The following is a 257980-nucleotide window of genomic DNA, read 5'->3' as shown; positions in this document are numbered from 1 at the left end:
ACACCAGTCACATTGGATTAAGGGCCCACCCTACTTCATGGTGATCCCATCTTAACTAATTCCATCTCTCCAAATAAGAACACATTCCTACATCATGGGAGAGGAATTAAAAGGGGCTATGAATTCAACATACCCGTGTTTCCCCGAAAATAAAACATCCTCTGAAAATAAGACCTACTTGCAGGTTTCCTTCTGAGTGAAATATAAGGCATCCCCTGAAAATAAGGCACCCAGGCTCTGTCTCAGAATGAAAATTAATTTACTGTAAACTGGTCGCTAGGGCCGCCCCGACTGGCGTCTAGCAACCAGTGATGTTACGCAGAGTCCTGACGTCACTGCTGTGTGGAGGCAGAGCGGAGGTTGGAGTGAGCGGTGAGCGCGGGGCGGGAGAGAGGAGGAGACTTTCGCAGATGCGTGTAGAAGAACAGGAGGATTAGGGTGAACGTGACGCGGCGAAGGTGGTGAGTGCTGGTCTGTCTCTGGTGACACTACCTGATGCTCGCGGCCACCTTCATGATAACTGAAGGTTCTCAGTCAGTGGCAGATCCTGCTCCAGCCCAGATCCAGGCCCCAGCAAGCCCAGTGACAGTCCCCAGGCAGGCCCCAGGGGGTAAATGTCTGATAAAGGGGTAGGGAAGATGTCTGGTGAAGGTGTTCAGTGGCACAGGGGTGGGGGGAGGGGGATCACTTAAAATGACACAGGAGGATCAGAGGGGACAATCAAAACGACACAGGAGGATCAGAGGGGACAATCAAAATGACACAGGAGGATCAAAAGGGGTTACTAAAATAGTAATCCCCCCTCTGATTCTCCTGTGCCATTTTGATTCCCCCCTCTGATCCCCCCTGTGTCATTTTGAGTGATCCCCCTCCCCCCACCTTGATACCCCAATTCCTTTTTTTTTACCCCTAGAAATGAGCCCAAAAAGAAAAAGCTACTCCGTGGAGTACAAGAAAGGAATCGTGGAAGACTCTTGGGGCCAAAATCTTACTGCTTTCTGCAAAGAGAAGATGTTGAGTATCCGATTGGTCCGAAAATGGCGAGCAGAGTATGGTAACCTCATTGAACAAGTGGACAAGGGAAATGCTAAAAAGCGCAAGTGTGGATCAGGTCGGCAACCATTATTTTCCAAGCTGGAAGACCTGACCTGTGAATGGGTTGTTGACAGGAGAGCAAAGGCTTTGGTTGTGAATAGGGCTCAGATTCAAGAATTTGCCCTTGCAATGGCACCACAGTTTGACATAGCCCCCGAAGACTTCAAAGCATCACAACACTGGCTAGATAATTTCCTTCAGTGAAGTGAACTGTCTTTAAGAAGATCTACAAGATTGTTTAGGTTGGAAGATACTCAAGTTATTAAGCGAGCACTTGCATTCAAGTCCTTTATTGATGATGCTGACTTCTCTAAATACAATCTTTCCAACATGATTGCTATGGATGAAACTGCAGTGTTTATGGGCCAATCATCTCAAACAACAATTGAACAGCGGGGTGCCTCCTTGGCATACATTCCCTCCACTGCTTACGAAAGTGCACGTGTTTCTTGTATTTTGGCAATTCGTCTGGATGGCACTAAAATCCCACCTTTAATCATTTCTAAGGGCAAGAAGGAAAAGACTGAATGTGTTTTGGGCGTTTTTATTCTTGAAACTGAAAAAGCCTGGGCCACACAAGCAGTTATAAGGAAGTGGGTCGATTTAATGCTGCCCCTTGTTATGCGAGGGAGCCAAAGAGGTCTGCTAGTCTGGGATGCAGCCAGCACTCACCGCGCTAAAGACATGAAGACATTTCTTCACAAAAGAAAAATAGATCAGATAATGATTCCCGCAGGAATGACGGCCTATCTCCAGACTCTTGATATTGCAATAAACAAGCCATTCAAAGACAATTTGCGCATGGAAATTAATGACTACATTGAAAATAGAATGGAGAGAAATCAGCGTGGAAACTTTGTGAAACCTAAACTGCAAGAAGTTGTGACTTGGGTGAAGAATTCATGGGAGAAAATCACTGACAGTTGCATTGCAAATGCACTGCGAGCAGGCTACCTTGACAAGAAGTACTCATTTAAAGACAGTGCTATTGCTAAACATGAGAGATTTGGTCCACTGATTCTGAAAGAAATGGAGTCACAAGAAATTCACCAGGAAATTCAGGAATTGGATTGTTATGATGATCTTCCAGAAGATAATGACATGATTGTCATTGAATAAATGAGTAAATTCTTGATACTGTAGGATTCACAGTTTGTCTGGTTTGTGTTGACAACTACTGTACTACCGTACTGTATACAGGTAATAAATTTCCTTTATTTTCATTTAACAATAAATGTGTACCGTATTCTTCTTCATGGAAAAATAAGACATCCCCGAAAATAAGACCTAGCGCATCTTTGGGAGCGAAAATTAATATAAGACACTGTCTTATTTTCGGGGAACCAGGGTATCTTTTGGTGGCACAAAATTCAACCCACAACAGCCAGACATTAGAAGTAAAAGGATAGAAAGGGAAGACTATCATAGAGGAAGTTTCTGTAAGAGCAGCTACCACTCCAGGGCCGGGAGAAATAGAAGAGGACACACTTGTTAAGTCTTACAAGCTTGGGGAGTATCTCTGGGATCAGGGACTCAGATCTCTAAGGTGATGCTGCTGTCCCTGAAGAGTCATGACGAAGCTGGGCCTGTGAGCACCACACTGCATGTGGCAATCACTGTTGCTACTGGATGGACAGTGGCTGCAGGTGACACTGACAGGAACCCAAAGTAGGAACCCAAAGCAAGTGCTTCTTCCTGCTCCAGCCTTCCATCTCGTTTTGCAGCTCTACTGGCAGGACCAGCCAGGAAGCCACCTGGAGAAGGAGAGCCTGGTTTACAGAGGCTCCAACCCAGCATCACAGAGCAGAGCACAGAAAGGTGGACTTGGAGCCTAGAGACTGTCATTTGTTCATCTCCCCCAGCAGTTAAAGGGTTGACTGTATGGAGATTCAGACATGGGGAGGGGTCAGCATTGTGCAGAGAGCTCTGATCTGTAGCCAGTCAAGTGTGTTCTCTCTTTGAAGTGCTCCATGCTTGGTCAGGCCATGAGGCATTTTGAGTCTGTTTTCAGATGCTCAGCATAAAAACTACTATATAGACATGAGTATGGATCTTTCCAGCTGTCAGGGAGTGCTCCCCAGATTACTGCCCTCCTCTGGGGACTGAAGGTGGAGAGGTTGTGGAGCTGTGGGAGGAGGGAACCTGTTGCTTCTTCTAATGTGGGGAGGTGAGTTAGCATAAAGCAGGTCTGGCAACTCAGCCAAGCTATGTGGAAGGAGTATCTGGGACAGAAGCTCTGGGTGTGGTCACACAGGGAAAGGGTGTTTATTGGGCCTCACTGGTATGGTGGGGGGTATAGCTCAGCGGTAGGGCATTTGACTGCAGATCAAGAGGTCCCCAGTTCAAATCTGGGTGCCCCCTAGCATTTTAGTCTCAGTGGTCATAAAGGAGTTTCAGTTTCCTCTTCTCTTTCTGAATCTGATCTCTAGTCTTCCTGCAAAGGGTGAAGAAACTGAGGAGGCCCTTCCTGCCCAGAGCAGAGCAACTCTGCTCAGATGATATGTTTATCCCACTGCTCTGATCTTCCCACTCTCCCCACACCTGGTCCCCTTGATCTCCTGGCTGAGGTTGAGGACTCTGACCTTTGCAAGTAGCCAGAGAGAAACCTGAGATCACTTACAAAAGAACAATAGTTGGACTCCTGGTCGACTTCTCAATAGTTACAAAGAAAGCCAAAAGATAGTGCAATGGCATATTCCATATGTTGAGAGAAACAACAGTTAACTCTGAATTCTATTCCCAGTTAAACGGCTCTACATTCGAAGATCAGAGAGTTTACACCAAGAGACCCTCACTAAAGAAAAAATGAAATATATACTTTGGAGAAAAGAAAAATGATCCCAGATGGGAGGTCTGAGTTACAAGAAGGAAAGCTGAATTAGGAAATTGTAAGTTATGTAAATAAATCTAAAAATCATTGACCATATAACAATATTAATGTCTAATTTGCAAAGTTTTTTTTAACTTAAAACTAAAATACTGGTTAACAATTATTATATCAGGAATGGGATGATAAGAGTGAAAATATTTATGTAATTTGGGAGGAGGGTAAAAATATTTATTAATTTAGACTTTCAAAATTTGCACACAAATTTCTAGGGTATCATTTATTTATTTATTTTTATCTTTTATTTATTTTATTTTATTTTTTTAAATTTAATAAATCTTTATTGTTCAGATTATTACAATTGTTTCTCCTTTTTTACCCCCATAGCTCCCCTCCACCTGGTTCCCACCCCACCCTCTGCCCTTACCTCCCTCCCACTGTCCTCATTCATAGGTGTACGATTTTTGTCTAGTCTCTTCCCATACCCCCCACACCCCTTTCCCCCTGAGAATTATCAATCCACTCCCATTCTATGCCCCTGATTCTATTATATTCACCAGTTTATTCTGTTCCTCAGATTTTTAATTCACTTGATTTTTAGATTCACTTGTTGATAGATATGTATTTGTTGTTCATAATTTTTATCTTTACTTTTTTCTTCTTCTTCCTCTTCTTAAAGAATACCTTACAACATTTCATATAATACTGGTTTGGTGGTGATGAACTCCTTTAGCTTTTTCTTGTCAGTGAAGCTCTTTATCTGACCTTCAATTCTGAATGATAGCTTTGCTGGGTAGAGTAATGTTGGTTGTAGGTTCTTGCTATTCATCACTTTGAATATTTCTTGCCACTCCCATCTGGCCTGCATAGTTTCTGTTGAGAAATCAGCTGGCAATCGTATGGGTGCTCCCTTGTAGGTAATTAACTGTTTTTCTCTTGCTGCTTTCAAGATTCTCTCTTTGTCTTTGCTCTTGGCATTTTAATTATGATGTGTCTTGGTGTGGTCCTCTTTGGATTCCTTTTGTTTGGGGTTCTGTGCACTTCTTGGAGTTGTAAGTCTATTTCTTTCACCAGCTGGGGGAAGTTTTCGGTCATTATTTCTTCAAATAGGTTTTCAGTATCTTGCTCTCTCTCTTCTTCTGGCACCCCCATAATTCTGATGTTGGTACACTTGAAGTTGTCCCAGAGGCTTCTTACACTATCTTCAAATTTTTGGATTCTTTTTTTTCTTTTTGCTTTCCTGGTTGAGTGTTTTTGCTTCTTTGTATTTCAAATCTTTGACTTGATTCTTGTGTTCCTCTAGTGTGCTGTTGGGTCTCTGTATAATATTTTTTATTTCAGTCAGTGTATGTTTAATTTCTAGTTGGTCTTTTTTTCATATCCTCGAGGGTCTTGTTGAATTTATCAGCCTTTTCTAGAAAATTCTTGAAAAACCTTATAACCGTGGTTTTCAACTCTATATCCAGTTGTTTGTTTTCCTCCATTTCTTTCGTTTGTGATCTGTTTCTTTGTCTCCACATTTTCACTGCTTCCCTGAGTTGGTATGGTGGCTTTGTGTGCTAGGTGTCCTATATGGGCCAGCGGGTCGGCCTCCCAGTTACCTGAGGTGGACACTCTTGGTGCACCTCTTTGTGGACTGTGTGTACAGCCTTGTTGTAGTTAAGTCTTTTTTTTTTTAATATATTTTATTGATTTTTTACAGAGATGAAAGGGAGAGGATAGATAGCTAGAAACATCGATGAGAGAGAAACACCGACCAGCTGCCTCCTGCACACCTCCCACTGGGGATGTGCCCGCAACCCAGGTACATGCCCTTGACCGGAATCGAACCCGGGACCCCTCAGTCCGCAGGCCGACGCTCTATCCACTGAGCCAAACCGGTCAGGGCTGTAGTTAAGTCTTGATTGTTGTTGGTGTCACTGGGAGGAATTGACCTCCTGGCCAATTGGCTGTGAGGACCCACTGTGTCTATAATGGAAGAACTGCTGCGCTGGAGACTTGCGTAGGGGGCAGGACTTGCTTCAGTGGGGCTTTGGTGCTCACTGAGTCTGCCTCTTGAATGTGTCACTTATGGATGTGAGTAGTTGAAATCTGGTGTCGTCTCACACTGACCACTAGATACACTAGCTTCTGGATCTCCAATGGGGTGCTGGTCAGCTACTGTCTGAGGCCACCCAGCAGGAGGTACAGCAAGAACTACAGTTTTCTCCTCTTTGCTTGGGGTTTGGAGGTTTTGGAGCTGTCTGACCAGAGCTGCAGTTTGTTAGGTTAAACTGCGATCTGGCAGCTGCTGGTGGAGCTTGGGTGGGTTTGTAGATTGTGCAGGGCGGGGTCTCAGGGAGTCACTAGGCTAGGGCATGGCAAACAGCGATGGCTGCCAGTCAGCCTTCTTTGTGTTTCCAAGTCCCAGTGTCTCACGCCCCAGCACAGTAAACAATGATTGCTGCGCGCACCTCTGCAAGAAAGTCACACTCACTTTCCGACCCAATGGTAGACAGTCCAGCTTCTCCCCGTAGGAGTTTGGGTCCCCAGCATCTCCCCAGAAACTGGAGTTCGAGTAATAGGGAGCTTGTCTCCCTTCAGGTTGAAAAAAGCAGCGCAGCCAGACACCCGCTACCAGCCAGATTCACGCGCTTCCGTACCTAAGCTTTTCAGCGCTTGTGCACGTCTCAATGCTCTTTTCTCTTTCCTTCTAGTTGTAGAACTTCCACTCAGCCAGCTTTCCCGTGGTTCTGGGTGATAGACGTTTTGTCTTTTAGTTGTAGTTTTGAAATTGTTGTGTGAGGCAGCAGTTTAGGTGTTTACCTATGCCGCCATCTTCGTTTCTCTAAGGTATCATTTTAAAGGTCGTTGTTTTGCCAAGCTAAAGGTGGTAAGGGAATGTATAGGCTTATGGTAGTAGCCTTGCTAAAACACTCATTAATTCTAATAATTTATTTGTTGATTCTTTTAGATTTCATATGTATGCAATCATACCATCTAAAATTTTAAACATTTTATTTCATTTATCCAATTCTTATGTATTTTATTTCCTTTTCTTACCTTATTATACTTATTAGGACCTCCAGTATAATGTTGAATAAAGGTGTTAATAGTAGGTATTGCCTCCTTTTGATTTCACATGAAAAGTTTTCAATATTTCACCATTAAATCCATACTGTAGACTGAATTTCTTGTAAATGGTCTTTACCAAATTAAGGAATTTTCCTTTAGTTTGCAAAAATAAAATTATCATAGCCCTAGCCAGTTTGGCTCAGTGGATAGAGTATCAGCCTGCGGACTGAACGGTCCCGGGTCCAATTCTAGTCAAGGTCACATGCCTGAGTTGTGGGCTCAATGTCCAGTCAGGGACGTGCAGGAGGCAGCTGATAAATGACTCTCTCATCATTGATGTTTCTATCGCTCTCTCCATCTCCCTTCCCCTCTAAAATCAATATATTTAATATTTAAAAAATAAAAATAAAGCCCTAACCGGTTTGGCTCAGTGGGTAGAGCGTTGGCCTGTGGACTGAAGGGTCCCAGGTTCGATTCTGGTCAAGGGCATGTACCTTGGTTGTGGGCACATACCCAGTAGGGAGTGTACAGGAGGTAGCTGATCAATATTTCTCTCTCATCGATGTTTCTATTTCTCTATCCCTCTCCCTTACTCTCTGTAGAAAATCAATAACAAATATAATAAATAAATAAATAAATAAATAAATAAATAAATAAAAAGAGCAAGCAGTTATTGTTGCTAAGTAATAAGGGGAGGGGGGTTGTTGAAGTTGAACAGATTGGTGGGTCGGATATCTTGAAGAGTTACAGTTTGTTTGCTTTCCAGGCGACAGTCAGACAGATGTCCTAAGGAGGTGTCTTAGTATTTTTGCCAAGCCCGTAAAACATACTTAAAAGAAAAAGTTACAAAGAGGCTTGTCTGAAGGGGAGAGGGAAGGGAACTTTCTACTAATTAGAGATTCCTTGGTGCAAATTATCCCTCAGTTGTTAAAACAACAGGGAGAGGAGAATGCAAGAATGCAACCTTGAAAGTATAGTCTTATCTCATCCTGCTGTTTAAATAGAGGAGCCAGCAATCTCCAAGTTTAATTACCAGGTGCTTCTCATAAATTGTGGAAGGCCACAGCAAAGAAAAGGAGAGGCCTTTTTCTGTCCTTACAAAATGTATTTTAATAAACAATGCCTTTATAATTATGTGTGTATACATTTATTGGGACACTCTCTATATATTTTTTCCCAATTACAATTTGCACTCAATATTATTCTATATTAGTTTCAGTTGTGTAGTATACTAATAGTGGTTAGAAAACCATGTGCTTTACAGAGTGGTTCCCTCAATGTTTCAAGCATCCCCCTGGCCCCATACATTGTTATTATAATATTACTAGTGACCCGGTGCATGAAATTCATGCACATTAAAAGGGAATTAATTAGAGAAAATATTTTAATATTGCTATTTGCACTTTCTCAATAATAGAAGTGTCAGAGATGAAAGAAAATTAGTAGAATGTATATGAAATTTTCCTCCCATCAGAGTCTGGGGCACACCAGGGGAACCAGAGTCAAGTCCCCACCCACAAGCACGTGCACCTCGAAATCATGCGAGACCCAGGCCCAGCCGGCCCTACCCGCATTGGTCTAGAGATCCAGACCTGGCCGGCCCCAACCCCATCAAGCCCCGCCGGGTGCGGAGCAGAGTCTCAGGTCCCCCGGCCCGGTGCAGGGGTTGGGGAGTGCGGCCTCAGGTCCCCTAGACCGGCACTGGGGCGGGGGGCATGGCCTGAGGTCCCACATCAAGCCCCGCTGGGTGGTGGGGTGTGCCCTTAGGTCCCCCATCAAGCTCTGTCGGGCAGGGGGTGTGGCCTGAGGTCCCCTGTCAAGCTCCACCAGGCGGGGGGCACAGCCTGGCGCCGGGGTGGGGGGCATGGCCTAAAGTCCTCTGTCAAGCCCCACCAGGGGGGGGCGCAGCCTCAAGTCTCCTAGCCCAGCCCAGCACCACGCAGCCTCAGGTCCCTGCTGATTGCTCATTAAGGCTCATTACAGAAACTCAGCGTCCACTGTGGGCGCAGCCATATTGTGTTACACGATCCCCGCCTCTGCTGTGGGCACAGCCATCTTGTTACAGTGTGACGGTCAATTTGCATGTTCCCTCTTTATTAGATAGGATGACTCTATTCCCTATGCTGTACTTTATATCCCTGTGACTATTTTGTAGGTACCAATTTGTACTTCTTAATCCCTTCACCTTTTCACCCATCCCCCCAACCCTTCTCTCCTTTCAAATGGCAGTCTGTTCTCTGTATCTGTAAATCTGTTTCAATTTTATTTATTTATTTATTTATTTATTTATTTATTTATTTATTTATTTTGTTCTTTAGATTTGTCTTTCTCTAGTTACATTCATGCTTTTGTAAAAGGTAAGATTTCTTTTCTTTTTTTTTATGGTCAAGTAGTATTCCATTGCATAAATAAATGTACCACAGCTTTTTTATCCACTCATCTACTGATGAAATTTGGGTTGCTTCCATATATTGGCTATTGTAAATAGCAATGATCATAGATGTGCATATGTGTGCATATATATATTCTTTAGAATTAGTGTTTCAGGTTTCTTTGAATATATTCCCAGAAGTGGAATCGCTGGGGGTGGGGGTGGGGCGGTTCTTGAGTGGTTACAGTTTCCAGCCCAATTAAGTTTCTGGGTTTATAACTCCTTTTACTGGACACTCACATGATATTCCCAAGGGAGCAGAAAGGCGAGCACCTGAAGGACCCCACCACGTGTTACATCTTGGTATGTAAATGACAGCCCAGTCTCTGGATGTGTCTCCCGTGTTTCAGAAGAGAAGAAATCATGAGTTGGGACAGATGCAGCTATTTTTATAAGATTCTGCTTACCTCCCTAAACTGTCCACACTAGGTTAGCCCCTCTGTTTTCCATGGGTAAGGAAGGTATTTCCCTATGTGCCCACACAAGAATCTTGCCCCAAACTTTAGGTCATCCTGAACCAACTTACAGCATCTCCAATATCCCCAGAGTTCTTTCTGGCTGATTTCAGGAAGTCCTAACCCACAAGGAAGTTAGCTACAGTGGAAAGACCCTCAGTTTTACAGTGAGAAAGACGTGGGTTTGTATATTGTCTCTAACATCTGCCACTTTTGTGAAACCAGGCAAGTCATTTGGACCCTTGGAACCTTAGTGTTCATATCTAAAACATTGGTGTGTCAAAGAATTGCTGTACAGAGTTGTATAAAACCATGTGCATTGTACTTTAGGAGCAAGTTAAGGGATGTACAAGGTCATTTTGATTCTATATGATTTTTGCCTAATACGCTTATTTTATGCTGAATCGCTAGAGTTTACAGGGAAGTAACGCAGGACCAAGATCAGGCCAAGAGAGTAAATCAGACTTGAGAGAAGAGAGCAAAGGAGACTCCCAGGTAGGGAGAAAGAGGTGCGTCAGCACAGTGGAAAATCTGAGGCCAGGGGACATGGGAAGCAAAGCAGAGAAAAAGAATAATACATGTGAATGGAGAAAGACAAAAAGAAAAAGTAAATGTGTCTGTCTCAGAGTTTTGGTGGCCTTTGGTAGTAAAAATACTAAAATAATGTCAACCTGTTTACATCACATAAATATAAAAATATTTTAAATGTTTAAAAATAACATCCATGATTTTAGCCTAGGTGGATAATAATCACATGAGAAACTTCACCTACAATCACAGTAATGTGATCACTGCACAGCTGACAGGTTATCAGGTGTGCCTAGATTAGAACTGCATGTACATGTATTGGGGGTGCAGTGACCTTTGGCTTTGGGTTTGGTGTTTGGACAAATTTTTCTGTTCATCTGTGACTTCAGTCTTGGCCTTTGCAAAGTGGAAAAGGTGAATGCTCACTCAGTGTCATTCTGGCATCTTAGACCTGAGCATGAGTAATGACTGTGCAATTGGGAAGAGTTCCATCATATCCCATCAGTGCATCAATCTTCAGTAACAGAAATATGGCATGCCTTTCACAGATATTGTTAATCTTTGAATATCTACTTTCAAGTACAGGTGTTCTAAATTCTAGAGGTAACCCTGAAGGGTCTTGATTGAACCCAAAACCCTTCAGTGTGCAGGCTGACGTTCTAACCTCTAAGCGACACCAGCCAGGGATTTTATTGTATTTTTAACATTACAAAAGTGAAGTGCTACAGTAATTATTGGAGATTATGAAAGGTGTTGATTCTATGGAATAAATGAGAAGTTTTAAATAGTTAAATAACTATATTAACAATTAATGTGAATATTGGAAGAATGTTATCCAGATAACTTTAGAAAGGACATTATATCTTTTTTTAGCTTATAGATGTTCAAAAAAATATTAACATTACCACAGGGTAAAATAATAAAGATTAGATCATATCATAATTCTAATTACTGTAGAATTATTTTGGTACAATTGCATTCATAACACTAAGTAAAATAGTCTTTAGAAACTAATGTTTAATTATTTATTTGCATTTAATCTGTGAATCTTAAAAAAGAAAAGCCCTACTTGGTGATTTTTTTTTTTTTACATATTAGGAGGATAAATTAAAAATAGAATATCAGAATGGCTACCTCAAAATTTCACAAGGAAAAAAATACTCATGTATAACACGTGTATGATAAATCATTTTTTATTGAAACATGATTAAAATAGAGAGAGCATTAAAAAAGTTGAAAATATAGATAAAATGAGACACCCCAAATACATTTGTTCTCTCTAAACAACACACTTTATAAGAATGCTTTTAATAAGTCAATGCCTCATCGTTTGGGATCTGTGAAGGCTAATATTTTTTTAAGCTTGTAGAAATAATTGCTATAGACTGATAACCATTTTCAGCAGTTGAAGGATTTTTGAGATTTACCCTAGCTATGAATTCTAAATACTTATTTTTTTTAGAAAAATTCCTAAAAATTTTTTTCTGAATAATATTTCATGTGTACCAAAAAGGTGAATGAAATTATTAAATATGCTGCCACAGTGTATGGTATATGTGACTTTTAGATGAAGAATCAACCTTAGTTTTTTAGGTTCAAAAGGATAATGATTAATTCAACCATGTTTCCGCTTTCCTTACCTGGTGAAAGATTCCTGGGTCCCACCTACATAGTAAAGCTGACTTCAAGTGGTATTTATGGAATGTAAAATCAGTGAAGAGAAATGCATGAAATTAACATTGGTGGTAGAACAAGTAGGGTGCAGACTATGAGCAGAAGCATACTATAATTTGTTTATATATTTTAGTTTATAAACAGAAATGGTTATAGCTTTAAAAGATGTAATAGAAAATGACTAGCTGCAGGCAGAAAGATTGTCAACCACTTCTGCCAATAACAAATTATATGACACACAACAGATTTTGAAATTGTCTTGTCATGTACATATACAAAATATTTAAACAAGATGGAATAGCAGCTGTTAGGTCCTTCAAAGGCTTATAGAACAAAGAAGACCTTAATTTTGCATTTCCCCAAGTAAGACTTACTAATAACCAATAGTTGCTTGCATAGAGAGCAGTTTGTAGGAACTTGCTGAATAAATTGATGTGCTTGCATGATTCCTGCTGAAAAGATTTCCCTTTGATTCTACTTTAGGGAAGATTCTACAGTTGGTATGCCTACAAGGAAAGTTAGATACAGATGGAAACTGAAATTATTTTCTTAACTTGAAAACCAATTAAATTGTTCCATTGTCACATTTCTTTAAAAAAAATATTTTTATTGCTTCCAGAGAGGAAGGGAGAGGGAGAAAGGGATAGAAACATCAATGATGAGAGTGAATCCTTGATTGGCTGCCTCCTACACGTCCCTACTGGGGATGGAGCCTGAAACCTTGACGGGAATCAAACCCTGCAGGCTGACACTCTATCCATTGAGCCAAACCGGCTTGGCTAGGGCATAGGTCCAAACTTTAGGACAAATTTTTCTCTAGTGATTGTGTGTAGCAGCAGGAACAAACAAACAAAAAAATATTAGAAGTTAGAGATAAAAATATGAGTACAACCATTTTTAAAAATATATATATTTTATTGATTTTTTACAGAGAGGAAAGGAGAGAGAAAGAGAGTTAGAAACATTAATGAGAGAGAAACATCAATCAGCTGCCTCCTGCACACCTCCTACTGGGGATGTGCTTGCAACCAAGGTACATGCCCTTGACCAGAATCGAGCCTGGGACCCTTGAGTCTGCAGGCCGAAGCTCTATCCACTGAGCCAAACCGGCTAGGGCAGTGGTCGGCAAACTCATTAGTCAACAGAGTCAAATATCAAAGGTTCAACGATTGAAATTTCTTTTGAGAGCCAATTTTTTAAAACTTAAACTTCTTCTAACACCACTTCTTCAAAATAGACTCGCCCAGGCCGTAGTATTTTGTGGAAGAGCCACACTCAAGGGGCCAAAGAGCCGCATGTGGCTCGCGAGCCGCGGTTTGCCGACCACTGGGCTAGGGCATGAGTACACCAATCTTAAATCTACTTCTGGAAACATGTATGTTCTTGAAACTGCACAAAACTTGTCTGTGAAATTGCTTCAATGAAATGCCATCACCATCCAAAAAAATTTCAAGAGTAAGAATTAAAAAGGAGTTAAGTCTTTTTACCCTAATAAGTTCCTATTAGAGGAAGGTCCATTTAATAAACTGATATCAAAGTTACCATATTATACTGGCAGAACTACACTTGCTGGCTAAAGGAGCTCAGTTGAAAATACCTTTTTTATTAATGTCCCTGTTTAATGGTCATGGAAGTATCCAGCAGTTGACAGGGCTGTGAAATTACTGTTCTTGCGTGAAGGTCAACTTTAAAATTTTTAAATCATTTTTAATAGTAAAGTTATAAAAATTAAATTTCCTTCCCAAGAAAATTCAGCGTTTTTTCCCTTTTTTTCTAGAAGTTCATTCTGTCGTGGTGATAGTTTGATTCATAGAATTGCAATTTTTAATTGCCAAACATTCCATTTGACCAAAATGTATATTCAGGTATATTCGACTTACGTGCTACTGGTGTAGCTATTGTCTAAAAATAGCTTAGTATACAGGTGCCCCAACAGGATGGTTCTCATACTTTAGTGATTTATGCACTTTGTTATGGACATTGACTTGATTCGGTTGTTGAAATACAGGTTTGGGTGGCCTCTGATTCGTGTTCACCCTGTGTGAAATGAGGGCTATACTGGAAACTCCTGGTCACGTGGCTGCCAACCGGAAACACACAACCTCCATAGAGAACACGTGCTTCCTTCCAGTCGGTTAACACGGACCTAGCAAACCATAACCTCAATGATCCGGATGTAAGGACACTTGTGCACTAGCTTTTGGTCCTAACACGGGCCACGAGGGATGTGAACCGCTTCATCTTGGCTGCCACATTTGCAATTTATGCAATTTATGAACGTCCTCTTCCTCACAGCCATGTGCCCCTGTGCCACTCATTCCAGCCAGCAGCCTCACTGGCACCCGGCTCCCGCACTGCACCCTTTTCCACCTTTCGGAATTGGTCTGCCTCCCTTCAGGCGGTGCCTGTTTATTGGACCTCCAGGAAGAAAACACCTCCTTGACGAGAACTGGTTTGCGGCTGGGCCCTACACTGCAACCTGTTGAGACTCTCGAGTATGAGAAAACGCCACACTTGGTTCCTAGAGCAACCACCGCGCACGAGCAGAGACGACCTAGCCGCGGAGCGAGAGTGCCCGCCGGGCCGGCAGGGGGCGCGCTACGCGGCGAGTGGGAAGGCGGGCGGCGCGTCTAGGCCGCAGCCGTGCCCGGCGTGCGCTCGGTGCCCACAAAGCGCCAGCTGAGGGGCCGCTGGGGGCCGAGCGCAGCTGAGCTTCCCCGTCACCCGAGCTCCTCAGGCCGACCGGCCCTGCCCCTGCCGCGTCCCCGCGCCCCCGCGCCCCGAGCAGCCGGGCCCGACGGCCGCGCGAGCCTGGGCGCGGAAGGCAGGTCGAGCGGTTGCCGTCTGTGTGGGTCCGTGCGGCGGCGACAGCAACGACTGCGGCCCGGACCGGACAGCGCAGAGCCATGGCCGAGGCGGCCCCAGCTCCGGTAAGGGCGGCCCGCGCACGGAGTGCTGCACGCCCGGCATGGTCTGGGCGCCTCGGGCTCTGGTGCCGGCCCCGCGGGAATGGAGGAGGGCGGGAACCTGGGCCTGTCAGGGACGCAGCCCGAGCGGCGAAGCCTGGGTGTCGTCTCCTCCGGCATCCTGAGGCCGCCCTCGGTGTGAGGCCCGGGGCTCCCCAGCCCAGCGGAGGTTTCCTGAGAGCGCAGCGTGTCAGCCCCGGCAGCCGGCCGGACGCAGGGCGGTGGGCTTGGTGTGGCGTTGCTATGGGCCATTCAACAGCTCTGGGCGCATCCTCACAAAATCACCCTCGATGCAGCCCACCTGAGCCTCGCACAGCCACAGATGCGGGGAGATGGTGACACAGGCGTGTCGAAGGACTGCGGGGGGACAGGGAGACCCCGGGCCCAGCACGCGACAGTGCACCTCTCCGTCAGTGCCCACGGTGGGCTTACCTTACGTGTTTATTCTAGGGATGTTGACAGCGGGCCTGGGGCGCCAAGCTCTCCGCCTGCTCCTAGGGCTGCAGGTGACCAACTCACACAACACCCAGGTAGAATGAGCAAGGACTAGACAACTTACTTGGGGACGAAAAATATGCCTGGGATTTGCGAACTAAGGTTTTGGTCCCCCCGAGGAGAGCAGTCTCAGTGGGTCAGGAGCCAGACTGGGCTATTGAGGAGTGACTGGAAAATGAGAAAAGCAGAGGAAAAAGAGGGAGCAGTAACATTGGGGTGGGGAATAGAGCACGGGGGAATGCCATCTCTGCTTTTGGATCTTCTTTTCCTTTTCCAATCGTTTAAAAACATGTGGTAGAGGTGAGCACGTGTGTGCCAGCCCTGGCCAATAGAAATACAACGGAAGCCACATGTATCACTTGATATTTTCTAGTAGTCACATTTACAAAGTAAAGACAAATAGGTGAAGTTAATCTTAATGATCTATTTTATTTAACCCAGTGCATACAAAATGTTTCAAAGTGTGGTCAAAAGTAAGGAATTGATCGAGTTTTGCACCCCCCCCCCATACTAAGTCTTTAAAATCTGGTGTGTATTTTATACTCACAGCACATAATAATCAAAATAAGCACATTTCAAGTGCCCAGTAGCCACAGGTCTATCTTATGGAGAAGAAATGTTGACCATAAAAAAAAAAAAAAAAAAAAAAAAAAAAAAAAAAAAAAAGAACGTACCCAAAAAAGTGGAAGGAGTTGGCATTCGGAGCATGAAGTGGAGAGATTAGTTTTAAATATGATGAACCTTTTTCCTGTGGGAAGGAAAAAAGAAAGCATGGGTTAAGTTATTAATGAGTCTGAGGTGGGAAGGGGTGTGAAGAAAAAGAAAAACGTTCAGAGAGTTTTTATCTAATTTTTTTCCATGTCATCTGAGCGTGAGGGGCTGGCCCTGCTGCAGCAGCAGTACCTGGGAGCTTGTTAAAATGCAGAATCTCAAACTTCCTCCCAGACCTACTAAATCAAAGTCTGCATTTCAATGAAATCTCCAGATGATTCTTATGCACATTAGTTTGAGGAGCGCTGTAGTAAAAAGTGTAAGAGGGCATGGGGTTTGTAGTGGCCACACATGGAATGGGAAAAGCAGTATGGGGGTTGCCACACAGGGTTGAGTCCGTGCTGAGCTTAGGGACCGTTGATGTGTGGTGACACCAGTTTACCTGGTTCTGTGACTTACCAGCATGCTTGCAGAAACAGAGAATGAGAAGTATCAGGACTGATTCCAGCCTGGAGGTTAGCCCAGCAGGTGAGGCAGAAAGACAGGGTTGAAAGTGGCTGAAGTGACAGCTGAGGAGGAAAGCAAAGCTTGGAGCAGTCTGATAAACCAGCAGTAAATGGAATGGTCAAGGGTTTAGTGGGAATGCAGGTGAAATGAAAATAAGGTAGGGGATGAGCTGAAGAAGTGGGAGGTTGTGGCCATAGAGCCGGTTACCATAGCATCAGAAGTCTTTGTAGAGGTCATGCTCATCCAACCTCCTGTTGTAGGAATTTCTTTTTTTTTTTAAATATACTGTTTCAATGTACATTCAGTGATGGGATAACCTGTTACTTGCTTAGAAGATCTAGTTCAAAAGTTACTTATATAGACCAAAGTTTGCCTGGCTAAAAATTCCATGTTCTAGTTCTGCCTTGTGGAGTAATACAGTATTAACATTAAACAATTATATTCTGTTTTATAACTCTCCAGACTCAACTTTCAAAGCTTGTTCAGCTATTACTGAATAGTATAGTTGTGTTTTTTTTGTGTGTTTTTTTAAAAACTATGTTTTTATTAATTTCAGATAGAAAGGGAGAGAGAGACAGAAACATCAATGATGAGAGGGAACCACGGATCAACGCCTCCCGCACCCCCACCCCACCCCACCCTCCCCCGCACTGGGGATCCAGCCCAAAACCCAGGCATGTGCCCTGACCAGAATCGAACCGCAACCTCCTGGTTCAATCACTGAGCCACACCTGCCAGACATATGGTTGTGGTTTGTAAGAAGGGTGATCTACAGGGCCAGAGCCCAAGTCAGTAAGCACACTGAACTGGGTGAAACCTGGAAAGTTCCCGGGGCATGTAGGACTTTCCATGTAGGCCTTTCTCACTAACAATGCAGCAGCAATCTTGAGCCTGTAAACAATTGGCTAAAGTTCTTGCATCTAGGGAATATGCCAGGCTGGTTCTTGATCTAGTTTCACTCACTGTCTTGACCTAATCCATCCCTGACCCATCAAAGCAGTTCTCTTGACTTTTGATGCTGATGAGCTCCATGAAGATGAGGCGTATGCAGGCGGTACTCAAACTATATTTAGATGACTCTCAGATAGCCAGTTAAGCAGTTCTTACCTCGTTTAAGTTTGGATTAGGGCTTCTTCTAACACTCAGTGCCTTGTCTCATCTCTCCACTGCACACAGACTTCTGAATGGGATTCCGAATGCCTTACGTCCCTACAGCCCCTTCCCCTCCCCACACCCCCAGGAGCAAACGAGGCACACCTACAGACTGCAGCCATCTCCCTGTGGACAGTGGTGGCAGCTGTGCAGGCTATAGAGAGAAAGGTGGAGGTGCACAGCCGGCGGCTCCTGCATCTAGAAGGACGGACAGGGACAACAGAGAAGAAGCTGGCCAGCTGTGAAAAAACAGTGGCTGATGTCGGGAACCAGCTGGATGGCAAGTGGGCCGTGCTGGGGACTCTGCTGCAGGAGTACGGGCTGCTGCAGAGGCGGCTGGAGAACTTGGAGAACCTGCTGAGAAACAGGAACTTCTGGATCCTGCGGCTGCCTCCGGGTATTAAAGGAGATATCCCAAAGGTAGTGCTTCACTTCTAGATGGAAAGTGATACCATTAGTCCTGAGTAAGGGATAGTCTTGGGAACCTTGACCTTGTTTTATGTTTATCTATTTGGGAAGCATTTCATGCTCAATTTAGCAGATCATTTGAAGTGTCAAACTTCAGATTGGAAAACTTTCCAATACAAAAGTGGCGATCTGACAGGTAAACTTTTTCCCTCTTTTGCTTTCTCTTATTCATTACACCCAAGTCACTTTTTTCTTTGTTAATCTGTCTGCCACAACCTTGGTGTGGAAACTAAATTAAATATCATTAAGTCAGTCCATTTTAATTTATTGGCAATTCTGGTGAAAAAGTTAGAGGGAGGACAAGGGAAGGGATGTAGAGTAAATGGTTAATGTAAGGGTTTTGGGTGATTTGTAGGTCTAGGGTTGATGTAGACTCTGTCCTTCAGCTCCTTTACAGAAGTGTTCTGCAATGCTGGAGCCCAGCCTTTCCAAATGGAATAGCCTTTAAAACAAAAGGAAATAAACATTATTTTTAAGCTATGGAAGACAGCCTTGAGGCAGCTTCTTCCCAACCATGCCTGTTTATTTATTCATTCATTCAACAAATATTTCCTGAACACTTACTCTTTTGCTTGATATCTGCTCCCTGAAGCCATAGCAATGAACAATTCCTGTAAACTCCTCTGGAGTTTAAATTTTAGTAGAGAAAGAAAGATAATATAAACAAACAAGGAAATGATTATATTTAAGTGCTTTGACAAAAATGAAGGTGCTATTCGGTGATTTATTTTAGATTGGCTGTCAGAGACAGTCTCATAAAGGAGCTAATATTTAGGCTGAGACTGTTTAACAGGAAGGACCCAACTGTGAGAAGTTCTGAAGAAGAGCTTTCTGGCAAAAAGAATACCTAGTGCAAAGTCCCTAGGGGAAGTAAGAAGGCCAGTTAGCAGGTATGCAGTGAGTAATCGGAAGCGTGACTAGAAGAGCGAGTAGGGCAGTGTTTTTCAACATAGGCATCACTTATATGGTTTTAAATTTTAGATGGACATCTCACCTTGAGATTCTGTTTTAATAGGTCCAGATGGGACCTAAGCATGAATAATTCTTAGAGCTCCATCACTGATTCTCATATGTATTAGATTTGTGAACCACGGGTGTAGGGCATTAGAGACCAAGGTAAGGAATTTGGATTTTACCTTAATACTCTAGGGAATAAATTGGAGAGTTTTAAACAGAGGAGAACATCTGGTATATATTTTGAAAGAATCACTTTGGCTGCTATGTGGAGAATGGATCATGGCAGTAAGAACAGAAATGGAGAAAAAAGGCAGCTGTAATATTTGGGGGGATGAGAGTAGCTTGGATGAGGATAGCAATAATGGAGCTGGAGACAAGTGGACAGATTGAAGATGTTTTGATGGTAGAATTGATGATAGGACTTAATGGTGGGAATTAGAGAATGAGGAGTTAAGAATAATAATTTACTGTTCTAAGTGTTTTCATCATTTTCATAAGAACCCTAACTTGTCCAAGATCATGTCATTACTAGGTATAAATAATGGAGTTGTATTTAGCCCAGAGCATATGCTCATAGAGACCTTAGGTTCACTGACACTTAGGCTTGAAGAACTGGATGGATGCTGTTGACATTTCCTGAGATGGGACTATCTTGGGGGTAGGAAGGAGTTAGGAGTTTTCCTTTGGCAGGTTTGGGATGCCTGTGACACATTCAGGAGAGGTGTTAAGTGGTCTCTGAAGCTCAAAGGTAAGAAATATTTGGGAATTGTTGATGTACAGATTGCAGTATAAATCACGAGCCTGGAGTAGTTACTGCAGGAGAGAAAGTGGAGAAGCAAGAGAAGGAGTCCAAGGACAAAACTCCAGGAGTGGGAGGAGTGGCCATGAGGTAGGAAAAGAAACAAAACGCAAGTATGTGGAGTCCCAGGGACGAGGAGAAAAAGTGTTTCAAGGAGAGAATTGCCATTTGAGTTGAGTATGTTACTGAGAGGTCTAGAAAGATGAGGATATGATTTGGCAACATCGGCTGGTGACCTTGGTAAGAGTTGTTTCAGTGCAGTGGTGGAGATAGAAGACTGAATGGAGCAGGTTGAAGAGTGAACGGCAAAGGGGAAAATGAAGAAAATGACGTTAACTGACTCTTTCAAAGAAGAGGTACCTGGGAGGATCTCAGAGTCAGTGTCTGATGGAGAACCTTCCCCACAGTGTGTTTTATTTTTTTTGTGTTTGTTTGTTGTTGTTGTTTTGTTTGTTTTTTGGTTAATCCTCATCCAAGGATATTTTTCCATTGATTTTTAGCAAGAGTGGAAAAGAGAGGGAAAGTCAGAGAGAAATATCAATGAGAGAGAAACACACCCATCGGTTGCCTCCTGCACAAGCCCTGACCAGGGCCTGGGCCAGGGAGGAGCCTGCAACCAAAGTAGGTGCCCCTGACTGGAATCGAACCCAGGACCCTTTGGTCCACAGGCCGATGCTCTATCACTGAGCCAAACCGGCTAGGGCCCCACAATGTGTTTTATTTTTGTTCTGAGCTCCTCCAAAAGTTCTTTTGGATAGTTTAAACTTAGCATTTGCCATAAGAATAGCAGAAAGGGTAAGTTAAAGTTACTTATTGTCTTCCCTGGGTAAATGGGTAACATTTAAACTGTCCATCTTAAATTCTAAATTTTATAATAATAAAAGGGTAATATGCTAATTAGACCAGATGTCATTTCAGAAATCCTTCCTGACAGAGCCGGGGCCAGAGAGAAGCCAGCCAGGGTCCCTGGTGCCTGTGGGCGGCCTGAGGGAAGCAGCCCGGCTCCTGGTGCTGGAGGGAAGCCAGTGCCAGAGGGAAACTGGTGCCAGCAGCCGGGGGAAGGAAGCCCTACTTTTGCACGAATTTTCGTGCATCGGCCTCCAGTCATATATTAAATAATGTTATTTCTATTAAAGATTTCTTAATGAAATTACATATATTGAAGATTTGCTAGATTGGTATATGGGAAGTAAACTTTTATGTCCTTGCTTTGTTGAAAATGTTCTTATTCTGCCCTTTTGAATTCCAAGTTCAAAATAATTTTCCCTTGGAAAACTTTTTATTTTAATTTTTAAAATTGTGGTTAACCATATATAAAAGTTACCATTTTAACCATGTTTAAGTGTACAGTTCAGTGGCATTAAGTACATTTACATTGTTGCGCAACCATCACCACCATTCATCTCCAGAACTTCCCAAACTAAAAAAAAACTCTATTCCCATTAAACACTATCTCCCCTTATCCCCATTCCCTGCCCCTGGCACCCACCATTCTACTTTATTTCTCTGTGAATTTAATGACTCTCATACAAGTGAATCATACAATATTTGTCCTTTTGTGACTGGTTTATTTCACTAACATAATATCTCCTGGTTCATCCATGTTATAGCATATCAGAATTTCCTTCTTAAGGCTGAATAATACTCAGTTTTTCTCAGAATTTTAAAGGCATTGGTCCTTTGTCTCACAACATCAAATGCAGTTGATGAAAAGTTTACTACCCAGTTAATTCTCATTTGTTTGTAAGAAATCTGTGTGTGTGTGTGTTTTTTTTTCTCTCCAGAAGCTTTTATCTTCTATTCATACTGGTATTTCTAAAATTTATTGAGGATGTGCCTGCATGTAGGTTTTGTTAAATTTGTATTGGGCAGTTGTCATGATCTTTCAATCAGAAGTCTGGGAAATTTTCTTCTATGAATCTATATTTATAATATTTCATCCCCTCCCCAATTGTTTTCTATTTTCATCGTGGAACTAATTTGACAGGTGATGGATTATTGTATTTGTATTTTAACTTTTCCTTCATGTTTTTCTTTTTAAACATTTTTATTGATTTTTAGAGAAAGGGGAAGGTTGTTTTTTTTTTCTTCTCTGTTTTTTTTTTTGTTTTATATATATACTAGAGGCCCAATGCATGAAATTCATGCAAGAGTAGGCCTTGCTTCCCCCGGCTGCCGGCACCAGCTTCCCTTGAAGCCCTGGCTTCATCCGGAAGGACATCAGGTCTAATTAGCACATTACACTTTTATTATTATAGATATATATATTTTTTCTTCCTTCATGCTTTTCACTTTTTTTAGAGTTCTGTGACCTTCCCTTCTAGCCTTTCTAATTTTTATTTGAACAATTATATATTTATTTTTCAAGAATATTTATTTTCTGGTCCTTTTTAAAAAACAGCCTGAATTTTTTAAATGGATGCAATATGTGTTTGAATTTCTCTGGGACTGTGTGTTAGAGGTTTGTTTGATTTTCAGTTTATTGTTTTTTTTTTCCCTCTAGGATCGTTTGTAGTATTTATTCATCTTGGTGCTATTAGTTTTTATATTGCATAATCCTCGATTACATATTCATATTTATAAGTAGAGGATTCCATTCATTAATAGTTTAATTATAGGAAGCTGGCATGTCTTCTCAGCCACTGCATAAGTCTGTTTAACCAAAGGATCTTCCCTTTGTAGGACAGGGTTAGGTCTGTAGGTGCTTCATACAGATGGGCTTCACTTTAAGGTTCTGTGGCAAGGAGTAAATAGGCAGTGCAGGGACCACCCAGAGGTCAGGCGGAAGATGGTACCCAGTTGTCAGCCCATAGGAATCCCATGCTGTCTCCAGGCAGGTGAGAAAATGTCTTTACAGGTGAGGTTTGTGGTTTCAGTTTTGTGGTAAGGGCTGCTGCTACCCTACTCTGCCAGGGCTGATGAGGGGCCCACTATTCTAAAGATAGACCTTCAAACTGCAGTTTATAATCACTGGGATTCCTACTCAATGCCAGCTTTCAGCTTGGAATTCTCTGGGTTCCTCATCTGCAGTCCTTTCCCATGTGCAGGGAGGTGCCGCTTCCTCATGCATCTTAGACCCCAGCAGGAGCCCATCCTCCAGGTCTCAGTAAGAAACTCATCAAGAATTCTGATCTATAATGGGGGAATAAGGATACCTGTAATACCTTAATTAATAAAGAAATTAAAAAAATAAAAAAGAATTCTGATCTAGTGATGGCCTTTCCTTCTCATTCTTGATGCTGTTGTAGATACAGTCCCTCTCGATCTTACATACTGTCATTTCAGTGGAACTCTGAGAAGGAAGGGAAGTACATATGTGCTTAGTTCAAAACCTTGAACCAGAAGCCCATCCTGATCCTTTATTTTTGTCATTATTTTATCATCATATTTTTGTTATAAGCTATTACAAATCTTTTGTGTAGTGAGGTTAGATTAAAATAAACTATTGAGTATCTACATTTGCCCTAAGACCAATTTTAGGTGCTGAGCAAGATGTAAATATGAGCCCGGCCAGGGTGGCTCAGTGGTTGAGCATCAACCTATGAACCAGGGAGGTAGCGGTTCGATTCCTGGTCAGGGCACATGGGTTGTGGGCTTGATCCCCGTTGTGGGGCATGTAGCAGGCATCTGATCAATGATACTTTCTTCTCATTGATGTTTCTCTCCCTCTCCCTTCCCCTCTGAAATCAATAAAAAATATATTTGTAAAATAATGTAAAAATGAGCAATTTGTGGCTCTAGCCTGTTTATAATCTACCTGTTCTTTAAGACTAGCTAGAGTCCTATCTCTTTTAGACTCACCACAGCCCCAGTATAGTTATTTCCAAAATTTCTTGTTCATGTCATTAATTTGAATACAGCTAAGCGCTCCTTTTGAGCAGAAAGCTTATTTTTATAATCCTGGTGCTTTGGATAGGCTTAGTACTTAGTGAGTATTCAGAATATGTTATGTTGTGTGAATTAAATACTGTTTCTCATTTGTACCTATCTCTGAGTGACTATAGCCCTGAAGCTTATCACCTTTCTCCTTGAAAACATTGTAAACTCTTAGAGGTTGGATCTGTGTCTTAATTTTTTTTCCTGTAACCTTTCAGCAGCTCACATAGTTTTTTATAACTAGAAGGCTCTTAGTATAGGTTTATTGAATGATTGAATTGCAGTGGGAGGGACTAACCCCAGTGTCATTGTAATTTCAGGTGCCTGTGACATTTGATGATATTTCCATCTACTTTTCCACTCCAGAGTGGGAAAAGTTAGAAGAATGGCAAAAGGAACTTTACAAGAATATCATGAAGGGCAACTACGAGTCTCTCATATCTATGGGTGAGGCTGAGTTGGCACCTTGTGAGTAGGTGATAGCAGCCCCAGGAGGGCTCAGAACAGTCTCTTTCCTCCAGTGGTCCTCATTTTCATGCTGTCCTTACACACTTCAGATTCTGCTTCCAAGCCACAGATATCTAGTTCACCCTTGCTAACTAGGAAATATAATTTCTCCTTGTGCCAAACATAGGACAGTGAATGAAGTTCAGAGCTATGCAGTGGTTTCCATGGGTAGCCTTCACTTTGGGAGGGCCTTGATTCCTCCCCTTGAGACACACTGTCACTCTTACTCAATGAAAATAGCAGGTAGGCTGTGCCAAAATAGCCTGTGTGCTTTTCCCACACGTTACCTCTCCTCTTACCTATTTTCCTAATGGATGTAGTTGGAGGTGAATGGATGGGGAGAAGTGATCTATAATTTAAAAGAAATCCGCTTGGACTGTGGACCCCAAAGCCTTCCAGCTCTCCCTGGCCAGTTGCTCAATGGTTAGCACGAGTTCGATCCCCGGCTCTGGTCTGGGAGGCAACCAATTGATGTGTCTCTCTCACATCAATGTTTCTCGCCGCCCCCCCCCCAAACTCCCCCTTCTTTCCACTCTCTCTAAAAAAAAAAAAAAAAAAAAATCAATGGAAAAAATAATCTTTAATCTGGGGTAAAGATTAAAAGAAAAAAAACCTTCAGTTCAACCTTGATGGCAATTAGTTGTCATTCTGACTTATCTCTTTGTTATACCCCTTTCCCTTCTTACTCCTAGATTATGCCATGAATCAGCCTGATGTCTTATCTCAGATTCAGCCAGAAGGAGAACATAATACGGAGGATCATGCGGGGCCAGAGGAAAGTGAGATTCCCACCGACCCCAGTGAAGGTAAGTGAGAGGAAAGATTCTCCACTCCGTGTCTCCCTGTATACCTGTCACCTAGAATTTACTTGGTCAGAGATGATGGCTCAGGACTTGAGAGACCACCTTGTCCCATGTTTTCACCCATCAGTACCACACATCCGAGGACTGCTAATTGCATCCCATGACAAAGGTTGTGAACCCTAGTTATGTCCTTAGATGGCAGAGCAAGCAGTGGTGCTCATTTGGAAGGAAAGTGGCTTCCTGGGAATGTACACCTGGTCATTGAGAAGTGCTGGAGGGGCTGGGATCTTCAGGGTCCCTCAGAGAGATGCACTAAACCAAATGTTGCCCAGTGTGGGAACCAGCTATCATTGAGTAACCATCCCTAATACATTTTTTGTTAAGCTGCTTGATTTTGTGTGGGAAAGACTGCTAGCCATTGTCCACCTCTGCTAGCAGAAAAATCTCATGCCATTTTTGTTCTTTGCTGGATAGAAAGCTCACAGAAACTTCATCCTCCAGATGTCTCTACTAAGATGAATGTCTCTTACAACTCCACCCCTGTCTCATATACTGTTATTTTATTCTAATATTTTATTACAAAAAATTTCAAGCAATTAGAAAAGTAAAAATAATTTTACATTGAACCCCTAGATACCTGTCACCTAGATTTTACCTAGTGGTAAAAAAAGCCCCTCAAGTCTGTCTATACATTTTATAGTTTATCATGTATATACCATCTCTACACCCCTCTATCCATCATCAATTCATCAATTCTATTTTCATTATATTTCAAAATCAGTAGAGACATTAACACATGTCTCTATAGTTTAGCATGAATATCATTAATCTAGAGTTCAGTTTTGTTTTTTCTTTTGAGTAAATTTTACATATAATGAAATGCTCAAATCTTAAGTGAACGTTCTTTCTGTGGTAAGGATATATCTGCCACACATTATTTTATTTTTAAGAATGTGTGAGTGATAGTATTTAGGCAATATAATAGGTTGAATTTGATTAATATCTATGTCATGAATAGATGTAATGAGTCTTATCACAAATAGAGATGAGTGACTTGATCAGAAAGATGCGTTATTCTTATTCTACTTTATTAGTTACCTGACATAGCCCTCAGCAAGTATAAAATCGGTGTGTCATTTTATTTTGGGGGATGAATGGAAAAGATGTAAGTAATTTGGTTTTGTAATGATGTTTGAAAGTTTTATTTAGCTGCCATCTTGTCAACTTGTGGATAGTCAATCTATATATGTTAATACATTTTTACTTAAATAGTGTAAGCTTTGAATTTACTTAATACTGTGGTTTGATTCTTTACAGTTTAGTTTTCATTGGTGATTAACAACCTAGACATTTATCAGAACTTGAAGATAGGAGTCATAGACTTGGACCAATCAATATATAGCACTGAAAAGCCCCTCAAGTCTGTCTATCTATAGAACTGTTTATATTTCCCCCCTTTTATGTTTAACTATATATTCAAGAGTTTTTATTAAGTCAATTATTTTCTTTGTGCTGTTCAAACTGTCAACTTGGCTAGTGAGAGAATGTTACATTGTCTCCTATGTCCTTCCAGTACTGCCTCAGTACTTGTTTTCTTCAAACATGATTTTTTTCTTATGGAAATTTAAGGAATAAGTTAATACTTTTATTTTATTTTTTAAATTAATTTGTTTGTTTGTTTATTGTTTTTTGGTTAATCCTCACCTGAGGATATTTTTCCCATTGATTTTTTTGAGAGAACTGAAATGAGGGGGAGAGACAGAGAGAGAGAAAAATTGATGTGAGAGAAACACATTGATTAGTTGCCTCCTGCATGAGCCCCAACCAGGGCCAGGAATCAAGTCTGAAACCGAGGTATGTGCCCTTGACCGGAATCGAACCTGAGACCCTTCAGTCAGTGGGCTGACTCTCTAACCACTGAGCTAAACCAGTCAAGACAGTGTTTGTTTGTTTGTTTGTTTGTTTTAAAAAATTCTGGCCAGCATGGCTCAGTGGTTGAGCATTGATCTATGAACCAGGAGGTCACAGTTCGATTCCCATTCGGGGCACATGCCTGGGTTACGGGCTTGATCCCCAGTGTGGGGTGTGCAGGAGGCAGCCTATCAGTGATTCTCTCTCATCATTGATGTTACTATTTCTCTCTCTTCCTCTCTGAAATCAATCAATCTATATAATAGAGGAATATGCAAATTAGCTGGGATGCCATAACATCATGACTGAACAGCAGGGACCTGAGGCTGCATGGTGCCTGGTCAGGGCCAAGGACCTCAGGCTGCACCCCCTGCCCCGCGGGGCTTGATGGGACCTCAGGCTGCGCCCCTCGCCTGGCGGGGCTTGATGGGGAACCTCAGGCCGTGCCCCTCGCCCAGCGGGGATTGACAGGGGACCTGAGACTGCGCCCCCCCACCTGGTGCCGGGCCAGGGGACCTGAGGCTGCACCCCCCGCAGGGCTTGACAGTGATCTCAGGCTGCGCCCTTCGGCCGGGTCTGGGTCTCCTGCATTTTCGAAGCGTGGGTGGGGACTTTGCTCTAAGTCCCGTGGTGCACCCCAGACTCTGACAGGAGGGAGATTGTCATATACATTTTACTAATTTTCTTTCATCTCTGATACTTCTATTATAGAGAAAGGGCAAATAGCAATATTAAAATATTTCCTCTAATTAATTCCCTTTTAATGTGCACAAATTTCGTTCACTGGGCCACTAGTAAATATATATATATATATATATATATATATATATATATATATATATATATTTTTTTTTTTTTTTTTTTTTTTTTTTAAAGTTCCAGGCTGTGTTTGGGGTCCCAAGACCACCTTCAGGTTTGGTAACTCACTAGGAGGACACACAGGACTCAGCATATAGTCATGCTCAGGGCTAAGATTTATTGCAGCAAAAGGGCACAAAGTAAAGCAGCAAAGATAAAAGGCACAAGGCAAAGTCTGGAGGAAACTGGAGCTTCCAGGGGCCTCTGCTCTGTAGAGGACTCACTTAATTTCTCCAGCATGGGGTTGTGACACTTGCAGAGTCTTGTCTCCCAGAGAAACCGATTAAAAACTCAGCACCCAATGTTGAGCTAGGCATGTAGGCACCCTCTGCGAAACACATACCAAAATTCCAGACTTCCGGAAGGAAAGCAGGTGTTCAGCATAAACCACACTATACATTGTAGGGCCCCTGAGGCACTCTTAACATTTAGGGAAAGTGTTACGTCAGCACAGGCAACTGTTTGCCAGCAGGGGCCAAACTTGCAAGCAGGCCGTTCTAACAGAGGCCTATGTAGATTTCTGCTCTCCTTACACATTAAAAACACCCTGGTTCCTTTCAGTGGAGAATAGAATTAAACTGTCTGGTCCTTAAGGTGCATAACCGATCATTTCACATGAATATTATGTGGAGGATACTAATTCTAGGCCACTTCAGTGACAGAACTAGTAAAATATCTTTTTGATAGATTATTCTCCACTTAACTTTACTTAAATCATTTTTCATCTTGTTCTACACCTGATCTTAGCCAAAAGGCCAAGAAGCAATCATCTTGTTCCCATAATTCTTGTAAAATAAAACTCATAATTTATTATTGTATTCTTATTTTAGAGCTTTCAGAAGTACATTGTAATTAAATAAAAATATAGATGTAGAATCGAATTAATTTTATACTCTCCATCACCACTGTCTAAATCTGAGGAGGGAAAGATAAATTATTATATCCTTATATGGAATAGTCATTGATACCTAGTATCCTATATAATAAAAGGCTAATATGCAAATCCACCAAACTGCAGAATGACCAGTAGCTATGATACACACTGACCATCAGGGGACAGACGCTCAATGCAGGAGCTGTCCCCTGGTGGTCAGTACGCTCCCTCAGGGAGAGCACTGCTCAGCCAGAAGCCGGGCTCACAACTGGTGAGTGCATTGGCATTGGTGGGAGCCTCTCCCTGCTCTATGGCAGTCAGACATCCCCTGAAGGCTCCCGGACTGCGAGAGGGTGCAGGCTGGGCTGAGAACCCCCCTGCTCCCCTGGCGAGTGCACGGGCCTCTAGTCTTAGATAAAATTGCATGCAATTAGAGAATGGGAGAATACAAAAAAATAAAAACTTGAAATTTTCTGAAATTCTTCTTTAATTCTATTACTAGGACTAAACTGCAGACCAGCTGTGTGTATGTGGCCATTATTTGGTCACTGGTAGGTTTTGTTTTGTTTTAATCCTCACCTGAACATATGTACTTTTTACTTATTTTTTTAAAGATAGAAACATTGATGTGAGAGAGAAACATTGATCATGTTGCCTCCTGTACATGCCCCGACTAGGGATCAAACCCACAATCTAGGTATGTGCCCCAACTGGGAATTGAACCTGCAACCTTTTGGTGCATGCTCTAATCAATAGCCATTCAGCCAGGATGGTTACTAATAGTTTTTTGTTTTTTTTTGTTTTTTTTTGTTTTGTTTTTTGTTTTGTTTTTTAAATATATTTTATTGATTTTTTTACAGAGAGGAAGGAAGAGTGATAGATAGTCAGAAACATCGATGAGAGAGAAACATCAACCAGCTGCCTCCTGCACACCTCCCACTGGGGACGTGCCCGCAACCAAGTTACATGCCCTTGACCGGAATCGAACCTGGGACCCTTCAGTCCGCAGGCTGACGCTCTATCCACTGAGCCAAACCGGTTTTGGCTGGTTACTAATAGTTTTAAAACTGAACTTCAGGTTTTTAAAATTCTCTGGAGAAAAACAAGAGGGTCAGATGGAATAATTACTAAAAGTCATTATCCAACCAGAAATGACCCAAAAGTAAAATAAATTTATTTCTAAATCTTGTGGTCCTGAGGAGACTTCTTTTTTCTTTTTCTTTTTTTAAAGAAATGTCCCGTTTTGGGTGTTTTTTTTACTTGAAATTATTTTTATTTTTCAATTACAGTTGACATACAATATTATTAGTTTCAGGTGTACAAGCCAGTAATTAGACATTATATAACTTATTAAGTGATCACCCTGATAAATCTAGTAAGCATCTGATACTATACATAATTATTACAGTACTAGAGGCCCGATGCGCAAAATTCGTGCAAGAGTAGGCCTTCCTTCCCCTGGCTGCCGGCACCGGCTTCCCTCTGGCACCTGGGACCCAAGCTTGCTTCCCTCGGTTGTTGGCAGGCACCTGGGACCCGGGCTGGCTTCCCTCTGGCTGCCTGCAGGCACCCGGGACCTGGGCTTCCCTCCAGCCTCGGCTTCCTCCAGAAGGATGTCTGGTCTAATTAGCATATTACCCTTTTATTATTATAGATTATTGACTATATACCTTGTGTTGTACTGTACATCCCTGTAACTATTCTGTAACTACCAATTCTACTTCTTAATCCCTTCACTTTTTCCACCCATCCCTCCAACCCCCCCTCCCATCTGGCAACCATCAAAATGTTCTCTATCTATGGGTCTGTTTCTGTTCTGCTTGTTTATTTTGTTCTTTATGTTCCACATATAAGGGAAGTCATCTGGCATTTGTCTTCCTCTGTGTGACTCATTTCACTCAGCATAATACCCTCTAGGTTCATCCAGGTTGTTGTAGGTGGCAACATTTCATTCTTTTTTATGGCTGGGTAGAATTCCATTGTATATATGCACCACTTCTTCTTTTTTTTTTTTTTTTTAATATATTTTATTGATATTTCACAGAAAGGAAGGGAGAGGGATAGAAAGCTAGAAACATCGATGAGAGAGAAACATCGATCAGCTGCCTCCTGCACACCTCCCACTGGGGATGTGCCCGCAACCAAGGTACATGCCCTTGACCGGAATCGAACCTGGGACCTTTCAGTCCGCAGGCCGACGCTCTATCCACTGAGCCAAACCGGTTTCGGCTATGCACCACTTCTTTATCCATTCATCTGTCAATGGACACTTAGGTTGCTTCCATATCTTGCCTATTGTAAATAATATGTGTTTTGATTTAGTGTTTTGGGTTTCTTTGGATAAATACCCCGAAATGGAATTGCTGGATTCTTCTTTATCTCTTGTTATATAGCCTTTGTTTTAAAGTCTATTTTATCTGTTGTAAGTATTGCTACCTCAGCTTTTTTTGTGTATCCATTTTCATGAAATATCTTTTTCTATCCCTTTACTTTCAGTTTGTATGTGTCTTTCTATCTGATGTGAGCTAGGGAGACTGATCATTTTTGTTTTAGGTGTATCACCTTTATCCCATGTTTATCCCTCTTCACTCTGGTCCAGCAAGAGCATCTTTTCATAAACAAAATCAGTGTTTAAGGCACATCCCAATATAATGCTTTTATTTTAGTTTATCCTATTTGAGAACAAGAAGCATCCTGGAAATGATAAAACTTAGAGGTTTTGAATTATTACACAAATACTTAACACATTCACCTATTACAGCCCCACACCTGTTTCACAGAAAGTTTCAAAATATTAGTTTTTATATTTTTATCCATGGTATTTGCATGTATCAAATATTTTTTGTCTGCTTAAGCCTTAAGCCTTAAGGAGTCAGATCTCAGTACCCGTTTTAACTCAGTTTATACCTTTGTATACATCTCAGTACCTCAAGGTTCCAGCTCCTTTCAGACAGCATGGCCCTTATCTGTTTAAAACATACACACAACACAAAATCAGATTTCCTCATAGTTAAAGTAATAGTCAACCAGTGTAGACATTACCGTCTTATATTTTCTTGTGATCAGACTTTCTATTATTGACTACCTCTCAAACCTTAAAAACTCAGCATTTATCACCTTCCTCTTACCTGATCAGTATTCAATTTTTCTGGATTCTCTTGCTTTCTCCAGAGCCTGTTGTTGGCATAAACTAATGATTTCACGTTCATTTTGTGTGTCTTTAAGTGTCCACTGTGAGGATTCCTGAGGCCTGTGAGGAATGTGCTTTGAGTGCCACTGTGGTGACCTGGCCAGCAATTGCCATACTGTCACCACATAGGTATCTGTATCCGGCCTGTATCTTAGTATCCAAGTTCTCCTGATCTTTTATTTATAAAAGGTCCTCAGGTTATATACTCCCACCACACTATAGTTGATATAACCGTAATCTATGCACTGTAGGGTTAAGACCTAATTATTTAATCCAGTAAATATTAACTTACTTATACTGATCTAAGTTAAGTGACCAGAGAAACTTTTAGCATCATTATTCAAAAAGAATGGTTAGCTTTTGGGATTTCCCAAGTTCAATGAAGAAATACGTAGCCAATGAGCTGTACTAACAACTTACACTTTTAGAGAACTGGCGTAGTTTTTTTTCAGTCCTGCATAGCTTTTATGGTCGGCCGCTGACTAATATTGTACCCAGAGGTTGGAGAGAATCCAAATGCCCATCAATAGGAAATTCTTGAATAAACGGTGGTACAGCTGCACAGAACAGCTATGAGAAGGAATGAGAAAGATCTCTGGTAAGCTGCTGTGGACATGTCTAGAATATACTGTCAAGTAAAAGAAATCAAGGTACAGCACAATTTGTCTAGTATGCCACACAAAGGGGGGAAATATCAAGATATATACATACTTGCTTATATTTTCACAAAGAAACAATGGAAGATGAGAATAAAAACCAGTCAGAACAGCTATCTATTCAGGGAGAGAGAGAGAGACTAGAAGTGGAAACTAGACCTCTCTGAATGTACTGTTTTATAGGGTTTTGTTGTTGTTTTTAATCCTCACTCAAGGATATGTTTTATTGATTTGAGAGAGAGAAAGAAACATCAATGTGAGAGAGAAACATCAATCGGTTGCCTCCCATACGCACCCCGACCAGGGACTGAACCTGCAAGCTAGGTATATGCCCTGACTGGGAATCGAACCCATAACCTTTTTGGTGTACAAAACAATGCTCCGACCAACTGAGCCACCTGGCCAGGGCTATAGTTTTGATTTTGTAAATATTTTACTTAAATTTTTTAAGATCATGTTAATGTCATTAGGAACCAAAATTTTCAGGGTGAGAGAGAAAAGATATGAGTATTAAATTAAAGGATTTAATTTAATTCTTATAATCTTAAATATGAATATAAACTCATGACACTTTCCTTTTTCTAAAAGGTATGTCTTTTATAGCTCCATCCATTGAAAAGACCTAGAAGCAGTGACAACCTATTAGCAGTTAGCATCCTTATCATCCAGACTGTGGTCTCTAAATTCCATTGATTGTGTGCTTGGAATGTCCAAGGTGAACCTGGGATAGTTTGTCTTATCAGAATGGAAAAAAACTCACAGATGTTTGTTGAGGTGAAATGACAGAGAACAGATTTGAGGGGCTCCTGCTGGCCAAAGGAGGGACCATTTGAGCATTAAAAAGAATAATGACTGCCGAAACCGGTTTGGCTCAGTGGCTAGAGCGTCAGCCTGCGGACTGAAAGGTCCCAGGTTCGATTCCGGTCAAGGGCATGTACCTTGGTTGCGGGCACAACCCCAGTGGGAGGTGTGCAGGAGGCAGCTGATCGATGTTTCTCTCTCATCGATGTTTCTAACTCTCTATCCCTCTCCCTTCCTCTCTGTAAAAAATTAATAAAATATATTAAAGAAAAAAAAGAATAATGACTTCAGTGGATCAGAGCTCATCAAGTATATAACATTCTATGAGTTTGTAATGATAAAAACAAATGTCAAAGCCACTTGATTCACTTTGAGGTTTCTAGAGCACTAACTTGTTACTCAAAATTGATGCAGAGAAGCAATTAAGCAATTTTTTAAAGGCTTTTTATTGATTTTTCGAGAGAGAGAGAAACATCGCTCTGAGAGCAAAACATCAATATTGATTGGCTGTCTCCTGTACACTCCCTACCAGGGATTGAGCCCACAACTCAGGCATGTGCCCTGACTGAGAATCAAATTGGCAACCTTTTGGTGCACGGGAGGACACCCAACCAACTGAGCCACACTGGTCAGGGCAGCAATTAAACATTCTAAAAGTCTCATATCATTGATGAATAGAAAGTTCATCCTATGGATGTCTGTTAAAAGATCCTTTTCCTTATATGTAGCCTTTCCCCTCCTGCTTCTTTCTTTATATGTGTGTATATAAAACCTGAAAGAAAAAGAAAAGTTAAGGTCAGAGCATGTTTAATACATTTCAATCTTGTAGCTCAAAGTGGGATGTTGGAAAGGCAAACTGCCACATATGCTAAAACCTGTGTCCAGTCTCTCTGTAACCTGTCTTTGGGGCCTTAGTCTTGTTCAAGCTCTTATTTCTGCTTGGGGTATACCTTAGATTTCAGTGGTCTCTGACTCAAAGGCATTGGGAAAACCAGTGAGTCCTCAATTTCTAAGGATAAAGCCATAACCTGCCTATAAGGCTTTTCTGAGAAATAATATAGAGAGCATGAATTACTCTCTGGACCTTGTCAGCTTGCCAGCTTGTTCTTTTAGGCCAAGAAAGGTTAGATAGGCCTCGGCTGGAATAGCCAGCATAGCTGTTTCTTGCTCACCAGATGAGGCATGTTATAAGCTTCTGGAGGCTGTTGTGTTTTCTTTCTGAAAGAACCTCCAAGGTCTGAGGGACTTATAAACACTATTTTCCCTCACCCCAGCATTCAGGAAACAAAGACCTGTGTAATTTAATAGGCAAAGGTAATACAATGTCTTAGAGAGAGCCTAGAATTGGGAACCTGAAAAATATGTTTCTGAGGAGTCAAGTCTGTATTTAAACTTACCTAACTTTGTAATTCTGGAAATATATTTGTTTTTTAATTAACATTTAAGAAAAAAAATGTTGGTCAACCTTGTTTCTTGGCTTTTTTTTCTGCTGTATTTTAAAATAAATCATTGAACATATGGTACTTACCATAAATACTTATTATCTACTAGTGGCCCGGTGCACGAAATTTGTGCGCGGGGCGGGGCGGGGGGGGGCTTCCCTCAGCGTGGCCTGCTCCCTCTCCAATCTGGGATCCCTCTCACAATCCAGAATCACTGGCTCCTAAGCATTCACCTGCCTGCCTGGTGCCCCTAACTGCTCCCCTGCCGGCCTGGTGGCCCTAACTGCTCTCCCCTCCTGACCTGATCCCCCTAACTGCCTATCTGCTCTCCCCTACTGGCCTGATTCCCCTAACTGCCTATCTGCTCTCCCCTCCTGGCCTAAACCCCCTAACTGCCTATGTGCTCTCTCTTCCTCTCCACGCCTTTAGACCCCGTCGCAGGAGTGCTGAGAGCTCTCCACTGAGGCCCTGCCCCCATCCTGATGCCCTGCTCTGGGCCTGCGGGGCGGCCCCCCCCCCCCCCCCCCCCCCCCCCCCCCCGCACAGCAGCCTCTTGTCCTGGTGGCGCAAGTCCCCACCCCTGTCCCCGCCCACCAGCTCCTGTGCGCACACAGCCTGGTCGTGACTGTGACACCCTTAGGACCAATTAGCATATTACTTCTTTATTATATAGATTTAACTTCAGTGGGCCCTCTCTACTTAAATGGAAAGAATATTCCTTATTTCATAAAAAAGCTATGAAACAAAAAATAGAAATATTTTTAAAGTAATTGTGCTAATGAAATGGAAGGTACTATTGATTTTAGATTCTTTTTTGGAAAATATATTTTTATTGATTTCAGAGAGGAAGGGAGAGAGAGAGGGAAACATCAGTGATAAGAGAGAATCATTGATTGGCTGCCTCCTGCATGCCCCCTATTGGAGATTAAGCCCACAACCCAGGCATATGCTCTTGACCGAAATCAAACCCTTCAGTCTGCAGGCCGGTGCTCTATCCACTGTGCGATACTGGCTTGGGTGATTTTAGATTATTTATGGGTGTCATCTCCAAAATAAAAATTTGCTTGTTTTGAAATGGGCTCACTGGAAATAGTGAATCAAGCTGAGTACATCATGTAAAAATAAATAAATTTGGTTCTCTAGGTGTTGTAAGCATTTTTAAAAGACTGATTCCAGCCCTGACCGGTTTGGCTCAGTGGATAGAGCGTCGGCCTGCGGACTGAAGGGTCCCAGGTTCGATTCCGGTCGAGGGCATGTACCTTGGTTGCGGGCACATCCCCAGTAGGGGGTGTGCAAGAGGCAGCTGATCGATGTTTCTCTCTCATCGATGTTTCTAACTCTCTATCCCTCTCCCTTCCTCTCTGTAAAAAATCAATAAAATATATTTAAAAAAAAAAAAAAGACTGATTCCATATTGTTGTTATAGTTAAATTTGGGCACAATGTGTAGTATTCAACAAACCAACATGATTATTTTCACTTTCTGATTCAAGTCCCTGAAGGCCATTCTCTTTTCCCCCTAAAAATAGAGCCTGTCATTTCAACATCAGATATTCTGTCTTGGATTAAACAAGAGGAAGAGCCCCAGGTTGGGCCCCCACAGGAGTCCAAGCAGAGTGACATATACAAGGGTACCTATGCTGGTGAGTAATGAATCGAAGAGACCTTCATGTCCAAGTCCAACTATGCCAGGACTGACTGAAGACATGGCATTGAAATGGGTTGTGGAGGCAAGGAAGTGAGAGAAGAATGGGAAAAGGGGAAAAATGACATACTCAAGTAAGTTAGAAATGAAACAAATCAAATTAAGATACATTTAAAGTGAGAAAACACTTTTTAAAAAAAAAAAATTGATTTCAGAGAGGAAAGGAGAGGTAGAGAGTGATAGAAACATCAGTGATAAGAGAGAATCATTGATTGGCTGCCTTCTGCACACCCTACACAGAGGATCAAGCCCACTTCTCCAGGCCCCGACCAGGAATCAAACTGTGGTCTCCTGTTTCATAGGTCCACGCTCAACCACTAAGCCACGCTGGCCGGGCAAGAAAACACACTCTTAAGTGTAAAGACAAATAGAATTTGTCAGAGGAAGGAAAATAAGTGCATACAGATAGACCGAAAATATGAGGATGGGAAAGACAGAAGAACATTTAAAGATCATGGAGAAAGGATAGAACAAAAAGGGGGAAGGGGAGCAGGACAAGTAGTGGAGACAAAAATGTCATTGGGGAAGCACAAATGGGACTATCGATAAAGAGCTGGACCTCAGGAGAAATGATGAAGGGAAACAAAACAAATTATCTTCCTTCTAAGGTAGGTAGCACCATCTTTTTTTTGCTATCTGAATTATAGAAGAGAATCTCAAGATCAGATGGTACCTGATTGTTTACATAACTTAATGCAACCTGATTTTTAATAGCCTCTATGCCCTATGTTCTTTTAGAATCTAGGAAATAAGACAGTTTCTGTTCTTCAAGATATTTATATTGGGGACACACATCAATACTAGGCCTGCCTGTTGTTAAGTGTCAGGGGTGAGTGGGATGGGTGACTTATATTCAAGAAATGAGAAGTTGGGAGAATATGCATCGGTTTTGGTTTACATTTTTAGATAAGGCCTAAAGAAGGATGTGAAGCCAGAACTGGGCCTTGGATGATTGGTGTGAAGTGCTGGGTATAATTTGGAAGAGGGTGGATGCATTCTACAAAAGGAAGGACAGAGTAAGCGGAGATGTGAAGCAGAAATGTGTACTTCATTTTCATGGTCAGTAAAGAGAGAGCTAGCAACTATGAAGGATTTATCTGGCAGAATACAGAGGAATGGGAGTAGATTAATACATGACTTTAGGCCTGTCACAATAGGCAACAGAGACTCAAAGTTTGTGAGCAGAGGAGGAACATAATGAAAGTAATGCTGGGAAGATTGATGTCAAGGTTCCTTTCCAAACAGGGAGCATTGAAGATGTTCAGTAGTAAATTCTCTGATGATTTGCCACAGGGACCATGGATGCTTGATGATTATCTCAGCCCTACACTGAGCTTCTTATCGGAGCCAACTGAGAGCTCAGAGCAGTCTGTGAGAGCTGGGGAGGAATGCTCAGTTGCTGTGAGAATTTGATGGGTATGACTCTGAGTCCTTTCTTTCAGATGAACAGCTTGTCATCAAAGCCGAAGGCCTTGCCAGAGCCTCCTTGTGCCCCGAGGTTCCTGTCACCTTCTCTTCTCCACCAGCAGCAGCAGCAAAGGATACTTTTTCAGATGTGGCTTTCAAAGGCCAGCAACCTGCATCCATGACACCTTTTGTACATCCAGCCACTGACCTGGCAGAAGCCTCTGAGGGACAAGTGACGTTCACTCAGTTGGGTAGCTACCCCCTGCCGCCCCCTGCTGGAGAGCAGATGTTCTCATGCCACCACTGTGGCAAGAGCCTCAGCCAAGACATGTTGCTGACCCACCAGTGTAGCCACACTGGTGAGCACCCCTTATCCTGTGCCCAATGTCCCAAGCACTTTTCTCAGCAAGCCGAGCTCGGCAGCAACCCCCAGGCCCATGCCAGTGAGACGCCCCCCACCTGCCCGCACTGCGCCAGGACTTTTACTCACCCGTCAAGACTCACCTACCACCTCCGGGTCCATAGCAGCACTGAGCGCCCTTTCCCCTGTCCTGATTGCCCCAAGCGCTTTGCAGACCAGGCCCGCCTCACCAACCACCGGCGAGCTCACGCCAGTGAGAGGCCCTTCCGCTGCACACAGTGTGGCCGGAGCTTCAGCCTGAAAATCAGCCTCCTGCTCCACCAGCGCGGGCATGCGCAGGAGCGGCCTTTCTCCTGCCCCCAGTGTGGCATTGACTTCAATGGCCACTCAGCCCTGATCCGACACCAGATGATCCATACAGGCGAGCGTCCTTACCCGTGCACAGACTGCAGTAAGAGCTTTATGCGCAAGGAGCACCTGCTGAACCACCGGCGGCTGCACACTGGAGAGCGGCCCTTCAGCTGCACGCAATGCGGCAAGAGCTTCATCCGCAAGCACCACCTCATGAAGCACCAGCGCATCCATACGGGCGAGCGGCCCTACCCCTGTGCCTACTGTGGCAGGAGCTTCCGCTACAAACAGACGCTTAAGGACCACTTACGTTCAGGCCACAATGGAGGCTGTGGGGGTGAGAGTGACCCATCTGGACAGCCGCCTGACCCCCCAGGTCCTCTCCTAACGGGGCTCGGAACCTCTGGCCTAGGCATTAACACTGAAGGTCTAGAGGCCAATCAGTGGTATGGGGAAGGTAGTGGAGGGGGAGTTTTATGAACCTCCCTCCCGGTTATCCATGCTCACCGAGGACAAGAGAAAGGGACATGAGCTCCTCCTCTCCGGAAGTAATCACTATTGATTGACACATTGATGCATTTGGGGTCCTGTACACTTGACTAGAGACATGCTTGAGTTTGGGAACTTTACAGCATTACAAGTATACCACTTTTTTTTAACATATATTTTTTTATTTCAGAGAGGAAGGAAGAGAGAGAGAACTTCAATGATGAGAGAGAAACATTGATTGGCTGCCTCTTGCATGCCTCTCACTGGGGATGGAGCCCACAACCCAGGCATGTGCCCTGACCAGGAATTGAACCATGAGCTCCTGGTTCATAGGTCAGTACTCAACCACTGAGCCACCCTGGCCAGGCCAAGAATAGCACATTTTGAAACAGAAAGAGCCCAGCATCCCCATCTTTTCAAAAAATGAGACCTAAGCAGAAGTTGCAGAGAGATAGAAAAACATGATTTGGCCTTTGGTAATTCATCACAAGGTAATAGATTGAGAATGATTGCAGCTCTGGGTAGAGACAGGTACATGGGAAGAACCTCCAAAGCTTGAAGCCCATCTGAGGCAGAGCGTTAGTCCCCTGATGATAAGACAGTTGTTAGAAGAAAGTGCTCAAGCCTCAGTCCATATTCCTGCTCCTTCCAATACTAGCTAAAGTCCACTCATGTGCTAATGGACTGCCTCTTCCCAAATGATAGCTCAATATGGCCTTCCTAGACTAATTCTTTTAAAATACATTTTGTTAAATATTGGGTGAGCAAGAAATCTGACTTTAAAAGCTTCTTAAGGAGAACAGTGCTTAACTTTCACCAGCTTGATTTGCAGCATTAAGCCTCTCACTGGCATTTAAACTGCTAGAAACCTCTGCCCAAGTCCTGGTTTAAAATGTTTGGAACAGTGTTCTCAGCCCCAGCTATAAAAGCTAGAAATCGCAGAGAAATGACAGAACAGCCTAACATTTATGCCTGAACAACGTTTTTTTAGAGATACTTCCAGTCTTGTTATTTATAAGCCAATAAGATGGCTTTTCCATTTCTAGTGTCTGATATTCTTGACAGTCCTCAGCAGAAAAAAATCACTTTCCAGAAGCATTAGGAGTTTCAGAAAAGCTGGGTGCACTGGCACACCCAGCTTCCGTCTCCTCAGTAGTGAGGTGCTGGTGTGATAATGCAACTTCCTTGAGCCATTAGAAAATATTCACCAATCTGGCCATTCCCGAGTTGGCAATGGACGGATTGAGGGACTTTATAGATCACTGAGAGCTAAGCACCAGATGCAGACAGGGATAGCCTCTTCCTGCTGGTTTTGCTTTCAGGGACCTTGGCTACCATGTGTCCTTTTGTCGGGGTCATTCATTCCCCTGGGAGTCTCTGAGCCTTGTGCTGCTCCTAAGGGGCTTTGCAATTGGGTGTAAGTCCCTTTCTTTTCCTTTACAGATCTCATATTTTCATCTACGAAGTGAGGCTGGTGAAAGAGAAAAAGCTTCTAAGAAAAAAAAAAATTATATCTTGTGATACATTGCTTCTTTTGCCAAAATCCTATCTCTGTCTCTGGCTTCTATCCAGGCAAAGCCAAATAAGAAGCCAAATCAAAGCAGAGACATTCCTGCTGAAACTTGATTGAAATCAGTTTGATTTGTTACGTTACTCCTGCTTGGAGCCTGAGGTGGAAGGCAGAGAATACAGAAACCCTAAGTCTTAGGCAGAAAAGCTGATTATATCCACACTCCTTTGTTTCCCCTGATCTTCCTGAGATGCCTGGAAACAAGGTCTATGAGTAATTAGGACACTTTGTTGATGAAGTAGTAAGGGAAGGACCCATTTTTTCCTTATCACCTAGCACCGCCTTTACCCTGCCTGGTTGTGCATAACCACACCAGGAAAAAGCGTCATTACCCCAGCCAGCTTTGCCTCTGGGAAGGCTCTGTCTGAACATGCTGCTCTTCAGGATAATCACAGTGATAGCATCTACTCTGTGATAGTCACAGTACCAGGAATTGTGGGAGACCTCTAAGAAATGTTTGTGAGACCATAAGAGTGTGAAGGTGATGAAGAAACCCAGGGGTATAGAACAAACCAAGACAGATGAGGAACAGAATGCTGGCATATTGGGAGCTTTCTAACTAGGATCTAGAGACTCATACTATGAGAAAATTGGGTTCTGGGAATTCTAGTTTCACAGGTGACCCACCAGGAACTTGAGTGTGAGATCCACCTCTGGTTTTTACCCTGATCTTAAAGAAAAGGGAGAAGAATTAAAAGTACTACCTTTAGGTGGTACGTTCCCTTTTCTGAACAGATTTAAGCATTTAACCACAGTATGGTGGAGAAGGAATTCTAGGTATGATGTTGGACTAGGTAATATGGAAAATTCTTTTTACTCAGTGATTTACTGTGGACATGGAGCTTACTAACAAAAAGACCTGTGGGTTAAAATGCCACAGATAGGTCACACAGTCCCTTCTTCAAGGAACTGTAGTCAGCAGGGTCCCAGTCTATGGGAAGAAATAAACACAGTTCAGATACCAATGAAGTGGAGTGAAAGGGTTGGACAGGACCATGCCAGAAAGATGGAGGTAGGGGTTTTCCTAATCTTTGGCCCTGGTACACACTAGATGTTCAACTATGGTGCCTTCTGGTCTCCTCTCCCTCCACCAGGTAGAACTCCAGGCCATCTCCAAATTGGAGAGTTTGTTTGCTTAAAATCCAAGAATGGGTAAGTAAAATGGATCAGTGGGAAAGATTTCAGTGTATGGAGAAGCTTGGTCCAGCCAGGGCTCCTGAGCGAAACCAGGCATTTAACTCCGCAGTTAAAGAAGTACCTTCGGATTGGGTGTCATGAGCAGATTTGATAGCAAAGAGGAAAAGCCAGAAACATGCTCATTAGGCTGCCCTCTGGACTAAGAAATCTGTATTATCACATAAATGGGCACCATCTCGCCGGAGTGGATCCAGTGTTGACTAACCAGATTCACTCTGCTTACTACGTTTTTCATTGTCACCATAAGGTGAACCTATGGTTCAGCCACAGATGTGAAAATAAATGGAAGTTTATCTAGAAAGTGAAAGCTGATGACTGTTCTTTCTAATGGATATTTGATGTTGGCAACACCATAGCTGGGCTCTAGCTAGAGCAGTGCTTTTATATAACTTCCCTCATCAGGAACAGTCCGCATAGTTCCCTCTGAAGGGCTGATGGGCTGCTCTTTGGAGCATTTTTGAGAGATTGAGTCTCCCTGCCTATCTCAACCAGGACCAGACTCTATGCCAGCCTTGGGCAAACTACGGCCCGCGGGCCAGATCCGGCTGTTCTCCCCTCTGCTCCTTTACTTTGAATTTATATTAGTCCACACAAACACTCCATCCATGCTTTTGTTCCGGCCCTCCAGTCCATTTTAAGAACCCATTGTGGCCCTCGAGTCAAAAAGTTTGCCCACCCGTGCTCTATGCCCTACTGGGGAATAACAGATGCTCACTGTCTCGTCAGAGGCCTTGTTGGTATAAAGGACCCATGTTCCTTTATCTGTTCATTCTAAACGGTATGGAGAATCCAAATTTCTTTTTTTCTCTAATGGTGCCCCTGACCAGAATTGAAACATCAACCTTTCAGTTCACAGGCCAAAATTCTAACCATGAGAAAACTGGCTAAGGCAGAACCCAAGTTTCTGCTCGGATTTCTCTTGAGGAAGGGCAGGAAAGCACCCCATCCCTTCCTCCATGTTGTAGCTTCCCTCAACAGCTAGCGCCCAAGGGCTGCTCAGTAGCAATGAATAAAAGAGTCTTCCCACAAGGCTCTCATAGACCAGGGGCTCTGTTATCTTCAAATACATGTTTGGTCTGTGTGCTTGGTGGATATCTTTGATCCTGTTCCCTTCACTCTACGAAGCAAACAGCATTGTACACAGGAGGACGTTCTTTTGACTAGGGAAGTGTCAAGCTCTTAAAAGCAAAAGGTAGTCAAGTTAGGTCGGGGATGGGAGGGAATGGGAGCAGGCAGTGTGCAAGGCCTTAATTTGAGGCCACATTACGTGGGTTAGTACAGCTTCATGGTTTAGAGCAGTGGTTCTCAACCTTTCTAATGCCGTGACCCTTTAATACAGTTCCTCATGTTGTGGTGACCCCCAACCATAAAATTACTTTCGTTGCTACTTCATAACTGTAATTTTGCTACTGTTATGAATTGTAATGTAAATACCTGTGTTTTCCGTTGGTCTTAGGCGACCCTGTTAGCGGTTCTCAACCTGTGGGTCATGAACCGCTGCTGTAGAGCCTAAGACCATCGGAAAACACAGATATTTACATTACGATTCATAACAGTAGCAAAATTACAGTTATGAAGTAGCAACGAAAATAATTTTATGGTTGGGGGTCACCACAACATGAGGAACTGTATTAAAGGGTCGCGGCATTAGAAAGGTTGAGAACCACTGCTTTAGAGCACGGACTCAGACCTAGATTCAAGTCCTGGTATCAGCAAAAGTAACATACTGTACATGCATTATTTAACCATCATAGGCCTAGTTTCCTTATCTGTAAAATAGGGAGAATGATACCTCTGTTTCTGAGGTGTTAGGTTAGGGGATACCTGTGAAAGTGCTGAGCACGGAGCCGGACACGGAGAAGGTGTCAGAATGGCAGCCATCAAGAGGTGTGCAGGACCAACCCAAGAGGGCCATAAAGCCAGCTGAGCCTGAAGCAGTGTCAAGAACCGAGGCTGCTCTACGGAATCATGGGATTTTGTTTTTTTAAGTACATGATTCTTTTTTTTTTAATTTAATAAATCTTTATTGTTCAGATTATTACAATTGTTCCTCTTTTTCCCCCCATAGCTCCCCTCCACCCGGTTCCCACCCCACCCTCTGCCCTTACCTTCCCTCCACTGTCCTCATCCATAGGTGTACGCTTTTTGTCTAGTCTCTTCCCGCACCTCCCACACCCCTTTCCCCCCGAGAATTTTCAGTCCACTCCCTTTCTATGCCCCTGATTCTATTATATTCACCAGTTTATTCTGTTTATCAGATTTTTTTATTCACTTGATTTTTAGATTCACTTGTTGATAGACATGTATTTGTTGTTCATAATTTTTATCTTTACCTTTTTCTTCTTCCTCTTCTTAAAGAATACCTTTCAGCATTTCATATAATACTGGTTTGGTGTTGATGAACTTCTTTAGCTTTTTCTTTTCTGTGAAGCTCTTTATCTGACATTCAATTCTGAATGATAGCCTTGCTGGGTAGGATAATACTGGTTGTAGGTTCTTGCTATTCATCACTTTGAATATTTCTTGCCACTCCCGTCTGGCATGCATAGTTTCTGTTGAGAAATCAGCTGACAATCATATGGGTGCTCCCTTGTAGGTAATTAACTGTTTTTCTCTTGCTGCTTTTAATATTCTCTCTTTGTCTTTTGCCCTTGGCATTTTAATTATGATGTGTCTTGCTATGGTCCTCTTTGGATTCCTTTTCTTTGGAGTTCTCTGCACTTCCTGGACTTGTACGTCTATTTCTTTCACCAGGTAGGGGAAGTTTTCTATCATTTCTTCAAATAGGTTTTCAGTATCTTGCTCTCTCTCTTCTTCTGGCACCCCCATAATTCTGATGTTGGTACGCTTGAGGTTGTCCCAGAGGCTCCTTACACTATCTTCAAATTTTTGGATTCTTTTTTCTTTTTGTTTTTCCGGCTGAGTGTTTTTTGCTTCTTTGTATTTCAATTCTTTGACTTGATTCTTGTGGTCCTCTAGTCTGCTGTTAGCTCTCTGTATAATATTTTTTATTTCAGTCAGTGTATGTTTAATTTCTAGTTGGTCCTTTTTCATATCCTCGAGAGTCTCGCTAAATTTATCGGCCTTTTCTAGGAAATTCTTGAAAAATCTTATAACCGTAGTTTTGAACTCTATATCCAGTTGTTTGCTTTCCTCCATTTCTTTCATTTGTGATCTGTTTCTTTGTCTCCACATTTTCACTGCTTCCCTGAGTTGGTAGAGTAGCTTGGTGTGGGTAGGTGTCTTCTAGGGCCCAGTAGCTCAGCCTCCCCAGTTACCTGATGTGGACACTCTTGGTGTACCCTTTTGTGGACTGTGTGCTCAGCCTTGTTTTAGTTAAGTCCTGATTGTTGTTGATATCACTGGGAGGAATTGACCTCCAGGCCAATTGGCTGTGAGGATCAGCTGTGTCTACACTGGGAGAACTTCTGTGCTGGAGACACTCTTATGAGACAAGACTTGCAAAATTGCAAAAGCCTCTGTGCTCAGCTTGGATGGGGTAGAGTTTCAGGGCGGAGCAGACAGCCTTGGTTTCCCGTCAGCCCTGCCCTATGAGGCCCCTGCGTCTCAGTGTCCCTTGGTAATCGCCACAAGCACCTCTGAGAGAAAGCTGCCCTTGAGTTTCGCCCGCTGCCATACAGTCCAGTTTCTCCCCGAATGAGTCTGGTTTCCCAGCGTCTCGCCCAGGACTGGAGTTCAGTGCAGTCGGGAGCTTCCATCTCCCTCCCGCTTTAGAAGGCCAGCTGCGCACTCAGCCGCCTGTGCACTCAGCAGTCAGTCCTCTCTGCGCGCGTGCGCCTCTAGTCCTCTGCCCTACGCAGCTCCCGAGTCTCAGTGTGCTTTCTCTTTTCCTGACAGTCCGGACTCCCCCCGAATGAGTCTGGTTTCCCAGCGTCTCGCCCAGGACTGGAGTTCAGTGCAGTTGGGAGCTTCCGTCTCCCTCCCGCTTTAGAAAGCCAGCTGCGCACTCAGCCGCCCGTGCACACAGCCGCCCATCCTCTCCGCATGCGAGTCTCCATACCTCAGCCTTTTGCAGCTCCTCTGAGTCTCAATGTGCTTTCCTCTTTTCTTCTAGTTGTAGAATTTCCACTCAGCCAGCTTTCCTGTGGTTCTGGATGGTGTCCATTTTGTCTTTTAGTTGTAGTTTTGATATTGTTGTGTGAGGCAGCAGTTTAGGTGTTCACCTATGCCGCCATCTTGGTTTCTCCCAGTACATGATTCTTAATGTCTCAGCTTTTTGCTTCCATGCAGCCTGTTCTGTTACTCCATCTTTTCTGTACTTCTGGTTCCCACAAGTTCCTGTGTTCCATAATACCGTGTGGCTCTGGTTCTCTTGGTTTTTCTTAGTTCAGATTCTAAGGTGTGGGGTCTGGCCCTGTCCTTTCTATATCAGGCCACAGAAGTTTACAGCCAACCCTTGGATTGGCTGCCTGTCGGTTACGTGCTCATCTTGGTTCAGTCAGCTGTAGTCAGGAGGGATGGTCTTGTGGTCCCTGCACCAGGATCTGTGACTTGGGAATGGGCAAACAGTGGCACATTATGGCATTTCCAGTACTACCAGGAGAGGAGAGCATCTGCTTCACCTGCATCAGGGTCCTTGAAAAGACTTCTACTTCATGAGCACTATTAGAGACTAGAGCTTCTTATTGTCTCTCATAAAGGACCTGAGAGATGCTGTTTAAATAACTTGCAAAAGGAGTAATTTGTCACTTTGTAGGGTTCTATTCCTCCCTTTCTGGTCCTGCTCCAATTTTTTTTAAGTGTGTGTAACTCTGAACAACAATGGTTGTTCTAGGTGTGTGTAAACACACACACACATACAATGACTTTTTTTTAAATATATTTTATTGATTTTTTACAGAGAGGAAGGAAGAGGGATAGAGAGTTAGAAACATCGATGAGAGAGAAACATCGATCAGCTGCCTCCTGCACACCTCCTACTGGGGATGTGCCCGCAACCAAGGTACATGCCCTTGACCGGAATCGAACCTGGGACCTTTCAGTCCGCAGGCTGACGCTCTATCCACTGAGCCAAACCGGTTTTGGCCACATACAATGACTTTTGTCAACTTGGCCAAATTGCCTCTTCAAAACAAATTATTTCAGTCCTAAGACCATCCACTAAATGCAGAAAGATACAGTCTAGTCAAGGAAGCCGAAAAGCAGTGTGCTGCAATGCTCTGAAAATTGCCAGGTTACATTTTAAATAAAAGAGTTGATAAAACCTCGGTGGGCAACATGGCTTTGTTTCTGTTTATTAGCAAAACCAGTATTTGCTGTGAAATCTTGAAACCGGTCGAAAAATTCAGTTAACCAAGAATGGAGGCCACATGCTGTTAGGGATGCGGCTACTCTAGGAATAATTGTATAGTGGGAAGACCACCTGAGCAGGGGTTAGAAACGGGATTCTGGTCTTAGCTTAAGATTCTCTACCTTCCTGATATGGAGCAAGCCACTTAATTTGTGGAGATCTCATTTTCTTAATTCTAATGTGCACATTGAACAAGATAGTAATGTAAGGTCACGTCCACCTCTAAAATCATAGACTTCAAGATTTCACTTCCTGGTCCTTTCCTTGTCTGGTTTCTCTCCAGCTTCTGCCCTACTAAGTGATTGCTTCCACCCAATAGAATAAGCACCTTGACGAGTTAAGCATCATTACTGAATAGCCTCATTCTACTAGTATCCATATTATAATTACTCCAAAGCCACACAAACTGACAAAATGTTAGCAAAACTATAAACTTTTGTTTTAAATACACGGTATGCAGTTGATTGCATTTTTTAAGGATAGGAAAACACACCAAATTAACAATGATTTTTCTAGAGTGCTGGGGTTATTCAGTGGTTATTTTCCCCTGTAAATCCTATGTAATGTAAAATATCTTGTGTATAGCATTCAGAGAGGAAGGAAGAGGGAGAGTCAGAAATATCAATGATGAGAGAGAATCATTGATTGGCTGCCTCCTGCACACTCCCTACTGGGGATTGAGCCCACAACCAGGACATGTGCCCTTGACTGAATCGAACCCGGGACCCTTCAGTCCGCAGGCTGATGCTCTACCCACTGAGCCAAACCAGCTAGGGAGTGTATAACATTCTTAATGCTTTTATAAGAACATGGATTATTTTAATGAGAATGGTCCTGGAAATGAAGTCAGGAGGCCAGAGTTTTAATCTTGCTTTGATTTGTCATGTGTAGTGTGAAAGTAGTTCACACTTTACTAACTTTACATTGGTGTTGTGAGGCTCAAATGAGGGATGGTCTTAAAAAATGCTTTAAAACATATTAAAGGCCTGAGAAGAAAGTGTTGCTATAGTAGGTATGGAAGAATTACTTGCTGACCAGGTAAACAGTCTCTGGGATGCTGGTGCTCCTCATTCAGGATTGGACAGTGGTTGCTTCACTTCCAATTTGCTTGCCTGCGCTGGCTGGTGGGGAGAAGCTGCCTGAGATTGCCATTTGGGAAGCAGTGGGGAAAGGGAAGTACATGTGGGCAGAGATTGAAAACAGTGGGATGCAGAAAATACCAGGTAGATCTAAATACTGTAATGTGTTGACTTTTACCAGCAACTTATGCAAGATCACCAGTTTCATGCATATGAGGAATTATAACAAATCAGGAAGGCAGAGATTGGGTTAAACAAGCAGAATTCAAAATCAGGGATGTACCCAAAGCTATGCACATCAAGCCAGTTCTTGGCTTTGAATTTATAGTTATTAAAAATTATACAGGAAAAACAGTATCTACAAGCTAACCTCATGAGTAAGCAGGATAAAAACAATGCACAAGAATAATGAAATCATATTTTATTTTTAACCAGTAAGTGATCATTTAGAATGACCCTCAGGGGTGATCTTGTGGGGCTGAGTCAAGGAACTGAGGAATAGCAGGAAAACTGTTAATGCTGGTTCTTGGCTGAACATTATAATAACCTGGGGAGCTTAAAAAACTATGTGTGCCAAGGCCCACCCAGGCATGATTTCATTTGTCTGAGATGAGGCCTGGATGTTTCTTTTTTTTTTAAGTTCCCCCAAGTAACTCTAATGTGCCTGTGAGATTAGAAGATCGTGGAAATAGAAAGTGAATTCTTGGACTGGAAATTATCAGTTAGCCTGCTTTACTTGAGCAGGAGCCATGCACTGGAGATTAATAAAGGGTCCTTGGATCCACAGTGGGGAAGTCATAATTTGATTCGAGAGGCAGGGCTCAGAAGGAAATAAGGCAATGGGAATGGTTGTTGAGAAAGTTCTGGCAGATCTCAGTAGTTAGGTCAGAAGCTCTAGAGGCTGTGGGAGAAGCAGCATTCACTAGGGGTGTGCCCACTGCAGGCACTGTGTCCAGAGAGTGGGTACATCGAACACTGGCAGTATACCGGGTGAGCACAGGTGGTCCCCGGCTTGCACCTTTCTAACCTCTGTGGTGGTGAGGCCAGCACCTCCTTGCCAGAGCAGTTTGCTAAAGAACAAACTTGGTGACATCATTACCAGCTTGGTGACATCATTACCAGCTTGGATTTAACAATAATACATGATTTTAATACCTTATTTGTTGCTTTTAGAAAAAACAACAACAGTATTCTTCATGAACACTAGGTTTTATTTGGAAATGTTTTTGACCATTTTTAGAAAGCATATCCACACTTAAAAATTGAAGGGTTGCCTGAGAAGATTCAAGAGAACATACTGCAGTTATTTCGAACATAAACCATGTCTTCTGCATAAAGGGTTTTTAGCTGTAGGTACTGGTTGCATTAGAACTGTTGAGTAGGGAACTCAGTTACCCAAGTGATTAGAAAAGTACCATAGAGCTATTAAGAACTGAGGAGAAGTCAATGAACTTCACTGTCTACTGTGCCAAGACTTGTAAGGAAGATGATGAAATGCCTCTTCGAAGTAGGATGAGAATAAACTGAAGCAGGGAAAGGTCACATTTTCTTTGAACTTTACATAGGTATAAAGCAGAAATGTTCAGAAGTTAGAAAAAGAGAGAGTGAAAATGTTTGTGTATGTGTGTGTATTTGGCACTTAAGTTTGAATTAAATGGTGGCAAAAGGTGGATCTAAAAAAGGCAAAGATATTGAAAACTCATTAGCAAGAACAATTGATCTTAAAACAGTATGATACAAAATATTTGACCGTGATCCCCACATTAACACTTGGTGTCTCTTCTAAGTCTTGGAGCTTTACCGCCTGGCCCCCAGTGCCCCTCCCCTCCACAAAGCCCTACCTCTGATTTGTAGTCACACTTAGGATGTCAGTGACTTTGAAAACTAAGGAGTTACCCTTCCTTGGAGGTTGGCATAAGGGACAGTATCCTAGAGTGAAGACAGGTGTTGTAATCATGGACATGCCAATGGGCCAAGGAAGATTGAAGACTCCCAGCTGCCATCTTCTTTTCTCTGCCTTATTGATTACATTGTAGTCCTTAAGCCAACTTGTGAAATTAGGCATGGGAGACACCAAGATAGAAGTGCAAATCTGTCACCCTCTTCACTCAGCTAAGGGTAAATCTAGAGGTTTTCTTCAAATAAAGCTTGTAGTTGTTGAAAGGACTTGAAGTGCACGGGGAGCATCAGGGAATGGTAGAGTTCTCCAGAGAAACAGAACCAAAAGGCTATAAAGACATTTATTATAGGAACTAGAGGCCCGGTGCATGAAAATTCATGCACTGGAGGGGGGTCTTCAGGGGCAGGAGGCGACCCAGCGATCAGGGGAAGGCAATGCCCCCATCACACCTCTGCTGCTGCCACTGCCAGCAGTGCAAGCCTCAGCTGACCCTGATTACCTGAACCTCGGGTGGCCCTGGGTGGCTGGGCAGTTGCCATCTGAGGCTTGCCTGCACCTCAGGCATCGGCTGGGCTGCTGCCATTCGAGGCTTGCCTGCGCCTTGGGCATTGGCTGGGCAGCCACCATCCAAGGCTTGCCTGCACCTCGGGCTGGCCCTGGGTGGCTGGGGGGCTGAGGGGACTGGGCACCGCCATCTTGTGGCTGTGGGTGCTGCCATCTTTGAGGGCGTGGCAGTCAATTAGAATATTCCCTCCTTATTGGCTGTGGACACTGCTTTGTAAGGGTGTGATGGTCAATTAGCATATTCCCTATTTATTAGATAGGATTAGTTCCTGCAGTTATGGAGGCCAAGAATTCCCTCGACTGGCCATCTGCAAGCTGGAGACCCAGGAGAGCCAGTGGGATAATTTATTCTGAGTCCAAAGGTTCAAGGACCAGGAGCACTGCTGTCCAAGGGCAGGAAGGATCCATGTTCCAGCTCAAGAAAAGTGGGTTAGCCTTCCTCTGCCTTTTTGTTCTATCCAGGCCCTCAGTGGATGGACAATGCCCATCCACATTGGTGAGGGTGATTTTTGCTCAGACTACTGATTTAAATGCAATGTTTTCTGGAAACACTCTCACAGACACACCCAGAAATGTTTTATCTGCTATCTTGGCATCCCTTGGCCCACTCAAATTGATGTGTAAAATGAACCCTCATGACACATACATGTTCTGGTATTTATGAATTCCCTCTCCTTTGGCTTCCCCCACATCCTGTAGCTCAGCATCAAATGCCCTGTCCAGAGCAGTAGCTATAGAATTCCTAGGTAAGGAGATGAAAAGCAGTCAATTCCCACCTGAGAGAGTGAGAGGCTAGCCTGGGTCCTTCCTTTATGAGAAATGTTTATTAACAGTGATACTTGAATCTTTAATCCACTTTATCCCGTTGCTCATTCTGCTCCTCAGTAAGTTAGGTAGTTGCCTCCTAACTACCCAGTGCTTTATACAAACAAGCCTAATGACAGACACCTCTTCCAGCTCAGGATCTCTCCTGCCCTCTCCTCTCTCTCTGCCCACGGGCCACTGGAGCACCCAGGAGAGGGCTCACGGCCTGTGCTACTACAACAGCCTCCTCCTCATGTCTCTCTTGTCTTCTTTCTGGGAAGCACCCCCTAATCCCATCATTCACTACCTCCTGCTAGATCCACTTCCGGTTTTTGTGGCCTGCAGTTTCTAGATCAAGTGGTTGTAAAACGATGCTAGTACAATGAAGCCTGTGCATTTACATTCTGTTTGAGTTGACAGCTCTGCTCAGGACAGTGAACTGAATTGACCCTCCAGCCTCGAGCAGCCACTCCCTGGCTGCAAGGGGGACAATATGGAGGACTATGGGAAAACCCACCCTCTGGGAGAAGAAGTGGAGGTTCCACCAACGTGTCTTATTGTGTAAGAAGGGCAGTACCTAATCAACTGCTTTATACTGAAAAGATCCCTTAAAACATTGGGACTAGCCGAAACCGGTTTGGCTCAGTGGATGGAGCGTCGGCCTGTGGACTGAAGGGTCCCGGGTTCGATTCCGGTGAAGGGCATGTACCTTGGTTGCAGGCACATCCTCAGTGGGGGGTGTGCAGGAGGCAGCTGATCGATGTTTCTCTCTCATAGATGTTTCTAACTCTCTATCTCTCTCTCTCTTCCTCTCTGTAAAAAATCAATAAAATATATTAAAACAAAAACAAAAACAAAAAAAACATTGGGACTAACCTAGCCTCTTTTCTGCCTGTAGGAAGGAAAGGTGGCTGATGACCCACAGGTCTGAGTGTGTGCTCTGAAATGTATCTCACTAGTGGAGATGATTTTCCCTGGAGCTTTTCAGATTCTATTTGCCTGGTACCTCTAATAATGGTGGACATGATGTTCATAATCAGGGAGGCCTGTGCCCAGGGAACAGAGGGAAGGAAACACTGACTCTGGGAACATCATCTTTGCTTGCCTGAATGCTCCTTGAGGATATAGTACTAAGTTTACGAGGCGTTCATTCTGAATCCTAGACGTGTGACTTGCAGAGGAAGTACTTGATATTTGTCCATCTGAATATGGGGTTCTAAGGACATATCTCCCTTGGTCCAATAATGCCCTTTGTTTTACTAAGTGCAATAGAACAAAAGGGTGCCAGTCTGGGGTAGTTCTGTGGCAAGTCTGTCTCCATACAGGAAATAATAAGCCTTGGAGATCACTATCTTTACAAGGTAGGGACTAGGCATTTAGGAAGACAAAGTAGACACTATTTTGAGGACTTACTTTTTGGTGGTAACTACCTTTGTTGAGTACATACTGTGTACTAAGCCCTGTTCTTTGTTTTTTTTTTTTTTTAAATAAATCTTTATTCAGATTATTACAATTATTTCTCCTTTTTCCCCCCATAGCTCCCCTCCACCCATTTCCCACCCCACCTTCTGCCCTTACCTCCCCCCCACTGTCCTCATCCATAGGTGTATGATTTTTGTCCAGTCTCTTCATGAACCCCCCATACCCCTTTCCCCCTGAGAATTATCAGTCCACTCCCTTTCTATGCCCCTGATTCTATTATATTCACCGGATTATTCTGTTCCTCGGGTTTTTAATTCACTTGATTTTAAGGTTCGCTTGTTGATAGATATGTATTTGTTGTTCATAATTTTTCTCTTTACTTTTTTCTTCTTCCTCTTCTTTAAGAATACCTTTCAGCATTTCATATAATACTGGTTTGGTGGTGATGAACTCCTTCAGCTTTTTCTTATCTGTGAAGCTCTTTATCTGCCCTTCAATTCTGAATGATAGCTTTGCTGGGTAGAGTAATCTTGGTTGTAGGTTCTTGCTATTCATCACATTGAAAATTTCTTGCCACTCCCGTCTGGCCTGCATAGTTTCTGTTGAGAAGTCAGCTGACAGTCGTATGGGTGCTCCCTTGTAGGTAATTAACTGTTTTTCTCTTGCTGCTTTTAATATTCTCTCTTTGTCTTTTGCTCTTGGCATTTTAATGATGATGTGTCTTGGTGTAGTCCTCTTTGGATTCCTTTTGTTTGGGGTTCTGTGCGCTTCCTGGACTTGTAAGTCTATTTCTTTCACCAGGTGGGGGAAGTTTTCAGTCATTATTTCTTCAAATAGGTTTTCAGTATCTTGCTCTCTCTCTTCTTCTGGCACCCCCATAATTCTGATGTTGGTACGCTTGAAGTTGTCCCAGAGTCTTCTTACATTATCTTCAACTTTTTGGATTTTTTTTTTGCTTTTTGCTTTTTCGGTTGAGTGTTTTTTGCTTCTTTGTATTTCAATTCTTTGACTTGATTCTTGTGTTCCTCTATTCTGTTTCTGGGTCTCTGTATAATATTTTTTATTTCAGTCAGTGTATGTTTAATTTCTAGTTGGTCCTTTTTCATATCTTCGAGGGTCTCGTTATATTTATCGGCCTTTTCTAGGATATTCTTAAAAAGTCTTATAACCGTGGTTTTGAATTCTATATCCAGTCGTTTGTTTTCCTCCATTTCTTTCGTTTGTGATCTGATTCTTTGACCCCGCATTTTCACTGATTCCCTGAGTTGGTAAGGTAGATATTTGTGCTAGGTTTCCAATATGGCCCAGTGGGTCTGCTTCCCCAGTTGACCTGAGGTGGACACTCTTGGTGCACCCCTTTGTGGACTGTGTGTACAGCCTTGTTGTAATTAAGTCTTTATTGTTGTTGGTATCACTGGGAAGAATTGACCTCCAGGCCAGTTGGCTGTAAGGATCAGCTGTGTCTATGCTGGGAGAAGTTCGGTGCTGGAGACAGCCTTATAGGATTAGACTTGCCAAATTGCAATAGCCTCTGTGCTCAGCTTGGATGGGGTGGAGTCTCAGTCTTGGCTTCCTGTCAGCCTTGCCCTTGCGCGCATGTGCGCTTTCAGTCCTCCGCCTTCCCCAGCTCGAGTCTCCGCCTGAGAGTCCAGACTCCCCCCACAAGAGCGTGGGTCCTCAGGGGCTCGCCTGGAACTGGGGTTCACTGCAGTCAGAACTGGGGCTCAGTGCCGTCAGGAGCTTCTGACTCCCTTCCACTAGGGAAAGCCTGTGGCAACCTCCGCAGCCTTTGTGCGCACTGGCACGCGCGCGCTTTCAGTCCTCTGCCTTCCCCGGCTCCCGAGTCTCTGCCCGAGAGTCCAGACTCCCCCCACAAGAGCGTGGGTCCCCAGGGGTTCGCCCGGAACTGGGGTTCACTGCAGTCAGAACTGGGGCTCAGTGCAGCCAGGATCCTCTGACTCCCTTCCACTAGGGAAAGCCTGTGGCAACCTCCGCAGCCTTTGTGCGCACTGGCCCGCGTGCGCCTTCAGACTTCTGCCTTTCCCAGCTCGAGTCTCTGCCCGAGAGTCCAGACTCCCCCCATAAGAGCGTGGGTCCCCAGGGATTCGCCCGGAACTGGGGTTCAGTGCAGTCAGAACTGGGGTTCAGTGCGGTCGGAGGCTTCCTTCCCCCTTCCGCCAGAGAAAGTCAGCCAGGCTCTCAGCCGCCCTTCCTCTCTGCGCGTACAAAGCCCCTTTGCCGTACCTCCAATTCTCTGCGAGCCTCCCTCTCTCCTTCTAGTTGTAGAATTTTCACTCAGCCAGCTTTCCTGTGGTTCTGGATGGTGTCCGTTCTGTCTTCTAGTTGTAGTTTTGAAATTGTTGTGCGATGCAGCAGTCTAGGTGTTTACCTATGCCGCCATCTTGGTTTCTCCCTAAGCCCTGTTCTCATCTCATTTGATTCTACAGTTGGTGAGTTGGCATTATTTTTTCATATCCTATCTAATAAAAGAGTAATATGCAAATTAACCATACCTCCACGACACGAACAAGCCACACCCATCAGCCATGCCCACCAGCCAATCAGGAACGAATATGAAAATAAACCCAACCAAGATGGCTGCGGCCACAGAGAGAGCAGGAGGGAGGCTTGGGTTTCCCCAGCAATGGAGGAAGCCAAGCTTTCCGCTTGCCCTTGCCGGCCCAGGCCTCCACTCAATGCTACAAAGTTTCAATGATAGGAGATAAATAAATCCCAACAAAAATGGTGGCAGCCACGGAGCTGGGGAAAGCAGAAGGCTAGGGTTGCCCCCGACGATGGAGGAAGCCAAGCTTCTGCAGCCCTGGCCTGCCTTGGCCTTCACTCAAGGCTACAAAGTTTCAATTATAGAAGATAAATAAATCCCAGATACCAGGGCCTCCACTTGGGTCGGCAGGGGTGTGGCCAGCCTGCAAACCACCACAGGCTCCTCGCCCAGTCCACCCCATGCCCCAAGGGAACCCCCACCCTGATCCAGGGCACCCTTCAGGGCAAACCAGCTGGCCCTCACCCATACACCAGGCCTCTATCCTATCTAATAAAAGAGCAATATGCAGATTGACCGTCACTCCAACACACAAGATGGCTGCCCCATGTGGTCAAAGATGGCTGCCCCCATGTGGACACAAGATGGCCACCACAAGATGGCCAGCAGGGGAGGGGAGTTGGGAGGGACCAGGCCTGCAGAGGAGGGCAGTTGGGGGCGATCAAGCCTGCAGGGGAGGGCAGTTAGTGGTGACCAGGCCCGCAGAGGAGGGAAGCTGGGGCAACCGGGCCTGCAGGGAAGGGCATTTGCGGGGAACCCAGGCCTGCAGGGGAGGGCAGTTAGGGGTGACCAGGGCTGCAGGGGAGGGCAGTTAGGGGTGACCAGGGCTGCAGGGGAGGGCAGTTAGGGGCAAACAGGCTGTCAGGGGAGCAGTTAGGCATCAATCAGACTGTCAGGGGAGTGGTTAGGGGGTGATTAGGCTGGCAGGGAGGCAAGCAGTTGGGAGCCAGCAGTCCTGGATTGTGAGAGGGGTCCCAGATTGGAGAGGGTGCAGGCTGGACTGAGGGACACCCCTGGCCCCACGTGCACGAATTTCGTGCACCGGGCCTGTAGTATTTATATATGAAGAGACAAAGTGAAGCTCAGAAGTTAAATAACTTGTTAACAGTCAAAGCTAGTGATTGGTGATTTTGGAATTTAAACTCAGGTGTATCCAACCACAAAGCCCAACCTCTGCCTAAGCAGTACCTAGCCCATAGTAAGTGCTCAGTAAATATTTGTGGAAGGAATTAATGAATTTTCCCCCTTCCCCCTATCTTCTCCATTCGCCTACCTTGGCCTCTCCTTGGTCCCTCTTCTGCCTTGGCCTGAGGTTTCAAAGTAACTTTGACCTACATTTAAAGGTTTTGGAAGAGGCTGCTATTAAAATGCAGTGCACCTTTCCTGGGAGGAAGAGTTAAGCCCTCCTCTGACACATTAGCCCAATCACTTCTCCATCATCCATACCAATGCAAAGGCCTGAAATTGGTCCAGGTAAATTTGGATTGGGAAGAGGGAGAGTAGGGAGATGAAGCCTGCAAAGGAGAGAGGGAAAGGAGAAAGGCCAAAGAAAGAGTCTGGAGACACAATTATTCTTGCAAAATTTTCAAAAGGATCCTTCACCATTTTCCTTGGGATGCCCAATACATCTGCAGAATTAGCAGAAATCAGTATCCTGCATTGTTTGGGACTTTAGGGCAGGCCATCCCAGACTGAAGGGCACTAATGAGCATACCCGCCCAGGGGCCACTTTGGGGTGGCCGTGGCCCCGCCCGGGAGTGGCCCCGTCAGTCCCTCAGGCGGGCGGGAACTCGGAAGCCATTGGCTGGCGCGCTGGCTGCGGAGGGGAGGGGAGCGCCGCCAAAGGGGACTGTTTGCTCCTACGGGCTGTAGATGGAGCTGTCCGGCCCCGGCGAGGGGGAAGGCGCCTGGAAAACGTTCTTCTTCTCCCTGGCCGGCCCGAGCGGGGAACAGCACTCCCAGGATGCAGTTTGTGTCAACACGGCCACAGCCTCAGCAGCTGGGCATTCAGGGCCTGGGGCTGGACAGCGGGAGCTGGAGCTGGGCCCAGGCTCTGCCCCCGGAGGAGGTCTGCCACCAGGATCCGGCGCTGCGCGGGGAAATGGCCGAGGGAATGCCGCCCATGCAGGTGGGTGCAGCCCCAGCCCAACGCCATGGCCGCGCCGCCTGGCCGTGGGGGCGGGGCTGCGAGCACCGGAGGGCCCGGGCGCGGATGCGGGGCCCCCGGTGGGTCGGGCACGGGCGGGCTCAGGTGGCAGGCGGGCCTCGAGGCAGGCCCGGCCCCGATCCCGGTACGCTGGCCGGCCGAGGCCGCGCCGCAGAGGCGCAGGCCCCCGAGGCCGCGTGCCGCCGGGCCCACTGCCGGCGCCTGGAGGAGGCTCCGCGGGGCCGAAGGGCCAGGAATGCGTGGTTGTGGGGACCTGGAGGAGCCGTGGCCGCGTCTCCACCCGGCCCGGCTCACCTCTGCAGGGCCGGAGGGTTTGCTGGTAGCACCTGGGCCGCCTCCGCAGGGTTACACTGTAGCCACTTTGACGAAAAGCTGTTTTAAACCTATTACGGTCTTTCACCAAGTGTAACGAGTAATTCACTTTTCCCTGCACCGGGTGTGACGGGGCCATTGAGAGGTGACTTTGCCTTCTCTCCTGCGGTTGGCAAACTTGGCTGCATATTCTAATCACCTGAGCAATAAGACTCCTGCCGCCCAGGCCTCATCCCAAACCAGTTAAATCGCGTCTGTGGGGTTGCGAGTAGGCACTCGTCATTTCCGAAAGCCCCACGGGGACCTCAGCATGCAGACGAGGCTGGGAGCCAGTGCTCCGGAATTGTGTGCACAGGCCGTGGTCCTCAGAGAGGCCTGCGGGAGAGGGAGGGAGCAGGCCTCGGGCAGACCCCAGAGCCCCTCTGCTGATGGCCTGGTTCTCTCAGCGGGTTCTGACGAGTCAGCCGCCGGGTGCTGTGTTTGATCATTCTTCAGTTTTAGGTCTCCAAATCTCAGAAAAGTTAGCTGGGCCTGGTGACTTCCCAAACTTCCACCGTTAGCCCTGGTTGCCTTCTGTGGGCCAGGCAGGAGAGAAGCCTAAATGAGCCCATGTGCAGAGCTTTGATGGAAATACCACCGCCTCTTACTTAGCAGGGTCTGGGGCCCAGAGTCCTGGTCCTCTTTCTCCTGTGTCAGTGACTTCCTGGAAGCTGTGGGATGTTCCTCTCTGGCTGTCACAGCTGCTCCAAGTTAGAGAGGGCAGTTGGCATTCCTGTCCCAGGCCTGCCTAGGTCACCTCTAAGCAACAGGTCTCCACTTTGCCCAGCCTGGGGCCTCTTCAGCAGCAGCAGCAGCAGCAGAAGCAGAGAGAACAGAAAATGACACCTCTTCCTGTCCCTGGTGGCAAGGAGAGGCCGTTATTAGACCCACTATGGTCCAGTAACTGCTGGGCGCTGGTACTGTGTGGGGCCAGTTCCCAGATCATCTGTGAATGGTCACCAACCTCACTTGGTCATAGGATTCCGCTCCCAACCTGCACCCATGGGGTACTGCTCCCCAGGAGCCATAGGATACCCCTCTCCAGGAGGTAGGGTGGGGGCTGAGAGGTCTTCTCTTCCTCTTAGGGATGTCTTCTCCTCCCCTCCTCAGGGAGTGACATTTTTTGAGCAAACCTATTCTCATTTTGGAAGGAATCTGAAGCAATAGTTATATATGGAAAAAAGGCTGCTCGTCTGCTCTCTCGCTTGGGCTGTGACTGGTGCGACTCTGCTGGGAAGGTGTCAGCACCACTGACCTGAACTGTGTTTCGTTACCTGCAGTCGCACCTAGAGTCGCTCGCTCCAGGTGGCAATGAAACCAGGTGCTGTAGAATGACCAGCTGCCTGTCTTTAAAGCAGAGATCATCATTAGTGGCCCTAACCTGCTTAGAGTTTGCTGAGAAGGTTAGAGTCAGATGACTTACATGAAAATTCTCACCTTGAAACAGAAATCATGAGGCCACTCTAAAGAGTGCATCATGCCTGGCTGATGTGGCTCAGTGATTGAGTGACAACCTATGAACCAGGAGGTCACGCTTCGATTCCTGGTCAGGGCACATGCCCAGGTTGCCGGTTTGATCCCCAGTGGGGAGCGTGAAGGAGGCAGACCACAAATAATTCTCTCTCATCATTGAGGTTTCCGTCTCTCTCTCCCTCTCCCCTTCCTCTCTGAAATAAATAAAAATACATTAAAAGAAGAAAAAAAAAAAAAAGAAAGAGTTCTTCATTAAGTCTAGCCCTTGAGGAAAGTAGCTGTTCTATTCAAAGAAAGTCATATGTGACATTTTAGGCCAAAGGTCAAAATGGGTGAACTAGTGACCAGACTGACTGGTTGGAAATGGGAAGGTTGGGTGGGTGGCTGCTCGAGCTATTGCTGGGGACATTCATGAATACCATAGCCTGAGAGGCAGGGGCTTGGCACAGTGAGAATCTGTGGCATTTGATTCATTGGGCTCTTAGGCCACTCTCCCCCCAAACACAGGGTCTCATCCCAGGTTGTCACTTTCTCCCTCTGCACCCAGGCTCAAGAATGGGACATGGATGCCCGGCGACCTATGCCTTTTCAGTTCCCGCCCTTCCCAGACAGAGCACCCGTCTTCCCTGACCGTGTGATGAGAGAGCCCCAGTTGCCCACGGCCGAGATCTCCCTCTGGACCGTGGTGGCTGCCATTCAAGCTGTGGAGAGGAAGGTGGATGCCCAGGCCAGCCAGCTGCTAAATCTGGAGGGACGGACGGGGACAGCCGAGAAGAAGCTGGCCGACTGCGAGAAGACGGCTGTGGAGTTTGGGAACCACATGGAGAGCAAGTGGGCCGTGCTGGGGACCCTGCTGCAGGAGTACGGGCTGCTGCAGAGGCGGCTGGAGAACATGGAGAACCTGCTGAGGAACAGGAACTTCTGGGTCCTGCGGCTGCCCCCAGGCAGCAAGGGGGAGGTCCCCAAGGTATGTGGTGGAATGTTCTCCCTCCAGGAGTTAGCTTCCTCCCGGACCCCACAGAGTCTGCATGTTTCTGTCCTTGACCTTTCCCCTGCCTGAGATGTCTGGGTGTCTGCAAATTCCTGAAGCTTTCATGCTTAGGTTTTCCACTTGGCACCAAGTGGCCATTTGTCATTGGTTATCTTTGTGTATGCTTTTTGTGTGAACATGGCTGGAGACAGGCCCAAACCGTGCTGACTGGAATCCCTTGAAAGTCATAACCACTACCCTCCCGTGTCCCCTCTCACAGTTCCTATTCCATTCGCAGAGCATTCATGCTCTGGTTCCTACTCCATTCATGTTCCCCTGGCTCATCAACAACTCACTCTCAGTCCATGACCCTGGTTTCTAGTCCACTGAAAAAATGGAGTCACTCACAGGTGACGTCCACGTGCAGCCATGGCATTCATCCATCCATCCGCCTTGTGCACTCTGCCTGTTCTGTTCCCGTGGGCTCCCTGTCCTTTGTCACTTACTCCAGGAAGTCACTCTAGCATGTCCCCCTTTTCTTCTGCATCATCAGCTCTTCCCTATCTATGGGACTGGCCAGCTGCACAATTGAAAACCCCCCTAGTCCCTGCATTTCCCTCCAGTTAGTGCCTTGGTTCTCTGCTCTGCTATAGAGCAGAATTCCTTCCACTGGTCTGTATGTCTCCAATTCTTGCTTCCCCACTTTCTTTCCCTCCCTTTTTAACCTTTTTATTGTAGAAAATTAAGACATATACCCAAGTAGATAGAAGAGAATAATGAAATCTCACAAACCCATCATCCAATTTCAGTAATGATCAGCTCTTGGCCAATCGTGTTTCATCTAAATCCCTACCCATAGCCTTCTCCCATTTTATTTTGAAGCAAATCTCAGACATTAATTATTGTGTTTATAAATATTTCGATACGTAGCTCTAAAAGGTAAAGACTCTTTTTAAAAATGAATAATCTCATTATTATTACCACCACAGCAAATGCTTCAACCTCCTCAAATATCCAATTGGTGTTCAAATTTCCAGTTCTTTAAAAAAATGTTGTAATCTCCCCCACATCACCCATTTGTTTGTTGGTCTATCCATTGTGATTGCTTTGTCTCCTAAGACTTTTTTGAATCTTTAGGTTCTTCTTCCATCTCCTTCACTTTTCCTTGCAATTTCTCTGTGGAAGAAACTGGGCCATCCATCCTGTCGAGTTTCTCACTGTCTGGATTCTGCTGCTGCATCCTCCGTGGTCTCATTTAATGTGTTCCTCCATTCTCCGTATTCCAGAAAACTGGTCATTGGATCATGCTCCCTGGCACCCACCCCATCAGGCTCTGCTACCACCTCTCTATCCTCCTGGTCTTGCCAGAGCTCTAATCCCCTTCATGGTATTAAAGCCAGTGGCGGGTTCTCAGCCTTCATCCTCCTGGCCCCGTCGCAGCCTCTCCTGGAGGTGACCTCTCCCTCCCTGAGACACCTTTCATGTGGCTTCCAGGCCACCTCTTGGGGTTCTTTTCCTACCTCTCTAGCTGCTCCTCTCTTCCTCACCGGTTTCACCTCCTTTCTCGACTTCTTATGTTTGGAGTGGGCAGGGCTCTGTCTGACCTTCAGCTCATTTTCTACACTCCCTCCCTCACGATTTCATCCAGTTATGTGCTGTCAGCTCCCACACGTTGTCGTTTCTCCTGCTCTTTACCTTGCCCACACTTCCTTGAATGCCAGATTCACATTCAGCATCTCCCTGGGGGTGTCAGTAAATATCTTAGGTTTGACATGACCTACCTGAGCTGACACTCTGCCTGACACCTATTCTGCCCAAAGTTGCCCTCATCTCTGGTGAAGACAACTACATCCTTCCATTTGCTCAAGACAAGCGTTGGGGCCACACTCCTTCCTCTTCCTCACACCAACTTCCAATATTTAGTAAATACCACCTGATTTTTCTTCAAAATAATATCCATAATCTGACCATTCCTGCAACCTTCACCACTCCCACAACCCTCATCTCTCATCTGGTTTTTGCCATGGCCTCCTGCCTGCTCTCCTTGTCTCTGTCCTTGTCCCCCACCCCATATGATGTATCCTCAGCAAAGCAGCCAGAGGGATCCTTTACAAATATCAGGCAGTCATATTACCCCTCTGCTTAAGACCCTCCCCTGGCTTCCCATCTGATTCAGCATTAAGCCCCGGTTTTCCAATGGCTTTCTCTCTCTGACCACCTTTCTGACCTTATCTCCAGTCCATCCCTTTGCCCACTCCTTCCTGGCACAGTGGCCTTTTACCATTCTGCCATCACACTGTCCACCCCCTCAGGGACTTCCCTCCATGGAAAAGTTCCTTCCCTCCCTGTCACTTCCACCAAGGTCTGCTCCGTCGTCACTTGATCAGTGTGCCCTTCTGTGGCACGAGGGCACCACGTCTCCCCAACCCGAGCACACTCTTTTCTCTGTCCCTGCTCTCGTGTTCTCCAAGCACTTATGCCATCAGGCATCTTAAATAGTGACTTCTGTTTTTATCTTCTTGGTTGGTCCTCTCTGACCACAATGTCAAGTCTGCTTGCTTCACTGTTGTGACTCTGTGCCTGTAATAGTGCCTGGATTCTAGTTGGTCGGTATGCAAAAAATTCTTACCTAGTGACTCCAGCCGGAGAGCTCACACTCCCATGTAAGGGGCCGGGTCTTCTATGTCTGTATCTGCAGAGGTAACGCCCAGTGATTTCGCCAGAGGAGTTGTTAGACACAGGTTAACTGAGCCTTCATAGAACCTAGTTGGAAAACCAGTAGTGGCCTGGTTCCTCCCTAAAGCAGTCCCTGCCACCGCAGTCCACGAAACTGGTTTTCAGAATGGCTTTTACAGTGCCTGTCCAGCACAATCAGCATCTCTCATGGTGCTTTATGGTTGACCTCGGTGCTCTGCCCTTACATGGACTTGTTGTGTGTTCTGTGCATTGGATAAGTATTAGGACTCCAGAGTTGACATGTGCCATCATGGAATGATGGAATTGTTATGGGGTCTGCAGTCAGAGGACTAGGGTTTGGATCTTGGCTCCATACGTACTGGTTTCCTTACCATTGGTCAAGTCGGTACTTTGTAATCACTGAGCATCCTCGATCCTTCCTTTTAAGGAAGTGAAGTTTAAATAATCGTCTAGGAAATTTCCAGCTGGTCTCGCTGAGCTTGTGCTCTCTTCTGGAAAACAAAGGTGATAATATGCTTAGTGCATGGAGTTGTGAGGATTTGTTGATTTTGCTGATGGGACAACACTATGTATTAGTTATCTAATGCTGTGTAAAAAGTTATCCTCAAATTTAGCAGCCTAAAAAAGTCTTGCCCTTTTTGTGGGTAAGGAATCCAGGAGCAGCTTAGCTGAGTGGTTCTGGCTCAGAGTCTCATGAAGCTATTGACTGGTGCTCCAGCCATCTGAAGGCCTGACTGAGGTGGGAGGGCCTGCCTCCAATATCACTCACTCATTTGGCTGTTGGCAGGAAGCCCGAGTTCCTCCCCATGTGGGCTTCCCCACAGAGCTGCTTGGGCATCCTCCTGACATGGTAGCTGACTTCACCCAGAGTGAGTGAGTCAAGAGAGAGACTAGGATGGAAGCTGCAGTGTCTCTTATGACCTAGTCTCAGAAATCGTACGCCATCCCTTTTTCATTTGTTTTTTAGAAGACAGTCACTAAATCCTGCTCACACTCAAGGGACTGTCAAAGAATTAATGGACATATTCGAAAGCCCCACAACCATAAAGCACTGTGAGAATATAAGTTCATATTGCTCGCAGTTATTGTAATTCATTGTGGACTCTTGGCTGTGTTGTATGCATCCTCTTTGTCAGATTCAAGGAAGGCTATTGGCTCACAGATCCTTTATGCCTCTTGGATTCTGTTGTGTCTGTTCATTGGTTTGCAGATAATTTGTGGGTAGTTTTTTTTCTATCTAGCTAGACTGTAGGCTCAGGCCATGTCTCAGACTTCTGTTGTGTCCTGACACAGTGAAGTTTTCAAAAGTGACGTCCATTTCCAGCTGTGAGAATATAATTCTAGGATGTTGACCATCCACAGAAATGGTGAAGTGAGGCAGAGGAGTTGGGATGTCAAAAAAATAATGAACTTGGTTTTGGATACGGTTAGTTTGAGGTATTTAAAAAGTGATTAAATGGAGCCACTCAGAAGACTGTCAAAATGTGAACTATGAAGGGAGCAACAAAAATTGAAGGGTGTCATCTGCAAAGAGGTAACCGTTGAAGTTGTGAAAAAAAATGAAATTGCCGAGGGAAGAGTGAAGAAACAGGGAAGGGCAAGGGCAGGACCTTGGGTCTTGTGGGAGGAAAAGGAAGCCGTAAAGAAGACATGAGCCACGAGGGCAGGAGGCAGCATCGTTGTGGAAACCAAGCAGGAGAAAAATTCCACCAAGGTGGTGTGACCTTTCAAAGGGTGCAGGTTAACAACAGGAGACCACGGATGACCTTCCAGGGTGTGGCTCCAGGGAGTGGGGGTTAGTAGAGACACATTAAGAGGTTCAAGGATGTGTGAATTGTGAAGAAGAAAGCACAGAGTGTGTCTTGGATGTTTCAAGTGAAAGGAGAATGTAGAGTTTGGTGAGGGAGCAGAGTTGAGTGGGGTTCTTCTTGGGTTGGATGACCCTGGAGGGAAAGCCAGTGGAGGGAGACTGAATGGCCATTTGGGTTGGGTGTCCCAGGCAGGAGGTAGAGGAGAAATGAAGGGCACATAGGGAGGGGTTTAGCTTGGCAAAAAAGAGAAGGGCAAGGAAGGGAGCTTGCCAACAGCTCCCCGAGATCAAGGCTAGACTGGGGAACGTGGGGAAGAGTTTGAAAGAAGCCTCTCAAGGTGGCATGGTGACTGAGAGGTTTCCAAAGCAGCCTGAGGCAATGTTGTGATTTTTATCTAGCAGCAGGGAAGCAAAATGGAGAAAGTGGGCTGCATTGGCTATTCCAAGTTGGGGACTCACCCAAGGCTATTGAGGGTCCAGGGAGTCTGTTTCTCAAGATAGCTGGTGAGCTGTGATCAGCATATAGATGTGTGCATTGTGCCTGTGCAGGAGGCCCTTAGAACTGTGAGCACTGGTGCACAGGCTGGCATTCCTAATTTATGGGAGGACATTGCCCACCTACCACACTGTGCACCAGTGAGCAGACACCCAGAGGGCTGTCTCTCATTTGCACACAGGTGCTACGTGGGCCAGCTGTGGCTCTGTATGTGCAGGTAGGAGACAGGTGGACTAGGCTTAGAGCCTGGGGGAGATCTGAGGGGTTGGATTTCAGAGTGAGGGTGAAAGGCTGGTCCATTAGGGATGTGAAAGTGGTGGGAGGTAAGGCTCTGTGGTCAGAGAGGGGAAGTTCTGTTATTAAAATCATGGAAGTGAAACCATTTTGAACGATTCCGTCCCAGGTGAGGCCATGCTGGTGAGTGACGGACAAGTATCCTTGTCAAACTGAAATAACAGCTTAAATAACAGATTAGACTGCCTGGGATAACGAAGGACTGACAGTAGACGGTGGGTGACTCAGGCTACAGTGGAATTTTCTGGTATTGGCAACCACAATTCAGCACATTCAGCAAATGTCTTGACTTCAAATTTTGTGCTTCTAGATGCTTGGGACATAGCTGTGAACAAAGCAGGTGGCGATCCTGGGCTTCCTCACATGCCTTTAGCTATTACATGGGTAGTGACCAAAAATGTCACTGTGTGCCCAGAGGTGACCTGACCAGAAATACAGGTTTTATAACAGGGTTTTACTGTGTTTGGCTCACCGATAACCACTCAGAACTGACCACACCCCTGTCTCCCTGAGCGCCAAAAGCAGCACAGTGACTCCAGCTCTGCCTTCATGTACCCAGTAACCTAAAAGTGAAATTACAGAGGATATGGTAGATGCTTAAAAAAAAGAAGACAGTGTTGGCCATCATTGTTCTGGAAGCACAAGGTCAGGAACAGAATGGACTGACCACATTGAAGTGGAGCGGGCTGGGTTAGGAGGACGGGGAGCCCTGGAGAGCAAAGCCTGGGCTCCAGGGTCAAAGGGGCCCCAAGGTTTGAGAAGGGGAGTAAGGGGAGGTGCCAGACTAAAACTCTTGTTGGCCCAGGTTCCGGTGACTTTTGTCGACATTGCTGTGTACTTCTCTGAGGACGAGTGGAAGAACTTGGACGGATGGCAGAAGGAGCTTTACAACAACCTTGTGAAGGAGAACTACAAAACCCTCATGTCCCTGGGTGAGCACACCCCCCGCCTGCGTGGCCGCGGTCCTAGAGAGGGGTGTGGCGTGCTTTCAGCCCACGTTCACACTACCTGGCCAGGCTGTTTCCTGCATATGGAAACTTAAGACATGATTTGCTTATAATGCCCAGGAGATAGAATGGTTCCTAATAGGATGAGAATGAAAAATCCAGGAACAGGGCTTATCATAGAATCGAATGCCACCACTATTTTGGAATACAGTCGGAAGCGCTACATCCCGGCAGCCTTGATAAGCCACAGTTGGCCTGCCGTTGGCTTTCCGAGACCAGCTATTTCCACACCAGAAATTGGGGTATCTATGGACTCGTTTTCAGGTTCCTCCTAGGAGACTGATTACCTGACGTGCTCACATAACGGCTACCGCCAAGAGGGGCACTCAGCAGGGGGGAGGGGAGAGTTCTGCCAACGCCCTGGATCATAACCCCTTGCTCAGCTTTACTCAGTCCCTCCTTCCTTCCAACTCATTCCAGACGCAGAGGGCCCTGGGCCCAAGCCAGAGGCCCCATCCCAGGCTGAGCCCAGGGAAGAGCCTTGCGTGTGGGAGCAGCGTAACCCAGAAGAGAGAGAAATCCTCATGGATCCTGACACAGGTGATGGCAGCTAAAAAAACCCAAGTCCAGGACAGGCCAGGAGAAAAGCCCTGCCTCCCCCGCCCCCCACCCCCCCACCGCCTCAGTTCAACAGGAGCTTCTTTTTTTAAATTGATTTTTAGAGAGAGAGAAACATCAATGAGAGAGAAGCACATCACTTGGCTGCCTCCTGCATACCCCCTACTGGGGATCGAGCCCACAACCCAGGCACGTGCTCTGACCAGGAACGAACTGGTGATCTCTGGATGTATGGGTCCACGCTCAGCCACTGAGCCAAACCGGCCAGGCAACAGGGGCTTCTTTTGAGTTGTTTGTGGGGCCACTTCTGCCACTGTTGAAATTTGGTGGCCACTTACAGGAAGAGATTTCAGGGCCTGAAAGCCCACCAGAATGCTGGGTTAGAGCCATGCAGCTCCGGATGCCCAGGCAAGCTGGGGAGAGAGAAGGGGATCTGGCAGGCTTGCGGCATCCCAGGCCTGACGGTTGCCGGCAGTCAGAGGCCTGAGACCTGGGAGCAGCCCCATGGGAGGGCGGAAAGGGAGTGTGCATGAACGTGCAGTTTTGCTGGGGGCCTGCTGCTTCTTGCTCATGTGTCATCTCCAGTATCATCATCCATTCTCACACAGACCCCCACATCACAGGCAGACTTATTACCGCTCAAGGCTTTTTCCTCACTCAAGAAGGAAATCCAGCTCCTGCAGCATCACCCCGGGTCAGCTTTCACCTGGGGTGGAAGGTGCTAGGCTTCCCCCCCCACTGTGCCCACCAGGTCTCTTCTTGGGGCTTCAGCTCTCCTAAGCAGTGTTAGACCAGGTGAAATCTGTGCTCTAACTGCATTCTCTGCCTTATCATATAACTGTCACCTGTCCATGCCTGTGTTTGGCATTTTTGCTGTAAGCATCTTTGCTGCAAGCATTTTTGCCACGTATGTTTTGCCACACAATTGGCCATAGGCAATTTCACCACAAAAGATCAAATAACCGGCTGGCATTTTGGTTTATGTTTGGCAGACTTCACTTGTTTAAGATGATTGTCAGTTTGGTCTCATTTCTGCATTGACAAGGTTCTCACAGTGTTTGTGTTATTAAATCTTTTTTTTTTTTTATTGATTTGGGAGAGAGGAAGAGAAAGAAACATTGATTTGCATTTCACATATTTACGCATTCATTGATTGATTCTTGCATGTGCCCTGACTGGGGATTGAACCCGCCACCTTGGTGGGTCAGGGTTATACGCTAACCAACTGAACTACCCTAGGTCAGGGCCTCTTCATTTATTTTTTCTACTTTTTTTGCCTTCTTTTGGGTTAACTGATCAATTTTTATGATTCCATTGTATCTCTTGTATTGAATTATTATTTATATATTTAAAAATGTTCAGTGTTTACCCGAGAGTTTTTCCTTCTTTTTAAAGCATTTTTTATTTTCAATTATAGTTAACATACAATATTATATTAGTTTCAGGTATATACCTCAGTAATTAGACATCATGTAACTTACTAAGTGATCATGCTGATAAACCTTGTACCCATCTGACACCATACATAATTATTAGAATTTTATTTTTATTTTTTTAATCCTCACCCAAGGACATTTTTTCCATTGCTTTTTAGAGAGAGTGGGACAGAGGGAAGGAGGTGGGGGGTGGGGTGTGTGTGTGGAGAGTGGAGAGAGAGAGAGATAGACATCGATTAATTGCCTCCCACACGAGTCCCAACCAGGGCAGGGATCGGACCTGCAACCCAGGAATGTGCCTTTGACCTGGAATCGAACCTGTAATCCTTAGGTGTCCAGGCCGATGCTCTAACTGCTGAGCAACACTGGCCAGGGCTAGAATATTATTAACTATATTCCCTATGTTGTATTTTACATCCATGACTGTTTTGTAACTACTATCTTGTACTTCTTAATCCCTTCACCTTTTTCAACCATCCTCCCAACCCATTCTCCCTTCTGGCAACTATCAAAATGTTCTCTGTATCTATGAGTCTGTTTCTGTTCTGTTTGTTTGTTTATTTGGGGGATTTTTGTTTGTATAGATTTTCATGTTTTATTACATCCTTTTTATGTCATTTATTTATTTATTTATGTATTTATTTATGTATTTATTTAATCTATTATGGCTGAAATTGCCTTATGGCCTGTTAGTTGTGCAGTGAAAATGCTTGTGGCAAAGATGCTTAGGCTGAAATACCTAGAACCTGCAACCGTCTGAGGTCGGCAGCTGAGGCAGCCTTTCACAGTGACAGCACTGAGTTATGGCCCATCAGTGTGCCCATAGGGCAGGGACCACTGTGCCCATTTTATGGGTGGGATGAGCAGGCAGAGCCAGAGAAGTCAAGTGACTCATCTGCTGGGCTGGGAGCAGAGTTCAGACCAGGACCACATGTTCCGATTGCTCCTCTAATCTCTTTACTGCTGTCTGAGCTGTCTCCTGCCAGGGCTGGTACATCGCACCATAGAACAGTGTAGGAGGAAAGTGCCTTCTTGTCACGTGTCAGGGTCTTGTCACTGTCTGTTATGCGTAAGGATGCCATGCTGTGCATCCTTATGGGGGGTTGGGTTGCATCTCTTCGCCTAGTCTAACTTCTTGCTAATTATATGCCTGTGTGAGTGGGTGCGTGGGGGTATGAGTGTGTGTATCTGGCCACCTCTTTCTGACTCGGGTGACAAACAGGACCAATGAACTCCTACATGAAGGTCAGACTAGTCCTGATTAGCACCCAACCTGGCGTGGGGCTGTTTCTGGAACTCTGTCCTGGCCTTTCACACCACAGTTTGCTGCTTGGCCTAACCCCTGAATGTCTCTGCTCCTAGGACTTCTGCCTGCAGGATCCTGAGACCCCCTGTGCTCGTCCCTGGTAAGGGCTGTCAGCCCTGCTTCTGACCCCAAGAGCACATCCAGGTGACAATCATTCAGAAAAAGACACTAAACGATATGATTTTATGTCCCAGGAGCGGAGCCCCTGGTGCCTGCACAAGACACATCTCAGGTGAAGCGTGAGGAAGCTCTGTGTGTCCGGGGTCAGCGGGGCCTGGAGGAAAGAGCTATCCCCACGGAGTCCATTACTGGTGAGTGAGCCCAGTAGCCACCCAAGCCAGGGAGGGAGAGGAAAGGTTCGGCAGTGTCTGCAGGTCCCAGCGTTGTCTGCCATGTGAGCCAGATGCGGGGCCTGAGCTGGAAATGGAAGAGCTATGGGTCCAGGATGGAGGGAGAGACAGGGTTTCCCTATGGGGCACAGATGTGGCACACAGCATGATGATTTGCCAGCACATCTGGGCTTAGTTTGGTTTTCTCTGTTCTTTGTAATATTATCAGTTTTTATTTTTTTTATTTTTATTTTTATTTATTATTTTTTAAAAATATATTTTATTGATATTTTACAGAGAGGAAGGGAGAGGGATAGAGAGCTAGAAACATCGATGAGAGAGAAACATCGATCAGCTGCCTCCTGCACACCTCCCACTGGGGATGTGCCCGCAACTAAGGCACATGCCCTTGACCGGAATCGAACCCGGGACCCCTCAGTCCGCAGGCCGACGCTCTATCCACTGAGCCAAACCGGTTTCGGCAATATTATCAGTTTTTAACTATTCCTTTTGACAAGCAAGGTTAGGGCAGCACTTTATGAGGCTCTGTGGGTGGGGGAATGTGTCGGTCTATAAGACCTGCTCCTGACCAGGAAGAGTGTTCACTGTTTTATACAAATATTCATGAGCTGTGGCCTCCAGGCACCAGCTCGGTTGCATCCTGTGGGGTAGTCTGGGGAGTTCCTCTTAGATAGCATTGCAGCTGGACTCTATGTGAGAACTCTGTTAGAGCACATGTGTGTTGAAGTTCTCCAAAGAACCAATAGGGGTGTGTGGGTGTGTGTGTGTGGTGGTGGCGGGGTGGGGCGGGAGGGTGAGTGTAGAGAGAAAGAGAGCAGATTGATTGACTGACTGACTGACTGACTGATTGATTGATTGATTTGAAGGCATTGGCTTTTGTGACTGTAGAGTCTAGCACATCCAGAATCTACAGGGTAAGCTATCAGGCTGGAGACCTGGTCTGCTGGCAGAAGTTCCTCTTCCCCGGGGGAGGCCAGCATTTTCTTTAAGGCCTTCAACTTATTGGATGAGGCCCACCCACATTATGGAGGGTAATCTGCTTTGCTCCAAGTCTACTGAGTTCAGTGTTAATCTCATCTTTAAAAAATACCTTCACAGCAACCTCTAGAATAATGTTTGGCCAAATATCTGAATATTGTTTGTTACTTCTCTGCTCCCAGAAGGTCCTGGGAGCAGAGAAGTAAGAAACATTCAGGGGTTAGGCCAAGCAACAGAATGTGGTGTGAAAGGCCAGGAGACATAAAATTAGACATCACCTGATACGTTAGCATACGGTAGCTCTCCTAATCCACAGATTGGAGCTCACAAACCTCATCCCCTTCATCAGAGCCTGACATCCATAAGTAAGTGATGACAGAGGCTGAGTGGAGGAAAGCCCTTGTCATCCAGTCCTCCATGGCACTGCAGCGTTGCTATCTTCAAAGAGATCTTTCCGAGATGAGAGGGCAGTAAAGGGTAAATGAGTTGTGATGGCCTCTGAAGAAGAAAGGAGATGTAGAATACATCTTACAAATATCCCACTAAAACGGTTAAGATAAAAGGCTTCTGAGAAGGTACCATTTTCCTGGAAAATCCCCACATGAGGAATAGCTGCTTCTATGGTGGTACTCAGTACTCAGTACATAGTACTCAGTCCTCAGTACCTGAGCATGAATCTCCTCTAAGGAGTTAAGTTCCCAAGCACAAAAGGACTTTCTCTTGAAGTCACTGTTACATCATTCCTCAATAGCATCCACTTATTTGCAGCAAAAGCTCCAGTATTTGAGGCCAAGCTGACTTAAACCTCTAATTAATTAGCATAGGTTAGTTACACCCAATTTGTAGGGAAAATACACAACTGCATGTAGTAAGAGATTTACTCAAAGCAAAGACTTGTGGGCATTTTTGAGTCTCCTGACACCTTTGCTGGTCTCTTCCCACATGCAGACTCGCCAGCCTCTGCCCAGGACCTCCTGTCCCGAATCAAACAGGAGGAGAACCCATGCGTGTGGGATCAGCAGGACTTGGCAGAGAGAGATATTCCAACGGACCCCAATTCAGGTGAGCATGGTGCTCTGGAATATTGGGAGGACAAGGCTGCCGGGTTTATTATTATTATTATTGATTTTAGAGAGAGAGAGAGGAAGGGAGAGTGAGAGTGAGATAAAAACATCAATGATAAGACAGAATCATCGATCAGCTGCCTCCTGTATGCCCCCTACTGGGGCTCGAGCCGCAACTCAGGCATGTGCCCTGACCCAGGAATCGAGCTGTGACCTCCTGGTTCATAGGTTATTGCTCAACCACTGAGCCACTCCAGCTGGGCTGCAACTTTGTAGGAATTTTAGAAAGTGGAAAGGGTTTTTCTAAAGGAGTCATTAATTGACAATTTGCTGTGTCAATGTAACTAATATTAAAATTACTTCAGCACTGATTTTTAAACAATAAATATAACCAAAAAGGCTTTTAAAAGTTGTGTATATGTCTGTAAATGTATATTTCTGGAATTTTTCTTGAGTGAATACTAGTTAGATGTCTCCCAGGAAAACTTCTGGGGAGAGTCTAGGCATAAAGGAAACATAAAATAATAATTGGGATGCCCTACTGCCTTGGACCTGTGTGTGTGTGTGTGTGTGTGTGTGTTGACATAAGCTTGCAGACCTGGAGAACTCCAGTGTCATCTCATTTGGTAAATATGACCCCAAAGTTTGATCCTACCCCCGCATACCAGGAAGAGAAGATGAACTCTACAACTTTACAATGGGGAGGTTGAGAGGCTCCAGGGCCGAGGGAAAGCCAAGCCTTCCTGACAGAGTGCAGTTCTTATGCCGACCTTTGCTCACTGCTTCCACCATTGCTGATCTTTAAGTCCCACCTCTCATCCCTCGGTCCTGTGGGCCTTCAGAGACCAGGCTGCCCTCTGGTTTGTCCTGGACCTACAGGCTGTTCTGGGGCTCAGTGGACATAGTCAGGAGACCTGGGTTCTAATCCTGGCTCTGCCGCCACACAGACTTTGGGACAAGCCTCCTCCTCCCTGACCGCCGGGAAATGTAGTGAGCACAGTGATACCCGTTTCCGAAGGCATCAGGGGGGAGGACCGCCAGTAAATGAAACTGGTACCAGAACCTCCACTTGCCCAGGGAGCTGAGCTGCAGCCTTTGCATGTGATGGTTTTCGAAACTTTGATGGGATGCTCATCAGAAATGAACAGATGCTAAGACTGCCTTCTTTCCACGAACAGAGTCTCTGATCTCAGCACATGACATTTTGTCATGGATCAAGCAGGAGGAGCAGCCGTACCCGTGGGGCCCTCGCGACTCAATGGAAGGAGAGCTGGGATTAGACTCTGGCCCCAGTAAGTGCTGCGTGCGGCGTCCCCGGGACCCCTGGATGTTTGTCCAGAGGGATGGCTGCTCCCTCAGCCTACCCCCTGATAAGGCGATGCTCTGTTGGGGCAGGCAGCCTTTCATCAGTCTGTACCAGAGGCAGTCCCCTTTCCTTTTGCAGGCTGGGAGGCATGTTCGTTTCCTAGGGCTGTCTTAAAGTCCCACACATTGGGTGTCTTTAAAAAACAGAAATGTGTTGTCTCACAGTTCAGGAGGCCAGGAGTCTGAAATCAAGTGGTGGGCAGGGCCGCACCCACTCTGAAAGCTCTAGGGAATCCTTCCTTGCCTTTCCCAGCTTCTGGTGTTTTGGGCAATCTTTGGCGTTGCTGGGCTTGTAAGTGTGTCGCCCCAATCCTCTGTCTTCACGTGGTCTGTGTGTTCACCAGGCTGTCTTCTCATAAGGACACGGTCATATTGGATCAGGGGCACCCTACTCCAGTGGGACCTCATCTTAACTAATTCCATTTGCAAGGACCCTATGTCCAAATCAGGTTGCATTCTGAGGTCCTGGGTGTTCAGATTTTTATAGTTTTGGTGTGGGAGAGGGGAGGGAGGTATAATTTAGCTCATAACATTGGGAAAGGGGAGTGGGCTGGGACAGAGCTGACAGGAGTTGATGGCACACATCTAGATAGTGCTGGCCAGAGCCAGCCCTGAGCTGGCACCCCAGTGTCACTGGTGAAGATCCTGAAGCTCGAGTAGAGAGAGGGGATTCCCGCCCCCCGGCCAACAGGTTTCTGACCAAACATCTCATCAGTTTGGGTCTCCTGAGCATTTTTTGAAGCTCCACTTATTAACTGGTGACCTTAGGCATATGTTCTTGGGGATTTAACACTCTTAGTATCAGGGTAGCGTTCCTTGCCAGACCCAGTACCATCACCCTCTTCTGGTTGATCCGAGTGTTGAATCCATATTCCTGACACCCTCTAAGAGCTTAAAATCCATGTAAGAGCTAAGGACACAAGTCATTCCTGACCTGAAAGGCCATTTCAAACCCAGGTCAGCACATCCCACACTCTGTGAGACAAACTTAATTCAGTGTGGAGGCCCTCCTGACACATGAGTGACTTTCTCCAGCCTTCTTCAGCTGCTTGAGGCCGGACGCAGCAGTGGGGTTCCGGTCGCAGGCAGAACAGAGGACAGAGGGTGAGGGGGTTTCAGCGTGAGTGTCCGCAGCGCTGACCACAGAGCTAAGCTGTGTCAGGAAGGGAGAACAAAGGAGACAAAAGCAGCCCGGTGCTCACACCACGTTTGCGGAATCATCAGAGTAGCTTTAGGGCTTTTTGGGTTGGGTTTCTAGGGAAACAGTCCCTGAGATGGAGGTTTAAGTGAAAGTGGTTTCCTCAGGGTCCTCTGGAAAACTCCTGTGAAAGAATGAGGGGAGCAGGTTGGGGTAGAAGGAGCAGCGAGGCCACAGCCAGGATCGCAGGCATTGTCCTGGACGTTCCGACTGAGGCCTGAGCATTGCCTCTGCCCTGGCCACTGTCCTATGGAGATGGCTCTTTGTTCTTTGCTAGTCAGTTGTGTTTGGCATAGAAGGGGCAAGCTCAGCCCAGTCTGTTTAGGGGTGACATAGAAGGAGAACAGGCTTCAGTCAGATACTGACAGAGCATGGGGGTGGGAGTGTGGCAGATGTGGCCTGGAAAGTCACCTCCAGGGAACAGATGGGTCCTGGGCAGAGGAGAGAAAGGGATGCCCATAAGAGGTGGGGGACAGAGTGCAAGCTTCACCTTCTTTATTATTCTTCCATGGACTGCCCCTAAGTGGGGGAGGGGAGCTTCCAGGTGAAAGGACTGCCAACGGGGGGTTGGGGAGGTGATGGAGGGTAGAGAGATGAAAAGGTTCCAGTTTGCAGAGGGAGTAGTTCCTTAGGCGGAATCCTGGGCCAAAAGTCACTGCTCTGATGCTCAGCCTGGACTTTGTGCCTCACTGGTACTGGAAAACTGGGAACTTGTCCTTGAGACATGGGGGTGCAACGAAAAAGGTATCATGGCAGGAGCAGGAACAGGCTTCCTGGGGAGGCGGGCCGGGCAGCCACTTCCACACTGGGGTACGGGGCCCCAGTCACACGTGGTCAGGGTCCAGGTGGGTCAGGCCTCAGGATGGAACCCACACCAACCCAGCTGACCAGGCTGCTGTACAGTCGGAAGGCAGCTTGCCTGGTAGAAAGATGACTCACCTGGGAGGGTGGGTATGGTCCCAGCTCCCCGCAGCCCATTCCTTTTGGCCTCTAGACAAGCTTTTCAACTTGAATAAGTTCTGGCAAATTCCCTCCAGTTGAGAGGTTCTCCTCAGATAAATTAGCCTTGAACATCAGAACACAATTAGGTGTCTTATTTCCAGGCAATTCTGCCTTAGAAGGTGACTTCCACATAGCACCCCCCCCCCCCCCCCCCGCCCAACCCCCCCGCCAACCCCCAGCATTCTGGATGCATTTCCTGTCCTACCTGCAAGCTACCTGCTCTCCAGCAGGTGGCTTGGGGCAGGTCAGAGGGTCAGGGAGCCCAAGAGCCATATGGAAAGTGACCATTTGCCTTGTTCAACCCCCTCATTTTCCTAGAGAAACCGAGGCCCAGATTGCCTGTGACTCCCATGAAGCCACTGGCAGATTAGCTAAGCACCTGGACCCTCTGCAGGGTCCTGGTCAGAGCACTGTCAGGGTGTCATTTCTCTGTGTCTCTTCCTCCCCAGGTGACAACCTGCTGCTGGTGAAGAACCAGGCCCCGGCCCAGCCGCCCCAGCCCGCTCAACAGAGCCTGCCCCCACCTCCGGTGGCCGAGAATGCCGGTGGCCCCCTAAGCCGGAGCGCCGCTGGGCTGCTGGATGACAGCTTCCCTGCACTGGCTGGGGAGAGGGGCACGGCTGGCGGGGCGCAGGCTGGCAGCGGTGGGGGCGCAGGCGGGGGACCCGGGGGCGGTGGGGGCTGCGGCAGCTGCTGCCCGGGGGGCGGGCTCCGGCGGGGCCTCCTGCAGGGCACGCGCAGCAAGCCCTACTCGTGCCCCGAGTGCGGCAAGAGCTTTGGGGTGCGCAAGAGCCTCATCATCCACCACCGCAGCCACACCAAGGAGCGGCCCTACGAGTGTGCTGAGTGTGAGAAGAGCTTCAACTGCCACTCCGGCCTCATCCGGCACCAGATGACGCACCGTGGCGAGCGGCCCTACAAGTGCTCCGAGTGCGAGAAGACCTACAGCCGCAAGGAGCACCTGCAGAACCACCAGCGGCTGCACACGGGCGAGCGGCCCTTCCAGTGCGCGCTGTGCGGCAAGAGCTTCATCCGCAAGCAGAACCTGCTCAAGCACCAGCGCATCCACACGGGCGAGCGGCCCTACACTTGCGGCGAGTGCGGCAAGAGCTTCCGCTACAAGGAGTCGCTCAAGGACCACCTGCGTGTGCACAGCGGGGGCCCTGGCCTTGGCGCCCCGAGGCCCCTGCAGGCACCACCTGATCGAGACTAGGGCTGGGCTGGGGGAGGGAGGGCCAGCAGCAGGCGCAGGGGTGCGGAGGGCATGGGGGCGGCCTGACGACCCTCAATCCTGCTGTGGCTCCCAGTGCGCCTTCCCTCCCTCCACCTGCCACCCGCTGGAAATCGGGAACAGGAATTGCACTCTAAACAGGGTCCCCAAGAGTTGGACAGGGGTCCCCTAGACCTGTCCAGCCTGAATGAACGGCCCAGCTCATCTCATAGGTGGAATAAGGGGCTGGCTGAGCGGCTTCCCGCAGGGAAGGTGCGGGAGGGACAGTGAGGAGGCCAGAGGCTTCCCGCACGCCCTCAGACACCTGGAGTGCCCATTTGGCCACTGGGGTCACAGATTGTGATCAAGGAGAGCAACCAGGGAGTCTCGGAAGCCCGAGATCAGGAAATCAGGTCCCAAGGCTGAGATGCTGCAAGAGGAAGCAAAGGTGTGAGTGAGCTGAGGGATGTGCTAAGGGATACCACCTCCATGACGACAACACTGCCTCGCGTTTGAATAGCGCTTTATACTTTTTTAAACGTGTTTTCTATCCGTTATCTATTTTCGCCCTTAGCCTATCCCTCTGGTAGGTGGGGGTAGGGCTTGCCTGACTCGGTAACCAAGAAAAGGAGGTGCAGGCCAGATGGTTTAGCCCAGATTACAGAAGAATAGCAGCAGAGCTGAGACCATAGCTCCCTACCCAGCGCAGTGTCCCCACCACACACACTGCCTACCTCCCACTTTTGAGAGACAGACCTCTCTGGCCTTGCCTCTCCTGGTCTCTCTCCCTTGCCCCTGACCCACCAAAAATAATCAGAAGCCACTGGGGACAATTTGTGGGGTTACTGGGAATGGGCAACAAATCGGCTATAGAACGCCTCAGGTTGTGCTTCTGAAAGGCTCTTACTATGTGGGCTCTTTTGGGGCCCAGGGCCCATCCCCCAGCCCGTCCCTCCCACCTCTAGTCCCTCAACCTGGTGCAACCCATCTTGTTACTACACAGTAGTGACCGGGCCCTCCAGAGGCAGCTGGTGCCCTGGGTCAGAGCTCACCCTGGTGATTTATTCCAGTTTCCCCAGAGCCAAGGGTGAGAGCAAGGCTCATGCTGCAGGGGCCGCCATCAAGGAAGTGCATCTCTTCCCAGGAGGGCCAGGCAGTGGGTGCTAGAGGCCGAGAGCCTCCGTCTCTCTCCTGCCCTGAGCCTCCCAACCGGTGCTATCTGTTAACTGACCATGCTCACGGACATGGACGTGGACACAGACCTCCTCTGCTCCAGACCCTGCAGGCGCCTCAGGAGGCGCCCAGAGGACTCCCTTGTGTTGGTGCAATGCTCTGTGGTCCCGAGGGGCCACCATCTCCATTTCTGCGTCTTGCATGGCCAGGCACTGGGGTGGGGTGGCATGCCCCAGGACCCTTGTTTGTGTTGAGAATGACTTTTCCTGCTCCGCCCATCCACCCCACTTCTCTCCCATCCGGGAGCACGGTGGGCAGCCTGCACCTGACACCACATTTGTGAGCGCTCTGCTTCCTCCCTCACCTGCACCGCTTGGCTTTCCTCAGACCCCTGTTTGCCATGCAAAGGGAATTCTTGAAATTAAATAAAAGGTGTCCAGATTGCAGACTGCATGTTCACAAGGCCAAGGGTTCTGCATTGTGGCTTCGGACAGGAAAGCCTCCATGCGACTGGAACCCAACTAACTGGGATTTTTCTCCTTCATTCGTTTTGAAGGAGGCAAATCTTAAAACTAGTTGAGAAATTAAGCAGACAAGTTCAGTGGAGTTTTGTTAACGCAGAAGGGACCCTCTAAAACAGTTTTTGTGGGGAGGGAGCAGTATCTGCTTTTCAAAGGCGTATGCAGAAAATCAAGCTTTTCATCATCTAACTAATTGGAAATAAGACTTTTTTTTTTTTTTTGGCTGTTAAGAATATAAATATAGGGAGAGATCACTATTGAGACATGGATTTGAAGTATTTGAGCACGTAGTTCAAGTGTATATTTTGCCCTCAAGGAGCTGATTCCCAAAGAGGTTTAGAGACTAAATTAGAGGACAGAAAGTACCTGGTTCCTTCATCCTCGTCTGATAGATCCCAGGGCACCAAGGGCCCCTCAGCTAGGAGTCACCCCAGCCTCCAACGCTGGCCCCGGGAGAGTCCAGTAGTGAGCCCTGCCCCCGAGCTGATCCAAGGTGATGAAACTCAAGATGGACCTCTCCCAGGCAGCAAGGATCCCGAGAGGGGACCCTGCAGTCCACTTTCTGAAGGGCCTGCTTTGGGTGGATTTTTATTTCCCATCTGATAGTGTGTTAATTAAAATTAACTTTTAATTTAAAAATGTGCACAGTAAAGATTCAAATGGTTAAAAAAAGACAATCCTCACTCGAGCATATATTTTTATTGCTTTTTAGAGAGCGGAAGGGAGAGAGAAACATCAATCATTTTCCTGCCTGATCCCCCTGTTGAAAAGCATCCACTGCTAAGAGCTTTTTTTTTTTTTTTTTAATATATTTTTATTGATTTCAGAGAAGGGAGAGAGAAATAGAAACATGAAAGATGAGAGAATCATTGATCGGCTGCCTCCTGCATGCCCCACACTAGGGATGGGGCCCGCAACCTGGGCATTTGCCCTGACCAAGAATGGGACTGTGACCTCCTGGTTCATAGGTCAATGCTCAACCACAACCACACCAGCTGGGCAAGAGCTTTTTTAAAAAAGTCCTCACTCAAGGATGTTTTCAGTTATTTTTTTTTTTTTAGAGAGAGAGGATGAGAAACATCAATTAGTTGCCTCCTGTAGCCGTGCTGACCAGGGATCGAACCCACAAACCTCTGATGTATGGGATGACACTCCAACCAACCGAGCCACCTGGCCAGGCTACTAAGAGCTTCTTATATGTCCTTCCAGAACTGGAGAAGTCATCAAAGGGAATGAGGTGACAGGCCCAAAGGAATGGAGAAGTGCTAAGCTGACAAAATTATCAGGTGTCTGCTGCACACATACACAGCAGGGTGGTGCAGCTTGAGCCAAGCGTGTTCTGCTAGGATTCTCACTGACCTCAAGCCTAGTGCAGCGTGCTCCCCAGCATTGTTTTTGAGAGAAGGTACACAAAGGATATGGTCCCTGCTGCCTAGAGACTAGGATAGTAAGGGGAACAGAATAGAAAGGGTCTCTACTAAGTGGAATAAAGCTGTGGCCTGTAAACTTTCTTGAATAAAAAATGTTTGATCATATATATGCTAATACATATACTATAAATCACACTTGCAATAGAAAACTTAAAGGTCAAGGTAAATATTTTAAAGCATCTTAAACTATATTACTTGTGATTCAAAGAATACTTCTGTCACTAAAAATGGGGGTGTGAGTGAGATATCTAAGGTCACATTCAGCTCTGGGTGTGTGTGTTGGTTTTTTTATTTATTGATTTCTAGAGAGAAACATCGATTTTTTTAAAACATTTTTATTGATATTTTACAGAGAGGAAGGGAGAGGGAGAGAGAGTTAGAAACATCGATGAGAGAGAAACATCGATCAGCTGCCTCCTGCACGCCTCCTACTGGGGATGTGCCCGCAACCAAGGTACATGCCCTTGGTCGGAATCGAACCTGGGACCCTTGAGTCCGCAGGCCGACGCTCTATCCACTGAGCCAAACCGGTTAGGGCGAAACATCGTTTTTTTGTTCCACTTATTTATGCATTCATTGGTTGATTCTTGTATGTGCCCTCATCGGGGATCAAACCCACAACCTTGGGGTATCAGGAGGACACTCTAACCACTTAGCTACCCGGCCAGGGCCTCTGCATGTTTCAATCATTCTACATATGACAGAATATGAGTATATTGATTTCTCTTATAACATTACCATCAATGGGAATCATTATGAACCTAACTTTAAAGTTTATTTGGCATTTGCTCTTTGAGCCTGCCAGCTCTCGCTCTCCTTCTGAGAGTGTACTTTCACTTTAATAAATCTTGCCACTGCCTCTTGAATTCCTAAAAGAAAGTTTATTCAAAGGCATGTGTCAAGATCTGGGTGTCATTGGAAAAGGACAAATGGGTGGCTTCTCAGAGACAACAAGGAGACATTTATCTTGGTGAATTCTAGCACCTTGCCAAAGCAAAGACAAACCAAAATGAGAAGTTGCCTGTTATGGAGTGCTTACTCTATACCAGGCCTTCAGCTACATAAGCATTTTACTTATACAATGTCATTTATTTTTAACCCCAGTAACAACCCTTGGATATGGTTTTCATAACCTCAGGGAGAAGACACTGAGGCAGAGTGAGCATGAACCACACCACTTGGTGAGTGAAGGAGCCAGGACACAAATAATAGCAATTGTGTGTGCATCTTGAGCTCTTACTATGACAGGTTGCACTGTAAGCATTTGACTTGAACTAACTCATTTAGTCTGCACAACAATTCTAAGATGTGTGCTATTATTTCCCACTAATAATGAGGAACTGGAGGTGCCAAGAAGTTAATGACTTGCCCAAAGTCCACATGTAGTAAGTGGGGGTGCTGGTCTCACTCCTTGGCCCCACTTTCTAACTCCCTGTGCTACCATCTCCAAAAGCCCATGACACTGCAAAATAGTGCCTGGTGCTTCCTCCCTTGCACACTGGAAATTTGATCTAAATATTCTTCCAGAGTTCCAGGCTCAGAGTCAGGGATGCTGAATCATGCTGACTCTCAAGAGACTGACTGATGGATAAGCCAGAGTATCAGTTTAATAATTTCCAAGGGTGGGCTGGATAGTTGCACCAGCCTGACCTGCCTGTTGTCTCCCAATAGCTAGCTACATAGGGACCTACATCAGCATGAGGTTGCCTGGTGGACATAGAAATGGAATGGAGTGTGAGTTCTATACCTGGGTCGCTTAATGACCTCAGTATTCTATGTCCTGATATGTCTATCTCAACAATCCCCATACATTATTTTCTGTATCTGCAGTAAGTTTTTGTTGGCCAGAGAGAGTAGATCAAATCCTGGATATACCTCAATGGCTGACTAGTTTCCTCCACATGGCCCCTTCTTTAAATAGATCAATGATCCAATCAATCTCCTGTCAAAGTGGTTGCCCTGGACATCATGCCTTCTCTTGGAGGTGACTTTTCCTAGCCTTGCTCTCTGATTTGATATTCAATCACCCAAAAATATTTATGAGCACTTCTATGAGCAAATAGAAGTACCGAGGAGGGAGAGACATTTTCGTGAATTACCATATAAACAAATGAAAAAATGAGGTGATTTTGGATTGTGATAAATGCTATGAACAATTTTTGGAGGAGGATAACTAGACTGAGGTTGGGATGGAGGAAGATATAGGGAATGTCTCTCTGAAGAGGTGAAGTCTGACCTGAGCCCTGCATGCCAAGACGGACTCAGTCATGTGAACATAGAGTTTAGTTCTCAGGGGAAGCATTCATGTCTATCATTGGAAGTGGAAGTTCATTGCAAATCTCTGCAGAGACAAGGTGGCACAAATTAGGCAAGTATGGTTGCAAAACTCCGCACTCATCGTTTCACATGTAGCATGTGCACTGGATTACATATTTGATATCAAGGCTATCTTGGGGGTTTCCAAGGCATGTGATTACTATAATGAATAGGCTACGGTGGGTTGGCCTTGGCATCTGACCCCACATTGTTGAGATGGGAAGTGTGCTTCTAGCTGCTAAAAAGCAAAATTTTGGAATACAACCGCTTGCCATTTGGGACCATAGCTCTTTTCCCCAACTAGATTACATGTTCTTCTCTCAGAACAAAGTCTGAGTTTTATACATTTTGGAATATCGCAAAGCACCTAGCAGAGTTCTGAGGACGTAAAATAAGAAAAACAAAAAGTCCTTCGGGTTTGCCTTAAATTTGGAAAGTGCACTTGACTGGAGGCGGAGCTGCTCTTCACCCTCCGGCCGCTCGGGGGCGCAATGGGAATCCCGCGCGCTGAGGACGAGCGGCTGGAGCCGGTCTTGGCCTTGTGTCAACACGGCGCTGGTGGCGGCTTCGAGGAGGGGCTGGGACGCCCCGCAGACCCGCGCGCAGTCCGAGGGAGAGCAGGCGCGGCCCCGCCGCGGACAGGCGACTGGCAGCCATGGCGGAGTCGGCGTCGGCTCGGGTAAGAGTCCCCCTGGCCCGGGGGCGCGTTCGGGGAGACAGAGCTGCGGGGCGGGGCGGGGGGGTCCCCCGGGCTGCCGCTGCGCCGGTGAGCGCCCACCTGCCCCCGCGACCCCCGGCTCTGCCCTCCCCTGTCCGGTCCCTTCCGCGTCGGGCCGGAGCCCCAGAGCGACGCGCCTTCGCCGGGAAACTTCTCCGAGGCTAGTTCCATGTTCTCGGGTGTGTGACCGTCCCCACACGCGTTCTCCGCGGCGCCCAAAGAGAGCCCGTTTCCCGGAGAGGTGTCGCGATGGAAACTCTGGGTCCCCACAGCTGCCCGGGAGCCCGCCGGCTGCTCCGGGGACCCGAGTGCTCCTCGCTTCTCGGCGACCAGCTCGGCTCGCTCTCGGCCATTGTGCTCCGCTGGTCCCTTCTGCCACATTGTCCCGCTACGGACTTCTGTCCCGGGGTTGCAGCCGCAGGTTGAAGTCGGGCTGGGCTTCCTCTCCCAGGGGACAGGTGTCAGCTCGCCGTGTAGTTGCCGGGGTTTGTTTGTGTAGCTGTGGGGTCTTCCCCAGCCATCCGCAGGACACGGGGCTTGGGGAGAGGAAAATCCTGGGCTTGGAGGCAAGAAACTGATTCCAGCCGTAACTCAGCTCCCACCCATCCAGTGCTGGGCCTCCGTTTTCTTAGTAAATTGTGTTGGACTAGTTGCTGGATAGTCTCTAAGGTTCCAACCAGCTCTGACATTCGCATGTTATTCGAAAGTAGTGGTTAATTTGATAATACAAGAGGATGTGCTATGGAAAGGGCAGATGGAATTTAATTGTTTTTTTATTTTTTTGATTTAGAGGGAAAGAGCAAGAGAAACATCGATTTGTTGTTCCACTTATTTATGCATTCATTGGTTGCTTCTTGTGTGTGCCCTGATGGGCGATCGAACCGGCAACCTTGGCATATCCGGACGACACCCGGCCAGGGCTGGAATTTAATTTTTTTTTATTATTGATTTTTAGATAGAGAGAGGAGGGAGAGAGAGAGGGAAAGAGAGGAACATCGATTTGTTGTTCCACTTATTTAAGCGTTCATTGGTTGGTTCTTTTTTTTTTTTATAACCCATTGATTTTTTTTTTTTTTACTCATTGATTTTTTTTTTTTAATCCTCACCCGAGGATATGTTTTTATTGATTTTAGAGAGGAAGGGAGAGAGAGGGGGCGGGAGAAAGAGAAACATCGATCGCTGCCTTCCATCTGCGCCCCAAGCATTTCGTGGTCTAGAAACACTTTCAGAATCATATGAGATCTCGTGAGAATTGAGGGCTAGCAAGATGCACTGTGTTTGATTCTTTTTTTATTTTTTCAATCCTCACCCGAGGATATGTTTTTATTAATTTTACAGAGAGAGGGGAAGGGAGAGAGAGGCGAGAGAGAAACAGCGGTGGTCAGGGCTGTTTGATTCTTGTAAGGAAGGGGGTGAGAGAACTAAGAGGGGAGGGATTGGCAGGCTTGGAGAACAGTGTTTGCTCTCAAGGAAGCTAAAGTTGAACTGTGAAGACAAGACACAATGTTTACAGCATTTACCTCATCTGACTCCTTTAACTAAGGTGTTAGAGTCAGAGACTGGGCTTTTCCTCAAGACCAAATTAGTAGTAAAGCAGGGCAGGAGGACAAGTGTACTAACTTGTCAGTGCACAGCGACTTGCATGTCATTAACAGGTCTTGTTAAAAGGAAGCCTTAAAGATCCTCTAGAATTCAAAACTGCACTCTGAGTGACTTATGGATCTGTCGTTGTAGAATGTATTTAAATTGTCCTTCAGCATATTCCTATTCTCAGGCATTTTCTCTTCAGATGAGGATTCTGTACCTCTCATTTGATAGTGTGGCCAAGTAGATGCCATGATGAAAACAACTAAAAATGCTGGGGGGGTGGGGGGACGACACATATATTTGAAATGTATGTTAGTAAAGAATACTTGGAGCCCAAAATCCAGGTGAAAGAGGGAGCTCTTAAGAGGTAAGGAGAGTTCTGAAACCAACTTGGAGGGCTTTTGCTGAACATTCATCTGTGGTGTTTATGACCTCAAGGGGCCTGGAAAATAGAAGATGAAACTCAATGCCTAAGGTGAGAGTCCCCAGGAAGTCTCCTACCTGAATCCCATAAAGCTGAGACTCCAAAGGGCAATATTCAGGGTGAACTAAAAGCTCTTACCCCAAGGTGATTGCAGAGAAAGTTACATATGTCAAACCTTGGTGCCGAGAGATGGGTGCAAGATGTCTCTTGAAAATTGATGACTCTCAAATGGTTTTATTGCCTGAATTATATGACCTGGATGGTCCAAGAAACTGCAAGCAGAGAATTTAATTTAAAGTAGAACCTCCAGCTGTCTGACAAAAATGAACATGAATCACCCTAGCTGGTTTGGCTCAGTGGATAGAGCATTGATCTGCAGACTGAAGGGTCCCGGGTTCAATTTCGGTCAAGGGCACATGCCCAGGTTTGTGGGCTCGGTCCCCAGTAGGGGATGTGCAGGAGGCAGCCCATCAATGATTCTCTCTCATCATGTTTTTATCTCTCCTCCCTTCCTCTCTAAAATCAATAAAAATATATTTAAAAAGGAGGGGGAATAACAGAATAAGGAAAAAATCATCTAAAAGAAGGCAAGAATGAAGATGAAAGATGGGATAAATCACACAGAAAAGGTACAAAATAAATATACATCAATAATTAGAATAAATGTAAATGGTCTGAATGATCTAGTTAAAAGAAAAAGATGGGCAGGATGAGGGAAATTCAGCTATACAGGCGTCCTCAAACTATGGCCTGCGGGCCACATACAGCCCGCCGAGGTGCCGCTGCCTGTCCTGAGCCGGGTGCCGCTGCCTGTCCTCCAACGGTCTGAGGGACAGTGAACTGGCCCCCTGTTTAAAAAGTTTGAGGACCCCTGATTTATAATATACAATATAGGATAAAGCTGTGGAAATGACTGGATATGAAAGGATAGGAAATCATATACCAGGTTAATACTAATCAAAAGAAAATTGGCCCTTGTTGGTGTGGATCAGTGGTTAGAGCATTGATCCTCATTCCTGAGAGTTGCAGGCTTGATTCTGGTCAAGGGCAAGTACTGGGTTGCAGATTCCCCACCCCAATTGGGGTGCGTGCAGGAGGCAACCAATTGATGTGGCTCTCTCACATTGATGTTTCTCTTCTCTCTTCCCCTTCTCCCTTCCACTTTCTAAAATCAAATGGAAAGAATATCCTCCGGTGAGAATTAACCAAAAAAAAAGGAAGAGAGGGAGGGAGGGAGGAAATTGGCTTAGCTAGAGATAGAGGACTAATACTGTTTTTATAATGGTAAAAGACTTAATTTACTAGCTTGATATGACATTTCTAGTGTTATATGCACCTAATTATGTAGCCTCAAATATATATAAAACGAAAGTTGATAGAACAAGGAAAATTCACTACCATAGTCGAAGATTTTGATATTGCCTTAGTATTTTATCAAGCAGGAAACAATTAGTGAGGGTGTAGTATCTCCCAAGAACATTCTGAGATGATGGAAATATTCTGTCTGCACTGCTCAGTGCAGTAGCTACAAGGTACATGTGGCTATTGAGCACTTGTAATGTAGCTAATATGACTGAGGAACTTGCATTTTTAATTTAATTTCAATTAATTTAACTTTAAACAGTCACATGTTTCTAGTGGCTATTAAAAGTAGACAGGACATATAGAGAGGATATGATTAATTTTTCCCATATATCTACCCCATATACATAATTTTGATGTATAGAGAGATTGGTGAAGAAAAAAGAACGCATAAAACCCTATTAGTTCCCTGGCCGGTGTGGCTCAGTTGCTTGAGCGGTGTCCCATGCACCAGGAAGATACAGGTTCGATTGCCAGTCAAGGGCACATGCTTGGGTTGCGGGCTAGATCCCCAGTGGAGGCTGTGCAGGAGGCAGCCGATTGATGTTGCGCTCTCACATTGATTTTCTCTCTCCCTCTCCCTTCCTCTCTTGCTAAAAATCAATAAAGTATTTTTTTTAAAGGGGTGGTGGTGGAGGGATTGAACAAAAAGCAAAAAAGAGCTTATGGACACGGACAACAGAGTGGTGATTGCAGGGTGGCGGAGTGGAGGTGGAAGAGGGCATAGAGGGATAAATGGTGAAGGAAAAAAATAATAAAAGGAAAAAGAAAAACAAAACCCTGTTAGTAATGAAAGTGTGTTCTGGTGCTGACCGTGGGTGAGGCTGGGACCGTGGGTAGGGCTGTTAAGCAGAATGTCACCATGCACCCTCTACGTGGCTTGGGGTTCCTCAGATGGTCGCAGTGCCTGCTTGCCTATTATTTGCTCCAGGTGACAGACACAAGCTCCCTGCCAAACCCTCATTTAATTGCAGATTCACGAGCAAGATAGATGTGGTTGTCTTAAGCCTCTAAATTTTGGGATTTGAGGATTGGAACAGGTATCTGGGAAATATGCTCAAATATTTTTTATTTTTTTTAATATATTTTATTGATTTTTTTTACAGAGAGGAAGGGAGAGGGATAGAGAGTTAGAAACATCGATAAGAGAGAAAGATCAATCAGCTGCCTCCGGCACACCACCCTCCCCCCCCCCCCCCCCCCCACTGGAGATGTGCCCGCAACCAAGGTACATGCCCTTGACCGGAATCAAACCTGGGACCCTGTAGTCCACAGGCCGACGCTCTATCCACTGAGCCAAACCAGTTAGGGCTATGCTCAAATATTGAAAGACATCAAAAATACCTTTAAAAAGCGTGTATAATATGTGCATGGATTGAAACATTTCATCCTAAAGATGTCACTTCTCAAATTTACCTATGGATTTTAGCCAGCTCCAAACAAAATCTCTAAAGATATTTTTTGTGAAATTTTTCAAATTTGTAGAATATCAACAGGCCTAAAATAGTCAATATACTCCTGTAAAACAAGGAGGTAGGACTTTCCTTACCAGATATCAATAATTATAAAAAAGCTATGGCCATTAAGATGGCAATATTGATAAAGTGGTAGAAAAATTGACCCATAGAACAGAATAGGGAAGCCAGAAACAAACTGATATGTAAGAAAACTTGACTTATGACAGAGATAGCATTTCAGATCAGAGGGTAAATGATGGATTTTTCATTATGTAATGTTAGGTCTGTTGATTTCCCATATGAAAATTGAGTCTTGCCCCGTACACAAATATCAGTACTAGTTGAGGTAAATACTTAAACGGGAAAATCAAAACTATGAAGTATTTAGAAGACTGTATTGTGGGTTCTAGATTTCTTTTTTACAACTGACACAAAAGTTCAAATCATAAAAGTATTAATAATAACATTCAGCTCCATTAAAGTTAAGGACTTTTGATCAAATAATACTGAAGAGAGTAAAAAAAAAAAAAGTACAAATAAAGAGAAGATATTTGCAACAGATATAACTGATAAAGATTAGTGTCCAGAATTTATAGCGAAATCCTAGGGGACAGGAAGGAAAAGTCAGATAACCCCAAATTAAGTGGGTAAGACTTTAGCAGATTGTTCACTAAAGGGGACATTGAATGGCCTGTAAACATATTTCTTCTCAATGTCTTGGTCTCAGTGTCTTCATTGTGGTCAGAGAAGCAGCCTTGAACAAAGTGTGCCACATAAAAGGAGACGAGTCTTGCGGGGTTAGGACTGAAATGTGAACCTGCAGTAGGACAGCGGGGCTAAGAGGAAAGCTTCAAGAGGACTCCCCAAGTATTGGTCTTAGTCATGTTGAGCTTCAGCCACAGGGATTTTCCTCTTGCCAAAGACAGACCATAAAAATGAGAAGTATAAGAAGAATGTCAGAGGACTTAGATCATTTCACTGAATGATTATGAAGAATTTATTCATTTATACTAGCTGCTAGGGTGCACAGATGAATGAGTTAAGTCTTGTAGGTCCTGCTAAGGAACCTTAAGGAGTTGCTGAAAGGTTTCAGCAAAGGGAACATGATCAATTATGAAGTCTGGCAGGAATGTGGAGTCAGAAGTAGATGTAAATAATATCATCACAGCAAAACATCACAAATAGCCCAAAATATCAGAGAGAAATTGGTTTAAAAAATGAATCCTGACACAGAAAATTCTTAGAAAATATGCTATGTATGAAACACAGGTAAGAAAACATATGTACACTATGATTTCAATTTCATTGACCAAAAAAAGATGAAAAAAAACTTATAGGAAATACACCAATATTCTAACAACATATTTTACATAATCCTCCTTCCCTCCTTCCCTCCTTCCCTCCTTCCCTCCTTCTCTCCTTTCTATTTTTCCATACTTTTTATTATATGTATATAATTTGCAGTTTCAGAATACAAAAGAACATACTTTTTAAATTAAAAAGTAGTAGCCAGGTACTAGTTATAAGTGCTGCTGGACTCCTTGGTGTTGGGAAGTGGCGCTGACTGACCGACCGGGTCTGGCTCTTCAGCACAGGAGGAAGCGCCGCGCCACTCCTTTGGCTTCTCCCTCGCCGCCCCCACAAGAGACAGAGACCGAAGAGATCTCCCTCCAGTCAGTGATGGCTGCCCTCCAGGCCGTGGAGAAGAAGATGGAGTCACAGGCCGCCCAGCTGCAGAGCCTGGAGAAACGCATGGAGACAGCCGAGAAGAAGCTGGCTGACTTTGAGAAGACGGCTGTGGAGTTCGGGAACCAGCTGGAGGGCAAGTGGGCCGTGCTGGGGACCCTGCTGCAGGAGTACGGGCTGCTGCAGAGGCGGATGGAGAACATGGAGAACCTGCTGAGGAACAGGAACTTCTGGGTCCTGCGGCTGCCCCCGGGCAGCACGGGGGAGGCCCCCAAGGTAGTCCTTTTATTTGAGATTCTAAATTGGTGGCTTTAAATGGTAAGATATGTACACATATAATACCTTAATAAAAATTTGAAATAAATTAATTAAATAAATAAATAAATAAATAAATAAATAAATAAATTGGTGGCTTTTCCCTAATGGCTGAGACAGGAAGCACTCATTGTATAACATTTGCGTTTTCAGATGCCTAGGTCACTCGAGAATGATGGAGTCTGCTTCTCGGAGCAGGAGTGGGAGAATCTGGAGGACTGGCAGAAGGAGCTGTACAGAAACGTGATGATGAGCAACTATGAGACGCTGGTCTCTCTGAGTAAGCAGCACTTTCTGCCCCAGACATCCCACAATTCCTGGCCTGTGCTGAGTTAAGAAATGGGAGTCTCTGGGTCCTCAATTTACCAAGACATTAGGAAAGGTCATGGTGTCATGCCTTTCTTCTTTGTGGTCACATAGTCAGATCTTGATAATATTTACTAATAGATAAGAGGTCATAATATGCGTTATTTATAATATAACATAGCTAGGGTTCCTCATGCTATTTTTTTTTCCTTAATATATTTTTTTTTTTCGGAAAGGAAAGGAGAGGGAGAGAGAGACAGGAACATCAACGATGAAAGATGATCACTGATCGGCCACCTCCTGCACACCCCCACCATGGACCGAGCCTGTACCCTGGGAATCGAACTGTGATCTCCTGGTTCACAGGTCGACGCTCAACCACTGAGCCATGCTGGCCAGGCCTCATGCTATTTCCAGTGCTTAAGACTATTAGATAAATAATCCTTTGTTACCTGGGATGAGACAGGCAGTACAGGCTAACCAAAAATTGTCTTTGGCACTTGGCTGGAATCAGAGCCAGTTGTGGTCTCGGTGTTTATTTTGTGTTGATTAGAAGTACTGCTTAATAGATATAGATCTTGATATGCAAAGTGTTAGCTATTACATTATAAATGCATTTTGTTTGGTAGACAAAATGTTTTACAACCTGAAAGGTTCATGGAGGATTGTCAAGGAGGCCACTGGGACTGGAGCAGAGTGGAGTGGGCAGGAGAGTAGCAAACGGGTCAGAAAGGTTTCTGTGACCACACTGGGTCATGTGTTGCTTGTGGCCGATGCCTTACCTGTCACAGGTGGGGGATAAGTGCCTGCCATTCCTTGCAATGTATTAGCACAGAGGAAAGTAAATACCTGGAAGGAAGCCACACTTGCAACCACGTACGTGTGAGGACGCGGTGATATTGGTGGAATGAGTGATGGGCTCCTGCGCCTGCCTGCTGAGCCACAGGGGACTAATGAAGGGGCACCGAGGGGGCAGTTAGCTGAATACATCATTCCAATGGGCCATAATTTTCTAATTGTCCCAAACTACTAGGGGAAAGTGACAGGAACAGTACTTTGAAGTTTTAATATTGACTCCTTGACATTGGTCACCTTGTTCATCAGCAAATGACTAGTGTGCAATGAGAATTTACTCTCCTGGGCTCACATTGTACCATTTCCAACCCAGAGGTCCTTGGCCAGCCAGAAGGAGAAGCGGAGTTGGGTACAGAGATGCTGGGAGACTTGGAGGAGGAAAGCCTTGGTAGTGTCCACCCAGGTGAGTGGCTCTAGAATATTCCATTCTCCTCCCCACTCCCTGCAGTCTATGGTGAGCTTTCCCACTGCCAAACACTGATCATCAATAGCCTCATGTGGCATTTACTTATTCTAGATTCTTTTATGATTGTCATTAGCTCACCTATTACGTGTGTCTGAACTCCTTACCGCTATTTGGAATCCTTGATATTCGTGACCATATCAGACTTCTTTATGTCCTACAGAGGAGAGTACATAATAGACTTTAGTCAAAACCCACAGGGCATTGAGGATAGGGTTACTCACAGCATCAGGAGTGAAGCTGACTGGGTGGGAGACAGGAAAAGCATTTGTAAGCCAGGTAATTTGGGGAGAATGTTCAGGAAGAACAGCTGGATACATGAACTTTTAAGCTATAGGTTTAGTTGTGTGTATATGTTTTTGTTTTTTTTTAAAAATATATTTTATTGATTTTTTACAGAGAGGAAGGGAGAGGGACAGAGAGTTAGAAACATCGATGAGGGAGAAACATCGATCAGCTGCCTCCTGCACACTCCCTACCGGGTATGTGCCCGCAACCAAGGTACATGCCCTTGACTGGAATCGAACCCGGGACCCTTGAGTCCGCAGGCCGATGCTCTATCCACTGAGCCAAAACAGTTAGGGCTGTATATGTTTTTTTAATCTTGCTTATTTTTATTACTTTAACACTCTCCTAAGTAAGTATAGTTTTTCAGTATGTTTAGCCATTTTTCAGAGATTGAATATAATTTGTGGACAAACTTAGAAAAACTATCATTTATAACATTGTTCTATAAGAAGAATATATTCAGATTTTTAACCCACATGTCTCTACCCGAGTATAGGTTTCATTTTCCAGGTTTTGGAACCCAGTCAGTCTCTAATTCCGTTGATCCTTTGATTTGAGCCCTTCTGGGATTCAGAGATGTTTAGCTCCAAAGAAACCCAAGATGCTAGAATGTGATCTTTTTTGTTGGTTTTCTTTGTTTTGGCAGCAGAAGGGGTTGTGATTAAGCAGGAGGTAGAGTACCCGCCGGAACGCTCTGAGGATCTTCCGGGAGAGCTCTCAGGCCCCGCGGAAGAGCCGGCTTTCCTGGGCCCGGAGCAGACTGAGCTCTGGAACACTCAGAGTGGTTCTGTCCTCTTGGAACCAGGGGCCGGGGATGCTAATCTAGAGGAGCCCACTGAGGGCAGCAGAGACACTGGCAGTGACAGAAGTCTGGACTGCCCCCCGAAGCAGAAATCTAATAGGCCAGTGCAATTGGCTCCGGAATGTAACCCGGCCCTGAAGCTGAATAGGGAAGATTTTGGCCCCTACGATTGTCCTGAGTGCGAGCTCAGCTTCCGCTGTGAGCAGCAGCTGGCCTATCTGCGGGCCCACCCATCATGGGAGTCTTCCACCACCTCAGAGCCAGAGGAGAGTCTTAGGTCCAGGCCACTGCTGAAGCCCCCGTCCAAGAAGGGAAAGCAGCATCAGTGTGATGTGTGCATGAGGAGCTTCAGCAGCAAGGTGAACCTGGTGAACCACCAGCGCTGCCACTTGCAGGAGGGGCCCAGTGGTGGCCAGCGTGTCCAGGAGAGGTTCTCGCCCAACAGCCTGGTTGCCCTGCCTGGCCACATCCCCTGGAGGAAAAGCCGGAGTTGCCTCATCTGTGGTTACTGTGGCAAGAGCTTCAGCCACCCATCAGATCTGGTGCGGCACCAGCGCATCCACACGGGCGAGCGGCCCTACACCTGCCCTGAGTGTGAGCGGAGCTTCGTGCAGAAGCAGCACCTCCTGCAGCACCAGAAGATCCACCAGCGGGAGCGTGGCGCGCTGGCCTCGGAGCCAGGCAGGCCCAATGGCCTGCTCTAAGGGTGCCAGCCCCCCGCCTGTCCGGGGGGGCTGAGGGGGCTGGCATTGGTCCCCCGAAGAGACACTGTGCAGAGTCAGGGACTGACTTCTTCCTTGGGGGTGTCATTTTGATTTGCCTAACTTTGGCCAAGCAGCAGGCCGAGCCCAAGTCCTCAGAACTGTGTGGAGGAGGGGCGGGGCCAGGCCTGTCCCTGCTGTCTACCCTGCTGCTGTGTTTGCCGTGTCTTTGTTACCTTCGAGTCTCGGGTTTTCCCATCCATGCTGATGCTTGTGCACTGGGGTTGGTTTGAGGGTCTGTCCCAGCGTTTCAGGTCTTCCCACGGGTGGAGTCGGGCCAAAGGAATGAGCAGGTGTGCAGAAGAGCTCTGGAAGCATAACCCTCTGTTTCCTCTTCGGTTGTAGTCTCCTTGTTAATAACAAGTAGAAGTAATTTAAATGAACTGCTCACCTTGCTCTGAAGAACCTTTTTGGAATTAGATATTAGCTGATTTGAAGAAAATACAGCCTGACACTTGTTTTTTAAACTTCCCAAGTTGTAAAAGTTGTTCCTAACATGGGGACTGCTGCCATCTGGGAGGGAATAGTTTCTGGGCCTTCTTTAGCCCACCCACATTTAGGCCAGTGGTCAGGGTGCATAGCGCGGGCTCCCTATTGTGAGGGGACTTAGCACTCTCCGATAGGGCTCACTGAATCAAAAGGACCAAGAGGGAGAGAGCAGTGGGAGTAGACCCCAAAGCCCCCCATTGAGAATGAGGAGTCTGGGAAAGGAGCTGAGAGTACGGAGCTGCTTCCTCTCAAGAGTTCGGCTCTTGGGTTTCTCACCACAGCTCACTTCCTCTTCCATCTGCGTCCTTGCTGCGTTCCGCAGCCTCACAGGGTAGACGACTCCTTTGTTACTTAAGGTTGTTCAGCTTGTATCAGCTTGTATTTGAGTTTGTTCCTGTTAGACCAATTGTTCCTTGAGGTTGTTCAGATGACACACTTTCCCAATTAGTTCTGTTCCAGAGATGATGGAGAAAAAGCACGCAGGTGCTTGTGTCTCCCAGGAGTGTTGAATGCCTGCCGCACTGCTGTTTGGGAGTGGGCTCCTGGGTCCTGTGTGAGTGTCCCCTTTGATGACTTGGCAGTTGCTTAGAATAAAACTTGCTACTGGCAAAAAAATATGCTCATGTTGGGTGTTTTTCTCCAATTGTCAAGAAGACCCTCCTAGGAGCAAGGTGGAGGAGATGCCTGACCTGGAGCAGCGACAGAGGGCTGACTTAAACCTAGATTTGCAGACGAGAAGAGGGCGTGTGTGGGACCCTGTTGGTGGACACTGAGGGCTGCAGACAGTCTGCGTGTCAGTTGTTGGAAGGCAGTAGGTAGAAGAGGCAGGTGCACCAGGGAGTACTGGGTAGCAGTTGGAAATATTGGCTTCAGTATACATGTAGTCATGGGTTGATCTTAAACATACAATGCTGAGTGGAAAATTTGAGATATATAACAATACCATTTATGTAAAATAAAAAATGCATGTACACAAAACAAAACGGAATACATAGAAATAAAAAAATTACACATTAAAGGCATCTCAGTGCTCTGGCCAGTATGCTCAGTGGTTAGGGCGCAAGCCAGCACAATGGACAGGAGAGATGGACAAGATTGACAAGGTACAGTCAACAGCACATGATGCTTTTTGAAGGCAGGAACCATGTCTTAATCGTATCCAGACTCCCCAGCTCTGAGAGCAGGGACTTTGCACAAAGGTGCTCAACACACGTTTATTGCATGAACAGATGCATTAAGGGGAATTCACAGAACAGGGAGCTCAGCATTGTCTGAACAGGGTTGGCTTTGAGGAGGAAGGGGCTTGGTAACATTTTTGGTCTCCCTCTACTAATAATTTCCCTCGCAAGTTTTACATACCTGGGTGGGGCCACTTTAAAAACTGATATGTTTCCAACTAAGATGCAGCCCTGGAATTTGGGGCCAGGTTAGGAGTATTGCTTTGAAGCAACAAGGGATCAAATCAATATATGGCATTGTTCATTGTGAAATTCCTTGTTGAAGTAATGCAATGTAACAGACAATTTGCAAATGAGTGCTGAAGGCATTAAGAGGATCTCTAGTATGGACCCTAAGAAGAAAGATTCATTTGATGTGAACCCCGAGAAGGAATTTATCTGCTGAGATGGGCTCCCCATTGTCAACCGAGGGCCCAAATTTTTTAAATAAGAGCCTGGCGGCCATTTGCGGATGGGCTCCTCACAAATGCTGTGTACCAGGGAGAACCTCAAACTGAACTCTCAGTGTCCCGCACTATTCCCTGCTTGTTTGCACCACCTGAGTCAACCTCTGAAGGGAAACCCTGGTATCATCTTCTACCAACGGACTGAGACCTGCCCTGTCCTATCAACTGCACAGTTTTGATACCTCACATAAGAAGGACCTAATTGAGAACCTGAGTGGGAACTTTCACTATGAAAACAGTCTTCATGACCTAGCTGGTTTGGCTCAGTGGATAGAGCATTGGCCTGCGGACTAACGGGTCCTGGGTTCAATTCCAATCAAGGGCAAATGCCCGGGTTGCAGGCTCAATCCCCAGTAGGCATGCAGGAGGCAGCCAATCAATGATTCATTCTCATCATTGATGTTTCTCTCCCTCTCCCTCTCTGAAATTAAAGAAAAAAAACAATACAAAACAGCCTTAATTACCTTGGTCGGGTGCCTCGGTTGGAGCATCATCCCATACACCAAAAGGTTATGGGTTTCATTCCCGGTCAGGGCACATACCTGGGTTGCAGGTTTGATCCCCGATCAGGGTGTGTATGAGAGGCAACTCATCAATGTTTCTCTCTCTCAAATCAATAAAAAAACATATCCTCGGGTGAGGATTAAAAACAAAAATGGAGCCGAAACCGGTTTGGCTCAGTGGATAGAGTGTCGGCCTGCGGACTGAAAGGTCCCGGGTTCGATTCCGGTCAAGGGCATGTACCTTGGTTGCGGGCACATCCCCAGTGGGAGGTGTGCAGGAGGCAGCTGATCGATGTTTCTCTCTCATCGATGTTTCTAGCTCTCTATTCTTCTCCCTTCCTCTCTGTGAAATATCAATAAAATATATTAAAAAAAAAAAGAAGAAAAAAACAGATTAAAAAAAAAAAATAAATAAATAATAAAAACAAAAATGGATTCTTTGTCTTGGTGGAAGAGTTTGGGTTATTACCTTAGTCTGTGTCTCTAGGCTGAAGCTCCTTTTTGCTTAAATAACTACCTTTTATTCTTTACTAGAGGCCCGATGCACGAAATTCGTGCAAGGGGCTTGGCCCTCGCAGCCCCAGCTTCATCAAGAAGGATGTCAGAAGGACATCCAGAAGGTCGTTCGGCTGTCCAGTCTAATTAGCACATTACGCTTTTATTATTATAGATTACAGGCTAAAATTATTTTTGATTTACACTAGGAGCTCATCAGGGATTCGTCAGACCAATATATTAAGAATTATAAAATATTGGTAAGTTGTGATCTTAGAAAATAAGAATTGATGCCCAATGTAAACAGATGAGTTTGTGGGCTTGTTGGACAAAGATGATAAAATGAGTGGGAAATGCAGAAAAGGTAGAAAATAAAAATTTATACTGCATACAGCATATTTCACTTTATATTCAGTGATTAACTCTGGTTTTCCACAGTAGGGCCCATATTGAGTGGTTTACTCAAAATGCCTCAGGGTCTGAATTAGTGGTGGATTTTCTCTTGCTGCAAGCCCAGCCTGGAGCCAGAGCTGTGAAGATCCCAGATGATGGCTGACATGCAAGGGAAAACTGGGCATTGTCAACCTAAGAAATGTTTAAACCTGTAGAGAATTTTTTTATGAGTGTATTTGAGCCAAACTGACAATTGCCAGAAAGCAAAATCTTAACATGTTGAGAAAATGCTCCAGAGAATGACCATTTTGCACCTTATTTTATACGTTACAATCAAAGGAGGAGGCATAGGGGGTGACATGAAATCCATGTAACTGGACATGATAGGTTAGGGAGGTGGGAGAAAGCAAAGTGGGGAAGTCTCTGGGATTGGGTAAAAAGTAAAATAAATAGACACTTCTTTTACATTTGTGGTTATAGGATAGTTAGCAGTTAACACTATAGCAAATCACAAGGGGTTTTGTGATCTTTGGTGCAGAGAGGGGTCCAGAAAAAAAGGAAATTACCCTGACATTTCTCATTTCTTTCTTTTTTTTTTTTTTTTTAATCCTCGCCTGAAGATATGGTTCTTATTGATTTTTTAGAAAGGGAGGAAGGGAGAAAGAGAAATATCGATCGGTTGCTTCCCGTAAGAAGGGTTTTGTGGTCTCTGCAGTGAGGGGTCTAGAAAAAAATAAATTACCCTGGCATTTCTTTTCCTTTTCTTTTTAATCCTCACTCAAGGATATGTTTTTGTTTGTTTGTTTATTTATCTTTTAATTTTTAGAGAAAGAGGAAGTTGGAGAGAGGGAAAGAGATCCGTTGCCTCCCATACTCGCCCCAACCAAGGATCAATTCCAGACCTAAATATGTGTCCTGACCGCAAATTGAACCCGAAACCTTTTTTGGTGCATGGGATGATGCTCCAACCAACTGAACCATCTAGCCAGGGCACCCTGGCATTTCACAGATGAAAAAAGGCAATAGACAGGCTCAGTTAAGGTAAAGATTGACCTTTGTCAGGGTATCTACCCTGACAAAGGTCAATCTTGCCATGACTAGCTTTTGTTAGAAAGTTTTAATTTCAGACCATCCTGTGTGGTTACTTTAGGTCTTAGTTTGTAAGGCACACGGAGCAGGCCTTTGCTAAGCTTGTCAGGTTTAGTATGTGGCCCCTTTTTGGTCCACAGCATGGCACAGAGGCCTTCAGGGACACAGCGTGGCACAGAGGCCTTCAGGGACACAGCGTGGCACAGAGGCCTTCAGGGACACAGCGTGGCACAGAGGACTTCAGGGACAGAGCGTGGCACAGAGGACTTCAGGGACAGAGTGTGGCACAGAGGACTTCAGGGACACAGCGTGGCACAGAGGACTTCAGGGACACAGCGTAGCACAGAGGACTTAAGGGGTACTGCATGGCACAGAGGCCTTCAGGGGTACAGCTGGCACAGAGGACTTCAGGGACACAGCGTGGCACAGAGGACTTCAGGGGTACTGCGTGGCACAGAGGACTTCAGGGACACAGCATGGCACAGAGGACTTCAGGGACACAGCGTGGCACAGAGGCCTTCAGGGACACAGCGTGGCACAGAGGACTTCAGGGACACAGCGTGGCACAGAGGCCTTCAGGGGTACAGCTGGCACAGAGGACTTCAGGGACACAGCGTGGCACAGAGGCCTTCAGGGACACAGCGTGGCACAGAGGACTTCAGGGACACAGCATGGCACAGAGGACTTCAGGGACACAGCGTGGCACAGAGGCCTTCAGGGGCACAGCGTGGCACAGAGGCCTTCAGGGACACAGCGTGGCACAGAGGACTTCAGGGATACAGCGTGGCACAGAGGACTTCAGGGGTACAGCGTGGCACAGAGGCCTTCAGGGACACAGCATGGCACAGAGGCCTTGAGGGGTACAGCGTAGCACAGAGGACTTCAGGGACACAGCATGGCACAGAGGAGTTCAGGGACACAGTGTGGCACAGAGGCCTTCAGGGACACAGCGTGGCACAGAGGCCTTCAGGGACACAGCGTGGCACAGAGGCCTTCAGGGACACTGCGTGGCACAGAGGACTTCAGGGACAGAGCGTGGCACAGAGGACTTCAGGGACACAGCGTAGCACAGAGGACTTAAGGGGTACTGCGTGGCACAGAGGCCTTCAGGGGTACAGCTGGCACAGAGGACTTCAGGGACACAGCGTGGCACAGAGGACTTCAGGGGTACTGCGTGGCACAGAGGACTTCAGGGACACAGCATGGCACAGAGGACTTCAGGGACACAGCGTGGCACAGAGGCCTTCAGGGACACAGCGTGGCACAGAGGACTTCAGGGACACAGCGTGGCACAGAGGCCTTCAGGGGTACAGCTGGCACAGAGGACTTCAGGGACACAGCGTGGCACAGAGGCCTTCAGGGACACAGCGTGGCACAGAGGCCTTCAGGGACACAGCGTGGCACAGAGGCCTTCAGGGACACAGCGTGGCACAGAGGCCTTCAGGGACACAGCGTGGCACAGAGGACTTCAGGGACACAGCGTGGCACAGAGGCCTTCAGGGGTACAGCTGGCACAGAGGACTTCAGGGACACAGCGTGGCACAGAGGCCTTCAGGGACACAGCGTGGCACAGAGGCCTTCAGGGACACAGCGTGGCACAGAGGCCTTCAGGGACACAGTGTGGCACAGAGGACTTCAGGGACACAGCGTGGCACAGAGGCCTTCAGGGACACAGCGTGGCACAGAGGCCTTCAGGGACACAGCGTGGCACAGAGGACTTCAGGGCACAGCGTGGCACAGAGGCCTTCAGGGGTATAGCGTGGCACAGAGGACTTCAGGGACACAGCGTGGCACAGAGGACTTCAGGGACACAGCGTGGCACAGAGGCCTTCAGGGGTATAGCGTGGCACAGAGGACTTCAGGGACACAGCGTGGCACAGAGGCCTTCAGGGGTATAGCGTGGCACAGAGGACTTCAGGGACACAGCGTGGCACAGAGGACTTCAGGGACACAGCGTGGCACAGAGGCCTTCAGGGGTATAGCGTGGCACAGAGGACTTCAGGGACAGAGCGTGGCACAGAGCCCTTCAGGGGTACAGCGTGGCACAGAGGACTTCAGGGGTACAGCATGGCACAGAGGCCTTCAGGGGCACAGAGTGGCACAGAGGACTTCAGGGGTATAGCTGGCACAGAGGACTTCAGGGACAGAGCATGGCACAGAGGCCTTCAGGGGTACAGCATGGCACAGAGGACTTCAGGGGTACAGCGTGGCACAGAGGACTTCAGGGGTACATCGTGGCACAGAGGACTTCAGGGACACAGCGTGGCACAGAGGCCTTCAGGGACACAGCGTGGCACAGATGATTTCAGGGACACAGCGTGGCACAGAGGACTTCAGGGACACAGCGTGGCACAGAAGACTTCAGGGACACAGCGTGGCACAGAGGACTTCAGGGCACAGCGTGGCACAGAGGCCTTCAGGGACACAGCGTGGCACAGAGGCCTTCAGGGACACAGCGTGGCACAGAGGACTTCAGGGGCACAGCGTGGCACAGAGGCCTTCAGGAACACAGCGTGGCACAGAGGACTTCAGGGGTACAGCATGGCACAGAGGACTTCAGGGGTACATCATGGCACAGAGGACTTCAGGGACACAGCGTGGCACAGAGGCCTTCAGGGACACAGCGTGGCACAGATGCCTTCAGGGACACAGCGTGGCACAGAGGACTTCAGGGACACAGCGTGGCACAGAGGCCTTCAGGGACACAGCGTGGCACAGAGGACTTCAGGGCACAGCGTGGCACAGAGGCCTTCAGGGACACAGCGTGGCACAGAGGCCTTCAGGGACACAGCGTGGCACAGAGGACTTCAGGGGCACAGCGTGTCACAGAGGCCTTCAGGGGCACAGCGTGGCACAGAGGACTTCAGGGACACAGCGTGGCACAGAGGACTTCAGGGGTACAGCGTGGCACAGAGCCTTCAGGGACACAGCGTGGCACAGAGGCCTTCAGGGACACAGCGTGGCACCAGAGGCCTTCAGGGACAGAGTGTGGCACAGAGGACTTCAGGGACAGAGTGTGGCACAGAGGACTTCAGGGACAGAGTGTGGCACAGAGGACTTCAGGGACAGAGTGTGGCACAGAGGACTTCAGGGACACAGCGTGGCACAGAGGCCTTCAGGGGTATAGCGTGGCACAGAGGACTTCAGGGACACAGCGTGGCACAGAGGACTTCAGGGACACAGCGTGGCACAGAGGCCTTCAGGGGTATAGCGTGGCACAGAGGCCTTCAGGGACACAGCGTGGCACAGAGGACTTCAGGGATACAGCGTGGCACAGAGGACTTCAGGGGTACAGCGTGGCACAGAGGCCTTCAGGGACACAGCGTGGCACAGAGGCCTTGAGGGGTACAGCGTAGCACAGAGGACTTCAGGGACACAGCATGGCACAGAGGAGTTCAGGGACACAGTGTGGCACAGAGGCCTTCAGGGACACAGCGTGGCACAGAGGCCTTCAGGGACACAGCGTGGCACAGAGGCCTTCAGGGACACAGCGTGGTACAGAGGACTTCAGGGACACAGCGTGGCACAGAGGACTTCAGGGACACAGCGTGGCACAGAGGCCTTCAGGTGTATAGCTTGGCACAGAGGACTTCAGGGACACAGCGTGGCACAGAGGCCTTCAGGGGTATAGCGTGGCACAGAGGACTTCAGGGACACAGCGTGGCACAGAGGACTTCAGGGACACAGCGTGGCACAGAGGCCTTCAGGGGTATAGCGTGGCACAGAGGACTTCAGGGACAGAGCGTGGCACAGAGCCCTTCAGGGGTACAGCGTGGCACAGAGGACTTCAGGGGTACAGCATGGCACAGAGGCCTTCAGGGGCACAGAGTGGCACAGAGGACTTCAGGGGTATAGCTGGCACAGAGGACTTCAGGGACACAGCATGGCACAGAGGAGTTCAGGGACACAGTGTGGCACAGAGGCCTTCAGGGACACAGCGTGGCACAGAGGCCTTCAGGGACACAGCGTGGCACAGAGGCCTTCAGGGACACAGTGTGGCACAGAGGACTTCAGGGACACAGCGTGGCACAGAGGCCTTCAGGGACACAGCGTGGCACAGAGGCATTCAGGGACACAGCGTGGCACAGAGGACTTCAGGGCACAGCGTGGCACAGAGGCCTTCAGGGACACAGCGTGGCACAGAGGCCTTCAGGGACACAGCGTGGCACAGAGGACTTCAGGGGCACAGCGTGGCACAGAGGCCTTCAGGGGCACAGCGTGGCACAGAGGACTTCAGGGACACAGCGTGGCACAGAGGACTTCAGGGGTACAGCGTGGCACAGAGCCTTCAGGGACACAGCGTGGCACAGAGGCCTTCAGGGACACAGCGTGGCACCAGAGGCCTTCAGGGGTACAGCGTGGCACAGAGGACTTCAGGGACAGAGTGTGGCACAGAGGACTTCAGGGACAGAGTGTGGCACAGAGGACTTCAGGGACAGAGTGTGGCACAGAGGACTTCAGGGACACAGCGTGGCACAGAGGCCTTCAGGGGTATAGCGTGGCACAGAGGACTTCAGGGACACAGCGTGGCACAGAGGACTTCAGGGACACAGCGTGGCACAGAGGCCTTCAGGGGTATAGCGTGGCACAGAGGACTTCAGGGACACAGCGTGGCACAGAGGCCTTCAGGGGTATAGCGTGGCACAGAGGACTTCAGGGACACAGCGTGGCACAGAGGACTTCAGGGACACAGCGTGGCACAGAGGCCTTCAGGGGTATAGCGTGGCACAGAGGACTTCAGGGACAGAGCGTGGCACAGAGCCCTTCAGGGGTACAGCGTGGCACAGAGGACTTCAGGGGTACAGCATGGCACAGAGGCCTTCAGGGGCACAGAGTGGCACAGAGGCCTTCAGGGGTACAGCTGGCACAGAGGACTTCAGGGACACAGCGTGGCACAGAGGCCTTCAGGGACACAGCGTGGCACAGAGGCCTTCAGGGACACAGCGTGGCACAGAGGACTTCAGGGACAGAGCGTGGCACAGAGGACTTCAGGGACAGAGTGTGGCACAGAGGACTTCAGGGACACAGCGTGGCACAGAGGACTTCAGGGACACAGCGTAGCACAGAGGACTTAAGGGGTACTGCGTGGCACAGAGGCCTTCAGGGGTACAGCTGGCACAGAGGACTTCAGGGACACAGCGTGGCACAGAGGACTTCAGGGCACAGCGTGGCACAGAGGACTTCAGGGACACAGCGTGGCACAGAGGACTTCAGGGACACAGCGTGGCACAGAGGCCTTCAGGGACACAGCGTGGCACAGAGGACTTCAGGGACACAGCGTGGCACAGAGGCCTTCAGGGGTACAGCTGGCACAGAGGACTTCAGGGGTACAGCGTGGCACAGAGGCCTTCAGGGACACAGCGTGGCACAGAGGACTTCAGGGACACAGCATGGCACAGAGGACTTCAGGGACACAGCGTGGCACAGAGGCCTTCAGGGGCACAGCGTGGCACAGAGGCCTTCAGGGACACAGCGTGGCACAGAGGACTTCAGGGATACAGCGTGGCACAGAGGACTTCAGGGGTACAGCGTGGCACAGAGGCCTTCAGGGACACAGCATGGCACAGAGGCCTTGAGGGGTACAGCGTAGCACAGAGGACTTCAGGGACACAGCATGGCACAGAGGAGTTCAGGGACACAGCGTGGCACAGAGGCCTTCAGGGACACAGCGTGGCACAGAGGCCTTCAGGGACACAGCGTGGCACAGAGGACTTCAGGGACACAGCGTGGCACAGAGGCCTTCAGGGGTACAGCTGGCACAGAGGACTTCAGGGACACAGCGTGGCACAGAGGCCTTCAGGGACACAGCGTGGCACAGAGGCCTTCAGGGACACAGCGTGGCACAGAGGCCTTCAGGGACACAGCGTGGCACAGAGGCCTTCAGGGACACAGCGTGGCACAGAGGACTTCAGGGACACAGCGTGGCACAGAGGCCTTCAGGGGTACAGCTGGCACAGAGGACTTCAGGGACACAGCGTGGCACAGAGGCCTTCAGGGACACAGCGTGGCACAGAGGCCTTCAGGGACACAGCGTGGCACAGAGGCCTTCAGGGACACAGCGTGGCACAGAGGACTTCAGGGACACAGCGTGGCACAGAGGCCTTCAGGGACACAGCGTGGCACAGAGGCCTTCAGGGACACAGCGTGGCACAGAGGACTTCAGGGCACAGCGTGGCACAGAGGCCTTCAGGGGTATAGCGTGGCACAGAGGACTTCAGGGACACAGCGTGGCACAGAGGACTTCAGGGACACAGCGTGGCACAGAGGCCTTCAGGGGTATAGCGTGGCACAGAGGACTTCAGGGACACAGCGTGGCACAGAGGCCTTCAGGGGTATAGCGTGGCACAGAGGACTTCAGGGACACAGCGTGGCACAGAGGACTTCAGGGACACAGAGTGGCACAGAGGCCTTCAGGGGTATAGCGTGGCACAGAGGACTTCAGGGACAGAGCGTGGCACAGAGCCCTTCAGGGGTACAGCGTGGCACAGAGGACTTCAGGGGTACAGCGTGGCACAGAGGCCTTCAGGGGCACAGAGTGGCACAGAGGACTTCAGGGGTATAGCTGGCACAGAGGACTTCAGGGACAGAGCATGGCACAGAGGCCTTCAGGGGTACAGCATGGCACAGAGGACTTCAGGGGTACAGCGTGGCACAGAGGACTTCAGGGGTACATCGTGGCACAGAGGACTTCAGGGACACAGCGTGGCACAGAGGCCTTCAGGGACACAGCGTGGCACAGATGCCTTCAGGGACACAGCGTGGCACAGAGGACTTCAGGGACACAGCGTGGCACAGAAGACTTCAGGGACACAGCGTGGCACAGAGGACTTCAGGGCACAGCGTGGCACAGAGGCCTTCAGGGACACAGCGTGGCACAGAGGCCTTCAGGGACACAGCGTGGCACAGAGGACTTCAGGGGCACAGCGTGGCACAGAGGCCTTCAGGGACACAGCGTGGCACAGAGGACTTCAGGGGTACAGCATGGCACAGAGGACTTCAGGGGTACATCATGGCACAGAGGACTTCAGGGACACAGCGTGGCACAGAGGCCTTCAGGGACACAGCGTGGCACAGATGCCTTCAGGGACACAGCGTGGCACAGAGGACTTCAGGGACACAGCGTGGCACAGAGGCCTTCAGGGACACAGCGTGGCACAGAGGACTTCAGGGCACAGCGTGGCACAGTGGCCTTCAGGGACACAGCGTGGCACAGAGGCCTTCAGGGGTATAGCGTGGCACAGAGGACTTCAGGGACACAGCGTGGCACAGAGGCCTTCAGGGGTATAGCGTGGCACAGAGGACTTCAGGGACACAGCGTGGCACAGAGGACTTCAGGGACACAGCGTGGCACAGAGGCCTTCAGGGGTATAGCGTGGCACAGAGGACTTCAGGGACAGAGCGTGGCACAGAGCCCTTCAGGGGTACAGCGTGGCACAGAGGACTTCAGGGGTACAGCATGGCACAGAGGCCTTCAGGGGCACAGAGTGGCACAGAGGACTTCAGGGGTATAGCTGGCACAGAGGACTTCAGGGACACAGCATGGCACAGAGGCCTTCAGGGGTACAGCATGGCACAGAGGACTTCAGGGGTACAGCGTGGCACAGAGGACTTCAGGGGTACATCGTGGCACAGAGGACTTCAGGGACACAGCGTGGCACAGAGGCCTTCAGGGACACAGCGTGGCACAGATGCCTTCAGGGACACAGCGTGGCACAGAGGAATTCAGGGACACAGCGTGGCACAGAGGCCTTCAGGGGTACAGCGTGGCACAGAGGCCTTCAGGGACACAGCATGGCACAGAGGACTTCAGGGGTACAGCGTGGCACAGAGGACTTCAGGGGTACAGTGTGGCACAGAGGCCTTCAGGGACACAGAGTGGCACAGAGGACTTCAGTGACACAGCGTGGCACAGAGGCCTTCAGGGACACAGAGTGGCACAGAGGACTTCAGGGACACAGCGTGGCACAGAGGCCTTCAGGGACACAGCGTGGCACAGAGGACTTCAGGGACACAGCGTGGCACAGAGGCCTTCAGGGACACAGCGTGGCACAGAGGCCTTCAGGGACACAGCGTGGCACAGAGGACTTCAGGGACACAGCGTGGCACATAGGACTTCAGGGACACAGCGTGGCACATAGGACTTCAGGGACACAGCGTGGCACAGAGGACTTCAGGGACACAGCTTGGCACAGAGGACTTCAGGGACACAGCGTGGCACAGAGGACTTCAGGGACACAGCGTGGCACAGAGGACTTCAGGGGCACAGCGTGGCACAGAGGCCTTCAGGGGTACTGCGTGGCACAGAGTCCTTCAGGGGCACAGCGTGTCACAGAGGACTTCCACAGCTCTGCTCAGGAGCTAGGTCCCAGGGCAGGAAGAGGGTCTGAGGATTCCCAAAGCTGTTTGGGGAAGAGAGGGAAGGCTTTTTTTTATGATTTAAATTTTTCCTGAGGTTTTTCTATTTGGTCTGGAAAACTAAAAGTGTTTTAGCCAGGCTGGCCGTGGTTCAGTGGTTGAGCGCGGACCTATGAACCAGTAGGTCTGGGTTTCAGGCTCCATCCCCAGTACGGGGCGTGCAGGAGGCCGCTGGACAGTGATTCTCTCTCATCATTGATGTTTCTATCTATCCCTTTCCCTTCCTCTCTGAAATCAATCAATCAATAAATGATAGAAAACACCTAAACTGCTGCCTGGCACAACAATTTCAAAACTACAACTAAAAGACCAAACGCCTATCACCCAGAACCACGGGAAAGCTGGCTGAGTGGAAGTTCTACAACTAGAAGGAAAGAGAAAAGAGCATTGAGACGTGCACAAGCGCTGAAAAGCTGAGGTACGGAGGCGCACGAATCGGGCCGGTGGCGGGTGACTGGGAGCACTACTTTTTTCAAACTCCTACAGGGAGAAGCTGGACTGTCTGCTATCAGGTCGGAAAGTGAGGGTGGCTTGCTCGCAGAGCTGCACGCAGGAATAATTGTTTACTGCGCTGGGGCGGGGACGCGAGGACGCAGTTGGAGACGCAGAGCCGGCTTACTGGCAGCCATCGCTGTCTGCCACGCCCTAGCCTAGTGATGCCCTGAGACCCCGCCCCACACAACCTACAAACCCACCCAAGCTCCAAGCAGCGGCTTTAGCATTTGAATGGCCTGCCCTATCGCAGCTTAACCTAGCAAACTTGCAGCCCGGGTCAGACAGTTCCAAAACCTCCAAACCCCAAGCAAAGAGGAGAAAACTGTAGTTCTCGCTGTAGCTCCTGCTGGGTGGCCTCAGACAGTAGCTGACCTGCACCCCATTGGAGATCCAGAAGCCAGTGTACCTAGTGGTCAGTGTGAGACACCAGATTTCAACTCCTCACATCCATAAGTGACACATTCAAGAGGCAGACTCAGTGAGCACCAAAGCCCCACTGAAACAAGTCCTGCACCATAAGCGTGTCTCCAGCGCAGCAGCTCTTCCATTATAGACACAGCGGGTCCTCACAGCCAATTGGCCTGGAGGTCAATTCCTCCCAGTGTACCAACAGCAATCAAGGCTTAACTACACCTAGACTTTGCACTCAGCCCACAAAGGGGTGCACCAAGAGTGTCCACCCCAGGTGATTGGGGAGGCTGAGCTACTGGCCCCTATAGGTCACCTACCACACAAAGCCACTCCATCCACACAGGGAAGCAGCAAAATGCGGAGACAAAGAAACATGTCACGAATGAAAGAAATGGAGGAAAGCAAACTAATGGACGGCATAGAGTTCAGAACCACATTTATAAGGTTACTCAAGAAACTTCTAAAAAACGCTGAGGAACTTAGTGAGACCTTTAAGGATCTTAATGAGAACGCCAAAAAAATGGAAAAGGACCAGTCAGAAATTAAGCATACACTGTCTGAAATAAAGAATATACAGAAACTTGCCCTAACCGGTTTGGCTCAGTGGATAGAGCGCCGGCCTGTGGACTGAAAGGTCCCAGGTTCGATTCCGGTCAAGGGCATGTACCTTAGTTGCGGGCACATCCCCAGTAGGAGGTGTGCAGGAGGCAGCTGGTCGATGTTTCTCTCTCATCGATGTTTCTAGCTCTCTATCCCTCTCCCTTCCTCTCTGTAAAAAATCAATAAAATACATTTAAAAAAAGAAAGAAAGAAAAAAAAAGAATATACAGAAACTCAACTGTAGATCAACGTACCCCAAGAATCAAACCAAAGATCTGAAATATGAGGAAACAAAAAGCACCCAACCAGAAAAACAAAAAGAAAAAAGAATCCCAAAATATGAAGATAGTGTAAGGAGCCTCTGGGACAACTTTAAGCGTACCAACATCAGAATTATGGGGGTGCCAGAAGAAGAGAGAGAGCAAAATATTGAAAACCTATTAGAAAAAATAATGACAGAAAACTTTCCCTATCTGGTGAAAGAAATAGACTTACAAGTTCAGGAAGCGCACAGAACCCCATACAAGAGGAATCCAAAGAGGACCACACCAAGCACATCATAATTAAAATGCCAAGGGCAAAAGACAAAGAGAGAATCTTGAAAGCAGCAAGAGAAAAACGGTTAGTTACCTACAAGGGAGTACCCATATGACTGTCAGCTGACTTCTCAGCAGAAACTATGCAGGCCAGAAGGGAGTGGCAAGAAATATTCAAAGTGATAAACAGCAAGAACCTACAACCAAGATTACTCTACCCAGCAAAGCTATCATTCAGAGTTGAAGGTCAGATAAAGAGCTTCACAGACAAGAAAAAGCTAAAGGAGTTCATCACCACCAAACCAGGATTACATGAAATGCTGAAGGGTATTCTTTAAGAAGAGGAAGAAGAAGAAAAAGGTAAAGATAAAAATTATGAACAACAAAATGACATCAAATACATACCTACAAACAAGTGAATCTAAAAATCAAGTGAATAAAAAATCTGAAGAACAGAATGGACTGGTGAATATAATAGAATCTGGGACATAGAAAGGGAGTGGACAATTCTCAGGGGGAGGGAGGTGTGAGGGGTGTGGGAAGAGATTGGACAAAAATCTTACACCAAAAAAAACAAAAAAAAAACTTACACCTATGGATGAAGACAGTGGCGGGGGGTAAGGGCATGGGGTGGGGTGGGGAATCAGGTGGAGGGGAGCTATGGGGGAAAGAAAAAGAGGAACACCTGTAATAATCTGAACAATAAAGATTTATTTAAAAAAATAAAATAAAAATAAAAAATAAATGATAGATAGATTTTAAGAGTTAAAACCTTTATCCATCCCCTATGTTTTTTCCTGGGCATGAAGTACTATACTCAAACCAATAGTCACTTTGGGTCCATTAGAGGTGTTAAAACGGTGACTCTACATACACTTGAGATTCCCCATCAGAAGTTGGGGCGAGGGGGAACTCCCAAAGTTTTGAAAAGTCACGCATTTCCCCTGTCGGCTCTCTGGCCCGATTCCTGGGTGTGACACTGGGGTTCCTAAACCCCGCCATCCTGCAGAGGGTTCGGGGCCGGCCTGGGCCCCGCAAGCTACATCTGCGCGTGGCCCGCACCCGCCCTACAGCATCTACTCCCGCGGCCCAGGCGAGGCTGGGTGGCCAGCCCCCCTGGGTGTCCCCCGCGGCCGCCGGGACACCAGGCTGCGGGCCACGAGCGTGCGGTCCTTCGGGCTGCAGGGGGCGCTGTGTGCGCCCACGGGCCCGGCCGCGAGCGCAGCTCTTGTTTAAAGGGCCGGCGGGGCACGTGGCTCGGACGCAGCTCGCGGCCGCCGGGCTGGGGCTCCGAGGCTGGGCGGCTCCGCTCCGCCTCCGCCGCCGCCAGCGCGCCGCGCCAGGCCCGACAGGCCGCCGAGAGGAGCAGCGAGAGAGGGACGGGCAGCCATGGCCGAGGCGGCGCCCGACCGGGTAAGCGCGGGCCCGCGGACGCCCAGACGGGCCGAGCCGCCCTCGTCGGCGTCCGCGTCGCTTTCTGGCCGAGCGACCGGGCGGCCCAAAGGCCAGGCCGGGCGGTGGGCGGCCCGGAGGCGGGGGATCGGCCCGCTTTCCAGCGACACCCACGGTGACAGGCCTTGCATTTGAACAGAGTGGCCGGTTCCCCCATCCATTGTATCATTGGAGGCCAGCGGCCCGGAGGCAGGCGGGGAGGGCAGGGTCTCCAGCCCCGTATCCGAGTCTGAGGTTCAGGGAAGGGACCGGCCCAGGGTCACACGCAGTTGAGGCCAGGCCAGGGCTTTGGCATTACATCCCCTTCAAGGTACCCAGTATTCTACTTTTACCTAAGGCAAAGGTACTAAAAGCTGTTTACAAGAGCGATTGGAGGTGGATTTTATTTTTTTTTAAGATTATTTTATCACGTTGTAGAATGTTGGCTGATAATGTTCTGTATGTACAAATCAGAGAAAGCAATCCTTTGGTCGTTCGGACACAGTAGAAAAGCAATGGTAAAGAGCTCTATAAATGGTACCTACTATCATCAATACATGTCAGTGAAGTTTTTGGAACCTTGATTTTTCTGGATACTTCTCAAGGAGGAACTTTCTCTCCCTCCCCTTCCTTTAGGTCTCCCTGAGTGCCAGGGAGAGACATGAGGTGGCAGGTCTGCAGGTTTGCTGGGGAGCGCTCCAGATGGCCTTTCTGTAACTGTACAGGTGACATCTTCAGCTCCCACCTAGCCCAGGACCCCTCCCTCAGCACTCTTTCTGACCGTTCCTCTCCACCTGCTTCTTCCCCTCTGCCCACTTGCATCACCTGAGATTCCTAGAAAAGCTCCCAAGTAGGACTGATTTGCCCTCAACTTTTGTTAGCCTTTGGGTATCACTCTTGTATTTCTATACAGAATTTTTCTCCTGGAGAAGGAAGAAAGAGCCAGGTAGTTTTTCTGCATCCTCATTAATGATGACAGGTGTTCTGTAATTGTTACTGAATGAATGTGTTGTTGAATTGTTTAGTCATTCATTTATTCAATAGGTATTGATTGAGCACCTGCTGTGAATGAGGCACTCTTAGAAGCTGGGGATACAACAGTGAATTAGCACCTACACTCGTGGAGCTTATGTCCTTGTGGGGAAACCATAATCCAGGCAGACACAGGGTTGTCCTAGGTTATTAGTGCTATGAAGGAAGGGACTAACAGGGTACTATTTTAGATGTGTGGGTCTGTGAAGGTCCCAGTGAGGCGATGTCTAAGCTGGAGGTTTGTATGAGAGGAAGCCAGGAGGAGAGCTCATGCAAAGGTGGAGGAGTCCAAGGAGGCCAGGGCGGCTAGAGAGCAGTCAATGCCCAGGAGGACACAGGTCAAGGAGGTAGGCTGCAGTCTGCTAAGAAGTTTAGGTTTTGCGCTAGCCCAGTGGTCGGCAAACTCATTAGTCAACAGAGCCAAATATCAACAGTACAAAGATTGAAATTTCTTTTGAGAGCCAAATTTTTTAAACTTCTTCTAACGCCACTTCTTCAAAATAGACTCGCCCAGGCCATGGTATTTTGTGGAAGAGCCACACTCAAGGGGCCAAAGAGCCGCATGTGGCTCGCGAGCCGCAGTTTGCCAAACAGGGCACTAGCCGGTTTGGCTCGTGGATAGAGCATTGGCCTGAAGACTGAAGGGTCCTGGGTTCCATTCCAATCAAAGACACATGCCTGGGTTGAGGGCTCAATCACCAGTAGGGGGCATGTAGGAGGCAGTCAGTCAATGATTATCATCATTGATGTCTCTATCTCTCTCCCTCTCCCTTCTCTGAAATCAATAAAAAAATATATATTTTTAAAAGTTTACATTTTATTCTAGGTATACTAGGGAGCTGAGGAGAGTACTGTGAGGGAGGAGGAGGAGGTGGGGAAATGAATTGGGCAGAATTGCAGTGGCTCAGGCGACAGGTGAGGGGGTTTGGACTAGGTGATGGCAGTGGAGGAGGAGAAAAGAGGATGGGTTTGAGATGATTTCAGAAGTCAAAGAGTAAGACTTGATAGTGATTTGACTGAGATGGATGAGTGAAATGGAGGGGCGATATGTTGTTTCGTCATTCCAACAAGGCTTTCAGCAAGATGAACTGGGACTGAGGCCATTGTGCATGCTCAGGGAGGCTTGTCATCAGGCACCCACGTAAGCTGAGGCACTTCAGAAGCTCTTTTCCAAGGCACTCAAGGACCTGGAATGAAAGGTGAACCAGACAGCTGTCTGCACTATTCATACTGCCTTCTTGCGCCAGAACCATCATATCCTCCACATTCTCCTCACGGTCATCTTAGCTGAATCAACATAGGGCTCACATTTATTGAGAAGCAAAGGCTAGACATTGTGCTGAGTGCTTTTTACCAAATTGTGTCATTAATTCTCATAATCATGTCATGTAGGTACTATTATTAGCTCCATTTTCTAGATATGAAGGGACATTGAAAGATGTTTAAGAATCCTTGCTCACGCCCTAACCGGTTTGGCTCAGTGGATAGAGCATCGGCCTGCGGACTCAAGGGTCCCAGGTTCGATTCCGGTCAAGGGCATGTACCCTGGTTGCGGGCACATCCCCAGTAGGGGGTGTGCAAGAAGCAGCTGATCGATGTTTCTCTCTCATCGATGTTTCTAGCTCTCTGTCCCTCTCCCTTCCTCTCTGTAAAAAAAAATCAATAAAATATATTTAAAAAAAAGAAAAAAAGAATCCTTGCTCACCGTCAGCCAGGTGGAGTTGCCAGTTGCACCCAGGCTGGCTGAGTGCAGAGCTCATGTTCTCTGTACCTCATTCAAAGCCTGCCCCTTCATTTTCAGAGGAAGAGCCCAAGACCCAGGTAGGGGTCACCTGTCTGAGACCACAGATACTTCTTTCTCTGGCCTTTTTTCCCCTTTCTGTTTCTCACTTGCTAATACCTTGGTCCAGCCAGTGTCTCCTGTCCTGGACTTGTAACTGATGTCCTCACATCCCCACCCCTGACACGGCTGCCTGACTGGCCTTCAGGACCCCAGATTGGGCTTTACCAGGGCAGGTGCCATTCTGAGGTTTCTTTTTGAGGTGGACATTTTGGTTGTATAGTTCTGATAACGTTTCTCCTTTCTCTTGTTGTGTACAGGCTTCAGAGAGGGACAAACAAACAGGGGATGAAAGGCCTTCGACAACTTTTCCATCATCCCAGCCGGCTACTGAGAAGAACTCGTACCTCTACTCCACCGAGATCACACTGTGGACAGTGGTGGCTGCTATCCAGGCCTTGGAGAAGAAAGTGGACTCCTGTCTGGCCCGCTTGCTGACTCTGGAGGGACGGACTGGGACAGCGGAGAAGAAGCTGGCTGACTTTGAGAAGACGACCTTGGAGTTCGGGAACCAGCTGGAGGGCAAGTGGGCCGCGCTGGGGACCCTGCTGCAGGAGTACGGGCTGCTGCAGAAGCGGCTGGAGAACATGGAGAACCTGCTGAGGAACAGGAACTTCTGGATCTTGCGGCTGCCCCCGGGCAGCAAGGGAGAGGTCCCCAAGGTAACCTGGGCACCTGGGGTGGGACAGCCGGAGGGGCTGTACCTGTAAGTGTGGGTGAGCGTTTATGACAGCTGTGGTTCTAGGTGCCCGTGACCTTTGATGATGTGGCCGTGTATTTTTCCGAACTGGAGTGGGGCAAGCTGGATCCTTGGCAGAAGAATCTGTACAAGCATGTGATGAGGGGCAACTACGAGATGCTGGTTTCCCTGGGTAAGGCCAAGTCATAGCATCTGGGCCTCTGTCTGTGTCTTTGCTTTGGCTTCTGTTCCTCTGGTGTCTCTGCATCTGTGTAGTGAACTGGGTGGCAGGTGTCCTGACCCAGCTCTCTCTCTCCATTCTGTACACAGATTATGCCATCTCCAAACCAGACATCCTCACTCGGATAGAGAGGGGAGAGGAGCCTTGTCCTGAAGGCCTGTGGGGCCAGGAGGAGGGGGAAGAGAGAGAGGCAGCTTGCCCAGGCAGGCCAGACGCTGGTGAGTGGGAGCAAGATGCTGAGGGCAAACTGAACCATGTCCCTGCTCTCCTGGGCTTCCCAGACATGCTGTGAGGCCAGGAAGGGAACACAGGCCCATAACCCAAAGTGGGGCATGCTCTGTCTCAGGCCGGCCAGTTGGGTGGGTACAGGGATTTTGCCTTAAGATCCATACGGTTTCTGCCTCTGTGCAAGAGGACAGTGGTACTCGCCTTACCTGACAGTTGTGGGGACTAAAAGTGATGGCAGGCTTTGCAAAGCTGAACATTTTATGGTAAATAGGAACTTGCTACTAGCAGTACTACTAGTAGCAGCAGCATTATTGCCACCACGTCCTAGTTCCCAACTGTATAACCTGCAGCTGTAAGGCCTGAACTGTACTGGTTTCCCTTTGTGGAAATGGACCCTTTCGCAGGAGCCTGGGGCTGATTTCATCCCCACAGCTGGTGTGTACAGAACAGTGGTTCCAAAGTTGACTGCATATCAGAATCTTCTGGGAGCTTTTTAAAAATAAAATTTAAAAAAAATAAGTGAAAGTAGAGAGAATAGTACAGTGACCCTCCAGATGATCATCCCCCAGATTCACCAGTGATCAAGAGTTTGCCACATTTGCTGTATCCGTCTCTTTCTCCCCAAAACATAACCAAAATACCTCTGTCTCTGGCTTCTTTCACTTAGCATGTTTTCAAGGTTCATCCATGTTGTACTGAGTATCGATACTTTCTTTTTTTCTTATTGTGGTCAAATACACATAACATAAAATTTACCATCTTAACTGCTTTTATGTATGCAGTTCAGAGACGTTAAATACAATCATAATGTTTGCAACTATCACCACCATCCATCTCCAGAACTCTTTTCATCTTGTAAAACTAAAACTCTATACCAGCGATTTTCATCCTTTTTCATCTCATGGCACACATAAACTAATTACTAAAATTCTGTGGCATACCAAAAAATATATTTTTTGCTGGCCTGACCAAAAAATAGATATAATTTTGATTCATTCACACCAACAGCTATTGTGTTGGTAGTTGTCATTTTTTTTTTTAAATCCTCACCCGAGGATATTTTTTCCATTGATTTTTTAGGAAGAGTGGAAGGGAGAGGGAGAAACAGAGAGAAACACCGATGTGAGAGAGACACATCGATAGGTTGCCTCCCATATGCCCCTTCCCAAGGCCAGGAGCCTGCAACCGAGGTACGTGCCCTTGACCGGAATCAAACCCGGGACCCTTCAGTCCACAGGCCGACGCTCTATCCACTGAGCCAAACCGGCTAGGGCAAGTTGTTGTCATTTTTTATTTGACAACCTAAGGAAAGAGAATTCAGTGCCCCTGATTAAATTGTCAGGTATTGCATGTTTTAAAAGTTATTGTGGCACACCAGCTGAAAAATGTTCTATATCATTAAATAATAACTGCTCGTTCTGCTCCTTTCCCAGGCCCTGGCACTCACAGTTCTATGATTTTGATTACTTTTGAGTACCTCATATAAATAGATTCATACAATATTTGTCTACTTATGACTGACTTATTTTATTTAGTATAATGTCCTACGGGTTCATCCATGTTGTAGCCTGTGCTAGAATTTCTTCCTTTTTACTTTTTTTATATTTTGTTAATCCTCACCTGAGGATATTTTTCCATTGATTTTTAGAGATATTGGGAGGGAGGGGGAGAGATGGAGAGAGAGAGAAACATTGAGGTGAGAGAGACACATCGATTGGTTGCCTCTTACACTCACCCCAGCCAGGGCTGGGAGTCAGGTCTGGGGATTGAGCTTGCAACCTAGGTACATGCCCTTGACTGAAATCAAACTCAGAACCCTTTAGTCCTTAGGCCGACATTGAGCCAAATTGGCTAGGGCAATTTCTTCCTTTTTAAGGTAGAATAATATTCTATTGCATGGATAGACCACATTTTGTTTATCTCTTAATCTATTGATGTACACTTGGGTTACTTCCATGTTTTAGCTCTTGTAAATAATGCTGCTATGTTCATGGATGTACAAATATGTCTTCAGTACTCTGCCTTCAGTTCTTTTAGGTATAAACTCAGAAGTGGAATTGCTGGATGATGTGGTAGTTCTATTTTTAATTTTTTGAGGAGCCACCATACAGTTTTCCACAATGGCTGTACTGTTATTTTCTGTTGTTTTTTTTCATAGTAGACATCATAATGAGTGTGAAGTAGTATCTCATTATAGTTTTGATTTGCATTTCCCTGATAGTGATGTTGAGAAACTTTTCATGTCCTTATTGACCATTCTCATTGACTTACTGAAATATTTCCTTTGGAGAAATGTCTATTCAAGTCCTTTGCCATTTTTGAGTCAGGTTGTTTCTTTGTTGTTGAGTTTTAGGAATTCTCTATATACTCTATATATTAATCCCTTACATGATAGATGATTTACAAATATTTTCTTCCATTCTGTGAATTGCTTAATTATGTTGATAGTGTCTTTTGATGCACAAATTTAAAATTTTTCACGAAGTCTAGTTTGTCTATTGTTTTTTGTTTTTTTTTAATGGATTCTATGTCCTTTTTAATGGTCACTATTTCTTTAAGTTCTCACTGAGATTATCCATTCTTCTTCTAAGGTCCTTGAGCATCCTTATAACCATTGTTTTAAACTCTGTATCTGATATTTTGGTTGCTCCCATTTCATTTAATTACTTTCCTGGGCATTTCTCTTGTTCTTTCATTTGGGGCATTTTTCTTTGTCTCCCCATTTTGTCTGTGTATTAGATAGATCTGCTATGACTCCCAAACTTGCTATAATGGCTTTATGATGAAAGTGTCTTGTTGCTGTCTAGTGTTTCTTTTGTGGCCTGTGCCTTTAGTGTCATATCCAAGAAATCATTGCCAAATCCAGTGTCATGAAGCTTTTGTCCTGTTTTCTTCTAAGAGTTTTATGTTTTAGCTTTTGTGTTTAGTCTTTGACCCATTTCAGTTAATTTTTATACATGGTGTTATGATAAGGGTCCAACTTCATTCTTTTGCATGTGGATATTTAGTTTTCCCAGCCACATTTGTTGAAAGATTGTTCTTTCCCCATTAAGTGGTCTTGGCACCCTTCTCAAATATCATTTGACCAGATATGTGAGGGTTTATTTCTTGGTTCTCTGTTCTATTTATTCTGTTTATGCCAGTACCACAATATTTTGATTACTGCAGCTTTGCAGTAAGTCTTGAAATCAGGAAGTTATTAAATTTTGTTCTTCTTTTTCAAGATTGTTTTGGATATTTGGGGTGCCTTGAGATTCCATATGAATTTTAGGATGGATTTTTCTATTTCTGAAAAAAAAAAAAATGCCATTGGGATTTTAATAAGAATTACATTAAATCTGTAGATTACTGAGGGTGGTATTGACATCTTAATAATAAGTCTTCCAATCCATGAACATGGGATGTGTTTCCACTTATTTATGTATTTACAGTAATCCCCCCTTAATCCACTGTTTTGTTTTCCATGGTTTTAGTTACCTGCAGTCAACCGTGATCCGAAAATATTAAATGGAAAATTTCAGAAGTAAACAATTCATAAGTTTTAAATTACGTGCCATTCTGAGTAGCGTGATGAAATCTCGCGCTGTCCTGCTGCATCCTGCCCAGGATGGAAATCATCCCTTTGTCCAGCGTATCCACACTGTATATGTTTCCCACCCGTAAGTCACTTAGTAGCCGTCTTGGTTATCAGATCGACCGTCAAGGTATCACAGCACTGTGTTTAAATAACCCTTATTTTACTTAATGGCCCCAAAGCCATTGACATAACTTTTATTATAGTATATTGTTATAATTATTTTATTTTATTATAGTTATTGTTGTTAATCTCTTACTATGCCTAATTTATATATTAAACTTTATCATAGGTATGCGTATATAGAAAAAAACATAGACTATAGAGAGTTCAGTACTACCTGTGGTTTCAGGAATCCACTGGGGGTCTTGGCTATATCCCACATGGATGGGCGGACTAATGTAATTTCTTTCAGCAATGTTTTGTATTTTTTATTGTAAAAGTCTCTCACTTCCTTTGTTAAGTTATTTCTAAGGTATTTTTAATATGATTATAAATGGACTTGTTTTTGTAATTTCCTTTTCAAATTGTTCATTATTAGTGGATAGAAATGCAGCTGATCTTTTTATGTTTCATTTTATTATCCGGCTAACTTGCAGCATTTATTGATTAGTTTTAACAATTTTTGTGTGGAATTTTTACGGATATATATATATATATATATATATTCATATCATCTGTGAACAAATAATTTTTTTCCTTTCCAATTTAGATGCCTTTTATTTCTTTTTCTTGCCTAATTGCTCTGGCTAGAACTTCATCACTTTGTTGAATAGAACTGGTGAAAGTGGACATCCTTGCCTTATTCCTAATCTTAGAGGAAAAGCTTTCATTTTTCACCATTAGATATGATGTTCACTACGGGTTTTTAATATATGGCTTTTGTTATGTTGAGGTAGTTTACATCTGTTTTTGTCAGGTAAAGGTATTTAATTTTGTCAGATGCTTTTTCTGCATCAGTTGAGATCATCTTGGGGCTTTCCCCCCTTCATTCTGTTAATATGGTGTAATCCATTGATCTAGTTTCATATGTTGAACCATCCTTGCATTCCGGGAACAAACTCCATTTGGTCATGATGTTTAATCCCTTTAGTATGCTGCTGATTTTGTTTTGCTATTTTTTTGTTGAGGATTTTTGCATCAATGTTCATAAGAGATATGGGTATGTAGTTTTCTTGAAATGTCTGTCTGGCTTTGGTAACAGTGTGGCTTTAATGTTACCTCTCATTACAAGTGTGGTTACATATCCTTTTATTTGTTAATAGGTCATTTAACTTCTTATTCTGTGAAATATTTGTTCATCTTTTTTGCCTTAGGAAGTGTTTAAAAAATATAAGCTTCCTAGGCCCACCCAGATCTACTGATGAGAATCTTGGGGGTGCTCCCTAGGGGATCCTTATATACCAGCCTGGTAGAGGACTTGGGATTTGGAAGAACCATGGTTGTAGTGTTCTGAGCCAGGAGTCCTGAAAAAGCCAAATCTGTGGTCCTGTTGTGTGACCTGCCTGGTACTTTCAATAAGTTACCGTGCTACCCTGTTTCCTTCTCTCACATATGGAAGCTTGGTCCGCGGACCACCCCTTGGCGACTGCTGGCCTAGAATGTAGTCACTAGATGATCAGTGAAGTCCACTTAATTATCATACCCTGTGTTTGACCTGATGTCCCAGGTCCCAGTGGCTGCATCTAGCCAGTTCCCAGAGGCTCTGGCTACCTGGGGGAACTCTGTTGTTCTCGGTGTCACTGATTAGCGTATCCCCACTCTCCCTCCAGTTCCAGAGCACATTCCCAGCCCAGTCAGGTCTGACCAGGAGGGTCCAAATGAAAGGCAGACCCCCGAGCACCAGAGAGACTCAGCAGCAAGAGTAACTCCACCTGGAACAAGCACGGGTGAGTGAGGGCTGTCAGGTGGCAGTGTGACCGGCATCCCAGCAATAGTACCAGCCAGTAGGTACTGAGAAGAGGGTGGGGGAATGGCTGGGACCACCTGGGCTGAGTGGGACAGGCTTCCTAGAAAAGGTGCCACTGAGATGAGCCATAGAGGAAGTCAGTTTTGCTGGGAACGGCATTTCAGCAGGAGAAAACAGTCTGAGCAAAGGTGTGCGTTCCTCAGGTATGTTGGGGGCCAGACACACTGGTCTGTCTGGAGTGAGGGGAAAGGCACAAGAGGGCAGGTGATAGGCTGCTTACAGTGGGTTCATTAAGGGGAGGTACGTGTCATACACCTAGCATGGGGCCAGCCTGTGTGCTCGTCAGTACCTATCGTCTTTCTGAAGGCCTGTGAGGAGCTCTGTGGCTTTAGTCACCCTTTCCAATGTTCTCTGCCTGCTTCTTTTAAAGGGAACTCCTGCCATCCTTTCCCAAAAATGAAGTATAATTCAGAGGGCATTAGCCTAGCGCCTGACAGATAATTCAGAGCCATTTTCAGACTGCGCTTTGCTGCCTTGGCTTTCTCTGTGCCTCCTTCTTCCTGCTGGCCTGGCCTGTCAGACTCAGGGTTCTTTCTCTCCAGTTACTTCTGTACATCTCCCGCACTGAATATGGCCTCCCTGAGGTTGAATATGGCCTCCCCTCCCTTCCCTGTTTCCCTCCTTACCGGCCACTGACTGTGTAAGGAGAGATAGGACCCTCTCATGGTCCCTGTCTGTTGCAGACCTGGCACTGTGCCCCACGGGTCTCCCCAACCCCTCTGTCCTTTAGAGGCCCATCAGAGTGACACTCAGATGCCAAGGGACCAGTTGTTGGCACTGGGGAGCATGGGGCCCCTCTTCCTGGCAGATGCTGGAGCATAACCAGGGCCTGCTGGGAAACGGCTGTCACCCTGCAGGAGCCCAGTGTCGGGAGAGACCCTCACAGGATTCTCTCCCACAGGGCCCCCAGCCAGTACCAGCATTTTGTCCGCAATTAAACAGGAGGAAGATTCTTCAGATGGGGAGTCCCCTGTCTCCCCTCCTAGGGACATCCTGCCCAGCATGGGGCTAGGTGAGTGAAGGGAGAAAGCCCTGTGGCCACTCAGAGCCTCAGAGGAGCTCGGAGTTCCTTTGGGAGTGGGCTGGGGTTAGCATAATGGGACCTGCTAGGCTTCCTCCTGAGGGTCCCTTCTTCATCCCCCAGGTTTTACATCCCTGGGGCTCTGGGGACCCAGAGCCTCTGTGGTCTGATCTTCTCTCACTGTGGTCCAGCCTGACTGGAAAGTGCTACTTGGAAACAAGCTGTATGTCAGCAGGTTTGTGGTCTGGTGACAGAAAAGCCTCATGGCCACCTAGGAGTGGCCCAGGCTAACAGCCTCCAGTATCTTACAGCTTGTGTGCGATTTAAATTTAGTTCCCATTTAGAGTCTATGTATTTTTTGTAAACTGGCTGACACTGTGGTGAACAAGAAAAAAAAAGTGATTATTGCCTCTTCTGGCCTTGGGGCAGGTTTTCTGTCCCCATAGAAAGGGATCCAACTCTCCCCTGGTTCCATCCTGGTATCTGCTTCAGTGGAAGGCAAAGGTGAGATTTGGATCCACTGTGGGGTTGTGGCCTGGTGGGACCAAACTACAGATGGGCTTACATGAAGGGATCTGGGGCTTTGGCCTTCACTAATCCCTAAGTTCAGGAATACCATGGTAGCCCATTAAATGCAACACCATTTTACCCCAAAGTTTAAATGATTCTTATGGAGTCAATGGTTCTGTAGCTGTAGGACCAAATTAATACCAGTGGGTTATTTCTAACAGAAGTAAAGTTCTGTCCTGAGATATTTGTGAGGGTTATGGGGGAGCTTCAGGGAGCAGAAGACCTAAGGGCTTGCCATCGGGTGCTGTCTCTGGAGGTCCACCATGGAAGGGCTCCTGAGTGCACTGGACTCCCGGCTTGTGGTTTAAGTTCAAGCTTCAGCAAGAATAGAAATTTCTCTGGTCCTAGACCTGGGAAGTTGCTTGTAAAGGGCTGAAGATTTTTATTTTAATGTGCAGAGGTCAGGGTTCACGGTCACCCTTTGAGCAGACCTTGTGGTCTAGCAGCTGAGGCCACCAGGTGCTGGGGGAGATTAGAGAAAAGAGTGGTGGGGTTGACTGCAGAGCAGACCAGAGGTGAACAGCAATGGGAGGATATGAAGGACGCACAGTGTTCCAGGCAGGGCTCAGTAGCCAGGACCCTCCTTACCAACATTAGGGACCCCTTGGGACCTGGTGCCCCAGACCCAACCTTTCACTGCTGTGTCCTGGAAGCTCTTTTGCCTAAGTCCCGTCTTAAGAGTCAAGTGTGTGACCCACACTGAGGCCCCACCGGGAAGCCCAGATCCTCATGCCTCCTGCCTGTCACCTGTGTGTCACCGAGATCACAGGCGCTCAGTGTGGATTTGTTACACGGATAAGTAGCTCTCAGTGTGGCTAAGGCATACAGCACCTCCCGCCCTGAGGCCTCTGACCTAGTAAGGAGGTAGTCAGGGCCCATAAGGCTAATTGTCTTTCAAAGATTGAGACTAAAGTCATTAGAACTCCTGGGGTTCTGCATGGCCAGCAAATCTCAGGGTTCAGGGTCTCTGCCTGTCTTTGTCTCCTCTTCATTTTCCCACCTATATGTCTCCCACTGGTCTGACCTTCTGACTCCCTGGTTTTGCAGCTCTGTCTCCTCTTTCCTGACATTCTAGCTTGGCCTGCAGGCATAGGCCAAGTGACCAACATACTGGGTGGCATTAGGAGGCAGTCCCTGTGGGTGGGGCTGAGCGAGAAGGTCCCCTGCTCCCTGTGGTGAGTCCTGCAGGAGAAAAAGTTCAGTGAAGGCAGGAAGGGGGTGCCTGTGAGCTGTGCCAGGAGGGCCAGACTGGGGCAGGGGTGGGGGGTGGTCCACAGGATATCAACGGAGATTCCTTTCGGCAGGTGGTGCTGCTGGTCTGGTCATCAAGACGGAAGCTCAGTCTGAGGACGAGATGATGCCGGAGCAGCTCTTCCTGGGGAAGCCCCCTGGCCAGACCCAGAGTACAGTCCCCAAGGGGCCCAAGAGCAGAACTGGGGGTCCCCGCCAGCTTCATGCCCAGGGAGTGCCCAGGGTGCGGGCAGGGGACCCTCGGCCTCGTCCCGCAGGGGCGGTGGGGGAGGTCCCCCGCATCCTCCCTCGCCGGCGAGAGCGGACCTTCCCCTGCCCCGACTGCGGGCAGAGCTTCCGCTTGAAGATTAACCTGACCATTCACCAGCGGACCCACGTGGAGGAGCAGCAGCGGCAGGCCCGGGCCAGCTCGCCCACTGGCTGGGGGGAGGCCCACTCCGCGCTGGAGCCTGGGGAGGTGGTAGTATCCGGGCCCGTCATCCGCTGGCTCCCTGAGGAGCCCGAGGGCCGCCGCGCCCTGGCAGGCCGGTCCTTCGTGGGGCGGAGGCCAGCAGCCAAGGTGTACCACTGCAGCGAGTGCCTGCGCTTCTTCCAGCGGCGCAAGAGCCTGCTGCTGCACCAGCGGCTGCACACCGGCAACAGCCAGGGCTGGCCGGCCTGCCCCTACTGCGGCAAGGCCTTCCGCAGGCCCTCGGACCTCTTCCGGCACCAGCGCATCCACACCGGGGAGCGGCCCTACCAGTGCCCGCAGTGCGGCCGGGCCTTCAACCGGAACCACCACCTGACCATCCACATGCAGACCCATGCGCGGGGCCAGGTGGGCCCGCACTTGCCTTCGCCCTCCGCCTGCCCAGGGAGCCCGCCCCGGCCCCGGCCCGGCCACTCGGAGGAGGGCTGACCAGGCAGGAGCCCCGGCTCCGGCAGGACCTTCTCTCCGCCTGTTGGGCCTGACGCTGGTTGTGGGATGGCTTTGGAGAGATCTTTTTCTTATTCAATTGGGAAGCAGCAGCCTTCTTGGTGACAGTCTATGAGTGCGACAGTTGCCTCCATTTCCTGTTTCCTCAGTTTGTCACTCTTCGCTGCCTATTCTACATACATTCCTGACTTATAAAGGACCCCATAAGGCTTAGGGGTGCCACGTTTTGGGTGGGGGCCTTTGCGGATTCCATGGACAGGCAAGTGGACAAGGGATCACGGTTCTTTCAGTAGAGGTGATGGAAACATTGAGGCCCTGGGGTGTTGATTGTACACAGAGGATTGGGGCCTGCTGCTCATGAGAAACAGCAGAGTGGACAGGCAGCCTGAAGAACAGGCACTGGAAATTAGGCTTTTCTACTTTGTTACTTTGAAACTTTTTTTCTCCTTATGAAGCTTTTCTGGTGCTTTTGTTAAGAGTTGTGTGTGGTTGCCAAGGGGACCACGAGCCTCTGGGGGGCAGGACTGTTCTGCCACCTGCCTATGTGTGGGGACCATAGAGGGCAGTCCAGACCAGACTGGGTATTGATGGAATGCCCTGGTTGCTGCCCTGGAAACCAGGTGTCTTCCCAAGTGTGTGTGCCTTGGCCCAGAGTGATTCCTGTTGTTCCTGGGCCTTCCTGTAGTGGGGGTTGATTGACTTTGGTTATCAGTAGAGAAGTGGAAACTGAAGCCTGGAGTAGATGATGACTTCCCCATGGTCTCAGTGTTCAAGGGTGTGCATGCTCCATGCCCATAGGTCGCCACAAGGGGGGTGCCTCAGGAAGCAAGCCCAGGAAGCTCCTGAGCAAAAGGTCCAGGTTTGGGTGAGGCTGGTCCGCCAACTGGGTGGTTTGTCATGTTAAAGGAGGGGGCTGTCTTCAGAACGAGGGCCTTCTGCAGAGTTAGACCAGGAGATCTGGATAAATTTGTTCAGCACCTCCAGCCTGGTGTTCCTCATATACCCCAGTGCATCCTACCTCACCTTAGGGTTGTCAGGGTCATAATAGATTAAGAGGCAACCAAATAGGAAGCCTGATTTCCTTCCTTTCAAGTTTGGGGCCGCTTCTCCTTTGTTGATCTCCAGCCCATTCTCTCAGAGTCCATCAGGAAGAACCTTTATTTTTGTGAAGTGAGTGGAAGGTCAGGTGGGTGCAGAGTTGGGTGACTTTTTCATTGGGTTATATCCCCAAGGAGCGCTTTGTATTTCAGTGAAACAAATTCTTACCAAAGCAGAGAGTCAAACTGTGAACGTTCAGGCAATAGCATCAGACCTCATGGAGAAGTCTTGACAGCAGCGAGCTCCTTGTGCCTCTTAAATCATACCATTCTGGGTGCTGCCTATAGACCAGCCCTCAGGTTGGGTGATTTTGAAGCTTGGGTGATGGGTCCTCAGCTGTTCTGATTGTCTTATTTGTCTGGCACTATGTGAAGAGGACTGCATCCAGGTGCCTGGGTCCCTGGCTGTGCCCCCTCTGACTACATGAACAGAGTTTGGGGCAGATGGTAACATTGCCATCATCTCTGGGGCACGAGTGAGTATACAAGTCAGGGACAGCTCAGCCAAGCTCCCCTGGGCTTGGGGAAAAGAGGTGACACTGTTTGTCTATTCTGGTACCCCTCAGCCCTCTCCAGGGACTCCACAAGTCTGGGCAAAGCTGTCAGCAAGTGCTCAAACAAGATATGGTGCAAGTGTAGCTGCTCTGATCTTAACCCTTAGCTGCAAGAGCTGGTCTCAGATGTTTCCTGGGGATGCCTCAGGGCTAAGAGATCCTAGGCCCGGTTTGCTAGCTAAATGCCCTGTGTCAATACAGGTACTCTTAGAAGCCAAACATGAGAAATTGCAAGACACTGACGTCCCCTTTTCTTTTTCCAAAGCAGTAAATGTGCTGGGCCTCCGGCAAGGCCTTGTGAGTTCTGACACCCAGTAGGTGTTCAAAGAAAGTTCGTGCCTCCAAAATGAGTCAAGGGAGCCTGTGTGTTGCAGGAGCAGATTGGACCTCAGGGACTCCAGAGGCTGGAGCCTGGTATGGCCTTATGCTCACTCCCAGCTCTGGGTCTTGGCTTCCTCATTTGTAAAACAAAGAAAGGTGGGGTGCTGGTGTTAAAGGACCTGAAGAACTGATGGTGGCAGTTCCTTGCCTCAGTCTAGAGTCAATAAATACATTGGACTAATTGAGTGCGTGCACATGACCTGGTTCCTGCTCTCTAGTAGACAGCTGCCATACAGGGCAGTTTCTGGGTGGGCTGCTCCGCATTAGCCCAGGGACTCTGCCGCTGCTCACACCTGCCAAGTTTCCCACAGCACACTGGGGGGGGGGGGGGGGGGGGGGTGAGGTGTGCTCTAGAACACTCACAGACTGAAATAGCAGTTGGTGTGCATTGGTGCCCTGGGAGGTTTTGAGGACTCGGGTTTCTCACCTCCTGTCTCCTGCTGGGCTGTGTCCGTGGGTGAAGTGGTTTGTTAAGTAATTGACTAAGCTCATATCACTGTGTGTGGTATAGCTGGTATTCAAATCCTTTACACTCTTCATTTATTATAGTAATGCTTTGTTCATTATGGTAATACTTTGCTCCTGGGTCTTGGTTCAAGATTCTTCCCATGGGAGCCCTGTGGGGTCCAGCATCTGCTGTCTTTGACAGTCTTCCAGGTGGGCTCTGTTGGGGGTTGACCAATGAGGCCTTGGGGTGCCTGGAAGAAGTTTCCCCCTATTCCAGAGCATCCTGACCTTCCTGTAGCTGGAAATGGCTCTGGACCCCTCTCCTGGTGGCTGACTCACCTCCTTATGTCTAATAAGGAATGGCATATGGGGAGGCTCAAATCCAATCTGCAGAGACCTCCCTTCTGGCCATCTTGGCTGCCATTCAGCCCATGGAGAGAAGAAGAATTCCTAGGCAGTCTGACTAAAGAGCTTAGAAGGATGGATGGACAAGGACAGCTGAAGAAAAGAGAAGCTGGCCGACTTTAAGAAAACAACCTTGTATAGAATTGTACACCTGAAGCCTATATGATTTTATTAACCAATGTCACCCCAATAAATTCAATTAAAAAAAATGATCTTTAAGTTCAGGAACCAACTGTATGGCAAATGGGCTGTGCTAGGGATGCTACTGCAGAGGCAGCTGAAAAACATGGAGAACCTGATGAGGAACAGGAACTTCTGGGTCCTGCAGCTGCCCCTGCCCCTGGCAGCAAGAGGGAGGCCCTCCCAGGAACAGGAACCAGGTGGAGGGGAGGGTCCTGCTTGGATTCAACAGGTGACTTAGACTCAGCGGAGGGAGGGCCCATAGCTGCAAAGCCTGGTCTCTTGGCTCCTAATGTCAGTAACCAGTTGACTTCAAAGAGCTTAAAAAATGTCAGAAGAGCCCAACTTGTGTGGTTTAGTGGTTGAGCATGGACCCATGCACCAAGAGGTTGCTGGTTCAATTCCCGGTCTGGGCACATCCCCAGATTGCAGGCTTGATCCCTAGTGGGGAGTGTGCAGGAGGCATTTGGTCAATGTTTCTCTCATTAATGTTTCTATCTCGTCTAGAAAAAATATTATTTTTTTTTTATTTCAGAAGATGCCCAGCCAGTGTGGCTCAATGGTTGAGCATCGACCTATGAACCAGATCACGGTTCAATTCCTGGTCTGGGCACATGCCCGGGTTGCAGGCTCGAACCCCAGTGTGAGGCATGCAGGAGGCAGCCAATCAATGATTCGCTCATCATTAATGTTTCTATCTCTCCCTCAATCAATAAAATCAATGAAAGTATTTTTTTAATGTCAGAAGAAAAGTGAGACATAGCAGGAAGATCTTCTGTGGCAGGTGAAATGGGTACGATTGTACCCATTACTCCAGAATGACCTCTGAGGATGAGCACTGGCTTAGGTAAGGAAAATCACAGATGTGTCTGTACCTAGGACAGAGGACGAGAACCTAGGAGCCCTGACCTTGCATCTTTTTAGCCACTGGTCCCTGCCTTTTATCTGAAGCAAACATAATGGAAATGCTTTGCTTTTGACCAGCAATGCACTCTTATTTCGGGATGGGGAGTAGAGACTGAAGCTGATTTGAGCTATTTCCTGAAATGGCTGTAACTCATGTTGGTGTGGGCACAGTCAGGTGCTTGTGATGGCTGAAGATATGGCCATGAGTCTCAGGACCTGGAAGACTGGCAGGAAGAACTTTGCCAGCTTGTCATGAAGGGGAACCATGAGACATCCGTGTCCCTGGGTAACAGACTGGCTCTAAATCCCTGGTTTTCTTCCTTTATTGAATCAAATGAGCCTTGTGAATCTGAGTGCTGGCAGCACTTTCAGATCATTTATCAGCCCTCTGTCTTCAGGAAGGTAGAAGTGCCCTCAATTGCCATTTTCAGATGTTATGGAATGAAAGGCAGGGAGGTTAAATGACTTGCCCAAGGTTTCATGGGGATGGACTATGAATTGGCCTCTGCTCCTTGCTGTCCTGCCCTGGTGTCACATGGCACCAGAGCCTGCAGGAAGTTTCTGTCTCTGTGAGTGCTGTTACTGCTTCCTTCCCTGGGATGCAAGGAGGCTTTGGCCACTAAGCAGGGCTAGGCCCTAAGCAGGGGTGGCAGCACAGGGAGATATGGAGCAGGCAACCCAGCTGAGGTATCCTTCCGTGAGATGCCCCTCCGACTCCAGCTTAGCTTGGCCGTGGAGCCGGGGTTTGATCATGCGTGGGGTTCAAATGAGCACCAGGGGGTTGAGGTATGAGGTCCTCATGGGACTTGGGTCGGATTTGTGGTCTTAGCAGACTTTAAATAACTGAGCAGTGATTTTCTTGCATCGCACCCTCTCTAGGCTTTCCAGACACATCAAGGGAGAGCTCTGCTCCTCTCTCAGCCAGGTCAGGCCTTGCTCTGGGGGCTGCTTATGCTCTCTCCCCTGCAAACAGTGGACCAGACAGTTTGGGGCAAGGCTGCTTCATTTACTGGATGCTTCCCAGTGGCTCCTCCTGCAGGAATTCTAGGGAAGGTATAGACTGGGTCTCCTTCAATAGGTCTGGGTGGGATCTGGGGTTTCAGTTTTAACACGTTCCTCTGGGGATTCTGATGCCAATTCATGTTGGAAACCAAGGCTTAGGAGAGCACAGGAAGTTTGAAATCATCTCCAGGCTAAGTAAACCAGTCCATGGGGGCTTGGACCCTCCTCAATATTTTTGGACAAAAGAGCTACTTCCCCAAAGCCCTGTGAGCAGCATAGACATCCCGGGAGACTGCTTCCGTGTGGAGCGGAGATGGGGTGGGTTACACTGGGAAGGCTTGAGAGCACTCAGTACCTTTCTTGGCTTTTCCATCTATGCGGAGGGTGAGGGGTCGCGCTCTCTCTGGCTGTGTTCCACACTAGTAGGAACCTTTCAGATGAGAGGACAGCCTCCTTGCTGGCTGCCTCCCCATTCTCCCTGCTCTCACACAGCTGCCTGCCTCTGCTGTGCAGTCTTATCCATGCCCTAGGGCTCACAAGCAAGTTACCAGGGTTCTACTCCCTCTTCAAGTCAGTTTTCCCCTTGAGAGGGAGTTGGGCTGGTTCACCTTTTTCCTCCACCACATTGATCAACTTGAGTGGATGAAAGGGGTTGAGTGAGTGAAGCAGATAGTGGAAAGGGAGAAAGGGGCCTTCTGTCTCAGGGTGTGGTGTCCTGGCCAGACCAGCTCTTCTATCCACGCGGACTTTACTGCCCCCAAGTGCCCTAGTAGGAGAGGGCAGAGGGGACCAGTGCTCTTTTAGTCTGGGAAAGCAATGACTGCCCACTGTAGGACAAACAGAACCGGGTGGCACAGGAAAGTGGAGCCAGAGAGGGAGAAGAAAAAATAGAAGCAGGAACGATGAGTCTGGCACATAGAAGGTGGCCAGCAGGTGTTTAGAGGTGGACGAGTGAGCGAGTGATGACAGTGAGAGCCAGGATGTCATAGGGCAGGCTGCCTGCTCCCAGAAGCCGGGCTGTAGGAGGCCAGAAATAGGAGTCAGGTGCACAGTTGAAGAGGTGTAATTAAGGTTCATAAGCAGGCTTGGGGGTATAGCTCAGGGGTAGAGCATTTGACTGCAGATCAAGAGGTCCCCGGTTCAAATCCGGGTGCCCCCTTCCTCAACTCACTTTTAGTGTGAAGTACTAAATAAAGAGGCAAATGATTGCTCTTGTCACCCATATTGGCCCCTGGCCCCCGATACTCCCTCACTCCCCATATTGACTGTGCTGTGTTCTAGGGCCCATATTGTGCTCTGGTGCTCCCTGGGCCTGGGTTCTGTTCTGGCCAAACCTGTGCTAGAATTAGACAACACAAGGGTGGTTGTGAGAATTAAATGAGGTTATGGTTTTCATGCTGTATGTTATAGGCCTTCTTCCACTGACAATGGCCAAGTCTCACTCCTGCCTTAGCAGGAAGCCAAAATGGTTCCCGGGTCAATGACATGTGTGACATCACCTGAAGCCTTCCTGAGCTCCAGACATGCCTGACCCACTTTTCCCTTTGTTCTTATTCCTCCCTTGGCCTGAAATCCTCTCCAGCTTCTTCTGGCAAACTCCTCCTTGTCCATCTCCCCCAGGAAGCCCTTTCTGACTCTCCAGGTAGCGCCTTACTCCCTGCTCCCACGGCTCTCTTCTTGGGCTTCTGCCACTCTTGTGCAAAGTCTTTGGTTCATGATTTAGTCTCCTATTGCAACAAGGACAATGTTTTAAGTTTCAGTATGGTTGACAGGACCTGGTACCTCACATGCTCTGCGTTTGTTGCGTGACTGAATGAATGAATGAGTGGAACAATGAGCACCCTTCTTGAGACCTTAGAATAGGGACGAGGCTCTCCCTGCACTGAGTGTGAGGTTCACTGAGGACCTGGAACTGACTATGATTGTTCTGATAATTATGTGCTGGTTTAGGTAGAAACACTAGTGTAGACTCAAATGGCCTTTTCTTCTACAGTGAAAAGACTTGCCATGTTCTGGGACGTGCAGAAAAAACAGTGACATGCAGACAGGTAGCTATCCTGCATGCAGTGCCATGGGTGAAAAAGTGCTAATGAAAGATTGTATGTAATTGGGGGTATAGCTCAGTGGTAGAGCATTTGACTGCAGATCAAGAGGTCCCTGGTTCAAATCCAGGTGCCCCCTATTTCTTGGACCCCTTTAGTTACTGAAGCTGGTGCTGAAATTTCTGCCTTTTCTTTTCACATTTGACTATTAAATGTGGTAAAAATTTAGGATTTGGATCAGCACCAGCTCCATGTGTCCTCCCCTGACCACCTACTGTGGTCACATTAAACTGAAGAGACTGATGAAGTGAGCCCAAACCACCAGGACCGGGACGCTTGTCCTTCATGGCTTGTGCGGGGAATTCCCTTTCTTTCTATTAATACCTTCATTTTCTCAACCTCACTGTAATTTCCAGAAAGAAGGCTGACCCCTTGTTCTTGTTGCTACCACTTGTGAAGAATGGAAATACATCTTCCTACTTCCCAGTGGTGACTATAAGGATTTAATAACCACGTCAAAAGTCAAGGTTGGCCAAAACCGGTTTGGCTCAGTGAATAGAGCATCAGCCTGTGGACTGAGGAATCCCGGGTTCGATTCCGGTCAAGGGCACGTGACTTGGTTGTGGGCACATCCCCAGTGGGGGGTGTGCAGGAGGCAGCTGATCGATGTTTCTCTCTCATCGATGTTTCTAGCTCTCTATCCCTCTCCCTTCCTCTCTGTAAAATATCAATAAAATATATTTTAAAAAAAAGAAAATCAATAAAATATAGTAAAAATTAAAAAAAAAAAAAAAAGTCAAGGTTGTAGCCCTGCCAGAGTTGCTCAGTGACTGAGTGTCAGCCCATGAACCAGGAAGTCACGGTTTGATTCCAGGTCAGGGCATATGCCCAGGTTGTGGGCTCGATCCCTAGTAGGGGGCATGCAGGAGGTAGCCATTCAATGGTTCTCTAATCATTGATGTTTCTAGCTCTCCTTCCCCCTCTGAAATCAATAAAAACATAATTAATTTTTTTAAAAAGTAAAGGCTCTGTCCTCTTTCTGGAAATTTCTCAGGGGAGTTGTCACTACCACAGACTTGACCACCTGACTCTCTCTTCCACTTCCTTTCTCTCCTACCACTTTTTCTTTTTTTACTCTAGGTTAGTATTTCCTTGGTGAAATTGCTTAGAAGTAGATCCTACTTTATATAATGATTTTTTAATTCAAAAAAATATATTGAAGACATATAAATGGTATAAAGAATCCTGCAAAGGAGTCTCCATGTTCCTTAATGAACAAGGTAATTTGAAACAATATTTCCTACAAAGACAAATCATAAGCTGGGAAAATATTTTAAACATCTCGTTAGAAGCATCAAAGAGCTAGCTAGTTAGACAGGAAATACTAGATGGAAAGGATGGGAGACAGAAAGTTAAAGTTCCACACCCGAGGCTGCTTTGTGCCCAAGAGTGGTGTTCAGTCCACAAGAGGCAGCTGAGAGGCTCGGTGGAACTTTTGGAAGCCTCTCAGGAATTTGGAGGATAGAAGTCAGAATTCAGGGTCACCTCGAGTAGGGACACTGGTAAAACTATCTCTGGCTTTGGGCTAGCACCCTGTGGAGTAAGGGTGAACTGAGAGAAATCAGCCACTACAAGAATTTGTAGCTGGTCTTTGTGTCATCTGAATGGCCCAACAAACTTAGTTGAAGTTATATTGAAGTATCTTGACTGCTAGCGTCCACAGGTAACTGAAAAAACAACAAGAACAAATGAAGGATTATATTATCTTCACCCAGCCTAAAATTCTACAAATAAAGTTTTGAATCAAATGTTCAATGCATAGCCAAAGATCACTATGTACACAGGGAAGAAAAAACCATCCATGAAAATCAATAGAAACAATAGACCACAGATCTAAACAGGAAACTTTTTATTTTTATTATATTTCTATTGATTTCAGAGAGGAAGGGAGAGAGGGAGAGAGATAGAAACATCAATGGTGAGAGAGAGAACCACCATAGGTCAATGCTCAACCACTGAGCCACACTGCCAGGTGGAACTTTTTGTATTAGAACTACTGAAAACACACTGTAAAATAACAATTTTGCTGTGTTCAAGGAGCTAAAAGCCAGGCTGGAAAATTTCAGTAGTAAACTTGAAAGCATTAAAGGGAACTAATCCAGCCCAGTGTTGCTCAGTGGTTGAGCATCAGCCTATGCCCAGGAGGTCTCAGTTCAATTCCCAGTCACGGCATATGCTCGAGTTGTGGGCTCAATCCCCACTGTGGGGTGCGCAGGAGGCAGCCAATAAATGATTCTCTCATCACTGATGTTTCTCTCTCCCTTCCTCTCTCTGAAATCAATAAAAATATGTTTTTTAAAAAATAAATAAAATAAAGGTAACTAAGAAGGTTTGAAAATAGAGCAACATAGAAAATTTTTATCTAAAAGTCAACAACAAAAATTAAAAACTTAATAAATATATCTGCTTTCTATTCAATTAATAGATTCAGCCAAAGAGAAAATTGTTAAACTAGAACACTGGAAATAAATGTCCATTTTTCCATTATAAAAGATGGAGAGATAATTTGTGGCAAACAGAATAGAGAGTGATAAATATAAAGGATACAGTGAGAAGATCTAACGTGCATTTAAATGGAGTCCAGGGAGAAGAAATGAGAGAATGAAGTCAGTGCAAAATCTGAGGAGAAACAGCTGAGGCTATTTTACAACTAATGAAAGACATCAATCCTTACATTCAAGGACCCAAATCAATCTGAAACATAGTAAACAAAATTAAATCTATACCTAGAGCAGGGGTGGGCAAACTTTTTGACTCAAGGGCCACAATGGGTTCTTAAACTGGACCAGAGGGCCGGAACAAAAGCATGGATGGAGTGTTTGTGTGAACTAATATAAATTCAAAGTAAAGGAGCAGAGGGGAGAGCAAGAGAACTGGATAGAACAGCCGGATCCAGCCCGCGGGCCGTAGTTTGCCCATGGCTGACCTAGAGGGAGAGTGCCAAAACCACAACCTTTAAAATGATACCATAAAATTTTTTGCATGCAAATTTTAATATCTAAGCTAATCAATATCTTTATCTTCCTCCCAAATTACATGAACACTTTAAATCTTATGACCCCATTCCTTATGTTATTATTAACCAGTGTTTTAGTTCTATCTTTAAATAAAACTATAAATTAGACATTAATAATGTGTTATATGGTCAACAATTTTTTAATTGATTTGAGAGAGAGAGAGAGAGATGTATTGCCTCCCATATGAGGGATTAAACCCACAACCTGGATATGTGACCAGACCATGAATCAAACTCACCACCTTTTGGTGCACGGGATGACACTCCAACTGAATCACACTGGCCAGGGCTATGGTCAATGATTTTTAGATTTACTGATATATATTACAGTTTCCTTGGTCGAGCTTCCTTCTTGTATCTTTGACCTCCCATCTGGGATCATTTTTCTTTTCTCTGAAGTATATGTTTAAATTTTACTTTAGTGAGAATTTGTTGGTGGTAAACTCTCAGCTTTGGTCTGTTCTTGAAGGACAGTTTAGCTGGGAATAGAATTCAGAGCTGACGGTTATTTCCTCTCAACATATGGAATGTGCCATTGCACTATCTTCTGGCTTCCTTTGCAACTATTGAGAAGTCAATCAGCAGTCCAACTATTGTTCTTTTGTAAGTGATCTCAGGCTTCTCTCTGGCTACTTGCAAAGGTCAGAGTCCTCAACCTCAGCCAGGAGATCAAGGGGACCAGGTGTGGGGAGAGTGGGAAGATTAGAGCAGTGGGATAAACATATCATCTGAGCAGAGCTGCCCTGCTCTGGGCAGGAAGGGCCTCCTCAGTTTCTTCACCCTTGGCAGGAAGGGCCTCCTCAGTTTCTTCACCCTTTGCAGGAAGACTAGAGATCAGATTCAGAAAGAGGAGAGGAAACTGGAACTCCTTTTGACCATTGAGACTAAAATGCTAGGGGGCACCCAGATTTGAACTGGGGACCTCTTGATCTGCAGTCAAATGCTCTACCGCTGAGCTATACCCCCTGCCATACCAGTGAGGCCCAATAAACACCCTTTCCCTGTGTGGCCACACCCAGAGCTTCTGTCCCAGATACCCCTTCCACATAGCTTGGCTGAGTTGCCAGACCTGCTTTATGCTAACTCATCTCCCCACATTAGAAGAAGCAACAGGTTCCCTCCTCCCACAGCTCCACAACCTCTCCACCTTCAGTCCCTAGAGGAGGGCAGTAATCTGGGGAGCACTCCCTGACAGCTGGAAGGGTCCACACTCACATCTATATAGTAGCTTTTGTGCTGAGCATCTGAAAACAGACTCAAAATGCCTCATGGCCTGACCAAGCATGGAGCACTTCAAAGAGAGAACACACTTGACTGGCTACAGATCAGAGCTCTCTGCACAATGCTGACCCCTCCCCATGTCTGAATCTCCATACAGTCAACCCTTTAACTGCTGGGGGAGATGAACAAATGACAGTCTCTAGGCTCCAAGTCCACCTTTCTGTGCTCTGCTCTGTGATGCTGGGTTGGAGCCTCTGTAAACCAGGCTCTCCTTCTCCAGGTGGCTTCCTGGCTGGTCCTGCCAGTAGAGCTGCAAAACGAGATGGAAGGCTGGAGCAGGAAGAATCACTTGCTTTGGGTTCCTGCTTTGGGTTCCTGTCAGTGTCACCTGGCAGCCACTGTCCATCCAGTAGCAACAGTGATTGCCACATGCAGTGTGGTGCTCACAGGCCCAGCTTCGTCATGACTCTTCAGGGACAGCAGCATCACCTTAGAGATCTGAGTCCCTGATCCCAGAGATACTCCCCAAGCTTGTAAGACTTAACAAGTTTGTCCTCTTCTGTTTGGCCCGGCCCTGGAGTGGTGGCTGCTTCTACAGAAACTTCCTCTATGATAGTCTTCCCTTTCTATCCCTTTGTAGAGGGCAGGAAGGGACTAAGCCCTGGGGTCTGAAGTCAGAGTAGAAAAATTTTTTAAACAGCTATTTGGAAAGGTCACCCCTCACAGGCACTGAGTCCCTTCAACAAAGGAAATAGTTTCTACCTGACCACTGCTCCCCTGCATGCCAGAGGCATTACAGAGCTGTCCCTGCGACGACCAACCCATATAGGGAAGGGTCCGGTGTAGAGCTTCCTCACTGCACCAGCAACCCATATTAGGAAGAGCCCAAGACAAAGGGGTCCCAAATTCGCAGGTCATTTAAAAGGGCCAATCAGGGAATGCCAGACCAACAGTTGTAGAGGGAAGGGGTATAAAGGAAGGGACTGCCCCTTTCAACGGCGCTCTCGCCACGGCACTTGCCTGCTGCTGCGTCAGCTACGGCGGGGCCCAGATTCGAATCTGCAATAAACTTTTCCCTGTTTGATCCAATTTGGTCTCGGTGGTCTATCTCCGGGGGACGCGCTCCGTTACACCTTTCACTTCTAATTTCTGGCTGTTGTGGGTTGAATTTTGTGCCACCAAAAGATATGTTGAATTCATAGCCCCTTTTAATCCCTCTCCCATGGTGTAGGAATGTGTCCTTATTTGGAGAGATGGAATTAGTTAAGATGGGATCACCATGAAGTAGGGTGGGCCCTTAATCCAATGTGACTGGTGTCATAAGAAGTGGAAAGATACACAGAAAGAAGATGGCCACGCGAACACAGAGGCAGAGACTGGACTGAAGCATCTGCAAGCCAAGGAATGCTGAGGATTGCCAACAAACACCAGAGGCTGGAAAGAGGCAAGGAGGGACCTAAAGAGCCTTCAGAAAGAGAGCACAGCCAGTCTGACACCTTGATTTCAGATTCTGGTGTCCAGAACTGTGAGACAATAAATTTGTTGTTTATGTCACCCATGCTGTGGTACTTTGTTACAGAAGCTACAGGAAATTGGTATACTGGTTAACAATTACATTAAATTCTGTTTAAATATCTGGCTTGGTTTTTGTCTCTTGACTGAGCCCTAGATAATACTGAAATTGGTCCCAGGAAACATACCCTCAAAGAGGGTATTGGCAATGAATTTGGTCTTATCCTTGGTCTTGAAGGCCCTGCCCAGTGCCTACCTGCATCCTAAATCAAAAGGGACAGCCATATAAAGGTGCCATTTCATAGGCTCTAGCCAGCCTCCTCCTGTAAGGGGACTAGAGTATGGCCTGCATAGAACTGATTTTGTCAATTTAGCTCAAGGAGGAAAAGGGATTCTTGAAGGGGGCACCTGGATTTGAACCAGGGACCTCTTGATCTGCAGTCAAATGCTCTACCCCTGAGCTATACCCCCTCTTATTAATCATGGTATATAGTTAATAAGTTCTTTACACTTCCACTCATATATGGGCTGTCAATTCTGACTCAACAGAGAGCTGCTAGTCCTGCTCAACTGTACTGGCAATTCTTGCGCCATAACCATTCTCTTTTCCCAAAAAGGCATCATTCCTGGTTGGCACCAACTTGGAAGGTCACTGAAGGTTACATTTGAGGCAACAAAGTCTGTACCTGGCTTGGTATATTGGGCAGAAGAGGAAGCCCAGAGACAAGCTGACGCTTCACGAGCAAGGAGTAGATTGTTCTTCACCTATTTTTCAGTTGAGATTACTTTGAAGTTATCCATAGTGTGGGACCAAGACAACCTCCCCCACCTCTCCTCCAAATTCTGCATCTCTTTAAGGCATTTGAACTTCAGTTTTTTTATTTCAGTATTTTTTCTTGTGTATCCTGCTCTCACAGCTCACGATTCCTTCCTGTCTTTCCTTTAGCCATTCCCTCCCATCCATGATAACAAAACTTTTTGTTTCTTTGAATTTCTCTTTCATTATCAAATCGCTATCTTGTGCTTTCCCAAGAGGTCCAGGGGCTTGTTTGATTCGAGGGGAGATGTATCAGGATCAATGGCAGAAGGACTTTGCGTTAATTAGATACTGCTATATAACAAAATACCTCAATTCCAGCAGCTTTGAATGATAAATCTTTATTATATCTTGCAGTTTCAAAGGTTCAGGAATCTGGGGGCAGCCCTACCTTTCCACATCTGGTATTACACTTTTCCATCTGATTTCAGATAATGTTCCATCCACTACTTTAACATAATTCACCCCTTCTTATACCCACTTTCACTAGCAAATTTCAGGTAGTTTAAAGGTAATTATTTTTAATCATTTAAAATGCATAAAACTGTGCTGTTTTTATTAGGTTCCTATCTTTTTTAAATTTTAAAAAAGATTTTTAATTGATTTTTAAAGAGAGAGGAAGGGAAAAAGAGAGAGAGAGAAAAACATTGATGTGAGAGCAAAACATCGATTGGCTGCCTCCAGCATGCCCCCTATCTGGGATCCAGCCTGAAACCCAGGCATGGCATGTGCCCTGACCAGGAATCAAACTGGCAGCCTTTTGGTGCATGGGGTGACACCCAACCAACTGAGCCACATTGGCTAAGGCCGTTTTATGTAATTTTTAAATTTACCCTATAATATCTTTTTTTTTAAAATATATTTTATTGATTTTTTACAGAGAGGAAAGGAGATAGAGAGTTTGTAACATCGATGAGAGAGAAACATCGATGAGAGAGAAACACTGATCAGCCGCCTCCTGCACACCCCCCACTGGGAATGTGCCCGCATCCAAGGCACATGCCCTTGACCGGAATCGAACCCGGGACCCTTCAGTCCGCAGGCCGACGCTCTATCCACTGAGCCAAACTGGTTAGGGCTACGCTATAATATCTTATTGCCAAAATTTTCTCTATACTGAGAATACCAATTATACTCCCATTTTGAGCAAACGAAAAGACCATTGTCCTGACCAACTCTTGATCCAGTTAAATTTCAATTTATTCTAAGTTTTGTGAAGGGAGTGAAAATGGTGCCTCTCTATTTTTATTACTTTTTATTGTCTAAAGTTTTACATGTCTTCTTTTTCCCCAATTGACTGCCCCCCCCCCCCACAGCCATTCCCACCCCAGGCAAGACCCCACTGCCCTGCATCTCCATTTTTTAAATTAATGTTCATTCCCCTGATTTTTAGAAATGTTGAGCATCTTTTCATATAGTTATTGGTCATAAAATAATCTCTTCTGTTATTTTAATTGTGGTAAGAAACACATCATAAAATTCATTTTAAGTGGATAGTTCAGCAGAGTTAAGTATATTCACATTGTTGTGCAACAGATCTCCATAATTTTTTCATCTTTCTAATATGCTGGTACAAATCTATTCTCCATTGTCTCTTGTTTAAGGAATTTTTTGTCAGATGAAAAATTAAATGTTGATATCAAATGTATCTTATAAGTTTTTAAAAATACATATTTTTATTGATTTCAGAGAGGAAGGGAGAGATAGAAACATCAATGATGAGAGAGAATCATAGATTGGCTGCCTCCTGCATACCCCCAACTGAGGATTGGCCCCAACTGGGAATTGAATGGTGACCTCCTGGTTCATAGGTTGGTGCTCAACCACTGAGCCACCATGACCAGACTCTTATAAAAAGTTTTGATTTGGGGGTTGTGTTTAAGAAATCCTTCCCTTGACAAAGGAAAATCGTTTGGGCAAAAATAAAAAGGATCCCAAATCAATTATATAGAAAAGATTCCTTTATTAACTTTTGGTCGAGAATATGTTTGTATATTTTCAGAAAACAACTCCAAGACCATGTGGATTCCTGCAACAGAGAGGAATTGACAGGTCTGCTCCAACCACGAAGAAAAGAGGAGAAACAGTCCAGAGATGGGAGACGCTGACGACGCCTTGCCACGCTAGCAGTCAGCAGCTGTGCGACGCAGCAGGTTGCCTAGGACCAAACCAGAGAGGGTCGGACCTGCATTGCCACCATGTGCCCACCATCCAGATATCATTGCTGACATGTACACATAAGGAACTGACATTGAAATGGGGACTCAGAACTGTTGGACATGGAAATTGGGACTCAAACATTTTTTGTTATTATATGTTTATTTCTAGTCTGCAGAGGCAAGATTTTTTAAAGGAATGAAATGGGGAAAAAATAGATACAGAGGCAAAGAAGTATTGAACAGACTGTCAAACTACAGTGGGAAGGCAGAGGAGGTTGCGGGGGGTGGGGAGGGTTGTAAGAGATCAACCGAAGGACTTGTACGCATGCATATAAGCATAACCAATGGATAAAAAACACTGGGGGGAGGGGGCAGGTAAAGGCATGTACTGGGGGGAAGGGGAGGCCGGGGGAAGGTCAATGGGGAAGGAAAAAAAAAAAAGGAGACATATGTACTACTATTTGTAATACTTCAAACAATTAAAAAAAAAAAAAAAAGAAATCCTTCCCTGGGTCATATGAAACTGAATGTTTGTGTCCCCTTAAAATTCATTTGTTGAAACCACACTGTAATATATATTGATATAGAAAAAGCATATGAGCCCAGTTGGCATGGCTCAGTGGTTGAGCATAGACTTATGAACCAGGAGGTCACTGTTGGATTGCTGCCCAAGGCACATGCCAGGTTGCGGTCTCAATCCCCAGTGTGGGGTGTGCAGGAGGCAGCCGATCAATGATTCTCTCTCATCATTGATGTCTCTCTCTCTCTCTCTCTCTCCCTCTCCCTTCCTCTCTGAAATCAATAAAAATATATTTTTTAAAAAAAGAAAAAGAATATGAGAAAACGAAATATCCACTCACAATAGAAACTCTCATTAAACTAGGAATGGAAGGGGACTCCCTCAACCTGATCAGAGGTATCCACAAAAGCGGACAGTTCATCAGCTTGGCCTGTGTCGCGATTGACCAGAAGTGCCCTCACCTCTGAGGGACAGGACTCGGAGGAATACCCAACCTCCTCTCAGGACAATTCTAAGGGGTGGTCTGCACACGCTGAGTCCCTAGCAAGGTGGGCCTCCAATTGACTACATGAGACCTGCTTGTTAATGCCCCCTGATTGTCTGACCACCCTAGCAATCTGATTCCTGGGGTCACCACACAGATGATTGGGGTCGACTTTTTCGGGAGGAACCAGACCTCCATCCTCCCTCTGTCTCTGTCTCAGTGAAGTGTCCCATCCCTGTCCCCTTTCCATCCACTTCCAGCTGACTGTGCATTTCCACCTCTGTCTTCGTCCCTCTCCAGCTCTTTCAATTCGCCTTGGTCTCTGTCTGTCGCCCTTGAGCCCCCAAGAGAGTGCCAGGATCCGTCCCCGACAGGCGGCGGCTACCCCAGCGGCCAGGCTGGGCTCCTGCGCAGGTACGCGCAACTCGGGCGGCTCCTGCAGGCGGCGTTCGCTCCTCCCGGCAGCAGCGGGCGCTGCTGGATCCGAGCATCCGGGGCCCGGCGGGCCTCAAATCCCAGCGTTCACCACGCCGGGGCTGGACCTGAGCGTTAGGGCGAAGCGGGAGGAGGCCCGATGGGGGACGTTCGGTGTTCTCGGGTCTGGGGTCGGTGCCGGGCGGAGCCGCAAAGGGCTATGGCACACCCAGGTCCGGTAAGAGCGACTGTGGAGGTGGCGGTCCTGACTAGTCTCCGGTCCCTCCCGCGGCCTGGAGTTCGTTCCACGTCCAGGGAGGGAGGCGGCGGGAGGCCCCGCCCCAGAAGGCGCGGTTTCGGTGCAGGAGTTAGGCACTTGCTTGGAGGAGGGGCCACGTGGGGAAATGCAGGGTCTCGGCCAGTCCGCTTAGGACCGCCGCTTTTCCCGCCCTTTTATTCCTCTTTGAACGTCGTGGTTTCTCTGCTTGGGAAGGTGGTCTCAAAGAAGTATGTCTTGCCCTGACCAGTTTGGCTCAGTGGATAGAGCTGTCGGCCTGAGGACTGAAGGGTCCTGGGTTCGATTCCAGTCAAGGACATGTACCTTGGTTGTGGAGGCAGCTGATCGATGTTTCTAACTCAATCCCTCTCCCTTCCTCTCTATAAAAAATCAATAAAATATATTTTAAAAGTATATCACCTAAACCCTAACATGTTAAAAATAAGAAAAGAAAAGAAAGAAGTATGTCTTCATCAGCGAATGAGAAAAGGTGAAAAGGAAGACCTAGGCCGCCTCTTAGGAAAGGACAGAGGATAGGAAACCAGTTTGATTATCCTGTCTCATTTACCTTGAATACTCTAGTGTTTTAATGGAAAAATTGGATTCTAGTTTTAGAGTTTGAAAGGCATATCCCGAACTTAATACAGGAAACTTAGTACGTTCAATTATGTATAAAATGCCTAAGTATGCACGTTTTCCTTGTACCCCCATGAGGTTTCATATCCAGAAGTCTCACTAATACAATGCATTTTCTTCCACTTCCTCCTCCCCCAACATCCCTTGGCAGGTACAAATTGTGTTCCAGTTTCTTCAAGCTGTGTCTCTTCAGTTAGACTTCCTTTTATAAATGGTTCGGAACCTCCTGGACTGTCCTCTGTTCCCTGAAATTTGGTGGTTTAGTAGTAGTTCTTTAGCAAAAGCTCAAATTATGCTATTTTCTTGGCTATTGAATTATTTGTGCTAGGCAAGGAGAAAGCAGCGTTTTGTGGTTGATTTTACTTTTCTCTGGAGCAGCTCCGTGCTAATTGTGAATTTGTTCACAGAAGATACTTGCAGGTGGAAAGCACATGGCTGAGGTTCAAGAAAGCGGTAGAGGAATTTCTTTGAAACTCCCACCTTATAAAAACAACACCAGGTTTAAACCTGTTAGTTATACAAGCTGATTCTTAAGCTTCGGGGGCTTGTAATAGTTTTGATGATGGAATTTTATCTCTGCAACTTTGCTCTCCAAAACCCTGTGTCAAACGGCCCTCGTCAGGTCTGCTAGATTCCTTTATTGGGAGAATTTATTTTGTAGCATTGGTGACCAGCCTTTTTAATGCACTTGGGAATAGCCCTAGCTGTCTTGGGAGATGTCCAGCACGTTCCTTGGTAAGCAGTCATCTATATTTGTAGTACAGAATCTGAAAGGACTAAAAATGGAATATTTCAAAGGTTAAATGATATGTTTCCTTTCTTCCCTAAGGTCACAGTGGTCTGTCCTTGGAACATTCAGGAAGAATGTTCCTGTAGTTGCTCTATACCAGTGGTTGGCAAACTCATTAGTCAACAGAGCCAAATATCAACAGTACAACGATTGAAATTTCTTTTGAGAGCCAAATTTTTTAAACTTAAACTTCTTCTAACGCCACTTCTTCAAAATAGACTTGCCCAGGCCATGGTATTTTGTGGAAGAGCCACACTCAAGGGGCCAAAGAGCCGCATGTGGCTCGCGAGCTGCAGTTTGCCGACCACGGCTCTGTACCAAAGCCATGTGCTTGAACCTCAGCCATGTGCTTTCCACCAAAGATTGTAGATTAATGGTCCATGAGTCAGTCATGGTTTATAGATGTGTTCTTTTGTTTGTCCATTTGCTTCTTGAACCACCCCTTGTTAAAATTGTGAACTTATTTGCCAAGATAGGAAAATCAGGAGAGTACACATAAAATGTGAACATCCAGTTTTTCTTCAAAAAAATGTCACATCCATGCCCTAGCCAGTTGCTCAGTGATTAGCACGTCGGCCCAAGAACTGAAGGGCTGCGGGTTCGATTCTGGTCAAGGACACATGCCTTAGTTGCAGGCTTGATCCCTGCCCTGGTTGGGCGTGTGCGGGAGGCAACCAATCAATCTCTCTCATTGATGTTTCTCTCATTCTGTCTCTACCTCTCCCTTTCACTCAAAATCAATGGGAAAAATATTCTTAGATGAGGATTAACAACAAAAGGAATTTTAAAATGTCATATACAAATGTAAAATGTTAAGGCATAAAATCTATAGAATGTGACACAGGAAAAAAATCTTTGAGACCTAGGTCTTGGTGAAAAGTTGTTAGAAGTGGCACCAAAATCACAATCTATGCCTGGCCTCAGTGGTTTTGTGTTGACCTTTGAACCAGGAGGTCATGGTTCGATTCCTAGTCAGGCTGGGCACATGCTTGATCCCCAGTGGGGGAGCGTATAAGAGGCAGCTGATCCATGATTCTCTCTCATCATTGATGTTTCTATATCTCTCCCCCTCTGAAATCAATAAATATATACATATATTTAAAAAGCACCATCTATAAAAGAAAACGGTGATACAGGGGATGTCATCAAAATTTAAAGCTTTTGCTCTGGGAAAGTCCTGTTAACAGGGTGAAAAGACCAGGTACAGAAGGGGGAAAATCAGCACATGTGATGAAATCGCCTAGAATTTTACACATACTACACCAATATCAATTTCATGATTTCTATATACTATAATAATGTCATGTAACCATTGGTGAATGGTATAGGGAACCCTTCTGGACTATCTTTGTAACTACTTGTATATCTATAATTATTTCAAAATAAATATATTTCTTTACTTACTTTTTTTATTTTTATGAAATTTATTTTTTAAACATGTTTTTATTAATTTTAGAGAGGAAGGGAGAGGAAGAGGGAGAGAGAGAGATAGAAACATCAATTATGTGAGAGAATCATTGATCAGCTGCCTCTCTCCTGCACACCCCACACTGAGGATTAAGTCTGCAACCCAAGCATGTGCCCTGACCAGGAATTAAACTGTGACCTCCTGATTCATAGGTCAACGCTCAATCATTAAGCCACACTGGCCAGGCTAAGTTTTTTTGTTTTTTTTTATTCGATACATCTTAGCAACATCAGCAGTTGGTTACATAACAACAGTTGGTTCCTGCTAAATGAAGGGTCCTCCTATTAGATGACACAGGAGCTCAAAGACCTGCTGCTATTCACTTCACTTGGTTCCAAGAGACATCTGTGACCCCTTTATTATGGTGTTCATGGCACATCCAGAGACAACTACTTTATAATACAACTAGGGGCCCAGTACACGAATTTGTGCACCTTGAAAGGAACTGTGGGCCATGAGGCTGCGTTGGGCACAGGGGTGGGTCACAGCCCATCCTCTGTGCCCCTGCCCGGCCTCTCCCACCGCAGCTCCCGGTCCCCTGTCTGCTGGCACTCCTGTTCCCACTGCTACCGCTCCCACCTACTGACGGTGCAGAGTGATTGGGGCCAGTGCTGTCAGTGGGTGCGAGTGGTGGCTGCTGCCCCAGTCGCCCCTCAGGAGCATGGGGATGTGGAGAAGACCTCAGGGGCAATTGGGGCCAGCTCGAACCCGCTGACAGTGCCGAGTGATCGGGACCAGCGCTGGGCACCGGCAGTGGGTGCAAGTGGTGGCTCCAGTGCCAGCTGCGGGTGCGAGCAGGGCTGGCGCCAGTAGCAGGTGCAAGCGCCAGGCAGGACTGCAGTGCATGGGAGCAAAGAATTTTCAGTAACCACCAGAGTCTTGCCCCGATGACAGCAACCAGCACCCCGTCTTGGTCTGGCGCCCCCGCTCGCCTGCTCCACCATCCCGCTGTGGCCAACCCCCGCCATGTTCTGAACTCTGCTGCCTGCTGCCAATGCCCGCCATGTTCCGAATGCGCCCCTGGTGGTCAGCACACATCATAGCGACCAGTTGTTCGGTTGTTCTGCCTTTCGGTCTATTTGCATATTAGCCTTTTATATAGGATGGTACATAGTATTGAATTCACAAAAAAGTGTGAACAGATATTTATAGCAAGACACACCCACAATGGAAATACTTCTCTTCAAAACAAGTTCCAGCCCTAGCCAGTTTGGCTCGGTGGATAGAGCATCATCCTGCGAACTGAAGGGTCCCAGGTTCAATCCAGTGAAGGGCACATGCCCAGGTTGTGGGCTCAATTCCCAGTCGGGGTGTGCAGGAGGCAGCCAGTCAATGATTCTCTCTCATCATTGATGTTTCTTTCTCTCCCTCTTACTTCCTCTCTGAAATCAATAAAAATATATTTTAAACAAACAAGTTCCATACAGATGATAGAGCCTATATGCACAAACTTCCCTAAAATCTATGGGTTCTCTTCTTTGTGGGAGGAGGGGAGCAGGGAGGGAGGAGCAACGGGAAAAATAATCCAACTTTTCCAAAGCAAAGATTTGTTCAATGAAAATGAAGGCTTTGAAAGAAAAATGAGCCAACACATTTCTTTTTGTTGTTGTTGTGGGTGGTTTTTTTTTTCTTTTCTACATTTCTTGATATGGCAAACCATTTCAGGGGTGGGGCAAGGGTTCCTGGGGAAGAGACAACTACTTTAGTAGAGTTCCTTTCTGTCTCTTAAAGACATGGATATTGAAAAACAAAGTAGCCTTAAAGTGAAACTGTATTTATGTACTGTTTGTGCTTTCAGGTAACCATGACATTTGATGACGTGGCCTTATATTTTTCCAAGCAAGAGTGGGGGCTCCTGAAGGAGTGGCAGAAGGAAGTGTATCAACAAGTGATGAAGACCAATTATGAAACCCTTGATTCCCTGGGTAAGATGGGCTTCTAAGGAATCACTTTTTGAGAACCAAGCTAATACTAATAGGCTGTCCTCCTTTTATTAACTATTGGCTGGGTGAATATGATACCATGCTATATTCAGAATGTCTCCTTCCTATAATGGCCTGGGAATTTTTAACTTGTCCCTTTTTATCCAGTGATAATCTTTGCCCCCTCAGCCTCATTAATTCTCTGAATCCTCTATTTCCCACTCCAACCCTTGGAACTACTTGGGATCATCTAGTGCAGTGGTTCTCAACATTTTTAATGCCGTGACCCTTTAATACAGTTCCTCATGTTGTGGTGACCCCCAACCATAAAATTATTTTCGTTGCTACTTCATAACTGTAATCTTGCTACTGTTAATGAATCGTAATGTAAATATCTGTGTTTTCCGATGGTCTTAGGCTCTACAGCAGCGGTTCTCAACCTGTGGGTTGCGACACACAGGTTGAGAACCACTAGCAGGGTCATCTAAGACCATCGGAAAACACAGATATTTACATTACGATTCATAACAGTAGCAAAATTACAGTTATGAAGTAGCAACGAAAATAATTTTATGGTTGGGGGTCACCACAACATGAGGAACTGTATTAAAGGGTCGCAGCATTAAAAAGGTTGAGAACCACTGATCTAGGGTAAGGGTGGGAAACTTCCAGCCCACAGACTGTATAAGACCCTCGAAATCATTTGGTCTGGGCTTGCCATGGCATTAGGGTGAGTTAATTAAATTTTTGACCAAATATAGCAGGCTAATTTTTAAAATATATATTTTTATTGATTTCAGAGAGGAAGAGAGAGCGAGAGAGATAGAAACATCAATGATGAGAGAGAATCATTGATCGGCTGCCTCCTGCATGCCCCACACTGGGGATTAAGCCTTATAGCGGGCTAATTTTTAAGTTGATAACTTTGTGTGGCCTGTGAGTGATGTTATAAATATGCAAATTATCCTTGGCAGAAAAAAGGTTTCCCACCCCTAATCTAGGGGAAATATGTAGATGGGATAGAGCCCCAGGACACCCCAACATTTAGAGATCAAGCTCAGGAGACTGGTGCCAGTAAGTTAGGAGAAACTAGAGGCCTGTGCTGATCGGTGTTGTTTCGAATTATCACAATTAGTGTCCTTAGGCTTGGGAAATCCAGTCTGATTTTCCCAAAATTTGAAAACCAGATGGTGTTACTTGCAAATGATTGTCTTTACAAGATGTTTAGCTTCTAGCCCCAAGATCAGGATTCAGCAGGCCCAGGCCCAGGCATGTATGTTTTCAACAAGCACTTCAGGTGCTTCTGCTGTATGCTGGTGGTCCACAGTTCACTGTGAGCAACACTGATCCCAGGGCTGAGCTACTGTGTGGCGTCTGCTGCATCTTCTAACTTCATTCCACAGCTATATAAGAAGCCTTCTTCAGGCTTACGTCATTAGACACATTACTCTCATACTTGCTGTCACTTAACCATATCCCAGTTCCTTCTCTGATCACTAATGTTGGCACTTCGGTAGTTAGTTTCCTTGGATGTGAAGAGTTTATTTTTGTTTATCATCTAGGACCGTGGTCGGCAAACTGCGGCTCGCGAGCCACATGCGACTCTTTGGCCCCTTGAGTGTGGCTCTTCCACAAAATACCACGGCCTGGGCGAGTCTATTTTGAAGAAGTGGCGTTAGAAGAAGTTTAAGTTTAAAAAATTAGGCTCTCAAAAGAAATTTCAATCGTTGTACTGTTGATATTTGGCTCTGTTGACTAATGAGTTTGCCAACCACTGATCTAAGACATTTTTCCATTGACTTTTAGAGAAAGTGGAAGGGAGGGAGGGAGAGGAGAAATGAAATAGAAACGTTGATATGAAACACTTTGACTGGTTGCCTCTTGCATGTGCCTCAACAGGGGCAGGGGAAGGAACCTGCAACCCAGGAACATGCCCTTTCCTTAAACTTTGTGCACGGGCTGACACTCTAACCATTGAACACACTGGGCAGGGCAGATGTGTAGAATTTAATGGGAAAATTTTTTTAAATAAATCTTTATTGTTCAGATTATTTCACTTGTTCCTCTTTTTTCCCCCCCATAGCTCCCCTCCACCCGGTTCCCACCCCACCCTCTGCCCTTACTGCCCCCGCACTGTCCTCATCCATAGGTGTACGATTTTTGTCCAGTCTCTTCCCGCACCCCCCATACCCCTTTCCCCCTGAGGATTGTCAGTCCACTCCCTTTCTATGCCCCTGATTCTATTATATTCACCAGTTTATTCTGTTCATCAGATTTTTTATTCACTTGATTTTTAGATTCACTTGTTGATAGATATGTATTTGTTGTTCATAATTTTTATCTTTACCTTTTTCTTATTCTTCCTCTTCTTAAAGAATACCTTTCAGCATTTCGTATAATACTGGTTTGGTGGTGATGAACTCCTTTAGCTTTTTCTTATCTGTGAAGCTCTTTATCTGACCTTCAATTCTGAATGATAGCTTTGCTGGGAAGGGTAATACTGGTTGTAGGTTCTTGCTATTCATCACTTTGAATATTTCTCGCCACTCCCATCTGGCCTGCATAGTTTCTGTTGAGAAATCAGCTGACAATCGTATGGGTGCTCCCTTGTAGGTAACTAACTGTTTTTCTCTTGCTGCTTTTAATATTCTCTGTCTTTTGCTCTTGGCATTTTAATTATGATGTGTCTTGGTGTGGTCCTCTTTGGATTCCTTTTGTTTGGAGTTCACTGCGCTTCCTGGACTTGTAAGTCTATTTCTTTCACCAGGTAGGGGAAGTTTTCTATCATTATTTCTTCAAATAGGTTTTCAGTATCTTGCTCTCTCTCTTCTTCCGGCACCCCTACAATTCGGATGTTGGTACGTTTGAAGTTGTCCCAGAGGCTCCTTACACTATCTTCATATTTTTGGATTCTTTTTGCTTTTTGCTTTTCCGGTTGGGTGTTTTTTGCTTCTTTGTATTTCAAATCTTTGACTTGATTCTTGCAATCCTCTAGTCTGCTGTTGGATCTCTGTATATTATTCTTTATTTCAGTCAGTGTATGCTTAATTTCTAGTTGGTCCTTTTTCATATCCTCGAGGGTCTTGCTAAATTTATCGGCGGTTTCTAGAAAATTCTTGAAAAACCTTATAACTGTGGTTTTGAACTCTATATCCAGTAGTATGCTTTCCTTCATTTCTTTCATTTGTGACCTGTTTCTTTGTCTCCACATTTTGGCTGCTTCCCTGTGTTGATAGAGTGGCTTTGTGTGCTATGTGTCCTATATGGCCCAGTGGTTTAGCCTCCCCAGTTACCTGAGGTGGACACTCTTGGTGCATCCCTTTGTGGACTGTGTGCACAGTCTTGTTGTAGTTAAGCCTTGATTGTTGTTGGTATCACTGGGAGGAATTGACCTCCAGGCCAATTGACTGTGAGGATCAGCTGTGTCTATGATGGGAGAACTTCTGTGATGGAGACACCCTTATGAGGCAAGACTTGCTTCAGTGGGGCTTTGGTGCTCATTGAGTCTGCCCCCTGAGTGTGTCCCTTATGGATCTGAGGAATTGTAATCTGGATGGTCCCACTCTGACTTCTGGGTACACTGGCTCTTGGATCTCCAAGGTGGTGCTAATTTAGCCTCTGCCTGAGGCCACCCAGCAGGAGCTATGGAAAGATCAGCAGATTCCTCTTCTTTGTTTGGGTTTTGGAGGTGCCCAGATAAGGCCCAGCTGTGAAGCAATGCAAGCTGCTGTGGGGCCTTGGGCCTTCTTTTGGATGTTCTGGGTCTCTCTGACTCAGTTGCAGTTTGTTAGGTAATTTTAGATTTTAAAGGACCAGGCCATTCATATGCAAAAACCTGTGCGCACAGCTGGGGTGGGGTGGGGTCTCAGGGTGGAGCAACAGCAATGGCTGACCGTCGGCCCTGCCCTAAGAGGCCCCCAGGTCTCAGTGTCCCTCGGTAATCGCTGCAAGCACTTCTGAGAGAAAGCCGCCCTCGAGTTCTGCCTGATGCCAGACAGTCCAGTTTCTCCCCGTATGAGTGTGGGTTCCCAAAGTCTCGCCCGGAACTGGAGTTCAGAGCAGTCGGGAGCTTGTGTCTCCCTCCGGATTGAAAAAGATAGCCGTGTACTCAGTTGCAAGCCCTTTCAGCGCGCATGTGTCTCCGTACCTCTGTATGTTACTTCCACACCTCCTCTGAGTCTCAGTGTGCTTTTCTTTTTCCTTCTAGTTGTAGAATTTCCACTCAGCCAGCCTTCCTGTGGTTCTGGATGATGTCCGTTTTGTCTTTTAGTTGTAGTTTTGAAGTGATTGTGCGAGGCAGCAATTTCAGGTGTTTACCTATGCCGCCATCTTGGTTTCTCCTCTAATGGGAAAATTTTATTGATCTGGGTTCCCTCCTTGACCTCTGTGATTTTGCTTTTTATTCTACTCATATTGTTCTCAAAATAATCACTTTTTAATACTTTTTCCCTGAACCTGTCAGCCTTTTCAAGACTTATCATCCCTAACTTCTCTGTTTCCTTTAGTTTTGTAAAATATTGCAGAGAATATTTTACTTAAATATCTTGGTTAGACTGTATTGTGTTGTAATTCATGTAAGTTCAAGAATTTACTTTTTTAGTTATTTGTCTCTTTTAATGAACTTTCAAAAAATTTATTTTTCGGTTACAGTTGACAGACAATATTAGTTTCAGATGTGCAGCATAGTGATTAGACATTATGAAACTTACAAAGTGATCACCCCAGTAAGTCTGACACCATGCATAGTTATTATAATATATATATATTTAATTCTTAACTGAGAATATTTTTCCATTGATTTTTGGAGAGCATGGAGAGAGAGGGAAAGACAGAGAGAAATATTGACGTGAGAGAAACACATCGATTGTTTGCCTCCTGCAGGAGCCCCAACCAGGGCCTGGGCCAGGGAGGAGTCTGCAACCGAGGTGCATGTCCTTGACTGGAATCGAACTGGGATCCTTTGGTCCGCAGGCTGACGCTCTATCCACTGAGCCAAACCAGCTAGGTTGTTATTGCAATATTATTGATTCTATTCCCTTTGCTGTACTTTACATCAAGGTTTCCATTTTTTTAACCTAATTTTGTTCTCATGTCTCCAGGAATTAAAGTCAACTGTGAAAATTGTTTTCAGTCTAATACTTAGGAAACTCAGACTGAGTCTGTATGGACTCTCTTTGCAGGGATGGAACAAGGGAGAATGCTATTACTCAGAGACCACGAATGCTTAGAGAAAACAGGAGTGACACTTAGCCCTTCTACTGATGAGCAGTTGGACTTGAAAAATACTAGAAAGTCACTATGTTTGGGTCAGTATGGTGGATTTAGGGTCATGACTCATTTCATTTTCCTGGCCTTGTTTCCTGAATCTTTCTGGATAGTGAGCAAGATACAGTGTTTATGGAGAATGTTATTTATTTATTTTTTTCACTAAAGTGAGTAACATATACAGGGTGGGGCAAAAGTTGTTCATATGGAAAATAGTGCAATCTATGTCTATATATATATAAAAGGTTAAGTGATTGTCCAACTGGTAGCTATGATGCACACTGACCACCGGGGGCAGATATTCAATGCAGGAGCTCCTGAGCTGCTGTGACTTGGCAGCAGCAGTTCTCAGGTGACACACCCCAGAACCAGAGAAGAGTGAGCCCAGTTCCAGGGTGCATCACCTGAGAAGTGCCCTCTCGCAATCCAGGACCCCTTGGGGGATGTCGGAGAGCCAGTTTTGGCCCGATCCCCACAGGCCAGGCTGAGGAATCCTACCTTCCGGAGGGACCCCACTCACTCCGCAGATGCCCTTCCAGTTGCAGCACTGCCCCAGTTGAGGCCAGCCTGGGAGGGACTTGGGGAGGTTGGCTCCAGGGCGTATCTGGCCTGTCTTGCCCAGTCCCGCCCTGCTGGCCACCTTCTTTTTTTTTTTTTTTTAAATAAATCTTTATTCAGATTATTACAATTATTTCTCCTTTTTCCCCCCATAGCTCCCCTCCACCCATTTCCCACCCCACCTTCTGCCCTTACCTCCCCCCCACTGTCCTCATCCATAGGTGTATGATTTTTGTCCATTCTCTTCATGAACCCCCCATACCCCTTTCCCCCTGAGAATTATCAGTCCACTCCCTTTCTATGCCCCTGATTCTATTATATTCACCAGATTATTCTGTTCCTCAGGTTTTTAATTCACTTGATTTTTAGGTTCGCTTGTTGATAGATATGTATTTGTTGTTCATAATTTTTCTCTTTACGTTTTTCTTCTTCCTCTTCTTTAAGAATACCTTTCAGCATTTCATATAATACTGGTTTGGTGGTGATGAACTCCTTCAGCTTTTTCTTATCTGTGAAGCTCTTTATCTGCCCTTCAATTCTGAATGATAGCTTTGCTGGGTAGAGTAATCTTGGTTGTAGGTTCTTGCTATTCATGACATTGAAAATTTCTTGCCACTCCTGTCTGGCCTGCATAGTTTCTGTTGAGAAGTCAGCTGACAGTCGTATGGGTGCTCCCTTGTAGGTAATTAACTGTTTTTCTCTTGCTGCTTTTAATATTCTTTGTCTTTTGCTCTTGGCATTTTAATTATGATGTGTCTTGGTGTGGTCCTCTTTGGATTCCTTTTGTTTGGGGTTCTGTGGGCTTCCTGGACTTGTAAGTCTATTTCTTTCACCAGGTGGGGAAAGTTTTCGGTCATTATTTCTTCAAATAGGTTTTCAGTATCTTGCTCTCTCTCTTCTTCTGGCACCCCCATAATTCTGATGTTGGTACGCTTGAAGTTGTCCCAGAGTCTTCTTACATTATCTTCAACTTTTTGGATTTTTTTTTTTGCTTTTTGCTTTTTCGGTTGAGTGTTTTTTGCTTCTTTGTATTTCAGTTCTTTGACTTGATTCTTGTGTTCCTCTATTCTGTTTCTGGGTCTCTGTATAATATTTTTTATTTCAGTCAGTGTATGTTTAATTTCTAGTTGGTCCTTTTTCATATCTTCGAGGGTCTCGTTATATTTATCGGCCTTTTCTAGGATATTCTTAAAAAGTCTTATAACGGCCGAGACTGGTTTGGCTCAGTGGATAGAGCGTCGGCCTGCTGACTGAAGGGTCCCGGGTTCGATTCCGGTCAGGGGCATGTACCTTGGTTGCGGGCACATCCCCAGTGGGGGGTGTGCAGGAGGCAGCTGATTGATGTTTCTGGCTCTCTATCCCTCTCCCTTCCTCTCTGTAAAAAAAAATCAATAAAAATATATTAAAAAAAAAAAAGTCTTATAACGGTGGTTTTGAATTCTATATCCAGTCGTTTGTTTTCCTCCATTTCTTTCATTTGTGATCTGATTCTTTGACCCCGCATTTTCACTGATTCCCTGAGTTGGTAAGGTAGATATTTGTGCTAGGTTTCCAATATGGCCCAGTGGGTCTGCTTCCCCAGTTAACCTGAGGTGGACACTCTTGGTGCACCCATTTGTGGACTGTGTGTACAGCCTTGTTGTAATTAAGTCTTTATTGTTGTTGGTATCACTGGGAAGAATTGACCTCCGGGCCAGTTGGCTGTAAGGATCAGCTGTGTCTATGCTGGGAGAAGCCCGGTGCTGGAGACAGCCCTATAGGATTAGACTTGCCAAATTGCAATAGCCTCTGTGCTCAGCTTGGATGGGGTGGAGTCTCACTCTTGGCTTCCTGTCAGCCCCGCCCCTGCGCGCACATGCGCTTTCAGTCCTCCGCCTTCCCCAGCTCGAGTCTCCGCCTGAGAGTCCAGACTCCCCCGACAAGAGCGTGGGTCCCCAGGGGCTCGCCTGGAACCGGGGTTCACTGCAGTCAGAACTGGGGCACAGTGCCGTCAGGAGCCTCTGACTCCCCTCCACCAGGGAAAGCCCGCAGCAACCTCCGCAGCCCTTGTGCGCACCGGCGCGGGCGCGCTTTCAGTCCTCCGCCTTCCCCGGCTCCCGAGTCTCCGCCCGAGAGTCCAGACTCCCCCCACAAGAGCGTGGGTCCCCAGGGGCTCACCTGGAACTGGGGTTCACTGCAGTCAGAACTGGGGCTCAGTGCAGTCAGAATCCTCTGACTCCCCTCCACTAGGGAAAGCCTGTGGCAACCCCCGCAGCCTTTGTGCGCACCGGCTCGCGCGCGTGTGCACTTTCAGTCCTCCGCCTTCCCCAGCTCCCAAGTCTCTGCCCGAGAGTCCAGACTCCCCCCACAAGAGCGTGGGTCCCCAGGGGCTCGCCTGGAACCAGGGTTCACTGCAGTCAGAACTGGGGCTCAGTGCATTCAGGATCCTCTGACTCCCTTCCACTAGGGAAAGCCTATGGCAACCTCCGCAGCCTTTGTGCGCACTGGCCCGCGTGCGCCTTCAGACTTCTGCCTTTCCCAGCTCGAGTCTCCGCCCGAGAGTCCAGACTCCCCCCGTAAGAGCGTGGGTCCCCAGGGGTTCGCCCGGAACTGGGGTTCAGTGCAGTCAGAACTGGGGTTCAGTGCCGTCGGAGGCTTCCTTCCCCCTTTCGCCAGAGGAAGTCAGCCAGGCTCTCAGCCGCCCTTCCTCTCTGCGCGCACAAAGCCCCTTTGCCGTACCTCCAATTCTCTGTGAGCTTTTCTCCTTCCTTCTAGTTGTAGAATTTTCACTCAGCCTGCTTTCCTGTGGTTCTTGATGGTGTCCGTTCTGTCTTTTAGTTGTAGTTTTGAAATTGTTGTGCGAGGCAGCAGTTCAGGTGTTTACCTATGCCGCCATCTTGGTTTCTCTCTGGCCACCTTCTGATTAATTTCCTTTTAACGTGCACGAATCCGTGCACCAGGGCACTAGTAGTAAATAATACAAGAATAAACTGTTTCGTGTGGTCATGACTGTAAACCTACTTTTGCCACACCCTGTATGAGAATGTATTACTTTTATAAAGAGGAAACTTGTGTTTATTTCATTTTTTAAAAATTATAAGAAGATGAGAATTGCCTGTGACAGAGCAATTAAAGGCTCCACTGTCCAGTCCTGAGGAAAATCCACCTTCCCCATCATACCATTGTGTCCATTTGCAGATAGATAAATGAAATGAAACCCACCTTCCAATTGTGAACAGTATTTTTGTTTCATTGTATATATTTATATTATATATTTTTATTATTACTTTTTGTTAATCCTCACCCAAGGATATGTTTTTCCATTGATTGATAGAGAGAGTGGAAGGAAGCAAGGGGGTAGGGGGGAATTTTTAGAATTCAGGGGTTTTTAAAAATCTCCTTTGAAGAATTATTTTTTTTAATTCTTTGTATCGTAAGGAAAACATTCGAAACATCTTAACACTTGAAATAGTTAAAAGAGTATGTCATTTTTTTTAGAGTATGTCAGGGGTGGGGAAACTTTTTTCTGCCAAGGGCCATTTATATATTTATAATGTCATTCTCAGGCCATACAAAATTATCTACTTAAAAATGAGCCTGCTATATTTGGTCCAACATTTAATTAACTTACCCCAGACCAAATGATTTCACAGGCCTTACACGGCCCGTGGGCTGGATGTTCCCCACCCCTGAAGTATGTCAATGCTTTACTAAATGGAGGTCTCCTAAGTCCCTGGGAGTGAAAGGACTCCCAAGAAGAAGAGGGGATTTGAACTCAGGGAAGATGTGTGAGCTCCATCAAGGGGATACAGAATTCCCAAGGGCTTCATTCCATTGCCATCTATTCATTAATTTTTCTAACCTGTATTGAGTCCCTACCAAATTGGTAGAACTGTGTGAGGTATAACTTAGGCCAGGCAGGGGGTTATATATCCTATAAAATAGTCCTTTCTCTCTAAGAGTTTATTGTCTTAGTGACCTATTGACATAGCAGTTAAGTTATAATCATCTCTAAAATAAGACTGCATACAATTTAATAAAATAATAAGTGGCCATGATAGTAAGTGCTCTCAGGATTTAGAGGAAAGAGCATGTCCTAGGAGCACTTCTAAAGGAACTCAGGTTCAGATAGCATAGAACAGCTGGTTTGGTTAGGCAGAGAAGATTCAAGGGTGTGATCCATGAGCTGAAGCTCTGGGGGGAGCAAGCCTGCTTTATGTAGAAAAATGGAAGACATTGCGTATAGCTGAATGTTTGTCTTGGGACATAGTAGGTGATGGGGGGTGGGGGTAACATAAATTGGTGTCAGATTATCTGAGGCCAGGAATGCCAAGGGAGAGTTTGACTTTATCCTATAGAATGGGAGGAGCCTGGAGAAACCAAGATGGTGGCATAGGTGAACACCTAAAGTGCTGCCTCGCACAACAGTTTCAAAACTACAGCTAAAAGACAGAACGGACATCATCCAGAACCACAGGAAAGCTGGCTGAGTGGAAATTCTACAACTAGAAAGAAAGAGAGGGGCACACGGAGACTCAGAGGAGCTGCAAAAGGCTGAGGTACGGAGATACGCACGCGGAGAGGACAGGTGGCTGAGTGCCTGGCTAGCTTTCTCTAGTGGGAGAGAGACGGAAGCTCCCGACTGCACTAAACTCCAGTTCTGACTGCACTGAACCCCAGTTCCGGGCGACACCCTGGGGTCCCAGACTCATACGGGGGGAGTCTGGACTATCAGGAAAAGAGAGGAGTGCACAGAAACTCAGGGGAGTCGCGAAAGGCAGAGGTCTGGAGGCGCGCGTGCAAGTGCGCACAGAGAGGACTGACTGCTGAGTGTACCGCTGGCTTTCCCTAGCAGGAGAAAGACAGAAGCTCCCGACTGCGCTGAACTCCAGTTCCGACTGCACTGAACCCCAGTTTCGGGCGAGACCCTGGGGACCCAGACTCATACAGGGGAGTCTAGACTGTCAGGAAAAGAGAGGAGTGCACGGAAACTCAGGGGAGCCGCAAAAGGCAGAGGTCTGGAGGCACGCGCGCGAGTGTGCGCAGAGAGGACTGACTGCTGAGTGTGCCGCTGGCTTTCTCTAGCGGGGGGAAGACGGAAGCTCCCAACAGTGTTGAACTCCAGTTCTGGCGTGAATCTGGGAATCCAGATTCATTGAGGGAGAAACTGGACTGTATGACAGCAGGCAAAACTCGAGGGCGGCTTTCTCTCAGAGGTTCTTGCAGCGATTACCGAGGGACACTGAGACCCAGGGGCCTCATAGGGCAGGGCTGATAGGAAGCAGGCTGTCTGCTCAGCCCTGAGACTCTGCCCCATCCAAGCTGAGCACAGAGGCTTTTGCAATTTTGCAAGTCTTGTCTCATAAGGCTGTCTCCAACACAGAAGTTCTCCCAGCGTAGACACAGCTGATCCTCACAGCCAATTGGCCTGGAAGTCAATTCCTCCCAGTGATACCAACAACAGTCAAGACTTAACTACAACAAGGCTGTACACACAGTCCACAAAGGGGTGCACCAAGAGTGTCCACCTCAGGTAACTGGGTAGGCTAAACCACTGGGCCATATAGGACACGTAGCACACAAAGCTACTCTACCAACTCAGGGAAGCAGCCAAAATGCAGAGACAAAGAAACAGATCACAAACGAAAGAAATGGAGGAAAGCAAACAACTGGATATAGAGTTCAAAACCACGGTTATAAGATTTTTCAAGAATTTCCTAGGAAAGTTTGATAAATTTAGCAAGACCCTCGAGGATATGAAAAAGGACCAACTAGAAATTAAACATACACTGACTGAAATAAAAAATATTATACAGAGACCTAACAGCAGACTAGAGGAACGCAAGAATCAAGTCAAAGATTTGAAATACAAAGAAGCAAAAAACACTCAACTGGAAAAGAAAAAAGAATCCAAAAATTTGAAGATAGTGTAAGGAGCCTCTGGGACAACTTCAAGCGTACCAACATCAGAATTATGGGGGTGCCAGAAGAAGAGAGAGAGCAAGATACTGAAAACCTATTTGAGGAAATAATGACCAAAAACTTCCCCCACCTGGTGAAAGAAATGGAATTACAAGTCCAGGAAGTGCAGAGAACTCCAAAGAAAAGGAATCCAAAGAGGACCACACCAAGACACGTCATAATTAAAATGCCAAGAGCAAAAGACAAAGAATATTAAAAGCAGCAAGTGAAAAACAGTTAATTACCTACAAGGGAGCACCCATACGACTGTCAGCTGATTTCTCAACAGAAACTATGCAGGCCAGACGGGAGTGGCGAGAAATATTCAAAGTGATGAATAGCAAGAACCTACTACCAAGATTACTCTACCCAGCAAAGCTATCATTCAGAATTGAAGGTCAGATAAAGAGCTTCACAGATAAGAAAAAGCTAAAGGAGTTCATCACCACCAAACCAGTATTATATGAAATGATGAAAGGTATTCTTTAAGAAGAGGAAGAATAAGAAAAAGGTAAAGATAAAAATTATGAACAACAAATACATATCTATCAACAAGTGAATCTAAAAATCAAGTGAATAAAAAATCTGATGAACAGAATAAACTGGTGAATATAATAGAATCAGAGGCATAGAAAGGGAGTGGACTGACAATCCTCAGGGGGAAAGGGGTATGGGGGGTGCGGGAAGAGACTGGACAAAAATCATACACCTATGGATGAGGACAGTGCGGGGGAGGTAAAGGCAGAGGGTGGGGTGGGAACCGGGTGGAGGGGAGCTATGAGGGGAAAAAGAGGAACAACTGTAATAATCTGAACAATAAATATTTAATAAATTAAAAAAGAAAAAAGAAAGGAAGGAGCCTGGAAAGGTTTTTGAGTATCAAAGAATAAACAACTTTGGTGGCTATTCCTAAAAAAAAAAAAAAAAAAAAAAAAAAGTTTCCTTTATACTACGGTAGGTGGTACTCACTCAAAGTCTCAAATGCTCCTCTGCCTGGGCTAATTAGTAAGTGATGACAAAGAGGGTTCAAGGGAAGTAAACTTTTGTTGTGATCCAGGCCAAAGTGGTGGAGTGCTGATTTACAAAATGACATCATCTAGTTGGAAGCATAATCTGTTGTTGTGAAGCTGATCACAGAGCATAATCAGAGTTCTCCTCTGGGAGAAGGCCCACCCTTCCTGATAGGTGAGGTTTCCTCCAGATTAAGGGATTTAAGAAGGAGAGCCCCGTGACGCAGTTCAGTAGGACATGGAAGAAAAAGCAGTCTGAAATAGCAGCTGAGGTGAGTGTCCAGAATTGTCCTCTCCAGATGTAATGGGTGACAATAAGATGCTAGCTCAGCTCCCTCTGTTTCCTATCATTATGGCTTTTATTTTGGGAACATTAGTGACTATGCTTATATCAATATCTTATAATTCAGAGTTTCGTGGAAAAGGGAACTATTTCTTCAGTGTTCTTTGTGAATTAAGTCAATTGCCATTTTGACATCATTAAGAAGCATAGTCCCTAGTAGCATTTCTTCCAAAAAACTTTTCCTGAAATCTGTGGTAGAAGGAAGCAGGATTATTACCTGACATATGGTGGTTCTGTTTTTTGTTTTTGTTTTTAGGAACCTCCATACTGTGTTCAAGAGGATGTGGAAAAAAGGGAACATTTGTATACTGCTGGTGGAAATGTAAATTGGTGCAGCCTCTATGGAAACAGTATGGAGGTTCCTCATGCAAATACTTAAAACCTAGGTTCCTGCCCTTAAATTCTTTTGCTACTTATGTGTCCATCAGTAGTAAACAGGATTTTATTCATAGTAAATGTATAGTGTTTCTAAATGGAAAAAAAAAATATGACCTGAAGCCTTCCTATTTTGCTTTTTATTTCACAGTTTTAAGAAAATATTATAATGGAACAGTTAGATTCTCAGAGAAACTCATTTCACTTTCTTCCAAATTCTGCTCACCCTCTGAGGTTCATCCACAGATTCACAGGATAAATTTGCCTGCCATTTTTTCATGCTAAGCCATTTCTTAACCTATCATGAAAGGATTTGCATATCTAAGTTAAACTGAATATAATTTACCTGTGGCAGGGAGATTCAAAATGGGATGGGGGGGGGGGGTTCCCTTTCCCACATTGTTGGTGATGTGAAGGTGGTCCTTGAACTGCACCATAGTGCAGGCACATCACTGATGAGGCTGGGTCTTCCTTTTTCTCTCCAGGTGACCGAGGAACTCTCAGGGTGAAAGAGGAGGAGTGCCATTTAAATAGTTTGCAAAAGCAGGGCTCCTGTGCTGCCTTACCAGGGGAGGAAAATAAGATTTTATCAGATCAAAGAGCAGCCTTACAAGATCTCCAAGAAATAGAGATTCTACATATAAAAACGTCAACATCACAGCATGTAATCAGAACGAGAATGATCCATGGCATAAGATGATGGGTCCCCCAGGTCACCTGGAAGTTTCACTAGGGCTGAGCTTTTATTCCTGCTTTGTCTCCAGGAAGGTCTTCCACAAAAAGAGAGACTTGGTAAAGCACAGAAGGAACCACTCCATGAGCCAGCCCTCTAAATATCCAAAGTACAAGAGCAGAAGGAGCTTTGACCTCAGGTGGAGCCAGATGGTCCTGTGTAAGAAGAAGCGATTCCAATGTGGTGAGTGTGAGAAGAGCTACCACATGAAGTGTAGCCTGATTGTGCACCAGGTCATTCACACGGAGCAGCAGCCCTTCCAGTGCCCCAAATGTGAGAGGACCTTCCGGTGTAAAGCCACTTTGAAGAAGCATCAGTGTTTGCACAAAGGTCAGAGACCATTTTCCTTCCAGGTGTGTGGCAAGGGTTTCACCCAGCAGTCCAAGCTCTCTGAGCACGTCAGGGTGCACACTGGGGAGAAGGCTTTCCAGTGTCCACAGTGTGACCAAAGCTTCCGCCTGCAGAGAAGTTTGAAGGCCCATCTTCACCTGCACAGTGGGGAGAAGCCCTTCCATTGTCCAGAATGCAACTGGAGCTTTTCCCAGAAGGCAGCTGTGAAGGCTCACCAGATGGTACACAGTGGGGAGAAGCCATTTTCCTGTGATCAATGTGATAGGAAATTTGCCCACCAGGCTAGACTCACTGAGCATGTCAGAGGTCATACTGGAGAGAAGTCTTTCAAGTGTTCTGAGTGTAAGAAAGCTTTCCGCCTAAAGAGAAGCCTAAAAGCCCATCTGTTTCAGCATAGCAGGGAGAAGCCCTTCCTGTGTCTGGAGTGTGGGAGGACTTTCTCCTGGAAGAACGCCATGAAGGCCCACCAGCGTCTCCATAGCAAGGAGAAGCCATTTTCCTGTGCACAGTGTGGCAAGAGGTTTACCCAGCCCTCCAAACTCACTCGCCACAACCGAGTCCACATCAAGCAAAAGGAATTCTCTTGTGCCGAGTGCAAAAAAGACCTTTCCTCGGCAATCAAGGCTTACAGAGCACCTCAAGGTCCACACCAAAGAAAAGCCATTCTCCTATGCTGAGTGCAGCCAGAGCTTCCGCCGACACTCACACCTCACTGAGCACAAGCGGCTTCACGGTGAGGAGGATCCTTTCCAGTGTCCCGAGTGTGGCAAGAGCTTCTTCTGGAAAGCCTCTATGAAGTTCCACCAGCGGATGCACAGGGGTGAGAAGCCCTTCGCTTGTAGCGAGTGCATTAAGGCCTTTACTCAGCAGTCTCAGCTCACTGAGCACGCAAGAATCCACAGTGGGGAGAAGCCCTTCCAGTGTCCTGAGTGCAATAAGAGTTTCTGTCTCAAAGGACATTTGAAAAGCCACCTGCTCCAACACAGTGGCCAAAAACCATTCTCTTGTGTTAAGTGTAGCAAAAGTTTCACTCAGCAGTACAGGCTCACAGAACACATTTGAGTTCACAGTGGTGAGAAGCCCTTCCAGTGTCCAGAATGTGACAAGAGCTACTGCGTTCGGGGAAGTTTGAAGGTTCATTTGTACACGCACAGTGGACAGAAGCCCTTCAGGTGTCTCGAATGTGGCAAAGGCTTCCTCCAGAAGAGAAGTTTGAAGATCCATCTGCACCGTCAGAGGGGAGAGGCCTTTTTCTTGTGATGAGTGTGGAAGGAGCTTTACATACCTGGTGGCACTCAACACGCATATTGCTGCAATGCATGCCAGGGAAAAGCCCATCAGTCTCTAGGTCAAGCCACACAGACAGTGAACTCTGTTGGCTCTGGCTGAGTCAGGATAAAGAATTTGCAGAACACTGGCTTCAGACACATGGGCCAGATGCATAGAAGACCTGGTGTGGCGCCTTCTTGACAAAGGTTCCAAGTAATTTAGGCATAAGATAGGCATCTCTCCTCTGTAATCATCACAGGCAAGGCCTGCCAATCATGGAAGGAACATTTTATTCTGTTCTGCTATTTCATCCACTGTTGTGTCATCCAAAAGCATGGTAATTCCTTCATTCAATTCTGAAACCACAGCCTGAGTGAAGAAATGTTGCAGATGGAATTGTTTCCCCCAAAATGCCTCAGTGTGCTTTCCATTACTGGGCTGTCTTATTTAATTGAGGTTTTCTGTTTTCTCACACAGTGAATTTCATTTTCTCTCAAATGGTGAGAGGACATCTGTGTCTTGTGGGAATTACTCTATATTGCTCAAAATAAACGTAATTTACTGTCGCATTTGTTAAAATGTTGGCCACGTAAGTGTTATATTCTTCTGTGTTAATTTAAATCACCTGAAAACCCACCACTGTGAGTAGCAAGCAGTATTATATATCTAACCTCTCTGCATTTCCAACAGTGTGTATCAATTCTTTAGAAATATACTTAACGTTAAGATCCGTGAGTTAAGTACCAAAGGAAAAAATATTGTCAGTCCATAACCACTCCATTTTTTTTTTCTGTGGTCTATTCACAAGGCAGTTTTCCAGCTTGTTCTAGCAAACCTTCATTTGTCCTTTGGACTGTCTATCTTTAACATTATTCTGACAGAAATATGTAGATTTCCTTCCTTAGAGATCTTCAGGGCCTAAATAAGTGTTCTTTGTAGCACAACATGTGGTCCCGGATTACCTGAACTCATCAGCTGGGATTAAGGGCGCTCCACCAATCATAGTGTCTAAACAGAAAGGAGAGGTGCCACCTCTGGTTGGTATGTTCCTGTCAGTATAGCCTCTTGGTGAGTCCATGGTGCCTTTGTGCAAAGGAAAAGACCCTTTCCTCTAGTGCAGTGGTTCTCAACCTTTTTAATGCCGCGACCCTTTAATACAGTTCCTCATGTTGTGGTGACCCCCAACCATAAAATTATTTTCGTTGCTACTTCATAACTGTAATTTTGCTACCGTTATGAATCGTAATGTAAATATCTGTGTTTTTACAGATATTTTATGGTCTTAGGCGACCCTGCTAGCGGTTCTCAACCTGTGGGTCGCGACCCACAGGTTAAGAACCGCTGCTGTAGAGCCTAAGACGATCGGAAAACACAGATATTTACATTACGATTCATAACGGTAGCAAAATTACAGTTATGAAGTAGCAACGAAAATAATTTTATGGTTGGGGGTCACCACAACATGAGGAACTGTATTAAAGGGTCGCGGCATTAAAAAGGTTGAGAACCACTGCTCTAGTGCCTTGGTGTGTGAGCTGGCTGTCGGTGCTGACTGGCTTCTTGTCCATGTACTTCAGGACAACTCTGCCTGGCCTGGGATACACATTAAAAATGCAGACCATTGGGACCCTCCTCAGAGGTAGTGAATGACAATCTTCCCAGATGATCTTGTACAACTAAAGCTGCAGAACATTTGATCTAGTGAGTGGAGAGACTGTAGGAAGGAAAACTTCTTGTAACAGTGACTGGAAGTTTCATGAAAAAATAGAGCATTTACATTAGAGTACCAGAATTATGATAAGCTTTTATTTTTAAAATTTTTTATTGTTAAATTATATATATGTAATTTTTAAAAAGAAAACTTTGTGGTAGGAATAGCAATTCCTAAACCCAAGCGGTTCAACCACACTGACTAGAGTAAAAGGCAGAGTAAATTTGAGATCCATTTCATATTTACATTATAAGACTATTACTTGGACTGTAACTCGTTCCTAATTTAAGTCCATGGGGTCCGCAATGCCATGTCTTCATGACTTCCGAAAATAAGCACTGAGCATCCTTGCCCTCACCCGTACAACTCTGAGGAGTGGTCTGCATACTCAAGAGCCCCCCGCTCGGGTGGAGCAAGGCAAAAAGGGAGAAAATGAGAGACATCTGTAATACTATCGACAATATTTTTTAAAGAGTCTCCCTTAGGATGGACTCCCAGTTATCCACACGGGGACCTGCTTGTTAATACCCTTAATTGACCTCCCTAGCAATCTGATTCCTGGGGTCACCCCGCAGATGGTTGGGGTCGGTTTTGGGGAGGAACCAGACGTGACCCAATCCCTGTCTCCTCTCCATTTCCACTTGACTGCATTTGCACCTCTGAGTTCGTCCCTCTCCAGCTCTTCATTGGTCTTTGTCTGTCACCCTAAAGCCCCCAAGAAAGTGCCAGGATCCGTCCCCGACAGGTGGCGGCTACCCTGGGCAGCCAGCTGTGCCCCTCCGCAAGTACGGGCAACTCCGGCGGCTCCTGCAGGCGGCGTTCGCTCCTCCCGGCAGCAGGGGGAGGTGTGGGGGCGGGCGTCGGCCGGCCGCAAGTCCCAGCGTGCACCGCGCCGGGGCTGGGCCTGCTGGGCGGGGCGGAGTGCGAGGCGTTTGGCCGCTGGGGCCGGGCGGAGCAGCGAAGGGCCATGGCCGAGCGGGCTCCGGTAAGAGGGGCCCCTCGTGCGGACGCCCAGATTCGGGTCGGGTCTTTTGTTTCCAGTCGGGCCGGCCGGCGGGCGGACAGATGGGGCGCATTTGGGCCACGCTAGGCTTGGGGTGTAGGGTCCGGTGACCGCCGCTCTGGGAGCTCCTCCGTGGACAGACACCTGAACGAAGCCGAGCGTGGACAGGCAGAGCCGGGAGCGGGATGCGCCTGGGCCGGGGCGCCCGGGCACGCGGGGCGGACGAGGAAAAGGACGGAGGGAGGTCTGGGGCCATGTTACAGTTCATCCAGCTTTAGTTGCTGAATTCAGAACAAGTGTTGTCAAAGAGTTATGGTTCCGCCTGGTTGCAGTGGTGTTTGGCAGGGGCTTAAATGTCAGAATTCAGCCGCTGACGTTAAAGTTGGTGTTGAGTGTAAGAAGGAAGGATGGTGATGATACATTGGAAGGAATAGAAGAGGATATAAAAACCTAGAGTACATATTATTTCATTAGTGTTGTGTTGAAACTGAGGTTTAGAGAGAGTGGCCATTTTTATTATGGGTTTTTTTTTCTATATAAACTTTAATATTGAGCGTTTTTGCTGAATCCTAAACGAATTCATGAGATCATTAATTTTAAAATATTGTTAACAATCTCCACAAAAGACATAATTCCTTGGATTAAATATAGAAAGGATATGCAGTACATTTATAGAGGAAATTATAAAGGGGAGGTATACCGTGCCTATAGAAGAAAAGAGACTTTTCTTCCAAGTTAATGTATAAATTTACTGCAGTTTTATCAATGGCAGTAAGATTTTTACGAATTTAGATAAACAAATTATAAATTTCATTTGGAAAAATAAAGATCAATAATGTGATTCTAAAGAGAAAAAAGAGCAGAGAAGGAGGAATTGCCCCAGAAAATAGTAAGACTTACTATAAATCTGTAGAATTGATACAGTTCTGTTTTGTGTGGAGAGAGACACAGAGCAGTGGAAACCAAAAGAGCACCCTGAAGCAGCCTGTACCAGATGGAATATCTCTCCAAAATTCAAGTCCTTCCTGCAACCTCAGATTGCGACCTTACTTAGAAGTAGGGTTGTTGCATATGTAATTGGTTAAGATGAGATCATTCTGCAGTAGGATGGGTTCTTAATCCATTATGACTTTAGAAGAAGAGACACAGAAGCCTGGATACACAAAAGGAAAAGGCTATGTGACAGCAAGATTGGCGGCTTTAAGCCAAGCTACACCAAGGATGGACAGCCACCACCGGGCACTAAGGGAAAGGCATGGAATAGAGTCTCCCTTAGAGCCTTCAGAGAGAGCTCAGCCCTGCTAACACTCTGTTTTCAGACTAGCCACCAGAATTGTGAGAGGACACATTTTCATCGTTTTAAGCCATCCAGTTTGTGGTACTTTATTACAGCAGCCCTAGGACTCTAATACACAGCTCTTCAAAGGCAGTATTTGTGACAATTGACTTTCCATTTGGGGGGAAAAAAACAAAACATTGAGGTAATCACTACTGTATACCATTAAGAAATTATGTTCATTCCATGTAAGTTAAAAATCTAAACACAAGCCCTGCCTGGCATCCTCAGTGGTTAGAGCGTGAACCTGCTTACTGGAGAATTGCAGGTTCAATTTAGTCGAAGGCACATACCTGGGTTGCAGGTTTGATCCTTGATCTCTGGGTGCATGTGGGAGGCAACCAATCAATGTCTCTCTCACTCAGACTGATGTTTCTCTGTCTCTCCCCCTTCCTCTTCCCTTCCACTCTCTAAAAATCAATGGAAAAAATACCCTCATTGCTTGGGTGAGGTTAAAAAAAAATCTAAATGTAAAATGAAACATCAGCCTTTTGGAAGAAAATGTAGAATATCTTTGTAGCCTTAGTGTAAAAAAAGGTTTCTTAAAACACAGAAAACAAAATAACCTAAGAAAAGATAGATATATTTACATCACAATAAAATTTATAGTATAAGACAGCATAAATAAAATTTAAAGATTTAGACACACTAGGAGAATGCATTTGTGACCTCATGTAGTCAACGATCAATGTACAAAGCATATAAAGAAGTCTTCAAAATAAAAGGACAGGTGGCCCAGTAAAAATATAGGCAAAGGATATGAATAGGTAATTCACAGAACTGAAAATGGATTAAAAATTGTGAAATTCAGCCAATGAAACTCTGTACAAAATTACAATAAATCAGTTCTCTAGCAATATGGACAGATCTCAAAATGTTGAATGAAAAATGCAAGTTGCAGTATAATAAAGCATTTTTGCATAAAAGACAAAGCAGTAGTATATATTATTCATAGATGTGTATGAGTATTAAAAGTTAAAAACATGAACATGACCTCACTCATTTATGGAAAATAAAGAACATTATAACCTGATGAACCAAAAGATAAGATACAGAGGCAGTAAAGCATTGAACAGACTGTCATATTACAGCGGGAAGGCTGGGGCGTGTTGGGGAGGGGAGGAAAGAGATCAACCGAAGGACTTGTATGCATGCATGTAAGCACAACCAGTGGACACAAGACACTGGCGGGGGGAGGTGGTGGGATGAGGGCATGCGACAGGGGGTAGGGGAGGCTGGGGGAAGGTCAATGGGGGAAAAAAAAGGAGATATATGTACTACTATATGTAATACTTTAAACAATAAAAAAAGAAAAAGTTAAAAACATGAAATGAAAAGTTACCACATTCATCATACTGTTTACGTCTCCAAGAGGAGGAGAATAAGACTGAATGTAAGAACAAGATTGAAGAGTAGACCAAGAAGACTTGAGCTTTATCATATTGTTTTATTAAAAGGAAATTTGAATAAAAAATGTTAAATTTGTTAGGTCAATGGTAAATACAAGAATGCTTGTTATAGTCTGTGATTCTTTTTTGGATCTTGTAAACTGAAAATTAAAATAATAAATAAAAGGCTTTTTTGAACATTTTTGAAAAACACTTTTTTAAAAGTAAGGAATTTGCCCAGCTGATGTTGCTCAGTGGTTGAGCATCTACATATGAACCAGATCACAGTTCAATCCCCAATCTGAGCACATACCCAGTTGTGGGCTCAATCCCCAGTGTGGGGTGTGTGGGAGGCAGCCAGCTAATGATTCTCTCTCATCATTGGTGTTTCCCTTCCTCTCCCATCCTCTCTGAAATCGATAAAAATATATTTAAAAGCAAGGAAATTACTATAGAGAAGAGAATAAGTATATTTAACACAAATAACATTCAGTTCTGCTATAATATATCATACGCATTTCAAAAAATCACTGTGCCAGGCAAAATCATGCAATAAAAACCACAGCTTAATGGAGAAACGGTGTTAGGCACACAACACTCAGAAAGTATGTCAGTGGTGGCCGTAGCCAGGTGGCTTAGTTGACTGGAGAGTTGACCAGTATGCCAGGGTTTCGGGTACTGTCCCCGGTCAGGGCACATGCGACAATCAACCAATGGATGCCTGAGTGGGTGGGGCAATGAATCAATGTTTCTCTCTCCCTTTCTCTCAAATCAATAACTTTTAAAAAATGGATTTCAGGAAATGAGAGGGAGAGAGAAATAAAAACATCAATAAGAATCATGGATCAGCTGCCTCCTGCATATCCCACACTGGGAATCCAGCCTGTGGGCATGTGCCCTTACCAGGAATCGAACCGAGACCTGGTTCATAGGTTGATGCTCAACCACTGCACCACACCCGCTGGCTCAAATCAGTAACAAAAAAAAAAGAAGTTTGTCAGTGAGATGTTAAAAAAGATAGGAACTCTGGCTGGTAGCTCGGTTAGAACATCCTCCCTATATGCCAAAGTTGTTGGTTGGATCTCTGGTCAGGGCACGTACACGAAGCAACCAATGAATGCATAAATAAGTGGAACAACAAATCAATTTAGGGTTTTTTTCCTTTTTCCCTCCTATTTTCTCTCTCTAAAACTTAAAGTTGTTTTTTTTTTTCAAGGTGGACCTATGTAATACTTTAAACAATAAAGATTAAAAAAAAAAATTTAACCCTGGCTAGTGTGGCTCAGTTGGGCTTCAGCTTGTGTGCCAACTCCCAAGCAGTGAAAAAGATACATAAATTGTACATAAAAGATACAACCCTAACCCTGGGATGATTCAAGGGTCAACTATATGCAAGGACTGAAGGTTGGTATTTCAGTCTAAGGAGAAAAATTATTGTATTTTGTAGTGTTGTATGATTGGCTCTCTGTATGTAAATAAATATACCAATCACCTCTATAGGATTAAACTGTAAATCTAAATATTTAAAAAAATTAGTAGAATATCTGTATAAACTTATGATGTGGGAAACACTTAAAATGAAACAATATGGAAAAGACTCAGATTTTTAAATGAAAGGCTCGAAATGTTTGGTGCATATAAAGTCAAGATACAATTGATATATTGGGAGAAAACATTTGCTAGTCAATGAAAGAATTAACCCTAATATAAGAAAGTTCATTCAAATTATAAGAGCCCATAGAACGCTGAACAAACGATATGAACAGTCATGCACAAAGATATGTGGACCGTCCCCAAAAAGTATGAAAAGGATATTAAGTCTCACAGGTTAATGCATATTAGAAAAATGAAATACAATTTTTTTTATCCATCACATTGGCAAAAATGTATTTCTTAAGGACATCCTGTGCTGGCACAGGTGTAAAGAAATGTTTTATTAGCAAGGGTCAAAGTGCTGGATTTCTTTTGGAAAGTGGAAGAGTTGTGGTTAACAGCAGAACCACATAACTGGAACAGGGAAGGAGCTGTTCCCAACAAAGAAGCTGCCAAACATTAAAAAACTGTCCGCTCCAAAAGTTTTAAATGGATGAGAAGGAGCCAGAGTCATTTTGAAGCAATCATGATTGTACGTGTATTATGTATGTACTTTCAGGTACCTCTGACTTTTGAGGATATTGCCATTTACTTCTCGGAGCAAGAATGGCAGGATCTAGAGGCCTGGCAGAAGGAGCTTTACAAGCGTGTGATGAGAACCAATTATGAGATTCTGGTTTCTTTAGGTAAGAAGTATTCAACTTTTTTTGTGGGTAAATCCTGGAACTGGGTACTGTATGATGTTCCTGTTGGTCAGGTAGCCAGATTGCTCAGAAATTAACTCAGAAAAGCACTTTTACCCCATATTCTTCCACTAATACTCATGTCAGCATTGCTGATCCTTACTCAAGGTCAGTGGTCGGCAAACTCATTAGTCAACAGAGCCAAATATCAACAGTACAACGATTGAAATTTCTTTTGAGAGCCAAATTTTTTAAACTTCTTCTAACGCCACTTCTTCAAAATAGACTCACCCAGGCCGTGGTATTTTGTGGAAGAGCCACACTCAAGGGGCCAAAGAGCCGCATGTGGCTCGCGAGCCGCAGTTTGCTGACCACGGCTCAAGGTAGACAACGTTACATGACAGCATGGAATATAAGGTGGTCAGGAGTGACTAAGTATATTTCAGGGTATTTAGTCACTGCATACTTTCAGGTTCAGGGATTTTCCACATAGGCACATGCCTAGCTCATATTCATAAAGTACCCAGATATTTTAACCTAGGGTATTCTGGTCTGTCACTTTTTCCAGGGGTGTCCATATGTCTTGGACACCCTAATGTTACTTTCCCCTGCAAGGCTGAGATTTGGCAAGGCTGTCCACTGACATGTTGAACAGCAGCTCTCTATAGATTAAATGGGTGTTCTTTTTAGTCTTGCTGCTTACTTGGTCTTTATATTTCTTTTTATTATCAAATACATTTATTAAAAATTCAGGTCTTTCAGAAAAGCATCAAATGATAAAATCTCTTCATTCTCACTCCCTCAGTTAATTCCCTAAAGGCAACCACTTTTAACATTTCTTTCTCTTTTAAATTGATGAGAAAGAGAGAGATTGACTTCTTGTTCCATTTATTTATGCATACGTTGGTTGATTCTCATGTGCTCTGACCAGGGATTAAACCCACAACCTTGGTGTGTCAGGACAACACTCTAACCAACTGAGCTACCCGGCCAGGGCTAACCATTTCTATTTTAGTTCTTACTGTGGTTTCCTTCTATCTGTATAATTGTCATGCTTACACCTCTGTTTCTTGATTTATCATGTTTAGGCAGCATTAATGAACTCATTACTATGAAAAAGGAGGCATTAGCCCACTTATGCTGTCAATTTTCTGTCTCCTTTCTTCCCAGATTTTGATAATTTTTTCATGCCTCTAATTGGCTACTTTAATTATTTAAATAATAAACTTCTAGATTGTGTGCCATGAAATTTACATCTCTTGACTCCTTTAGTATATGAAGATAGTTCTCCTGTACTTCCTTCCACCTCTCCTGCCAGTTCCTGACAGCTAGACCATTTCCTTTAGATTGCAAAGTTTCTAATACTTATGTTTTGTTTCATTACCATAATTTTTCCAGGTATTTTCTATAGAGTGTTTCTGAAACATAACTAAGATGTTACATCATTTTCATTATTACTAAAGAACCAATTAAAGTAATTAAGTCTATAGGTAATTATGTCATTACTTCTGTGCCACCCAAAAATAATATTCTAAGCATCAAAATCAAATGGATTTATCATTGTGGTGTGATCTGCATTTCCTTAATGGCTCATGTTGAGCATTTTTTTTAATCTTCTTTGAAGAAATGTCTATTCAAAACTTTGCCCATTTTTACATTGGGTTATTTCTCTTTTTATTGTTGAATTATAAGTGTTCTCTATTTGTTCTATATCCTGGACCTTTATCAGATACATGATTTGCAACAATTTTTTCTGTTCTGTGGGTTTTCTATTTACTTTCTTCATGGTGTCCTTTGAAGCACAAAAGCTTTCAATTTTGAAGAAGTCCAATTTATTTTTTCTTTTGTTGCTTGAACTTTTGATGCCATATCTAAGAAACCATTGCATAATCCAAAGTCACAGATATTCACTCCTATATTTTCTTCTAAGAGTCTTATCCTTTTAGCACTTACATTTAGGTCTTTGATGTGTTTTGAGTTAGTTTTTGTATATGGTGTGAGGTAGGAATCCACTTTTACATATGGGTATCCAATTGTCCCAACACCATTTGTTGAAAATACTATTTTCCCCCTATCAAATTCTCTATAGTTAATTGATTCTTTTGGAAAATCAATGACTATAAATATCAGTTTATTTCTGGATTCTCAATTCTATTTCATCCATCTACATGTCTATCCTTATGTCCCTACAACACTGTTTTGATTATTATTGCTTTTAGGATCAGTTTGTCATTTTCTACTCCCTCCCCCACCCCGAAATAAGCAGATGGGATTTGGGGAATATTGTCATCTTAACATTAAGTCTTCAAATTTATGAACATGGGATATCTTTCCATTTATTTAGGACTTTAAAAAATTTTTAAACAATATTTCACAGTGTTTATTTTACAAGTCTTGCATTTCTTTTATTAATTTTATTCCTAAGTATTTTACTCTTTTGGATGTTACGTAGTTGAATATTGTTTTGTTTATTTTTGGAAAAATACTTTTATTTCAAAAGCTGCTGCGAGTTCAATCCAGATGAAGATTGATAATAGATGTATGGAATTTAAAAAAAGATAGTGATTTCTTTTTTTCATGAGAGCAGCCTTAGAATTCTTTGGGTGTTGAAGTCAGATTTCAGAGGGCTGAGGAGGAATCGGGAGCAGTGTGTGACCACTCTCCACCTGTATGGTGCCATTCTGACATTTTATCCTGGAGGCATTGCCAGATTGTCCCCTGTCTCTGATCTGGGCCATCCACTAATCTCCTCTAGCAACCTTTGAAGCATACTTTTGGTTGTTATTGAAAAAAAGTTTTACTTGAAAATACAGAGAGTAAACCTTTCTTATAGGGGAATGGGGATATATATTTGAGAATCTTAAAACTTTTAATTCATTCATTTTATTCATTGCAGCCCACTCTATTCTAGTAGAACTCAGCCATGGTTTAGGTTGTCATTAGCACTGTCACTAGAAGTACTTCTGAGAGAATTTTTGCTGGAGCCACCTACTTTGAAATTTCCAGGGACAACCATTTCAGTTCTTATTTTTGTATACCCCCAGGTACCCAGGGATCTCCAGTTGTCCCACATTTTCAGAGCACACTACTAGTGTATTTTATGAAATCCATGACAAAATACAGCATTTCTGGATATATGGGGACAAAGACAAGATTAAAATAGCCCAAGATAGCTTATCTCATGTTATGTGTGGGAAGTTTTGTTCTTCTTTGTGTAAATTATTTTTTTTGTTAATCTCATCCAAGGATACTTTTTCCATTGATTTTAAGAGAGAATGGAAGGGAGGAGATAGAGAAACATTGATGATGTGAGAGAGACACATGGATTGGTTGCCTCCTGCATGTGCCCTGACTGGGGTGGGGATCAACCAGAGACCCTTTGGTGCGTGGGCCGACGCTCTAACCACTTAGCATCACCAGCTGGGCTATAATCTATTTTTTTGATATCTCTTCTCCTACATTGTCCTGAGTAAATTTTAAGAAATTTAAAAACAAATTCAGTGTGCTTTAAATTTCACACTCAAGGAAACCAAACTCCCATTTGACTTCTCTGTACAGATGGTGGACTTCCCAAACCGGAGCTGATATCCTGGATTGAACAGGGGAGAGAGCTCTTCAGGAATTTAGGAGAACCACAGAAGTCAGGAAACACAATTTTCAACGCTGCTGATTTTCATTTCGGTCCAGTTATTGAGGGACAGCAGTTTTGGAGTAAGTATAAAGAAATCAGGGCCCTGTCCTTAAAATGTCACATTCAGGTTTCTTACTTCTAATTATCTGATTTTGTCTTGTTTGGCTGGGCTGAGGCTTGGCATCTGGCTTCTGGAGCCTGAGTCTGGATCTTGCCTTTTCTGAGTGACCTTGGGTAGGTTATTCAACCTCGCAGTATTTCATTTCCTAACTAAAACATGAAGGTAATAAAAGTACGTACATTATAGGGTTAAAGTGTTAAAATAATACTTGGCACATAGTAAGAGCTCAGTAAGTGTGATCTATTCTGAGGAGGAGTGGAGGGAAATTGCTTCCTCCCATCTGGAGACTGTAGTCTCTGTTTGAATGGCTAAACCTTAGCTCTCCTCTTGTTTCCTGTCCTGATGGAGAGTCTGGGACTTCTGCATTCCTCAGAGTCAGTGTTAGGTATGGAATGAGAACGTCAAATGTGGGCATCATTCCAAGAAATCTTGTCAGTAATTGGTTTAGCTTTTAGCTGCTGCTTTCTGGAGAATAAAAGTTTTTCTGCACAAATATTTCACTTTTTTCACCTGCTTTTCTTTCAAGAAACCTTTTTAAAAAGTTAGAAGGGAAAAGAGAAGAAGAAAGAAAAGAAGGGGGAAAAAAGTTAGAAGGAATAGTTAGAAGGAAGTTGGAAGAGGGAGGAACAGACACAATGCCTTGCTGGCCTGGCTTAGGGGCAGCTTGTGGATCACACAGCCACATGTCAGTCAGGGCGGTCAGTGACACTGCTGTTTTCCCTTCCTGACTCCAGGAATGTGCATGTCTGAATGGGGCAAGTCTGATGTTCCTGCAGGCTTGACCGTGGTGAACATTGATAGGACGTGCAGTCCGCCAGGCTCATGCTGAGCACTCAGCACACATTAGCTCCTTTCATTCTCACAGCAGTTTCATTGTTCCCCTGTTTCAACAGGAGAAGAATCTGAAGCCAAAGTAGCTTGACAAAAGTTGCAATGGACACGGGATTCAAACCCAGACATTCCGGATTCAGAGCTTAGGCCCTACATTTGTGACCTGTATTTTCCTGTTTTCAGTATTATTCTAAGAAAGTCTGTTCTGTTTACTTTCAGCAGACTCACCAAACTCCTGGTCATGAAATAGAACCAAACTGAAATGTGCCCTGTGTACAGTTCTGTGGAAACCGGGTTCCCAGGCCACCAGAGGTCACTGTTGTGGTTCACTTTCCTAGTGACATAGCCTTTGATCATGACATAGACACAAATTCTGACTGAATTTTTGGTTTCAGTTTCAGGAAGCCAGCAAGCTATGAATTCAAGAGAATATGAATGCCATTTCCAAGTCGATCCTCTTGAGAGCAAGGGTTCCTCTGAACCCTTACTAAGAAAAAGTGGAGATGTTTCCTTCAGGCCGGACCGAGGCATCACCTTCATGAAGCCAGACAGACACGATCCACGGGCTCTACTCCCAGCAGCCCACCATTCCTGGGAACCTACCCACAAAGAAAGAATCCCGAACCCCAGAACTCTGGGTTCCCCAGGCCTCCAGGAGGTGCCCTCCTGGGAGGGCACCCCACATCCTTGCCCTGTCTGTGGGGAAAGCTTTTGGAAGAAGAATCATGTAGAGAAGCACCAGGGGAGCCACTCGAAGGACCAGCCGCATGGGGCCTGGAAGAAATTCAGTAAACAAGCTGACCTGCAGCATCAGTGGAGCATCCCTCGGGGACAGAGGCACTTCGGATGTCATGAATGTGGGAGGAGCTTCTGCCTAAAGCGGGATTTACTTAAACATCTGGCCACACACACAGGGAAGAGCCCACTGCAGTGCCCTGAATGTAATACATGCTTCCATCACAAGTGGACTCTTTTCAGCCACCACCTTCTGCACCAGGGAGAGAACCCTTCCCAGTGCCCCAGATGTGACACGAGCTTTCTCCCGAAGACCAGCATACAGGCTCACCAGGGCCAGCACAGCGGGGTGAGGCCAGTCTTCCGGAGAGAAGGCGACAGGGCCTTCTGTGAGAAGGCCAGGCTCAGCAGTGTGCACTCAGGACAAAGGCCAGGCCCAGGCCTGCCTCTTGAGGAGCACTGCCACTTGATGGGGAGCATGGAGCTTGTCCTCCAGCGCTGCCCTGCCAGAGAGAGGCCATTCTTTTGCACGGCATGTGACAAGTGCTTCTCTACCAGGGCCAAGCTCACCAGCCACGTCAGGGTGCACAAGGGGGAAAAGCCCTTCCCGTGCCTGGAGTGTGGCAAGAGCTTCCGCCTGAGTGGCCTGCTGAAGGTCCACCAGCGTGTGCACAGTGGAGAGAGACCCTTCTCCTGCAGGAAGTGTGGCAAGGGGTTCAGCAAACAGTGCAAACTCGCCGAACACACCCGAGTGCACAGTGGGGAGAAGCCTTTCTGGTGTGCCGAGTGTGGCAGGAATTTCCGCCAGAGGGGACAGCTGCTGAGGCACCAGCGACTGCACACGGATGAGAAGCCCTTCCAGTGCCCCGAGTGTGAGCTGAGCTTCCGTCTGAAGAGCATGTTGAGAGCCCACCGGCTCCGACACAGTGGGGAGAGGCCATTCTCCTGCAGTGAGTGTGGCCGCGGCTTCACTCACCAGTGTAAGCTCCGTGAGCACCTGCGTGTGCACAGTGGGGAGAGGCCCTTCCAGTGCCCCGAGTGTGACAAGAGCTTCCGCCTGAAGGGCATCCTGAAGGCCCACCAGCGCACCCACAGCACCGAGAGGCCATTCTCCTGTGCGGAGTGTGGCAAGGGCTTCACCAGACAGTCTAAGCTCACCGAGCACCTGCGCGTGCACAGTGGGGAGAGGCCCTTCCAGTGCGCCGACTGCGACAGGAGTTTCCGTCTCAAGGGGCAGCTGTTGAGTCACCAGCGCCTGCACACAGGAGAGAGGCCCTTCCAGTGCCCGGAGTGTGACAAGAGCTATCGTGTAAAGGCAGACATGAAGGCCCATCAGCTGCTGCACAGCGGGCAGATGCCGTTCTCCTGTGAGTGTGGCAAAGGCTTTGCCAAGCAGTCAAAACTTGTTGAACACATCAGGACACACACGGGGGAGAAGCCTTTTCGGTGTCTGAAATGTGACAAGAGTTTCCGCTTGAAGGCACAGCTGCTCAGCCACCAAGGCCTGCACACAGGGGAGAGACCTTTCCACTGCCCTGAGTGTGACAAAACTTTCCGGGAAAAGGGACACATGCTTAGGCACCAGCGCATACATAGGCCAGAAAGGCCATTTGCCTGTGGCGACTGTGGGAAGGGCTTCATTTATAAGTCCAAACTTGCTGAACACATCAGAGTGCACACAAAATCCTGTCATGCTCCAAGTGGGCCTGACATTCAGAAACGGCTCAGCCAGCTGTTTGCAATGATTGAGGCTGACTGGAGCTGAGACAGAGTGGCAGCCATCCAGATAAGCAGTCATTGGGTTCATGGTGCCTGGGGATCCACAGCAACCATAGCTGAACCCACTGCTGCACACACTGGTGGACCTTCAGCAGGCCGTTCAGGGGGAAGCTCTTGTCACACTCCAGGCACAGGTTTTAGGAACAAGGGCCCTTTTTTGAGCAAGAATGTAATACAAGTTAGGAATATAAGAAACCACTAAGAATTTTCTTTCTTAAATCACCACCAGTTATATTTTCTATCCATTAATAAAAAGAGACATTTGTTTTTCCTACCGTCTTAAGTGGCAATGTTCCCCCAAACATGCTTAGCTAGCTTTGAAATCCCAGCTTGAATTTAGACAGGAAATCCCTCTAGTACTGGCTGTTACATGTCAATTCCCCGTTTCTTTTTTTATAGTATGATCCTAAGTTGGGGGTTTCAATCCAGTGAATTTTGTTGCAGACATTAGATTGGTTAGATTGACTTGTTTGGAAACTGATAGTAATAAAACAAGTTTTCTGAATAGTTTATGGGAGTGCTTAAGTTTCACAGCAGTTCCACTGTGATTATGCATAGTTCCCCTAAGGGAAAGCTGCTCATTTCAGCAAGAGTTGAAGAAATATAAAACTGAAGGTGCTAAAATGTATGGGACTAGAATTTAGCTAAGAGATTGGGAAAGGTGTCGATTCGGGAGTTCCAGAACAGAGATGTTATTTGAAGCTGAGAGAGTAAATGAGATTCCCATTCACCCCATTTAGCAGATGACTAAATTCCAAGTTGAGATAAAATAACAGGCAGCAACAGCTTAGTGTAGAGAGTTTTCAAGCAAGTAAAAGTAGAAGTAAACACAATACAAGTAGAAGTCCAGAAAAATACCGCCTTTGGTACATTAAGTGAGGGTTCTATGTGCACAGAATGTTTATACTTCGGGGAAAGAGTTTTATTTCACACAAAGAATTCCTGGCTTTTAGAGGGTTCACATTTCATGTAACAGAATGGCTGACTTGTAATTCTGAAGGCTGATAGAAAATGAGATTGTCCGTAAGCTGTAATAGATATTACTATGAAACAATGTCAGAGATTATTTTCTGTGGAACACTAGCTCCAAAGAGACTCTTATAAAAAAAAAAAAAGTGACATGGCCAATTAGTTTAAATAAAGTTGAACAATTCCCTCACCCTGCTTCCCACACACACAGGCCATGACTCTCCAAGAGGAAGACATATTGTGAATCATTCTGAATATACTTGACCTTGGGATCCTTTCTTTTTTTCTAAAACACTGTGATCAGTGGATCTTCTGCAGGATTCATTTTTAAAAACATTACTAAATAATAGTCCTGGCTCCAACAAAATAACCCTTAGTCTGTTCAGAAGAGTGAGAATCCCAGGAAATAAGGTCTTGGGTTTTAGAGAACAAAGAAAAAAGACCTTTAAGTCAGATTAAACTTGAATAGTTTTAGAGCACCCAATGTTTCCTTAAGTGATGGGACACTAACAAGGGTGATTGATAATATTAAGAGATTGTGTCATTTAGGCAGGTTTCTAATCACTCAGAGCTGCACTGATGTCTGTTGTGTTCACAGCATTGCGAACCTCACAAAGCATAGAGATAGGCTCAGCATAGCTAAGAAGGGGCAGTGGCCTGCTCCAGAGGAGCAATGCAGTGTGGGGACCTGGAGGAAGAGACTGTGACTGTGAACCAGGTAGTGGTTTTGAAGGAAACTGCAGGCCAGGGACTCTAGGCTGGTGTTCTTGCAGACTGTCATAAGTGAAGGATCTCAGAGATAGTAAAAGATCCACAGTGTTTGAATTTTGTTAGAAATGGCATGTTTTGGGGGAAGTTGAGAAAAAGGTTAAGTCCCAACTAAACCCAAGTGCCCCAGGTTGCCTACACTAAAAATGAAAAAGATACCAGAGCGATGTTTAAGAATAGAGGGACTTCTGGGAAACAGGTGGCACAAGCACAGGTTCATAAAACTCCCCTTCCTGTTCTGCCCCAATTTCTCAAAGGAAAAATCAAGGCTGAGATATTCTGGTGCAATCCCAGACCTTCGAGAATAAGTAAGGATGTCTACAAGAACCCCATCACCTCCTGCCCAAAGAAGCCTATCTCCTACAAGCATGTCAAACTCAAAAGGCTAGCACGGGCCAAATAAATGAGGCATGCGGCCTGTGGGCCGTGAGTTTGACATGCTTGTCCTACAAAGTAAATCTGAAGAGCCCAATAGTGAAGATCACATTAAAGGGACATAATGGAAAAAAAAAGATCCCAATAAAATTATGGAGCCCGACCAGCATGGCTCAGTGGTTGAGTGTCAATCTATGAATCAGGAGGTCATAGTTCAATTCTCAATCAGGGCACATACCCAGGTTGCGGGCTTGATCCAGTGTGGGATGTGCAGGAGGCAGCTGATCAATGATTCTCATCATTGATGTTTCTATTTCTCTCTCCCTCCTTTCCTCTCTGAAACCAATAAAAAATATTTAAAAATTATGGAATGTATTATATTATTGATTACCTATTGATATTATAGAACACCCAACAGAATCAGCAAAGTAACTATTACAAATAAGAAAAAAGATCCTGTTCACAAAGCCGGGTCACTGTCTCCATTCAAGAAAGGAACTGCCCTGCTGGTGTGGCTTAGTTGGTTTAATAGAACTGAAAGGTCACGGTTCTATTCCTGGTCAGGGCACATACCTAGGTTGTAGATTTGATCCCCAGTTGGGGCACATAGAAGAGGCAATTGCTTCTCATATTGATGTTTCTCTCTCTCAAAAAATCATATCCTTGGGTGAGGATTTAAAAAAAAGAAGAAGAAAATAGGTCAGCTCCAGCCAGGTGGCTCAGTTGGTTGGAGCTCAGTTAGTTGGAGCGTCTTCCCATATACTAAAAAGGTTTTGGGTTCTATCCCGTCAGGGCACATGCAAGAATCAACCAAAGAATGCATAAATAAGTGGAACAACAAATCGATGTTTCTTTCTCTAAAGAATAAATGAGTAAAAAAAAAAAATGTTTAAAGAAACAGAAAGATACACAGTGCTACCAGTCACAGGAGGCTGTTGGCTGTAGAAACACAAAGAACTGAACGTTCCCAGGATGCCCTGCGTGTCCCCAGGCAACGGCCGTGGCAGGACGGGGCTGACAGGCGCAGGCTCCGTCGGAGCACCGCTGGGCACCAGGGCCTCCCCTGGCAGAGCCCAGAGCCGGGCAGGTGCTGGAAAGCTCTGGCTGCAGGACTCTGCGGGACCATCAGGTGGGAGTGGTGACATCTAGGCCCGGCAGAGGGGGTGGCCCGCGCAGGAGCCTTGGCCCAGCCTTCAAACAGGAGCCCCCGCGCTGGGGTCCCGGAGGGCAGTGCAGGGAAATCCATGCTCCCACCCCAGACAGTTCCCAGAAGCTTCTGGGAACTGTCTGGGGTGGGAGCATAGATTTTTTACCTTTATCCATCCAGCGTGTGGCCCCCAGAGGGCGCTCTGTGAACACTTGTTGAATCAATCAATGGATTAATGAGAGTCCTACACTTCACGACCGATTTTACAGTCAGCCCAGGGCTTTCTGAGTGTTCAGGTTTCCCTGGAACTCAGCTTGTTGGCGAGGTATAGAATGGAAGAAAGAAGAACAGAGGACATTTTGGCTGAGAAAAAGGATGGAGTCCCAGAGAGGGACATATGTAGTACAATACTAATTTGCAGTGATCAGGACTGTCACTTTAATAAGTTCTTTAGAAAATGGTAACAATGGGTGCAACTCTTATTTTAGTTTTAAGTCTCTTAAAGAACCCCTGGGGTGACAGGAACTCAGTTTCCTGATACTTAGCCTGAATTGAAACAATGTTTCCCAAGAAACATGACAATTTCTTATTGTCTTTCTCACAAACACAAAAATAAATAAATAAATAGATAGTATTCAGGGTAGAATCCTTAGAGATCATAAGCTAACGTCTTCATTTTATGCAATTCCTTTATCAGAGGAAAGTGAGTTACAAACAGGTTAAAGTGACTTGCTCCTGCCGAAACTGGTTTGGCTCAGTGGATAGAGCGTCGGCCTGCGGACTGAAGGGTCCCGGGTTCAATTCCTGACAAGGGCATGTACCTTGGTTGCGGGCACATCCCCAGTGGGAGGTGTGCAGGAGGCAGCTGATCGATGTTTCTCTCTCATCGTTGTTTCTAGCTCTCTATCCCTCTCCCTTCCTCTCTGTAAAATGTCAATAAAATATATTAAAAAAATAAATAAAGTGACTTGCTCCAGGTCACTTCAGCTAGTGATAGAAAATACAGCTTAGGTTTCTGGAGTTCCAGTTCTGTGCTCTTCCTCCTTGCCTTCAACAAATACTTATTGGGACTTCTTTCCTTTAATAAGTATTAAATATTATTCTTCACAGAATTGCTTCCTGGGGTTGTGGCTGCCTAGTCAAGCTTCTTTCTCACTTTTTTCAGTTTATCAGGAAGCTATTGGGCATTTTCCTTACTCCTCTTTGTCACCTTCTAGGGATAAATGATATTTTGATTTTGGGTGCAAAAAGTTTTGAAGAAGTTAATTGATGATCCATCAGTTCTTTCTGACATGTCTAATGTGTTCTTGTGGACAAATAGTCACTTTTCAATTTAAATTTCATTTTAATGGAGTGAAAACTGTACCAATTGTAGAAGATTCTGAGGATGTAACTTTCTGTATTTCTTTCTTAGAAACACAGTGTTTTTAAGGTATCACACAGAAAGCATTGAAGACAGTTCTACGCCAACTTTATTACATAGTACTATAACATGTTTACATGACTATGTCTTACAAAACTTACACACTGTTTATATGACTGTCTTATGGTTTGTGTTCATTTAATGAATCAAATGAACTATTAGTTTTGGGTCCTGTTTCTTTAGTTAGAAACTAGAGGCCTGATGCATGAAATTCATGCAAGAGTAGGCCTTCCTTCCCCCGGCTGCCAGCACCGGCTTCCCTCCGGCACCCAGGACCTTTCCTTCGTCAGGAAGGTCGTCTGGAAGGACATCCGGTCTAATTAGCATTTTACACTTTTATTATTGTAGATGAGTGTTTTCTGAGGTTCCGGTGATTGACTTCTTTATGTTTTCTCCCCACTATGCCTGTACAAAGACCTATTTATTCAGGGATCCACTTCTTCCTGGGTATGAATCTGATTTGTTTGCAGCCAATGTTAGCTTTTGCAAAGAAGACCAACAAAATGATTACAACTTCTTCCTGGTATTATGTCACCAAAACCTTGCCTGTTTTACATATTGAAAAGTCTGACTTCTCAAGATCCTTTTGGGAACTCCTTCTGTGATATGAACAAAGATAGAAGACTTATAACCATTACTGGTGAGGGCAGGTATGAAGCCATCCTGAGACAAAAGAAAATGCGTTCATGGGTCCAGGTGGAGTACCCTTTGATGATGTGCCTGGCCATCTGTTTCTGAGCACAAGAGTACAAGGATCTGATGAGCATCAGAAAGTACCTTACAATACCCCTGGCTGGTTAGCTCACTTGGTTACATCCACAGTATGGTTTTGGGTTCAATCCCCAGCATGGCACATACAAATATGAACCAATGAATGCCTAAATAAGAGATATTACTCTCTCTAGGCATTATGTTTTTATTGAAAAATTGAGAGTAATTCCTGAAGTCACAAATCTCTGCAGGACATTTGTTCTTTCTGTTTGCTGCTTGGCTGGCCTTTCATGGACAGCAGTTTCCTTTATCAGCAGGATCTCCTGCCCTACCCATCTGATGACCTTTATTTTTTGTTAATCCTCACCTGAGGATATTTTTTTCCATTGATTTTTAGAGTGGAAGGGAGGAGAAGAGACAGAAACATCCATGTGAGAGACACGCATTGATTGGTTGCCTCCCACACGCACTCCAATCTGGACCAGGGATCAAGTCTGCAACCAAGGTCCATGCTCTTGAAGGGAATCGAAACCAAGACCCTTCAGTCCGAGGGCTGACGCTCTACCCATTGCGCAAAACCAGCTAGGGCATAGCCAATGAGTTTTAAAATCATGGATATGTATTTTCATATCTCTTTTGCAGTTGAAGATGCAGCAGTGATACAGTAAGTGATTCACATAGTGGTGAAAGAGTATAAAATTATCCTCTTCCACCATTCTCCTCCAGTTTTCATGCAGGGAGAAGAACAACTACCTGTAATTTTACTATTTAAAATCATGTCATAACTTCCTTATTCTAATTCAACTTAAATGGGGAAAAACACCTTCTTTCCTGCTCGATATGAATGAGGAAGGATGTAGCCCTAAGAACTGCCAAACACATGGAAACGGAGCTGAGCGCCAGGGAAGCCTTGTTCTGTTAACATTATTTGAGCTATACGTGAACTTACACTATCCCTGGACTGTACAGTTATGTGAGTCAGTAACATTTCCTTAATGTTGGAGTTGAGTTTTCTCTGGTCTGAGAAGTTGACAGCCTTTATTAGATAGTAACTGTCACCTGTTGTATCTTGGGACTCAGACCTGGATGAAGCACCGGGGACTTGGCAGGTAGTTTAAAAAGTGTAGGTTTTGCAGCATGCTGGCTTCAGCCCTCAATAAGTTTCTAGAAAAACAGAGACTGGCCTTGGGCTGTCAGGATCTTGGTACTTTTCAGGAACATGGGGCAGTTATTTTGTAGCATGTCCCCCAATATGTGCCTTCATTATTTGGCTCAGGTTACTTATCTTTGAGGGGGGGCGGAAATAGCTGAAAAAGTGATGCTGTGTTCTCATTGTATCTTATTTAGGTAGCACATGATTTGTTTGTTCCACAATTGATGATGTTCACGTTGATCACTTAATGAAGGTCATGTCTACCAGACCTCCCCACTATGACAGCTACTAGTCATGTTTTCCCCCCTCTTTGTCATTACTGTTTTGTGCCCTGGTCAGTGTAGCTCAGTTGGTTGGAGCATTGTCCAGTGCACCCAGGGGTCCTAGGTTGTGTGTTTTTTTTAAGTTTGTAAGTTTATTTGATTCAAAATATCACTTCAATAGGTAATCAATAGAAGTCTTAAAAATCCAGTGTGCATGTCATTTACCTTGTGGTTCATTTCAATTCAATCTAGCCATATTTCAAGTTCTCTTTTAAAAAATTTTTTTTCTAAATAAATTTTTATGCATTACAGAGAGGAAGAGATAGAAACATCAGTGATGAGAGAAAACCATTGATCCGATGTCTCCTGCATGGGGATTGAGCCCACAACCCGGGAATGTGCCTTTGACCAGGAATCAAACCCGAGATTCTTGGGTCCCCAGGCTGACTCTCTATCCAGTGAGCCAACCATTGGGTATATGAGCCAACCACATGTGGTTGGTGGGTATAGTACTGGATGTGCAGTTCTACATCTTAGCTTCCTTATCTGTGAAATGAGGATAAAATTGCCTAGGTCACTGGAAGGAACATGAGAGATCTGTTCCTGGGAAACCCCTGCATCCCCAGGGGTCCTAGGTTTGATTCCTGGTCAAGCAACATACTCAGGTTTCAGGTTTGATCCCCGGACAGTATGGGAAGCAACTGATAAATGTTTCTCTCTCTCTTCCTCCTCCCCTTCTCTCTAAAATCAATAAGCATGTCCTTGGGTGAAGGTTAAAAAAAAAGATGTTTAACTGTTTTACATTCTATATTCATAGCATTCTAATAAATCACTTAGTGTAAACTCTGGTGTTGAGGTCTTTCTGCCCTACAAAAATTAGGGGAAACCATCAGGTCCACAGGAGCTCAATAAGAATATATTAAATTTTAAAACTCTAATTGTTGCCCTGGCCAGGGTTGCTCAGTGGTTAGAACATTGGCCCTGGCACAAGAGGGTCTTGGGTTCAATTTCCATAGGTCAGTGTTTCTCTCTCTCTCTCTCTCTCCCTCCCTCCCCCTCCCTTCCACTTTCTCTTTAAAAAAAAAATCAATGGAAAAAATATTCTTGGGTGAGGATTAACAAAACAAACCAAAAAAAACTCTAATTACTTAAGCCTGTGAAAGGCCGGCTTTCTTTCTTCCTCACTTAATAATCTGTATACACAGAAAAATACTCTTGCACTCTTGTGTTTTATTTTTTCTCCTGTCTTCTATAACTCTGCAGGCATACTAAAACTCGGGCATTAAAGAAACCTGCTCATCCCCTCTCCAAGCCCAGGAAAGAAATGCAAGCTTTTATTTGCTCAAGAAGAAAAAACACAAGAAGACCATGAGCATGAGACCGACTCCGGAGTATCGTTTTCTTCTTCCCATCAACAGACTGGTTCGGACCCCTCCGCCGAACAGACCCCTAGCCTCCGGGGACCGCAGCAGGTTGCACAGACAGCCTTTACGCTAACCGCTCTTCTAAGGACACGTGTTCTTCCTGCGAAGCACAACAGCCTTCCCGGAGCTCCGCCCCGCCTGCATACACAGGCCCCGCCCACCTCACCGATGCCCAATCGTGCCACGATGCGTAGTACGGCCACGCCCCTCAAGCTCCTGCCGGCCGCCTTTGTTCTCCCCCGCTCCCTCTCTAAGCCTGTGCGCTCCCGGCAAACCGAGTGGCAGCTGCTGATTGGTGGTCTCGGCGCAGCCAATCAGAAGGGGGCACCTCACGTTAGGGCTCAGAGCTTTAAACGCAGGAGCCTCCCGGCGCGCGGAGGAGGCTGGGGAGGAGCGCGGGCGTGGAGGGCGGTGCCCGGAGCTGAGACGCGCAGCGAGGCGCCCGCGGCCCGCGCCCCTGGTCGGGCTGGGATTGGCCGGCTCTCTCCCCCAGCCAATCTCCCGCGAGGACTTCGTGGGAGGGGAGGGGGCAGTTTCTTTTCGACCCTCGCGTTTCGCCCGCCAGGCCAGAGCCCCAGGTCCGGGATCGCTCAGCTGCTACCTGTGCTAGGAGCCCGCGCTCACGCCGCCGTGATGAGCCTCCGGAAAGCTTGCCTGCTGGTCCTACTCCTGGCGCTGGCGCAACTGCTGGCCGTGGCGAGCGCCGGGGGGCCAGACGCAGGTGAGCCGGGCCTGCGGGCTCAAGAGCGTCTCGCGCGACCCGGGGTGGGTGCGACCCGGAACCGGCGGGTTCCGCGCGGTGCCCCTCCAAGACTGACGCCGGTGCCAACATTCTGGAGTTTAAGGGATGGTTGCGGGTGGCCAGCATCGCATAGATCCCGGGATGGCAGCGCGGGGAAGGGGTCGGGGCTGCCGCTGAGGCTTGGACCGGAGGGGGTGCAACGTGCCTTCTTTGCAATTGGTTTCTTCGTCCCGATTCTGCTCAGACTTGCCTCAGGTCCATGCTCCCGTGAAGGGGAGTTTGAGAATTGCTTAAAATGTCCAGGCAAACACGCCCAGGGAGTGTGAAAGAGAGGGGGCCAATGTTTTCCAAACAGGATTCAGAGAAGGCCGGGGCATGAAGGCCCAAGTGGGAGCCCGGAGGAGTCGTGGGCAGCAAGCATCTTTTTTTAAATGTCTTTAAATTTGGAATAAGTAACCTGAGGGTTCTGGTTGGTGGGAGAAATGCATAGCTTGGTTTGCATCTTTTTAAAACCGGAGATACTAGTCCCTCAGCGAACATTTATTCAGCACCTACTATGTGCCAGTCACCGCGCTGGGTCTGGGAGTCAACAATGAGGCCTGTGGCCCATGCCCATGAAACACCTTCTCTCGCAGGAACGATAGACAGCTACTAGTCATTGGTCCTGCATTTTGCTTTGAAATCAGCGAGCTCAGAACACATGGCTAAGAACTTTGAAAATTAGAAAGTACAATGCAAGAAAAGGGAGCTAGCTACTCCTAGAGAACAGGGCATCCTGTTACTGGTCTCAGCTTTCTTCCTCTCGTCTTTCTCCCCACGACTAGTTTTTTTCGTAGTGAGTTCGTTCCAATATAAATAACCCCCTTTTCTAAGATTAGTGTGTAGGGAAGTGTGAACTTTAGACTCTTTCAAACAGATTGAGTAACTTCTCTGGGGTCACTGAATCAAAAATCTTTACCCAGATAGAAAAGGAAGTAAAAGCCAGCACCTAGTGAAAAAACACCTGCCGAAAGGAACTATATATAGCAGCGTGGCCTTACAAGTGTGACTTGGGACCTTTATCCAAATCACCTGGTACTTATTTAAATACAGAGCCCCAAAAATACACCAAAGCAGAAGTTGGGGTGAGGGCTGGGATCTGCATTTTAAACACATTCTTCATGGACTCATAGAATAAACTTTGGGAGGTACGTTAAAGTTTGAGGACCAGTGGGGATGGAGGGTACTTTTTGGAATGTATGTAGCTAAAAAGCAAATCGTTTGGACACCAAGGGCTACTAATAAACCCCAGTACGTTTATCATTTGGGTCACAGGTCACTAATGCAGTGGAGGCCTGGGAAGCAGTTGCCTTTGGGGTGAGCCAGGGAACTCTGGAGTTGTCATGGCCAAGGCAGGTTTCCCAGGGCATCCTCTGGGGTGGAGTGGAGCTTCTAGCCCTTATTTGGACTCTTGCCCATCCCTGTGGGGATCCCTGGCCCTTCACTTTCATAGATAACTTGTCCTGTGGATTTATTTTGGGGCCACACTTTCCTCCTCCACAGATATTCCAAGTCTGCAGGGTTTTCAGTTTTGTGTGCTTTTCTTACATTTCAGATTCAAACAGCACAGTGGTGTCTGGGTTCTAGATGACACCCCCCCACCCCCTGCCAAAATACAGTCACTAATGGAGCTTGAGCTCTGATGACTTAAGCCTCAGTTTGCGGCTCATGTTTCAAATTAGACGTCACTTCTACTCTCTCTCTTTTCATTCCTGAGAAGTAATGGTAAACCTTTGGGCGTATTGAGAAGAAAATCTAATATGACAATATAGTACAGTAGTGGACTGGTCAGGAGCCATCACTGAGTAGCTTTGTGATCCTTGGGCAGGTGACCTAGGCTCTCTGTGCCTCAGTTTCTTCGTCTGTGAGTGCGTGGAATGTGTTTCCCTCAAGGAGTGAGGGAATGTTTAAGAGCTCAGCACAGTCCTCTCAACCATATCAGCTAGAATGTTACATCTGATAACAAGTTTCTCTTTTCCATGTTTCATATAAACCACTCAGTATTGACCCTATGGCAGAGTTTATCCAACTGTTACAGGGACATCTGTAGTGGGGATTGGAAGCGACCAGCTGAAAAAGTTGATGAGGACATCCTGCAAGGAGCTGCTAGCATCCCGGTTGGGCAGGGATCCATTCTTATCACCACAAGTACTGGTGGGAGTGGACAGGTACTGCAGTGATCTGGTTAGAGGAGGGGCCCCATTGTAGGAGTGGCCTTACCACCTGGGCTCAGCACTATTGAGGCTGCATCTGCCTCAGGCCTGAGGATGGCACGCTTCCAGAGGTGCCGGAAGACTTTGGGTATATTTTTATCCATTGGGCTTAAAAGTGAAGCCCAATGAAGAGTGGTCTTCCCACTAAAAATAGGTGCTTTTTTTGCGGGGAAATGTGGGTTTCTAGTTGGTGGGAATATAGAGCCAAAACCTTCTCAAATTGCAGGGGAATCGGTCCTTTGTTTGTCTGTGAGTTGGGGAGGAATGGAAAGCATATTTTTAAAATTCAAGAAAGGAGTTCACTCTTACCTCTGGCCCATGGTAACTCATGGATACCCATTTAATCACAAGAGCCCCATCACTAGTGCTCACAGACCACTTCGGGCCCAGCATAGATAAGGAGCATCTTTGCTTTTCCTTTTTGTAAAATTCACCTTATCCCTATGTGTTGAGCAGTTTACCAAGTCCCTCTTTCTCCCTTAGCTTGAAGAGCAGACTAGGTTCCCCAGTGCTTTCTTTCAACCTTCCTCCAGTCTTTCCATTTGCCTGCAGGTAAATTTGATGCTCTGCAAGTAGATCTGACTGGGCAGAGCAGCCAGGCAGTGAGAGTGTATATGCAAGGTCCACAAGCCCTACCTCACTGCCCACAGCAGGTCATCCAGCCTAAGTGAGCTCCCAGATCCTGGCCAGGGTGTGTGGTGCCTCCTAGGCAGGCACCCCAGCTGAAGCAGAGCACCCCACATCAAGCCCCCTCCTGCAGGTCATTTTGGGTAGGAGTAGCAAAAGATGTTGTCTTCCCCTGTGTTCTGGTCCCCTTCACATCCAGGAAGCCTCATTCTTCTTGGTGCTGCCTGATGACAGTGCTGGGGGCCTGGAGCCCCTGCAGGTCTGTCCACCCCACAGAGTTCCTGCCGTGGAGGAGGGAGGTGATAAGGTGGCCAGGGGAAGGGATGTTGCAGAACTGTGGTCCAGAGTGCAAGGTGTGGGCTAGGAGGAAAGCTGAAGGCAGGGGAGGGAACTTGTCCCAAGAAACAGGGGAGTCTGCTTGGTTTGTATTTTCAAATTGGTGGTTTTTTGGGGATTTTAGAGCTGTTTCTCCCTCTCCTGACAATGGAATGTGGAAGTCAGGAAAAAGCGTTGAGGTGTTTAAAGGGACATGTTTGAGGAAAGTGGCTGGTGGGGTGGGGGGTGGTTTTGGTTTGCTTTTTATTGAATTAGGGTGACATTGGTTAATAAAATTATATAGGTTCAGGTTTACGATTCTATAATGCATCATCTGTATATTGTATTGTGTATTCAACATCCCAACTGGTTTGCTTTTGTAATTAGTTTGTGGATTGGTAAATTTTAACAATAATGGAAAAAGGTGTCCACTCCACCCAGACCAGTGCCCTGGCTCTCCTGAGCAGCTGCAGGGCCAGCCCTGGAGTAGTTAGGGGAAATTAATTAGGGACGGGGCTCAGACTCTGTAAGTCCCAGGAGTTCCAGGATCCCACAGGCAGGTTTTCATGCTTTGATCTCATCCTCGGCCCCAAACTTGGAAACTGTCCATCTTGGAATATCTCCTGGGAAGCATCTCCAAACACAAATAATTGGCCCCTTGAAATGTTATGGCTTCGGAGTTAATGAAGCCCTCGTGCTTGATTCAAGTACACTTACTAATGTGACCGAAGCTGGAGAACCTGAATAATAAGAACTGCAATTGGTCCCACAAAGCCTTGTATCTGTAGTTTGACAAAAAAATTAACTGGACCTTGATAATGAGATGTACTTGGATTCTGTGTTCTGGGAAGAGAGGTTTGCTTCTAGGCTGGAAGCACGTAGGTGAAAGTTAATGCCCTGGAGCACAAACTAGTAGGAACCCTAAAATGAGGTGTTCTAAAAGGCAAAGCATGGGCTGTGCAGAGGAGCCATGGGCTAGAGAGACTGCAGGGGGGTTGCTGAGGGATAGTGAGTTAGAGCTCAGTACAGAGCAGGAGGGGGCTGATGTTGGGGTCTCTGTATTCAGGCGGGAAGCATGCAGAGCAGGGGGTGCTACCTCTGGGGATGGGTGCGGTCCAGCTGGGGTATTTAGACTTTAACTTCTAGGTCTGGTTTTCAGACATCTTATTTAACCACTAGAAGCCCAATGCACACAATTTGTGCAAGAGTAGACCTTCCTTCCCCCGGCTGCCAGCTCTGGCTTCCCTCCAGCACCTGGGACCTGGGCTTCCCTCCGTCCTGGGCCTGGTCCTCCCTCTGCGGGGCGATGGCCAGGCCCCAACCAATCGCATCGCACCTGCCTGGGCTGGCCTGGCGCCAGTAGGTGTCATAGCATGGTCCCAGATGGTTGTCTGGATGGTCATTCCGCTGTTCGGCTGTTTGGTTGATTTGCACATTACGCTTTTATTATATAGGATGGCCTTCCTTTAAATTAAATCTTAAGTGGCCACCCAGTATGCAAACTTAGAGCAGAATTTCTGGGGTGGAAAGTCATGATGTCACCACCCCATCTGGTGGGGGTTCCCAGAGACTACTCCAAACTCAACACATTTTGAAGGATTTGGGGTTCTAGGAAAATTTTTAAAGAGGAGAGTCACCAGTTTTCTAACCATTCTGGATATTTCCTGCTCAGATTCTAATAAAGAAGAGGCCATTGAAGAGGAAGATGAGGAGGAGGAGGAGGAAGAAGAAGAAGATGACTTGGAAGTTAAGGAAGAAAATGGGGTCTTAATCCTAAATGACGTAAACTTTGATAACTTTGTGGCTGACAAAGACACAGTGCTGCTGGAGTTCTACGCTCCATGGTAAGGACCCACATTCTGGTTTCTTCAGGGTGGGTGCAAGATTCCTCTGCTCCCATGCTTGACCCTGGCACGGCCGGAGTGGCTGGGTGCAGGAATGCCAGCCCTTGGTTCAGGATCACCAGGACCTCCGAATTCTGCCAATTTGCACCGCACATCCCATGAGCCAGCCCTTATAGAATGTGGTCCCCAGCGGTTTCAAATGTGAACCTGTCCCCTGATAGTTACAGCCAGGGAAGGCAGGAGGGTGGGTGTTTAACAAACTCTGATGATATGGAAACCTGTGTTGGTGACAGACATCTGACCCATCTCAAGGCCACCTACCTCCCTCCTGCCCCTGGTCAGGCTGGCTCCCGTTTATAGGCCTGACACAGCCCCTGGGAAGGCAGAGAAGGTGCCCACTTCCTTTCCTGTCTTTCACCCTCACAGTGCAGTGTTACCAATCTTGTATTCCTCCACCCATCTCTCTTCTGTTTTCTCGTAATCTCTTCTTTCCTCTTTTACCTACCTTCCTCGGTTCACTTTGAAAACATAATAGTCAAGATGTACGTATGTGTCCGGTGCTTGACGTTCGAGTATAGTACTAGGTATTTTGTATAAAAAATTTCAACAGTTCTATGAACAGGTCTGTGAGGTTTTATTTCTATTTTATAGATCAGTTCTCAAACTAATTTTAAAAATTTTATTTATTGATTTGAGAGAGAGAGTAAGAAAAAAACCCACATTGATTTGTTGTTTCACTTATTTATGCATTCATCTGTTGATTCTTGCATGTGCCCTGACTGGGAATCAAACCTGCAGACAACCTTGGTGTATCGGGATGATGCTCTAACCCAGTGGTCGGCAAACTCATTAGTCAACAGAGCTGCGGTTTGCCGACCACTGCTCTAACCAGCTGACCTACCCAGCCAGGGCAGTGCTCAAACTTTAGTCTTGGGAATGAATCCCTTAACACTTAAAATTTGAGGACCCCAAGTAGTTTTCATGTGGGTCATGTTTATCATATTTACCATATTAGGAATTAAAACAGAAATTTAAAAGTTACTCATTTTTACCCAGCCGATGTGGCTCAGTGGTTGAGCATAGACCCAAGAACCCAAGGGGACACAGTTCGATTCCCGGTCAGGGCACATGCCCGGGTTGTAGGCTTGATCACCAGTGGGAGGCGAGCAGGCTATTTCTTTCTCATCGATGTTTTTATTTCTCTCTATCTCTCTCCCTTCCACTCTCTCTAAAAGTTAATAATAACATATTTTAAAATAAATAAAAAGTACTCATTTTTAAGTAACAGTAACCCATTACATGATAACATCCAAATGCTGACACCATTGTCAGTCAGTGTAGCCTCTGGAAAATTCCACTATATACTTCTGAGAGAATGAGTGAAAAAGACAAAAAATGTTTATGTAAAGAGTTTCACTCATAGGCCCCTTGCAAGGGATCTCTGGACCAAATTTTGAGAAACTTAAAATGAAAATATAAGGTTCAGAGACATTGAAAGTCTGTGCCCAAAGCAGAGCTGGAAGCTGAAAATTGATCTGTTTGACTTCCAGCCAGCTTGGCTGCCCCATGATATTCCGTGTGTCTCCTCTTGACTGCAGATTTTCCCCGCCCTGATGCCCCATTTTTGTGTGCATTACTGGAGTTAAGCCTCCAGAGGTACAATCAACTTGCTCATCTTTCCCCAAACCTTCTTAGGTGTGGACATTGCAAGCAGTTTGCTCCAGAATATGAAAAAATTGCCAGTACTTTGAAGGAGAACGACCCTCCCATTCCTGTCGCTAAGATTGACGCGACCTCAGAGTCAGCGCTGGCCAGCAGGTTTGATGTGAGCGGCTACCCCACTATCAAGATCCTCAAGAAGGGGCAGGCTGTCGACTACGAAGGTTCCAGGACCCAGGATGGTGAGTAGTACCTGAGCTGCAGGAGGAACCCGGGGAGAAGATTTTGAGTAATAGAAAGGAAGACAAGCCCTAGCTGGTTTGACTCACTGGATAGTGTCAGCCTGTGAACTGCAGGGTCCCAGGTTCAATTCCAGTCAAGGGCACATGCCTGGGTTGCAAGCTCGATCCCCAGTAGGGGGCGTGCAGGAGGCAGCCAATCAATGATTCTCATCATTGCTGTTTCTCTCTCTCCCTCTCCCTTCCTCTCTGAAATCAATTTAAAAAAAAACAAAAAAAGTAAGGAAGACAAGTTGGGAGGACTGGGAGTGACCCCTCAGAGCACCAGCTTCTGGGAGTGATCCTTTCTGGAATATTTGAGCTAACCACGATAAAAATAAACTTGTATTTGGGTGGGAGTGGAATCTTCCAATTTCAGACCGTGAAACAAGATCTGGGGTAGATGTGTTAAGAAATGACATAAGCCAAAACCGGTTTGGCTCAGTGGATAGAGCGTCGGCCTGCGGACTCAAAGGTCCCAGGTTCGATTCCGGTCAAGGGCATGTAACTTGGTTGCGGGCACATCCCCAGTGGGAGGTGTGCAAGAGGCGGCTGATCGATGTTTCTCTCTCATCGATGTTTCTGACTATCTATCCCTCTTCCTTCCTCTCTGTAAAAAATCAATAACATATATTAAAAAAAAAAAAAAAGAAATGACATAAGATTAACTGTAATTGAAAATATTTTGTTTTGTTAATCCTCACCCAAGGATATTTTTTTCCATTGATTTTTTTGAGAGAGTGGAAGGGAGGGGTAGAGACAGAAACATCGATTGAGAGAGAGACATCGTTTGGTTGACCAGGGCTGGAGATTGAGCCTGCAACCAAGGTGCATGCCCTTGACCAAAATTGAACTGGGACACTCTATCCACTAAGCCAAACCAGCTAGGGCAGAAATTTTTTTTTAAAAGAAATGATACAAGAAATAGAGTATGACAACAGGCAACACAACAATAGCTGTCCTGTGTAAATGAATCAAAATTGTGCCTTTTTTTTTTTTTTATCAGAGCAGCAAAAAATATATTTTTTGGTGTGCTGCAGCATTTTAGTAATTAGTCTATGTGTGCCATGAGATGACAGCCGCCACTGCAATAGGGGCTTAATCACAAAGAACAACAACAGCCTGTAATTATTGGAATTGAGAGTCTAGGTCAGTGGTCGGCAAACTCATTAGTCAACAGAACGGCAAACCACTGTCCCTAGAGCAGTGGTTCTCAGTGTTCATCTTGTATCAGAATCACCGAAACGGGGGGGCGGTCATTTAAGACAGACACAGAGCCCCATCTCCAGAGTTCCCTGACTCAGTAAGTTTCAGGTCAGGCTTAATAATTTGCATTTCGTACGAGCACCCAGGGGTTGCTGAGGCCTCAGGCCCAGACCGCACATTGGGAACCATGGGGTGGGGAGCCAAGCGGGTCTCTTAAACCAGGCCTGTGGATCCCTGCCTGCTCACATTAGGCACTAAGTACGTTTTATTACATGAATGAACAAATAAAATTGTGGTATCCTTTAGGAAGAGCATATCTCTTTTAATCGCTTTAAAAAAACACCCATGCTCCATTGTCCATTCCTGGGGCTAGTAGCACTGGATAAGGTCTGGGTCTTGGCCATGCAATAGCCCTGTGTCCTAGACAAGTGCCTTCCCCTCATCGGACCTGGATTCTACATCAAGGATAGGAAGTCACTTGGACTGGGTCTCAAAGTTCCCTTCATAACAGGTGTTGCCAATGCAGCCTGAGCATTTGGGAGCCGCTGCTCTCCATTTTCCTCAATGTTTGTGATGCTGTAAGGTGTTAGTGCTAGGCGTGTACATGTTAAGGGGATGCCCCCAAAACTGTTGATCAGCATATGTGATCAAAGCACTGGGAGGTGCCGAAACCGGTTTGGCTCAGTGGATAGAGCGTCGGCCTGCAGACTGAAGGGTCCCAGGTTCGATTCCGGTCAAGGGCATGTACCTTGGTTGCGGGCACATCCCCAGTGGGAGGTGTGCAGGAGGCAGCTGATCGATGTTTCTCTCTCATCGATGTTTCTAGCTCTCTATCCCTCTCCTTTCCTCTCTCTAAAAAATCAATAAAATATATTTAAAAAAAAAAAAAAAAGCACTGGGAGGTGACGTCTCAGTGTTCACTTGCAGTTAGTACTGTAGTCTGGCAAGGATAGAGTCTCGTTTGTCAGGCTGGCCTTGGGCTGTTAAGAAGTCTGCCTGTGCTCAGTCTTGTTGGGTTTCTTTTAGAAATTATTGCCAAGGTCAAAGAGATCTCCCAGCCCAATTGGACGCCTCCACCAGAAGTCACACTTGTGCTGACCAAAGATAACTTCGATGAAGTGGTGAACGATGCAGACATCATTCTGGTGGAGTTTTATGCCCCCTGGTAAGATAATGTTGGTCTCATGTTATTCAGATTCATTAGGCCCATCCTGTATTGGGTACCCTGCCAGCACTGGGCGGGGTGGCAGAGATGGCCTGAGAGATGGCCTGGGTGCAGCATCCCCACCTTGCACAGAGGGCGATGTGGAGCTGCTAAGTGTTCCGGAAAGGGGTGGCCTTTTACAGTCTTTTCCTGGGGGGTATGATGAGGCTGAACATCAGCCTAGGGCAGTGGTCGGCAAACTGCGGCTCGCGAGCCACGGTTTGCCGCACTGTTGACTAATGAGTTTGCCGACCACTGGCCTAGGGTATGGGGGAAGCCCACATGACCCACATGAAAGGGCTTCCCGGGTCCCTCAAGGCCGGAGGACGCGACTGAGCACCTGGCCTATGCTTACATTCGTCACCGCACACCTACCCTGGCCAGGGAGCATCTCTAAGGAAACACGTGTGAAAGCACTTTGATAGCATGTGGCTCTCTAGGCACTGAGAGCCGTGACATCTTTCACCTCTGGTAGGGGGCATGGAGTGCTGTGTATGGAAGTTCACCATCTGGGAGAGAGGAAAGAGCAGAGATGAAGGTGGGGGTGGCATCTGGTGGCCTTGCTCTACCTATCGCAGGTTGTCATCCCTGCCTCGTTGTTTCCCTCCTGAGGGTTGTATCTGTCTTTGTCTCTGCTCATGGCTGTTTGTTCCAGAGTGAATCTTGGAAGATGACCCTCAGCCTTGCTGCACACTCGACATGTGTCCTCTTCTCGTGCTAGAGCCTCAGGGTTCTCACAGCTTTCCTGCCTGGTGTCCCCTCCCCTCACCCACCTTTTTCGGCTCCTGTCCACTTCCTATTCGCCCCTCATGTCCCAGCTCAACTGTCACATCCTGTAAGAAGCCGTCCCTGACTTGTGTCCCTACCTGACCCAAATCTCACTTCTTAGGACATTGTCTTGGCCTTTCCCACATCTTAACTCCATGTCATAGTTGCACTCTGGTCTGTGTCTGTGCCTGTGTGTGTGTGTTCGTGTGTGTGCATGTGTGTGTGTCTGTGTGCGTGTTTGTGTATGTCTGTGTGTTTGTGTGCATATGTTCGTGTGTGTGTATGCCACGGGAGGAAGCCATGTTGAGCTGGCTCCTGAGGGGCCTGGCTCAGCGCCCTCGCCCGGAGACATTCAGAGGTCGGCTGGATCTCACTGAGTTGCTCAGGAATGCAGGCTGGGTTTTGCACATAGTGTGACTGGGAGGCTGTGTCCATACCGGAACAGGCCCCTGAACGAACTGGCTTGCTCTGGCAGGTGTGGGCACTGCAAGAAGCTGGCCCCTGAGTACGAGAAGGCCGCCAAGGAGCTGAGCAAGCGCTCTCCCCCAATCCCTCTGGCAAAGGTCGACGCCACCGCGGAAACAGACCTGGCCAAGAGGTTTGGTGTCTCCGGCTATCCCACCCTGAAGATCTTTCGCAAAGGAAAGCCTTTTGAATACAACGGCCCAAGGGAGAAATACGGTAGGGGCCACTTCCTTGTCCAAGCTCATCGGGGTGGGGAAGCTCCCTGGTGAATGTGGGTGGTGGGCACTCTGCCCCTCCTCAGGCAGGTGCTCTGCTCCCAGGGATTGTCGACTACATGACTGAGCAGTCCGGGCCGCCCTCCAAGGAGATTTTGGCCCTGAAGCAGGTCCAAGAGTTCCTGAAGGATGGAGATGATGTCATCATCATTGGAGTCTTCAAGGCAGAGAGTGACCCGGCCTACCAGCTGTACCAGGATGCTGGTGAGTAGTGGCCCTCTTCACTGGACAGACCGCTACCGGGGAGCCTGCTGCCTTTGCGTAACAGCCCTGGGCGTTGATCTAGGGCAGTGGTCGGCAAACCGCGGCTCGCGAGCCACATGTGGCTCTTTGGCCCCTTGAGTGTGGCTCTTCCACAAAATACCACAGCCTGGGTGAGTCTATTTTGAAGAAGTGGCGTTAGAAGAAGTTTAAGTTCAAAAAATTTGGTTCTCAAAAGAAATTTCAATCGTAGTACTGTTGATATTTGGCTCTGTTGACTAATGAGTTTGCCGACCACTGATCTAGGGGGTGGCTTGATGGATTGCATAGCATCTATGGGAACAGGCTTAGCTTTCCCACAGGTCAGCTTTGGAGGTTAGTTCTCTGTTGCCTTTAATTGTGCATGGAGAGTGGGTGGGGGCACAGTGAAGTTCATCCAAGTTCATTGTCTATCTCCCTTGCGTTCCAGCACCCCCTTCCCAAAGCCAGCCTCTCTGCAAGGGGAGGCTCTTCACCAGAAAGTGAGGGAATCAGACCTGGATTTGAGTCCTAGCTCTGCCCGTTGTTAGCATTTGACTGACTGCAGGCAGTGACCTGATCAACCTGGTGTTCTGTCCACCATGGTGACCTTTCCTACTTTGAAGGTTGTTATGTTAACTGCGATAATGTAGACGGAGTGCCAGCAAGTGCCTGGTAATACTAATAAGCACCCATAAGTACTAGTCTTGCTAACGTGAGAAGTGAAATTATTATGACCAGCTGTCAGTAGTAGTGTTTTGTGGGGGTGGGCACAGTTGTCTGCCCACGTCTGGCTCCTGCCCGGGGGCAGGTGTACTTGCCACCCAGGATGGCCCTTAGGTTGTGAATGAAAGTTCGTTTATTCAATGACACTCAGGATCTTCTCGATCCCCATCACTTCCTTCTGAATACCCTCTACCCTCTCACTGCACTCACACCAAAAATGGCTCGTTTTTCTACTTTAGAGTACTGATTATCATCTTTTTTTTTTTTAATATATTTTATTGATTTTTTACAGAGAGGAAGGGAGAGGGATAGAGAGTTAGAAACATCGATGAGAGAGAAACATCAATCAGCTGCCTCCTGCACACCTCCTACTGGGGATGTGCCCGCAACCAAGTTACATGCCCTTGACCGGAATCGAACCTGGGACCTTTCAGTCCGCAGGCCGACGCTCTATCCACTGAGCCAAACCGGTTTTGGCTGATTAGCATCTTTTAAATGCGCTGCTTGCAATGTGCTGACTTCTGTAACAGTCATGCACATGTCAAATGCAGATTAATGTAATACAACTTACAGTAGAGCTAAATTCCCCTCATGCTCCTTGGTCTTCGTTGATTAGGTAACCCTGTCATCCACTCCTAAGTAATCAAGAAGAAACTTGCACAGGGAACCCTAGACCCAAGTCACATTTGTGTGTGTGCACATGCTGGGAGGGAGGGGTGTGGTGTGGTGTAGTGTCTGTGATCATTCAGGCCTGGGGCAGTAGGCTGGCTGGTGGGTGGGCTAGGTGCTGCCCATGCTGCCAGTCCAGGCACCACACTTCAAGTCAGACAGATGTGCCTCACAGGCTCGGTCTGGTTAGGCTACAGGCAGAGTTGAGAGTCACTGCGCCTTCAATGCTGGCCCACTCCCGTTCACTGGGCTGTGTGGAAGAAGCTAGACAGCCCTAGGGATGCAGGACAGCCTATGGATAATGGGAGAAGGGGGTCTGAGTACGGGGGGCAGCTAACCAAATTCTTGAGGCAATTTTGTTTCTTTGCCCACGGCCAACTGCTAATATCTGGGGCACCTGGAGGCTTAGAACAGGGTGGGAGACTAGCCTGCGAGTAGCTTCTGGGTGGGTTGCCTCACTGATGCTCACAGCGATCTACGAGGTAGACTCCTCTGTTTCTACAGAGGATGGACTGAGGCTTGGGCAGGTGCATAATGAGCAGGTCTGGTGTCGCACCTTTAGCAGGTTGCAGAATTGTGATTTGAATCTGGCTTTGTCTGATTCTGAGAGCCATGGCATCTCCAGGCTGCCTCCCTGCCTCCCCCAAGTCATGTGATGTGCTAGGTGCCTTGGCGGGGAAGCGGGGGGAGTCTAGGTGCCTCAGCCATGTTAGAAACATCGATGAGAGAGAAACATCGATCAGCTGCCTCCTGCACACCTCCTACTGGGGATGTGCCCGCAACAAAGGTACATGCCCTTGACCGTAATCGAACCTGGGACCCTTCAGTCCGCAGGCTGACGCTCTATCCACTGAGCCAAACCGGTTAGGGCAAGCCCCTGTTCTTAAGTATTCAGACAGCAGGGTTTAATCTTGTGAGTTTGACAAGATTTAAATACAATATATATATATAGTTAGGGAACCACATTTAGGACCCCAGCCCACCAACAGGCCCCACCCTCCCCACATTGAGGAGAGATTAGGCCCCCGGAAGGTGCTGCGTGTGCAAGCTCACCATGTGCGCACAGCAGTGTGCGATGCTCACCGTCACCTCTCTGTGATCAGTTGGAGACGGCAGTCAACCAGAACACCTGACAGATTAGCTCTAAGTTTTTCTGTTAACATTCAGTTTGTTAAGTTTTTTTTTTAATAAATTCCGAGATACAGGTTTTAAGGTATTAGGCCTGTACCAAGTTTCAAAATCCAACCTTTAAGCTTGAGGTGCTGTCCACACAGAACTCGGGTGGTCATTACACTATTTTTAGGGCATTTGCTTTGGTTGATGTGGGTCATGAGTTAAAACTTGATTGTTTTAGTTTTTTTTAAAAAATATATTTTATTGATTTTTTACAGAGAGGAAGGGAGAGGGAGAGAGAGTTAGAAACATTGATGAGAGAAAGTTAGAAACATTGATGAGAGAGAAACATCAATTGGCTTCCTCCTGCACAACCCCTACTGAGGATGTGCTCGCAACCAAGGTACATGCCCTTGACCGGAATCGAACCTGGGACCCTTGAGTCCGCAGGCCGACGCTCTCTCCACTGAGCCAGACTGGTTAGGGCAAAACTTGATTGTTTAAGCAATTTAATGAGTTGTGTATTTATCATTTGGTTCATTTTTCAGCTAACAACCTGAGAGAAGATTACAAATTCCACCACACTTTCAACACTGAAATTGCAAAGTTCTTGAAAGTCTCCCCAGGGAAGTTGGTCGTGATGCAGCCTGAGAAATTCCAGTCCAAATACGAGCCCAGGAGCAACATGATGGATATCCAGGTGGGTGAGGGCACTCAGGCCTCGATGGCCCCTCTGAAGTGCCAGCCCCTGGGCATGCTATTGGCATGAGGATCCTGGTGGTGCCGCTGCGGGGGTTTTGAAGGATGGAGATTTCCCTCCACCGAAGGCTCTGGGCCCTTGAGCACAGCCAGCAGGAAGGTTCCTGGTCAGGAGTTACACGAGGGACCCAGGCAGCTCTCACACACCTGGCAGGTGCAGAGCCCTGGCCCCTGGCAGAGGTTCACCTCTCACACCACTCAGACCTCCTGGCACCAGCCTCCCGTAGGTGCCCCCCACTGAGGGTCTGGCCTGTGTGTCTGCCTTGCTCCAGGCCAGGACATGCTGCCTGGGGGCAGGCGGCCCAGGCACTGAGGGCTACGGGCAATGGCAGGCGCCTCTGTTCACTTTGTGAAACTGTACAGCGTGGCTTGTGGATTTGGCCTTTCTTTCCTCTACTGCCCCCACCCCCACCTTCCTGAAGGATGTGACATTCACCTCTAGAAGGGGAGGGAGGTCCCAGCTCAGCGTGCTGAGTGCTTCAGTGAGCAGATCTTCAGGCTTGGAAGAGACCTTAGATCTTGAACCCGAAGCTTTTATTTTCCTAGAGAGAGACTGGATGCAGCGAAGTGAGCTGTCTCACCCAGGGTCCCACGGCCAGTTAGAAGCAACTGAGGGAGAATGCAGGTGTTCTTCCTCTGCAACCTGGGCATGTGCCCTTGACCGGAATTGAACCCGGGACCCTTCAGTCCACAAGCCAATGCTCTATCCACTGAGCAAAACCTTCTAGGGCTTAAAAAAAAAATTTTTTTTTTCAATTATTTTTAGAGAAGGGGATGGAGAGAGAAACTGATCTGAGAGAGAAACATCGATTGGTTGCCTCCCATACATACCCCAACCGGGAACCGAACCCACAACCTAAGTATGTGCCCTGATGGGGAATTAAACCTGTGAGCTTCTCGTGCATGGGGTGATGCTCCAACCAACTGGCCAGGGCATTGCCACTTTACTTTTGAGATTGCCTTCTGGGTGACACTCCCTGCCACCCTCCTCACTGCTTTTCTGTCACTTTCCTCCCACCCTCCTGGTACCCTAGGACCAGAGCCTCGTTGCCTTGTCCCCTGCTCCTTCCTGCTCTTCCTCTCACTTGGCAAGTTCTGCCCATCCTCAGGGCTGCACGGGGCCACTGCCCTGACTGTCCTGTCCAGGTGGGACTCAGGCTGTGGGGGAAGGTATGGTGTTTGTCCACCACTTCCAGCTGTACAACCTTTAGCAAGCAGCTTAACCTCATTGCCCCTCGGTGTCTTTATCTATAACGTGAAGTGGCTGTGCCCACCCTCGGGGTGCCTGTGAGTCTGGTGTCCAGAGCACCTGGCTCTGATCCTCACTTAGTGTGAGCCCCTGTGTCAGGACACGCTGCTGTCCCTCAGGGCAGTCATTTTACCTCTCACAGCCTGGGCTCAGTGCCCCTAAGCGACGACTGCTGTGCCTAGCCGATCACAGGTTCTGTGTAATGCCAGTGCCTCACACTGCTCCATCTTACCTGGAAGTTACCTGAGTGCCAGTCTGAGCTGAGTCTCCACACTGCTGCATCTTGGGGCAGTCACAGCTGTGGCTCCATGCTCTTGCCCGAGACCACGCTGTCCTTTGGAGTGGGCAGTCATGGGGGTGATTTCTCCAGGCAGAACGCAAAGCCCATCATGGCCACTCACCAGCTGGGTGCACTTGGGCCTCTCTGCACCTCCATGCTGTGTCCTGTCGTCTGAAATGTCAAGATAGGGCAGTCGTGAGGATCAGATGGGGAAGACGGACCCTCCGCTCAGTTGGCTGTGTTAACAACTGTCCTCCGGAGGACAGGGCCAGGGCCTCTGCGATGGCCCCACAAGCTCCCTCAAGGTTCACTGGAGAAAGAGAATTACTGGGGTGTGCTTGAGTAAGGCCAGAGCATCTCACCTTCAATGATCCCCTCTTCCCGTGCTCCTTCCCATCTTTACTCATTAACGGCAGCAAATGGTGGGAGTGTTAGGTAAGCCCCACTTTCGTCAGGCCGACCCTCATCTGTGCTCACTTTTTGCAGGGCTCCCCGGAGGGCTCTGCAGTCAAGGACTTTGTGCTGAAGCACACCTTGCCCCTGGTGGGTCACCGCAAGCCCTCCAACGACGCCAAGCGGTACACGCGCCGCCCTCTTGTGGTCGTCTACTACAGCGTGGACTTCAGCTTTGACTACAGAGCGGGTGAGGGACCCAGGCCCTTGTGGGTGGGTGGTCAGGAGTGTGTTTGCTTTATGGCTTCAGGTCATTGTCCTTCTGTGCTCCAGGCAGGGGTTTATGCCACCAGGCACAGGCCTCCTGGGCTGGTTGAGCTTTCGACCAAGGTCCCTTGTTCACAGAGGTGGCTTTTTCAGATATGCTTTTCTCTCCGATTGAAGCCTAAACCTTCTTAGAAACCAAGGGGCAGAATCTTAACCTTCATCTCTGAGGCTCACGGTCCTTCGTCCTGTTTCAGCCACTCAGTTTTGGCGGAGCAAGGTGCTGGAGGTGGCCAAGGACTTCCCGGAGTACACTTTTGTTGTGGCTGACGAGGACGACTTTGCCACAGAGGTGAAGGATCTGGGGCTCAGCGAGAGCGGGGAGGATGTCAATGCTGCCATCCTAGACGAGGGTGGACGGAAGTTTGCCATGGAGCCTGATGAGTTTGACTCTGACACCCTCCGAGAGTTTGTCAAAGCTTTCAAAAAAGGTGAGCTACTTGTGGCCAGGCTTCCCCTGCGGGAACCTCGGTGGGCTGCGGGTGCACCTGGTGTCCAGGCGAGGGCACTCTTCAATCCCGTTGCTCGTTGTGAGCCCAAACCTGCTTGTTCCCTGGGTACCTCAGGGAGGATGGAGACGGAGAGACCCCATTCATTCATTCTTTCTTTTTTTTTTTAAATAGGAAAAAGGGCAGGAAATGTCAAGAAGTCTTACTTAATTAAAACAGGCTTTTGTTGTTTGTGGAAACTTCTTTGAGGCATTACATACATGTCTTTATTGGTCTGGTTGAGCACATGGCCCAGTCCTCAGCGCCAGCCTGTCATGGGCAGACCTCCTAGTTCCCTGTCTGCTGCTCTGCTCACCTCCACACAGCCTCACATGGCTTTGCAGCCCCAGGCACCGGCTCTCCCTTTGTGATAGCCTCCCTGGACAGGACCCAGTGGCCCAAGAGGCCTGGGTGGGACCACCTGCCCCCCTCTGGCCTTTGCAGGGACTGGGAAAGTAGGCGATTTGAGGAGACCAGGAAACTGAAGGATGGGCTGTTAGAGACAAGGCCCTACCCAGTCCAGGCAGAGCCGGGGCCTTTTCATCACTCACATCCCTACCCTGCTTTCTTTCCTCGGCAGGAAAACTGAAGCCGGTTATCAAATCCCAGCCTGTGCCCAAGAACAACAAGGGGCCCGTCAAGGTCGTGGTGGGCAAGACCTTCGACTCCATCGTGATGGACCCCAAGAAGGACGTCCTCATCGAGTTCTACGCGCCCTGGTGCGGGCACTGCAAGCAGCTGGAGCCCGAGTACACCGCTCTGGGCAAGAAGTACAAGAGCCACAAGAACCTGGTCATCGCCAAGATGGACGCCACCGCCAATGACATCACCAATGACCGCTATAAGGTCGAGGGCTTCCCCACCATCTACTTCGCGCCCAGTGGGGACAAAAAGAACCCAATTAAGTTTGAGGATGGAAACAGAGACCTAGAACACTTGAGCAAGTTTATAGACGAACATGCCACAAAGCCAAGCAGGACCAGGGAAGACCTTTAAAGCTCTGAGGGCAGGAAGGCAGCTGGGCCCCGACACACTGGCTTCCAGCGGCCTGAGCCCGAGCAAGCCGCCTGGCCCCCGCTCAGCGCAAGGGCAGTGTCTTGAGTTTTCTGCTATTTTTGTTTTGTTTTTTTAAATTTTTATACTCGGGTGTTTCACCTCATGCTCTGAATACTGAATAGATATGAATGATTCAGTAGATTTGCCCAGATTTTTACAGAGGATACATCTATTTTTATCCTTATTTGGGGTTTGATATTTTTTTTAACTTTCCACTTTCTTTAATATATTTCTTCAAAGCAGACAAGTTAAATCTCTGTGAATGTTTTTTCTTTTTTTAATTTAAAATTTAAAAAACTTATGCCAAATCATGTTGATTTTTGCCCTTAATTTTGTCGTCGTCTGAGGAATTACTAGTTGGAATGCTTTCATTTTTTGTTTCTTCCTGTTATGGTGCAAAGTAAGAGCCATCGCCAAGCAACCTGCCAAGGACCATGCTTCAGCCTGACCTCTGAGCTGCGCAGTCCAGACAAGCAGCGCCGAGCCTTGCTGCAGTCAAAAGGGGACTGGGTGTCGCCGAGCCTTCTCCCAGGACCGCAGGATGAGGCGCTTTTCCCAGGTCCCCAGGCCCCTTGAGCCAGGAACTGAGGTGCCTCCTAGAGAGAGGCCACTCACTCTTCAGAATGGACGTGGCCAGAGGAGAGGTGACCTAGGGCACAAGCGGGTACTTTAGGGGGATAGTAAGGATTGGGTAGGCTGTTGTGATGGAATAAAAGAAATATTGAAAATTAACTGCATGACTATGTCAGGGGCACCAGCTCCACCCAGAGCCTTGGTGGAGTTGAAGGTGGAGAGACCCGACCTGGGTGGACTGGGGAGCGCTTTCCAACCTAACACCTGAACATCGGCGAGTGGGGGGTCATGGAGACCCAGGGGTGGGGCTTCGGTGGCCTCAGCTCTAGGTTGTGTGGAGGTGGGCAGTGACACATTCCATCAGGATGGGGGACGAGGATGGAGGACAAGGAACCTGCCGAGCACTTGTGCGGCTGGGAAGGAGGATAGGACCGGGCTGGATGTTGGACCAGCCCTTCCAAAGATGGTGGGGGTCTGCGTGTGATGTGAGCCCCATTCAGAAGCTGTGCCCCAGGATGTTTCATCTCCCTGCCCTGTCACCTGCTCCTGGTTTTGACTGCAGCAGAGGTGGTGAGGTGGAAGTTGCTTGAGCTGTTGGCAGCTCTCGGCTGTGACTGGCGTGATCGTTGCAGGGTTGGGAGGGGGGCAGCCAGCAGGTCTCCTGGAAGGGGCAGCCTAGGTGGGCCTTTCCAAGTGATCTGCTCTAAAGTTGAGTCTGGCTGAGATGGACGGGACTGTGGGAAATGGTGTCTGGTAAGTTCTCGGAATCTCCAGTGTGACAAGATGTCTGTACCCTCCTCAGCGTCCTCTTTCCTCTTCTATCAGGAGAATGAGCATCCCCACCCTGGGACTTTGTGCCAGAAGCTCATAGGAGGAAATGTGGGTGTGGTGCTCATGGCCTTTTCTTTAACTGAGAGCTTGTTTATCCAGCACCTGCAGGAGAACAGTAGCCCCTCTCCTCGGGGGCTCTGGGTCTAGTTGGGAAAACCGCAACGTGTGCACGAAGCCGTGAGGAGGAGACTGACTCTAGGAGGGAAGCACAGCATGGCCTCATGGAATTGAGGCCTCTGGGAAGCCCCTCTGTCTGAGGTGACGTTTGAGCTGAGACCCAGGGATGAGCAAGGCTTGAGCTCAGGAAAGTAGAGGAGTGAGGCTGGCTTCTCAGTGGCCCAGGGACCTGTGACATCGCGCTCCCTGATGTCTGTCTGAAATGCAGAATCTCAAAGTTGGGCCGCAGACCTGCTAAACCAAATCTACATTTTAAGAAGATCCCAAGAGAATTATTTCATGGGCACATTGGCAGAAATAAAAATATATCTTCTAGCCAAAACCGGTTTGGCTCAGTGGATAGAGCGTCGGCCTGCAGACTGAAGGGTCCCAGGTTCGATTCCGGTCAGGGGCATGTGCCTTGGTTGCGGGCACATCCCCAGTAGGAGGTGTGCAAGAGGCAGCTGATCGATGTCTCTCTCTCATCGATGTTTCTGACTATCTATCCTTCTTCCTTCCTCTCTGTAAAAAATCAATAAAATATATTAAAAAAAAAAAATATATATATATATATATATATATATATCTTCTGAAATACAGTCTGGAGACCAGGTTCTCTGGGAAAGTCTTAACTGAGTAAGCGATCCCTATGTTGACTGCAGAATGTAGGCCTTCTGTGAACAAATCTACCTGACTGGTTAGGGACCAGGGAAGGGGATGGACAAGTAAATTAGTTACAGTCGGGTTTGCGCAGTGGAGAAGGTATGTGCAGGGCTGAGGGGACTGTCACAGCCTAGAGCAGGGGTGGGCAAACTTTTTGACTCGAGGGCCACAATGGGTTCTTAAACTGGACCGGAGGGCCGGAACAAAAGCATGGATGGAGTGTTTGTGTGAACTAATATAAATTCAAAGTAAAGGAGCAGAGGGGAGAGCAAGAGAACCCTCCGCTCTTTCGGCTCCGCGGGCCTGATAGAACAGCCGAACGGGCTGTAGTTTGCCCACTGCTGGCTAGAGCCTAGAGCAGCCTTTAAGGGGGGCTGATGGCAGGAGCCAGAAGGAGGAGGACGTGAACTTTTTCAAGTGGAGGCATAGCCGAGGCATCAATCTACAAGGTGTTTAAAAAACCCCAAGTAGAGGGAAGAATGGGTGAGGGTGGGAATTGAGGCTGGAAGAGGTAGGGCCAGAGGACCGGGGTCTTTTTGCTATAAGGAGTCTGGCCTTATCCTAGAACTTGGTGGGGAAGTGCTATCAGTGAGATTTTAATCATGAAAGTGACAGTTCACATTTATTGGCCATTTAGCAAAAGCCAGACCCTGTGTGAGCAGTTTGCTAGTTTATCCCATTTAAGTGATCTGTGAGGTGGTTTCTAAGTGTGCTCATGTTATAGTTGAAGGGGGCGGGGGGTGGGTAGCGGGTAGCCCCAGGTCTCATGTCTGCCAGGGAGTTCTCAGCAGCTGCAGAGACCACTGTGTTTCTGTTAGAAGGTGGGTGGGCTCTAGCAGGGTGAGCAGTGGGGTCTCCAGGACTCCAGCTGATTGGAAGTTGAGGGTGGGTGAGTCCACCAAAGAAGACTGAGGTGGCATCCATATTTCCGGTTTGTTATTTATGAAACGTTTCCATACACAAAACCAAAGGACATAATATAATCAACACCCACCTGAGACAGTTACCAAATCTTGCTACATTTTCTTTATCTGTCCATCCCCCTTTTTCTTTAATCACACAGCCAAGACATGTCACCCTTACATTTTCTTTTTAATTTTTTTAGAGAGAGGAAGGGAGAGGGATAGAGAGAAGCATCAATGAGAGAGAATCATCGATTGGCTGCCTCCTGCATACCCCTTACTGGGGGTCTAGCCCACAACCAAGGTACATGCCTCTGACCAGAATCGAACCCAGAGCCACACTCTATCCACTGAGCCAAACCGGTTATGGCGCTCCTACATTCTTGAGCGCATTTTCCTACAGAGCCACAGTGCCTTATCACAGCTAAGAATAAACAAGAATTCATCCAGTACCCAGTCTATAATCGGATTTCCCCCATTTCCTCAAAAACATCTTTTTACAATTGGTCCATTTGAATCATCAGCAAACAGTGTCAGCACTTTGTCTCTTAAGTCTTGTTCTAGAGCATTCCTGTCCCCACAACTTGAACTCATTGCAGAAATGATGGGGGTCAATTGGGTTGGTTCAGTTGTGTTTTGTATAAGTTTGAGGAATGTTCAATTGTCACTGTCTTATTGATGTGTCTGGAGATATATTGACACCTGGAGAGATCTAAGGATAGATCTGGTACCAGATCTTACAAAACTGATCATAGGTGCCATTGACCAGGTAGCAGGGATCTGGCATATTTTGTTAAAGTCTCAGTCCAAGCTGACTCCATGGTGAGCAGGTTACTTAACTCCTCTGGGAGCTTGCTTTCTCACGTGTAAGGGAAAGACACAGCCTTCGTCACACAGGTATTTGTAAGGGTTCCATGTGATGATGTGGGCACGGGCTTAGCTTTGTTCCTGGCATGTGGTCATCACAGGAGGAGGGTGGGTATTGCTCCAGGTCACACAGAGCAGCTGAGTCCCAAGGTTGGAGTTACGACTAAAGAAGCACAGCCATCTCCTGAGAGGTTGCTTCTAGCCTAGTGAGTGCTGAGTCAGGGACGTGATTCCCAGGGTGTGACAGGAAATTGGTGCAGCAGATCCTCAGACACCGACTCCAAGCTCTGCAGAGCCCGAAATGCTAATTTTGAGGCCTTTCCCCGAAATGCTAATTTTGGGCTTCAGCTCTGCCTCTCCTGCCTGTTCTGATGGGCCAGGATGGGGCCATTGACCAAGCATTGTGCAGATATAAGGTAGACCCTAATGGAGGGTGTGGGTCTATAGAGTCCTGAACCCCAGTTCTGGTCTAAATCAGATGCGGCAGGGTTGGAGCCTAGTGTCTGTTTCTGACGCTCCCATATCTGACCACATGTCAGCCCTGGAATATAAACAGGACACATATGATGACCCCCATCCTATCTAATAAAAGAGTAATATGCAAATTGACCATCACTCCAACACACAAGATGGCTGCCCCCATGTGGACACAAGATGGGTAGTTGTGGGTAATCAGGCTAGCAGGGGAGGGCAGTTGGGAGGGACTAGGCCTGCAAGGGAGGGCAGTTGGGGGGGGGGGACCAGACCTGCAGGGGAGGGCAGTTAGGGGCGACCAGGCCTGCAGGGGAGGGCAGTTAGGGGCGGCCAGGCCTGCAGGGGAGGGCAGTTAGGGGCGGCCAGGCCTGCAGGGGAGGGCAGTTAGGGGCGGCCAGGCCTGCAGGGGAGGGCAGTTAGGGGCGGCCAGGCCTGCAGGGGAGGGCAGTTAGGGGCGGCCAGGCCTGCAGGGGAGGGCAGTTAGGGGCGGCCAGGCCTGCAGGGGAGGGCAGTTAGGGGCGGCCAGGCCTGCAGGGGAGGGCAGTTAGGGGCGGCCAGGCCTGCAGGGGAGGGCAGTTAGGGGCGGCCAGGCCGGCAGGGGAGGGCAGTTAGGGGCGGCCAGGCCGGCAGGGGAGGGCAGTTAGGGGCGGCCAGGCCGGCAGGGGAGGGCAGTTAGGGGCGGCCAGGCCTGCAGGGGAGGGCAGTTAGGGGCGGCCAGGCCTGCAGGGGAGGGCAGTTAGGGGCGGCCAGGCCTGCAGGGGAGGGCAGTTAGGGGCGGCCAGGCCGGCAGGGGAGGGCAGTTAGGGGCGGCCAGGCCGGCAGGGGAGGGCAGTTAGGGGCAAACAGGCTGGCAGGGGAGTGGTTAGGGGGTGATCAGGCTGGCAGGCAGAAGCGGTTAGGGGCTGATCAGGAAGGCAGGCAGGCGAGCAGTTGGGAGCCAGCAGTCCTGGATTGTGAGAGGGATGTCTGACTGCCCATTTAGGCCTACTGGGATCGGGCCTAAACGGGCAGTCGGACTTCCCTTGAGGGGTCTCAGATTGGAGAGGGTGCAGGCTGGGCTGAGGGACACCCCCGCCCCGTGCACGAATTTTGTACACCAGGCCTCTAGTCATATAATAAAAGAAATGGAAGTTTGAGAGGCTAACAATTTGCCCAAAGCCACGTGGCCAATAAATCAGGAAACCAGAAGTGGAAAGATGCAGTGTTTTCCATAGCTCCAGCCTTTCCCAAAATGTGTTGGCAGAACACTTCTGAAGGAGGTTAATGAATGCTCCATTAAGGTCGAATTCTGTTTGTAATTTGGCTTGGGAAATACTGAACTTTAAAAAGTGCTTCTTTGGAAGAAGCTCTTAGAGTCTGTAAGGCTTCAGTGGGCCAGGGCTCTGGGAAAAGATGGGGCTTGACCTGGCTTCCTGGCTTCTTTGACCCCAAACCACACAGATCCAGGGGGCTACTTGGCAATCCCCGCCCCCCCACCAGTGCCAAGCCTTGCTAGCGAGAGGGTATTTTCTGAGAACACCTCTGCCCTTAGCTCCTTCCTCAGGCCCTGAGGAAGCACGGATGCCTTTCCCACCCCGCCTATGATCCCTGACCAGCCCTGGGGTGGGAATGTGGGCCAGGAGCTCATGGACAAACCTGACCCTGCAGCCCATCACAGTGCACGTCAATAGCAAGTTACAGGGGTATCTTACCCTGTCTTCTGATGCTTTCAGGTGGGGCGAAGAGATTAAACCCTGAGAGGGTATGGCTACTGTAATTCCTTCATTGATATTATAATAAACTGGAAGTCCAATGCATGAAATTTGTGCAAGAGTAGGCCTTCCGCCTTAACCGGTTTGGCTCAGTGGATGGAGCGTCGGCCTGCGGACTCAAGGGTCCCAGGTTCGATTGTGATCAAGGGCACGTATCTTGGTTGCGGGCACATTCCCGGTGGGGGGTGTGCGGGAGGCGGCTGATTGATGTTTCTCTCTCATCAATGTTTCTGACTCTCCCTCTCCCTTCCTCTCTGTAAAAAATCAATTAAATATATTTAAAAAAAAAAAAAAAAAGAGTAGGCCTTCCTTCCCCTGGCTGCCGGCACCGGCTTCCCTCTGGCACCTGGGACCCGGGCTTCCCTCACAGCCCCGGCTTAGTCTGGAAGGACGTCCAGAAGGATGTCTGGTCTAATTAGCATATTACACTTTTATTATTATAGATTAGAGGTATTTAAAGTACATCTATGGGGCCCTAGCCACTCTGGCTCAGTGGATAGAACGTTGGCCTGTGGACTGAAGGGTCCCAGGTTCAATTCTCGTCAAGGGCACATGCCCAGGTTGCGGGCTCAATCCCCAGTAGGAGGCTTGCAGGAGGCAGCCCATCAATGATTATCTTCATTGATGTTTCTATCTCTCCCTCTCCCTTCCTCTCTGAAATCAATAAAAATATATTAAAACATAAAATACATCTGTGGGACCAGTACTAAGGTAAAGAACCCTCCTTAGAGTCTGCCTTGTTACCCACATGACAGTTGGCTCTGCCAAGTGGGGGGCTGGGAAAGCGAAAGCCATGGGGAGCCCCAGAGGGCCGTGCACATGGTAACAAAACACCGTGTGGATGACCCAGTGGAGAACTGGAGATCTTGGGTCCACCCAGTGTGAGGGCCTCCCCTGATGCAGGTCCCCCTTGACCACAATTCACCCTGCATGGAGCACAGTTCTCTAATTCAACATCTTCCCATGTTAGATTGTGGGATACTTTGGCAGAGAGAGGACAAAGGACCACTTGTTACAAAGACTGAGAAGGGGGCCTTTTAGAAAGAGGTGGCAATGGCTTGGAGAAGGAATTGTGTGAGAAAGGAGCCCTCCCATCTTCCTGGATTTTCTCATGAAAAGAAAGTGGGCTCAGCTCTGATTGGATTGAAAACTGATGCCTTAACCATGGATGAGATGGGAATCAAATCCTCTCTCTTCCCACCTGCTACAAAAGTGTCCTCAGAAATCATAGCTATTTGGGGGACTGGAGCTTCGAGAGACCTTTGGGGTCCAGGTTGAAAACTCCAGTGTTCAAGGAACCCAGCAGGCAAGTTAATCACACAGCTGGATGTGGGCAATGGGGAGTGATGGTGACCGGCATACTTTGAGATTCTGCATTCCATCTGAGGAGAGTACTTCTTGTCCATGGGAATCTGGTCCTGCTGTTGCTGTTCAGATTTTTAAAGAAAAGCCAGACATTGTGTGAAATCCCCCAATTAAAAAAAAATTATTGATTGATTTCAGAGAGGAAGGGAGAGAAAGAGAAACACCAATTTGTTCCACATATTTATGCATTCATTGGCCAGTTTTTGTGTGTGTCCTGACTGGGGACTGAACCCACAACCTTGGTGTATAACCACCTCAGCTACCTGGCCAGGGCTGAAATCCCCCAATTTTTAAATGCCAGATCTAGTTCAAATTGTTTTACCTATTATGTAGGTCACAGAAAAGACATCTGAGGGCAGATACAGTTAGAAATTATAGACCTAGCCCTGGCTAGTTTGGCTCAGTGGATAGTGTCAGTCCTGGGACTGAAGGGTTGTGCATTTTCCGGTCAAGGGCATGTACCTCGTTTGCAGGCTCAATCTGCACCCTGAGCAACCAAATCTCCCCCCCCCCCCTCTCTCTCTCTCTCTCTCTCTCTCTCTCTCTCTCTCTCTCTCTCGTGCGTCTCTCTCCCCCCCACTTCCATTCCCTTATACTCTCTATATATTAAAAAAAAAACAATGGAAAAATATCTTCAAGTGAGGATTAACAAAAACAAAACTGTAGACTTAAGTGAAACCCACTTTTGCATTACAGATTTGACTACATAACCCTCATGCCCAAAGAAGTCCTGGCTGCAGGAGGCCACTCAGACCCCCAGGGCTCTCATCAGCTGGTGTTGAAGGCAGACCTCCCTCCCTCCCATGAGACTGTGGAAACCTCGGGGTATCTTTTATTTCATTTGCGGATTTTTGTTAGTTTTATTTTTCATAATTCAAAAGCAGGAGGCTCTAGCCCTAGCCGGTTTGGCTCAGTGGATAGAGCATCAGCCTGTAGACTGAAGGATCCGGGGTTCGATTCCGGTCAAGGGTATGTACAGTGGTTTCAGGCTCTTCCCCGGCCCGGGGCCCTGGTCGGGGCGTGTGCAGGAGGCAACCAATCGATGTGCTTCTCTCACATCGATGTTTCTCTCTGTCTTTCCCTCTGTCTTCCACTCTCTCTAAAAATCAATGGAAAAATAACCTTGAGTGAGGCTCCAGAAGAGTGATGATTGATTTCTGGCCAGTTCTCCAGGTGGATGTTGGTGAGTCATAAGAAAAGGACATGGCATCTCTGTGCCCTACTTTTTTGTATTTATAGAATTTTAAGTATTTCCACAGGGTTTTTTGTTGGTTTATTTTGATTCCCCTATTTCCCTAAAATCCGGGCCAGTACCATGAAGAGGCTGAGAGCAGCTGAGATACAGGAGGATCTGTCCTTGTTCTTTAAGACCCAGGGAGTGAGCCAGTGCCCCAAGCACCTCACTCACCTATCCTGGGCCCAGCCCCAGGGACACCTACAGTTAGGACTTTGAGAAACCAGCTCGATTCAGGAGGAACACTGGGGAAGTGTGTGGCAGTAAACTCCTGACTTTGCATATGAGGACAAATAATCTTGTCAGATTGTAGGTCCCCCATCTTGGAAAGGGATGGGGGAAGATGTGGCAAAAATGGGGCCCTCCCATTTTTGAATGGGAGGTGGGTTTTGAATGAAGGGAGGGAAGTAAAGCTTGAAAGAATGCCACTTGGCCTGGGAGAATACAAAGATGGGAGTGGGAGAAAAATCCTCATAAAGCACTTTGGGAGTGTTTTGGAGAAAATCAAGGAAAACTCTGTTCTTTTTGCTTTAAATTAATTGATTAGAACTTTAAGACACACATAGTAAAAAAGGTTTTCAATAAAGTACCTATATTGTCTGCTTAAGATAACTTTAGGTAACTGCATCAGCCACAGGGACCTCCCCCTGCAGGTGTGACACACACATGCACACACTGTGTTCAGTGCACACACATGGCCTTCTGAGAAGGAAGAGCTCACCCTGCCTGCACTGCACACTTCATGTGGTTGACCAGGTCCACAAGGTCAAGGGAGCATAAACTTTGGCAGAGCCCTAGCAGATTTGACTCAGTGGATAGAGCGTGGGCCTGTGGACTGAAGGGGTTCGATTCTGGTCAAGGGCACATGCCAGGGTTGCAGGCTCCATCCCTAGAAGGGGGTGTGCAGGAGGCAGCCGATCAATGATTCTCTCTCATTGATGTCTCTTTTCCTTCATCTCTGATATTAAAAAACAAAACAAAACAAAAAAAAACCCTTGGCAGAAGCTCCCTTGGCTGCTCATAAGAGCTGTAGGACTCCCACCTCGCCTCTAAGGGAGGATTCTGAGCCGTCAGGGCAAGGTGGCAGGTGGGCACACCTCCATCCTCCTGTGACAGCAAGCAGAGTGGATTGGATGGTGGGCACTGGGGACTGCACTGGGCCTGCTATCACAGTCTAACTGATCAAAACCCAGTGTGCCACCACTTCACTTACTAGCAGGGCAAACCCTGAACCACTCCCAGCCTCCTATTCTCCACCATAAAATTAGACAAAATACTGCCAATCCTCCCCCCAGTCTTACAATGGGGCAGCTCTTTTGGTTGCTGAGAAGTCTGTTGCCCCTCCACCGGCTGCCCCCGTCCTGCCCTTATATTCTCTTTCTCTCTCTCTCTCTCTCTCTCTCTCTCTCTCTCTCTCTCTCTCTCTCTCTCTCTCACACACACACACACACACACACACACACACACGCACACACACACACGCACTCACACAGCTCTCCTTCCCTGTTCTTTGCATCAGGGCAATCTTCAGGTCTTTCTGAGCTTTGCTTCTCTGATGCTTTTACAAAAATATGTTCCACTGGCCTTCATTTAGGCACCTTTGCTTCTGTCTCTTGTCCCTGTAAAATCTGTGGTCCTCATGCTGGTGGTTTCTGATTTTCATCAGATAGGTTTTATTTATCTTTAAATTGTATTGATTTTTAGAGAGAGAGGAAGGGGGAGGGAGAGAAACAAGATGCCAGAGCAAAACATCCATCGCTATCACTGGGGATCGAACCCACTGTTGGGGAGTGGGAATTTTTGAGCATGCTTCCTCCTAGTGAGAAGGCTAACGCCTATTTTGTAAAACTACTGTTTGGAATTCTCTGCTGTTTTTTTAGACGAACTCTTATTCTAAAAAATAACTTTGCTTTCTAGCCTGCTTGAATAATGAGGAAGATAAACTTAGCTGTCTGACCTTGTAGGCCAGAGACTAGAGATGCCCATACTCTCAATGCCATGCCAGGTGCATTTTTTAATTGGATAGAACTGTGTTGTTTTCAAGGCCAGCAGCGAGATAACCACTAAGCACACATAGGGCTGGCTCTTTAATTAAGGAAAACTGCTTTGTTTTAAATTGTTTTAGACTGTTTGCTCTGCAAAAAAACCAGGATGTAGTGAGTGGGTTTAAATACGGTCGGACACAAAGGGTCGGGGCTGCTCTCTGATCTCCCTGAGTGGAGAGGGGACAGTCGCCGGCCGGCAATAAAGGCTCCCTAAATTTTAATTTGGTCTGGACTCCAGTGGTCTTTACTCGCATTCGCTCTACAACACCCACAACCAGCACAAATGCTCTGGGAAGCCAACCAGAGACCTTTCGGAGAACCAATAAATCTTTCGGAGTACAGGACGACACCCACCCGACTGAACCAAGCAAGTCAGGGCTCATCAGTTAGGTTTTAATGAGGAGGCGGGTGATCTTGGGCCATGGGCGGTGTCTCTGCCCTTCCGTAGGGGACAGACTGCCCCGGTTGGGAGCGGCTGCTTCCAGGCGTGGAGCGCTGCGGAGGTTTACAGATGTGGGGAAGCAGAAGGCTCGATCTACTCCAGCTTAGAGTTTTCTCCAGATTTTACAGAGCCGTCCGGAGCGGGTCACACGTGATAAATAGACAAAGGAGGTCAGCGCTGATTGGGCAGCTCTCCGGGTCCCTGAGCCTGCTGAGCCACTCCAGGCAAACTGCACGAGAAAAAGGAAGCCCTAGTGGCGAGATGCTAATTTGTATGTCTCTTCCCAGGATGCCCAGCAGTGTTTCTGATTCTTGTTAAAGACAAATATTTAACACTATCTATTGGTAAGTAGATGCTCTTGGGAGATCCTTAGAGGAAACATGTAATTGATACTGTGAATGTAACTATTTACTAAAACTGAAAATATCACTATAACTTAAAAATGAACAAATTCTAGTGATTTAAATACTTCAAGCAGTAGGAGCTTTACAGAGCTGGTCCGGAGGTAGTGAGTTACCGTAATTGATTGTACAGTCAGTTACAGATTGAAGTCCTCCTTCTATATGCCTCCCTTCTCACTACTGCATTTGACTAGCCCTTTTTGCAGAGTGGCCCCTCTCTCCATGTGAAATACAACATTATTCCCTGTTTTCTTTTAACCTTAAAATGCTTTTACATCAACAAAACAAAAAGAGAGTCCACTGTATGGGAGAACATATTTGGCAATTGGTAAAGTGTTAATATCCAAAATATATAAGGAACTTACACAATTTAACAAAAGGAAGACAAACAATCCAATTAAAAAATGGACTAAGAACCTAAATAGACACTTCTCCAAAGTGGACATACAGAAAGCCAAGAGACATATGAAAATATACTCAAACTCACTGATCATCAGAGAGATGCAAATTAAAATGACAATGAGGGAACCCTAGTACACTGCTGGTGGGAATGCAGACTGGTGCAACCATTATGGAAAACAGTATGGAATTTCCTCAAAAAATTAAATATAGAATTGCCATTTGACCCAGTGATCCCACTTCTAGGAATATATCCTAGAAACCTGAAACACCATTCAGAAAGAATATGTGCACCCCTATGTTCATAGCAGCACATTTTACAATAGCCAAGATCTGGAAACAGACCAAGTAACAATCAGTAGATTAGTGGATTAAAAAACCATGGTACACTTATACCATGAAATACTATGCAGCAGTAAAAAACAAGAATCGTTTACCCTTTGAGACAGCATGGAGAGACCTGGAGAGTATCAGGCTAAGTGAAATAAGTCAGTTAGAGAAAGATAGGTATCACATGATCTCACTCACATGTGGAATCTAATTAACAAAATATCCCCTCCCATCAACCCAGGCATTTGCCCTGACTGGGAATTGAACCCTTTTCCATGTTCCCAACTCCAGCTGAGCCACTGGGCCAGGATGAAAGACTAATATTTGATGATACAACACAGACAAAATTAGGAGAAATTTCAAAGTTGGCAATCCTGTTAAAATTTGAAGATAGAGAAGTGGACATTCTCAAAGGGAAAACATTTTGCAGGAAGAAAAACCAAGTCCAATAGTCTGAAACTAGAGGAGAAGGCGGAGAAGAGCAGAGTATATCTTGGGATGCCCATATCAGGCCTCCAAGCCACTTCCTCCTCCTGGTTCTGCACTTAGGTTTTTGCGTAACCTTAAGGAAGCCATTCAGCTGCCTCCTCACTTGAAACTGAGGTCAGAACAGTGATCCTCTTTCCTCGTTTGTGAGATGGAAGTGCAGTCCCCTAACAGCATCAGAACCTAGGAGTAGCACTGTGGGACGGATGCTACAAATATGTATATATCTAATAAAGGAAACGATTTGGGTTGTCCCTACAGGTGCAGACAACCCAAGGCACCCTGAGATCATTGGATTTCCCTAGCACTTCCATGAGTATCATCCTATTTAGTCTGGCAGCAACCTGATCCACAGGAACTGCGCTATTAGGACCACCACCCAGGGCTTAGAGAGACCAAGGGCTCCTTGTGGGTGTTCTCAATCTAGATCTCTCCCCCTTTCTGGTACACCTCACTGTTTCCTCGGTAAAGGGCATACACTGAGACGGTGAACCACCTTAGTTACAGTGGATTGTTCAAGCCAATTAATGATGCTATAATCACACATTATCAACAGGACTCTCTGAGGACTGGCCATAAGTGGTACTGTGAGAAAATAACAGTCCAGTTGCACAGCCAGTGTTGTGTATTTGACAAAGAAAACCCTTATGTTTGTGTGGTGTTTCATAAGGTGCAAAGTATTTTTATATTATTTATTTAACTTACTATTTTTTACAACCCAATTAGGTTGGTATGGAAAACTCATTTTACAATGAAAAGACCGAGCTTCTGAGAGATCAAATGGGCAGCTCAAGGCCAGCCAGAGATCATTCCTTGCAGGGCCAGAATAATCTTCCTTCTTTAAGAGTTCTCTCTGCTACTCCATAATGAAAAGCCCACAATGAAAGAGTGTCAACAGATAAAACCAATTGCTGTGGTGTCCCAGGCAGTAGAAACATTGCCAAAAAAAAGGAAGGAAGGAAGGAAGGAAGGAAGGAAGGAAGGAAGGAAGGAAGGAAGAAGAAAGCATCCTATATAATAAAAGAGTAATATGCAAATTAACCATAACTCCGCTACACCCACAAGCCACGCCCACAAGCCAATCAGGAGCAAATATGCAAATAAACCCAACCAAGATGGCTACGGCCACAGAGAGCAGGAGGGAGGCTTGGGTTTCCCCGGCAATGGAGGAAGCCAAGCTTTCCACCTGCCCTTGCCAGCCTAGGCCTCCACTCAAGGCTACAAAGTTTCAATGATAGAAGATACATAAAACCAAACATAAATGGCGGCAGCCACGGAGCTGGAAAGAGCAGGAGGCTAGGGTTGCCCCCCGGTGATGGAGGAAGCCAAGCTTTCCTCACACCCTGGCTGGCCCAGACCTCCGCTTAAGGCTATAAAGTTTCAATTATAGAAGATACATAAATCCCAACAGAAATGGCTGCTGCCACAGAGCGAGCAGAAGGCTTGGCTCCACTCCAGGCTACAAAGTTTCAATTGTAGAAGATAAATAAACCCCAGATACCAGGGCCCCCGCTTGGGTCGCCAGGGGGCATGGCCGGCCTGCAAACCACCACAGGCCCCTCGCCCAGGCCGCCTCACACCCCAAGGGAACCCCCACCCTGATCCGGGACACCCTTCAGGGCAAACCAGCTGGCCCCCACCTGTGCATCAGGCCTCTATCCTATCTAATAAAAGAGTAATATGCAGATTGACTATCACTCCAACACACAAGATGGCTGCCCCAATGTGGTCAAAGATCCTGCCCCCATGTGGACACAAGATGGCCACCACAAGATGGCCAGCAGGGAAGGGCAGTTGGGAGGGACCAGGCCTGCAAGAGAGGGCAGTTGGGGGCAATCAAGCCTGCAGGGGAGGGCAGTTAGGGGTGACCCAGCCAGCAGAGGAAGGAAGTTGGGGGTGACTGGGTCTGCAGGGAAGGGCAGTTGGAGGGGACTCAGGCCTGCAGGGAAGAGCAATTGGGGGGTACCAGGCCTGCAGGGGAGGGCAGTTAGGGGTGACCAGGCCTGCAGGGGAGGGCAGTTAGGGGTGACCAGGCCTACAAGGGCGGGCAGTTAGGGGTGACCAGGCCTGCAGGGGAGGGCAGTTAGGAGTGACCAGGGCTGCAGGGGAGGGCAGTTAGGGGCAAACAGGCTGGCAGGGGAGCAGTTAGGCATCCATCAGGCTGGCAGGGGAGTGGTTAGGGGGTGATCAGGCTGGCAGGCAGAAGCGGTTAGGGGCAATCAGGAAGGCAGGCAGGCAAGCAGTTGGGAGCCAGCAGTCCTGGATTGTGATAGGGATGTCCGACTGCCCATTTAAGCCCGATCCCATCAGGTAGGATCGGGCTTAAACGGGCAGTCGGACATCCCTTGAGGGGTCCCGGATTGGAGAGGGTGCAGGCTGGGCTGAGGGACACCCCCACCCCCGTGCATGAATTTCGTGCACTGGGCCTCTAGTAGATAATAAAATGTGTGGGGGGTGGGATAGGTGGGGTTAGTTATTTTCTAAAACTTGTGTGACCAGATAAAATACAAGATGCTTAGTCAGATTTGAATTTCAAATAAGTCATTTTTAGTATGAATATATCCTAAATATTGCATGGTATGTCCTGCAATCATTGCATAGACCATAATTTGAAGCCAAAAGAATCTTGGTTTGCAAAAGCCTGCATTTGAGATGGTAATGGAAATTTTTTTAACCCCAAATCTTTAAGTTTTACTAGAAAAGCAAAGCAAAGCTTGGTGGACCCATGGCGTAAGCTAATACCATGAGCCTCCTATTCTTGCTATTTCACGTCTGACACTGGATAGAAAGGTGCATGAGACATGGTTCATTTCTTAGGTCACTTAAAACCTCTTCTCAAAGAGCACTCCAGAGACAAGGGGCCTCCCTTTTCAGTATGGTCCATACAGACTCATAAAAGCTGAATCTGCTGCTGTCCACTGGTCTTTGCTGGCAGAAAGTCATGCACAATGCATTACCGTCAGGCAGGACGTAGGAAAAACTTTTTTCTTTATCCCTCTATGCAGCAAAAGGCTAGTCAAGTGAAGCAGTGGGAGTGGAGAAGGAACAAAGAAATCTGTAACTGGCTGTGATCAATTAATTGTAGGCACCACTGCACTCGGACCAGCCAGAAGAGAGGTTACACTGTAGCTTATATAAAGGTCCAAACATGCATCAATTTACAGTTAGGGTGATTATTTATAGCAGATTATTTTTCAAACCATGAACCTACATATAATAAATAAACCATACTTTTTTTTAATGAAAGCATTACATATAGGAACTTTCTCAACAAAAGAGCCTTTTCCTCTCCAGTGGAGGTAAAGGAGCACCAGGCAGCCCTCCTGGAGCATTGTGGGATATTTGCATGCAAAACAATCCCCGGTCACATCCACTAGAATCAAAAAGGTGGGTCCCGGCGGTTCTCAGAGTGCGATGAAGCCACAAGATTAGCGGTAAATCTCAGAGGGGCAGGGCGTTTTCTTGCCAAGGGTGTAGGCAGAGTCACCCCTGGAGGAAGATGGGGGTCCTCCATCTAAACAGAAAGGGAGGCGAGTGAATTTTGTCCACGGAGGCTAAAATAAGAACTACATAATTAGTAGTAAGATTTAAAAGTGAGCCCATGGAAAAAGGCTCACAGCAACCGCAGGCAGAAGTACCGCGACCGGGAACTTGCCTGGTTTTTCCCTGAAGAGCGGCCCCAACATCAGAGAGGCGCCTTTATTTCTTTTTCATTATTCTTTATTTTAAAATTTAACTTTATTGGTGAAAGTGTTACAGATGTCCCTCCCCCCGTTCACCCCGCCCCCGCCCGCCAGAGAGGCACCTGTCTCAGCGCAGTACCTGTTATTTCCCTGTAGGTTAGCCCGGGGCGGTGGACGCTTTGGACCCAGAAAAGTGACCAGAGACAGATGGGCACGCAGCGCAGCTTTCGGGCCTTTTTCTTTTCAGGGTCGGTAGCAGGTACCAACTACTTGACACCCCCCACCCCCGCCTCAGAGCGGGTCATTTTGAACTCTCTTCCGTAGGACAAAATTATTTTCAGTAATTTCATGTAATAATCAGTAATAATCACTGCTTCCTTCATTCGTCCTTTAGTTTTAAAACAAACAAATAACAAGTTAAAAAGGAAGAAATTTCCATTTGGAAAATATTTTTCATATATAATATTTTATATGTATATATTTTTAGAGAGTGGGGGAGAGACATTCATGGATTGCTTAACTCAAGGACCTGGAGGGGATGGGGACCGAACCTACAACCTAGGTGTGTGCCTTTGCCCAGGAAATGAACCCCTACCCTTTTATGTGTGGGCTGATGCTCTAACCAGTGGTGGGCAAACTGCGGCTCACCAGCCGCGGTTTGCCGCTCTGTTGACTAATGAGTTTGCTGATCACTGCTCTAACCACGGAGTCATCCAGGCTGGGCCTATGGTGTTTTTTATAATTGATTCTAGAGAGAGGAAGTGGGAGAGAGAGAAACATTGATTGTCTCCCACACTGCCCAGACAGGAATCCAAACCGCAACTTGGGTGTGTGCCCTGCCAGGGAATCAAACCCACCACCCCTTTGTGTATAGGAGGGAGCTCCAACCAATTGAACCACACCCCCCAGGGACTATGGTGTTTTGTTTTGTTTTGTTTTGTTATGTTGTTTTCTTAATAGACTTTATTTTTAGGACAGTTTTAGGTTCAAGGAAAAATTGTAAGAGCAGAATATGGAGATTTCCAAGGTGCCTACCCCCTGCTGCCACATGCACAGCCTTGCTCACTATCAGCATCCTGAACTGGAGAGCCACATTTGTTATAACCCACAAATTACACATCACTTATCTCCCCAAGTCCCTAGTTTACGCTGGCGTTTGCCATTGGTGTTGTTCATTCTACGGGTTTGGACAAATGTATGATGACAGGTATCCACTATTAGAGTTTCATATACTAGTTGAGTGGTTTCACTGCCCTACAAATCTTCTTTGCTCCACCTGTTCATCCCTCCCTCCCACCTAACTCATAGCAACCACTAATCCTTTCTATCTCCATAATATTGCCTTTTCCAATATATGACTACTGTCATATACTATAGTTGGAATCATACAGAACATAGACTTTCATGTTGGCCTTTTCCACTTAGTAATATGTCTTTAAGTTTCTTCCATGTATTTCCATGGCTTGATAGCTCATTTCTTTTTAGCACTGAGCAAGTAATATTCCATTGTCTCAATGTACCACAGTTTATCCACAGTCTACTGAGGGACATTTTCCAAGTTTTGGTGATTATGAATAAAGCTGCTATAAGTAGCCATATGCAGGTTTCTGTGTGGACATGGTTTTTCACTCCTTTGGGTAAATACCAAGGAGCATGATGATGTTGGATCATATGGTAAGAATACTAGTATGGCCGAGGCCGGTTTGGCTCAGTGGATAGGGCGTTGGCCTGTGGACTGAGGGGTCCCGGGTTCGATTCCGGTTGGGGGCGTGTGCCTTGGTTGCGGGCACATCCCCAGTGGGGAGTGTGCAGGAGGCAGCTGGTCGATGTTTCTCTCTCATTGATGTTTCTGGCTCACTATCCCTCTCCCTTCCTCTCTGTAAAATTCAATAAAATATATTAAAAAAAAAAAAAAAAAAAGAATACTAGTATGGCCGAAACCGGTTTGGCTCAGTGGGTAGAGCGTCGGCCTGCAGACTGAAGGGTCCCGGGTGTGATTCCGGTCAAGGGCATGTACCTTGGTTGCGGGCACATCCCCAGTGGGAGGTGTGCAGGAGGCAGCTGATAGATGTTTCTCTCTCATCGATGTTTCTAGCTCTCTATCCCTCTCCCTTTCTCTCTGTAAAATATCAATAAAGTGCCGAAACCGGTTTGGCTCAGTGGATAGAGCGTCGGCCTGCGGACTGAAGGGTCCCGGGTTCGATCCCGGTCAAGGGCATGTACCTTGGTTGCGGGCACATCCCCAGTGGGGAGTGTGCAGGAGGCAGCTGATCGATGTTTCTCTCTCATCGATGTTTCTAACTCTCTATCCCTCTCCCTTTCTCTCTGTAAAAAATCAATAAAATATATTGAAAAAAAATATCAATAAAGTATATTAAAAAAAAAAAAAAAAAAGAATACTAGTATGTCCCAGCCGGTTTGGCTCAGTGGATAGAGTGTCAGCCTGCAGACTGAATGGTCCCAGGTTCGATTCCAGTTGGGGGCACATGCCGGGGTTGTGGGCTTGATCCCATTGTGGGTTGTGCAGGAGGCAGCCGATCAATGATTCTCTCTCATCATTGATGTTTCTATCTCTCGCTCTTCCTTCCTCTCTGAAATCAATAAAAATATATTTAAAAAAAATAATACTAGTATGTTTAGTTTGGTAAAAAACTGCCAAACTGTCTTCCAAAGTGGCTGTACCATTTTGCATTCCCACCAGCACTGAATGAGGGTTCCTGTTGCTCCACATTCTCCTCAGCATTCGGTGTTGTCAGTGTTTTGGATTTAGACTCATGAAGGTGCTCTGGGCTGCTTCTAATTGGAGTGGGGTCAGGAGAGGAGCCTTACTAACACACATCTGGTCCCTCCAGCCCTGGGCCAGGGGAGACAATGCTGTCTTCTGCACTGTCACTGCATTCTGTCCTTCTTTCCTCCCACCCCTTGAATCCCGTCATTTACCGCCACCTTGCAGCTTGCAGAGGAGCTCATGGCTTAGCCCATTCATCAGGAATAACCGGACTCTACCAAGGCCTGAAAAACTTTGTATATTAAAGTCAGTGAATTTTTTGAAATGTTTATTCACTCAGTTGTTCATTTATTCTAAAAACACTTCTTGAGTATCTGTGAAGTTGGGGTTTGGGTGCTAGGCACAGGGATGCATGGATGAAAGAACTTGGGAAACGCTTGCTCTGTTGTTGTGGGGGGTGGGTGTCAGAAAAAAGGTGGATGATGAGAATATGAGGCATTAGGTAGCAGGATAAAGTCAGCCCAGAGACTCTGCCCGGATGGGGTAGGGTGTTTTTGCTAAAGGCAGTGACTAGGATCTCAGAGGAGATGGGGTGGGGATCAGAGAGGTGGGCCCTAGAAGCATGCATCTCTACAAGGGATCAATTTCCATTTTGGCCCCTGGATAGCACGACATTGGATATCCAGATCAACGCAATTATTGGCCCTCAAGGGACCACACAAAGAAACAGTGCAGGTCCCTGAGGTGTGCACACTGTTCTTGCTGTGCTGGTGTCTGGAACACTCATCCTACACATGCTCACACACACACACACACATACACACATGCACACACATACACATATGCACATGCTGGGGGAGCAGAGGTCACAATCTAGGCAACTGAGAAAACACTATTCAGATATAAGAGGCAAAGGGGTTTGGGGAACAGTGGGCAGTCATCCTTAATGACCCCGGTATTTGCTCTAATTCTTCATTTCCTGTAACCAGGTCTATCAGTTGAAATCATGATGAAATTTGGTCTAGAGGTCATCTAAAGCGGTATTTATAGGATTCAGACTCTTTCCACTGCAGAAAAATGAAAAAGAAACATATATGTATTATTTCCTCCATAATTAGGGGCTGTTGAGAGTGATATCACCCTTGTTATTTTCTATGCTTTTCTCTGATGGATGGCCAGCCTCATTCTTAAGGAAAGAAAGATGATTCTGGCTTTATTATTATTTTTATTGTCATTGCTATTTTAAACTAAAGCAAATATAATAGAATAGGGCTGAGGAAAGACTTGTGGATTTTCCCCTTGTGGCCCCACACTTCAGCTCTCAACCCTAAACTCCTCTAAACAAAGTGGTTAGGCCTGAGATGCTGAGAGATGCTTACAGAGATGGACAGCTGACAAGTATTGGCAGCTCGACATTAGATAACCGTGACCACAAGGAGACCCTTGACCCTCAAAAGAGACAGTCAGCGAGACTATACCTGGTCCTCTGAAAACTGCTCCTCCCTTCTGAGCAGTCACCCTGGACAGCCCTCCCCTTTCCCAGGTTGTCACCTCAAGGCTTCACCGGTGACAGTGACACTGTCCTGGCCCCATCTTAGAGGCCAGTACTGCAGGGGAGGTATGGTCCAATCCCAAAAGCCATAGGAAACTGGCATTTAGGCTAAGTGCAGATGAAAGGATAAAATCTACCTGCAAAAGCCCATTTCTGGTAAAACAAATAAACAAAATGGAAAGATCATGTAGTTGCTATTAAACTTAGACAAAGAATGATTCTGTTCTTAGTTGTTGTAAGTGCATTCATTGAAGAACATTTCCCCCCCCCCCAAGTAAATATTTTGCTTTGTATTTTAATTGAATACAAAATCAAATGGTAAAGGCCAGTCAAGTTTAGCAGTGGGGGGTTAGTGACACTAACTTTAGTTAGTTCTGATAACCCACTACCATCGGACCAGCCAAAAAACCCATTTTCACTTTCAATATATAAATCTCTTAAGTAGCTACTCTAAATAACTTAGGATGAGTTGTTTTAAGAATTTTCAAAAATGATTTAATGTTATATGGACCATACAATATAATGCTACAGAAAGCAATACATGTCCGATGATTTTTCTTGGATTTTAAACAGGTTAGCACAAACTGATATTCAAGATGAATGTAGTTGCATGATGGGAAATAGAAGCAAATTACCAAATGGAAGAATCTCGTCACCTACCAATGAGGTGAGACACTCAGGGAGGATCACAGAAAAAAAAAAGTGAACGTGCTTGGGTCAAATGTTTAGCAATAAAAATATAAGATCTTTCATGTCAACAAAATGAGCATTGGTTTTTCTTTTCTAATCGTCTTCCTATGATTTGTAAAATGCCTTCCTGATTCAAAGCAGCAGGTGGCAGTAATACACAGACGATTCGCTCTCCATCCACTTTGTACAAAGAGCTTTGGCTAGAGAGCTTCTCAGCCAAGAATACATCCAGTGTTCATGCATGCTTGTTATTTCCTAGACTTTTTCCTCTAATAATTCCTAGTAGTTATAATCAGTCAAATAGTTGTGTCAAATTTGATACAGCCGTGTCCTTCACCTTTAAGAAAGACTGCTGCTGCTTTGTAGAGGTTGTCACAAAGGGCTGAGAATAGCCTCTCCCCAATGGCTTTGTTACTGGAGGTAAAGCCCACTCCGCGATTAGCTATAAGCATCCTCACCAAGTTCCAGGTAAGAAATCCCACATCAACCAGAAGAAAAGGATTAGAAAATGACCAATAAATAAGTATGACCTTTGCCTGTCAAATCGTTATTTTCCCGTTTTAAAACCTTTGTATTTAAAAATAGTAAACATTAAAGTGAATTGAAGTTTTCAAGGACAGAAGGAAGTGTATATTCGATTCATTTATTTAAAGAAAATATTGTGTAAATAACCATTAGAGTGAGACTTGGATTTCACAAAACCCACGAGGTGAGTTTCAAATGGCCAAGATTGAGACTATGACTTCAAATAGGAGCTTCACAGGTGCGGAGACCAAGGCCCTAACCCTGCACCCAGGACGAGCGCTGTGAGACAGGGAAGGAGGGCTTCTGAGGAGATGGAGGGTAGACGTCCTAACTGACCTGCTTCACAGTTGGGTTTGGTCTTCCTGGAAAAACAGCCCTTCTTTAGGGAGATGGGCCATTGGGTCACAGGGGTCATAGGGGTGAAAATGTCTCATGTGCTAACCTGTGCCGTTCTTCAGAATATGCTGGAAACCATCCATCCCCTAATTCCTCTGGGTTCTGTCTCCCACAGTCTATCTCTGCAGGCTGCCCCCACTCCTGCCCATGACCTGTGCTTTCCAGACCCAAGAATGGTTATGGCTCCCTGGCATTTTCTCTCCCACCCACCCTGACGATGGCATACCGCCCAATGGCAGGCAGGGAAGGAGACAATTACATGGGAATAAGAGCAAAGGAAACTGAACATCACAGGTGTAACATATTGGGCAACTGCCTGTTTTTAACTAGATAGTGTTACAGAGCTGTCTGTGTGGTAATAAGAAATCTCATTCTCTTGCTGTAGCCACTCAGGTAGTGAGGATGAAAAAAAGCAGAGCAAACAAGTTCCCATATGGTGCAAATAACCCCATAGACACACCTATATCTGATTTCAAAGGGATTCCCCAAACCCAAAATGAACACGAAAAGGGGCTTTAAGCAACTAGCGTGTCATGGGCCTTCTGCAAAGCTGAGCTGTGGGTTTCTTAGCATTGCTTTTCAACTTGAAAAAGGGAAAAGTCAGATTGAACCATTTTCCTGGCATTCCTTCCATGTTAGTCTCCTCTTTGAAGGGTATTTGTTATTCACAGGCAAGGATCACGAAGGGTGTGGGCACAGGGACAGCAGCCTGGGACGCTCCAGAAGGCCCGCCTGTGGCTGGGGTGGGCTGTGGGAGAGGCAGGGTCAGGCGGGTGGGACCACAGCCCACGGTGCTGACTCCCCCCTTCCCACCCCTCCTGCGCCAGCTCCGGAAAGATCTCGGTCTCAGCCTTTAGAAGCTTCTCTCTCAATAGGTTACACCTGGCACATCCCTCGCAGCTGTGGTGACGGGGCCCAGGCAGGGCAGGGACGTGAGGAGCCCAGAGCCACAAGCCACAGGGAACAAGCCGGCCTCTGTGTCCTGGGAAGGTGCTCAGCTCTGCAGAATCTTCCGGTGGCAGGTGAGGCAGCCACACAGCCCCAGCCTGAAACAGGAGCACTTTCTGTGTTCTGGTTTGGACGGTTTGACCCTGGCGAGAGCTTCTCGGCGTTTTAAAATCGTATTTCTTTCTCCTCTGGACTGGTTGCTTTGTTTCTGCCCAAACCTGTTCCATGAACACACCCCTGTGGCAGGTCCCCACTTCCAGGCGGTGGGGAGGAGTGGGAAGGGCGCTGGGCTGGCTTAGGGTCCGTGTTTGTCACCAGTCTTCCAGTCCTAGTGGTGTGCTAGCATCTTGTCTCTTTGGGTCTCGCTCTCCTCCTTTGTACAATGGGAATGAGAATAATTTTGGGCCCAAAAGATTGGAAGTGTGACTGTGTGAGGGCCCTGCTGGGGACCTTGTTAGCACCATTGCTGTACCCACCCTCCTGACTTGCTGTGGCCTCCATTCTTACTCATCTTTCTCCTTCAAGCTTCAAAGCCAGCTCAAAAATGGCCTTGTCCCGGGCTGTCAGTGAGTCCTGCGTTACTAGGTGTCTCCGTGGAGGTTTTCTTGCCTTTGTTTTCATTGCACCTACATAGACTGCGCTCCTGCCACAACCCGTTCCTGCAGCCCTCTGTGTTCCTCAGGGCATCCTGAGGCAGAGGCCTCAGGTCTGGACCGTGGAACCGTCACATCACTAGGCCCTGGTCCCAGGCCCAGAGTGGGTGGAGGAAAGCGGAGTTGGTGGATGAGACACCAACATTGGCCATGTCATGAACTGACATGAGAATAAGCTTGAGAACCGAGGAACAGGTCATGCATGGGGAGGCAGGCACAGGTGAAGCAGCCATACCTGGTGCTTGGGCTCGCAGAGAAGGTACACGTTCCTTTACTGCCCCTAAAATCAGCACAGAGTCAAATAATATTGCTTCTGCCTTAGCGTTGCCCCTGCCCATCCGGGCACCGAAAGGTTATGGGTTCGATTTCTGGTTAAGGGCATGTACCTAGGTTGCTGGTACCATCACTGGCCCTGGTCCCAGCACTGTGGGAGGCAACCAATCAATTTCTCATTGATGTTTCCATCTCTCTCTCTCCATCTCCTGGCTTCTCTCTAAAATCAATAAAAACATCTTAAAAAAGAAAGAAAGAAAGCCTTTAAAAAAATAAAAATCAATGGAAAAAATATCCTCGGGTGAGGATTAACAACAAGAAATATTAATAATAATAATAATGCTTCTACCAAAACAATGTTCATCTATGCAATATAGCAAATATCATGTCTGAAATAAAGAGCATAAAGAGGAGGTGATAATCATTATCATTATAGTAGTTAAATAGCATTAATTGAGCTCTTGCTCATCGGGTCTTTGCTAACTATAGTTGTTTTTTCTCCTAATTCTATGAGGTAGTACTATTGCTATACCCATTTTTTTTTCTATTTTAAAAATTGAAAGACAATTCACATATAACATTATATAGTTTCAGGTGTACAACATGATTTGATATTTGATCACCACTGTAAGTTTAGTTAACATCTGTTACTTCACTTAGTTACAATTTTTTTCTTATGATGAGAACTTTCATGATCTAGTCTCAGCAACTTTCAGATACACAATACAGTATTATTAACTGTAGGCACCATGCTGTAACATCACATCCCGTAACTAACTTATTTTATAACTGGAAGTTTCTGCCTTTTGGCCACCTTCATCCATTTTCTCCCCCATCCCCCAATCTGTTCTCCGCATCTATGAGCTCTGGTTTTGTTTTGTTTTGTTTTAGGTTCTACATATAAGTGATATCATGCAATATTTGTCATTCTCTGTCTGACTTATTTCACTTAGCATTAGCATAATGCCATCAAAGATTTCCTTGTTGCTTTTTATGACTAAATAGTATTTTATTCTAATATCTATACTAATAAAAGGGTAATACACTAATTAGACCGGACATCCTTCCAGACGTCCTTCTGGACAAAGCCATGGTGGCGGGGGCTGAGGCAGAGGTGGTTAGGGGTGATCAGGCCGGCAGGGGAGAGCAGTTAGGGATGATCAGGCAGGCAGACAGAGTGGTTAAGGGCGATTAGGCAGGCAGGCAGGCAGGCAGGTGAGCAGTTGGGAGCCAGCAGTCCTGGATTGCAAGACGGATGTCTGACTGCCAGTTTAGGCCCTGCGGGATAGGTCCCGGGCACCAGCGGCTAGGGCTGTGGCCTGGGATAGGGACAAGCTGCCTGCCCTGTGGTCCTGGGTGCCAGTGGCTGCGTCCCGGGCAAAGCTGCCTGCCCACGGTCCCCTGTGGCTACGGCTGGCCTGGGCAAAGCCAGCCCAGGTCCTGGGTGCCTGCAGCTAGCCAGAGGGAGGGAAACCCGGGTCCTGGGTGCCTGCGACCAGCTGGAGGAGGGAATCCTGGGTCCCAGGTGTTGGGCGAGGCAGAGGCAGTTAGGGGCAATCAGGCCAGCAGGGGAGCAGTTAGGGGCGATCAGGAAGGCAGGCAGGCAGAGGGGTTAGGAGCTAACAGTCCCAGATTGTAAGAGGCAGTTGGACATTCCCCAAGGGGTCCCAGATTGGAGAGGGTGCAGGCCAGGCTGAGGGACCTCCCACCTCCGTGCACAAATTTTGTGCACCAGGCCTCTAGTATACACACACACACACACACACACACACACTCACACACTCTCAGGTATATGAGATCATAATATGTGTATCTTTGAAAGGGTTTTTCCCTCCTTCCTCCTGGTTTATAATGAAACTAGGGGCCCAGTGCATGAATTCGTGCACCTTGAAAGGAACTGTGGGCCCTGAGGCTGCGGTGGGCACAGGGGTGGGTCTCAGCCCATCCTCCACGCCCCCACCCGGCCCCTCCCGCCATGGCTCCTGGTTCCCTGTCTGCCAGTAGCCTCGCTTCCGCTGCTCCCACGCACCACCAGTGCCGGCCCTGCTTGCACCCACTGACCGCGCAGAGCAATTGAGGCCGGCACCAGCAGTGGGTGTGAGTGGGGCTGGTGCCGTCAACGGGTGCGAGTGGTAGCTGCTGCCCCCGATCGCCCCTCAGGAGCAGAGGGAGGTGGAGAAGCCCTGAGGGACGATTGGGGCCAGCAGCCGCTGCTCACACCCACTGATGGCGCCAAGCTATTTGGGCTAGTGCCAGGTGCCGGCAGCAGGTGCAAGCGGGGCCAGTGCCAGCAACAGGTGCGAGCGCTGGGCAGGACCGCGGCACATGGGAGCGAAGAATTTTCAGTAACCACCAGCGGGTTGCCCAATCACAGTGACTGGCACCCCGCCTTGGTCTGGAGCCCCCGCTCACCTGCTCCACCATCCCACCACAGCCGATGCCCACCATGTTCTGCGCTCTGCCACCTGCTGCTGCACCCGCCATGTTCCACATGCGCCCCCTAGTGGTCAGTGCATGTCATAGCGACCAATTGTTTGGTTGTTCAGTTGTTCTGCCATTCAGTCTATTCATTCTATTTGCATATTAGGGTTTTATGTACTAGTATATAGACTAGAGGCCTGATGCATAAAATTTGTGCGAGAGTAGGCCTTCCTTCCTTCCTTCCCCCAGCTGCTGGCACTGGCTTCTTTCTGGCACCCAGGACCCGAGCTTCCCTCTGGCCGCAGATGCCCTCTATTTTATCTATCTATCTATCTATCTATCTATCTATCTATCTATTTATTGTTAATCCTCATCCAAGGATATTTTTCCATTGATTTTTAGGAAGAGTAGAAGAGAGAGGGAAGATAGAGAGAAACATCTATATCAGAGAAACACATCAATTGGTTGTACAAGCCCCAACCAGGGCCTTGACTAGTTAGGAGCTTGTAACCAAGGTACATGCCCTTGACTGGAATCGAACCTGGGATCCTTTGGTCCGCAAGCCAACGCTCTATCCACTGAGGGCTAGGGCTATTGATTGATTGATTGAGGTATTACATATGTGTCCTTATCTCCCCATTGCCTCCACCCCCACCCCCACCCTGCTCATGCCCTCACGCCCTGGTGTCTGTGTCCATTAGTTATGCTTATATGCATGCATACAAGTCCTTTGGTTGATCTCTTTCCCTACTCCCACCCTCCTCTACCTTTCCTCTGAGGTTTGAGCATCTGATCATTGCTTCTCAGTCTCTGGATCTGTTTTTGTTCATCAGTTTATTATGTTCATTATAATCCACAAATGAGTGAGATCATGTGATATGACTGACTTATTTTGCTTAGCATAATGCTCTCCAGCTCCATCCATGCTGTTGCAAATGGTAGGAGATACTTCCTTTTACCCAGGCTTCCTTTGCAGCTCCAACTTTGTCCGTAAGGTCATCAGGAAGGATATCCGGAAGGACGCCCAGTCTAATTAGCACATTATGCTTTTATTATTGTAGATATTCATTGTTGTTTAACTATGAATTAACAATCTCCATGATAAGATTTGTAAAAACCAAATACATTCTTTAATAAGTTTAAAGCTAATTATTCTTTTTGTATAAGTTTTTTTCCCCAGGCACAGGTAAATGCCTAACAGCTGCTGGGAAATTAATTTTACTAGAAAAAATTATAACCAAGTAGGCTATTTTGAATGTTTTTTCTTTTCAGATAAACTAAAAGTTACTTTCAAATGTATTTTGACTAATGCATGTAAGCAATGTGAGCAACTGCTGTGATTAGGGCAAAATACGAAGTCAGTCAAATGTGGTTGTGCGGAGGGAGACAATGTTAATCAGCTTAACAATAACCCACAACCGTCGGACCAACTGCAAGCACTGGTAGGTCTCTGGGTATTTATAGTCCCAATTCAGATGCTCTTTTTGGTTAGAAGAATTTTTATGTTGTATGTCAGAACCATGAAAAATATGTGTACTTCTTTCCTATTAAATAGAATGTAACTATAACAAAATCGCTGTTTTTAAAGCATTCTTTGTAAGAATTATGTTAACAACTAACCTTTTTTTGCACGTCAGTTTACAAATGCATTGTGGGTAGTGCATAGCTAAATAGGAAAGTAAAAGGGGCGGGTTCCTGGCAACCGTGACTGGGTGAGGTCTGCTGGCTGGTCAACTGGGAGCCTCGCCCTGGCGAACCAGGCGGGACCGGCTGAAGGACCAAGCAAACCAAGTTACGTGCTTGACTCCCGCCCCAAAGCCTCTGGTCCTGCTGTCCTGGTCAGTTTCAGGAGCACGTGGCCGAGTGAGGCAGCCGGCCTGGGAGAGAAAAGGAGCCTTCCTTCTCTCTCTCCCGGCGCTGGCAGGTACCATTTTGGGGCTTCATTTCATCACTGCGAGCCCCTTCCTCAGAAATCCCGTACACCCACTTCTCCCCTGGGTCGGGAGTGAGAGGGAATCTGCGGGAGGCAAGCAGGTGGCTCCAGCAAGACTTCCTCTGTCCCTCTGGGAGTTGGAGATATCACCCGGGATCCCGCTGGTGCTAAAAAGGAAGTATTCAGCAGTTTAAATCACACATGAGTTGTTGTTTTTTCAACCCACGGCAGGGAAAACCCATTTCTTTAAAGAACTGGGAAAATGAAACCATTAGTGACTTTGAAACTTTAAGTCTAAGGACAAACGGAGAGATGATCTTCAATATTTTAACGTAGAAAACATTGCCAACAAAACGTGTAGTTATTTCCCTTACGGGGTTTTTGGTTGAGGACCTGAGGATGTAAGACTGAACCTTGGTTTTATATATCAGACAGGAATTATGCCCCCAAAACTAAAATATGAAATCTATGTAATAAATAAACCTTTCGGAATAGTGCAATGAGCTAATTTTTTTTCCAAGGACAGTTTTGCTTTTTGTATTTTTATTTTATTTTATTTTAAAAAATTATTTTATCTTTTCCATCACCATTTATCCCCTCTATGCCTTCTTCCACCTCCACCAATCCCCCACCTCCCTGCCTGCCCCCAGCAATAAAATTTTAAATTTATTAAATTTTTTAATAAATTTAAAAACTAATAAAAATTTAAATTTATTAAATTTTTAAATAAATTTAAAAACTAATAAAATTTTAAATGTATTAAAATTTTTAATAAATTTAAAAACTAATAAATTTTTAAATTTATTAAAAAAATCTTTTTGGGAAAGTTTGATAGATTTCCTGCACTTACTCAAACAGAAGCTCTTATTTAATATTTTTTAGGGTTTTTCTAGTAACTTACTGTTCTTTCTTCCTGTAAAGACAAAACCAGGAAAAAGGCCCAAACTGACTTCCTAATTACCTATTGTGATTAGTGAGAAAAACTTTGGAAATTGGGAATATTGAGGCTGGGTTGAGAATTTCAGAAAAATATAGAAAACCTCAAATTTAATAAAAGATATTTAATAATTATCCTAGAGAAAATGGTGCACAAAAAGCTTAGAGATTTCTAAAGTCTAAGCTAGTTGACTCAGGGATTTAAAAAAAACATATATTTAAGAAAGGCAATATATTAAGAAAGATGTTAGGAATGATGTTAAACGCTGTATTTTAAAGGTAGATAATCGCTCTAGTGACAACCTTATAAATTTGGGGATTTTGTCTTTTGACTAAGATGGGAATTTATATAGTAGTAATCATTGTAGTTTGTATAATAATTTATATTTATATTACATTGCTGATATGTCTATCTAGTAGTTGGTAGGACACATCAGCTTTTTTTTTTTTTTTTTCCCTTTGTAATGCTTATTGGACTTGGAGGGAATCAGGATCTACCACCCCAAAATATGCCACTTTGGCATAAAATTATTTTGAGCTGAAGCAATTGAGAATCAACAGATGAACAAAAAAACACTTTTTGGAGTTTCCCTCCTCTGACCAAAAGCAGCAGCTTCTGGGAAATAAGGCTGCTATAAATTCCCTCTCTGGGTGGGTCTACTCATAAATGCCCTCTCTGGGGAAGTTTCATGGCTCTGAAGAAAGCAGGAAAATCCATTCAGACCTGTAGAGACAAACATTATCACAAGCTTTCTTATCTCTGTTCTGAAAAATCCATCTGTCTTTCCTAAAGAAACCCATTTGATCCTCCGACCTTGGCCTTATCTCTCCCTTCCCTTTCCCTCCTAAATTAGGTATATCAGCTCCATATCTCTTTGAATATTCCAGCATGTATAAACTTTACATACATAATAAGCTTTGCTTTTTTCCCCTCACCACTCGGTCTTTTGTTATCTTAATTCACTGGCCCCCAGGCACTGACCAGGAGAGGGTAGAGGAACCTATTTTTTTCTTCCCTACTAACCTAAAGAGATTAACATGAAATATCAGAACAAGTACTCATCATAGAGGTTAAGGGCGGTAGTAGGAGGGGGGCGAGTTCAGCTCTAGGTCTTTATAGAAATAGTCTTAGTCCTAGGTCTGCAGTATCCAAGTTAAGTTGCTCTCTTCAAGTTTTATTGAGATTTACCACCTGTGCTAAGAGCTTTACTAGTATTATCTCATTTCACCCTCAAAACAATCACATCAGGTAGTTATATCAGAGAAAGTTAACCACTTCCCCAGGACCACATCCTGTGAAAAGTGGAGCAGGTACCTCAATACTAACATCAGAGAGAGCTGACTTAACTGGGTTGCTCTTTTCACCTCTGTGAGCCTCAGAATCTTCTGTGAAATGAGAGAGTTGGGCTGGATCCGCTTTCTCCTGGAGATTCGGAAAACCTAAACCTGGTGGGCTGAATGAGAAAAGGATTGTGTGGACAATTTCATTTGGGAAATTCTGAGTTATGTAAAGTGTAAAAGGGTTTTTTTTTTCTTTTTAAATATTTATCCTTGACTTAAAAAAATATACCTGTATTTTTATTTATTTCAGAGAGGAAGGGAGAGGGAGATAGATAGAAGCATCAATGATGAGAGAGAATCATTGATCAGCTGTATCCTGCACGTTCCTACTGGAGATGGAGCCTGCATCCCGGGCATGTGCCCTGACCGGGAATTGAATCGTGACCTCCTGGTTCATAGGTCGATACTCAACCACTGAGCCACACCGGCCAGGAATAAAAGGCTTTTTTATTTTTTTTTATTTTCCCTTTCCTTATTATTCATTCAGATGCATTTATTGAATGCCTTCTAAGCTAGGCCTCCAAAGGGGTAGAGCCTGCAATCCAAGACACAGTCTCTGCCCAGTGGAGTTTATTCTGTGTAGAAAACAGACGTTGAGCAAGGCATGGCCCGCACCTAGGGTGTCAGGGTGTCGATGAGGGGAATCAGGGACACCCAGCAGGGGGTTCGTGCCCTCAAAGAGACTTGGGGGTGTGGGTGGGGTACTTGCTGCTCAGGTTAAGGGATGAGTGGCAAAAGCAAGAGCCTGGAAGATTAAAGAAACTGGTCAAAGTCCCGGCTGAAGCCAGATCTCGATGGAACTTAGACGCCTTTGGGAGATTTTGGACTGTATCTCAAGGGGAGTGATCTTAACAGTTTGCAGAGATCTTTCTGGTTACTCTGTAGAGAACAGGTTGATGGAGGCAGAGCTGTTAGGAGGCCTGTAGTGTTTTCGAGGAGAGATGCTGGTGATGCTGAGTGATGGCAGTGAAATGGAGAAAACATTTGGAAATGCAGTTTTAGGAGATAAGGGAAAGAGAGGAGTCAGAATGAATTCCCAGGTTCCCGGCTTACACCGTTGGATGGATGGGTACTGGTACCAGTGCCTGGAATATGGAACAAGTGCTATTGATATGGAGAATATTTATGAGTTAGTGACGACGGGGATGTGCTGAGACCGATGAGCTCCATTTGGAGCTGACACTGCAAACCTCTAAAATAAATTGTGTGCAGCATTCATTAAGATGATTTGACCTATAATCTATTTCTTCTTGGCAAAACATGTCTCAGGGCCAGGGTTCCATGGAGCACTGATAACCAGAAAGTAAATTGCATTGCCTGATCTTTAAATAAATGTTTCAGCTCAAGTAGAAGAAAGATACAGAAAGTGCACAGTTATGCGTTTTTACAGTTAGCACACCCTGCATCCACTGCCTAGAACAACAGAACACATTATCACAGAAGTTTCCCCTATGGTCTGATTTTTTTTAAAAATAAATCTTTATTCAGATTATTACAATTGTTTCTCCTTTTTCCCCCCATAGCTCCCCTCCACCCAGTTCCCACCCCACCTTCTGCCCTTACCCCCCCCCCACTGTCCTCATCCATAGGTGTATGATTTTTGTCCAGTCTCTTTCTGAACCCCCCATACCCCTTTCCCCCTGAGAATTATCAGTCCACTCCCCTTCTATGCCCCTGATTCTATTATATTCACCAGATTATTCTGTTCCTCAGGTTTTTAATTCACTTGATTTTTAGGTTCACTTGTTGATAGATATGTATTTGTTGTTCATAATTTTTCTCTTTACTTTTTTCTTCTTCCTCTTCTTTAAGAATACCTTTCAGCATTTCATATAATACTGGTTTGGTGGTGATGAACTCCTTTAGCTTTTTCTTATCTGTGAAGCTCTTTATCTGCCCTTCAATTCTGAATGATAGCTTTGCTGGGTAGAGTAATCTTGGTTGTAGGTTCTTGCTATTCATCACTTTGAAAATTTCTTGCCACTCCCATCTAGCCTGCATAGTTTCTGTTGAGAAATCAGCTGACAGTCGTATGGGTGCTCCCTTGTAGGTAATTAACTGTTTTTCTCTTGCTGCTTTTAGTATTCTCTCTTTGTCTTTTGCTCTTGGCATTTTAATTATGATGTGTCTTGGTGTGGTCCTCTTTGGATTCCTTTTGTTTGGGGTTCTGTGTGCTTCCTGGAGTTGTAAGTCTATTTCTTTCACCAGGTGGGGGAAGTTTCCTGTCATTATTTCTTCTAATAGGTTTTCAGTATCTTGCTCTCTCTCTTCTTCTGGCACCCCCATAATTCTGATGTTGGTACGCTTGAAGTTGTCCCAGAGCCTTCTTACACTATCTTCAACTTTTTGGATTTTTTTTTGCTTTTTGCTTTTTCGGTTGAGTGTTTTTTGCTTCTTTGTATTTCAATTCTTTGACTTGATTTTGGTGTTCCTCTAGTCTGTTGTTGGGTCTCTGTATAATATTTTTTATTTCAGTCAGTGTATGTTTAATTTCTAGTTGGTCCTTTTTCATATCTTTGAGGGTCTCGTTATATTTATCGGTCTTTTCTAGGATATTCTTGAAAAGCCTTATAACCGTGGCTTTGAATTCTATATCTAGTCGTTTGTTTTCCTCCATTTCTTTCGTTTGTGATCTGTTTCTTTGACGCCGCATTTTCACTGCTTCCCTGAGTTGGTAGGGTAGATTTATGTGCTAGGTTTCCTATATGGCCCAGTGGGTCGGCCTCCCCAGTTAACCTGAGGTGGACACTCTTAGTGCACCCCTTTGTGGACTGTGTGTACAGCCTTGTTGTAGTTAAGTCTTGATTGTTGTTGGTATCACTGGGAGGAATTGACCTCCAGGCCAGTTGGCTGTAAGGATCAGCTGTGTCTATGCTGGGAGAAGTTCGGTGCTGGAGACAGCCTTATAGGATTAGACTTGCCAAATTGCAATAGCCTCTGTGCTCACCTTGGATGGGGTGGAGTCTCAGGGCGGAGCAGACAGTCGTGGCTTCCAGTCAGCCTTGCCCTTGTGCGCGGGCCTCCAGACCTCTGCCTTCCCCAGCTCCCGAGTCTCTGCCCGAGAGTCCAGATTCCCCCCACAAGAGCGTAGGTCCCCAGGGGTTCGCCTGGAACTGGGGTTCAGTGCAGTCAGAACTGGGGCTCAGCGCAGTCAGGAGCCTCCAACTCCCTTCCACTAGGGAAAGCCTGTGGCAACCTCCGCAGCCTTTGTGCCCACTGGCACGTGTGCGCCTCCAGACCTCTGCCTTCCCCAGCTCCCGAGTCTCCACCCGAGAGTCCAGACTCCCCCCCCTAAGAGCGTGGGTCCCCAGGGGCTCGCCTGGAACTGGGGTTCAGTGCAGTCAGAACTGGGGTTCAGTGCAGTCAGGGGCTTCCTACTCCCTTCTGCTAGGGAAAGTCTGTGGCAACCTCCGCAGCCTTTGTGCACACTGGCACTCACCCCTGACCGCCAGGGCTCCCCCGGGTCTCCGAGTCTCTGTGTGCCTTTCTCTCTACCTGACAGTCCAGACTCCCCCTGTATGAGCCTGGGTCCACGGAGTTTTGCCTGGGACTGGGGTTCAGTGCAGTCAGAACTGGGGTTCAGTGCAGTCGGGGGCTTCCTTCCCCCTTCCGCCAAAGAAAGTCAGCCAGGCTCTCAGCCACCCTTCCTCTTTGCGTGCACAAAGACCCTTTGCCGTACCTCCAATTCTCTGTGAGCTTTTCTCTTTCCTTCTAGTTGTAGAATTTTCACTCAGCCAGCTTTCCTGTGGTTCTGGATGGTGTCCGTTCTGTCTTTTAGTTGTAGTTTTGAAATTGTTGTGCGAGGCAGCAGTTTAGGTGCTTACCTATGCCGCCATCTTGGTTTCTCCTTATGGTCTGATTTTTAAGTGTGTAAATCAAACACTGAGTGGTCACAGAGAGGATGGAGGGGTGGGCAGGGGTGGGGGGAGAGGGCTGGGCTGAGCAGTCACTTCCATCTCATCTCTGGGATGGCTTCCTCCCCAGAGCTCAGTGGTAGAGAGTGCCTTAGACCTCAGCTCTCCCATCGCTCTGAGGACACCAGAAACCACTGGGCCTCTTATTTACAGAGGGTGTTAGTGACCAATAAATCCAGGGAAGGACCTTCATCCAGACTTGGCCTCACCTGCCAAGTGCCTTTGTGTGAAGATCTCAGGAAGAAAGGGAAGGGTTCCTACCCATTTGCCAAATGACCCTCAGCATCTCTTGACTTCCTAGGTTAACAGTGGTGCAGCATAGGGGTCAGTAAATGCATAGTTACCGGGTTAATGAGAATGTGAGTATCAACCTTTGCTTCCTGCCCAGGGAGTGGGCTGCAGGGCTAACACCCCCCAACAAGCAGCCTTCACTGGCAGTTTGGGGTCATACCCTGGACGAATGAATGAATGAATGAATGGATTTATTTCCTGGGCTGAAACATTCTTCTCTGTCTCTTTCCACTGCGGGCTTGCCTGTCTGCTGGCCCTAAGTTTAATGTCTTGCCCTTGGAGAAGCTATTCTCCACCCCCAGATGAGACCAGGCCCTCTCTCTTCCTCTTCCTAACACTTAGCCCTGCTCCTTGCAGCCACCAGAGGGCCCTAGGCCTGTGAGGAGACTGAAGGAGGCAGCCTGAACACGTGGCCAACCGCTGCACTTCCTGGGTGCAAGACTCTTCCATCTACTAACTAGCTTTGTGACTGGAGGCCAGTTATTGAGCTTCTCAGTGCCTTCATTCCTTTATCAACTAAATGATAATCACTGCAGTATCCACGTGTGAGTCGCGCTGTGAAGATGAGAAGAGAGAAGAACATCATGTGAAGTGCTTAGAGCAGTGAGGTCCTCACAAACCACAGGCTGAATGAATGAACAATGAATGCATCTGTCTGTTCTGACTGAGGGGTGTTAGAAGGTTCTGTGAGGTCCCAATGTCTGAGGAGATAGGGGGAAAGCAAGCATGGGGAGGGGGAAGTTTGGGGGTGAGAGTGGTGGCAATGAAGGTGGTGCTGTGACTTCTAGTATACATTTCATTTCAGGATAGGGCCTGATCTGTCTTTACCATGTAAAAAATGCTTCTTAGCATTTGCCCAGTTAGAATGAGTCTATCCTTGGTAATAAGAAGCCCTTGTTTTAATATAAATGCCACCAATTCTGTCTCTTCTTTCTGCTAGCTTCTGTCATGGGGACATGAGTGTAGTCAACTCAGTTAACTATGTTTGGCTTCCCAGTGGCTTCTCTGTCTGGTTACCTAGTGACGAGACGAGTGGAAATGGTAGGGTCCGCCTCAGAGTGTTCACATATGATTCCTACAGATGTGCACAGTAAGGCAAATTATCATGGACCCCAGCCCTGGGAAGTTCTTTCCCAATTCCCTGATTAAATTTAAATGTTTATGGATTTGTTCTCATTCTACACGAAAATATTTTTACTGCTTGGGGAGGTGGAAGCAGAAAGGAATTTTGGAACAAATGCATTTGGTCATTTATTTTTCTGGCCTCATTCAGATGTGGTTTTGAGGACAGCAGGGATCTGTCCGATCTGGGATCTGTCAGTTCTCAAGATCACTTCCAGCCCTGTAATTCTATGATCTAATAGAATTTATAACATTAAATATTCCAGTAGTGACTTGCAAAGATTGCTTTGACGGGATTACAGACGGTTCTGTAAGTATATACTTTTAGAAGAACATAATGCAATTTGCTTTCTAGCCCAAAGCCCTAAAAATAATTAGGTAGGAGTTCAGACGAGTGTTAAAAGGCAGTTGCTTCTGGTGAATCTGAACGGTTTTGAAAAATCAATTTCATTTATCATCAGAGGAGGGCTTGCATTTTAGATTTCTTATGGCTTATTTAATAGTAAAGCACAATGATTGTGCCAGCATTAAAAAAGCAAGCAACAAGAAAAATCAGTACAACAGTCCAAACTCAAATTAAGAATAATAGAGTGAGGGAAGGTATTCCAGAGTTTGGGAATGAGTAATGTAACTGAGACCTGGAGTGTTTGCCGTTGGGGATTCTTACTTGGTCAGATTTTTGACTGTAACATATGTGTTCCATCTGACCACATCTGTAACCCCTCGTGCTTTGGAATTGCTCAGCCCATCTGGTTTCCTTTCATGGGGTCTGAGGGAGACTTTTTCACTGAAGTGCGGTCGGGGTTCAGCTTGGTGTATGCCGAGAGGGTGCCTGTTCAGAGGGGAGGAGTGGGGAGCTCAGGACATCAGATGGGGGTGGGGCGGGTGGGGAGGGGCCACACTTTGGATGGAGGGCTGTCGTGTAGGCAAGAAGTAGCCATCTGGGGGTTTTAGTTTCAATAGCTTATTCTAATGAGAAGAATATATTAAATATCACTCATAATCTCATCTTTCAGGGCCATTGTGACCCCCCCTTTTTTTTTGGTTGGGGAGATATATTATCAAAGTGCTATTTTCAGGAATATTACCATGACATTGGCAATTTAGGATTTAGGATATACAGAGGGAAGAATACCTAAGGCATTATTTAGAGTATTTAAGAAACTAACTTATGGGTCACTGGGCAAAATGGTGGTGGTAGCAGTGACCAAAAGGAGGAAGGAATAGCTTTGAAGCCATCAGAAATGAAGAATCAGAAAGTCTAGATAAGTATCTGTGTGGGGAGTGAGACTTGAGATGGAAGAGTTCAAGGGGATGTAGAGCCCAGCCAGCATGGCTCAGTGGTTGAGTGTCAACCTATGAACCAGGTTCAATTTCAGGTCAGGGCATATGCCCAGGTTGTGGGCTCTGTTCCCAGTGTGCGGCATGCAGGAGGCAGCCAATCAATGATTCTCTCTCATCATTGATGTTTCTCTCTCTCTCCCTCTCCCTTCCTCTCTGAAATCAATTTAAAAATTTTTTTAAAAAAGGTGACGTAGAGAGTTCCACTGGATGAACATCATCAAGTCATTTATTCATTCAACAGAAGCGTATCCAGTACTAACCACCCTCACTGTGTTGAGGTTCACAGACAATAAAGTAAAATAAATAACTACAAGACATAGCATGCTAGATGGTAGTAAGTGTTATGGGGGGAAATTAAGCAAGGAAGCAGCTAGCGAGTGTGGCAGGTTCAGTTTGAAACAGAGTGGCGAGGGAAGATCTCACAGAGGGGATTTTTAAATAAACAGCTCAAGGGAGTGAGGAAGTGAGCCATCTGGTTACCTCTTCCCCTCCACCCCCCTCAAGGAGGAGGAAGTGACAGGGACAGTACCAGGAGAAGAGGGAAGCCATCAGGGGCTTTCAGCAGAAGGAGGACTCTGACTCTGGCTGTTACGTTGAGGATAGACTGAAGAGGGATAGCAGTGGAACAGGAGAAAATGGTGCATCCACAGAAAAAGGAGGGGTGTTCACCTGCTAGGGTAGCCATAACAAATTACCACCAACTGTGCGTGGCTTATGAGAACAGAAAAGTATTCTCCAAGTCTGGAGATTAGAAGTCTGAAACCAAGCTGTTGACAGGGTTGGTTCCTTCTAGAGGCTCTGAAGGAGAATCCGTTTCTTGTCTCTCTCCCAGCCTCTGGTGGCTGCCAGCAACTGTTGGCATCCCTTGGCTGGTAGACTCATCTTTGCAATCTCTGCCTCTGTCCTCATATTGCCTCTCTTCTTCCATACATGCCCTGACCAGGTATGGAAACTGCAACCAGGTATTTGCAGTGACAGGAAATTGAACTGACAACATTTTGGTGTACCTGATGATCTCCAACCAACTGAACCATAAGTACATCTCTAAACACCCTTTGTCCAAATAAATCACATTCACAAGTTCTGAATGGAGATGTCTTTCATAGCACATGTGGACTATGAAGGGGCCACTATTCAGTCATTACAGGAGGTCAAGTCATTACAGGAGGTCAAGCACATTGCCAACTGTTCTGACCCAGGAAGACTTGGTGATTCTCCAACAGTTTCACCGGCAAGTGCTGTCCCATTCTCCCAGAAATCTACGAGTCACCTTGGCTTCTGTTAGCAATGCAATACTGAAAATAAACTGACAATAAAAAGCCAAGGTCATAACCTTGAACCATAGTTTAACCATAGCATTTTCCCAGGAAGGCTCAGCTACCTAGGAGGGTGCTCATCTGGTGATCTGCCCTGATGAAGGATTGATCCTGGAGGGTCATGTTCCTGTTTAGTCCCGACCACATTCAGTTCCTGGCCCTGTCAACTTTATTCTAATGAGGGAATGGATGAAGAACCAATTTCATTACCTCTGGCCAGTGTTGAAATCCAGAAGAGAGTCCAATATTTAAAGTCTGGGGGAGGATCCAAGATGGCGGTGTAGGTAAACACCTAAACTGCTGCCTCGCACAACAATTTCAAAACTACAACTAAAAGACAAAATGTCTATCACCCAGAACCACGGGAAAGCTGGCTGAGTGGAAGTTCTACAACTAGAAGGAAAGAGCAAACAGCATTGAGAGGTGCACAAGCGCTGAAAAGCTGAGGTACAGAGGTGCGCGAATCGGGCTGGCGACGGGCGACTGGGAGCGCTGCTTTTTTCAACCCGAAGGGAGACAAGCTCCCGATTACTCCAAACTCCAGTTTCTGGGGAGACTCGGGGGACTCAAACTCCTATGGGGAGAAGCTGGACTGTCTGCCATTGGGTCGGAAAGTGAGGGTGGCTTGCTTGCAGGGCTGCGGGCAGGAATAATTGTTTACTGCGCTGGGGCACGGGACGCAGTCGGAGACTCAGAGCCGGCTTACTGGCAGCCATCCCTGTTTGCCACGCCCTAGCCTAGTGACGCCGTGAGACCCCGCCCCTCACAACCTACAAACCCACCCAAGCTCCAAGCAGCGGCTTTAGCATATGAATGACCTGCCCTATCGCAGCTTAACCTAGCAAACTTGCAGCCCAGGTCAGACAGCTCCAAAACCTCCAAACCCCAAGCAAAGAGGAGAAAACTGTAGTTCTTGCTGTAGCGCCTGCTGGGTGGCCTCAGACAGTAGCTGACCTGCACCCCATTAGAGATCCAGAAGACAGTGTACCTAGTGGTCAGTGTGAGACACCAGATTTCAACTCCTCACATCCATAAGTGACACATTCAAGAGGCAGACTCAGTGAGCACCAAAGCCCCACTGAAACAAGTCCTGCACCATAAGCGTGTCTCCAGTGTAGCAGTTCTTCCATTATAGACACAGCGGGTCCTCACAGCCAATTGGCCTGGAGGTCAATTCCTCCCAGTGTACCAACAGCAATCAAGGCTTAACTACACCAAGACTTTGCACTCAGCCCACAAAGGGGTGTACCAAAGGCGTCCACCTCAGGTGATTGGGGAGGCTGAGCTACTGGCCCCTATAGGTCACCTACCACACAAAGCCACTCCATCAACACAAGGAAGCAAGCAGCAAAATGCGGAGACAAAGAAACATGTCACGAATGAAAGAAATGGAGGAAAGCAAACTACTGGATGACATAGAGTTCAGAACCACATTTATAAGGTTACTCAAGAATCTTCTTAAAAAACGCTGAGGAACTTAGTGAGACCTTTAAGGATCTTAATGAGAATGCCAAAAAAATGGAAAAGGACCAGTCAGAAATTAAGCATACACTGTCTGAAATAAAGAATATACAGAAACTCAACTGTAGATCAACGTACCCCAAGAATCAAACCAAAGATCTGAAATATGAGGAAACAAAAAACACCCAACCAGAAAAACAAAAAGAAAAAAGAATCCCAAAATATGAAGATAGTGTAAGGAGCCTCTGGGACAACTTTAAGCGTACCAACATTTGAATTTTTGGGGTGCCAGAAGAAGAGAGAGAGCAAAATATTGAAAACCTATTAGAAGAAATAATGACAGAAAACTTTCCCTACCTGGTGAAAGAAATAGACTTACAAGTTCAGGAAGCACACAGAACCCCATACAAGAGGAATCCAAAGAGGACCACACCAAGACACATCATAATTAAAATGCCAAGGGCAAAAGACAAAGAGAGAATCTTGAAAGCAGCAAGAGAAAAACGGTTAGTTACCTACAAGGGAGCACCCATACGACTGTCAGCTGATTTCTCAGCAGAAACTATGCAGGCCAGAAGGGAGTGGCAGGAAATATTCAAAGTGATGAACAGCAAGAACCTACAATCAAGATTACTCTACCCAGCAAAGCTATCATTCAGAGTTGAAGGTCAGATAAGAGCTTCACAGACAAGAAAAAGCTAAAGGAGTTCATTACCACCAAACCAGGATTACATGAAATGCTGAAGGGTATTCTTTAAGAAGAAGAGGAAGAAGAAGAAAAAGGTAAAGATAAAAATTATGAACAACAAAATGACATCAAATACATACCTACAAACAAGTGAATCTAAAAATCAAGTGAATAAAAAATCTGAAGAACAGAATGGACTGGTGAATATAATAGTATCAGGGACATAGAAAGGGAGTGGACTGACAATTCTTAGGGGGAAGGGGGTGTGAGGGGTGCGGGAAGAGATTGGACAAAAATCTTACACCTATGGATGAAGACAGTGGCGGGGGGTAAGGGCATGGGGTGGGGTGGGGAATCAGGTGGAGGGGAGCTATGGGGGAAAAAAAGAGAACACCTGTAATAATCTGAACAATAAAGATTTATTAAAAAAAAAAAAGTCTGTGGTTCTTATGCTTATTTTGTGGCATCAGAGATTCCCTTGATATTATGTTAGAATATTATGGATCTCCTTTCCCATAGAACTATAGTACTGATTCTCATTATAAACAGTACTGGGGACTTCTGATGGAGTCCAGTCCATGAAGAGGTGACCCACTTTTTAAGTCACAGCCACATTCTTTTCATGAGAATTGCATGGTACCTCAACTCTTCACCCCAGAAAACTTCCCAGCCCACTTCATGTCATGTGGAATGACAAACAAGATTTGAGCCTGGAGGTCTTCAAGGGCACCAGGTTGCCAGAGAGCTTAGAGCAGGGAAGGCCTGATTAGGACATGGCAGATGCAATTTAGAGGAGAGGCCATGAAGTCCCCTTGCTGGGTCTGGGGAAGGAAGAGAAGGTCGAAGCCAACACACATCCAGGAAGAGCATTGGTGATGGGCTGCGTGCAGAGAGCAAAGGAAAGAGGATTTCGGAAGAACTCTGGGCATGCAAGCCTGCAACAGGCAAGAGGAGGGTGACAAGCGAAAGTGAAGAGGGAACTGTTTTGATGACTTGTTCAGTTTGTAGCTTCGAATCTTCTTAAAGTCCATACTCAGTCTGGAAACTTTTAACTCTAATCACTGAACTTGCAGATGTGATAGTGACATATAAACAGCATTTGGGATTTTCGTAGCACATGTGGACTTCAGTTGCTGCTGGTTTTGGAGGTATAGCTTACCTTCTTCTCTACAATATCTATTTTCATTTGTCTCAGGACCTGTATAATTGGATAATGAACATGTCCTAAACTTAAATACAAACTGCTTTAGAATAGCACTTACAGATAGTCCCTATTGAACTCCCAACCTAACCCCTAAAAGTACACAATTCTTAGAGCACTATGTGATGATCTTATCTTGTGAAAAATTTCAGATTGTGTAATGTGGGATGTGTCTAAGAGGAAAAGGAAGGCCTACGGGCATATGGAGGTTTGGGGTTAGAAAGGAAGTGACATTTATTTTTTAAAAAACTTCCTGTGTGCTTATGCACATGTACACACATGTAAATGCCATCACCAGTAGTTACCTCTGAGCAGGACGGTGGGGACAGGGGGAGGGGAGGGGACATTCAACTTTTCCCCTAAGTATCTAGTATTGTTTGAATCTTTTATTTGTTTTCTTTATTGTTTGAATATTTTAAATGGAGAATATATTCACAATTTACTTGTGGATTTAAAAGAATTAAAGGAAGGCAAAATACCAAGTTCAACACAGCTGGTGTAAACAGACACTTAGACCTTCTAGAAAATGAGAAAGGTTAGTTCTGAAGAACACGGTAGATAGACTCAGTTTTTTGTTTTTTTTTAAAGATTCTTTAAAAATTGATTTTTAGAGAGAGAGAAAGAGAGAGGGAGAAAAAAAAACATCACCCAGGCACATGTCCTAACCAGGAATGGAACCAGCAACCCTTTGGTGCATGGGACAACACCCAACCAACTGAGCCACACTGACCAGGGCAGTTTTAGGTTATCTTAAATGAAATGTGTCCTTGATGGGTCTTCCACTTGAGGAGTAAGATAAGTGCTGCTTCCACAGTTGCTTCCTGAGCTTGTAACTCGGGCCATCAGCACGAGGCCTATTTATTGATGTTCTCAGAGTGCACAGGAACTTGTCCTGAGTAGAAGAATGAAATGCCAAATGACACAGCTAATTACCACCTTACTCTTCCTAGGCTTGTTTCATAATGGAATTAACAGACAAAATATAACCAGAGTTTTCTAGTTTAAAAAAAAAAAAAAAAAAAAAATATATATATATATATATATATATATATATATATATATATATATATATATTTCATTTCAGAGAGGAAGGGAGAGGGAGAGATAGAAACATCAATGATGAAAGAGAATCATTGATCGGCTGCCTCTTGCACACCCCACACTGGATCGAGCCCACAACCTGGGCCCCGATCGGGAGTCAAACCCTGATTTCCTGGTTCATAGGCCAGCACTCAACCACTGAGCCACTGCAGCTGGGCAGAGTTTTCTAGTCAAGGAGTCATCAAGTTCATTTTCTCTCTAAGACTCTGGGTAGATCCTTCCTAGCCGCTTCCAGTTCCTGGTGTTGTTGCTGGAACCCTTGGCTTGTGGCTGCATGATTCCAATCTCTACTTCCTCCTCTGCCTCTGCCTCGGTCATCACATGGAGTCTTCTTGTGTGTCTGTCTTCCCTCTCCCATAAGGACACAGTCATATCGGATTACGGGACCACCCTACACCAATATGACCTCATCTTGAGTAATTACCTCTGCAAAGACCTCTTTCTTGGAAATGTTGCATTCTGAGGTATTAGGGGTTAGAACTTCAACATAAGTTTTTGGGAGACACAATTAAACCCATAACAACATGCCAAAGCTGGACCTTGAGTTATCTATGTCTTCCCTCCCCACCAAATTAAACTTATAATGATTCACTTTCTGTTTCTCCTCCCCCTAAAAACATCTTATGATCTTGGTAAATAATAGTTTTGGGTGCCCCAATATTTTTTTGGAAGGAGGACCTGGGCCTAGAACCTGTCGGAACCAATCTGGATTGTTACAGGAGAGACATCCCAAGGAAGTTACCAGTGGGGGTGCCCTCCTTAGCAGGTAACTATAGTACCAGCCTGCTGGCTACCATTAAAACATTTAAGGCTCTTCGTCTGTGGATTTTGCCAGCCCAGAAAATTGTGGTAGTCCGAGCTACTATATCAGCCAATGTTATTTGAAATCCTACAGGCTTAAAACCTCATATGTTGAGTGATTGTGTATGAGTATATGAATGTGTGTAAGAGTATAATTGTGCTTGTGTGCATATGTATATGGGAGCGTGTGTGTTTGTGTCAGTGTGTTTGTATGTGTATGTGTATGTGTGTGTGTGCACTGAGTAGTGTATGTAAGGTCAAGGTTTAGGTGTGATGATACCATCAGTTGACTGTCTCAGAATTTTTGCAGATGTCCATTGCAACAAGGAAGCCCTATAAATTTGAGCCTATAAATTTGAAGATTACAGTGAATATATGGCAGTGGTTTAAGTCATTTTTCTTTTCTCACGGGTTCTTTTTCCACAGACCTCTGATATACCCACTAGACTCAGGCTGTTGGCTATAAAATGTGAGGGCAGAAAGAAAAATAGAGAAAGCTAGAGAAATGCTGGAAGCAATAAGACTTCTTAAATAGAGGGGAGGGAGGTAGAAGAGATGGGAAAGACAGACAAACAGACATGTATCAACCTGAGTCAGAAAGCAAATGGGTCAGTGTTCCCCAGGCGCCTGACATCAAAAGTTGAGTTGTGGCCTTGGCCAGTGCGCTAAGTGGTTAGAGCATTGTCCCGTGCACCATAGGGTCGTGAGTTCAATTCCTGGTCAAGAGCACATATCTGGGTTGTGGGTTCGCTCTCCACCCCCAGTTGGGGGGTGTGGGAGGCAACCAACGGATGTGTCTCTCTCACATCCATGTTTCTCTCTCTCTCTGTCCCTCCCACCTTCCACTCTCTCTGAAAAGCAATGGAAAAAAATATCCACAGATGAGGATTCAAAACAAACAAAAATAAAAAAATTGTTTTTTAAAAAGTAGAGTAGTGTGGGTGAATTATCAAGATTATCTTTTTAACCAAGTTCTGGGGTAAGAGGAGAGAGAGCATAAAAGCTGTTGTGGGGAAAGTGAAGAACCACTAGGAAAGGCTCAGTTATGTACTGCAGAGTTAGTATTCATTTCAAAATTTGCTCCAACAATGTGTCATCTTAAATTTAGTGCTCCGATAGCTTTGAATATATCTGTACCCATAAGGGTGCATTTTCTATTAGATTGTGCGCACCCATGGTATCTCTGGTCACCTGGTGATGACAGTGACAATTCCAGAGGTCTTTGAGTTGCCTCCTCAGTGAGAGGAAAAATGTTTGTTGGGTCAGATTCACCAGATTAGTGAGGAGATAGGTGTATTTTATTTATTATTTATTTGTTAATCCTCACCAGAAGATATTTTTGCCATTGATTTTTAGAAAGAGTGGAAGGGAAGAAGGGAGGGGGAGAGAAAGAGAAACATCAGTGAGAGAGACACATCAATTAGTTGCCTCCCACAAACACCCCTACTGGGGCTGATGGAACCTGCAAGCCAGGTATGTGCCCTTGACTGGGAACTGAACCCACACTGGCCAGGGCAAGATAGGTGTGTTTTTAGCAATCAGACTACTCATATTAAGGCTTGGGGATTAGATTCTGTAGTCTTAGGAAATGAATCAACTATCTATGTACTATCTCTTTACCTAATAAATTGGTAAGATGAAAGTAAATTCTAGAAGTGGAGTTAAAGCAAAACCTATTTTAAAAAACTGCTTTGGAGACACAGCTAAATATGCACAGAGGTTTGAGGGTAAAGTAGAACCTAATCAAATCCTAAAATTCCAGAAACGACAATATCTCCCGTGGGATGAGGATGTGAAACAGGGAGACGTGGTTACTGTCGGGGATTTTTCTGGATAAACTTAGATTGGCTCCCTTTGCAGTGTTGGCATTTTCTGAGTCAGCTTTAATAAGTGCATAAGCCTTTTGTGGACAAAGGGGGATTTTAAAAGTATGGCCAATATTATTTTTGTTAATATGTTAATTCAACAATGAAGATTTATTAAGTGCTTGCTAAATGCTGTACACTGTTCAGCACTCATTTTCTGAATATGCAGTTTTTAGATGCTTGCTTTTTAAATTATTTTTTTCTTACATTCAGAGATAGTGCTTTTTTGTTTTTCTGGTGTGTTTTTTGTTTTGTTTTGTTTTTCCAGAAAGCCTGTTTGTTGTTGTTTGTTTTTTTTTTTTAAATAGAATAACTCATTTAGTAGAAATTCACTTTAAAAAAACTTAAAGAAATTCTATTCTGTGTTAGGCGAGAGGCTTCTACACTGAGCAGGAGATATTATTGTGTTCCTAAGTAGAAAAATGCTGCTTGAGGTCCAGTACCTGCACGTAACTCACCAAAGAGTAGCATGTTTTGAAGTATATTCTTTCTTAAAGAGAGAAACCATCTCCTAAGAAATGTGCACCAGGGCAGCGGCTGCACATTAACCATCTTTGCATTTCCAATAACACCAAGCTCAGAGCACAGAATATAAAATATGCTCGAAACATATTCTTTGAAGGAATGCTTGATTGGGTATCTAAGCGGCAAGTGCCATTTCTTTATCTATGACTGTCAATGGTGTTTTTTTTTGTTAATGACATTTCCCCTGCTCTCGTTGATAATTAATGCTCAGTTCAGACTGCAGGGTTTGGATGGAGAAGTCTGAACAATAGCTAGACAAGACAAAGCCTGTTACATCTCATGCAGGCTTCTGCGTCGACTGATGTGGTTTAGAATTATATGTTAGGAGCACTGCATACCCGAAGAATATTGATTGCATTTCACATAATGCAATTTACAGTTAAGATGGTTAGGCTGGCCCAGGGAAATATTTGTTTTGTTCAATAATGTTAGAAAACATACATTTTAATAAATACTGCATGAGAACAATCCTTTTGGGTGAACTTCAAGGAAATAAATACACTACCATATGGCTATACATCGGTGGGTGTTCACATATCTAAAATCTGGAGATATGTGTAGAGGAATTCTTTGCTTTACAAATAGATTCTTCTGAATTGTTCTTGTTGTAATATCAGAGACCTTTGTTTGGCATTTTGTATGTAACCTTTACTATCTAATAAGGATAATAGTTATAGGACAAAATATACAACATGATTCCATTTGTTTAAAATAAATATATATATCCATATACATTTATAGGTACACACACATACATAAAACTCTGGAGGACTAACTTCACAGTGGTATGAGGAGCAGGGCAGAGTGAGATCATAAGGTATTTTTACATTTTGTTATATATTTCAGTGATATTTGATTTTTATAATAAGCATATATTGCTTTTGTAATCAGAGAAAGATTAATATACAGAGCTGAAGTTGATAACATAGATAATAAAAATAGTATTGCAAAGAGCTTGAACATAATCTAGCTGTCTGTGCAGCATGTTAAAAGAAAATTAAAATATTAAAAGGCTGTATTTAGGTTAACAAACCCAACCACTGATCAAGATAGGCCAGGAACTGACAGGACTTGGGGTGTCTGGCAGTATTCTTCCCCCAAACAGGGTTTCTCAAACCATTGATGGTGAAAGGGAAGCTTCATTTTGCTTTTTATTTCCCCAATGCCTTGCAGACCGATACTTTAATAAAATCAATAAAAACGAATTACTGGGAAAATGAAATTAACAAACAACAAAGACTTCAGGGCCCAATATTTTTATTATTAGATCGAACAAACAGACATAAAACTCCTCTGTCAAATTACTTTTAAACGGTGGTTCTCAGCTGGGGTGGGGCGCTGCGACTTGGCCCCCCAGGGGACACTTTGCAATGTCTGGAAACATTCTTGGCTGTTACACTGAGGAGGGTGGTGTTGACTGGCATCTCAGGGTAGAGACCAGGGATGCTGCTCAATGTCGCTAAGGTGCCCAGACAGCCTCCCACATGAAGAAATTGTTGGACTCAAGGTATTATTGGTGTTGATGTTGAAAAACCCTACCTTCAATATATTTTTTAAGTATATTTTTTTATTTTGGAGAGGAAGAGAGAGAACCATTGATGAGAGAGAACCATTGATCAGCTACCTTCTGCACAACCCCACACTGGGGGAGCAAGCCCACAACCTGGGCATGTCCCCTGACGGGATCAAACCGTGACCTCCTGGTTCATAGGTTGATGCTCAACTACACCGGCTGGGCCCTGCCTTTTAAGTGGTCAATCGCAGTTTTTGTATTTACCTCTAGGCAGACTGGTAACGTTTTTAGACCCCGATCCACAGAGAGAAGACTGTTCTAACGAAAATGGGGTAGAGACAGAATCAAATGAAACATGCAATTATTCTCTGCAGATGGTGAGATCGGGTCTTGAAGCTCACCTAGTGTGAGCCTGGAAAAGTGAGCTATAATATCTCTGGGCTACCATCTTCTCATCTGTGAAATGGGAAGACTGCCCTGTTCACAAAGCTCCTGTGTGGATTAAATGTAAATAATTGGTTTCTTTTTATTTTTTATTGATTTTTTACAGAGAGGAAGGGAGAGAGATAGAGAGTTAGGAACATCCATGAGAGAGAAACATCAATCAGCCGCCTCCTGCACACCCCCTACTGGGGATATGCTTGCAACCAAGGTACATGCCCTTGACCGGAATAGAACCTGGGACCCTTCAGTCTGCAGGCCGACGCTCTATCCACCGAGCCAAACCGGCTAGAGCTAAATAATTGGTTTCAATAGTGCCTAACCCACAGTAGCACCCAATACTATACCCGTAGGTTAGTTCTCCCCTGAACTCTGTGGAAGGACTCCGTCCCTGGTCACTGAGGACCCAGAGCGTTGTCTCAGTCTTTTTTTTTTTTTTTTTAATATATTTTATTGATATTTTACAGAGAGAAAGGGAGAGGGATAGAGAGCTAGAAACATCGATGAGAGAGAAACATCGATCAGCTGCCTCCTGCACACCTCCCACTGGGGATGTGCCCGCAACCAAGGTACATGCCCTTGACCAGGACCCTTCAGTCCGCAGGCCGACGCTCTATCCACTGAGCCAAACCGGTTTCGGCACTGAGCCAAACCGGTTTCGGCTGTCTCAGTCTTTTAATTTCTGTGTTGGGGCTTAAGGGGACACACCTCGAATTTTCTCTTCCTCCTTAGAGAAGGGCAGGGCTCACCAGACACTTTCAGCTGCCAGACCTGTGAATGAGTAGAGGGCGGGCCTGCCTCTCCTGAGAGGATTAAATGAAACTGCTTTGTAAAATGGAAAGTACCATGCTAATGTGACAGTCACTCGCTGGTTCAGTCAGTATCTACTGGGACCTTACTAGATGTCTTTACTATCAAGGAATGGGGAAGGAAACTAGATGGAAAAAAGAAAAGAGGCCCCAGAAAACTTGCTAACTGGTAGCAGTGAGCATTTTGTGAGACCCAAAGCTGTTCGCAGAGCAAAGCCAGGTTCCCATTCATTCAAGGACAAAAAATAAATAAAACACACACACACACACACAACAAAAAAAACAACAATGATTAGGGAGGAAGAGAATAGACAATCTTTGGAGAAGTTTCTAGCACAACTTCTGAGGCAGCCACAGTGCAGCCAGCTCTGCTTTGGCAGGCACTATTGGGATCTCACCCAACGAACTCCAGCTGCACCTTAAAAAGTAACTGTCCAGCTGGCTCTTGTCCTCCTGTCCTAACCTGGCCCTTGGCACTGCTGACCTGGCTCTGAAAACCGGAACAGACCCTCAGTGTTCCTGTTCTGGGAATGGGGAGGGGTGAAGCGTGGCTGTGGGCCCAGTGTCCTGGGGCTGGTGGCTCAGGAATTGCAGCTCTTAGAGGAGATGTGGGAGAGGCAGGGGCAGAGCTACTGGGAGGTGGGGGAGGGGGGAACGGGAGAGTGGCAGGCCGGGCGCGGGGGCGCGGGGGCGCGGGGGGGTGGTGGGGGGGTGGGGGCGGTCCCCTCTGGTCAGGGCAAAACCTGATGTCTGTCCAGACAGAGACCCAGTAGGATCTCTGCTTCCAAAACTCTCTTTCTGGAGAAATTTCCCTCTCTTTTTCAGTTGCTGTGTATGAGTCATGCTCTGGGTTTCGAGAAAGCTGTGGGGACCTGTCTGGGGCTGCTCTCACTTTGTGTTCTGAGTAAGGACAGGTGCTTTACAGCGACAGCTGCACTCCTGGCTGGGGAGGGAGGCCGAGGGGAGCAACCTCACTGAACAGTCCAGAGGCTGGAGGTTCCCACGCCGGAGACAGGGCTGGATGGGGAAAGGTATGAATGAATAACATATTTGTTAACTACCCGTAGCTGCCTGGGAGGAAAAATCTGTTCTGTTCCCAATCCACATGACTTCAGCTGCCTCTTCACACCCGCATCACCCTCAGCATCTTTGCTGCTGTCACTGAAGGGACAGGAGAAAGATGGCTCCCTGATCACCTTCTGTACCTGAGGCACCAACAGACCCTGGGCACACCGGGAGAGTTAAGACACCATTTCTTTTCCACAGGCACTCACAGCCTGGACGGGGCCATGAACTGGAAACTAATAATGACCTCCCATGAGTCAAGTGCTATAAAAACACATTTGATGAGGATTTGGGAACAGAGAGGGAGAAGCTGGTGAGTGCTCAGAAACAAAGAAACGGTCCTTTATGCCCCCTTATGAGCTCCTGGCACAGGCTTGCAACATTCAAGGCCAACAGTGGTTGATAACCCTGACTACTTAGAAATATTTTCTCATTTTATGACGTTTTCTTTCTTCTTTTTTTCATTCATCGTTAAATGGGAAACATCTTTATTTCACTTTTTTAAAAAATTGACTTTTAGAGAGAGAGGAAAGGAGAGGGATAGAGTGATAGAAACATCAATGAGAGAGAAACATCATCCATCATCAACCTCCTACATGTACCCCACTAGGGGTGGAGCCTGAAACCCAAGCATGTGCTCTGATCAGGAATCGAACCTGTGACCTCTTGGTGCATGGGTTGACAATCACTGAGCCACACCAGTTGGGCAAACATATATTCTTAAACTGTGCAATTTCACTTACCAAGTCTTATGATACATCATAAAAATATCTTTTCACCCTGCACATGCTTTGGGTTACTATCTAACGTAGATCTTATTAGATGTCCAAAAGCAATTCATTGATATATTCCTGCAGATTCTGTATAGTCTGGTACCAGGCATAATTGGAAGATGATGCCACAGTTCATCCTAACACATATCCACATATTTGACATTTCTTCCTATTTTCAAAGAAATTATATATGAGTACACTCATACTCACCTTTCCCCCCCACATTGGTCTCACATAGGTGTTTTTTCCCCACTAAATCAAGCAAAGAGTGCATTTTCTAAGGCTGAGCTCTTGGCACATGAGCTACATGACTCAACTTTGCCATGACAAGGTATTCTGGGGGCTTTTTAAAAGTTCGGAAACATTATTAAGATTAGTAAAAACAGGTCTGTCAAGTCATGCAGGCTGAAAGTTTTTAGAAAAAAAATCATTTTAGCTTCTGATGGTTTGATGAAACTTCCTATTCACTGGCTTCATAATTCATAAGCATCGAAGTCAAGGAAATTGTGGTGACATAATTTTGCAGTCATGATTTCTGAGTCTCAGAAATGCATTCAACTGAATCAAATGTAGTATTTTTTAAAAATATATTTTTATTGATTTCAGAGAGAAAGGGAGAGGGAGAGATAGAAACATCAATGATGAAAGAGAATAATTGATCGGCTGCCTCCTGATTGCTCCACACTGGGGATCAAGTATGTTCCCTGACCAGGAATAAAGCCATGACCTCCTGGTTCATAGGTCTATGTTCAAACACTGAGCCACACTGACCGGGCCAAATGTAGTATTTTTTAAATTTAAAATGGGTAAAATATACATTTACGGTTTTAGAATCAGAATAAGTTTAATGATTAGAAAGAGCCTTTGAGGAAACTTGTTCCAAATGCATCATTTTACAGATGAATAGTATTAGCATGCAGCTAGTTTATGACTGGCAGGCTCCTTAACCACCCAGGGTCAGCTTCCTGACCTGTGAAACAAAAGGCTGGGCTGTATGAACTCTTGGTCCCCTTCACCAACATACTGCAGGATCCTAATAAATGGTTGTTGAATGAATGACACTAACACCTGAGATCACACAGCTAGTCAGGGACAAATATAAGTCTTTTGACTCCCAGCCATTACTCCTCATATTGAATAGGCTTAGAATAAAGACCTTGAATTTTAAAAAAGAGATTAATGAAGAAAACACCCTAAGAGAAAAAAAAATAAAACAACTCTGTACTAAAACCAAGTCAGACAATTATTAATTTTGAGAGAGAGAGATTGACTCATTGGTTTCATTGGTTTATGCATTCATTATGGATTGTTGTATGTGCCCTAACCGGGCATTGAACCCACCTCTTGGCATATCAGGATGATGCTCTAACCAACTGAGCTACCCAACCAGGGCCCAATAACTAAATTAAAAAAAATATATGTTTTTATTTATTTCAGAGAGAAGAAGGGAGAGGGAGAGAGATATAGAAACATCAATGATGAGGGAGAATCATTGATCAGCTGCCTCCTGTGTGCCTCCTACTAGGGATTGAGCCCGAAACCCGGGCATGAGCCCTGGCTGGAAATTGAACCGTGACCTCCTGGTTCATAGCTGATGCTCAACCCGTGAGCCACACCGGCGAGGCGATAACTAATCTTTTTACTGTCTCCATAGTTTTCCCTTTCACTTACCCCTTTCTAATCAGTGCCAATCTGTTTTACATACTGGACTTTTGTTTAAGATTTTATTTGAAGACTAGTTATGCTGTCTTATTTTTTTCATATCCTCGAGGGTCTCACTAAATTTATCGGCCTTTTCTAGGAAATTCTTGAAAAACCTTATAACTGTGGTTTGAACTCTATATCCAGTCGTTTGCTTTCCTCCATTTCTTTCATTTGTGATCTGTTTCTTTGTCTCTGCATTTTTGCTGCTTCCCTGAGTTGGTAGAGTAGCTTTGTGTGGTAGGTGTCCTATAGGGCCCAGTGGCTCAGCCTCCCCCAGTTACCTGAGGTGGACACTTTTGGTGCACCCCTTTGTGGACTGTGTGCACAGCCTTGTTGTAGTTAAGTCTTGATTGTTGTTGGTATCACTGGGAGGAATTGACCTCCAGGCCAATTGGCTGTGAGGATCAGCTGTGTCTATGCTGGGAGAACTTCTTTGCTGGAGACACCCTTATGAGACAAGACTTGCAAAATTGCAAAAGCCTCTGTGCTCAGCTTGGATGGGGCGGAGTCTCAGGGTGGAGGAGGCAGCCTTGGCTTCCCGTCAGCCCTGCCCTATGAGGCCCCTAGGTCTCAGTGTCCCTTGGTAATTGCTGCAAGCACCTCTGAGAGAAAGCCGCCCTTGAGTTTCTCCCGCTGTCATACAGTCCAGTTTCTCCCTGAATGAGTCTGGATTCCCAGAAACTTGCCTGGAACTGGAGTTCAGCATAGTCGGGAGCTTCTGTCTCCCTCCTGCTTTAGAAAGCCAGCTGCACACTCAGCAGCCCATGCACTCAGCAGTCAGTCCTCTCTGCGCACGCGTGCCTCCGAACCTCAGCCTTCCACAGCTCTCCTGAGTCTCAGTGTGCTTTCTCTTTTCCTGACAGTCCAGATTCCCCCAAATAAGTCTGAGTTCCCAGAGTCTCGCCCGGGACTGGAGTTCAGCGCAGTTGTCTCCCTCCCACTTTAGAAAGCCAGCTGCGCACTCAGCCGCCCGTGCACTCAGCTGTCCTCTCTGCGCGCGCGTGTCTCTGTACCTCAGCCTTTTGCAGCTCCTCTGAGTCTCAATGTGCTTTCCTCTTTCCTTCTAGTTGTAGAATTTCCACTCAGCCAGCTTTCCTGTGGTTCTGGATGGTGTCCGTTTTG

General features: G+C 46.3%; 5 protein-coding genes across 7 annotated transcripts; all 5 read left to right on the top strand.

Annotated features, from left to right (window-relative positions):
- Positions 1-14561: 14561 nt before the first annotated feature.
- ZNF398 (zinc finger protein 398) lies at positions 14562-42697 on the top strand (the record flags this gene model as incomplete). Its single annotated transcript, XM_080665179.1, has 7 exons — positions 14562-14673; positions 14749-14994; positions 17984-18315; positions 24316-24442; positions 25195-25308; positions 36566-36679; positions 38184-42697. The coding sequence occupies 7 exons, from the start codon at positions 14562-14564 to the stop codon at positions 39338-39340; spliced, it is 2202 nt and encodes a 733-aa protein (XP_080521305.1). The 3' UTR covers positions 39341-42697.
- Positions 42698-57660: 14963 nt separating this feature from the next.
- ZNF282 (zinc finger protein 282) lies at positions 57661-95412 on the top strand. Its single transcript, XM_080665178.1, has 13 exons — positions 57661-57887; positions 60298-60717; positions 66823-66949; positions 67445-67564; positions 70519-70635; positions 72601-72714; positions 73895-74008; positions 76731-77486; positions 83444-83610; positions 90070-90441; positions 90634-90760; positions 91955-92044; positions 93039-95412. Exons 1-13 carry the CDS (start codon positions 57723-57725, stop codon positions 93896-93898), a joined length of 3549 nt encoding a protein of 1182 aa, XP_080521304.1. The 5' UTR covers positions 57661-57722; the 3' UTR covers positions 93899-95412.
- Positions 95413-110352: 14940 nt separating this feature from the next.
- ZNF783 (zinc finger protein 783) lies at positions 110353-126031 on the top strand. Of its 2 annotated transcripts, XM_080665994.1 has the most exons (7): positions 110353-110478; positions 113629-114030; positions 114114-114240; positions 114378-114506; positions 119863-119979; positions 120961-121071; positions 122955-126031. In XM_080665994.1, the coding sequence occupies exons 1-7, from the start codon at positions 110455-110457 to the stop codon at positions 123797-123799; spliced, it is 1755 nt and encodes a 584-aa protein (XP_080522120.1). In that variant the 5' UTR covers positions 110353-110454; the 3' UTR covers positions 123800-126031. The 2 variants fall into 2 exon arrangements, with proteins under 2 accessions (XP_080522120.1, XP_080522121.1); XM_080665995.1 differs by lacking the exon at positions 120961-121071.
- A 38565-nt stretch (positions 126032-164596) lies between these two features.
- ZNF786 (zinc finger protein 786) lies at positions 164597-179408 on the top strand. 2 transcript variants are annotated; one of them, XM_080665992.1, is made up of 4 exons: positions 164597-164667; positions 169562-169688; positions 173244-173396; positions 174664-179408. In XM_080665992.1, exons 1-4 carry the CDS (start codon positions 164650-164652, stop codon positions 176766-176768), a joined length of 2403 nt encoding a protein of 800 aa, XP_080522118.1. In that variant the 5' UTR covers positions 164597-164649; the 3' UTR covers positions 176769-179408. The 2 variants fall into 2 exon arrangements, with proteins under 2 accessions (XP_080522118.1, XP_080522119.1); XM_080665993.1 differs by lacking the exon at positions 164597-164667 and adding an exon at positions 168740-168813.
- A 5944-nt stretch (positions 179409-185352) lies between these two features.
- PDIA4 (protein disulfide isomerase family A member 4) lies at positions 185353-205825 on the top strand. The gene is made up of 10 exons (XM_080664464.1): positions 185353-185736; positions 190624-190795; positions 192491-192696; positions 194965-195103; positions 196386-196591; positions 196696-196854; positions 199926-200077; positions 202152-202308; positions 202580-202813; positions 203451-205825. Exons 1-10 carry the CDS (start codon positions 185649-185651, stop codon positions 203864-203866), a joined length of 1929 nt encoding a protein of 642 aa, XP_080520590.1. The 5' UTR covers positions 185353-185648; the 3' UTR covers positions 203867-205825.
- The last annotated feature ends 52155 nt before the right edge of the window (positions 205826-257980 follow it).

This window comes from Plecotus auritus (genome assembly GCF_963455305.1).
Source record: "Plecotus auritus genome assembly, chromosome: 4".
NCBI classification, from domain to species: Eukaryota; Metazoa; Chordata; class Mammalia; order Chiroptera; family Vespertilionidae; genus Plecotus; species Plecotus auritus.
This window is presented reverse-complemented; position numbering and strand designations above follow the sequence as displayed.

Bases quoted from the DNA above. Each gene is read 5' to 3' on its own strand.
- ZNF786 (XM_080665992.1), top strand. The intron at 169,689-173,243 runs GTAAGAAGTATT...TTCTCTGTACAG, and splicing joins TGAGATTCTGGTTTCTTTAG to ATGGTGGACTTCCCAAACCG. The intron at 173,397-174,663 runs GTAAGTATAAAG...TTTTGGTTTCAG, and splicing joins TGAGGGACAGCAGTTTTGGA to TTTCAGGAAGCCAGCAAGCT.
- ZNF783 (XM_080665994.1), top strand. From the start codon at position 110,455: ATGGCCGAGGCGGCGCCCGACCGG. The intron at 114,031-114,113 runs GTAACCTGGGCA...CTGTGGTTCTAG, and splicing joins GCAAGGGAGAGGTCCCCAAG to GTGCCCGTGACCTTTGATGA. The intron at 121,072-122,954 runs GTGAGTGAAGGG...TCCTTTCGGCAG, and splicing joins CCTGCCCAGCATGGGGCTAG to GTGGTGCTGCTGGTCTGGTC.
- PDIA4 (XM_080664464.1), top strand. From the start codon at position 185,649: ATGAGCCTCCGGAAAGCTTGCCTGCTGGTCCTACTCCTGGCGCTGGCG. The intron at 185,737-190,623 runs GTGAGCCGGGCC...TTTCCTGCTCAG, and splicing joins CGCCGGGGGGCCAGACGCAG to ATTCTAATAAAGAAGAGGCC. The intron at 190,796-192,490 runs GTAAGGACCCAC...AAACCTTCTTAG, and splicing joins CTGGAGTTCTACGCTCCATG to GTGTGGACATTGCAAGCAGT.
- ZNF282 (XM_080665178.1), top strand. From the start codon at position 57,723: ATGCAGTTTGTGTCAACACGGCCACAGCCTCAGCAGCTGGGCATTCAG. The intron at 72,715-73,894 runs GTGAGCATGGTG...TTCCACGAACAG, and splicing joins TCCAACGGACCCCAATTCAG to AGTCTCTGATCTCAGCACAT. The intron at 83,611-90,069 runs GTAAGAGTCCCC...CTGGCTCTTCAG, and splicing joins CGGAGTCGGCGTCGGCTCGG to CACAGGAGGAAGCGCCGCGC.